This window comes from Miniopterus natalensis, chromosome 2, assembly GCF_054644295.1.
Source record: "Miniopterus natalensis isolate mMinNat1 chromosome 2, mMinNat1.hap1, whole genome shotgun sequence".
Classification (NCBI taxonomy): domain Eukaryota; kingdom Metazoa; phylum Chordata; class Mammalia; order Chiroptera; family Miniopteridae; genus Miniopterus; species Miniopterus natalensis.
The window spans coordinates 47813991-48102348 of NC_142082.1; positions in this window are offsets into that span (position 1 = coordinate 47813991).

The window sequence follows — 288358 nt, forward strand, 5'->3', positions numbered from 1 at the left end:
AATTATGACCCATGACAGACTCCTTATGTCCTTCACCTAAAATTCTCCTATTCCCCTTTCATCCTTAGTGTCAGCAATATTGGACTACAGTTTTTTTAAAAAAATACATTAAGTTCTTTCAGAATTCGGCTTAAATATTGTACTGTTTTTCATGAACTGTTAAGACATTGAGGCAACAATATCCTGAGTTCCAGGAGAAACTTTTATGTTTCACTTTTTAAAGAACAAAAGACTCATATTATTTATTTTATTACATATTCACCTAATTATTAAAGTATAAGTCTTTCTGTGTGTAGTTATGTATGTACAACTTTATATCTTTGTATATTTGAGAAGTTAGATTCATGGAATTATAAAAACATCAAACCAAAAGAGTCAGGGCTTTTCTATGAGCAGCAACCAAAGATAATCTGGTTAGTGCAGTCAAATATTACAGTAAACTTGGAGATTTACTGATGTCATGCATAAAGGAGAAAATAATAAATAGCAAAGTTTATCTACTCATAGCTAATCCTGTAAATCTTTTGGAGAAAAATAATTGGACTAATACCAAATACTAAAAGGAATGTGTCATATGCAACCTTTTCTTAAGATTATTGTATCTGATAATGGACATTCTCATTATCTATGACTTGAGCTATTTTTAATTTTTTATTATAGATTTCAGAGAGAGGATGGGAGAGGGAGAGAGAGATAGAAACATCAGTGATGAGTCATTGATCAGCTGCCTCCAGTAGGACCGCTACTGGGGGTCAAGGCCACAACTCAGGCATGTGCCCACCACCTAAAGGAATCCAACCGTGATCACTGAGCCATGCTGGCTAAGTGCTGGAGCTATTTTTAAAACAATGTGTAGCAATTACAGAAAAAAAAAAATCTTCCTATGTCAGACCATGATAGGTTTGGATTTGTTTTGTAAAAGTGTTTTGAAACTTTCACTAGTAAAAATGTATGATGCCCTTGAGAATCAAACTTAAAATATGAAAAACAAAGCTTAAAACCTACAACAATGGATGTTTAGCATATTTCATTGACGAGCAAATATAATTTTGAAAATGGAGCTTTTGGCAGACTTGGAAAGTTGGCTCAATATCATGTCTCCTGGAAAATGAGACATATATGGTTTCTAGTCCAAACATAAAGATGGAAAAGCTGTCATTCGTTTTTTTGAATTAAAAAAAAAATTGATTACATTTTATGTCAGATAGCCAAACACATAATAGAGTTCCTCTATAGAAGTAGCTTACACTGGGGACAAATTTCATTACAGCAATGTTTTAAATTTGTACAAATGGTTAAGATAAATGCTTTATCCCCAAATTCTGTACCATGAATCATGGGAAATCTTTTTGAATAGAAAAACTATATTATCAATTGTCTCTTATTATCAATGACTTCTCAGTTATACAAGATTATTATTATTATGATTTCTGATTTTCTATATGGCTGTGTGTGCATATACATATGCAAATAAATCATATATCTACTTTGAAAATAGACTGCATAATGAGTTTGGCCGGCACGCTGAATTATTTGTTAATCTCTCTGTAGTTTTAATAGATGTTTTCTTATATGAGAACACCAACCTGAGAAATATGTCAAAATATTTAATTGCTAACAGAATATGTATTTAGTAAGTGGTTTTATTGTTCATATATTAACATAGGTTGCCTAAAGAAACAAAATATTTGTGTATCCCCTTAAGTTTCATACACTGTGTGAATCAGATTTTACCCTAGAAGTTTTTGCATATTCTGTTAATTTCAGAAATGCATCTTTTTAAATTTTATTTTTGTTAAAACTTTCTCTAGACTTATATTGACTGGTCTTACTTGCTATCTCCAGATTCAAGATTTATTTCCTTCCAACTTGATCAAAGCTCCACATTCATAAATTACTCTCTTAATTTCAAGAGACCTCAAATCAGCTTTTGGAGAGCCAAATACTAAATGAAACAGTTTTCACTAAACATTTTTTAACAAGTGTGTATTATCTCTTGCCTAAAAAGGTGTGTGTCCCTCTAGCCCTTTGTTCTGATAATGGAAATTGCTAGACCTGCAGTGAGTTTTTTCCCAACCCAAGCATAATGTCTGTTAGCTATCTGATTGTGAAACCAGGGTACAGATTTAAATACAAAACAGTAAATAGATAACAAACATTGAATTCTTTATAGTGCAACATGAAAGCTTCCAATATGCAGAGTCTCCCTGGTGTCTGATATTAGGAGATAACAGATGTGTTGAGTATGCAGCCTTCTGGCACATAGGAATGGTTGATGAAGAGCAATTGAATGAAAATAAAAATAAACTGTCCTTAGTGAATTCTTTAAAAAAAAAAAAATAAGTATCCTGTGTTTCACTTTTTCTTTCAATTATTGCCAGCACAAGTAAGTTTTCATATGGTAACAGTATTTACATTCATTTTATGTACCCCAGTTGGAACAGAGATGGGCCACTTAATCAGTGCTTTCATAGGCATACAAATGTCATTTTTGGAGATTGCAAATAAAATTGTCTCTAGTGCATAGCTGCTCACTTTATTTCTATCACAAAAACAATGTGCTTTGTGATTTGAACTATCAATTGAGCTTTTCTAAGTCAGTAAGCCACTGAAAGTAATTTTGCCACTTGGAATAATTAAGGACCAGTAAAGATTATTAACAACGACAAAAATGTTAGTTCCTAATTTTGAAACTATTTTATAGTCAAAAGGGACAATGAAAACTCTATCCTACAAATTTGTGTTTTAAAGAGAGAAATAACTCTTGATAGAATTAAGTGTGTGTATATATATGAATATATACACACACTTGAGATATATATATATATATATATATATATATATACACACACACACACACATTTAGCATTTCTCACTGAATTTTAAAAATTTGGTGACTCTCATCTAAATATTATACCTAATTATTGTACTTAACATTTTAAGTGGTAATTGAAAAATGAATAGTTATATTTTTTGCATAAAGCCTATTTATATCAGCTGCACACAAAAGTCCCAAATAAAAGTTAGCTTAGAAAACCTATTTTGAGCTTCATCCAAGAATTCATGAATGTTTCATAAACTGCTGAAAGGATTTTCAATGTGATCAAGAGCAAAGTATTTGATAAGGTTTAAAAATCCTTTGCAGTTGACTGGTACATGCACTTCAATATATGAGCTAATTCATTTGCAATGTGCTAATACAGTATTTTAATAAGTGAAATTTAAACATGTATCAATTGTGAAATGACTGCTGATTGGCAACTTTTGCTCTTGATTAGATGTCTGCAAGTCATTTGAAATGAATGGCTGTAGATTGCTGCTTCCTACCTTACAAAGTCACTACATGTAAATTAGAGTAATATTGATTATACCTTTACTTTTGTATTATTTTTAAAATTAAAATCTTAAAATGTTTAGGCTTTTTAAAATTATTTTTTCAAAATTATTACTAATTGCTGATTATTGCTTGATAGATTCCTAATTCACATCTCATATTGAAGGAAAAAACAAAATATTTTTTTCATGCCAATAATATTAAGGTTATATATGAATGAGGAAAATTGTGTTTCTTATATTTCCAAATACCCTGGTCTTTAAATTTTATTTGATTCAGACATTCTATTAACAATCATTTTTAATGCAATTTTTTTACTTTTATTTATCTATTGAAAAACTGCTGGTAATAAATATTTTAATGAATATCTTACAAAATATTTTATTTAAAAGGCATGGCATGGCTCATGCCAGTTAAACCTCTGAATCAGATTATTCTGAGGTTATTCAATACTTTAAGAAATTCTAAGGTAGTAGCTTAATGAACCTCCTTGCTATCTTCAAAGGCTTAAAAACCAATATAGTTTTAAAATATGTAACCAGCACTGAGCAAGACTGCATCTAATTTTTTCTAAAATTGCATTTTTTAATGGATTGAGGTAGCAGAATACATCACTTAATGGCTGGCTTCAGTAGGATATTCCAAAGAGTCTGAAAAATCTGGACATTTATAGCAATTATTTATTTATGAATTGCTGGCTGTATTCTTTGGTTAACATTGCATTAATTGAATCTATACTTTGTAGTGGTTTTAGAACTTAGTACTACTGTATTGTATGTCTCATTGATCTTCCTTATAAATATTAAAGCAAATGAACTCTTTCCAGTTTGTTAATATAAATAATGTATCTCTGAAGCCTGGAATCTTACTGGAAATTTCTTGCATTTTAAATAAGGCATTTTTAAACTTGAATCCTCAGAGATATGATAGAAGGACAATTTTCTGATTAAATACTTTATTATAATATATAACCAATAATTAACTTAATAACTTTGATATATTTTTTAATGTGGTGTTTTATTCATATATTGTTATTTTTATTAAACAATCTGTATTTGTACTGTATAAGCATATGTAATTTCAAGATTAGGTATGGAAATGCATTATACCAGAAAGTCATTGAATGCAGATCACTTCCATTATATAGATGGCTGATGAACATTCAGAAATTCTAATTCTATGACTTTGAGGGAACTCAGAAATGTTCTTCAATATGCACAGCAATTCATTAAGTTAACCTAGTAAAGATCATAGGATACTAATGTGCCATTGGCCACAAGAACAAGGATTCTCGGAATTTGAATTATCTAGGCCAACGGTTATATTGTCCAGCAGGTTTTCTTAGATAAATTTTTATGTGAAAAGTAATGCATGTAATCCCAATCATTCCTTGGACAAAACGTACAGGGGTGAGAAAGTTGGAATCTGAGTTCTATGTGACCATCAGTAAATTACCTAAATATTACAGAGTTCTCTTTAGAAAATGAAACACATATAATGTTTCCTTGAGTCTTCTTAAAACTAAATTTGAAAATCATGTGCTTATACTGAGCATATTATCACACTCAATACTATCTAGCTATGCTTACTCTTTATTTCCACTTCTAAGAACTCCTCGAGTATACAGTGGGTGCATCATCACACATTATCAGGCATTTCCGTTGTTGAACTATGACAGAGTTTCAGAAATGACATTTCCTCCTCCTATCTCGAAAGATAAATGATCAGTAACCACTGATCATATAATTAGAATAAAAATTGGTGTTGTAACATGTAAATAATCTACACATAAATTAGGATTGGTGAATTATATTTTTGTGTGACTATGTGTATGTATATGTATATATAATCTGTATGGTATATGTGTATATTGATATGTAATATATGTAATATGTACACACACACAGACATATATATATATAATAGTCTCAATTATATTTCCTAAATATTGCAAAGGACACATGCCATGGAAACAATTTTGGTGTGATGCAATGTGAAGACTCAGCTCACCACTGTTGGTTTCGAAGGTGGAAGGGGTCAAGTCAAAAATTATGGGCAACCTGTAGGATTTAGAAAATGCAAGGAAACATTCTTTTCTGAGACCTGCAGAAGTAACTTAGACTTTCTGACACTTGATTTTAGCTCAGTGGCCCTTTTTGGACTTCTGGTCTCTAAAATGTTAAGACCATAAATATGGGTTGTTTTAAACTTCTATATTTTAAATATCATAAGTTAGTATTGATTGGTGTAGAATGTGAAAATTTTTATACATTGTAAACTTGTTCATGGTAATCTGTGGTAGTATGGAGTAATTTGTTACTGTAGCAATAGGAAACTAAAAATAATTATCTTGTGTTTATCTGAAATTCAAATATAATTCTCTGAATTTTTATTTATTAAATCTGGCAATCTAAAATACATAAATATATTAGAAATTGAAAAGATATTTTAGTTGAATCTTCTATTTTAATCATACAAATGTTGGTAATTTATGTATTAATTTTTACAGCATGACTGTGTATGATTATCTGATTAATTCCAGAATCACCCACCAAACTATAAGCTCTGTAACTTTGTTCTACACCATGTCCTGGGAACTACTCAGAGCTTCAATACAGAGAGGGGTTTAGTCAAAAGATTTTAAAAGAATGAAAGAAAGATTGACTGAAAGAACATGCTATAAATAGCAAAAAGTAATTTATTAGATTTTATTTGAAAATGGGAGTCATGTCCTATTAAAGAAAAGACAAGACAGGTACAATGTTAGAGTAATTTTAAACAAACCATGATAGTACCTAGTATATACTGTACTACAAAGTGTAACAACCAAGAGGGCATTGTCTCATTCCGCAGTCAGCTATTCAAACAGGCACATGTAATGTGTTGCAGTTCTTGTTATGCAATAATTTCTTACCCAAAGAAATTGTGATTTAATTTAATTGTGATTTAATTACGTTGTTTATTTTAATTTAGAAAAATTTTAATTTTCATACATTTGAAACTTAAAGATGAGAACAATTAGATAAGAAGGGAGATAACACTCAAAACTAGGCAAAGGAAGTAACGCAGTTAACACAAGAAGGGAGATGAATGAAATGACAGATTTGAAAAGGTAAAGAAAGATTAGGGAAGAAACACACTTTACCCTTCACAAGGAAGCCGTCCCCGGAAAGGAGTGAAACAGCCTCCTGCGTAAAGGTTCTAACAGGCTGCAGGGACCAGGGGCAGCAGAACCACGAAGCAAGGCCGGGAAGCTCATGGCCACCAACTCTTCTATCAGAAAAACCACAGAGTGAATGCTTGGAGAGTGATAAGAAGCCAGAGGAAAAAAGTTATGCTGTTTGATATGTGTTTATATGACAAATCCAAACAAAGTAATCATCAAGTTTCTAAGAGTTTCGAAAAAACAAAAATCCTGAAAAGCAAAGGCTAAAAATTAAATTTAGCATATACATCCATCAAGACTAATTTACGATGTTTAAAATATAGTTGATGTTCTAGTGTTTTTAGAATACTTCCTTCATTGTATCACTAAACTGAACTGAAACAGCCACCACCAAATCCATAATTTGTATGAAATTTAGGTTTGAATTTTGAACTCTGTAATATTTCCTTATAAAATCAGGCTTTTTAAAGTATCCTGATTATAAATTTATTAATGATCTATCTTTATCTTTTATCTCAAGATTATATTTAAATATGATTTAAATATGATTAGATTCTCTGGAATTTTGGATAAAACAAGTTAATAATCACATATTAGATAAATTGAAAGATATTGAATAAACATCTTTGTTTTGAATAGAAACATGATGAAACTTTAAATGAGTAGGTGCCAGTTGCTTAGTTGAAACAGGGTGGGTAATATCTCTTCTTCAGTGACTAAAACTACCTTTCATTAGAATGTACATAAGCATTTGGATAATCATCATAAGATCTCTCAGATTGATTAGGCAAAAATTTACTCAAAGAATCAGGGAAATATCACAAGAAAAATGCACATGCCACTCTCTTTTAAAAATTTCTAAGAGTCAGAACTGTAGTTAAATAGTTTTTTCGTTTTCTATGTTTATAGCTTTTAAAAAAAAATCTACACTGGGAAAATAATCCAAAAAATTACAATCTTTAAGGTAGTATAACTTTATTTATGCCTGTTGTAAAAATGTTTACTTTCTAGGTTAATAATATTAGATCAGAAACAAACCATAATTATCAGACATGAGGCATCATTGAAGAACAAAAGACATGTACAAAATTTTCAGAAAGAATCGTAGAATCTACTTACTTGAATTAGAATTTTATTTCCCAAACCTTTTCCTTATGCTTACTTTTCAAATCTTATGAAAACGTCTGCACCATGTTAATTCAGCTGCCATGCATTCCTGTTGCATCCTTTGCTCTTCAAGCAGATTTATATCTATATCTATGTTTACATATCTCATATGAAAGGTACTTAAGTTGGGAAGAGGTTAAGACCTCGACATTTAAAAGTTGAGCAATCCAATTTTCATTCTGGACGCAATAAAAACTGTTAAAATATTTGATGTTTTTAAAAAGACATCTGCCATAAACAGTTGTAACCAGCCACCCTTCTAATTTTCTAAGCCAGAAAACCATTACAGCCTCCCATTTGCCCTCATTCTCTTTGTTCATGTTTACCTAATTACCATTTACAAAGCACATCGCATTTCTTCTAAGCCTGATTCGCATTAAGAAGAGATGAATTGGTTATAACTTCACAATAAAAATCAGACCTGATAATTACAGTATTCAGCCTGGATACATGGCTATTCATGCATGGCTGGTGGATAATTGTGGCCAAATCAAGAGTTTGTAGAATTTATAAAGACTTACTAATGCAAAGAAAAAAAGTTTGGAAAATAGGAGAAGCCCAAGCTATTTGAATCAAGCTATCTGCATAATCTTTCAAATTCATATTATTTCTGAACAAGCATCGCAGCTTTGAGAATGTAGGCATGCTTTGGTTTATCTTCCTTCAGGCACAGACAGTACATCAAAGCAAGAAAAGAACTGATAATCATTCACAGTCTGCTCAGTCAGGAAAGAGCTGTACCAAATGATACATAGGAAGAAAGATTGAATTTCATATAAAATGAGCAGTGCAATCATTAACAACAACAGTATTTAACCATTCATGAATATTTATGACTCTTCTTCGTGTAGTTTGATTAATAGTCTTGGAGAGCCCTCATTATTTAAATGATTTGTGGATTGTGAGGTTATTTTAAAGTCAATAATTTTTTTCTCAAATGCATATACACTCTCAGGCTGAAAGCTACATACTTTGTTGCAAATATCAAATCATTGCTGGAATGTCAATGAAACATTTTTTTAAATTCCTGGTATATTCCAATCACTACTTTAGGCCAGGGTGGGGATGGGAGAAACAGGAGGCGTGTGGAATTTTTATAAAACGGGAACATATCCTCGATAGAAGGAAAATGTATAATGTATTGCAGGGAAAAAAGATAAGCCAACAAAAAGTTAACTAAGAAAAAAAAAAAAACTCTAAAGAAGCATAACAGTGGGTCAAATTTGTGAAGTTTAGATTGTATTCATAAAGTGTTAAAAACACACATATTTGAGTGCACTATTAGTCTGAAAAGCTTGTGAACTGTTAAAGGAGAGGTAAATTGTTGCCTGTAACAAAGGATTAAGTACTTCCATAGAAGAGGTGGACTATGATTTGTTATAATTAAGGTTGCTAATTTCCATTATCATAATTTTCCATAACTTAGCCTTAAATGTCAGAGATTTTGAAATGTCAGATCAAAATATGACTGCCTTATTAAACAAATAGAAAAAAAACAATCATTAAAAAATGCAACATGAAAATTGGCTCTATATTAGTAAAATGAACTGCAAAACTACATATTATGCAAATCTGACTTCTTCCTTGAAAAGATAGCTAAAGAAATCTCCAAATACCTATGATTTCATATTTATGGTATAAAAACACTTTGAAATACAATTTATGTAAATATTTATGTATCTTTCTAACAGAATGTAATGTTTTAATTTTATCTGAATCTCAAGTAGCTATAATTTTGCAAATTGTGGGGTTTATTATTGTGTCAATTTATTTAAGCTACAATTACATTGGTCAGAATTTGTTTACTATATGGCCCCAGGCTAGTGTTAGTCACAAGATAAATTTCTGTGAGACTTCAAAGGCAGGGATGAAGTAGCAGCTATACTTTTATACTGTGAGGAATGAAGGAAGGTGCCAGTCACCGTGGAAACTTCCACACATTGTCACAAATGTGTTTGGTCATCTTACTGGCACTTGGTCATCATCTGAATCTGCAGCTTCTCCAGCTCCCACCAGATCTGCTCCTTCATGCTCTGGTCTTGGGCAAAGATAAAGAATGGCATATACTTCTCTACTAGCTCCCAAAGTGCATAGGGCCTAAACAATGTGAAAAATCCCCTGTTCTATTTCACCCAGTGTGGTTATGCTTTTCTCTGAATGAACTCTGATTGCTACAAAAATAAATATGCAGAAAAACTCCACAGAAACAGAATGTTAATGATGGATTCTTGGAATTGGGTTTAGGGTTATCTGGAAGTGGTTCTCTAATCTGATTGTATATAAAGACATTAACGACACTGTTTCCAGTGGTAAAGTGGCTATTGGTAGTCTATGACATAAAGTGTCAACGGAGTTACTTAAATTATTACCTGCAGATACCTGTATGGAGTAGCTGTGGGAGGCACAATTTTGGAGGATCAGTAAGTTGCTATCATAGAGAAGTTTCATGAAAATAAGCTGTATAAAATTTTGTTTTGTTTGATATTTTCTAAGTTCACTCGGTGTCATAGACAACATTCTGAGGGTCTTCAAGATTCCTGCTCCTTGGTGTTTGTGCCTGGTATAATCCTCTCCCCTTCTTGCATGCAGATGTTGTGATGTGACAAGATACCATTCCCATGATTAACTTACTAACTAGTTGGCCTGTATATGATCAAAAGGAGATTATACTGGGTGGGCTTAACCTCATTGTCCCTAAAACAAGATGAAGCAAATCACCTGTCTGCTGGTCTGGAAAGAGCAAATTGCAATATTACAGAAAGCATCACAAGGTAGGGAACAGCTGACAGTTTCTAGCAGCTGAGAACAGCCCCTGATGGACAGAACAACCAGCCCCTAGCAGCTGACAAAACAGAGAAACTGAATTTACCAACCATCCAAATAAACTTAGAAGAGGACCCTGCTTTTCAGATGAGACTACAGGTCCAGCTGACACCTTGATTTCAGCTGGTGAGATCCTGAGGAGAGGACCCAGATAATCTGTGCTCAGATTCCTGATCTAGAGAAACTTAATAAGTTTGTGTTGTTTTAAGCCACTAAATTTGTGGTAATTTTGGAGGAAATAATATAAAATTAATAGAGATTTTTGTTACCTAGAAGAGAGGTGCTGCTGTAACAAATACCTAAAAATGTGAGAGTGGCTTTGGAATCAGATAGCAGGCAGTCTAGAAGATTTTTGGAGTATGATATAGAAAGACTTAATTTTCTTGAACAGATTGCTAGTAGAAATATGGACTTGCACAATGCTGCCAGTGAGGGCTCAAAGGAGATGAGGAGGCACATAATTGCAAACTGAAGGATAAATCATCCCTGTTATGTTATATTTAGGAAGGAATGGGACACTGAAAATTGTGATGGGCATATATTTTTAGATTTCAGTAAAGACCTTGAATTCCTAAAATTTTGCTAAACCTCTTTTGCCAGTAGGAACTGTACTTCTTCCTAGTCTGAGGAGGTGGTCTAATTTTGCCTGAGAAAACTTTAGTGGCCTCCCTCGTGGTACTGTTGTAAGGACTTCTCACTCTCCCGAGGCCTAACTCCCCACAACTCATTACTTTTAGATCTATAACAAGACTTAAATTTCAACAAGGCCAGAGAACGAGGTACAGAGTATGATCCATGAGAAGGTCTGATGCACACAAAAGCATTACCAAGATTTTGCAAATTTATATAGATAGAAACCTGGGAACATGTGTTGGAATTAATTCTAAAGGTATTAGATCAGGCTTAAGAAATATAAGATTAGATCAGGCTGGCTTGAGATTCCCCAAATAGATATTCAACATTTAGTTTTCACATCAATATTCAATAGATATTAGCATTCAATAACATAGCTCAACCCTCTGATAGTGACTCTAATATTTTGCTTGGTTTATTTATTTGGACCCAAATGTGCACTACACTAAATGAAGGGGAAATACCAGACCTTTTCAGTATGCTGTAGATTAAGGTATGCAAATGCTGAAGGAGATTGGAATGCTTGAATGGATTTATCATATAAAACTTGTTGACTGTGTCCCATAGAGGTTACAACAGACAGTCCTTTCTGGGTATAGGAAATGCATTCATGAGTGAAACCTTTCCATACTTGAATAGTTCCATCCTAGCTATTTTTTGTAAGTCAGAAATGATAGTAGAAACTGCTACCATTGAAATTAGTTCTCCAAACTTAATGGGGATAATCAGATCTGGGCTAAGTTGTGACTTTTCATTGTCAAAGACTAAGTATACATATGAGTGACAAAGTCAGTACTTTTACCTGCAGAGATTTTTGGCATTGACTAGGTGAACATTGTATCACTAAATTGAAATGTATGGATAGCCTACTAAACTTGTATTAGTAACTAAACTCAAGGTTTGGTTAACAAGAGTGTTTAAATCACCATAATGGAGAATCACAGCCTCAGACTTGAGCCAGTTCACAGAGGGTCTTTTTTTTTCTCTAATTACAGTTGACATACAATATTATATTAATGTCAGGTGATGAGACATTAATAGTGATGAAACATTTATATATCTTGTGAAGTGATCACCTTAGTAAGCCTAGTACCCATCTGACACCATACATAGTTATTACAATATTACTGACTGTATTCCCTATGCTGTACTTTACATAACTGCCAATTTGTAATTCTTAATCCATTCATCTATTTCACCAGTTCCCTCCACAACCCTTCTTACTTGGTGAGCATTAATTTGTTCTCAACATCTATGAGTTTGTGTCTTTTACTTATTTATTTATTTATTTATTTATTTGTTTATTTAGTATTTGATATTCCACATATACATTTCAGAGATCATTTCTATAGTTTGTTATAGTATTTTGATTAAAGTGGAGGCTATGTCTCCTTAAGGAAGGATCCTTCCACAAAGCCACGAAATAAATACTTAAAATTTTTTTCTACCTTCTCCCCAAAATCATGTGGTGATTCCCAGGTTGAATGTGTTGGCAAAGAGCAAGTAATCAAACTTTTGAGGGATTACTGGACTCTGTCTCCAAAATGATCTTAATCCTTGAGACCTGAAATGCCATTGTGGTTCCCCAGTCAGATTGGAGGCTTATGAAAGTCAAATGAGCAATGGAGTTTGGCTTGTTTCATTTCACAGAGGGCCTAGTGCATCCCTGAACATATCCTGTGGTTATTTCTTGTAATTGGAATAGTCATAGTTAGCAACTGGCAATATTTGCACATTGATTCACTGTGGTCTTTTAATAAGAAAGGTCAAGTGAAAGCCACTAGAACTAGTTCTGTCAACCGAAAGAGTAATTTAAAATCAATCATGAGGATTCTGCAGAGATTAGTGACATTCTAAATACTTAAAAAGTGAAAGGATAGTGATTCATGCTACATTCTCATTCAACTTTCTTATTTGGGTCATACACAATCCAGATGGATCTTGGAGAATAACAAGGGATGATCATCATCTCAACAACATGTTGACTCTAATTGTAGCTGCTATTATAGATGAAGATTCATACTGGAATAAATTAACATATCCCTCAATCAGCACCTGATATGCAGATATTAATCTGGAAAATGCTTTCTTTCTCTATATGTGTTAGTAAAGACCACCAAAAGCACTTCGCTTCTGCCGAGCTTACTAGTAATAAATCATTACTGCCCACCTTATAGAAATCTAGCACTCTAATCCTACACCATAGTCAAGTCCGGAATTGCCTTACGGAATTGTGAAGGCTGAGAAGGTCCATGATCTGCTGTCTGTAAGCCAGAGACCCAGTAAAGGTGGACCAGAAAAAAAACAGAAAAACCAAAACCAGAAAAACCAAAGGTTCAGATTCCAGTCAGAGTCTGAACGCCTGTGAACCAGGAACAGTGATGGTATAAGTCCCAGTCCTAACCATGTTCCAACTCATTCAGTCAGAGAGTGAGCTCTCTCTTTCTCTGCGTTTTGGTTCTACTCAGGCCTTCAACTGATTGGACAATGTCCACCACATTAGGGGGGAAAAACTCTTCACACAGTCTACTAATTCAAATGTTAATCTCATTCAGAAGCAGCCTCACAGACATATCCAGAAATAGTTTAACAAAATATCTGGGCAACCTGTGACCAGTCAAGTTGACACATAAAATCAACCCTCACAGATGGATATAAAGCTCAGTAGTGTTGACATTCAAAGAGCATTCTCTTTCCAGTTTAATGTGCACCTTCTCTTTTAATCAAGATTATAATTACACTATTATCTAGGTATGTATGTACTTTTTCTATAAGAAAATTTATGACATGTCTTATTAATTATTCTTTCCAAGTTAAACTGAACTCACCTCTGTTGTCTCTTTTTCCTCCACTGAAATATAATTTAAAATACTTGTAAAAACATCTGCTTTAAACAAAACTATATGTCAGCAGTTCCTCCATATCCTCATGTATTTCCTACAAAAGAAAAAAAGTGTAGTTTTTAATTTTCTGAAGAATTCATAAATTTCTTTTTTAAAGAATCTTGGAGATAAATATAATCCCCAAACTCAAAAATACATGCTGGGGCTGCCAAAAAGCAGCTGAGGCTGAGCAGAAGTTATCTGAATATAATTGAAGACAGAAGCACAGTGAATGATGAGAGTGCTATCCTTGACGTAGCTCAAAAAAAAGTACAGCCAAAAAAATTGACAGTCGAAATGCTCATTCTGAAGTCAAATGCAATAATGGATAAAGCAGCTGTTTGATTAAAAGAAGCAGAGGACATATAGCTGTACAAAGAATGACAAAGATGGGCCATATTTTCAGGAACCAGCCTTTCTCTGTGGCAACAAATAGTCTCCCAATGTTTATGTGAGCACGCAGCTGCCTAGAATAAAGACAGGTCTTCCTTTAGTCATAGTACAGGGCCACGAGAATAAGTGCTGACTTCAGATGAAAGCTGAACTTCCTGGCAACTTTAAAAGATGACTCAGGAGTTCCATTAGTCCCCTTTCTCCCGCCCTTCCTCCTGCTTGAGATTCAGATGTAATGCCAGAGCAGTAGATCAGATAGGAAGAGTCTCATAAGATATAAATAAGCTTCTTTCTTGTTTAAGCCAATATTACTTTGCATTTTCTTTTGGATGGCAGCTAAGTCTAATAAATTTTTTTTCCCCCAAATATATACCGGTTCAAGTTCTTTTGATGGCATTTTCAAAATTAAAAAAAATGTAACAATTATGATCATTTATTGTTTAAACAGGAAAACTTTTATATAAAAGAATAATAAAAATGTATGTGTTAAGCTAGGATACCATAATCAGCAGCTAAGATAGGTTCAAAATTGTGTTGGCTTTAAAAAATTGTCTCATGAAGTTCCACTCTCTTTTTTGAAATTGCAACACAACCTCTAGATTTCATAAAAAGAGGAACCCAAAATGTGGTATCTTTACAAAGAAGTTGCACATAGATTGTTATTTTTTATCCAACGACTTAGATAGTTTCTTCATCTGAGTAGTTTTAGTTTCTGCAGAATTGGAATGCTATCCCTGAAAATGATTCTGGGCAACCACTCCATTTATAAATTCAATAATATGATGCTCTTGCTCTTTGAATAATTAGTTAAGAAGAACTAAAATCCACTATTTTGCTGGCATTTTTACATGCCATACGTGCCTAGCTCTTAAAACATATTGTTGAGCAACAAATACTAAAATGCAATGATATTTATAGAAAAACATAACATATAAATTATAAACAGGTACATTCATTAAATGATATATGATTTCAGATACACATATGCATGCACATCTATTGCACACAGGGAAATGAAAGCCTTGGGGGATGGTGTGCTTGAGGAGCACAAAAGTGGGCCTAGAACTGAAGAGGCTAAGGGAGAGGGGGATCTTGTTTAGATTGTTAGTTCCCAATTGCTATGAGGCCGAGAGTATGGTTAAGTTTCAACGTTTGGTCACAGTGTTAGAAAAAGTGTGTGTGTGTGTGTTGTGTTTTGCTATTTTGTAGAAACATCTGCCCAATGTTACTTAAAATGAGAAACAGGTTCATTTCTCTGGTGACAGGGTCAGGTTTATTTATCAGTGTATTTTAAATGGCAGGTGCCCTGTGTGTGAGTTCACTTTGCATGAAAAAGAATGCACTAAAAGCTTTAAATCGGAGCTACAGCATCTAAGCCTTAGTTTCAGAGAGTTGACATCTATCCAAAGTTTGTTACATTGCTGGGATATTTTTCCTTTTCTATGATCTCAATTTTTTTCTTAAAGTCCAGTTTTTGACTTAAGTTATATATATTTTAATCCCTGCTCAAATATGGATCCTGCCCCTCTCCTATGTAGCATAGTTCCCTCTGACTATCACTATTATTATCATTATCATAACCAAACATTTAATTTATGTTTCCACAGGAAAGCTTATTTGATGTTTTACTGTCAAAGAATGTTACATATAATTCTGGGGGTATCACATTGCTGTCAAGGGCTCTCACTTTCTAGATTTGACACTGATGCTACAAATGAGCTACCACATATCTGCTTAATTTAATGCAATTATATTGTATACCTATTCTTAGGGTGTTTGTATCATGGCTGAGAAATTATCCCTTGTTTCAGAAGACTACTATATCTGGAAAGCAGTCCTCAGTGCCGAAGGAGCTGAGAGACCAAAGAACGATGTAGACAAGTCCAGCTTGTGGGTTTAATAATGACTTTAATAAGGAACTTACACACAGAAACGCAGTTCTAGGCGGCAGCAAGGTGAAACGGATCCGTACACCTTCCACACGCACGCACCCCCCACAGACCATGCGTTTATGTCTTTTAAGCAGTGAGAATTCATAGATGATCAAAGAGGTCAGGTGTTGCGAGGCTCTAGTGCCAGAGTGAATTAAGGGACAGATACCATGGAGAGAGACTAGCTGAGAGAGAGCTAATGGAAATCCTGGGATCAGCCCAGAGCCTGTGTCCATACCCCAGAGCTCACCAAGGGTAAGGTGAGAGGGGTCAACAGCCCGGCTTCACCCAGATGTGAAGATGGCCGATTAGGTTTAAGAGGGAGTCGCTTATGTTCTGCACACTCTTCGCCCCTCCAATCCAGCTCTTAGAATCTTACTTGCCCTTCTCTTCCAGAAATGTTCCCTCAGGGGTTTTAGGGGGGATTGTTTTCGTAGAAACTGCATTGAGCAAAGCCTTGATTATATAGTAGGCACAACCTACAGCAACTGTTACAGATTGGAGCAAAATAACAATAGTCCTAAAATAACAAATAGTGCAGAGAGCAATATTGTTCCTCAGTCCCCCGGCAGAGAGTTTAGCCACATAGTGAAGTACTCTGCAAAGGAAAGCTTTTCTATCTGAGCAGTAGCCTTTTCCATGTGGGACAGTAAGTCAGTTATATTAGCTTCAGGGTCTGTTATATATGTACAACTTTCTTTGCCTATAAGATGCATGTTCTGCCCTGGGCAGCTGTTAGTATATTTTAGCTCATCCTATTGTGTATGACTGTGCCTTTGTGCAGTTCCTTGGTTTAGAAGCAGTGTGCTTTGGTGGGGACAATTTAGGGTGTTAACAGTGAATTTTGCTAATGCAGCTATACCTAGTTTAGCTTTTATTCTTGCATAAGTAGGTAGAAACAAAGAGACCGGTCATTCCCACCAGGATGTGCTACACATCCAACAGGCCTGTATGGTCAGCAAATTATGAGGGACATTTAGCAATTTTGAATATAAATTTTCAGCTGTAGCTACATACCCTAAAGTACATCAGCCAGTACACCTATAGAAAAGATAGGGCTATAAATAGATTCCACATAACCAAGCATATTCTTTTGGAGCCAACAAAATATCATAGGTATAATTAGGATTTCCCTTTTCTGTCCATTCAGTGGATATTGCAGTGTGTATAGTTTGTGAGCGTTGAGAGGCAGCCACCCATGTGTCTGTGTATGGAGTGAGTACAATTGGTTCTTTGTATGCACGGGGGTATCTTGTGGTGGAGCATCTGTGTTCTGCCATAGTCAACCTAACCCATCCCAAACTTTGTAATCATCGCATATATAGGAATGTCTTTTGTCTACCCTGTATTAATTGGAAAATATATGTTTTAGTTTCATTGAAATGACATTTGGATGAATTTGCTACAGTTACATTTGCTAAAGAGGAGGAGTTTGCTGGCCCTGCCCATCCCCTATTCTGTGAAGTTGAAGGGAATGAGCATCTCTGACCCTGGAGAAAAGCAACAGGCCTCAGACCCAGCAGTTTGGATCAGCTTTGAGTTTGGCATGTCTGTGCCCAGGTGAGAAATACATTGACCTGCATGGTGTTATCTCAGAACAATATGATGACACTTGGGTCAGAAAAGCAAATATTTAGTAGGCACTTGGCAGGGGAGGTCCTCTCCTGCTGTCATGACAACAGTAGTTTCATCCTTATTAGTGCAAGCGTGCAGCTTGTGGATCTTGGCGAGGTGGTGCATACCAGGCATGATGCCTGAAGAGCGAGGGTGCTCGGACTATTTGCATTGTGAGCAGGGTAGCAGAAGACCATGCTAAATGGCCTATTTTAGCACCTTTTGGTATTGGTTTCTGTCCATTGTACTGGTTCACAGAGTGTTTGGGTCCAGACTCAAGAGCAGGATCAACAGTAACCGTTTTAGCTGGCCGGGGCATTCTTCATGCTCTGGCAAGAAGTATCCTATGCAAGTAAGGGAAGCTGACAGTTTAACACCCATTCAAGTGGCCCGTCCCCTGGTTGGACATCTTGAGGAGCTCTGAACAGCAGTTGGTGTTGACCATTTATCAGCTCTGGCACTAAGGCATTGGGCCATAGCTTTCTAACAGACATGGTCAGTGGAGCTTCCTTTGTAGCAGTTTCCAAGCATTGGTAGGAAGCAAACCCCATGATGGTACCAGCCAAAATTATTTTTCTAACTGCTTCAGTGATGCCCTTTGCCCACCTGTGCAAAGTAGAGGTTTGTAAAAGGACTCACAGATGTTCCTTTAAAATACCATTAAAAAATTTAACCCAGCAGTCTGTGGATTATTGAATAAATAATATCTCCATTCTATGCCCCTCTCATGAGCCCAATCTTGGACATCATTTCCACTGAAATCTGTGTCCCAGCCACTGCCAATGCAATGAGGGTAGCCATTCATAACACTAGGTGTTCTAACACCTTTATTGTGGCTGCTTGGTTTGTTCTTTGCAAAAAAAAAAAAAAAAAGGCATAATATATTCCTGTTGCAGTATCTACGCACTAATCCATATTTCTGTCCTTAGCTCATTGGCAGAGGTCCATTGTAATCTATCTTCCAAGCTTGTGCAGAGATAGATCCTTTATGTATATGCACTCGTGTGTGTGGGATGTGGCAAAGGAACCAGTAAGAGTGCCTCAGGTGATTGGTTACTGCTTTTATTAGTTCAGCATAACAGAGGGGCAATCCATCCCTCTTTGTTATTTGCCATCCTTCCCATCCTGCGGTGCCCAATCTGCTAGTTCAGATATTTGTGAGGGAGACAGTATCCTGATATTTGCTAGTATATTGGCCTCCATATTTTCGGGAGGTGAATCAGATTGATGAGCAGAGACATGATAGACTATCGGGCTAGTGGTTGTCTCCTGTAACCTTTTACAGATTTCCTGCCGCATTGTGGTCCCGCACAACAGCTTCTTTAGTACTTGCTAGCTGTCTCGTGCCTATCATGCCACCCAGGATGTGAGATCCTTAAATATAGCCCAACTGTCTATACAAGGGACTAAAGGCCATGCCAGTCATGTGGGCTTTAGCTCTGCCCATTGGCTACTCTACTGTACTCTTTTTTCTAACAATATAGTGTCTATCTGAGGTTGTATGGCCACCACACAAGGGTTACTTTCTAAACCCATTTGTATACCATGCTTCTTCAGGGATGGAAACTGTTCCTTCATTCACTGATGATAACATTTCTTGTAGGGGCTCTACAGTAGAGACTGAAGTGGTCTCATAATACATTGACCCCCAAACGGCATGCAACACATTGCTCAAAAGGCTTGTGGAAAGAGAATTGTTGTGCTGTAAATACACATGTCATTTCTGTAAGGGGGAGACTTGGGCAACAGTGGAAGTGGGCCTTGCGAATAACTCTTCTATCCACCCTTTGATTGGGAACCTGTCCACACAGTCGCTGGTAGGACAGTAGTGATAGATTCTATTTGTTGCAGCGCTTTATGTACTCCAAAGACCCATTATTCAATAGGAGAACAGAATGTCTCAGTATCCTTCCATAATTGGTACCAGAACCCAAGGGAGATGCTTTTCCCCATTGAACTTGCCATAGGGCCCAATTAATTCCCTCAGTTTCATCCAAAGACATGGGTACCCCAAGAAGATGGGAACACAAGACCTGTGCCCAGGCTACTATGATCTCTTCTTTTTCAAACATATCTTCCTGTTTACCTTCCCAACATCAATGTCTATGTTTCTTTACCAGTTAATATAATGGCTGCAAACAGAGAGGGAATGAAAGCCTACTAGTATAAAAGGCCTAAAAAGCTTTGTAACTCTCACTGTTTTAGGTGTGGGAAAATGCTGTATCTTGTCAATGACAGTGCCTGGTAAGAGATATGTCTTACCTGACCAGGTGACCCCTAGGAACTTTACAGCTGGGCTTGGACCTTTTAATTTTTGTGAATTGATAGTCCAGTCTCTCTGTTGTAGTTGGTTTTCAGCAAAGCAGGCAAGGTTTTCTGTAGCAGAGGCCTATCTTCACCGGTTAACATTATGTCACTGATGTAATGAGCCCATTTCACAGAGGTGAGGAAGGAAAACAGTGACAGGTCTCAAGCTACCATCTTGTGGCATATGCTGGGGCTATGTAAATAGCCTTGAGGGAACACTTGGAAAGTATATCCCAAGTGGGAAACACATTTTCTGTTTCCTTGTCAATGCAAAACATTTGTCTGGTGGTAAGGGAAGGCTTCAACACAACCAGAATGTATACATACAGCAACAAGGAGATATTGCTAACCCATACTAAGTGGCAATTGAATGACGTCCAGCTTAAATGCATCATGGTACATGAAGGAATGCAAAAACTGAAAAATGGGGTTTGCCAGGGAGCCATGAAGAACCAGGTGGCTGTCTTGGGTTTCCCATACCAGTAAATATTTATTTAACTTACAACTATTGTTTATCCATCTTAATTTCCCTTGATCAGGATCAGACTGTTGCCATGTTACAAGGACATTGAGATGACATAAGTCTGGAAATGAGGGGCCATTTTTACAGAAACGAATAAACTTCATTTTGTTGCTGCTGCCTTTTCATGAAATTCAGCTAAGACGTTTCAAATACAGAAAGTAAGTTTTTACTACTGAGATTAACTTTTCTCAAAGAGCTGATTAAGACAATCTAAAACACAGCACAATATTTTATCAGGAGCAGACCCATAGTCCAAGTAAATTTTGTCCTTTTAACAGAAAGAGAATCAAATTATCATTTTACATCAGCTTACTTTTGAAACTTAAATACATTTGCTTAATTAAATCCATTTTCATCCTAGTAGGTTACCTACATAAACTTCATGAGACTAAAGACACGTCTGTTTCGATTAAGCCAACAAACTTAAACTGGCTTCAAAGCAAATGTTACTTTCAGATCACATGACCCTGAATAGCATTTAGATTAGTTTTTATATTTCTGAGAATTTTGGAATACGAATCTTGACAAGTGCTTGATTGTTTTTAAGTCAATTAAACATAGCTCCTTTACAAACTTACAATACTATCCAGAGAAAGAAATACCATACATATACAACACATATATAGACACGCATGAACATACAGGTACAAACAGAGACCTAGTGGCCTCCATGAAAGAAGTGAGATCTGTTTAAAGGACATCCCCCTGCCTTAATCAGCCAGTTTTGATCTAAGACATGTAGACATTCTAATGTCTTTTTTAGTTTCACTTATTTCTTTAATTTTTTAATCTTGGCTTTGGCATCAATGGTCAGCTGAACAGCTCATAAGAGGGACCAGTTTACAGCTATGGCCATACATTTTCCTGCCTTGCTGCATGAGACCTCAAACCAAGTGCATGAAACCAGCTGGTGTTTTGGGGGCATTCTTGTACTTACACACTTATGTGGCAGGACATATGTATCTATCACACAGGCCACCCCTCCCCACATGGAAATAGATGGCCTGTGTCATATTCCAGAGATCACCTGGTGGAAGGGAAGGGGGTCAAGAATCTGGGTTCATCCAGATGTCAAGATGGCAGATTAGCTTTAACTTGGAGTTACTTATTTTCTGCAAAATTCAGTATTTCTATCAATGAAGATTTATATCTAACTAGTGGGTATTTTGTAAGCTCAATAAAATTTGTTTAAGGAAAAATGTAAATGACATAATAAACATATGCTGACTAAAACATTTTGAAAAATATACTATAGATCAACAGTCAAAATATTAACAGAATGTCATTTTAACAAAAGGGAAGCTCCCTACCCATTCTGCTTTGATACAGAGCAGAAAAAGTAAGTCCAGAAAGGTAGAGATTAATCAGAATTATAAAAGCTATCAATTGGAAGAGATCTTTACAGTTATTTTATCCAATCTCTTATCCAATTCATGGATTCTTTTTTTTAACTTTGGGATCCAAATAGATGAAATTTAAGCAAATTCTTCAATAAATCTCCGTATCAGCTGAACAGTTATGTTGAGCTATTATAGGAACATTTCCAAGGAATCTGAAGAGAAGACTGATAACAAAAGCATCTAGAATGCAGAAATGCTTGCTGCACATCAGGGACGGTGTTACAACTAGTGTGACAGAACCAAGGCACTAGAGCAGAATGCACAATGAAATCAGAGGTGTCAAGTGGCAGGCAAAGGAGGTACAAGTTTAAAATAAGATCACGTCAGTGTAACCAGGGACCACTTCCCTGACAGTTTTAACAGCCATTGATTTAGAAAATATATAACAAAATCATAGGGAAAGAACTACAAAGAAAAAAATTTCATTAGCAATGGTATTGAGCAGCCAATTTGCATTCTTGTTAAGCATGCTATAAAGCTACATGGTAACCTTATTGATGATGTTTAAACTGTGCTTAAATTAAAATTGCAAATGAACTTGAAAATATGAGTGATTTATTGGATTTTGGTTAAAAGTGTGTTGTAATCTTACAGAAGCAAGAAAATTATTTCAATGGCCTCTAATAAAGTTTTCTGAAGAATACAAAAGAGATAAGTTAACCCTCTTCCTTAAATAGTTAAATAGTGAAGGAAGCAAGCCACAAGTTGCAAGCCAAAAATACATGTTTGATTGGGTCTTTCATCATAATCCAAAAGTGTCATTTCCCTGAGCTCTCTCCTTTTGACTTTTGGCAAGAAGAATATATATGACATTTCATTAAAAATATCAAGCAGATATACTTTGGCAACAATTAAATACTAAGAAGGTATGGGTATGCTTTCATTTTATAGAAGGTATACAAATGCTTTAATTTCAGAAAATGGTTAATAAGCTAATACACATTGATTTCTTTATCCCCAAAGCATTTTAAATAATTTTATAGTGTGGGTACAGGACAGAACATTAATCATTTTATGAGAAAATAATTATGGTTGTATAACTTGTTATAAGTGCATTATTTATAATTTTATTATAGTCTGACATGGCAAAATGACTCAAAATTTCAATCTATATTTGCTTTCCATATTTATTAAGCACTTATCTCTTACCCAACATTTCAAAGAAAGAATCAGGTCTTTTATATATTCTTGCCTAAAAAGTTTTTGTAAGACAGATAAGGGAAGCTACTGGAAACAAATCTCATTTTTGTGTGATTGTGAAAGTCTGTGCTTATTTATGAGACTTTGCTAGGTGTGCTATGGGGGAGCTGTCTTATGCTTTGGAAATCATTGCAACTAATAAATTCACTCAAAATAATTTATTATGCTTATCAAATTACATGTTATCACAAAACATATTCCTGTTAAATATTTACAATGTTATTAGCAAATTAGACTACATAGGATGATTCAACAACTTTTGAATATTTTTGAAGTTTTAATTCAATTCAGTTTTAATTTTAATGTGTTATTTTTTTAAATTTTAGGCCTTTGATTTGGCCAATTAGCTGTGGCTTTAAGGGTTAGCTGAGTTGAATGTCAGCATGTAAATATTCAGATTTCAGACACTGAACATCTCATTTTTTTAATGTACACAAATTATACATTTGATGAAGTCAGCTACATTTCCAATTTGGAAATGTTTCAAAATTGAGTACATTTTATGATTTATAAATGTATTGACATTCAACCTTTGCAAACACTCATAAATCAAAACTCATAAGAAATATATTTCCAAAAGTCACAAGCCCAAAGTCTACAAAAACCCTGAGTATACTGTACTTTGTTCAGAGTGGAATTGGTCTGGTAAAATTGTTGTAGGCAAATAGAAAAGAAATTACAATTAAAATTGAACTAAACTGTAATCCTGAACTGAAGAAGTCCAGTGTAGGAGAAAGACTCAGAAGTTGCTAAAGCTACAACATTCTATATACATTGTATATTTTACAAATGCTTATAATATAATATTTCATAAAAGAGTACACTTGTTATTTTAATGACCTGGTCACTTGGTAAATCATCCTTCAGCTGGTTAGGTTTTATTACAGCTTTTCACCAGACCTTTGGCCGCCCATCATGTAGCCATTTCCCTCTGAGTAGGTGGTACATCCTAGGAAGGAATATATCTTCTTGCTGCCTACTGAGGTTGGGGATATTGGGCTTATTTCCATTCTCTCAAGAGCACAAAGCTGCAAAGTCACCATCGGCTTTCAAGGGAACAATCAATATCCCAAGAGAAGAGAGAAATATAAGACTTCTCTGGAATTTTGGCAGATTATAAGAACTCCAGTATCTCTATAAGAATCTGAAAAGTAGGTATGACAAAATAAGGCTGAAATTGATGGCTAAAATTAAATTAATCTGTCAAACCAGATAAATAGATTTTTGGAATTAGTTTTATAATTTTTCAAGCACTGTGGATCAGAGTTCATTTGTTCTACTTTGCTTCCTGTAGTTGGAACTCATATTTTACAACTAATTTTTTTCAGATGAGAGAAACATAAAATGACAGGAATTCTAAGTGGGTAGCCTGTCAATACTTCGTTAATTACCCTAGATAAAAGGAGCCCTGCAGTAGAAAGAAATGTTGCATATTATTAATTACAACTATAGTTTGTTTAGTTTGAGTTTAATTTTATAAGGCTATTTCTAACTTTTTGATGATTATTTCCCCATGTATTATGAAGGGAGGTAAAAGCTCTGGTATTTATATGCTAAAAGTTCTTAAATAAGAAGGCAAAAATGATTATCTATTACAGATTATAAAGGCCTCGGCCTTTTAAATATTTTAATTCTTAGGGCTAATAACCTTTAACTGAGGAAAAAGGGTAAAGCAGTTTAATGGATAATAATTAGTGGTAATTAGTAGCTTTATTGAACAAAATATGAGGTTAAATACTTGGAATAGTTATGAACCAGATGACAGGAGAAGAAAACTATAAAAGGACCATGAGCTAGTCATAAAGTATGACTGCAACCCTTGTTATATATCAGTTCCTTCATATTTCATTCATGTGCATCCGTTTCATTCATATTAATGTTTTGACTTAAACCAAGGTGTAAGCATTCACAGATGTCTGGCCATGAGGAATTATTAGTATTCTCTTAATTTTCAAGTGTATCTATCCTAAGATATACTCTACAGGCCTTTGGGGTCAGGAGTGTAAAAAACAAACAGGCAATTGTTGCCATTTTTTTTCTTTGTTTACAGTATTCCATTGCCTGTGGTTGCCTTTTTAAAGCTATTGGGCCATAATCATGATGAACAATACTTTTATGACCTTAAATTTGATTTACTCAGATACATTTAAAGAAAACATATACCTGCCACATAAAAGATGCCTTCCTAACTTTTCCAATGTCAACTAAAGATTAAGCTCCATGAAAACAGGGCCCACATCTATTTTTCATTGTCTCATGTACTTTCTGACAAGTAGGTCAAAAGGAGCTCAATGAATATTTACTAAGATTCATTCAACCAAAAAATGTATACTTATTACCTACTATAAATGAGAATTCCTCACAGGCTGAGTGTTTTGACATGTTTTTGTATTTTTGCCCATCTGGTAAGTGAGCAGTGAAATTTCAGTGTTCTGGAAATCAAGTAATCGGTGTTTCTCATGAGTTCTTTTGACTTATTAATTTCTTTGTTTTAGATTGCAGTGTCTTTACTAGATGGTACCTCTGTTAATGTTGGGGAAACAAATACTATTTTAAGTATTGCACATGCAGTGACTGATGAATGTATTCATAAGACTGATTCTTGAGTCACAAAATGTACAAGCAAAATAACAGGTTAATGATCTGGAAAGTAAATTATAGTCAGTCTGTGATGGGTGTGAGAGGCAAAAGGAAAACCTTTTAACGTCACAAGTTGTAAACTGCTGAGGTGAAGTTCTTGGTTCAAATATTTCTTTTTCTTTTGGGGATGAAAAATTCAAATCTCTCAAAGTCATCTGTACCTTTTTGGGGGAAAAACAGATTTTTAATTTTGTATCTGCTTGTTTACTAAACAGAAGTGAGTTCAAACTGGATTTAAAAGCTGCATCAACACTTAGATGTTACCCGAACCTGGGATATCCTTATTCCAGATATCTCTGTGGATAGTATACGGAACACTTGAAAACTTGAAAGACTATAGGTTTGTCAAGTTAATATGCATTTCATTTATCAAATATATTTTGGATCCTGCCAGGTATGGCTCAGTGGTTACAGGGTCAGCCTGTGCATGGGAGGATCCTGGGTTCAATTCCTGGTCAAGTACCTGGGTTGCAGGTCCAATCTCTGACCTGCATGTGTAGGAGTCAACCAATTAATGTGTCTCTGTCACACTGATGTTTCTCTCTCTAATCTCTCATCTTTCTCTCTCCCCTCTCCCATCCCTTCCACTCTCTCTAAGAATCAATGGAAAATAATAGCTTCACTCCTAGAGTGAAGATTTACATATATATTGAAGTTTGGGATATCTTCATTTAGAAAACTACTTTAATGGCACTTATTCAGTGAAAGGTTTATTTTCTTTTTTAGAAGAAAATAAATATTTAAGCATCTTACCATGTATCTGTTGATTTCTAAGAAAAAATACCCTTCAGTATATAGTTTGAATAAATCCTCAGAAAAATAGAGAAGTAACTAAATAAAGAATGCTTTAACAATTCTCAGGAATTGTGATTACATTTTCTACAGTCAGAGAATGTAAAACATTTTTTAAAAGTTAGTAAATTGAAGAAAAATCTAAAGGAAAATTCAAAAGTAAATATCAACAACAGTCACCAGTTTTTATTTTTATTTTTAATTTTTTAAAATTTATTTTAATTTATTTATTTTTAAATGTATCTTTACTGATTTCAGAGAGAGGAAGGGAAGGGAGAGAGAGAGATAGAAACATCAATGATGAGTCATTGATCAGCTGCCTCCTGCACACCCCTGACTGGGGATTGAGCCTACAACCTGAGCATGTGCCCTGACTGGGAATCAAACCATGACCTCCTGAATCCTAGGTCAATGCTCAAAGGCTGAGCTATGCCCGGCAGGGACAGTCACTAGTTTTTAGAAGAGATGTTTTTTTGAACTTCCCACAGAGATCACTTCTTTCATTGACTACTTCTCAGTCAAGTCATATTTCCTATACTTTTCTTTTTATTAATTCCAGCCTACTATGCTAGTATTAGAAAGATGATTTTTTTTTCTTAGAGGAAAAAATCATATTTAATTGCAATTATGTATCTTTTTATATGTCACTGATTAATTTCTTAAGAAATAGTAGGTAATTCCATTAGATATCCAGCAATATTTTGCAACAAATAAATTGAAAAATATATCTTTTAGATTCAAATGTATCTGTTCATTCAAGTATTTCAGAAATATGCAAATGGGTGAACAAATTACTAGTACTTTTTTATTTTTGTGGATTTGCAAGGCTTTACACACTATTCTTCATAAAAATAAGCCGCACATGCAAATACTTTGTTAGTCTTAAATTTCTTTCCCATTAAATGCCAGAAATTGGATATATGTATTTATTGCTATACAAGAGAGAAGACTACTGTTTTTAAAATAATTTTGAGTAGCAACAGTCACTATAAAAAGAAAAGATTGGCACAGTGTACAGATTTGAAAGTGGTTCATTTCTTATGTATAATCTATGACAGGTGGCTAACTGAAATAGAAAACATAAGAAATAAGCAATACTTTTTGTTTGGGGGAATTTTGGGGGAAAATGTGCCAATACAATGGAACCTCGGTTCTTGAACTTAATTCCTTCTGGAAAGCTGTTTAAAAATCAAATCATTTTTTCTCATTAGAAAAAATGTAAATTGAATTAATCTGTTCCAGACTTCCAAATGATTTCTTTTTTTTAATTTTTCTTATATATAGTACATGTCTAATATATTGTTTAATGTATAAACACCTTGAAACAAAAAGGACATGAAATGTAAATTTAACAGAAGTTAAATGTACAGTAAAAAAATGAAAATTTAATAATAGTAAGCAGCAACAAAAGCAAAAAAATCAGGAAAATATTCACAGCACAATTTCCTGAGATGTTAACAATGTTAGGCTTAACAGTAAACTGACTCATACTCATGCATTCTCTCCTCTCTTTCCTGAGAGACATGTAACTGATCATACAGGTATTAGCACGAAAGGGCTGTCAGGTTGAGAAGCAAATTGTTCAAGGTGGGAGACATTTGAGAACTCAGGTTTGACTCTAATTGGTCCATATTTTAAAAAGAAATAATTTGATCAATTATTATATCTTGTTTACCGGTCTGGAAGTTATGGAGTAGACTAGATTTTATATAACTTCCATGAATGCATTTTATAGATATAATTATGCTAGAAAACAATTTAATGGTATAGATATGAATTATAAGTAAATCGATCCAAAACCATAACTTTGGGATTCTTAAGTGTTTTTATTTTGGAAGTGTTTTTGCATTTCAGAATCATTATAAGTTTTTGGCTTAGATTCTGCTAAATCAATAGGCCACAATAGCTAGGAACTTCCGCTTAATTCAGGGGAAAAATAGCAGGCCCTAGTAGCAAACAACCTGGGTTTGATGTCAAATTTGCAAGTTGATTAACCTCTAGGTGCTTTATTTGTCACATGAATTAGGGCATGATAACTCCTGACTCATTGGGTTGTCATGACTTAAGTACAAAACATGACACTTAGTACATGTGATATTAAGTGAAAGCTACATGTATTTGTGTTATCACATTGATTATGTGAGAAGATGATAGTTCAGAAATAGTATCAAAAATAGACTAAAAAAAAGGCAATTTCATGGGAAAATATGAAAGATAAATTCAAATAAATCAGAATTGTCATGTAGTATATATTTTACAAATGTTAAGACACTATTATAAAAAGAAATTATTTAATATCACTTCATTTTTGGTCTCCTTATTTAAGTACAATATATAACTCTTTTCAGAATTTTTAAATACATTTTTTTCCTGCAACAACAGACATCTTGGTGAACTCCAATTCACTATGAGATCAAAGTGAAACAATGTTATCCTTTAAAATCAGGTGAAAACAGACACTGTCTAATGTCCTTGGGTAGAATTGGCAAGTATTGTATACAATCAGTTTTGTTTATTTTTCCATGAAGACTTACACCACCTAGGGCAGTATTTCTCAGACTTATTTTAATTGTAGGTAAAGTAGACAAGAAAAGGAATTCAGCTCTCAGAACAATTGATACATGAAACACCAAAAAGAGAGACATGAAAACAATAAGAAATACCTCTTTCTTTCTCTCCCACTGTCATTTATTTTTCCTCTCCACCTATTGACTTTTTCTTTCAGAATCACTGTTTTCCAACACAACTGGACCTATAGACACAAGCATCTCAATTCTTGCCATCAGTAAGTTAGGGGCTTTCCAAGTTCAGTTCTGCCTTGAAAAATTCAACAGATAGCGCCTGTAAAAGACCAATTTAAGATTTGTTTGAAAGTAAATTGTGGTTAACGCAGTTTCCCAATGGATCTATTGTATAATTTGTACATAACTCTGACTTTTAAAAAAAAATTCCTATATTTATTTGATAAATTAAAGTACAGCAATAAACTACCTCTGTCGCAAGTAATCAACTTTCATTAATATATATAACCCATGCACTAATATTTTTTAAGCATTAAAAATATGCTGATTATAATTGTAGTCCTGAAGCCTATATAATTTATTAACCAATGTCACACCATTAAATTGAATAAGTAATTTTTTAAAAGATTTAAGAAATGATGATATATTTAAGTAAAACAATCTAATAATAGAAATAAATTATAGGAATTTATATAAGATATATCATTCTTCTTCTCTTTCTTCACTCAGTTTACTTTTACCAATACTCTGCTGGATGCCAGGGCCCACCTATGCACTGAAAAGGATGTATGAATGTAGGGCATATACAATGCAGATGAAAATGTTTGCTGCTCTGACCTTCAAAAACAAGCAGTTTTTTTAAGGAAACAGAAATACAAATAACTAGTTTCAAAATTATAGTAGGTACAAAAATAGAAGAAAAAAAAATTCAAAGTGCTGTAGGGACAAAGTAAACAGCCCAAAGAAATCTGGGATATACTAAGTGAAGGGAACACTTACCCTCAGTGAGTATGAAAGATATTCGCCACCCAGAAACCTTTAGTGAGGAGCATGGAAACAACACTTGGTAAAGAAAATGACAAAAGAAAGTAAATAAAAATTCATGTATTTAGTGATATTTTAATACCAGGTTTTAAAATATTGTCAATATTTGAAAGTGAAAATAAATAACGTAAATGGCCCCCCTTTTTTCTAGATTTCTTATTTTCAAATTTTTTAAACCCAAGGGATATAATAGGGAATAAAAATGGCTGTAAATAGTCACATGTTTATTTTCAAGTAGTTTGTAAATAATTATTTAGATGCACTCATATGTGAGAGTTATTTTAATATTGACAAACTCACCTTTCTTCTTTACAATTTTATTGCTAAAAATTCACCAAAAGTTTTTATCAATGAAAAAACCATTTCAGACTTATCCTCATGAGTAAAGGATGTTTTGTTTTCAGTTGAAACAATTAGAATTTGCTTCTATAGATTACACTGAGTCTGGCGATAAAGCCATTGCTACAGCTGCACTCACTTCAGTGAATTACTTTTTAATTACCAGCAATTCTCCTCATTTGGCTTGGGTCACCAGACAAGCATCTGGGAATTAAAACACAAAAAAGTGGTCTCCCCAATATAAAATCTTGTCTTATCTATACAAATCCCTTTTTTGTTATTGTTGTTACTGTTATTTTTAAGTGAAATAGTCAGTGCCATCATTTTTTTTCTTTCAACACAACTAAATATATTTAGGCAGAGGTCCATAGCAACACTCGCTACCACAAAATCTAAACAAATAAGGTCAAAGCCTAGTAGTTCAGTTAGCAGGGCTCAGATCTCTCCTCAATGGAATTTTTAAACTGCAATGCCATTTGGCACTATGTGTTTTAGAAAAGAGTACTTCTGTTCCTGGGTTATTCCTGTTATGGAGGTCTGGCTTATCTTTCAGGGTTGTAATATTTACACTGCCTCCCACTTCTTCTAGAAAGCTGAGAAATTACTTCCCTGAATCATCTCCTAGGCTGGAAACATCTCTCTTTTGTGCCACCATGCTGGCCAACCTGAATACATTAGAGTTCAAAACAGTGCTTTTCCATCTCAGAACTAGCTAAAAGACAGCCAATACCACAAAGAGGTTTTTAACATCCTCAGATGCTGTGATCTTACAGGAGCCTCACACTGTCTTTTTTTTGGGGGGGGGGGGGGGGGTTAGTTCCCAAATCATACTCTGTAATGGGAGTTTTGCACTTCTCTTCAGTTACAAAAGGAGAGCCTTTATGCTAATTGTCTGTCTGTGCTGTTCTCTCTTTCTTTAGGTATCTTCAGATTGTATTTTATAACATCTTTCTAAAAGAAAACATGCCTTTTTCTTCAGTATTTAAAAATTATTATATTTGGTAAATCAGATACTAATTCAACATGACATATTTTCTTTAACTTAATAATTAAGAAGGTAAAACACCATTGGATGTTTCAAAATCAGGTAAAAATATTTATCATTCAATAATTACTTATTGAATATTGATCTTTGGCCTCAAACTACACTCAACAATGGAAATTCAAAATTGTGTGACTTAGTAAGGGTCTCAGAACCTGTGGATCCTGCATTCTAGAGAAAAGCAATGGAAGCCAATAAAAAGATAAAGGACAGTCTTCAGGGATATGTCTAAGAGAACAAGAGATTTAGGTTATGATTTAAAGCAAGAAAATTCCAGAAAAATCACTAAGAAGTAAATTTTGTGTATTAAAGAACTAGAATGCCAATACAGCAGACATGTAGGAAAGCATATAAAGGGCATCTTGAAACCAGTGAAACAGGTGGGGGCAGGTCATAATGGGCATTGTTGCAAAAAGTTAAAATTTTGGGTTTTTTTTAAGGGCAATGGAAAAATCATTCAATAGTTGTATGCTTGAGAATAAGATAATATTATTTTATGCCTCTGCAGAGCAAGGATGGAGTCTGGAAGGTCATATAAGTAGCAATATCAGTGGTCCTGCTAAGAAATGGTGTTGGATTGAAATGGATTGGGTTGGGTTGAACTGATTGAATTGGATTGGATTACATCAGTAGATAGAGTTACGAAGAAAAGTAAATGGAAATTAAACAGGAAAAGTCGGCTTTCATGCTGCTTGTCACTCCCAGAACCAATGAGCAGAGACAAGGATTGAATCTTTATGGGTCCTTTATTCAGATGGCTGACAAGCTGAGAATACAGTGGTTTATATACCCTAAGATCATCTCACATCTCATCTCAAGCTGATCTTTTTTATAAGGAGAAGAAAAGTGTAGGTAAGGAGTTTGGAATTCAGGGAACAGGTTAATCAGATAAAAGCTGCAGTCTTGTGATTTTCTGAGCATCCCTTCATCTGCTGGCTAGTGATTCTTTGTATCCTGGGCAGCGAACGTTCTCTCCCTGGAGCACAATGGCTCAGATGCCCTGTTGGTCCAGTGCAGTCCTCCTGGGGCACAAAGGTCGGTTGAATTGCTTGTGGGTCTCCTGAAGTCAGGGCAGGTCCAGTCATACAGTCCAGTCCCTGGAACAATAGATTTCTACATGTATCAATTACCAAGCTTATTAACTATATAACTTTAGTTAATTTTAACTTCTTGAGTTCCCCATCAGAAATGTGTTTTTTTGCTTTGAAAGTAGTTATCTAAATTAGCTGATGATTTAAATGGTCAGTTGGAATTCTAGTTTTGCCTTTAATAGTAGTCTGGATAGTATTACCATTTACTGAGATAGAAAGAATTTAGATGGGAACATACTTTAATTAAGGAGGATGTTCTGTTTTGAACACATTAATGTTAAGTTAGCTATGGCTGAAAGTGAAATACTGACTAGCATTAGGAAATTTTGACTTGAATTCACAAGTGAAGTGAGACCTCAACATTTAAATTTGGATGTCATTAAATGTGGATGATATATAAACTGTAACAGTGATGAGTTCATCAAGATAAATTAGAGAAAATAAGGTATTAATGAGGCTCCAGACTAAGCCCAAAATATCCCCAATATACATAAATCCCTTAGTGCAGGATCCTGTAAAGAGACTGGGAAGTAACAGCCAATGAGGTAGGTGTTAATTCCTGGAAGAAAAAGTAGAAGCATTTGAAGAAGGAGTGAATGATACAGAGTTAAATGCTGCTGATAAGATTTAGGGAACAAAAATGTTGAAATGGCAAACAATTACACTGGACACAAATCATTAAATTATCGGGTATTTTAACAATTTTTTTTCTTTGTTTCCTTTTTGTAATTTGGTGGGAAAACAGAAATACAAAAGGAAGGAATTAGAGAGTAAAATGGATATCAACACTTTTTATTCACGTTCCTTGTTAATGCTATTTAAAATGAAACATAACCTGATTTTAATTTTAACTTCATGAGTAACTTCAGTAAGTATCAAAATCACAATAGGAATAAGTGTAATAATAACCATTGCACATATCACTTAATGTTCTAAGTAAATGTATGGTCATCAGTGTGGAAATAGTGTTATGTCTTACTCCCTTCCAGAGTTGCTGTGCTAAAACTCAATTCAACACTATTTATTTATCATAGAGTCAGTTCAAAATAGAAAACTATAAAGAATATTCAAGATGTTGGAGCTATGATCTATGTCCTTCACTGTGTTTCTATTTATGGTACTGCATTTTATTAAATTTTTTGATTTTACATTGTAGTTTCTATGTAAAGTTCCAAGTGTAAAATTTCCCTCTCCTAAATATCACAGGTTTTGATCCCAATAAGTATGTTTCCCAACCCCTTATTAGGCATTGTCTATTTCCAGAGAACCTAACTAGTGAAAATATTCTCAAAGTAATGACATTTGTTCTCTAATGGCAACACTATGACTTTGTTATCAGTTTAATGAAGTCCAGCTTGCCTTTTTTTTTTATGCATCATTTCATTGATCTTGTATCTAAAGTTTTTTAGGTTTTCTCCTATGCTATCTTTTAGGAGTTTTATATTACTGAATTTTATATTTAGGTTGGTGATCCATTTTAAATTAATCTTTGTGAAAAGTGTAAAGTCTGTGCCTAGATACCTTTTTTTTTTTTTTTTTTTAACATGTGGATATGTAGTTTTGCAGCACCTTTTGTTGAAAACAGTATCTCTACTCCATTATATTGCCTTTCTGATTTTGTCAAAGATCAGTTAACTATGTATGTTTATGTACTTATATATGAATCTATTTGGGGGTTCAGGGCTCTCTGTTTTGTTCCATTGATCTGTCTGCCTCTTCTTTTGCCAATACCACACTCTCTCTTTATTGTAGACTTGAAGCTGGGTAGCATCAGTCTTCAAACTTTGCCCTTCTTCAATATTATATTTTCTATTCTGGATCTTTTGCCTCTTCATATAATCAATTTGTTGATATCCACAAAATTGGGATTTTGACTGGGATTTCATTTCATCTATAGATCAAGTTGGGAAGAACTGAAGTTCTGACACTATTGAGTTTCCCTATCCATGAACATGCTATATCTCTCCACTTATTTAGTGCTTTCTCAGTGTCATTCACCAGAGTTTTACAATTTTTCACATATAAATTTTGTACATATTTTGTTTGATTTAGACCTAAGTATTTTAGGTGTTAATGTAAATGATATTATAATTTTAATTTCAAATTCTACATGATTATTGCTGATATATACTGATTTATTTTTATATATTGACCCTGTATTCTACAACCTAGCTATAATCACTTACTGTATCCAGTCTGTTTTTATCAATTCTTTGGGGTTTTCTACATAGGTGATCATGTCATCTGTGAACAAAGACAGTTTTACTTCTTCCTCCCAATCTGTATTCCTTTCTTTTTCTTCTTCTTTTTTTATCATCTTTTGCATTAGCTAGAACTTCCAGTACAATGCTGAAAAGGAACAGTGAAAGGGAACTCCTTGCCCTGTGCCTGATCTTAATGAAAAAGTGTTCTCACCCTGTATGATTCCAGCAGTGTTTTTTGTTTTGTTGGTTTATTTTGTTTTGTTTTAGATATTCTTTATCAAGTTAAGCATGTTTTACTGTATTCCTATATTACTGAAAGTTTTTATCATCAATGGGTTTTTGATTTTGTCAAATGCTATTTCTGCATATATTGATATAGCCATGTGATCTTTTTTCGCTGATTGATATGGTGGGTTACATTAAATGATTTCCAAATATTGAACCAGTTCTTCATACCTGGGATAAATTTCACTTGGTCATGGCATATAATTCTTTTTATACATTGTTGGAGTTAATTAGCTAATATTTTGTTGAGCAAAATAAGTTTTTAAAGAGCATATGACTATCACTTTATCTCCCTCTTCCAACATAGCTCCAGTTACAATAGCTCTGCTTCTGGAAATAACATCTCTACCTTCCAACCTTCCATAAGGAGCCCAAGGTCAGGTTCTAGAAAGGATCAAAAAATAAACTATTCTGATCTTATTTTCTACAAAGAGACTACTTACATCTATACTTTCATACTGAAACAAGGGGCCAACAAATAGTTTCTTAAAGTGCTAATTCCACTAAAGCCTTTATCATAAAAATTTATTTGATGTAAACTTAGTACCAAGAACTGTTATGATATTGTAAAGAAAAACATTCATGCTATTAATTTGGGGCTGTGATTATGGTGTGAGCCTACGTATTTACTGATTGAGGAAAATACATATTTTATGCTTGGCCATTAACAATGTGTTCTTTTATTATCTTTTTAAATTTTTAAGTTACAGATTAAAAGTACTATTTGCTGCCAGTTTTAAGAACGCTGCATTCTGTGAAGGGTAATATTCTAGGACATACCTATGTGATATATTGTCAATTTCATGTCAATTATATGAAAAGCAAAACTGTTTACAAGTGAAGTGATCCCCTTTATGTTCAAGCTCTCAAACTGTGAATACCATGGGAGGTTTCTTGGCATGCAGACTTCTTCCACCTGTTCTTAGCTGAGACATAAATGTGACACATAGGAAATGCGATTTTCAGTGCTGAACAGAAAGCACTTGCTTTATCACTTTGCATGGGAAAATTACCAGTATGCTCAATTAGGTAATAAATACTTTAAATAGTTTCCTTTACAAGTCTAACATTTTTGTCAAGAAATTATTTCTTTGCCAAATATAAAAATAAAAAAATACTTGTTTAATGTACATATTCAAAGTAGACAAATATAATAAGAAAATGGGACAATAATATAGGAAATGAAAGTTAAATAAAATGCTATTGGGTTGAATCCTGTTTAGCTTTATTAAAGTTTAACTTGATTGATTTGAACCCTCTTCAGTTAAACTACAGAGGCAGATTTAAGGAAATAGCTGAGTAAAACCATGGTAAATTGAAGGGGCTTATTTACCTTTCTCATGTATATTATTTGTAAGTAAGGATAACATAAGAAGTGGTAAAAATGAGTTATATGCCACCTTAAAATTATTTTTGTAAGACCTGGAACATTAACACAACATCTTTTCTTGTATAGTTCCTGTTCTCTTGAGAGGTTTAATAAGGGAACTCCTTGTTAGTAAACTCTACTGGACCAAGGGTGGTACTTGACTCAATAAGATTCAGATTATGGAAGCAGATTAATATTGAAAGTAATATATTTTTTTACTGGGAAAAAAGAAACTAAAGATAAAATTTGAGTTTTTGGTATCTCACTTGACATGTGCATGATGCAAACTTTAACACAGTAAAAAAATAAACAGATTTAAACAGAAAAAAATTCTTTTGGAATGGTAGCATACAAATTGTGGTTTGTCAAAGGTTTCTAAAATTTTCCCTGGAGTTTGAGATTTAATATATTTCTCAAGCTACTTTATAAGGATTCCCATCACTTGAAACCAAGAATGCCAATATATTTAGTTTTAGTCTAAACAAGACTCTCATTTTCCTTTGTTTTAATAATAAATGACCTTTAATTTTGAGATGCATGTCTTACTATCAAATAGCAAATTTGTACTTGAAGCATAAATAAGCAACTCCTTTAAATATAAATTGTAAAAATATTAATATTCTTAATGAATAGAGACAAATCTTTAGGAATCAAATTTACAAAGTAAAAGAACAGTTAACAACAGACCATTATTAGGCTACAGAATTATTGTAAAAATTAATATAGCTTAATTTTATGAAAACATTTCATTTTTTCTTTCAATTTGAATGTTTTAAAGAAGCTATACCCAAATGCTTAGTGTAAAAACCTGTTTTTAACAGCATTTTTACCACTGGAAATCATCCTTAGAATAAATATTTTACTCATTAATTGGAAGATTTTAGCAACATTTGGAAATAAATATCTGGAATCATTTAGAAATAAAATGAACTGTTCAGTAATGGAGGTGGTTTTTTATTTTTTATTAATGATGATAAAGTGAAAGAAGTAGAGTCAGCTTTGATTACTCCCAAGAGAGTATGACATGAATATGCTCAAAAACTTGTAATTAATTTTTTGTGTGCATTTTTTAGGGTACTTTAGTATATTCTAATTGATACGGTGCTTGGCTCCAAGGACTGGAGTATGGCTCAGTTTTAGCAAATCACCACAAAATAGGTGATTTAGCCCAATATGAGGCTCTAAGATGCCATCTCTAGGTTTCCCTTGGTCTATGTACATAGAGACACCAACTCTACTTTTCCCATGAGCTTGGAGTACTGGAGGGCATCAGGAAGGACTGTGATGTCACTGAATGCTGACACTGCATGGTGATACCATATCAGACCAACATGATAGCCTTAAAACCAAAGAGAAGGTACTGGGGACACAGTTTCAGTAAACTTTGGATTTTGAGCAGCATAACTTCAAAGTTTAATTTTACTTAAAGAACTTTATATTGTGTGGGGGTTTTTCGCTTATTAAAAAAAAACAACTGTCAGAAGTTTGAGACTCCAAGAAATAATGTAGAATTAAGAGATCAACTTATAAGATTCTGAGCTTAAATATCATTTGGTGTCCTGTCTCCCATTTATTCCTCCTTTTTCTTTCCTTTTGTCAATTCATGCTACTGAGGCATTATTGTATAGATCCTCAAAATTATATGTGTGTAAAATAGCTTACTGCTTTGACATGCTAGTTTTATCACAAAAGAATTTATTACTGAAGCTGATCCAAATGCATTCAGGTTTAGGAATATTGGGAGATCTTGGAATATCTTCTGCTTGCAATATAGCTTAAAAAGCAAATAAGCAGAAGTAAAATGTGTGGAAGTATGTCAGTATAATAAACTTATCTTCCACTCTTTTAATATTTATACACTGTCTCAATATGTTATTGAGTATCATAGTGTCCTTTCCACTATATTAGCTGACTTTAATGCAATTTTCATTACTTTTGAGGTTATGTTGGAAGCAGAAAACATAGGATGTGGAGAGACTGTTATTCCATACATGAAGACACATAGCTTCTAAGTTCATTTTCTGTTTTTCTGCCTTATTTTCTTCAGTTTCTTTCTTATCTTAGACTCCTAATTCCTGCTGTGTTCACTCTTATCTTCCAGCAACATCAGAGGGAGCTAGAATAAAAATAAAAATTTTATACTGTAGTAATTAGAGTAACAGGTAGGGAGATCAGTGAATACATGGCTCAGTGCTAAATTCTTGCAGATGTTTTGACTGAATTCTTGCCAAGTGAATTTGAAAGCAATGTATGACTGTTTCAGGGAGCTGCAGACAATCAGCTCTCCCTTTCTGTACTTTTAAGTCCAAGCTACTTACAAGCAACATAATAAAATAACATATTTCTCTGGTTTGTTGAGCTAGAGACAACATTGTGAATCTGAGTGCCTTTGTCAAATCTCTTTTTTGAAACTTTTCCAAAAGCATGATTGTGTTATTGTTATAAGCAAAAGTATCCTTTAAATCATAATTATCTGAGTTTCTAGCATCTGTTAATAATTTGTACTCTAATTCATACAAAATATTTGTGGTCCAAAATTATCCCAGGCATTTTGAATTGTGAGATTATCTGGGAATTTAGATAAAAATGTAGATATCCTTGGACCCATCTCAACTCTACTCCAACCAGAATCTATAGTGGAGTGTCTTGTATTCAAAATTTTAATAAGGCCCCCAAGTAATTCTTATATGCAGGCCAATTTGTGAAACATTTATTTGATCTTGGTATCATTTTAAGGCAGATCTTTACCGCTTCCACTTTGCCTTCAAGAAATGACTAGTAACCAAATTACTTGTGTCCTTGGATTAATGTACTAATCCAGTTAATGTCCTAATTTCTCAATCTACTTCAAGACCTTCATGTTCTGCTTGTGTCTTCCATGCAAATTCTTGTTCCTTGAACTGCACTTCTTCTGTACTTTTTTACCATATTTTTGTTTCCTTGATACTCAGCATACAGTTAAAACTTGGTGAAATTATTATTTTGTTTGTTTGCATATGCTGCATGAGATAAAATCAGTTTGGGACACTCATATTGGCATTTACTTTAGTTTCTTGGCAACTGGCATGCTTTCCCCTTGTGTTCTGGTTTGAAAACAAGAGAAACAAACTGTAGCTAACTTAAGCAGAAAGAAATTTTTTGTAAGGATATCTAGTTACTCAAAAAATCCTCAAAAAACTTGAGGACAAAGTTTAGAAAATTATCAGGAAAAAGGAAAGCTAGGCAATGTGAAATTTGACAAAAGAATTTATCACAGAAACTGACTGTTTTGGATACTCCCAACTGTCCCATTTCATTGGCTCCCTACGTCACTTTTACTCTAATCTACACACCACCAATCTTATTGGCCATTTATTTCTGATCTATTTTCTCAATATTCAAAGCTCTGAGAGCATGCATTTTTAAATTTTATTTTTCAATTACAGATTATATTAAATATTGTTTTGTATTAGTTACTAGTTTTAGGTGTACAGTATAGTGGGGTCAGACAATCATGTACTTTGCAAAGTAATCTCCTCAATATTTCAGGTGCCCACTTGGCATCATACATAGTTATTAAAACTGCCAATTTGTATTTTTGATCCCAGCCCACCAACCACCTTCCCTCTGGCAAACACCAATCTGTTCGATGTATCTATGAGTGTGTTTCTATTTTGTTTGTTCATTTTTTTTTCCTTTAGATTCCACATACAAGTGAAATCATACAGTATTTGTCTTTCTTTGTCTGACTTATTTCACTTAGCATAATACCTTCTAAGTCTGTTCACACTGTCACAAATGGTAAGATTTCATTCTCTTTTATGACTAATTTTTCATTGTGTGTGTGTGTGTGTGTTTTTATATATATATATATATATATACATCACAATTTTTTCCATCCAATTGTTTATTGTTGGGCACTTGGGTTGCTTTCATACCTATTGTAAATAACACTGCTATGGAAATAAAGGTGCATATATTCTTTCAAATTAGTGTTTTTGGTTTCTTTTGATGTGTACCCAGAAGTGGAATGGCTGTGTCAATGGGCCAAGTGATAGACTCAGCTCCCTGTCGTAAAGGGTTAACTAGAGAAACTGATCTTGCTGTAAGTCTCTTAAGGTTGACTGTTTTTCAGATCCCATAGTAAACAGATTGAGTCAGATTGTCTCTCCTTTTGGTGTTTGTGAGCAAATGGTGCAGCAATTAATTCTATAACGTGGGGAAATCACATAATCTTCCCTGAAATGAAAGTTCTACTTATTGTATGGAACAGATTTTTCACTCTCTGACAAATGTATTACTGTGTCACTTAAATTATTTATTAATTTGAACTCTGAAGTTTTATCAGCATGATATAATAAATATATTGAGTCCATGTGTTAATGTCCTTTGAAATGAGTAGACACTAAAGATCTCTGAAGATCAAGAAATGGTACCAAGAGTGAGAAATGGCCTAGCTTTGGGGGAAGATGTTAAGGTATACTGGTAGTATACCTATTAAGTTAAAGCAAACTGTAATATTCGATGTTTTGAAGATAAATGAAAAACATTGTCATATCAACAATGAAATGAAAGATGATAGGGAGTAAATTGATTTGCTTCAAAATGATCTTCAGAACAGAGGCTACAATTACTTGTTAATGAGCTATCATTCTCTAAGAATTCTTAAATTTCAATTCAGACCCAAATAATTGTAGTAACAATTATCATCCTCATATATTATATTAAATGCCTCTAAATTCCAATAATACAAAGAGAGGTGATTGCTTTTGATGAACTATTTTGGTAGTGCAAGGGAGCTCCAGAGACTTGCACTTAGCTTGCTATAAAATCCTTTGCTCTTCAGAACAAGGAGTCACTGGGAAGACAAGGTCATTGTGGTAATTCCTGACATCTTTTATACTTTTATACCTAAAATTTGCTAATATTAAAATTAAATGGATTCAGAATTTCAGTTAGTTGAATGTGTGTTAGTTTTAGGTCAAATTCCACTTACATATCTTTCCTTCTGTAAGCCTATATTCCAAACAATTGACGATTATGATATTCTGGATTTCTAGCCAATAATATAGCTCAGAAGCATTAGTAGTGGTGAAAAGAGGAGGAGTAAACTAGAATGTAAACCAAAAATAAGTAAGTAAATACCCAAAATGGAATAGAAATATATGTCAAAAATTGTAAAAGGTTCTAGATTATACCGTGCTTGCAAGTTAACAAATTAGTCTGTCTCAATTTTATAGATGCTGTCAGAAAACACTAGATTCTTTAGACAGAAACAATGAACTTTATTAGAGAGCATGGCAGGCAGTGTGAGCTTCATGTTCATATCCAATATTCTCCCCACAACCCACAAATTTCATGAGGAGGTGCTAAAATAGATCCTGGTGGATGCTGGGTTTATTTCACACTTGAGGAACCCCTAGCTTAGAAAACCCCTATTCTTGAAAGAAGTTGCAAGCAAACTGCCAAACTTTGGCCCTAGAGAGAGATGGTATTTTTATTAACCTGGTCAGGAAACAAATCTTTCTTCTTCTCTGTGGGAAGGCACTATATCTATCTTCTAATGCTGTACAGTAAGTAAACCTCCTATAAAAAATAATTCAAATCAAAATCTATCCCAAGATACATAGAAATACCATAGAGAATTACCCACAAATAATACATGCTCTTCACTTCTACATTTTCATGTTTTCTAGAAAAATTTCCCATGAATATTTCACCCCGTTGTCCACTCTGATTAACCTGAAAAACATGGACTGCCATTTAATAAGACTCTCACCATCAGGATTATAAACAGCAGGATAAGGTCAGCAAATCATGCCACCCAGCACTACATATAGTAACAATAGCACTATTATAATAACCCTCTGACTAGAAACAGCTCAAATAATCATCAGGGTAGAAAATATAGTAAATTAGAATGCATGCACACATAGAAAATTTCTGAAATTGAGGGTCCAAATTGAAACTATATGCAACAATAGAAATAAATCTCAGAAAATAATTTCAAATGACAAAAGTAGAAAAATGAATGAGTAAATATTAAGATTCAGTTTACAAAAAGTTCAAAAACAGACAAAATTATACATGGAGCTAAAAGCATAGTTTGGTTAGTCACTTGGAGGAAGCATCAGAGGGTATAGGGGTTCAGTGAAGTCCTTTATCTGCATACTGGTTACATAGGGTGATTAAGTGTATAAATATTTCACTGTGTTATAGATCTAGAGTTTGTGCCCTTCAATAAAAGGCCCTAAAATAAATATTAGTAAGTGTATTATGTTACCAAAATAAGGAAAGAGAAGAAACAATCATAACTTAGCAGTACATATATTGTATCTCAAGCAATACAAATAAAGCATTTGAAGACAACATTCATTTGCAATTAAAACACATAGAAATTTTAGTATAGAAGTTCTATATTCAAATAGAAAGTATGTACATAAAATTTACAGTAAACATTATACTTAATCTGAAATGTTGAACTCATTTTTTCTGAGATCAGAAATGAGAAATGGTTAATAATATTCACTACTTTCATTCAATATTGTATTGAAGGTGTTAGTCAATGAAGAAGACAAAAATATTTAAGTAGTGTACAAATTTTAAATAAATACAGCTCCAATTATTCACAGATGATATAATTGTGTATGTTCCACATAAGAGTCTGAAAATAAATTATCAGAATTAGTAAGTAAATTTAGCAATGTACTTGGATGCAAGATCAATATACCAAAATCAATATGCAACTGAAATATGCAAAATCAATTATATTTATATAAAATGAAATCAAACAGTTATAAATATAAATAAAACATAACAGGATAAAATCAAAATATAGCAAATACCCAAGAACTAATCTAAAAAATATTTGTAAGAAATCTATATTGTTGAGTAAAATTGAAGAGGATGGTAACAGACAAAGGAATATAAATATATTCTTGAACTGGAACATTTAAATGGTTAAAATATACATATTTCTAAATTGATCTGTAAATTCAATGTAAACCTAAACAAAACTACAGATTTTTTTTAGCAAATCAAGTTGAATCAAAGGAATAAGAACAATAAAGAGAATTAAAGATAGAGATATTAACTCTACTAGATGTACCATGTTGTTATAAAATAGCACTAGCAAAGTACTGTGCTTTATTTCTGAAATGATAGGCAAGAAAACCCATGGATCAGGACAGCTAGTTCAGAAAGAGCCCCACTTCACTTAATACACAGGTGTATTGCAGTGCTGAGGATGCTGCTAGATCAATTATATAGCCATATGTAAAAAAAAAAAAAAAAATTTACACCTATCTCAAACCACTCGTAAAATGTTTGTTACTGTTGTATGTCTAAATCTAAAAGATAAATCAATAAATCTTTCAGATCAAAGAATATCTTCATAAACTTAGAGTAGAAAAAGTTCTTAATCGAGACTTAGAAAATTGTAAATATTAAGAAAAAGCTTTATAATTGGACTACATTAAAAAAACCCAGTTTTCATTAAAAGACAAAAACAGATGAATGAAAAAGGGAGAAAAACAGGTGAGAAGCTATTTGCCACAGATATAACTGATGAGGCACTTATTTAGAATAGAGTATGAATTCCTATAAATCAATAATAATATGACAGAAAAAACAATTTAAAAATTTAACAAGTGCTTCAGGAAAAGAGTGTATAGAAATATCTAAGGTGATCATTTTTTGAGGAGTGCAAACTAAAAGAGACTCTATCACCAGTATCAGCAGCTTCCAAAAAGTAGAACAATGGCTTTTCTCTCCAAAGAAACACATCCTCTGGGCAGGCGTTGGCAGAACCATATGCTCCTGCAATGGGATTTGTCTACAAAGTTCCTAATATTTCCATTGATAATAACAAAATAATTTACTGAAGCAAGCCTGAGTAGTTTTTTGTTTGTTTTGTTTTGTTTTTCAATCAACGCTGTCATGGAATATCAAGAGAATAACAGAACACTTGGGAAAGTACCAGAAAAGTTCTGGGACATATCCAGAGCAACAAGGAGGGACTTTGATTGGAACTTGATTTCCCAAAGAACACTTGGAGGTGGTACCATGGGTGGAAACCTGGGAATGTCCAATGTGATTGGTATAATGACTTTCTTTTATGATCACCTTGGTATGGCAACAAACATATTTTCACATAAAATAAGATCAGTCAAGTCATATTGACCCAGTTCAGAGGAAATCAGTGAGCTATAATTATTTATGAAGACTCTCACTATTGCTTCGTTCCTTAGCTTTGCTTTCATTTAACCAACTTACTCTAATTTGAAATGAGCCCTTGGGAAAATTTTTACCCTTCTGGATAAATCAGACTCACATCATAAGACATATTTTTTGCTTACTATGATTGTTTCCTGCAAAGGCCTTTCTTTGGCTGCTTAATGAACTAAGTTATAAAGACTGAATCCCCCAAAGTTTCTTAATCATCTTATTTTGACAATTCTTCAGAAAAGTTAGTTAAGTTTGGAAAAGCAGCTGATTACTTAAAATGAAATAAATTAAGCCCCTGAAGGCATAGCTTTAGGAAAAGTAAATTTTTTGCTTTCCAGTATGAAAGAAGTTACTTCCTAGGAGTATGTTATTTGATGTTAATTTAAAGATGCACTTTAGCCCTACCCAGTTTGCTCAGTGGTTAGAGCGTTGGCCAGTGGATGGCATGGTCCTGGGTTAGATTCTGGCCAATGGCACGTACCTTGGTTGCAGACTCGGCCCTGGTTGGGGCATGTGTGGGAGGCAACCAATCGATGAGTCTCTCTCACATTGATGTTTCTGTCTCTCTCTCCTTTTCACTCTCTCTGAAAAAGCAATGGAAAAATTATCCTCAAGTGAGGATTAAAAAAAAAAGAAAAAATTTAAAAACAAAATTAAGATGTACTTTAGTCTGTACTAAACATAAAAAATACCATTTCAAGCATGTAAGAAAAATATTTTTTAAACAATTAAAGGGTAAGAATAGTTTTGAAGTAAAAAAGTTGGCTTAGAAAACTTGAGATATGACATAGTAATTCCAAAACCAGACATTTCAAATCAACTCATACATTTGAAAAGAAGGCATAAAGATACCATTCAGGCTAACATGTCATGAGGTTGAAGAAATGCCTCAGGCTCACTTTGGAAACTGAAGATGGGACTAATTATATATATAACTGTATGTCCAAAACACTTAAGTCTGCAACTGTGTGTCCAAGAGATGACTTGTGGCTCTAATTCTTATATTTCATCATAAGGCCTAAAAACATTTCAGCCCAGAGTTCCTTCTATAATTTATATACCCTTGTTTTGAATTTCTTTTTCACAACAGTTGAACTTAATCTTCTCCCTGTATATCCTTGTTAGATGACAGTTTCTCCATCATGGGATTTCTGATTTGTGGCTGATCACCTACCCCAAGGTGTTTGTATACAGTTCCTGAGCCTCAGGACTCCAAAAGCAACACAACTGGTATGAATGTTAAGACAGAAAAGAAACCAAGACAACAATAAGAATTAAAAATACGTTGGAATACAGTGGAGGATGCCTTTGCAAGTATGAAGTTAAACATTTCTTCATTTGTAATAAAGTGCAAATTTAAAACCTCACCATGCTATTAAAAACTTATTTCTGGAAACCAAATTCAGAATTTTCATATATTTAATAAATAATGTTGAAATAAATGTTGAAAGGAAGTTTTTGCCCATCTAAATAAATTAAAGTTAAGGTAATTGAATGAATAATTAATTAATATTAAAATTAATTTTTGATAATTTGAGTAAATCTATAAATAATCATTAAGAATTCCAGTCATCCCGTACTAATCTCATAAACATGTTCAATGGAATGATTTGATTATATTGCTTTTGTGTTATCATTTCTAATATGTTTGATTTTAATAGAAAATAAATTAAATGGTTGGTTGAGACATATTCACCAGGTTAGAATGGGGTTGTATATTACCTCCAAGTGAGCAATGTAGAAATAAATTAGGACCATCAAATGAGAATGTGGAAGGGCCATTCATGCAGAATTTTCCATGGGAGGTAAGGAGCCATGCCATTACTTGTGTTTGGCAGAGGCTCAAAGGCAGGCAGGGTGAGAAAGCTATATAGTGGCAGAAAGGAAGGAAGGGGCTCAGGTGTGCCCTGATTGGAGGTTGTTGGCATGAGGAAACTGGAGGTGGCCTACTAGAAGTAAGGCATCCTATGTGATTGGTTAGAAGAACATATTTAGCTTTCTGTGGTTGGTCCTAAATTGGATGCTGGAATTAGAAGTGATGAACATGTTAGGAAAACTGACAGTTATGATTAAGTTCTGATCATTTTGGACCAATTGCCACAGTGCTACAGAGGTTGTCCTTTGGCTTCTTGGGCTATAGACTGTGGGTCAGAATTGTATGTGTCAGAGTTCTGTTTTTGTACATGGTATGGCCATTGTCCACTTGTATAATCAGTCTCTCAGGGACAAGTGCTAAAATAACAAATCTCAAGTTTTCTTTTGTTAGATATGCATTTATTAGATATTAAATATGTATTAGCTATTTATTAGATATTTAACCCACCTTATGTGGATAAATTTCTTTATATAAAGAGAGACGTTGAATTGTCAAATAGTTGAAAAGTTCACAAAAAGTTTTAGTCATTTTGTAATTCAAATATAAGGAGAAACATACCTTTTGTTACAAATAACAGAATGAAACGTTTTTTGACAGTGAAGAGATAGAACATTTTGGCAGATCTTTGTATAGAAACTTGGTTTCCCAGAAATATGTGCCTATAAGAGAGCAGTGTTTTCTCATCACTTACATAATGTAAATAAGCCACCAAGAATCAATTGCCTTCAGTTTCCTTCCTGCCCAGTGGCAATTTGGGTGGCATTTTCCAAATTTAAACATACTCAGGCCTAATTACTCAGAAAACAGAGGGAACCGTTCAACCTTAAAATAAATCTTCCAGGATGGAGACTATTAAGTATGTGCAGCTCCATTTCCAATGTGGCATTGAGAACAGTGGACAGATTCTTCTAGTGGGTGGGAGACCCAGAGAGCACAGAAGGAGACAATGAGGAAGTTTTGTGAACAAGCCTAATAATAGCCTCATACCCATGCAGTGGAGGATGGGGGATACAGAGTTCACATATAGGTGTTTTTTATACTTGCCCTTTACTGGGGAGTCTCTCTCTATTTTTAATTTGCTGAAAATTTTGGCAGTTGACTTTTTTCAAATGCTTTTTCAGCATCTATTAAGCTGATAATGTTTTTATTCTTTATAAAGTCTGTTAGAAAGTGCTTCTTCCTCCTCTACTTTAAAAATCATGCAGAATTGGTGTTCTGGACATTGTTTATAAAATTTGTTCATTTAATGTAAGTTGTTGGATTGGTTGCCATAATTAATGTACATTATACCTATATATAAATGTAAAGGGTAAGAAAAAAGATAGGAGAAATCAACATAGATAATTAAAGTATAAGATAAGTTCCCTATCTCCCACTTTCTATGGCTGTGTAGGCATTTAATTTTGATTGGCACCTTGCTCCAAGATGCAAAACTATTTCCTGTCAAAAAGATAATGAGAGGCTTGTTTTTCCTTTGGATAAAGCCAATTATGTAACAGATGATCACACTAATTGCTAGGTGAATCTAGGATGACTGTTCATGACAAGTGATGCTATTAGGCCCTCTTGCTTAAGGACTGGATATTGTTATTTTGAGACTATATATGTAATGGGTTATATATTTTTGGCTATATAAAAAGTTGGGGTTTCTTTACATCTTTGAAATGTCTTTAGCAGACAGCCTGCAATGAGCATTACATTTTGGATTAATGTTTATTCAATATTAAAACTTTTTTTTTTTCCTGCCTTTGTGGAGAGGTTTGCTGGATTTGGAGTAGATGCTGTTTTTAATAATACTTCCCCATACCTGCATTTTTGTTAACATTCAGTTGTTGTTTTTCTTTGATATCTGTGTTTCTTAATTTTCAAATATTTGAGTTTAGTCAGTTTTTCTGATTCTTTGTATATTGCTAATTAAATTAAAATTCTAAGTCCTATTTTAATAAGTTAAAATTTCAAATGTTATAATGGGTAAAAATAGGATTTCAATGAATATTTATTGACTTAGAAATACAGTTCTGTCACTTAAAATGTGTGACTTTGAAGATGTTAGTTAACATCTCTAAGCCTTAGTTTCTTGTCTAAAGTTAATTGGTTTAAGACATAAATGTGTGTGTGAGAGAAAATTTGGGTTAAAGTAAGGTTCAAATTATTAGTGTTTTCATGTTGTCATAGGAGATTCATTAAACCCCACTTCCAAAATTATCATTACCATTTAAAATTACAGTTCATCTCTGATGTAATCAATAACTTACATTAGTAATAAAAGAATAAAAGGGTCTGGTAAGCAGTAATAATAATATTAATCCTGAAGGGCAGAAATTAATCTCACTATTTAGGAAACAAGTTTAATTTCTAATGGGTAGTTTCTTTAACTGTAATTAAAAAATTGCAGCCTGGCCAGGTGTGGTTCAGCAGTTGAGCATCGGCCTAGGATTCAGGAGATCCCTGATCCAAGAGATCCCAGACCCACGAGATCGTGGATCCAGGAGATCTCACTTCCATTCCCGGTCAGGGCACATGCCCCAGTTGCCAGCTCGATCCCCAGTGTGGGGCATGTAGGAGGCAACCGGTCAATGGCTCTCATCATCTATCTCTCTCTCGCTCCCTTTCCCTTCCTCTCTCTGAAATCAATAAAAATATATATTAAAAAAAATACAGTTTACACCACTGATCACAGACAGACTTGGATTATTCTCTTCATTTAGTACTTAAATGAGGACCAAATGAGTTTAAAGAATTTGAAAAACAAGTGAAAAGATGTGTTTATCAAATAAATAAATGCATATATACAATTACCAGAACCAATGGCTTAAAAGCAAAAAAAAATATTGGTATAACAACCAGTAAATGCTAATTTCTATTAGAATTATTTTATGCCTTTTCCTATTGATTGATATGTATTAATATAAAGTATTTGCTTCTGTTAAATGTAGAGGCAAAGTTTTAGAATGCCTTAAATTTAATATTTTTAATGCTTTGTACCCGTAATAAATATGAATTTGTCTACTTATACTCTGATTACAGCATAAGACTTCAGTCCAGTAGCTCCTTAACTTGTACCATGATGACTTATCTGTATGTGCCAAATGATACTTCCTTCAAATGTACATATATAGTGCTTGCTTTTCAGTTATCATTACCATAATATATACATTTGCTCCTAGAAGTCATTTGCACAGAATTAAAAAAAAAAAAAAAAAAAACTGCTCTAGAGAATGAGTCATTTCTTACGGTAGGAGTTAAAGTGGTCTCACCTACTACTTGGTTATCAAGGAAAGGCTAATAAAATGATCAAATCCATAATTCATTATTGAAGGGCAGATATATGGAATAATTACCTCTAATTTCTAGGCTCATCTTTTACTACTGAATCAAAATCATCAAGGTGCTGTTGTAACGGTGACAGCTGAAAGATGTAGAGATGTTAGAAAATGTTTTACCAATAAAAACATTGAAGATTATAGCAGTAATAACACCAAACTCTAGATTCTTAAAGAAGTTACGCATACCACAGTATTTTTTCTTGCTTAAAAATATTTTCGCTGTAACCATTTGCAATCTTAAAATGTTTTCAAACAAATAATATTATATGTCAAGTAACAATTTAATATGAATTTTTTTCTTTGTTCTTCAAAAATCTCTGTGAGATAGATGTCTTAATTGTTAATTTATCCATTTTACTTATGAATAAAAAATTGACCACCCTAGCTGGTGTGGCTTAGTTGGTTGGAGTGTCGTCCTGTACACGAGAAGGTGGCAGGTTCAATTCCCAGTCAGGGCATATACAAAGTTTTGGGTTTGATCCCTGGGTGGGGTGTGTGCAGGAGGCAAGCAATCCATATTTCTCCCCCCACCTCTCTCTCTCAAATAAATAAATAAATAAATAAATAAATAAATAAATAAATAAATAACTGACCAAGGTTTGTGCATCTACTGTCTAGCAGATATAATTTGGACTCAGTGGGATAAGTTCAATTTTTTTCTATCACTTTCATTCATGATTCTCAAATTTTTGTGTTCACAGGAATCTTCTGGGGTCCTTGTAAAATAAGACCCAGATTCCAGATTTCATAAGTATTCTGATGAGACTCATAGACCTGTCTTTTAAATAAGCTCCAGATATTATTCATAATCAGGTTGCCTACTGACCAAATTGAGAAAAACTGCTTTTCAATCTGTGCTATTGTATATATTAAATTTGCATGACTAGTACAAGGCATAACTTATCTCTTATTATGTTCCACTTTTGGAAAGAAAGAAATATAATATCTTTGTTTTTGTTGGGTGATTGTTGAGTGTGTAAAATGCCCACGAGGTTCTGTGAATGTCAGACATTTGCTACCAAAACTTCCTTAAAGGTTATTATGTGTATTTTTTACATAAATAAATGGGTTATGCAGGTTCTTAAGCACCCTTTAATTAAACCCACACCCTAAACTCCAATTATTTTCTCACATCTTGTTTGGATTTGATTAACATCTATTCTAAACCTACAAAGTAATTTTCAGTCTCTGCTAAATTATTGTACTATAAATAAGAAATAATCATTTAAACTTCAACCTTCTCTTTTCAAAGATTATGACAATCAGGTTTGATGGTATTTCCACAGAAATGTCAGCTCAATTATTTTTAGAATAATTAGCTTCATTATATACAGAAGGTATGCAGATATAAAATTCAGTTTCTTGATTCTTAAGTAGTTTCAGTAGCAATCAAGCCCAAATTGAAAGAGGCTCACATCTGCTACCTTCACCCTTTTTCTCTCTCCTATGGAAAGATTTGCCATCACAGGATCCAAAAGAGTATTAAGTATCAGCATAGAAATCATTTCAGACACCAACACAGATAATCAGAAGTTAGTGAATTGAAATTACCTATTTTCTTACAATTGGAAAACATAGTCCTATATTGGGTTGCACAGCTAGAATACTGGAGGTACAAGAAGCTGTAGTATTTGATCAAGGGAAAGCTTTCAACAGGACTAAAGTGTTCTGACATAATCACTCCTGTCACATCAGTTCATTAGTTAATCACATCCATAGACATTTTCTGTATCAACTCAAATTCTCTGAGAAGAATAAAAATATTCCTCCAGATCAGAAACCTCAAACTATGATAAGTCCATACGATTGTCCAGATGTACAAGATTTTGAAGATCCTGGAATGAATAATATACAGTTTGGGAAGGAAAAATAAGGTTAGGTTTAATTGAGAGAAAGAATGAGAATGTGGTTGAGATAATCAAATGCAGTATAAATCAGGGGCAAAGGTTAACAGCTGAGAACTATTCCAGTCTACAATTTATCCCAGAGGACACCTTGGGGCTTGTCATGTTTTAAACATCACTTAGGTAATGCTTCCCATCTGAATAAGCACTATGAAGATATTCAGTCATCTTAAAGGAGTAACCCTGTGTGTATCTTCCCCAAAATATGCTCATACAATAGTAATTTTTGTGATGACTCAATTTCTGAGACATTTACATTAAAATAAATCTTGGAAGGCATTTTTTTTCTTTTAATATCTGTTTTAATAATTGTACAATTATCCGAACTTGGTATATAATGTTAAATATTTTTCTTTACCTAAAATATATTACTAGATATAAGATGAAATTTGAATTTTTAAAAATTAATACAATAAGTATTGCTATTATAAATATTGAAAAATACTTTTATTTTTATAAACCATTTAAAAATCATAATTTAATTTTATTTACTCTTCTAAAACTGATGAATACATAGTATGGGCAAAAAATATGTCTCAAAAAATGCATGTACCTTGTTATTCAAAGCATTACTCAAGGTAAGACCATTGTGTGATCCATGAACAGACTGATGGGATATTCAGCTTAAAGGGAGGGCTGTTCTTATCTTGGACCTGGCAAGAAAAAATTGCCATCTTGGTCAGTCATCCCTTTTATTCAAAGGTAGCCAAGCATCCCACTGAATAATTTAGAAAAGTCTATTTTTTCCCCCCAGCAGATTTTTGTTGTTGAATGACTGCTTCAATCATCTGATGAATCTTGGTAGTATTAGATATTTTCTGGATGTTGTAAATAATCAGAAATATATTTTTATTTTCATAAAATAAAAAGAGAAACAGCCTGGCAGGCGTAGCTCAGTGGTTGAGCATCGACCCATGATCCTGGAGATCACAGTTCAATTCTTGGTCAGGGCACATGCCTGGGTTGTGAGCTCAAGCCCCAGTCGGGGGCATGCAGGAGACAGACAATCAATGACTCATCATTGATGCTCTAATCTCTCTCTCTCCCTCCCCCTTCCTCTCTCTGAAATCCATAAAAATATGTTAAAAAAAAAAAAAAAAAGAAACAAAGATTTAGTGATTGAGAGGACCATAAATAAACCAAGTTTCTGAGTTCAGAGTACAACCAGTCAAGAAGACTCTTAGAGGTTGGACTCAAAGCATCTTTGAATGGTGCAGCAAACATGGCAGTGGCAATTTGATACATTTCCCAGTCTGAAGTTGGATGTTTTTGGTGACATAGACTTTACAGAGGTTTGAGACAATAATAACCTAGTTTCTTGTGACACAAAAATATTAACGAAGGTAGACAAAACACTTTATGGGCATAGTAAGCATTATATCAAGTGTTAGCTATATTATTTTATAAATGATTCAGTGTTATTTGTTTATATCATTATATTAGCTAAATAGTAAACAACATATTTATAAAACATATACAAAACAATTCTATATAATGATTTAGAATAACATTTATCACAATTTAAATAGAAACTCCATAACAGGATACAGTGTTCTGGCTTCTAAACTTTTTCTGAATGTTGAAATTTCTTACATAGTAGAAACATATTTTTACAATTTATAAAGTCTTGTGTATAAGGAAGTAATTCATAGTCTCCCTTAGATAGAGTACCAGTGTATAAACAGCACAGGGCTGCACACACTGCTCCTGTTCTGCTGCTGCTGTTTCTTCATGGTTCCAGAAGTAAGCATAATCATCACTATATAAAGGAAAGGCTAAAATTGTTAGATTTTTTTATTCAGGCATTATTATTATCATTATTTTGTTAATCCTCACCCAAAAAAATTTTTCAGGGTTTTGTTTTGTTTGTTTTTTTGTTTTGTTTATTTTTTTAGAGAGAGTGGAAGGGAATGAGGGAGGATGAGGGGGGAGAGAGAGAGAGAGAGAGAGAGAGAGAGAGAGAGAGAGAGAGAGAGAGAAACATTAATGTAAGAGACATATTGATTGGTGGCCTCCCGAACGCACCCTGACTGGAGCCAGGGATGGAACTTGCAACCTAGGTATATGCCCTTGACCAGGAATCTAACCCACAACCCTTCAGTGCATGGGCCAATGCTCTATCCACTGAGTCACACTCCCAGGGCTATTGAGTCATTATTAACTTAAATAGTATAGTAATCTCTTAGAACACTGAATAAAAGTAAAAATAGCATTTAGTAAAATTGAAGTGTTGAAAAATTTACTGGAAGCTTGGTAATGAATAATTTTCCTTAAAGTGAATTTCAGAAAAAAATATAAATTGTAGGATTCCATGTAAAGTAATTTAGATACAGATGCAATGATGTCCTTTGGTAAAATGACATTACACAACCGAGTTCTGGGCAGATTTATGTATTAGTATATAGTAATGCTCTGAAATACACCTCCACCTCCCTATTGTTTTCTATGATATTTACAAGACCAATGGATGAGTTCAAATAATGCAGGATGCATCAGTGCTTATAGAACCTCACACGTATTTCTCATAAAGGATAGGGGCCGAAAGATTAACAAGGACTAGTTTGCAAGAAGGATACCTGATTCTTTTCAAGTCACATTGAAAACTGCTCAACTTCTAATACTTTTCTATCTCTAAACGAGCAGCAGTTAAGCTCCCAGGACAGCAAGCCTAGTCCAGAACCAGCAGCTACCACACCAAGATTGCCAGTCTCATGCACTCCATGTGAAGGCTTAAGGAACATAAGCAGCTAAAGTTATGACTCTTTATCCAGTGAAATTAAGAATTGTTTTAGAAACTTTCATGGGAAAAGTGCTGACATTGATCAGCACATGAGGGATGCTTATGGAGACATTAACTGATGTATTTTTCTTGCATTTTTCTTTTAGGAGAGAATTTCCCAAATTTATCTAATGACAAGAATTATAAGGGGTGTATATTTATAATAATAATAATAATATCAAATAATAAAACAGATACCTGGCCCTTTCCCTGGTTGGGTATAATTCATTACATCTTAGGTTCACAAAGGATTTTGTCTTTTTTTTTTTTTAACCCTCACCGGAGGATATTTCCTCCACTGCCTTTCAGAGAAAGTGAAACATTGATGTGAGAGAGACACGTTGAGTGGTTGCCTCCCAAATGCCCCCTGGTGGGGGATGGAGCCTGCAAACGAGGTACTTGCCCTTGGCCAGAATTGAACCCAAGCCGGACCCTTCAGCTCAAGGTTCGACACTCTAACCACTGAGCCAAACTGGAGAGGGCAGGTTTTTGTCTTTTTATCAAGGCATTTTGGGGAACATAGCTAAGACCCCAGAAGCCACACAAAATGCCTCAGGATGCATGTATTGCAAAACATATATTAAATATAGTTTAGCAATAGACAACAGAATAGCAGATCATGGAGGAGGAAATAAAATATATTTGAAAATAACATACAACAAAAATCTGGGGGGAAAATGCTAAAAGACATAAATTATGTCATGCAACCCAAGAGAATTTATGGTGTTATTTGTAGATAATTAACATATGTGGATAATTTTTTGGTATTGTAAAACCTATTCTTCATATTATTGACCTAAAGATCTAGAATTGATTTCTTTACTACGTGTTAGACTTGGGAATACCTATTTTACTCACCCAATTATTGCTCTCTCCACACATACCTTGAAAACCATTTGAGCATATAGCAATCACAAATTTTAACTCATATTACAAGATGTAAATATAGAAATTGCAACTGCTGCTTATCTACCTGGAGCTTTCTCAAGAGCAACACGTTCATTCCAACATACGCGCACAGTCTGGTTTATAACTTAGTCTCAATACATAATTCAAACATGAACTTCTGTTCCTTTTGGATAAAATTGATCAGTCTCTCAGCCTTTCATGATTTCTATTTCTTCATTCATGAATGAGCCTGCTGTTTGGCAGGGATGATGTGAAAAGTTTGGGGGCACCATGACCTCTGTTCTCTGAGATGCTCTGTCTTACCGCCTGAAAGCTACTTGTTCTCCTAGCCCCTCTTGTCTGGAACATGAGCATATGGTGCCCTTTGCTCGCTCGCTGAGGGGCTGCCCTAGCTCCTGCCAATGTCATGTGCCTCTGTGGGGTCTAAGTGTCGGCCTTTTGGCCCTGATCGGGCAGTCTGCTCTGCAGGCACATTACTAGAACTAGCTTTCCTAAAGCAAAGTCCCTATATAGATCCCCAGTACATTGGATCCAGCCATCAGGACATGAGAAGCAAAGGCAGAAATAAGACCTCAGGGATTTCTCCCTGACTGAGCATATAGCACCACCAGATATACTCTGGTATGACCCAACATCAAATTAGTATGGACTGGCCTGCACAGCAGCCTCTCTGCGGAGTCTCTAATGTAGTATCAGAACCCTAGCCTGCCTTCAATGGTAGCCTCACTTTCTAAAGCTCTTCCTCATCAATGGGTCAAAGCCCAGAGAGGAAAATGCTTCTCATTGGATTGCTTTGCCTTCTTTCCCAGAATCCTCTATGCCCTCAAATAGGGGAGTTTTTCTTTCAGTTCCCCCACTTCACATACATCTTTGCTATAACCCGCATAGAACTGACATAGATATAAAATATTTTTCTCTACATTGCAGGAAAATACTGTGAACTGAGCCTTCTTGATTCAAACCTTGACTTAAGTAAATGAAGGAAAAAATAATATAGTAAAACGATGTCTCTACTATAAATACCTAGTTCTAAATGCTAAAATCTAGCTCTATAATCCCATTTTACATACCAAAAAATATTATATTAGGTCCACTTTTTACTCCCTTTTGTAGCCAGTCCTAATTTCCCTAGTCATTTACATGTTTTTAGCAGATTTGAGTGTACATTCTACATTTACAAAGGGAAAATATAAAAGCATATTAGTCATTTTCAAAACATTCTTCCCAATGAAACACATTTATATTAAAAGTTTGTTTGACCAAGATAACAGTGTGATACATGAAATTTGAGAATTATTCTAGCTTCCTCCTGATGCTGCAACATTCTTGTGAAGGCAGTTGCTTCCCATGGAAGCAATTACTTTTTTTTCATTACAGCCTTTTTTTAAAAAGAAATTTTATTGAATTTTTTGAGGTGACATTGGTTATGAAAATTATATGTTTCAGGTGTAAAATTCTATAATACATCATCTGTATATTATATGTGTTCACCACCCCAAGTCAAGTCTCCTTCCATCACCATTTATCCCCCTTTTCCCTCTCCTACCTTCTCTGCTCACCCCCCCCCCATTTCTCTCTTGTAATCACCATACTGTTGTCTGTGAGTTACTGTGTTTTTGGGTTTATCTCTTATACCCAGACCCCTGCCCTCTCCCCTCTGACAGCTGTCAGTCTGTTCTCTGTATCTATGAGCCTGTTTCTATTTGGTTTGTTAGTTGATTTTGTTCATTAGATTCCATATATAGGTGGACTCATATGTACTTGCATTGCTCTGACTGGCTTGTTTCACTCTCCAGGTTCATCCATGCTTTCACAAAAGGTAAGATTTCCTTCTTTTTTTACAGCTGAGTAGTATCCCATAGTATAAATGTACCACACTTTTTTTATCCACTCATCTACTGATGGGCACTTGGGCTGCTTCCAAATCTTGGCTATTATAAATAACACTGTAGGGATGCATATATTTTTTTGAATCAGCGTTTGCTGAATCAGAAGTGGCACTGCTGGGTCATAAGGCAGCTCCATTTTTAATTTTTTGAGTAAACTCTATACTGCTTTCCACAGTGGTTGCACCAATCTGCATTCCGACCAGCAGAGCACAAGGTATCCCTTTTCTCTACATCCTAGACAAAACTTGTTGTTTGTTGATTTATTGATGATAGCCATTCTGACAGGTGTGAGGTGATAGCTCTGTGTGGTTTTAATTTCCATTTATATGTTGGACTTGAAACATCTTTAGATGGTGCACTAAATATGGCAGTGGCAAACCAATAAATTCCCCAGTCTGAAATTAGATGTTTTTGGTGATGACATAGACATCACAGAGGTTTTGAGACACTGAGAATAGTAACATAATTTCTTGTGACAATAAAATATTAAGGAATATAGATAAAATGCTTTATGGACATAGTAAGCATTAAACTTACTCTGTGTTATGAAGTGTTAGTTATTTTATAAATGATTAAATATTATCTCATTTATATCATTATATAAGCTAAGCATATACAAAACAATTCTATATGGTGATTTAGAAGAACGTTTGTGCATACCACAATATTTTTTCTTGTATGAAAATATTTTAAATGTAACCATTTGCAATTTTAAAAAATATTCAAACAACAAATAATATTACATGTCAGGTAACAACTTCATATAAATGTTCTCTTTGTTCAAAAATTCCTGTGAGATAGATAATCTAAATTGTTAATTTCCCCATTTTACTTATAAATAAAAAATTGACCAGTTAATTTTGTGGCGACAAATCAATTTATTTTGTATGCTATAATATCTTGGAGAGGACAGGAAATCCCCAAATAGGAAACTTTTTATATAGTACGTGAGAAAATAGACTAAATGCTATTATCTGAGCCTCAGATTTCTAGAAATTAACAGCATAGTAAAATGCTGTGTTTGAAAAAATGTCTTTTATGGTAAGTATTTGGATCTATTCTTAGAGATAACTAGAGAAACTAAAATAGTTTTATATTTAAAAGCTCATAGTCTGTTTAGGTGAATTTTAAATGTTGATATAACCTTGATTTTTTTTCTTGATTCTCTGATCAACATAGCTCTGAATATTGGAAAACTCATTATTTAAAATAATGAGGAAACAACTATTTACTTATTATTCATCAGCCGTACAATTAGCTGTTCCCATCATAAATGCCAATGAGATAATTCACATAATTGCAGATGGCTTGGAATGCCATGTTGCAGTAACATCATTTCTAGTACAGAGTGATCAACTGCTGCATTACTAGTTTAATAGGACTGTTCATTTCAAATGAGCAAAATAGGTATGCTCTTTCCACTGTTATTTATGAAAATAATGTCATTACAAAATTTTAGAGTTAGAGCAATAAAACAATTTACATGCGCTCTAACATTTGTCATGTATTTTCTAATATATTTAACTTGAGTTGATTGCTTCTAAGGGGTTATTTTGTGTTTTTTATAGAGTTTGAATTAACTTTTTTTCTGGTTACATAACATATTATTTATGTTATCCTTAATCATTTTCTTTTCCCTTTAAAATCACTCCCCAAGTATTTTCTTTTTCAAATCCTCACCCTAGGATATTTTTTCCCACTGCTTTTCAGAGAATGTGGAAGGGAAAGAGAGAGAGAAAGCACGTGAGAAAGAAAATTGATTGCCTCACATGCACCTTGACCAGCCCAAGGATGGACCCTGCAACTGAGGTATGTACCCTTGACCAGAATTGAACCTGGGAGCCTTCAGTCAGCAGGCCAATGTTCTAACCACTTAGCAAAACTGTCTGGGACCTCCACAGGTCTTTTAATTTGTTTAGTCTTCTAAGAGCTTCACAGAGGAGATTTAGGATCTAAAAAGAAGACTACAGCAATTCCCCTTTAGGGTTTTTACATTGACTTAAAGAGAGCAATCAAACTTATCAGCTGGAAACAGTCTTTTGCTTCAGGTGAATAGACTAGTTCATTTACTATATTTAAAGAGTCTTATTGGGGCAGTCCAGCTCCTCTGCAAAGAAACCACTACTCCGGCAAAAGTCTTGAATTCCAACTGTAGTGTTGTTCATCTTAACCTGAGGGCCAAACAATATGGAACTAATGAAATGCTCACTATTTTATATGTGATTTATGATACACCTGTCCACTGAAAGTAATTCTGGAATTTAAAATGCCAGAATTTTTCTGTTGGCAGGAAAAGGGCACCAGAATCTTACTGGTGACTGGATCTCAGTTCAGCAACCTCAGTACTTGAATTTTGGGTAAGAAAGAATTCAGAGACAAGGCTCAAATACAAGCAAAAGTTTATTTAAAAAGTCGCAGAAGCAGAAGTGAGCTGTGGAAGAAATGAGTCTGCTGGGATGTGTGGGCTCAGGAAACAAGTTACAGAGGCAAAGAAGGGCCCATGAAGCTTAAGAAGAAGACAGACAAGGATATATGTACCTGGGGTAAGGATAGGGGTAAAGGCTTGGACATGCCTCAGAGAAAGTGGGCACTGAGGAAAGAAGAGGGTGGGGAAAGGGGCTGGCATGCTTGAGAGAGAGAAAGAGTGAGATTGACAGAATGACATTAAGGGAGAGAGCTGTGATGGGTCTTCCTTCCTAAGGGCTTTTAAGGGTGGGGACTTTAGGGGAGGCCCCAGGGAAGGATCTCAATAGAGTATTCATCAGCTTTCCAGGCATGTTATTTCAAGGTCATGGTCTCCACTGATTGGTCAGTGCCAGGGCAAGGGGTCATTAGTCATCAAAGCTGATCCTAATGTCAGAGTGGCTTCACTCGGTCTGGCCTTGCTGCTTCTCTGGGCCTGGAGCTGAAACACAACTGAGGCCTATATGTTATCTCTAGGGCTTAATGATTAAAGGAGTGGGCATGCAAGGGATTGTATGGAAGTTGTATGAAGCTATTCTCCAGCCCCCTTATTCTTTCTCTAAGGGGGTTTACCATGTAAATAGTGACATACCAGGGGAAGAAAGGTCAGAGGAGATTCTGATCCATATAACCAGCAATATGAAAGGTCAAGGGGTCTAAGCCACATGACCAGTGATATGCTAGAGGGTCTGATATGCTAAGGGAGGAAAGGTCATCCTGGGGACAATTGTCTGTTGCTAGAGAACCAGGGCTTTCTGCTCTGGTGACTTTCAGGACCTGGCTCACCATCTTTGCTCTGTTCATGCCTAACTGCCTATTATATTTCTACTTGACATACATTTTTATCACAGTATATAGAAGAAGCTCCTTTGTAACTACATTCATACTTAAATTCAATACATATCCTATAACATGATATTGGGGTAGTGTGGGGACAGAGAATTAAGTTCATTTTACTGTGAATTTAGCCAACTTTCTTTAAAATTAATTTCAGTACTTCCCTGACTGGTGTGGCTCAGTTGCTTGGGTATCATCCTGTGCACCAGGAGGTTGCCAGTTTGATTCTGGGTCAAGGGCACATGCTCAGGTTGCAGGTTTGATCCCTGGTGGGGGGGCATGCATGAGGCAACCAATCAATGTGCTCTCACATTATGCTTCTCTCTCTCTCCCTCCTTCTCCCTCTGTTTCTCTCCAAAAATCAATAAATTATTCTCTAAAAATTATATATTCTCAGTATAGTAGTTAGAAAGAAAAATAATTAGAAAAAAGTGTTTAAAGAAAAAGTATGACTTGCCTGCCAGCCCATAAAGAGGGGAATAAATATATGAGAGCAACTAGGGCCAAAAGGGGAGAGAGGAAGGCATACTGTGATGAGCAATTAGATAGACATAAGCAGAGCAAGGATAGTAGGCCAGATAGAGAAGGTCACTAGGATAAAAAGCCCCAGGTGCATAGCAATGAACAAAACTGGGAAAACAACGACCTCACTACCGCTGTAAACTTTCTTCTTCTAGCATATCCCTGGTCATACCTGGTTTATACCTCCTGACCTTTCATATCACTGGTCACGAGGTTTGGACCCCCTGATATTTTCTCCCCTGAGATATAGCTAGTCCTGCAGGTTAGACCCCCTTTGAGGGGTAACAGACAGAGGGGCCAGAGAATAGCCCTTAAGCATTAAGCCCCCAAGACAATGAGGTTCTCACCCACATCAAATACATCTAGGCCTCAGCTGTGTTTCAGCTCTAAGCCCAGAAAAGCAGCAAAACCCAGACAAGCAATGACACAGCTGACCTCAGGACCAGCTGCATAAAGCTGATGAATATTCTATTGAGATCCTCCCCTGGGACCTCCCCTAAAATCTCCACCCTTAAAAACCAGGCCCCAACACACTCTCAGGAGTGCACCTGCACTTTTCCAGCCCACCTCTTCTACCTCCCAAGGTAACTTTCTTTCTTTTTTTAATATATCTTTATTAATTTCAAAGAGAGGAAGGGAGAGGGATAGAGAAATAGAAACATCAATGATGGGAGAAGTCATCATTAATTGGCTGCCTCCTGCATGCCCCCAACTGGGGATCAAGCCCACAACCTGGGCATGTGACCTGACTGGGAATAGAACTGCAATCTCCTTGATCCTAAGCCCATGCCCAATGGCTGAGCCACACCCAGCTGGGCCCAAGGTAACTTTCTAAATAAAGTTTCTCTTATAGTTTGAGTCTTGGCTCTAAATTCTATTTTAAAAAAACATGACTTTAGAAAGATGAAGGGAAAGAGAGAGATGGAGAAAGAGAGAGAAAGAAACATCCATCAGTTGCCTCACACATATGCCCTGTCCAGGGATTGAACCTGCGACCTGGGTATGTGTCTTGACCAAGAATAGAACCTGCTACCTTCTGGTGTAGGGGATGACACTCCAAACAACTGAGCCACACTGGCCAGGGCTCTGAATTCTTTCTTAACCAGAACTCAAGTACAGAGGTTGCTGAACCAAGGTCTGGTCTCATCCCACCTGTCTAACACCTGGTGCAGTTTTCACAGCTCCCAACATTATTTCTCCACAACTGTGCATAAGTGTACATATGCAAAATGAGAGCCTTGATAATCCAAATATATGATATAAATCTTAGGAAAATAAAAAAGGGAAAATATATATTTATTTTCCTTTATGTAATGGAGATTTCCTCAATAAGAACCTAGAAGTCAGCCTTGAGCAATCATTTTATGGACAAAAAAGGAGCCACATGCTACATCAGACAAGCTCAGGGAAGGCCTGCGTGGAGGCGCTACAAACTCAGAGGCCTAAAGTAACCACATAGGATGGTCTTCCTAACTAATAGGGAGTTGTGGTGGGTAGTCATGTCCTAGGCCAGTATCTTCCTTGACAAAGGTCTATCTTTACCTTAACTTGAGCCTGTCTATTGCCTTTTTGCATCTACCGATAACATACTCCATGTACCACAAAGTTGAGGGTTCGATTTAGTTTCGGGAAACATACCCAGGTTGTGGGCTCAATCCCTTGTTGAAGGGCATGCTGGACGCAGTCAACCAATGTTCCACTCTCACAAAGATGTTTGTCTTTCTCCCTCCCTCTCCCTCCCTCTTGAAGTAGGAATCACTGCCATTTTAGGAAGATTCCCCATTTCAGGTATCAGATTACCCACCTGAATGTATATGTAACCTTATCTAACCTCTGTAACCCTGCCCACTATTTTCACCCCAAAAAGCAGGCCTGACCTACAACCCTATAAAGCTGACCCAAGCCCTTTGTTCGGGACCCAGAATTTGGAGACTGCCTCCTCTGGGACCGCATGAGTTAAATAAAGGAATCCTTTCGCCTCCTCTGGTGTACCACCTGAGTCTTTTCCGCTACACTCTCTCTCTAAAAATCAATAAAAATATTTTTAAAAACCCCACACAAACACCCTTCATTGTTATTGTTATTCTGTTGTTAACTGTTAACTATCTTGTACTCACCTAAGTAAAAGAAGTATGTGTCTATTCTTTTCTCTTTTTATCCAGTCCCAGAGGTTTCCCAGATTTGCTTTCTCCCATGTCAGGAACCAGGCTGAAAGATGAACAAACCTGAGTTGGAGCGGTGGGAATTAAAGGGACAGACAAAGTTATGGGATCAGAAGGGCTGCCCTCCAATGAGGTACAGCACCAAATGGCTTCAAAGCCTTTATTATATAGTGAGTAACAAACAATTAATAATGAGGTGGGGGTGATACAGAGTAGTTCGTTCAAGGCCACATGAACGCTCTTTCAGAGTAAACACCCTGCCTCCTGCATGAGCTCAGACCTTAGTAATTATCTTTATCTCAGCTTCTAATGGGAACTTTTGGGGAGGATTGAGTCCTTGGCTCCAGGGCCTCAGGCTACATGGACCATGTCCAGACACATAGCGGGCTCTCAATATCAAGGGTCATTGTGGGGAGGGTCGAGTCCCTGACTCCAGACCCTCAGGTGGCGTGGACCATGTCCAGACATGTCACTGGCTCCCAACACTCCCACCTCCTTAATCTAGCACCAATGGATTTCATGTAATCCCCATTCTCTGGACCATTTTCTCAATCCTTCAAGATTTTGCTTCCCAGCGATTGTCATCAGTTTGACTCAAACTCATAAAAATTCTTACAGATTTGGGCATTTCTTACATAGATAATATTATAGCTCATATGGGCTTTGGATAATAGACTTATGCTGGTCATGGAGCATATCATTATGTCCAACATTGCTTCCAGAAAAGAAGTATGTATTCATATTTTCAACAAGTATCTCACAAAGTAATATTTGGGACAAAACATAAATCATAAAAGGAAATTACCAATGATATATCTGAGGCAAAGTTGTGACTTTGCTAGCTTTCTAATACAAATTTAGGCAAGTCAGTTTATTTTTCTAATTTTCAGTTTCCTCTTAGGTAAAGCTGAGACAGCTGAACTGTGATGAAAGATTTGCATGGTTTGCAAATCCATAAATAATTATTGCTTTTTCAATAAGTAATAGTAGGTAGTTCATCTGTACTTTGATGGCAGCACATAGCATTCTTTTACAGAATAACAGGTTGGAATATACAGAGTAGCTGCTTAGAAGTTGTATATTTTCTAAATATTAAATAATTTAAAAAATAAATGATAATAGAACTCTAAATAGTTTCACACTTGAAGGTGTAGTCTTAAATAACACCCATATACTTTCATTCTTCCATAATTTAATTTAATTAGTCATTCAATTCATCCAAAAATAATTAAAGGTTTCTAGGCCACATTTTGTCTTGTAAAAACAAAAACAAATCAGCACCCCCTTAATATTTGCTCATTGCAACAGATGCTTTGCTTTTATTGCCATGATTTTGAACTTTGAAATTATGTTAAAATTTCAGTCATCTGTGATCAGAAAATATTATTTTCTGATGCAAGTTAGAAATTATCCATAGAGATTTCTCTGTGAAGCAGCACTGTAATTTCACTCTTTTTCCTATGGGAATTTGTTTTTGAAGTGTCTTTGTTTCTTTTTTATCATTTTCAGCCTCTTGCTTTGTTTCCATCCTCTGGGTTTCAAAGTTTCTTTTCGATATTTCCAATTAAGATTGAAGTTTGCTGTATTTTTTCTTTAATGCTCATATAGAAGTTTTTTTTTTTTTTGAACAATGCCATTTTCCTAACCCACAAAGTTGCTGCAGTGAGTAGGCTTGATCTTAGATAAGTCTTTCTGGAGCACTGTTCATGATTAATTAGCATTTCTAAAGAAGTAAATGAGTTTCTTGCTTTTTACTTATTTTGTAAAATGTTTGACATATTGTGAATGTTTGATTTCTCTGTATTGTTCTTAATATATGCTAATACATGCTTACAATGTGATAGAATAGCATAGTGATTAAGCAGGCATAAGAATCTCAGTGAAGTGATTAAATGCTTCTTTCATAGTATGGTGACATAGTAGCTTGTCTATTATTGATAATGATATATCCTAACAATAATCTAAAAATGGAAACAAAACTGATTCTACCTCCCCCCCTTGGGAAGTTAGAATTCTGATATTTCTCTGCATTCTTAATTCCCGGGAGAGTATCTAGATATACTAAAGTACATTTTTAAAATAAATTAAATGTATTAGATTTAAGATTAATAAACATAGAAATTTTCTATTTGTTCACTGCTACAACCTCAATTCAAAAAAAGAAAATACTTTTCACCTTCAGTATAAGGACTATATTTTTTATATATATTTACACATTTACATAAAATAGATAAATAGCAATTTGTGTGCGGGGGGGAAACAATCTACAAAAATATAGTGAACTTATATTTGACAAAATATTACCAGAGAAAAATGTGCCTCATCTCCCCTGGTTGCTGTCAGAATGGGATTTTTGCTATATCCCAAGAAAAAGGATTTTCTGAGACTCACATGAGATGATGCAATATAGTGGAAAGCTTCATTTCTGTGGAATTACATCCCTGGGTTTCCAAAAATCCCATTTCTCTTAGTCCAGTCATAGAAGAAATTTAGCGGGGGTTTCACTGGAGCTAAAATCAGAGCCAGTGTCCAGAGTTCCCATTCCATGTTGGAACAGGGCCCAGTACAGCATCAGGATAGTTGCAGCCCATCAGTCCATTGTGTGAGGGTCTACATGGTCATGGGCCACATAGGAAAATGGCGAGAAGCTTATCTTGACCCATGAGCCAAGTGTGTCAAGAGGAACCAAAAGAGTGAACTTCTTTGTTTATGGTATTATTTATTCCCAAATGTTTGCACCCTTGCAGTGACCCTGCCCATTTTGGCCAATGACCTCTGTTCCCAGGTGTGATGACAAGTGGCACCTTCCCTATGTCACCTCAACTTACTGAGCATGCATCTATCTTCCCTTTGTTGGCTTCCTCCCCCAGTGTTTTGCAGGGAACATGCTTATAATGTCTGGCTTTTCCCTTGCTCTTTTTTTGTTATTAATATTTAGTTAAGTAAAAGGAGCAAAAGCAATACAATGGAGCAAAGACAGTCTTTTCAACACATGGAAGAACTGACATCCATGGGCAAAATAAATGTATCTGAACACAGGCCTTACACCGTTCACAAAAAGTAACTAAAAATGGACCACAGGCCTAATTGTAAAACACAAAACTATAAACTAGAAGATAATATAGGGGCAAACCTAAATGACCTTGGGAATGGAGATGACTTTTTAGATACAACATCAAAGGCATGATCTATAACAGAAATACATATTTGATAAGCTGGATTTCAATCAAAAAACACACATACACAAAACACAAAAACCTTCTGCTCTGTGAAATTCACTGTCAAGAGAATGAGAAGATAAGCCACAGACGGGGAAAAAAAATTTGCAAAGACATATGTAATAAAAAACTATTATCCAAAATATACAAAGAGCTCTTAAAGCTCTACAATAAGAAAATGCACAACCCAATAAAAAATGGGCAATAGGTCAGTACAGACACCTCACTAAAGAAGATATACTTATGGCAAAAAAACATATGAAAGTGAGCTCAATATCACATTATTAGAGAATTGCAAATTAAAATAACCATAAAATACCACTACACAACTATTTGAATGGCCAAAATCCAAAACACTGACTACACCAAATTCATTGCAGTTAGGAATGTTAAGTGTAATCACCATTTCGTGACACCATCTTATAAAACTAAGCATGCTATTATCACATGATTCAACAATCTTACTCCCTGGTATTTCAAATGAGCTGAAAACTCATGTCCACACAAAAACTTGCATGTAGATATTTATAGCAGCTTTATTCAAAATTGTCAAAACTTGGTAGCCTCCAAGATGTCCTTCAGCCGATCTGTGGTACACGCAGACAAAGGAATATTATTCAGAGCTAAGAAGACATGAGTTATCAAGCCAAAAAAAAAAAAAAAAAGGGAGGAATTTTAATGCATATTATTAAGTAAAAGAAGCCAATCTTAAAAGGCTATGTACTGCATAATTCCAACTATCTGACATTCTGGAAAAAGCAAAGTGATGGAAACAGTAAACAAAAAATCAGTGGCTGCCAGGGGATAAGGGGGAGGGAGGAATGAGTAGGTGGAGCACAAAGGATTTTAGGGCAGTGAAACTATTCTATGAGATACTAAAATGGTGGCTACATATCCTAGTACATTTATCTAAACTCATAAATTGTACAACACCAACCTAAGGTAAACTATGGATTTTGGGTAATGATGAGTCAATGTAGCTTCATTGTTTTTCACAAATGTACCACCCTAGCACTGGGTATTAACAGTGGGAGAGGCGATGTGTGTGTGTGTGTGTGATGGCAGCAGGTAAGTGGGAAATCTCTATTAATTTCACTCAGTCTTGCTGTGAATCTAAAACTGCCCTAAAAATGAAGTCTATTTTTAAAACATAAGCAGAATATATAAGCTTATTTTTTTTGTATGTCAGTCCTCACGTTTTAAGGGAAAGGAAGCCAGCTACGAGAAGCTAGGTGATTTGCCCAAGGGCAGAAAGTTAATTAGAGACAAATTTGATTCCCTGTTTACTGCCCTCTCTGTTCCTGTCTCCCACTAAATCTTAGGGCACAGATTTTGTTAAATATATTTTCTATAATGTCTAAATTCTCTTGCCATTTATGCCAGTTTCTGTCTCCATTCTTTTAGTATACCTTCTAAGACATGCGATCCAACAATGATTTCTGTTCTTCCTGATCACTATAGCATTTAACTATCATACAGTTCAGGCAATAAATTTAAAATTATTTCAAGTTTTATGTTATGCAAACTTTTCATTCTGTGATATTGTGAGTGCTGTATAAACTCTTTCCAAAATAAGTAAGCTATTTTAAAGGTGGGTTCATGGCCTAGTTTCTCCATATCCCATTCACCTAGCTTACCCTAATGCTAACATCTTACATAACCTTGGCACAAATATCAAATCAGGCAGTTAACATTGCTATAACACTATTATCTAAGCTTTATCCCTTTTACAGATTTCTCCAGGGTCCCAACTCATGCACTTTTTTTTTTTTTAAAACTAGGATCCAATCAAGAATCCTACCTTAAATTTATTTGTCATGTTTACTTAGTTTCTGCTAATCTGTTAGAATCATTATTTGTTAAAGACTGTTCCTCAGTCTTTCTTGTCTTTTATAGCATTCATATTTTTCATTGACCCTTTCTAGTTATATTGGAGATTTTCCCATAATTTGGGTTTGCCTAGTGGTTTCTGATGATTATATTGATGTTATGCATTTAGTGCAAGGATAATACAGACATGGTATTACCTTCTTCACAGTGCATCGTGGCAGGAGATACATGATGCCAATTTGTCTTATTATTGGTACTGTTAACACATCAGTTAGTTAGTTTAAATTGTGTCTGCCACATTTCTAGATTCAAAGGTTATTAATTTTCTAATTAATAATTCTTTTGGGGAGGTATTTTGAGACTATGATAACTTCCTCATACTTCATTATACTTTGTCTTACTAATTTTAACATCCATCAATAGTTCTTGCTTACAATGATTAATATGTTGTTTGTTAAGTGGTAATTTTCTACCTCCATCATTCCTTCTATGTTTTAATTAGAATTCTATTTTAATAAATTAAGTATTTTTCATTTACTTATTTATATCAGTGTGTACTTGTGATTATTTTATTACAGGGGTAAAAAATCTATTATTTTTATTATTTTTTTGTACAAATTGTCTAAGTTTTAGACAGTGGGAACTTTTTCAAGTTGCTTCTTTTATCTATGTGACATATCCCTCTTTTTTTTTTTTTTTGAACTTCCTTACTTTCTAGCAGTGGAGAGAGATAAAAAATATATTTTTATTTTTATATCTATCCATCAATTTATGCATTAGCTGTTTATATATGTAAAACAATTTATATACTGAATAACTACATATGCAGGCAGCTTTTACCCAGCACATCCATTTCAAGAAAACTATCTTGAAGATACACCTCAACAATATGAAAATATGTATGCACAAAGTTATTTAATGTAGTATTGTATGAAACTACAAAATATTGAAAGCAATCTAAGTGTCTACGTATAAGAGATAAGGTTGAATAAGTTATACCAAAATAGTATGAGAAAGATTTATTTGAAATTATATGGAATAATTTCCAGAATAACTTAGGTGAGGAAAAAAAGCAAAGTAAAAAATAATATGTATAGTATATACATGAAGCGTATAGTCTACTATATTATATATATATTTACTATACTATAGTATAGCTGCTCTTCATGTAATAAAAAAAGAACATAAGAAAATACAGATGTATCAGGTCATTGATGCAAAAGTACAATGATCTGAAAAAAATGTAAGCTACTGGTAATTTAATTGTTGAACTAATTGAAACACTATATGATCGAATAAAAATCGGTAAATGAATTATTTATAAGAAGGTCCAAAGTCTACATCAATTATATGGTTACATACCTATATGAAGAATGAACAGTATTTTTAATGTAAATGTACTGATGCAAATACATTTGTCTATGTCAGTTTCAATCATAAACTAGATACATACCAATATTTCAAATATAGTAATCCAAATAATTCTAAAAGTTGGTAGTTAATGACAAAGGTAATATAGATGTCAGGTAGCATTTACTGTCTTTGAAGCTCAGATGTAACCTATAGGCCTTTAAACACTTCATTTTGTGAGGCCTGGAAAATATATGCATTTGAGATAAAATCTAGTATTTTATAGACAGGTATAGAGAATGTAGATAGATGACAGGGAGATAGATAGGTAGAGAAATAAGATAGAGCAAATTTCTTTATATTCCAAAGGGAATATATAGAAAGATTAGTTTCTCTTCTAACTTATCATTCAGTTTTTTCTAATCAGTATGTAAATAATACCAAAGCTACTATCGGCAGGCACACATATAAACACACATACATAGTTTATACGCTGTACACACACACAAACATATACAAGTACGGACATGCAAAAATATTAATATACTTTCATATATGCTTACATGTACATATAGTCTCTTGTTCTCTTGTGTTTATGTGTGTATGTTCATACGCAATGTATGTATTTAATTGCATGCACAAATCATATCCTCTATAAATGGATTGCATCTTTCTTTCTTAACAATCTTTCTTGGAGATCCTCCCTCTTGAGTAAAGTTTTTCATATATTTAGTATGGTATTCAGAAATGATATTAATTATTAAGAGCCAGTGACTAAAAAGTTATTTCTTTTCTAAAATAGAGATCAATGTTGGAAAATATACCTTCCTCTTTGTGATTTTAAAACACAACTTGTCTTTTACCTACTCATTATTAAATCTCTAGGTATCCTCGCATAGCTATATATTAAATATGCTCTCTTGTCCCTCAATAAGCGAAATTTCAAATTTTTTTGCTGATGATTTGTTATTGAAACTTATTAATATATTTTTCTTTGGAACAATGGATTCTAATTTCACATCACTTATTTTTACAACTTTTTTTGCAAGTTCTTAATCGCCTGCTTTTCCTTATTTTTTATTCCATGTTCATATTTTATTTATACCTGTGAGAAAACAGGGGAGTGTTTCTGCATTTATGAAATCATGTCCTAGTTGAGCCAGAACATACTGGTGTGACAAGTCTCTAAGAGTTATTATTTACTATGTATGACCAACCTGCCCCCTCTATAGCCGAAGTTAAGTTAAACAGTCAACCACAGCTGGTTTAATCTTATTTGCACTCCTATACCTCTGAATTGGGAAGAGACACAGAGACATGTTATTGTATTTGGGTCACATTAATTGCAGTACTTCTCAGTCTTTGTGCATACGGATAACTTGGAAATTTGTTAAAATGCAGATTCTGGTCTAGGAGATTGTGCACAGTTCTGTGTCTTTCACAAGCTCTCAGGTGGTGCAGACGCTGCTGCTGCACAGAAGGTCAGTGGAATTCTTTGCTGGTGCTCTCGAAGTTTCTAGGTTTCTTTCCTGCCTTTGAGGCATTTTTTCTTCTAATTTCTTGAGATAGTCTGTTTTTACAACTGAATAGCTTCCTTAGCTCCTCTTTGTCCTTATAGAACACAAAGCTCATATTTCTTTTTTCTTTTAAACTAACTCATCCCTTTTATTTCAAGCTGTTGATTCTTTCACCAATACGATTCTCTTAAAAAACATAGTTGGTTTCAGTAAATAACGTTAAGATTGACTCAGTGTCCCCAAAGACTCATCCATAATTCCATCTGCGACAGGCACCCCCCTAATTAGGTAGGGAAGGCTGATACAGGACAATGCCCCTTAAGGTTCTAAGAATCCGTTTTGCCTGGCTGCAATAAATCTTTCCAAGATTGTAATGAGAGATGTGTGCTTCAACTTGTAGTTTTATCTTTACTCCGAAGCACATTTGTACAGGGAATAATATGGATTGATATTTATCTTAATGCTATTTTTCACTTTGAGAAAATGTTTCTGTCAGGAGCAGTAGGGGATGAGAAAAAGTTACATTTCCTAACTTGGCAAACTTAGGTTTGAAATATTTCCTCAAAATTCTGCTTGAAAAATGCAACAACCTCTTCTTTGAACATTATGCCTTAAAATATGTTCAGTCAGTTCTCAAATTCATTAGGTAGATTTTCTATCATACATGTAATGCAGTCAACAGCCTTGCCAATTTTTTCACCCAAACATAACATGCCTTTTTCCCCCTTCAGTTTCTATCTTCAGTTTTCTCACTGAAATGTCTGCTCTTAATGATCTTCTTGCTGTCTTTCCGGACTTTACTTACTACTTGGTTCCAGAGCCAATACCATGTGGATTAGGTTTTTATTAGAACACCATCTACTTTCTATTATTATTAAAACTTTTTATGTTGATACTATTGCAGAGATTCCCCATTTTCCCCCTTTGCCTACTTCCACGCACCCCTTGGCCTTCACCATACTACTGTTCACACTACTGTCCATTTCCATGGGTTATGCAGAGATGTTTTTTAGTTAATCCCTTCACCTTCTTTATCCAGTCTCCCTCACTCCCCTCCTCTCTGGCATCAACTATTTTCAAGGAGAGAGGAAGTAGATTCACCTGCTGGTCGAATTGTTGTGTATATATAGATAGGAAAAATAAATGAATAAAGCCTGTCTTTGTAGACTATTTATTGCATGATCTATATTTGCATGTGATCTTGAATTTGGTCTTATGTTGAAGTGTGAGCCTGTGTGACTGAGAGCTGGAAACTGCAGATTTGGTAAGTCATGAGTGCTTGAAATGCAAGAATAATCAATAATTTTTTTTCATATGTGATGTATATTTTAATACACTTAATTTTATATATGCATATAATATAGCATGGATACAAGTACTATTAATTTATCATTTTCTCAGTATTCATTCCTATTTTTGACTTATAAAGGAAGTGGTTCTTGGGTAGAGGAAAGTAGTTGTTTAGGGTGTGGAAAGAAATACCTTCCTTTTAAATTTTGTCAATTGCATTGTGATACCTATATCAATCTCATTTACACTAATTATCATAAATCCATCTCTTAAAGTCCAGATAAATGCTGATTGGAAAGCAATATACTCAGTAGTGAAGATAGATGTGATTCTGATTCCCATGTTCTCAATCTCCTATTGATGTTGCATTAATTAGCTTGCTCAGTGCTATAGTAACACTTTATTCATAAGTGTTTGTTTTTTTTTTAATGAGGCATACTGCTTTACTCTTAGCTTAATAATTTAGATATTGAATAAAATCAAGTGTTTATACAGGAAAAGGGGAAGCCACCACACAACTATAACCTTTTGAAACATTTCTGAAAAGCAAGCCGATGTTCCTTGATAAAAGTCTGTTAACTCCCTATAATGTTAACAGTTCATAAAAATGCATGAAAGTATTCTATATGGAAAGTGATTTAAATAGTAAAAGGGAAATATATATATAGACAACATTTCTCTAATGAAATTTTCAAATATAGGTCATGTTTTTGATGGGTACTTAAAATTATGAATTTATTTAAAAGTAATATATTAAAAGCCCAAACAAGCATTCTTTTATGAATATATGTGACAACATGTTAAACTGGAATTTGTCAAACTTTGAGTGTATATTTTTACCAGTGCAGTATTGAAACATTAAATCTACTATTTTCATTTCTGTGCTCTAATAACCTATTAAAAAGGTCAAAACAGAATCTATCTGTTGGAGTTTCGCTGCTTTGCAAATTTCCCAAGATTTTTCAGTGTATCTATCCTTAATATAAAGTGACAGCATGGCAAAGGAAGTCATTTGAACACATTTTCTTCATATCAGTTGCACACACTGTTACTTGTGATACTTCCAGTGATTTAAAAATATTTTATGCCAATGATTTCTTCAATACCTGACTGAATTTATCTCTTGACATTTTATGAGCTTATTTTTTGATATAATCTTTGTACTTTTTTTTTTTAGCTCATAGTGTGTGTGTGTTTTTAAATCCTCACCTGAGGATATTTTTCCCATTGATTTTTAGAGAGAGCAGAAGGGAGGGAGGAGGGAGAGAAAGAGAGAGAAACACAGACCTGAGAGAGACACATCAATCAGTTGCCTCCTGCACACACCCTGACCAGGGTCTAGGATGGAACCTTCAACTGAGTTAAGTGCCCTTGATCAGGAATCAAACCAGAGACCCTTGGGTTTGCAGGCTGACACTTTAACCACTGAGCCAAACTTGCCAGGGCTCTTTTTAGCTCATAGTATCTTGACGATTTTATGCTCTGTGAAAGATCTGAGGAAATTGCCAAAAGTCATTCCTTTCCCTTTGATAACTTTTTCAGTATCTGCTGATTTATTAACCAGTCCAACTGCAATATAATTTGGGGACTGTAATATATCCATAGTAATGTTGTCAATGTATGAGCCCCAGTGGGTCTGAAAAAGCTTATATATGGGATGATTCCAACTTTAAGACATTATGGAAAAGGCAAAACTATGGAGACAGTAAAAGGATTAGCAGTTGACTGCTATTTGTTAGGAGGGAGAGATGAAAAGGGGGAGCACAGGCAAATTTGAGGGCAATGAAACCATACTGTAGGATACCATAATAGTAGATACATGACATTATACTTTTATCAACATCCGCAGACTGCACAGTGCCAAGATTGAACCCTGTGTAAACTATGTACTTAGAGTGATAATGATGTGTCAGTGTTTGTTCATCAATATAACAAATGCACCACTCTGGTGCTGTGGGCTGGGGCACTATGCATGTGTGAGGGGAGGGCTATATGAGAATTCTGTACTTTCCGTTCCATTTGCTGTGAACCAAACACTGCTCCAAAAAAATAAATAAAGTCTCTTTTAAAAATAAAATGCAAAAGCAGAGACCTCTTGCAATTAATATGAAGACTTGCCACTCTAGCTAAAAAACTAAAGCCTGGACTTAGGTGTTTACAAATGAGCCTACAAGTGTTATATTTTTGGTAGCTTTCAATGTCAATTTAAAGAGCAATGGTAGCAGAGATATTCTTGAATGATGATGTTCATCTTGACTCCTAATAAGTTTCTTATTGGTGGGCCATGCACAGACTGAAGAACAACTCGTATTCTGACTTCTGATATGTAAAACCCATGAAGAGGCCATGGAATCCTGAAAATCCTTATAAGAAATCTATTCTTTAGAGAAAGTAAACATTAATCTCCTAAAATTGAAACACATTCTTCATTTGTGTATTTTTTAAATGCAATCATTTTTGTGGGAGGTCAGCCCCAAGAGTTCTATAGTCTTTCTGTATCATTTCAAAAAACCTCCAATTATAATAATTAAAACTCACATGTTAATGTTTCACAAAGAAACAAAACAGGGAAGTTGTGCTATTTGTGTTATTGTTTGTAAAATCCCTACTTCTTCTGATCTTGCCTTTACATATTGAAAGTCACCATTATCATTTTAAAATATTAAACCATTTTATTATAATACGTAAGATGAAGTGAGCTCACCCAGACTAGGGTTCCAGGAGCACCAAGGGACAGCTGAAGGGCTCCACCTTCTGGCACAACACCAGAACCTCAGGTGAAATTTCACAGAGGTGTGTTACAATTAGGTTAGGAATAAAGATCTTAAAATGTTTTTGTCCTAAAACATTGACATTTCCTTTCTCTTCCTTTCTCCCACATATGCAAGTACGCAAAACATATTTCTTAGAGATTAATTATTGAAACCTAGGTAGTAATTACAATCAAAGCAAAATGTTTTCACATGTAAATTATTTTACGTTGCTAAGCTCTTTTGACTCCAAACCCCAATGATTTAGTCAGTAATGAGGATTGTTTTCTCTTTGAGGACTGTAAGCTTAAGTAAGTCTTTATGTAGCTGATTTTTTCCTTCTATCTTAAAGCTCATTAATTTGAAGCTGACTTTCCCCAGTTGCAGCTCTTTAATGTGCTACTTTACAAGAGCTTTCACTGATTAGCATTAAAATGTCACTGGATCCAAACAACTTTTACTTTCTCTTAACAAAAGCATTTTTATAGCAAGTCCAATAACACAATTAGCAAAGAACTAAAAGAATAAATAAACTTTGTGTTTCTGAATACCATACCCAATGTTCACTTTTTTTTCTTATTTCTTTTTTAAAAAAATGAAGAAAATATTGCAATTAAGGATTTTTCTAATTAGCACAACCCTAGAATCAAGATGCTATACTCTAAATAAGGTAAACCCTTAACTTCTTAATTACCAGCACTTACAGAATTTTGGCATGCAATTTTCATCACTGTTAGTTTTCAGCAGGCCAACTGCTCCTACCAAGTGCTTCCCATCTCTATAAATCATCTCCTATCTTTTATAGTTTATCTTAAGCATACTTATTTTTTGGGCCTGAGGTGCAAGTAGTCAGTCATATGCTTATGTGCATAGCCAGATGCACTGACATCACATTTCTTGTCATCCTTTTTTCACTTTCATTTCCCACTCCCAGTCCTCGACTCCTATTACAGGCAACCATATAAAATGTGTTTGATGTTTAGCCCTTATATATCTTTGTAAATATGTACTTCAGCTTTATGTGCACATACTTTAAATGTTCCTAAGCACAGTGTGTGGGTTTTTTTTACAATACGTCCATGCTGCTATGTGTATATTTATTTCATCATTTTATTTCCTGCATAAAACATCATTCATATTCGACTTACGTATTTCTCAATTTGGGACATATGTATTGTCAACAACTTCCTTTAACCACAAGCCCACAAAGCTCTGTAACATATATTCATTAACATGTATCCTATGGATGCTATGGAAATTATTTTGTGGTCAATATGCAAGAACGGCTTCTTTAATTCCTGGGGTTTGAGCATTATTGATTTGAATAAGCTTTGCTCTCCAGGATGGCTGGAGCAATCTATACACACATGAATAGTGCTTTGGACCCATATCTATTGATAATGAAGAGCATAAAGTAGAATAAGCATTACTAAGACAGTCAGAGTCAGGAAGCCACTGAGGAAGTGTGGCCTATGAATGTCTCCTATCTCAGTTCTCAGAATTGCTATTTGGTTGTTAACCGGTTGCTTCACTCAGCTCAAGGCTGAGCCATGACATTCTGGAACATCAGCTGCATGGACAGATGTGGACTTCACCTCCTCCTGGTAGTTTTTGCCTTCTCCATTTGCATACTGCAAGTCACCAATTCCCATGAACCTACCCAGAATCCTTAATGTGCATAAATGACTAAAATGAGAACCACAGTTGTGATTTTTTTCCTCTATAAAACACTGCCACCTTGGCTCAGTTGGTTGGTGGTTCGCCCAAACACCAAAAAGTTGTAGGTTTGATCCCAGTTCTGGGTGCATAAGGGAGGCAACTGAATCAATGTTTCTCTCTTTCTATCTCTCTCTCTTCTTTTCTCTCTCTCAAATCAATATGCATATCCTAAGGTGAGGATTATAATAAAAATAATAATAATGATAATAAATAAATAAATAAGTAAGTAAATAAATAAATAAATCCCTACCTGCCATTTGACCCAGTGATCCCACTTCTAGGAATACATCCTAAGGAATCCAAAATACCAATCACAAAGAACTTTCACACCTCTGTGTTCACAGCAGCACAATTTACAATAGCTAAGATCTGGAAGCAGCCCAAGTGCCCATCAGTAGATGAGTAGATAAAAAAGCTGTGGCACATTTACACCATGGAATACTATGCAGCTATAAAGAGGAAGAACCTTTTAGCCTTTGAGAGAGCATGGAGGGAACTAGAAAGTATTATGCTAAGTGAAATAAGTCAGTCAGAGAAAGACAAGTACCACATGATCTCACTTATAAGTGGAATATAATAAACAAAATAAACTAATGAACAAAGTGGATCCAGAGACATAGAAGCATGGAACAGACTGAGGGATCTCAGAGAGAAGGTGGGGGGGGGTTAGTGGGTGGGGAGAGATTAATCAAAGAACTTACATGTTTATAAGCATAACCCATGGACACAGACATTGGTATGGGGAAAGCCTGGGGTGGGATGGATGTGGGGTGTCGGGAATCAGTAAGGATAAAAAGTGGACATCTGTAATATTCTCAACAGTAAAGATAAAAAAACTTAAAAAAAAGAAATAGACGGAGCTTTTAAGAGTTGACTATCTACAAGGCCCAGGTCCTTCTGAGCTTTTATAAAATTCACTGACTAGGATGCTATCTTCTGGTTCTGTTTATTTACATGGCAGGGTAAAGACTTACATGACTTAACCCCACAGTATCATCTATACACTACAAAGGTACATTAAAACGATTACTTTGAAAAAATAAAAAATAAAAATAAATAAATAAATAAATAAAACCCTGCCTTTTTCTTTTTTTTTTTTTTTTTTTTTAGAGCATAATTTAGGTTGCTAACTGAATCTGTGCCTCCTGGATTGAAACCTTTTTTGCTCGAATAAATGTTTTTTGTTCTTTATTACCACCTGAACCTCTCCTTTGATTAATAGTACAGCACTTGTTATCCAGGCTTTTATTTTTTGCTAAATTCACTGATCCTAAAATAAGCATTTCTAATTACTGAGCACCTCTTTGTATTGATGCAGTGATTTGGGGTTGTCCTATGTCACTTGCTTGTGTCTTTGGTTTACTTACTAATGAGCTGTTAGTTTGAAGGAATTCCTTGCGTGTTTTCTTAGTGTCAGTCCTTGAACATTATCAGATATTTTGAATTTTTTCTCCCAGTTTGTCATCTTTGTTATCTTTGCTTCAGATATTGTTCTTTAATAAAATGTCTTTCTTTTAATTAAACATCAATTTTTCATGATACAGTAAAGTTTTTTTTGTTCTTTTGTTTTACAGTGAAGTTTTCTTTATGACAGTTGCTTCTATACCATAATCCTATTGTCTCTACAGTTTTAGTTTTCTAATTAAGGTCCTGAATTCACCTGGAGTCCACCTTAAAATGCTACTCTGTCTGAACTCAGATTCTGGATGGACAATATTGCACACAAATTTCTTTGAGCACAGGTTGGAAGTAGAACTCTATTGTATTAGTGGGTCTTGGACTAGGTCCGATGGTCAGTATTGACTACTTATTTTTATATATTCTAAAATATATCATTACTTTATTAAAAATCCCTAGCTGGACTACAGTAACATTAGCTTTTAAATAGAAAAATTAAATGCACTTCTGGTTACTCACATTGTGCAATTTCTTAAGTTATAAAGCCTTTACTATAAATGTTGAAAATTAGACAATATCCATGCAAAACATTACAGTATCCACAGAATTACTTCTAATCATGTCTACAATGCAGTAAGAGTAGTTGAGTATATACATGCATAAGATGAATATTCTCATCTTTACCTAATTAATATGGACTTGGGATAGAAGCATTTGATAAATATAAAGTGGGAGAGTATAACTGTATTTGAAAAATCCAAAAGGAGATTATAAATGATGTGGGAGAATGTAATATTATTGATGTATAAAAACATTAGCATATTTGTTAGAATGATTTAGACATTGCCACTCTAAGCCTTTTGTAGTACTCAAGGCTATTGGGAAAGTAATGGAATTGGATCCCAGTATATGAGAGTTAGGATGTCAGCCTGTAGGAAAACATTTACATGGAAAAACTGTAACCAGTGTGGCAAGATACATGTTATTTAGTCATTCATATATTTATTCATTCATTCAATATTTTTAAAGCTATAAAGTATGAGATGCCAGGGATTTATCTAGGTATTGGGAGTATAGAATTTTATAATATATAATTCTTTTTACAGACAATGTATCTTCTATTATGGGGAAAAATGAAAAAAAATCATGAATAATCATATACTATGTGATGACAAATACTATGAAGAAACATAGGGAGATGAGGAATATTGGGCTGAGGTATAGAATTGCTTCAACTGGAAGTTGACTTAAAAGCAAATAACTAAAGACTGTGAGGATATGGAAAAGAACATTCCAGTTTGTAGGAAGAGAACATGGAAATACTCTGAAGTGGAGTAAGCTCAGGACATTAGAAGCAGGATATTATTATGCTAAGTGAAATAAGCCAGTCAGAGAAAGACAAATATCATATGATCTCACTTATATGTGGAATTTAATGAACAAAATAAACTCATGAACAAAATAGAACTGGAAGCATGGATACATGAAACAGACTGACAGATCTCAGAGGGGAAGGGGAAGCAGAAGGGAAGGACTGGACAAAAGAAAGTAAAGAGATTAGCCAAATAATATATATGCATAGCCCATGGGAACAGGCCAGGGAAAGGGGGTGGCAGGACCTGGGTGGGCAAAGGGAGGTGGGATGGGGGACATCTTTAATGGTGTCAACAATAAAATAAAATAAAATAAAATAAAGCCAATGTGGCTGAAATAGAGAGAGCAAAATAGAGGGAACAAGGAGAGGGCAGAGATCTAAAGAGAAGCAAATCTTATCTTGTCTGTACATTACTGCAGGATTTTAGCTTTCGTATGAACGCTGAAGCCTACCTATATTTGACCAGTTCTACTTCATTTATCCCAACCTGAAGCAGACCAGGGCAGCCACACAGCCACTCAACAGCAGCAGCAGCCACCACCAAAAGGCGCCTCTGTACCAATCTGTGGCTCCTTTTCACTACACACCCTGTTCCGTCTTAGAGACAAGCCATGGAGAAGAAAAGAGCTAAAAGAAAAAAATGAGTTCTAGCCTGGGATATCCAAGCAGAGCCTCAGGGCTTAAACACTTGGTTTAAATTATTGGCTCTTACAGATTTAATAAAATTAGGTCTTTCTCACTATCCGACAGGATGAAAAAGTGAGAGACAACAGATCACTTTTCCTTTCTGTCTTTCCTTTCCTTCCCCTCCCCTTCCCGCCACCTTTGTCATTTCCTCCTTCACCGAAGACCCAGAACTATTAAAAGGCCTATTTCTCAATTATTGACAGTTAGTGCCTGTGGGAATCAATCATATCTTTGCCTTAAATTCAGTTCAAAACTTGATAAGAATAAAATAAAGAGTCAGAATAAGACTGCCCAATTAACTCAAAATTGTCAAGTGAGGTTTGGATCTTTCCTGATACTACAGGTTATTTCTTATTAATCCAGCAGCTGTGTTTCCAATGTAAGAGTACCAATTGGTTCAATTGTTTAATCCAAAAATGCTTGTCTCCCATGCAGACATTTTTTCAGTCTTTAGAGTAGGGGACAGTAAATTGAGAATCAATATTTAACCTTAATCTCTTTACCTTCCCCTGACTGAAGGGTAGATCTTATCACTCACTGAAACATGAAGAACCGAGCCAAAACACAACCACCAAGGTCAAAGGAAACAAGTTTTGACCAAAAGAACATCTTTAGCTTTGATACCTACTGCTGAATTAGATAGTGGTCAGAAAAGTAGCTCTGGAATGAGTAGGTCTGGGCATGGTGGCCAAAAGAGAATGCAGAAAAAAATATATGTCTGCAATACACTGAGATGACAAGATTTCTTTTATTCCATCCATAAAGAAGTAAAAAGATGAAGGCAGGAAGGAGAGAATGTACCCTCATTGGCTGAGTAATTTCATAAAGTGGGTGCTATTTGGAAGAAATTAACACACAGTGCAGCCCCCAACAGTGTACCCCTGGTGAGCATTCTGGGACCACATCGACTAGTGAACCTGGCCAGCATGTGTTAGGGCTTGAAACATTCTTTCCTTATAGATTTTTTGCAGAAAATAACCGGATATTTTGCAACCTGTTTTTTTTTTTTTTTAAAAAAAAGACAAATTATATTTCTACAGTGTGAATTTAAATATGAATTTAAATGAAACTAATGGATTATCAAATCCAAAGTATTTACATTTTCATTTTCAGCCCTATTTATTCAATGAAATGTTTTCCCCCAAGTTCAAAGAATTTAAAGCATTATTAAGTGTAAGTTTACTAAGTTATAAAGAGGGAGTCTGATAAAACAAGATGGTTTCCATTTTAGGACCACAGCAAATTGTGTCACTGATCATATCCCCTCTTTTCATTTTCTGCTAAACAGTACAGAGCTAAATTTGTGGTCTACCTAAAGCAAAAAGGAAGGGAAGCAAAGCTAAACCATGGCATCATTTTCCGTCCTCGCCTCAATCCAAATTAGCCTTGTATTTCCTCTTTTTCTGATTTTATCACACCTTTGTCTCAATTTGCAAAGTAACGTATAATAAATACCTATTTTTTTAGAGTGCAAGGAAAACTACTAGATGAAAAAATAAAGTTTTTTGTTTGTCTGTTTAACTCATATAGAATGAGCAACAATTAATATTTGAGGTAAGCCTCAAGAAGGGTCTTTAAAATTATTTTAGAAGATTTTCCACCTAAAGTGAAGGCTGCCAAGACAAAGCTGTGTTGAATATGTCCACAAGTTCTCACCCAGAGTAACTAATTTCATTGAAGTCTCATTTTAAATTGATCAATGATTCAAATGTAATCTCCTTTACCTGATTAATTAGCACAGTTTTTAGTTTTTACACTAATTAAAAAGTTTATATTTAGAGCAAAAATAAAAAGATTAATGAAGATGAAATCTTTTTTCCTCAGACTATGAAGAGACTTTAATATTAACAAGAATATGTAAAATTTAGTATTTCTTCAATATTGTATTTGGAGCAAAGCAAACATTTCCATTGTTTACTCTGTAATGTTACCAATAGCCTTGTAAGATAAGCTGATTTATCATATTTCTGTCTCCAAATCCTTCCAACCTAATTTTGGAAATGTCAATAATTGAGTTCACTTTAAAAAGGGTGCATGAAGCCAATTTCAGCTTTTGCTCTAAGACAAAACTTTTTCAAAGAAGTGAGACATTTTAATCACCCCCAGCTCAAAAATTGCATTTTTTCGAGCCTTCTTAAAACCTTGAAAATATGAATATTTCCTATATCTCAACTTTTGTCATTGTCATAGAACAAAATATGGATCTCAGCAACATAAAACATTGGATAGATTGTAGTTCATAAATTAATGAACAAATAATTTAGACTCAATTACAAAATAACTGCTATTTGACTCTTACATATTTTAAAGTAAGTGCCAGAGTTACTGAATGTTTTCTTTGGATGTTTGATACGTAAAAATGCTTGTAAACTAAGAGGTTTGGACAGTTCATATAAAGGGGCTGAGTCTTTCTTATGGTCAAAGAAAACCTATTAATCTTCTTAAGACTATGTATTTCTTTTTAATGATGCTACCACTATACATTACAGTACACGAAGATCTACCATTTCTCTCCCACTTAATTTTTTTTTTCTTTTTTATTCTATTCTCACATACCTGAGATCTTGTTCTTAATGTATTTCTCATTTAGGTTGGATTACTAAATAAAAGCTAAGGTTTACTAGGCACGGTCTTTGCAACAATTTTATGAGGGTGGACTACAATTATCCAGATTTTTCAGGTGAGGAAACAGAAGCATAGAGAGTCGAATAACCTGCCAAAGACAGCAGAAATCTGGTCCAGGTCAGGTTAAATACCTTATTTTATCGTTCTTCTTTGATTTCTGTTCTCAGATACAATGCCATTTTTAATCATTCACTTGGATTCTCTATAATCTCTAGGCAAAGGACAAGGGACACAAAGCCTACCCTTGAGACCTACTTCCATGAGCCTAAGGACTCCCCTCCCCAACTCCAGGCCAGCTCTTCAATACTATTTATCTTAAAGAAGAGATAAAAATTTTAATAAAATATAAGCATAACCCATAGACACAAACAACAGTGTAGTGTAGTGATGGTCAGAGGGAAAGGGGCCTGAGAGCTAGGGGAAGGTGGGCAAAGCATGGGGGAGATGGGGGCATCTGTAATAGTGCCAACAATAAAAATAAGGTTAAAAAAATTATATAAAAACCAAACATGTTATAACAGTATATAGATATATATCCTAAAACACAAATAGATGGCTATGAAATTATTGCATATGCAGTGAAATCATCTGTTTTAAATTGATCAAAGTATTTACAAAGGCAATACACACTAGACATAGAAAATGAACAAGATTGACTAAAGAAATAAAAGGGTAAATTGTTCAAAAATTTCAAAACTGTTGTTGCGAGTGTAGAGAAATTGAAACCCTGTATTTGCTCATGAGACTTTAAAATGGCACATCTGCTGTGGAAAACAATTTGGTATTCTTCAAAGTTATACAAAACTTCTATATGATTCAGCAATTTCACTGTGAGGTACATATATACCCAAAGATCTGAAACAGGTACTCAAGGTATTCAAAGAAAAACAAAAAAGTTTTAACACCATTAACGACACCTACCTGCCAGGGCTGAGGTCTGGTCAGGGTGGGTGGAGTAAGGGGCGTCCCAGGAAGGCAAATGCCACTGTTGGTGCCCACAGGGGGCGCTGTGTGATTTTGGATGTGTAGGGAGGGTAAGTGCTAGGCCCGACAGAGGGAGGGCCGGGGCGCTGATGGGCTTGATTGCAGGGAGCTTCTGGGACTGCTCAGGGAATGGAAAAATCATGCCCGAGGCACTGCAGCCACAACCATGCCCCTGCCTCCCATGACTCCTCCCAGAGGAAGCCAGCTCGGGACCTTCAGCAGCTCTGTGGCAGGAGTGCTGGGATGAGGAACACCTGGATTCCTCAGGTGCCACTCTTATGTAAGGAATTTGGCTCACACCACCTATCGGGCAAACCCCAGTGCTCTTGTATACCTTGTTTCTCTTCTCCCCCCAGAGTCACTGTGGCACCACGCCCCAGAGGCACTGGCCCAAAAGCTGTGCAGGGGAGGGATCACAAGAGGCCAGAAAGGTGGCAAGAACTGTTTGAGCAAAGACAGCAAATCCCTAACCTTCCAGAAGGACAAAATACCCAGTATAATGCTCTTCTGGCACAGGAGCTCTCCATCCTGAATCAGATGGTTGCCAAGATCCAAGGCTATAGCAACCCAGAAAAGCCATTCCATTATCCTGGAACCAGTTGTTTCTCCTGGCAGCTGTGAGATGCTTAAAATTTGTCCCAGGAGAACATCATTGCCTGTCCCTCCAGCCTTTCATCTGCAGAGCAGCCTCAAGGGCGTTATTCTTTCTGACTCTTCCTATCATAGTGGAACTATTCACAATAGCCAAAAGGTGAAGATAACCCAATGGCCATCAGCGTATGAAAGGGTAAAGCAGTTGTGGAATATGCAAACAATGGAATATTGTTGATGTTCTATCTGGATCCAAACATCTCGCTATCTTCTCTCATAAACTGTTCTCCCCGGCCTCAGGGTATGGATATCTTCAACGTTTAAATATCTTGCCATGTTCCCAAGCTCTTGGTCCAAGAAGAAGGAATAAAGATGCTCTCTATGGAAGCAAATCAATCTACTTCTCAACATTTTCCTGTTAAGTTTTCCCTTCCTTCAAGCTACAGTTTCTAGTATTAATTTGGTGGGTGGAAAGCTTTTGCTAATTCACCTTTCTCCCAAAGATTTTAAGAGGAGTTATTTCTCTCCCCTTGATGACCAAAGTTTTTTTAAAATTCAAAAGTCAAGATGAGACTGTTTTATTTGTTTTACATTACATTATTTCCCTGAATTATTCAACATCTGCTAAGGCCTAGATGTTGCTTGTTTAGGGAGAGTGAGAAGGGAGATTGTACAATTTATTAGCATGTAACAAATTACTACAAAATTGAATGGCTTACAATAACCTACATTTTTTTTATTTTTTATCACAGATTAACTGGATCAAGTATCCAAGCCCAATATAGGTGAGTCTTTTGCTTCAATGTCTCTCATAAAATTATAATCAAGGGATTAGCCAGGATTAGGGCCTCAGATGAACATTTGGCTGCGGAGGGATCCACTTCCAAGGTTACTTACGTGGCTGTTGACAGCATTTAGTCCTTGAAGAACTGTTTGACCAAAAGACTCAGTTCTTTGCTGCCTATTGCCACATGGGCCTCTCCAACATGGCCACTTTTTTCATCACGGCCAGCAAGAGGGAGAATTTGCTAGCAAGATAAAAGTCATAAGTTAATCATGAAATGACATTCTATTTCTTCTGACATATTTTGTTTGTTAGAATAAACTCACTAGGCAAGTACACTCAAAGGGAGGGGATTTTAAATGAGTATGAATACCAGGATGTAGATATCATTGAGGGCCTTCCTGGAGTTTGCTTGCCACAATGAAGAGGCTTCATTAAAAAATGAATTAATATTTGAAAAACGTTTTTCCCAAAATGCATATTTTAAAGGTGGGAGGATGTGGTAGGTAGAATAATGGCTCCCCAAAGATTTTTGCATCTTAATCTCTGGAACCTATGCATCACATAGTAAAAAGGAATTAAAATTGCAGCTAAATTAAGATAGGAAGATTATTTTAGATTATCCAGATGGGTCAAATACATTCACAAGTTTCTTTAAAATACATGGATGGGCAAAGTAGGTTTATAGTTGTGAGTACATGAAACACAGCGTTTGTTCTTGTATTATTATTTATTGTATTATTTTCCATATGAACAACTGTAAACCTCCTTGTGCCCCACTCCTGTTTTGAAGGTGAAGTCAGACGAGTCAGTGTAAGAGTGGCACAGTGTGAGACTCAAGCATTTTGGGACTGACTGTGGAATGGGGCTAGAAGCCAAGAATGTGGGCAGCCTTTCAAAACTGGAAAAGAAAGGAATTTTTTCTCTCCCAAAACCTTCAGAAAGAATACAGTCCTTCTAATACTTTGATTTTAGCCCAGTGAGATCCATTCTGACTTCCACAACTGCAAGATAATAAATTTTGTTGTTTTAAGGCACCAAATGTGTGCCTGCCAGTTTGTTAAGACAGAAATAAGAAATTAATACAGAAGTATTTTGCCATTTTACTAAGGAGGAAAAAGCAAATAAACATTAAGTGAAGCTATGTAAACATAGATACAGAGACATATAGACTTGCTATTAGGTAAGAACGTATTTATATATGTAAGTATGTGTGTATATATATATATATATATATATATATATATATATATACGTGTGTGTGTGTGTCAGTGATATAAGTGATTAAGGTTAGATTGAACAAGAAATGCTATAGGCAAAATAAAGTTTGGTTAGCTGTAACAATTTTGAAAAAAAGTTCTTAAAGCACATTATATACCAAGTATAAGCCACAGAGCCCAATATTAAGTCATTAAGATTGATTATTAACACATATATTTTTTCCCCCTTGATTTTCAGAGAGAATGGAAGTAAGAAAGATAGAGAAAGAGAAACAATGATGTGAGAGAGACATATCCATTGGTTGCCTCCCACACGTGCCTTGGTTGGGGACGGAGCCTGCAACTGAGGCATGAGCCCTTGGCTCGAAACAAACCCAGGACCCTTCAGTCTGAGGGCTGATGCTTCGATCACTGAGCTAAACTGGCTAGGGCTAATGATTAATATCTGATTTTATTTTCTCTGAGAAAGCATTTTGAAATGGTACAAATTACATTTGTTAGATAATTTAAAATAATTCCTTTGATAACATAATAAAAAATTGGACCTCACAACCTCACATAGGTTTTTAATCACTGCCTCAGCCACTCAGAGACACTTTTCACCTAAATATGGCTCTGCTTTAATGACTTTGGTTTAGTACCAACTCATAAAGAAGCCTACTTTCCACTACATTTCTAATTTTTTGTATTTTTCTGGATTTTAAAATCTCTATTTAGCACTTGTTATCACAATTCCCATTCAGGTTCAGAGATTTGTAAATGTTATGTTCAAATGTGATATAATGCCTTAGCCTTGTTTTAAGAGGAATGCCATGTGTTAATAGCAAGAAGTATCTGATGGCATATATTATGCATTGGGGATTACATTTGATTTACAAAGCCCAGGGACTCTAAAGAAAATGTGTGGATTTACAGCATTTGGGTACCGGGCTATGTTTCAAAATTTATATGATACACCAAGGAGACGTTTTTTCTAATATATAACATCCATCAATTTTTAAAGAAAAGTTCTAGTACCCTCAGATTGAGCAACACTCCCTTGGGGTATTGTAAAAGTTAATTATAAGTACCATAGTGAAGAGTACAATGAAACAATTTTATTGAGATTAAACTTATTGGAGAACATTTATCTCTAATACTGTACAGAATGACAAAAGTTCTGTCTTTTTACATGATAATGCCCTTTTTATTTTGTTATGGGTTCCAAAATATCTAACTCATCATGAATAAACAGTTTGCTAAAGCCATAATTTTGTTAGCCAGTACGTGTGCTTTCCTTCTGCTTGGAGATCCATAGGATTCTTAGAGATCGAGAGAATCATACAGTGTCTTTGACAAGACTTTGACAAAATCTTAATAATCATTCAGACCAATGTTCTCATTTTCCAATTATGAAACCAAACCTTACAGAGATTATGAAAGGTACATGAATTTCCATGTAGTGAGCTACTACTCCCAAACTAAGGCCCTTTCCATTCTCTATTCCATATTATCAAACCACTGGCCTATCTCAAACCATTAAAGAGGATCCAGGTTCACTAATATAGAATATGATCTATTGGAAAACATTTTTCTAAAACAACTTTATTTTTAATGAAATCCCAGTACAGGAAAAAAAAATGTTTCATGTTCGATACTTTTTAAAGAAAACCACAAAAAGTCAGGCGTATCGGGATTTCCTTGGGAAAATCCTAATTTGTTTTTGTGATCTCAGACTAAATATTAGGAGCTCTCACTTTCTCAGTCAAGTAGGATGCAGAGCATCAGCTGAATTTGGGGGTAGATTTGTGATGAAGATAAAGGAAAACAGACCAAGTAGTGTTTGTGTAGAGTAAGAGGGTGAGCTTTCTAAGGGCACAAAGATCAGCACGCATTGCTGAATAGTCCTTTGAGTTATGTTATCATTTATTTAAAACTAAACCATTGCGTCTGATTGCATAATGTTTTTGAGAGGTTAGTTGACTTCACCTTTGTTTGGGGTTCACCAGTGAAGCATGACGGTAAGAGAAGGCTCTCTGTCTGAGGAGGTTTGCAATAGTTTGATTATAATAAACAAACCATGGAATCAAATCTGGATGGAAAGAAAATGTAGAAGTCGATGCAATGGGTATTTAAGTGATAATGAAAATGGCAGATGATTTTTTAGGTAAGTGGGAAGGAATGGAGGTGGGGGTTCAGGGCATCCACGTATAGTGAAGTTATCAGTGATAATAAAAGTGTGACTAAAGGAATTAGTGTATGTGAACCATGTGTTTCAGGGAGGAGCTCAAGATGTGGCTGTAAAAGAAGTGGCTGAGAGGCGTATGCATTCCCTACAGCCGAGCAGAGAGGAGGGTTGGAAGCATTAGTGAGTAACAGAGAAAACATGTGGTCCACAGCACCAAGCCTCCTCCTTCAGACCCCGAGAGTATATATAACAGTAAAAGCAGCTTCCCCTTGATAATGCTACAGCCACGTGGTATCCTCGGGAGCAGCTGTTAATAAAGGCCAGAAAGGAGAAAGACCATTCGGAAGAGAAGCTAATGATAGAGCAGAGCCTGCTGCTAACAGATGTGGGGTTCAAAAATGGCAGAGAGCAATGTAGGAGTTGGTCAAAGCAACAGAATTCTAAGTCATCATCACGAGAGAGAGTAATTCTGCAGCTATCCGAAGCTCAGCAAAATAAGACACTCCCTGCATAGAACACTGTATTGAAGCAGGCAAAAGCTATATTGCAATGTCAAACACTAAACGTCATGGCATTTATTCCTAGGATAGACCCTGGCTTTCAAAAGTATCCAATTTGTTTTGAGTTTGTTTTCTTGCTAAAACAAAGATTAGAATCAGTAAGTTGACAGGAATGAAGCAGGAATATAAACAAGCTAAAACAGCATGAAAATGAAATAGCTAGCAACCTGGCTGAGGGAGAGCAGAAAAAAATAAAGAACAGAACGAGGTTAGGAGGGTATGAGAGAGGGAAGGAAAGAGAAAAGGAGGGGTAAAGGAAGCAAGGGAACAAAGTACTAGTAATATTATACCTGTAATCGCAAATTAGTATGCTAGTATGAGCTCTCTTGACACCTGTAAACAGTCTCTAGGGGTACTGTTGTATTCTTGTAGCTTTATATTACAACACTTTGGCTCTCCATAACACTCTTATGACCTTCAAGTTGCCATATTTACATAAAGTTTTTGGCAGATGTCCAAATCACCAGGAAGCATCTTACACAGGAGCAGGATGAAACTCCCTTGGGTGACAGAAATGTTCTATGTCTTAATTCGGTTCCTGGTTATACACATCAAACTGCTTGCTATAAATATATGCACATTCTGTTATGGAATTTGTGAATCAATTAAATTGATGAAAAATATTAATGCCTGGATGTGAACTGTAGAGTTTCTGATTTAACTGGTTCTGGGTGCCACTTGGGTATCAGGTGGTTTAAAGCTTTTCAGGTGATTCAAATTGAAAACGACTACATTCAATGATTTTTTTTTTCCTCGGGAATGGAAGTCTCAGGCTGTCAATATTTGAATGCAGTAATCAAATTTACCATGAGGAACACTCAATAAATACACACAGCTAGGTAGTCTACAAAATTATTGCTTTGTACTAAAAATTTTATAGTCATGAAAGCCAAGAAAAGCTGAGGAACTAGGAAGACATACTAAGTGAGTGCAAATTGTGATCCTGGAGTGGATATTTTTGCTGTAAACAAAACATAACATTATTGGGACAATTGGAAAGTCTTTGGATGATAAGTGTATGAAAACCCGATTATATTTCTTGCACTGTTTATTGAGCATGTCGTTTGTGGATATGAATGCATTTGAGCAATCTAATGAATATGTAAATATAAAAAAGTTCAATTAGCTTGAAAAATAGTTTTGGATTGCTTTATTTTGTATATTCTAAGTTTGAAACTTTGACCATTTAGTTCATGTAGAAAACAATTTTTAAGAAACATAAAATATGTTCCTGCATTTTAAAAAGTACTCAATTAACATTTCAAACATGTACGAAAGTACAGCGAATTTAAAATTAAATTCCACATTTTCCTTCTCCTGTTTCTTTTAATTGCAAACAGAAAATTAAACATGGCAAATTTGTTTCTTTTTTTCAGAGCCACTAGTTATTTTAAATTTTGAAACATTTCAAAGTTACAGAAAATTGAAGATTGAAATAGAGAAAAGGAGAACACATAGTTTATACTCAGAAAATAAACAGCAGACTCTTTTGAGAACTAAATTCCTCTGTGGTGGTGTGCTAGAGGTAGCCATTAGCCCCTTATATTAATAGGTTGCTGTGCATGTGATATTGTGCTAAGTGGAATTTTACCTACCTGAGATAATCTCTGCATCTCTCTGGATAACTTCATACTGAGAATAACTTGGGCACATCACACTGTAATTTACATGAGCTCCTTCAACTGTAAAATCTGCTACCTAGCCTTTTATGAATAACTCCTAGATTCGGCCTATTATAGGTTCATTCAATGTGCCCCTGGAAATGGAATAGTAATTCTATATTACCTTTTATGATGCTGTTCAATCTCACCTATTACCTCAAAATGTCAGACTTGAACTATTTAGAAAATTAAGAGTTGAAAGCAGTTCCTCTTTTATTATAGCAATAATTATCACATCATAGAACACATTAAGGATCTGGCGAGTACTGAATAATTTGATGTTGACACTGGTGTTCTTTTTTCTTGCATTTGGTAAAGTGCTTTGAGTACTGCACTCTTTTGTTTTAAATAAACCTCCTTTGTACATATACAGGAAATTAGGTAAACTTTTAGAAGCAAATATTTTTCCTGAATAATGATATAATATAGTTAGTGCATGTAACAAATCCAAATTACAGTCTAATGCCTTTTATCACGTCATGTTTTTTTTATTAAATACAAACCTATAATTTGCTTTTACTCTACTATTTTTATAATGAGTTTAATTTAGTTATTAGTTAGTGCAAGCCAGAAACCAACAATCCTTAGAAGACTACTCTTCTTCCTTTGCCAATAGGTTATTAAAGTCTGCCAATACTGTTGCTTCAATATCTCTGTAATATGACTAGATTTTTACATGCCATGGAACATTTGATGGCTCTTCATAATCTAGTGACTAAAAACTAAATATTAAAAATGATGGTACATTCCCAGCTGGCATGACTCAGTGGCTGAGCATTGACCTATGATCTAGGAGATCACAATTTGATTCCTTGTCAGGGCACATACCCTGTTTGGGGGCCCGATCCCCCGTAGAGGGTGTGCAGAGGGCAGCTGATCAATGACTCTCTCATCAATGATGTTTTTATCTCTCTTTCTCCCTCTCCCTTCCTCTCTCTGAAATTAATAAAGACATATTTAAACAACTAAATATATAAATAAATAAATATGTTGGTACGAAGCCCTTCATGATCTGCACCTACCACTTTCTCCCAGTTGTACCCCTGTAACCAACACTTGCTGAATGTTAGATGCAGTGGGTTTTGCATAATCTGTTCCATATCACTGGAAGTCAGCACTTCTCTCAACTCTCTTCCCTTCATGTCTGCCCTTCATCCTGTGAAGTGCCTCCTCATCAATCAAGATACAGCTTAGGCATCTTCTCTTTCGCTTGTCTTACTTGACCCAACCTTATTTCCCTTGTAAACACCTCTCTTTTAACAACTGTCTCAAAGTGTTGGAATTACGTGTTTAGATGCTGTCCATATAGATATTTGGAATATAAATACATTCCCTGAGGACAAAAATTCTTCCAATGTATCTTCAGAAAAAAACAAAATGCTTTACTCAGCCTCTGCACTCAGAAAATAAGTATTAATTTAGGCAATGATTATTAGAAAAATGAAGGGAACCCGGCTGGCGTGGCTCATCAGTTGAGCATTGACCCATGATCCAGGAGATCACAGTTCAGTTCTGGTCAGGGCACGTGCCGGGTTGTGGGCTCGATCCCCAGCACGGGGTGTGCAGGTGGCAGCCGATCAATGACTCTCATCGTTGATGTTTCTATTTCTCTCTCCCTCTCTCTTCCTCTCTCTGAAATCAATAAAGATATTTTTTAAAATGACTCATCATTGATGTTTCTATCTCTCTATCTCCCTTCTAAAAAAATTAAAAATAAAAATAAAGGGGGGAAAGGAAAAGAATATATGAAGCCTCTATAAAATAGAACCTGAAAAAAACGAGGGGAGGTAGAGAAAACTCTGTTGTTTCTATAGATACCTCTTTAGGGTAATTTGAATTTGAATGCTCAGATCTTCAGTTTTAGTTTTTCAAGAAAATTTAAAAATTAAATTAACACCAATGATAACTCAATATTGAAAAGTTTTTATCATATTTATAAGATGCTGCAACTGACCATCAGTTCTTTGGGAATTTTATTCTGTAAAAACCATATTTTCTTGAAGACCATTACATTATGATATAAAAGGAGAATGTTGTGCAATTAAATGTCTGCCCAAACTCACCTACTTTTGAAACATCACTGACCATAATTCTTTTCCTGTTCAGAAAATACCAATATCGATAGCTAATATATATTGAGTAATTACTCTTTGCTAAAGATTTTGCTTTGTTTCAGCTTATTTAATCCTCAAAATAGGCATATGGAATAGGGACTATAATTACCCTCATTTAGCATATGAGTGAAGTAGGGATGTGAAACACACTTCTCAGGGTCACACAGCTGGTATAGTGCTGTGCCGTTTTAACTAGGCAATCTAGGTCCAGAGCTTGTCTTCAAGCACCAGAACTGTAACATTTTGCCTGTGCCTTAAGAAAACTGTATACAGTATAAATGAACTTTTAACTTTATAACTTATTAACAAATATTTGCTCATTTATGACAATTTTATTTTTTTCATGTTTAAACTAGATTGACTTCAAGGTTTTCCACATAGTACTCACTTTATTTCCCTTAGGATTATTGGGCTAAAAATGCACAAATCTTTCTTTTAAGTGTGTGTGTGTGTGTGTGTGTGATTTTTACATGACAAATAAGGTAACATATAGCTCTAAACAACTATATATATATATATGTATATATACCTATATACCTATATACCTATATACCTATATACATATATACATATATACATATATACATATATACATATATACATATAAATGTGAAATCTTTTCTTCATTTATTTATATGTCAGACATAATTTTGGTATTTAAATCTCAACCTACATGTAGCATATTTTATCTCTTCTTATTTACTTTCTCCTAACATTTTATAGTTTATTTTATGCTTATAAATTTTTCTATAATAAAACCTCATCAATCTGAGTGTATGAGGAATGTATTAACCAGAGGTTCTTATTTAACCCTTACTAATGGATAGGTTTTCAAAATAGTTTATTCGATTGAAGACCAGTGCACTGGAAACAAGACATATAATTCACCTGGCTAGTTAATACGGAATGTCTAAAATGTGTTATGTTCTCTTATGACTTTTCACAATATATCAAGTTTTTCTTACATAATATGTAAGCAAATTATAGTAAAATGATGATATATGATGTCCGTTACAAAATGTTTTAGTCAGCTCAGGCTTTTTTTGTGGGTATCATTGAGATTGTTTATAACATATAGCTGTTAAGTCAGATATCATCACTTCAAGAATAAGAGACTGCAGAAATTCTACACAATTTCCTCTCTCTGCAAGTTTTATTATTCGATGAATTTAATGTCATTGCCTTTATATCTTATACACAGATTCCAGGTTCAAAACAAATAGGTAAAGCAATGAAAACTATATTTTCTCTTACCTGGGAAATAAAAAGTAAACTTAGAGTACTATATCAGTCAATATAGGCTGCAATAACTCCAAAATATCAGTATCTTAGAAACACCAAGGTTTATTTCTTTCCTACACTCTGTAGATGTCTATCATTGGAACTGCTTCTTAAATGTGTCTGCCTGCAAGTACCACGTATCACTGCCATGTTATTTAAACAGACTTTATCAAGGTAACTGTAATAATCGAGTATGCATAGAAATAGAGAGCCAGACAACGGCTAACAGGGCTACTATCCACCATAAGTACCAAGATGGTAGGAAAAAGCAGTTGTGCTATATTCTTAGGTTTCTCCTGTTAGGTCTATGCTACAATTTTTGCTATTTCCATGGTTTGGTTTTCTTACAAATATATTTTAGCTTTTCCTTTCTAAAATCTGTAATGCTGTTAGTAATAAGTTATTGCATTGTACTGTTGCAGAGCCATTTCTTCTCTCCTATTTTTTACACTGCTCAGTACTTTTTGAAGACCTAGGAGAAGCCCTGTCATGTTACATATATTTATAAGCAGATAGGCGATTTTATTCCACTTAATATTTTTAAAGAATTATTTGCTGCTCAATACGAATGAAACTAATTAAAATAATGTTTTAATAGCAATTATCTGCTGTTAATTATTGTTTATATGTTAGAGACAGGAAAATCAGCTGAAATGTCTAGTTATGCAAGAAGAATATCATTAAGACCATACAGGGGTTCTGACAGTAGTAAGAAGCAAATAGAATATCAAAAGATCATGAGAGAAGAAAATAAATTTATTGCTAGAGTCAAATCTCGAGGTCAAGAAAGAAGAAACTCCAGGAAGTGTCAAGCAGTATCCAAAACATCTGAGTAAATAGGAGGAGGCACATTTAACTATCATCATCTTCCTCTCACTGCATTCTCCCTGGAACTTGAGACCCTGAGACTTCTTTGTTTTGGACTACTTTCACATAAGCACTCATCTACAGCAATATCATATACAGTTTTCACATTAAGATGCTTCACTGTTGCATCAGATACAGGACTGAAAAAATACCTCTAGTGTTATAAAGGAAGTTGCACATTACTTCAGTTACATCAGACCACTGCTTTGCTGTTTATAATGAGGCCTGTGACAACGTACTTTACAAAAAATGGATAGTCCACTTACCTTTGTATGAAATATTGAAGTCACTTGCCCAACTAGAACAGAGTCTTCACAAAGTACTCAACTGCTATAAACTAGAGGCAATGAAAAAATAAAATAAACTTTCAGTTCTAAGAAGATAGATATAAATGTCCCTGTGAGGCTCTTAAACACACTTATCATTTCAAATATTTTTTTTGCATTTTTCCCTGTACAATATGAATATTATATTAATAGCTACAGGGTCAAGAATAAAATATAAAAGAATAAAAAATGCAGGAATTAAAGAAAGCAATATATTTAAATCATTTTTCTGTTAGAATATCGCTTTGCTTAATTTCATTAAAACTCAAGCCATGCTCCTAGCTATAGGCCGAAGATGGTATTATTTATTTAAGTATGAAAGTGTGTCATCTAAATAAAACTGTATTGAAGAATTAATGCATACTTTGACCTGTTTACAAGAATAAATTTTACTTTGAACTATAGTTGTATTGCTAGTAGGTACAAAAGAAAGTGCCTTGGAAATTAAAATGTATTATAATTTTGTAACCTGTTATTAATAAGGAAGGTTATTGCATGTGTGTCTATAGTTAAGCCTTAATATAAAATTTTATTTTAGAGTTCAAGTCATGAATTTCAAGTGTTAGTAAGATTATCTATAACAATAACATTGGCTATTTCAGGACTTTTATCTCCCTATGCAGATCCACACACACCTTTTCTACTGAAGTCTCTGAGTATTAAAATAAGAATAAGGTGTATTTAGATAATAAGTTATTGACATTTAATAACAGTTACCAAATATTAAGTACATAGAACAATTATATATGTATATATGTATTTCAATACATCTATTTTCTGTGTGGGTATCTATCTGTAGGTGAGTCTGTTTTCTTCAGTGTATGAATCGCATACTGACAGTTTCTTGAAAGAACAATTCTTAAAGTCTTCAAATCATTATAAGTGAAGTTCATGTGCCTTTATAAACTGTCAGAAGCTACGATATTACATGCACTGCCTTTGTCAAATTTATTTTTTTCTTCCTTTAAGAACATGGATCAAGACTCTCTTTTTGATACCTATCTAAATTACATTTAGAACATATAGTTCCTCTAACAGGTTGCACAAACTATTTACTTATGTAAATTCTATTAATAAGGAAAGGTATGCATTTTTAAGTTAATAGTTATATTAATTTTTATTGAAAAAGTGAAACAAAAACATTCCTAAAAACCCCTCCTACCAAAAATCTACTTAATTATGCATATTGGAAAAATTAATTTTCTTTTTTATAGTCTACTTCAATCCAAAGACATTATTCAAGAGAAAATGCAATGGATATGAAACACAATGATAAGTAATGTAGAGTTCATGTGAAAGAACACTGAGTTCTGAGAGAAACACTACAGGCATCACCTAAGACCTGTCATAGCTCTATTTTCAAGCTAGACAGCTTCAAGTGAAAACCTTAAAATCACCTGAAGAAGGTATAAAAAGCACTTGCCATACCTAGGGAAAGGACCAAGTTTACTGGATAACTTCTTCTTTAAGTAGGACATCTCCTGCTACAATTTTTCACAGGGAAGTTTAACTACTTGATGGGAAATATCTTTTTGTCCTATTTGGTTGTAATCTTGTCCTCAATAGTAACTAATGGCTCTAGTGACACTATTATACTGACTGTTTTAGTCTTCATTGTTGAACCTCAAGGCCTGGATTCTCAGCAGTCTTAGCCTTTGCTTCCTTCTCTTAAAAGATGGCATTTTCAAGCCAACACAGAGAAGAGAAACACCCTGAAGGAACTGTAAACAAAGGTCCTAATATAATGTATATGTTTTAGATTTAATTATGTAGATTGTGTTGTATTTGAATAAATTATCTTATTTGTGCTCTAGTTTCTACAAACCAAAATAAAAAATGATTTTATCTTATGGAAATTTAGATATATAATACTCACTAATTGAATCAGTCTAGAAAATATCTTTTGACAGTTTAGAAAGAATGAAAATTAGACCAGCATTTTCAAAATTGGCATTGATTTGATATATGATAATAGTTGATAGATATTTATTTGATATAGTGTGGTCATTTTAAAAAATACCCTGGTGATATAAGTTTGTGAAACACTGTTTTTTTATATACCTCCCTCCTAAAAATTTAAAGTGTACATCAATATAATAATGATTCTAAGATTTCCTCCAGTAAAAACAGCCATTGACTTTTAACACAGATTTTAATACTGTGAATAATTATTTTATGAAATAGGTATAGGCAAATTTTGGCTAAAAATGATGATGCATGTACTTGACAATGGCTAGTACCAATAGACAACATAAAATCAAAACTGTATAAGTTTTACATATAACCCAGGGAAAGATGAAAGTTCCCATTATAATTTTTTAGAGTTTAGGCATGTAACAAAAGGAGTCTCTCCATAAATTGATGAAGACATGTAAAGAACTATGTATTTCTTGTAGAAGAAAAGAACATAAAGACATATAAAAGTAAATGCACATTTAATACAGATGTTTGCCCCTATTGGGTGTTTAAACATACACACATTTCATCTGAATAATCTTTTCTAGAGATAAGTAGAAGATCTTCAAAAAAGTAGTAAATTAACTACCTTAGCATTTATAGGGGAATAAGAAGAAAATATATAATTTTATCAGATATTCATACAATTTTTTTGGAGCACAATTTTTTAGAGATTGAAAAGCATGAACAAAAATTAAAGGCCAAGAAGAGCAGAAGTTATTTGGCCTTTGCCAAAGGATTGTGACAAAATGGAATCAGTAGTAGATAGTCGGAGAGCAAGTGAAGCTCTCAGAACAAATAAGGTCTTGTTTACCATCAAGGTATCAGTTTCTCATCCTCAAGGCCATGAGAAGAAACTCAGGATTAATAGAAGGACATGAACATAATCAAAATGAAAAGGGAGCCTACTGTCTGGGGGAACATATTTACCAATGACACCCCTGATAAAGGGTTAATTTCCAAAATATATAAAGAACTCAGTTTAACAAAAGGAAGATAATTCAATTAAAAAAATGGGCACAGGACCTGAATAGGCACTTCTCCAAAGAGGACATACAGATGCCATACAGACATATGAAAAATGCTCAAAGTCACTAATCATCATAGAGATGCAAATTGAAACTGCAATGAGATATCACTTCACACCTGCCAGAAGGGCTACCATCAACAGGTCAACGAACTACAAATGATGGCGAGGGTGTGGAGAAAAGGGCACCCTAGTGCACTGCTGGTGGGAATGCAGACTGGTGCAGCCACTGTGGAAAACAGTATGGGATTTACTCAAAAAGTTAAAAATGGAACTACCATTTGACCCAGTGGTCCCACTTATAGAAATATATCCTAACAAATTTGAAATACCAATTAGAAAGAATATATGCACCCCTTTGTTCATAGCAACACAATTTACAATAGCTAAGCTCTAGAAACAACCCAAGTGCCTGTCAGTAGATGAGTGGATAAAAAAGCTGTGGGACATTTACACCATGGAACACCATGCAGCTGTAAAAAAGGCTTTCTTACTCTTTGTGACAGCATGGATGGATGGACCTGGAGAGTATTATGCTGAGTGAAATAAGCCAGTCAGAGAAAGAAAAATATCACATGATCTCACTTATAAATGGAATCTAATGAACATAATAAACTGATGAACAGTGTAGGTTCGGAGACAGGGAGTCATGGAGCAGAGGGGAGGGTGAGAGCTATACAGTGAAAATATGATGTTAAGATTCACTAGTACATAGGCACTATGTCACTGCATAGATGAAAATCTAGTGGAGAATGGCGATATTGAGAAGGAACCATCACAGAGAGAGAAACATAGCAGAAAGCTATGAAGAATAGAGAAGTGTTATAAAAGATGTGTTGTGAAGCCAAGACAACAATGAGATCAAGTATGGAATATTCCCAAAGGATCATTTGAATTTGGCAATTGGTAACTCACTGTAACTTTGCATAGAGTTCTGGTTTTGAAGTAAAAGAGCTATAACTCAAAATTAGAAATACTAATGTAGATGAAACCATAAAAACTTCTTGTTCAAGCCTTTGTTTTATAGATTTGGAAACTGATGGATGGTGATGTGGAGGAACTGGAAAATAAAATGATCTTAAACTTTCTTTATTAGATAACCTTTCCTAACTAATAATTTAAGATATTTCAAACAACTATCATCTAACATTACGATGGGTAAGAAATATATGTGTTTTAAATTTTGTTCACTGACACAGAGATTTTCCTAAACTCTGTAATAAAAATTGATTTTAATCATGAGAGTTTCTTGACATTTTCCAAAATGTCATCAAATAAGTAATTGAACTTAATTTGTTTCATGCTTTAATGTCATGATGACACAGCCTCAGCTGCATAATTATTAATAAAAATTAGAGGTTATAATTGTTTTTCTGAATTTTTGTTTCAAATAAATTATACAAAAACAAATAAAAAAATGGAAAATCACTATTACTGATGTAGTAAATCTGGGCTTTATTTTTTATATTATTTTCTACACAATAATTTATTTTTATTTATTTATTTATTTATTTATTTATTTATTTATTTATTTATTTATTTATGGAAAGAAGGAATAGTAGTTAGCTCTTCCCCAGAGTGGCCCTCAAAAAAGCAATTTACTGCTGACCATTGTAAATTGCTTTAGTACAATAAAGTATGTTGATTCTTTGGTGCTGCTCCAAGACTGAGGACTTACAGCAGTAAAATGCCAGGAAGAGTAGGGTGAGATGATTGATGTGAGGGGAAGAAGTTCAGTAGTAAAATGGAAAGAAGAAAAGCACTAATATATTCTGTGGCGTAAAACTGAAGGCCTGATGGATATCTCAAAAGGAGCATGATAATAAAATGAAGTAAAATAAAACACTGTAGTATAGGAAGCAGGACTCAAAGCCAGAAACAAAGGGAGAAAAGGGATCCGAAATCAGCAGCCCCCAAATAGAAAAGAATGTTATAGGAACTGAGAATGGGGAAGGAAGCTGGACGTCAGCTGAAGAACAATGAGAGGTGAAAGGCTGAGGTGCAGCGAAGAGGGAAGGCAGCGGGCCAGCAGGGCAGAAGGGAGCAGGCTCATTGCAGAGTAATCCAGGAGCAAGAGCGGTGTGATGACAGGAAAGACGACAGCAAGGCAGCCCAAACTGGTAGGTGGAGGACGGGAGATCTGTGTAAACAAACCAGTCGATAGCAGCAAAGGGAAAAACAGTATCACTTGTTTCTCCAGGGTTTACTATATTTATAAAATAGTCTTTGGAATCGAGTTTCAATAAAATGCACATTTAGGAAATATACTTATGAGCATATCTGGCATTTTTGTGTATGCCTATGGATTGTTTTGATGTGTTTATTTTGCTAAGCTTTGCTAAGGAAACCAGGAGTTTCAAGGTAATGCAACAGGAAACACAATTTGGAAGCATGTAAAAATGATTAGGCACAGTAGAGAATGCGCACTAAATCAGTTCAATTTCCCAAAGTAAAAGAGTTTTCACAGAGCTACCATATTAAATCTGAACCCAAGAGGTCAATTCAATTAGATTACTCAGCTTCTGGTTCAGAATGGGGGTGAAAGGAGGTTATGGATGGCACTTTCGTACCCTAGGTGATCCCAGTTCATTTGACTGAGGTGACTACTTTATCCTTGTGAAAATTCCCATTTCACGGCTTGTGTGACACTCTTGTTTGTTTTTTGTTATTTTGTTTTTGTTTTAATTTATTTTGCTCTTTCCCACTCCTCTAAATTTTCCTTCCCTCCCTCCCCAACCCCCAATCCCAGCTTTCTCTGAATTTTCAAAGCAGCAAACTACTCTCTTTATATTCTCTGCCCTTCAAGCTCATCTACTTTCAAGAATACAACACCTCATCTAGAAAAATAACTCCAAAATCTACATCACTATCCATGTACTTTCTTTAGATTTTCCTTCTGACTAGTGGACAATTTTACTTTTATACTTTGCTGTCTTTCTGACCTAAAATAGCTAATTCTGAACTTAGTTACTTCAATTTTTTAAATTCTATCTTTCTCTATTTTTACTCTCCCTCTCTTTCATTTTCTCTTCTGTTAATGAAATCAGTGTCATTTCAACTAACCAGACTTGAAATCTTGGGAAACTCCTCTCTTCACCCTACCTTTCACAAGTCTTGGTTTTAAATCTATTACTCCTCAATAATGTTCCATGTGATTTATTCATGCATTCATTCAACAAAATCCAATCTACTATTTCCAAGTACTATTGCAACAGCTGGGGTATGGCAGCAAATGTACCACTCATATCCCTTACCTTATGGATTTTCTAGTGATGGAAAATGAAGAATAAAATATAACAGTTTGAGTAGTCTGTGTTTCTCAGATAAAATCAGAAAATAAATATATTTCTTTCTTCGGGATCAATAAAAGCCACATTGCAAAACTGTTTATAGAAAATCCTAGTTAAAAACAAGTTTTACCTTGAGTTGCAATTCATTAAGGTTCTTGAATGTATTAAATGATTCTATTTAAAAATATTCTATCCTTGACACCATTTAAAATATTCTATCAATAAGTAAATATGACTGAGCACTTGAAGTGTGGACTTTATGGCAAGCCCTGTATGGCTAGGCTGAGGGGTGATACAAGTTTGGAAGTCTATCATACTCTCCAAAAATCCCTAAAATGAGATTTTACAGCATCCTTTTATAATGTTTTGTATGACACAATGCTTATAGTCCAGTGTGCTTTCTAAAAATCACTTTCTCTTCAGTAAAAGAAAACATAATGAAAAGAAAAGAAAGCAGCACTTGCTACATCAATACTCAGGGGAGCATTTTGAGTTTCAAATGAGTCACGTTTGAGATTAAACAATCTGTAATTCATCTAGCCTTTCTTCCAAACAGCACTTTTGAACCTATACATTGTCTTCCTAACTCACAACGTTCCTCTTGCAAATCTTTCCACTCACATGTTTTGTGGATATTAAAATGGGGCTCAGTAGTCTAACATAGTTCTGCTCTCCCCATCTTTGTGCTTTTCCTAAAACCCCTCATCTGAACTGCCATTTTAGCCTCTTAATGTTTCCTTCTGCTTTGTTTTTCCAGTCCAGCTTTGTATTAGATCTGAATTTATTATATTACAAAAGTAAAATTTGGTCAATAGTTATTTAGAATTCACAGTAAATGAATAAATGAGCAACACAGTGACTACCCAGATATTAAATTTTTTAAAATTAATTTCAGAAGCATTTTGTAGATGCATTTTAAAAATTAAATATAATTTAAGTATTTACTAGAAAATGAAGTCTGTTTTCATTAAATAGTATATTGATAACTGTCTTTCTCTCTTCTCTGTCTCTGTCAGTCTCTGTCTCTCTCCCATCACACACACACACACACACACACACACACACACACACACACACACAACTCTGTCTCAGAGAGAAAGTACCTTCTGTTTGTCTGACTAGATTTGTTACCTGTCATGTTGAATTTTTTAAATTAGATTCATGGGAATCATAAAACTTACCACAGACAAAACTTATTAATAATTTTTAGTGCAGGCAACCACTAGGCACGTTCTTTACTGGAGACATCTGAGAACTACAGATGCAGCTTCTCATTAAGAAAAAATAAAGTATCTCTTTTTACCTCTCTCTTTAGGACAAGTTTTGGTTCTGGGTTAACGTGCAGGATGCTTGGCCAATGCAGGGGAAACATTAGTCATGCAGAGAAAGCCATTTCAGTTATTGATTATCTCCATCTCAGACCTCATTAATTACACAGATTAGCTCGCATTTTCCAGCTAGCCATGGCCCCATTAATACATAAATTTCATAGTTATTTACAACAGTGGTGTAAGAGCATAAAATCCTTTCGGTAATATTTTACATAATAAGAGAAAATACCCAGAATGTCACACAGATCTGAAACTTTGGGCAGCACAGCATGATGCAAAAGGTCTGACCTGGAAAGCGCTGCGGAGGGTCATGCCTGCGCCTCCTTCCCGCAGCCCATCGCCCTGCACTGTCTTAAGCACGGCTGCTTCCCACTTACAAGTTCATTCCACGGATTCTGAAGTCACATCCATTTGCGAGCCTTTTAAAATAAAACAAGCCTCTTTTCCAAAGCTCTCCCTTCCACTTGCGCTCAGAATATTAATCTACCTCCTTTTGTATTGCAAAGAGCCTGCTTTGTTTTCATCATCCCTCTTAACCTAACAGCTTACTCAGGCCTCACTTACTTTCAAATGGCCATCCCTTAAAACAGAGTAAAATTAACAGCTACGATCAGGGTGACAGGCAGTAAAGTCAACCAGTGAATGTTCATGATTAGGATCTAAGTCTTTAAGAAATGTTTAATGGACATCCAATATATAATTAAGAAAGCACAAACTATTTCAATTTTAAATAGTAAAATAAATTAATTTGTAGCAATTTCAAATACAATTAAAGAAAAATATATTTGTATATAAAACTTTACACCTTATATAAACATAACATTTTAGTGCTTGGAAAGAACATTAGTCAGTGTTTTCTTTCAGTAGCAAAGAAAGTGAGGCCCATAAGAGAAAATCAAATTGCTTAATTCTACGATAGAGGGGGGTGGTAGAGTTTGTATTATAAGCCATGTCTTCGCAATGATAAGTTTTTATTAAATACTTATTATATTCAAGTAATAGGCAGCATAGTCAAATGCTCACAACAAGCCATCCTAATGACCCCTTTTCTCCACCAAAACAGCCAGCCTGCCATAAATACTAAAACAAACTTGGTTCAGTGCTCACTTTCTCTTTCCTCCTAGTCCCAGTCTCATTTTTCAAATTGGAACTGCTTTATTCTTGCCCTTCCACTCTAATATTTGAATGGCTCCCAGATTAAATATGGATAAACTTAGATTAATGCGGTAATACCATAATACCTTTGCCTCATAAAAGTCAGAATTTTTTTTAAGTATGTTCTTATTTCTTAAAAAAATATTCATTCTAGCATACTATGGCTTATTATTTTGTGAAACTGCATTTTGGTTTGAATGCTCAATAAGTGTTTCATATTGAATATAGTTCATTTAAACCTTTTACTGTGACTCTCCATAGGTTTATATGTTTTTTTAATTTATAGAAAAAGTATTCTTTTCTCCAGAGTTTTTTCTCACTTGGTACATATTTAATGTTAAATACAGATCCAAGAGTTCAGCCCATTCTTTTATTTAAGATTATTAAGAGACAACCACCAATAAACTTTCATTAATGCTCTATTACTCAATAAATCTATATATTTCCGATAAAATGGACTGGTGATACGGTGGAGGTATTCTCGAAAGAAAGATAAAGAAGAAAGTAATTTATCACAAAATCATCCATCTATAGGACAAAACCTTGGAGTTCTTCCCTGCAGCATTAGTCTTTTCTGGCTAATTTAGTTGGCTTGTAGTAAGTGACTTGAAGGCTGACCTAATCTCTAAATATTGCTCTGTGAAATGTTCTGTATTTTATGTCTTCTATTTACTTTTGTGGAGTCGATATTTCTCTACTCAACTGCAAACCTAGTTTTGTATTCCCTTGTCACTTTCCTTAGCAGAGCAAACACTATATTATTATTTTTTTAAACTGTAATAGTTGACTGCTGCCCTGCAGCCCTTAACCACCCCAATTCCCCTTGGTTTTCAAACAAAAAGATTGGAAATGCACATGCTGCAACTTTCACAAATTCATTGAACCTGAAAAGCTAAGAAGAGCTTGTTAAATGCTGGTGCAGCACACAAGAAAATGTCTAAAGCAGTTCGGGGATATAACAGAGTTAATGATCTTACTACATAAAGAAAAGGAATGGAAGTGGAAGAACACAGAGGATACCTAAAATGGAGTAGAAATTAGGTAATAATTTTATCTTATAAGTTGAAATGTAGTTTTAACATCTAGCTTTAAAATATGTACATACGGACATATTATAAGTGAGGATGTTTACTTTTCTTTTTTAAATTATTTTAAATAATGGGTTGTGTTAGACTAGGTTCTACATTTCCCTAACTTTTATTATGACTTTGGGTCTGAAAATTTTATTGCCAAACAATTCATTTATTTTATTTTTTGAAAATCGCTTGAATAACAGGGATTTCAGAAAACAAATGAAAAAAGAAGACAGCTTAGTAATTTTGTTCAGGAAAATATTTCAAACTTAAAACACTGGACGAATTTTGAAGTGACTCCTGGATGAAGCACAAACATTTTAAGTTGGTTGAAGGCCAATAAAATGCTTTATTTAGAACTCCCATTACAATACATGCAGTTCTTTTGTTACATGGCTCACATTTCATATTGTATACTATTATTTTGTGTCTTAATTTCAAAACCTAAAGTCTTTGAGAATAAAATAAATGCTGGACTTCTCTTTCTTGTTCTGTAGCATTTAGCACGGACTTGATTAATATTACTATGACGAATAGAATGGGAAGAGAAAGACAGGGAAAATGGGGAGAAGAAAGAAAATCATGTTGTTTAGATAACTATATAATAGAATAGTTGAAAGAGAGGTTGAAAATGATGCCTAAATGAGGACAGGAACAATAGAAATGGTTTAGAAGGTCAGGAGGAAAACTTAAGCAAATATCCTATTTCTTTGATGACATATATTCCATGTCTCTTTAAGAGACACAAGAAATATAGATCCTGTTATTTCAAAAACATAATTATCAAATAAGAACTCAGTTGATTATACGCTGGACAGACCCTTTAGAAAACCACCCAACTGTGAGCCAGAAGCAAATCTAAGTGGGCAATATGCATGTTATCTCTCCATATCATGGCTGAGGGATTCAAATTGTGAGAAATAATTCTATTAAAATTGTAAGGTTTTCCTTCATTTCCATTATTGAATTCAATTAATGACCAAAGATAAGTTATCCTGTACTTTTGTAATGTGGACTTAATATTGAAATAACAAGCATTACTCTATGTCTTTTAATGACAAATAATCCAGTAAATTTTAAAAATTGTAATCACTATTAGCTACTTGAAGAGAAGCAGCTTAAAGTTTTTTCTTCTCACTTTGAAAATTAAGTGGCGCCCAGCCGGCCATGGCTCAGCGGTTGAGCCTTGACCTAGGAGCCAGGAGATGGAGGTTTGATTCCCAGTCAGAGCACATGCCCGGGTTGTGGGCTTGATCCCCAGTCGGGCGCGTGCAGGAGGCAGCTGATCAGTGACTCTCTCATCACTGTTTCTATCTCTCTCTCTCTGAAATCAATAAAGATATATATATATTTAAAAATTAAGTAGATATACACACTCTTATAATAGCAAAGGAAGGATACTATACAATGTGAGAACAGGTATGTTTTAAGATATGTTGTCATTTCCAACATTGTATAAAATAACAGTCAGATATCTGTTATGGGAGTAAGAAAATAAATTCTAAAATTGAGCGATCATAGATTAAGGCAACAACGTAACTACACTTGATTCATAAAAATCAGGACTTTAAAAGGAGTTATGTTATAAGTAATATTCATTATTTTAATGATTTAAATGTTCAAAGAGTTTGTGTTGAGCAGTTATAGCTCATCTGAGCCTTTTGCTGTACATCTCCATTATTTTCAGTTTTTTAAAAATTATAGAAAGTACTTTTTTGTCTAGGATGTTTTCACATTTTATCATTTAAAATATTATAGGTAGAATGGAGATTCCTTTTTATTGTTTTATTAATAATTATTAAGGCTGTAAAATAAGTAATCTTTCACTCATGTTACCCCTTTCAGTAAATCTATATACGTCACTATTATGATATAATATCAAGGTGCTATTCTCAAAGGATATGGAAGAGAAGTGGTTTACCACTAAGTCATAACATTTCCAGTTCTTCACTGCAAAGAGATGGTCATTGAAATCAAAGAATTATCTCATGCCAAAGGTTAATGGTGAAAGGTTACATTATAGGGCATTAAAAGCATTTTTTTATTAATGGACTTTACTTTTGTAGAAGTGTAAAGTTTAGAGAAAAATTGTGCAGAAAGCGCAAAGAGTTCCCATATTGCCCTAACCCCACTGCACAGTCACTCCTATTTTACAGTTGAATTAGTGAGGTACATTTGTTAAAACTGATAAGTGGATATGAATACATAATTATTAAATAAAGTCCATAGTTTACATTAGGGTTCACTCTGTCTTGCACAGTTCTATGAGTTCTGGCAAATATATAATGTCATGTATCTACCATTGTGGGGTGATACGAAATAGTTTCGTAATCTAAATATCCTCTGCTCTCCACTCATGCATCTGTCTCTTCCCTACAATTTCCCTCTGGCAACCTCTGACAATCACTGACCTTTTTACTATCTCTATGATTTTACCTTTTACAGAATGTCATAGAGTTGGAATCATAGAGTAAATTGCCCTTTAAGATGGGCTTTTTATTCCAGTTAGCAACATGCACTTAAGGTTCCACCATATTGTTTTGAGACTTGACAGCTAATTTCTTATCATTGCTGAATAATTTGCGGTTGTCTAGATGTATTCCTATTTTTTTATTCATTTACTGAAGGGCATCTTGGTTGCTTTTAAGTTTTAGCAATTATGAATAAAGCTGATAAACATTCATGTGCAGGTTTTTGTGTGGACACAAGCTTTTAATTTATTTGTGTAAATTGCTAGAAGCAAGATTGCTAGAATATATGGAAAACCTGTGTTTAGCTCTTTAAGAAACTGCCAGATTATCTTCTAAAGTGGCTGTTTCAAGTTTCACATTTTCACCAACGTTGCAGGAGAATCCCTGTTGCTTCATGTTGTCTCCAGCATTTGGTGTTGATGGTGTTCCGTTTTTGGTCATTCTGATAGGTGTGTAGCAGTGTCTCGTTGTTTTAATTCACAATACCCTAATGGCATATTATGTTGAGTGCCTTTTCATATATTAATTTTCCATTTGAATATATTATTTGGTGTGATATCTATTTATATTTTTGCCTACTTTTTAATTGGATTGTTTGTTTCTTATTTTTAAATTTTAAGTGTTGTTTGTATACTTTAGATACCAGTCTTTTATCAGATAAATGTTTTGCAAACATTTTCTTCCAGCAACTCGCTCTTTTTTTTTTCACTTTCTTAACAGTGTCTTTCACACTTTTAATTAAGACCAATTTAATTTTTTCTCTCTCATGGATCATGCTTTTGGTATTGTATCTAAAAAGTTATAGCCAAACCCCAAGGTTAGCTAGATTGCCTCTTATATTATTTTCTAGAAGGTTTGTAGTTTTGTGTTATGCATTTAGGCTTATATCTATTTTGAGTTAAACAAGTTTTGTGAAAGGTGTCATATCTGAGTTTAGAATCATCTTTTTTGCATGTGGATACCTGTACCAGTGACATTTGCTAAAGCTTATCTTTCTTTTTCTTTTTCTTTTTTAATATATCTTTACTGATTTCAGAGAGAGGAAAGGAGAGGGAGAGAGACAGATAGAAACATCAATGATGAGAGAGCCATTGATCTAGCCCGCAACCGGGGCATGTGCCCTGACCGGGAATCGAACCCCGATCGCCTGGATCCCAGGTTGACGCTCAACCGCTGAGCCACGCCCGGCCAGGCTGAAGCTTATCTTTTATCCTTTAAATTACCTTTGTTTCTTTTTCAAAGATCAGTTGTCGTCTACATTTGTGTGGGTCTATTATTGAGTTTTCTATTCTGTTCCATTGACCTGTTTTTTCACCATACTGTTTTCATTACAGGAACTTTACAGTAAGTCTTGAAACTAAGTAGTTTAAGAAACATTTAAATTAGTAAAAATTTTAAACCATGAACATTGTATGTGTCTTTTTTACTAAAAGGAAAAAATTACAAAAGAAAAAGTTTGTATCTTAGAATGTATGGTACATATTAGTTACATTCAGTGGCTGAAGCATTATCATTGCACCTTTATAAGCTGTGACTTACTTCTTTTGGGCAGTTCACTTGCCTGTTAATTCTCCCAGTATCTTAGTGCTCTGGTTGTTTTAGTAGCTTTTATTTGGTCTAATTTTTAAAGTCTTATTTGTATAGCCTTATCTTATGGGAAGAAAAATCAATAGTCATCTATAACTACATATATTTATATGTAATTTTGAATTTACTCTTAATAGAGACTGATGAGTTTTTGAGTTAGTATGTCATGGTGGAGTGGGTTATGCAAATACACACACACACACACACACATTTCCCCAGATCAAACAAAGTAGAGCTAAGGAATAGGAAAAACTGAAAGGATGGAGAACCAATGGTTGCTGTTTCAAAGTAATCTGAACTATTCGGTAGAAATATGAAAGCAAGTGATTCAGATCATACACTGTCTGCTCTCTTGAGCAAAATCGCAGACCACACAGTGAGACAAAGTGGAGTTTTAATGGATCATTTGGGGAGCTGTAATTATAGTGACTGGTTGTATTTTAAATACAGGGCTGGGTTACAGTAGATTATAAATGAAAAGAAAACATAATTTAAGGGAGATAAATCTAAGAAACAAAACAAATGAAAAAACCTCCATGGATGTGTTGTCAGCAATAAAAAATCAGTTACAGGCTTTGGCCTGATGGCTACATCACCAAACACACTCTCTCTGCTCACTTTCTACTCTCCACATTGCATGGTACGGTAATAAAATTATTTATAAATCTCACAACAGATTTGCCAGTATTATTAGAACATACATGATTAAATTAGAACATATGATATGTCAAAAAAGTAGTTTTCCGAAAAGACTTATGACTGGTTTTTCTGCTATGTATAATAATCTGTTAATGTCAGGTCCAATATCAGGTATGATACACACACTCTTTCACTCCAGCCTTTACATTGTTTACAAGTTATGTGTTGAAAGTACCCACATTTGGAAGAAGGTAGTAGGCAACTACTATTAAAAGTAATTTGTTAGCAGTCCACAGGCCTTCATTTTCATTACAGCAATTCCCACACGACCTTGCCTTCAAGGAAAACTGTCTAATAATTTTACATATGTTATATATTTTCTAAGAACAAAATATTTATATGCACATATAAATATTGCTGAAGAAAACAAATTTATTCATGAGGAAACTTTTGAATTATGTTCAAGCATTTTAATTTAAAAGGCATGAAAAAATGTCATTTTTTAAAATAAACTCAGTAAGCATAATTTTTTGGGACTACCTGTACTATTTCAGTTTGAGGATGAAGAATTTAAATAAACCAAATAACATAAAAGTGTCTATCTGTGATGTGAACACAAAATGAAGAGTTTTACAAAAATTCATCACTCCTTCAATGCATAACAAGATAAAGTTATGAATAAAGGCACCACGTACATTAAGTCCTAGAATATAGGGTAGGGTGGTACAATATTGGGTTAGGAGAAGTCTGTCTACTCCTCTAGAAAGTAGTATGTAACCTTGAGCATTACTTAACTCTCAGGTCCTTAATTCCTTTCTCTGTGAAAAAAATTTTTGGCATAAACAATATCAAAGTCCATGAGCGTCTTAAAAATTGGCTCACCATAAGAGGCCCATACTTATGACAAGAACATTTATGAATTTGTTTCATCCTGAAACAAAATAAGCCGGCACTTTAAAGAATTATTTCTTTTCTAAGGACCCTACTGTGGAGTGATCATTTTATAGATGAAATCAGTTAATGTTAATTTTATACCCTGAAAAAAACTTCAGTATTAATGGAACATTACTAAAGAGTGACCTGAGATGCCCTATGTTAATACTTGTAGAAAGTTTCTTGACGTTCCTTTATGTGCAGTGATTTTTACTGAGAGAAATAGTATAACAATTTATAACAGTTATGAAAAAAAGCCGCCTTTTTTCCTTTTCTTTTAGGATATAGGATTTTGTGGAACTTAACTTCACAAAAGATAATTAGATCCCCCAGGGACTTAGAAGCATTCACTTGCCTATTAATTATCCTAATATTTTTGTGCTCTGATTGTTTTGGTAGCTTTTATTTGGTCTTGTTTTTAAATGTTCTATTTACATAGCCTTATTATATGAGGGGGAAAAAACAATAGCCAGTTATTTAAAAAAAACTATCTGCAATTATTTTGATCTGTGATAGTTAAAAGCTGACAAATAACCTGAGAAAATTCAAATATTTTTTTATAAATAAATCTACCATGAGCATTATAGATTCATAATTTATATTAAATTTCTTTTCTACTTTTTACAATTAATTTTTAAAGATTTTTAAATGTAACAAAGATGATACAATTCATTAATCCACCTTGTTCTTGCTCCAGAAAATATATAAATACATGATTTAACTACTTATTAATATTAAATGAATTATCTCTTAAATTTATATTTTATTATATTTTAGCAGTTTGTTATACAATTTAAGCAAATACTATTTCTTTTATGTAAGTTTTAATACTTGCTCATCCAAAATCCATGGGATTTTACGGATTATGTGAATATTACTTTTGTTCCATATAAATAGATTGGAACCTAACAGATAAACAACAGTGTTATACATGAATCTTGCAAGTTCACACTAAATGGCACTTTTTTGAGTGACTAAAATGCCTCAACTTGTAAATAAGGCCACTTTAGAGGTTATATTTATGCTTTGAGGAATTATGAACAGTAATCCATGCTTATAGATTCCAAAAGAGATTAAATGATACCTGTGACTACTCAGGCTACTCAGAAACTTTTATTTATCATTTACAAAGGATACTTATAATTTTCTTGATATATTGAAACTCTGTACACATATTTTAAGGAGCTTAGCTTAAATTATATACAGCATAAATGTTTTTAATTCTGATGGAATGATAATACAGAATCTAAAGTCATACTTGTGTATGACATATATTTTGGAAATGATGATATTTCACTTTAGCATTTATGTTATCTAAAATAAATGAGAGCCACTTTCTTATCATTATGTGTTACACAAACTTGAAACAAAGGAAGTCATCAAAGTATAACAGAATCTAATAATCAGCGGGTCATAGAAAAGCTTATAGTAAATAACGCTGTTTCTTCGATTTAAATTATTATAGTTTGCTTTCTAGAATAAGCCAGAAATCAAAGACTAAGTGATATATATTGACAAACAAAAGCAGAGAAGCTTTCTTCAGTTCCTATTCTGTTTCTAGTTGCAGTTTACATATTTTTCATGGAAAATTGTGGGTGATTTGTGAGCCCAACTCAGAATATCTGCACTTGTTGGTCTTCCTGCAAGTATCATCCTTCATGGTTGGGTCAAATGACACCAGACACATACCTTGATACTCTTTGTAAAATAATATTCTCTGTCACATTGAAATCTATTGTATCATCCTGCTTTACTTTTTTGTATAAAATTCTTATTTGGAATTAATTTTAGACCTACAGAAAAGTTGCAAAGGTAATATAATGAGTTCCTCTATGTCCCTTAAGTCAGTTTGTTTCATCTAATGTTATTACTTTGTATTAAAGTAGTAAATTTTCCAAAACAAAGAAATTAATGTTGGTGTGTTACTGTTATCAAAAATCTAAAATTATTCAAATTTCCTCAGTTTTTTTTTTCACATATCCTTTTTGTGCCCCAGGAACATGACCAGTGTACCACATCGCATCTAGTTTTCATGTTTTCATTGTCTCCTCTGGTCTGAAAGGATCTTAGTCTTTATTTTATTTTTCATGATCTTGATTGTTTTGAAGATCCTTGATCAAGTATTTTTGTCCCTCAGTTTAGGTTTCTTTGAAACCCAATTATTATTATTATTTTGAAAAGATACTTTTTAAATTTCTGAAAAGGCTATCATAATGTTTACTTATTTTCTATCTGTATAACAGAGTTATTCCTTCTAGGAATAAATTTCCCTCTATATTTATTTTCTCTTTCTCAATCTGCCTCTCTCTCTCCCCCTTTCTTTTTATCTCTCTCTCTCTTTCTTTCATCTGTTTTTCTTTCCATTTATTTCTTATATATTCTGTTATTATGTATATCATCTGTTTTATCCATTTATGTAGTTGATACAACACATATCTTTTGAGGATCCTGTTTGTAAGGCCATCTGCATCCTGCTAGGGATACAACAGGGAACAAAGTAATATATTTGATGGCATGAGTGTTAAATTCATGAAAAATGACATAAATATCAACTAATCAGGCAAATAGAACATGTCAGATGGTGGTGAGAAGTAAAGAGAAAAAATTAAAACAAGATAAGAGGGAATAATGGGGTGGGTGGAATGCTAATTGAAATAGGGTAGTGAGTGAAGAATTTATAAAATGACTTTTTGGAGAGGGAACAGCCAGGGTTGAGGAAATTATGGAAATACATGAGGAAGTTCAGGTCAGTACTTTTGGTTGGTTTTGAATGGAGAAGTGCTTTTTGTGATCAAAGGTCATCAAGGAGGATAGTGTGGCTAAACCAGAGGGACAGGATCAGTCTTTAAAGTTGAGATCAGAAAGATAACTCAAGTGTAAATCTTCTAAATTCTTACAGGCTAGTTTATAGGCTTTTACTATGAGTGATATGGCATGCTATTAGAAGGTTTAAAATTATTATATGACTTAGATATTTTGTTTTAATTTACTACTTGGAAAATAGACTTGTGTAAGTGGAAAGTAAAGGAGAAATCAGAGAGAGAAGTTAGGAGGTAATACAGTAATCCAGTTGGGGGATAGTAGTGGATTGTATAAGTGAAACTGTAATAGAAATAATGAGAAGTGGTCAGATTCTGAATAAACTGAAGTTGATCCAATAAAGTTTATTGGTGGAATAATGGTAGAGAGAAATCAAAGATGCTCTCAAAGCTTTAGGTATGAACTAATACAACAATCACCTTAATTCCAGGAAAAAAAGAGACTTTAGGAGAGTGAAAATATGCATGAAGTTTTTTATTTGGTACACTTTCAATTTGTGATAGTTACTGGATATTAACTGAAGATGATTATAAATCATTTAGGATGTTGATTATGAGTCTAGTGTTTAGTTAAGAGTTTCTTCCTGGAAGTAAATTTGAGATTCATTGGAATATAAATAAAATTTAAAGCTTGCGTTCTCAATAGGAGTGCCATTTCTCTAGAGAAAGTGAAAATTAGTTGTTGGAGGGTGGAAAAATCTTTGATATTGCAGTTGTCTGTGGCTTTCCACAGCTCAAACCTATATGAAAAATTCTTATTCCTTAATATTTAATTCCTGCCATTAGGAACAATGTAAATTCAATTTAATTTTCTCCTTAGGGAGATATTAATAAAAAAGGTTTTAGTAATAGTGATTTAAATTTATAAGAGTAGATTTGATTATCTAAAATATGAATTCAGATAAAGAACTGAAAACTTTGAACAATGATCCCTGGGGCACCATAAATTATAGAAGTTGGAGAAATAATAATGAACCAGTAAGTGAAATGGAGAAGGGTTGGCAAGGGAGGTAGAGAGAGAACAGAGTGCTGTCCTTTATATAAGGTGAAAATGTTTTTCAAAAACGAAGGAATAATATTCTATATCAAGTGTTGAAGAAAATAAGTTGAGGAAAACATTATCAACAATTCTTTTGAGTTTTTTTACTATATAAAAAGAGAAAAAGACACATTCAATGGAGAGATTTGTTTCCATTTTTATTTTTGTAAACAGCGAGACACTCTGTATCTGTCTGCGAATGGGAGTGATGCAGTAGAGAGGGTAAGCCGATATGAACAGAAGAAGGGCCAATGTCTGGATCAATATATCAATATGTAAGTAAGCAACCATGGTTTCTGGTGAATGTGAAGAGTTGACATTAGCTATAAGCACAATTACAATATCCTTAACTTCAGGTGATACAACAACAACACAGCCACAGAGGAAGGAATGTTGTATGCGGCAGTAAGAGATCTTGGAACACCTTCTCATTGCTTTCATATTCTCTATAAAATGAAATCAGAATCATTAAGTGAGAAAGGAAAGGAAAAGGAGTGTGTTGGAATTTTGAAGAGAGACAAGAAGGGGTGAAATCATCTTCAAGCAGAACAGGAAAATCAGAAATATATGGTATGATCCCAGGTAGTTTTGGTAGACTATGTGAGATAAAATATCATTAAAGTGAGCTGAGTTAGTATGGCTTTTTGTTTTCTTCCAGCCACATTAATCTACTTAATCAGAGGCTGAAATACTGCAGCCTTGTGCTTTTTGTTCGCAGAGAAGGAAGAGAGTGACCTGAGGGTGCATGCAAGAAAGTGGTTGCAATGACAGACGGTGGGATCCAAGGTGACTGGACAGGGAATGAAGACAAAGAAACAGTGCTGACCAAAGGATGGCACGTCTAGAACTGAGAAATTACTGGAAATCAAGTGTGGTGTTCCCATGAAAACTATAGATGCTGATAGAGATTAGGACATTTGAAATTTAGATTATAAAAAGATATTTGCTACTGGTAATGTGACAGTGTAGGATATTATAATTATTGTTATACCTGGGGATGAGGAAAGGAGGAAGACCTATTCATAGTAGGAAGAAAGTTCAAGGTGCTAAAATCATTAGCCATTGAAAGATTATGTGCTTGGCTATTAAAACACCAGGAACTATGAAAAAGCATTTATGTTAATGGTAAAATCTTAAAAGAATGAAGGAAATTTAAGTAAAATTCTTTAGATGGTTACAAAAAAGAGTTGATATCATTATATGATACCATGAATCTTAAATAAACACTGGAGACTTTTAGGGGGAAAAAGTGTATAATGCCCTGCAAACAGTAATGTGGTCCATTGTCTGTGCTGCTAAATGTTTTGTATCTAGCATAGTTCCTAGAATTTAGTAATATCTCTTCAAACATTTGTTAAATGAATGAAACTATGAATCCATGAATGAGTCTGTAAAATGAAGAGTAATAGTACTTCTTAAAAGTAATTTTCAGTTATAAAATTTAAGCATTTACAAATATGAATATTATTCAATATGTGCTATAGTTACAGATGATATTCTAAAAATAATGCTTAATAGTTTGTACCACATCTAGCTTTACCCAACCCCAGTCCAATTATTACTTTAATTAAGTCCTATGTTATTATCCTACATGAATAAATACTGGGATCAGCATTAAGTCATTTTTTTTCTCTCGGCTTTTGGATTGGTTTAAAGTTATAATGAGTGTATTTTTGTCTTTGAACACCAGTTTTGGAAGTAGGATTCCTAGTATCTCTCATTGGTCTTAGATGCCTTATTATTCTTATTTTCACCAAATTCAAATCCTACTGATAGCCTACTCCATCTCTCCAATGGACCCTCAGAATCTGAGTTTGCTTCAGAAGTGTCTAAATGTGTCCCTATATTCTGCCCACATGTAATTATTGATCTACATGTGTTGAAGGTTTTTTTTAATTTTTGTAATCATATCTCTGCTTGTTGATCTTGATTTAAAAGCTTAACTTGTATTCCTAACTCTATATAAACCCTGACTGTATCTATATTCCAATCTGCCTTACTTGGTCCTCTGTGTCCTATGACTGGTAAAACCCTGGTCAAGACAAATGTAAAGATCTCTTTAGGGAATATTTTTGTGGGACACAGGAAGAAAATGTGTGCAGTGTGTCAGCAAACGCTGAAATAAACTCATAGCCCTTTAACATACTACATACCAACAGTATGTGGTGGCATGTATAAATGGCATGAAGAAATCAATCCAGGTTTCACAATGGACAAAAATATTCCATGAGGAGAAACATGCATTCTAACTCTAATTAGCACCATATAGACAGCAGAGGAAGATCTCTATGACCCAGAAATTTAAAGTTATGAAAGAAGTGAGTATCTATTCATCCATCTGATTTACTCGTCAAGGAAGTTGAAGCTTCAGATAGCATGTATTAGAAGAAAAGACTCATTCCCCACTCCTGATGACTCCTTCAGTGTGGGAGGGATGTATGTTAGCTCTGTTCTCATGCTTTCACTCTAATTTCCCTCCTGAATGAGTTAAGTAAAATCAACTGGCCGTGATCATTGCAGCCCTTTCCTCTATCCTTCCTCTCGGAATCTGACTTTTCACTCCAAGAAGATTTTCTGTTCTGTTTGTCTATGTGAAGGTTTTTACAATGTCTTTAATTTTTAAGCCCAAAAGTCCATTCTAGTATATTTTTAAATAGCTTTCCAGCATACTATATCTTTTCCCTAGCCGCTCTCTTAAATTTGGTTTCTCTTTTTCTTCTGTTCTCTTTAGCATCATCTATTTAAATTGAGTCTTATGTTCTCCTTGTTTCCCCTTAAATCTCCATGTTCCCTACAAAGTCATTATTTTGTAGCGGTTGGGAATACAGTCTCTGTGTTTGTGAGCTGTGAGAAATTGGGCCATTTACTTAATTATTTTTGTTTAGCTTCCACATCTGTAAAATGAGCCTAATAAACGCAGAAGTATTATAGTGCAATTTACTGGCCATCACTCTGCTCCCTCCATAACCTCTAGAACACTGGCAAATAGAAAATCTCAGGATCTTTCTAATATTTTCTCTATCCTACCCTAAGGATGTAGAAATATTATTTACACTATCCTAGGGAATTGAACCAAATGTATAACCTTATTTTTACAATGAAGCATTTATACAACAAATTGTTCTAATTGTACGACCAAAGTAGAAAATGAACCTGCTTTTCCACACTTCATGGAAAAATGTAATGGCATATTAAGAAAATGTATCATGCAGGAATATCTTTAGAGTTAATGATGTAGTAAAAGTTGTAATTTTCAAAAATTGCTTTGTTCATTTATAAAAGGAGTATTCATATGCATGTCACATTCACAATGTTTTCCCCCCCAATTTCTTCATTTTGTCACATACATTGCATCTGAGGAAGCATTAGTCTAAGACAATATTCTAAATAGTATATATATGTATACATGTATATGTATATGTGTGTGTGTGTAGATATATATGATAGTATATTTACTAGCATACTAAACTCTGAGAAATGATGCAACTCCATGGGACATATTTTGCTTTTAAAAATGAGAGAACAACCTGTTCTCTGTATCCATGAGTCTGTCTCTACTTCGCTTGTTAGTTAATTTTGTTCATAAGATTCCACATATATCCCCACGGGGTGTGGCTGAGCGGTTGAGCGTCAACCTAGGAACCGGGAGATCGCGGTTCGATTCCCGGTCGGGGCACCCGCTCGGGTTGCGGGCTTGATCCCCAAGGGGGGGGGTACAGGAGGCAGCCGATCCATGACTCTCTCATTGATGTTTCTCTCTCTCCCTTTTCCTTCTTCTCTCTGAAATCAATAAAGATATATATTTCTTAAAAATTTTTAAAAACATGATTCCATGTGTAAGTGAAATATAAGGTGCTTGTCTTTCTCTGACTGACTTATTTAAGGGGAGGAGTTTGGAGGCTGGGTGAGAAAGGTGAAGGAATTAAGGGGGGAGTGGAGAAAGACTCATGGACACAGACGACAATATGTTGATTGCCAGAGGGAAGGGGAATGGGGGAGGTAGAAGGTATAGGGGTGATAAATGGAGATGGAAGGAGAAAGAGACTTGTCTTGGGGTGGTAAACACAATACAGTATACAGATGATGTATTATAGAATTGTATATCTGAAATCTACATAATTTTACTAACCAATGTCACCCCAATAAATTCAATTTTAAAAAGGAAAAAAATAAATAAATAAAATGAGAAAAGAAGAGCTTTTACATGATCATAGTGTGTCTTTCTAGAGCACCTATTTATTCACTATTTCAAATGAAAATGGTAATATTTAAGTATCAATTTTTTCTCAAGAGTTTATCTCTGTGGGACTAAGAGGAAATGAAAAAATTACCTTATTTTTGTTCAGAATAATGTTGATATGTGAGAGCACCATGAATGTGTGGAAAATAATCATTTTACATAAAAATGATGGAATTATTTGTGTGTTTTTTTAACTCTACTCTTTATGGGTTCTTTTTGTTCATGAACTAAAATTATGAATTTCTTATTTTATACACAGTCAAATCAGTTTCACTGTTTTCTTCATTAATAAAATAAAATTACAAATTTTAAAGGAATATTATTTTTATTCTTTAGGGATACACTTCAGGAATTTTTTTTTTAGGAATGTTTTTATATCAAATATGATTTTTTAGCTATTTCTTTACATGTTTCTAATCACATTAATGTGGAAATCATCTTAGAGGTTTAAAATACAATTTAGAGATAAAATCCTTCCTAGCACTTGCTTTCTGAGAATAAAATTCTCAATATCTACCCAAAATAATTAGAGCCATGTAATAATGAGGTCAAGCTATGCACCATAATCGATCAGCAGCCTAGCAGTAATGGTGTGTGTGAGAAATACATCAAACTAATGAGCAGCTAAGAGACATGAGAATAAGTCTTGCTGCTTCAGATCGGGACTTTCAATGGCTGTCTGAAATACTTCAAAGACTACGAGGATTGACTTTTTATAAGTCCTTGAAATAAATGTCCAGATTATTTTTTCTTTGCAGCTGAAAATCAAATCAAAATAATTTTAATTGAAATAGTTATTTTAAAAACAAATCATTGTGAATACATGAATGTGGGCACCACTGTACGCCCTTCTCTCAGTGACTGACTAGAATGTACTATGGATGAAACAGAGGCTGGAAGACTTCCATAACTCCTCTCTTTGGCACAATCTGTAAATAAATGAATAAGATAAATAGTTTATAACACTTAGAGCTTATAATTTCCAAACACATTATAATGTTTCAAATTTCTGTGCACAACACTTGCCTAATATGCACAGTGTTCCATAAATCTAATGGTAAAATTAGATAGTTTGTATCATTGGCTAAAATTAAAATTATTGTCATTATTCTTATTGAACATTTACATTAACTATGGAAGAAGAGTAAAAATAAGTGTAGCTGATACCTTTCTAGAAATGGCCATGTTCTGGTAAGTAATTTACATGCATTAAATTAAATCAACCTTATGACAGAGCTTCTATTAGTATTTCCATATTTCAGTGGGAAAACAGATCTAATATGATAAAGTAACTTGGCAAAACACATTCAGTCAGCAAATAGTGAAAGTCTAGTTTGTTCCTAAACAGTCTATCTTCATGCAGATATTTTACATAATTATGCTGTGCTACCTCATATTAGGAATGCTTTAGGAAAAATTACTTTAGAGTTAACATTGGAGAAACCTAAAAGACAATATTACGTTATGTTCCTAAAACTCACTTCTGTTATTTCCACTTTAACAATTGTGTGACATAGAACTACACTGTCTTATAGAACTTTCTGCAATAATGCAAATGTTCTGTGATCTGTTCTATCCAATAAAGTGGTTACTAGCCACACATGGTTATTGATCAGTGATAATGTAACTAGTGCATCGAGAAACAAAATACAAAATTTTATTCAAGTGTAATTAACATAAACTTAGATTTTAATAGCCACAAATTGGCCATGGCTATTGACTTGGAGACTTGTGGTAAAGACTTTTGTGGTCTAGACAGATTTATCTAAGGGGCTATTCATGAACATTAACAGTGTCTGAGCTAATTTGCTTAGAAATTCATGCTCCTGATCTTACTGACAAATTTAGAAATCCTATTTAGAAATCCTTGTTCCAGAAATCCTATCTTAATTCTCTTATGGACAATCCTGAGAATGATGCCATTAATATATTGAAAAAGATGAAGATCTAGGACAGTAATTAAGGACTAAAGATAGGGGTGGGTCAAATAAAGGGAGAGTTTAGATGAGGCCTTTGAAAATGTGAGGATTAGGTAATATAAGTACCAGGATCTTCTACCAATGTAACTACACAGATGGTTTTTCTTTCATCTCCTCATTGATGCTTTCACCACTTTCCCACTTTCCTTTTTAGGGCTTTGTACATACTGCTTCAAACCAGGTTATCTATAGAATAGACTTGGTCTCATTAACTTGAACCTATTTTTCTTTGACTGAGTTAACACATCTTTTTGAAATGTCTATGCAGTTGCTCTTAAGGGAAAGGAAGCTAATTGTAGAAAAAAATTCTTCCTTTTATACCATCTTTTTCTATTTTTTTTTTCACATAGGAAGAGCAAACTTTGCTTACATATACTAATTATTACATTTTGGATGCATACAATCTGGAGAAATTTTTACATTTCATGGGAAAACCAGTCTCAAGGTATAGCAGAAGTTAAGGCAGAAAGACACTTGAGGATGACTGAGAAATACATATAACAGTTGAAAATGATGCCAGTGATAATAGCAGTGGGTGAGAAGGAAGATGCGGTAAAATAAGCATTTTTTAGGAACTTAGCACTCCTCCCCCTCATTGTTTAAGGTCAGAAATAGGCATCACTTGTCCTGGAAATTACCAAATTTTAAGATATGAATTAGAGGTGTCCCAGCAGTTATCTGCCATCTTGAGGCAGCTCTAACTCAGAGATTTCTATACATAGTACCTCTTTAGATCAGTAAATTAGTTTAGTAATATCTGAAATCTCTGGCTCCTAAACAAAGGTCAGCAGAGTAATGATTTCCAAATGCATATTGTTTTCAGTCTGCCCAACATAGAATATTTACTATAAGGAAATATTATAACACGTATAAAGTGGTAGAACATTAACCTTTGACCAAACAATAGACAAGATCATCAAGCCTGACCAGGGCTCAGAATTATAAATATAGAAATACACCAAATTGAAAAGCTAAGAGGACAAGGCTTGGACTTTAAATCTGGGTTTGTGATGGTTTTCCTTGCTACCTGCTTTCATCTGTTTAAGTTTGGAAATATATTCGGATGTCATTTTTGTCCGAGATGCAACACTCCTGAGGCAGAAAATGCACCCTAGGCTCTGGTGCATAAGATTCTCCCTACCAATAAGGCTTGTGCCATGGGGTGAAATTTCAAAGCATTGGGTCTGAGCTTGTACATTCTGTCTGAATACAAGGACATTTTCAGCTGATAAATTGAACTGCATTTGTGTAAACAATGATTCTGAAGGCAGAAAGGGTTTGGCTTACTGTTACAATACTATCTAAACAAAGACAATTTATTATGTTCTCAGTTATGTTGCTTTCTTAAACTTAGTTTCAAAATTTTCCAAAAGTTAAGAAAGAAACACAAAGTTAAAGAAATGAGAATTAAAATCAGGAGTTAAATATACAATAAGATAAAAAATCAACATTACCAAGTAAGGGGAGAAAGATAAATATTCCTCTTTCTTGCATTTTTAATACTGTCCTTTTGTTTTGATTTCTTTAAATATGGTTGGGATTTGCTCTGGGGTACTGGTAAATTATTTGAACTCAGATCTTTTTGAGGTTTAATTTTAAACTTTTTAGGATATTTCAGAGCAACCTTTAATCTAGAGCTAATTTGTTTGCACCATGGGGGCAAAACCATTCTAAGGAATCTAATGATAAGCAAAGCTTTGTATTTGTCTGGTCAGAGCACAGATTCTGGGCCCTGTGACTAGAGATTTTTCCTTTCAACTTCTTGTTTCGAACAACATCTTCTAGATGTTTTTTCTTGGTCTTGGGTAGTTCTCCCACAATTACTTACAAGTTAGCCTCAATAAAATACTCAAGGAACCTCTTTGGCGATATCTATGGCCCTTACGTGCTCTCTCTGTCTCTCTCTCTCCCTGTCTCTCTCTCTGCCTCTCTCCCTCTCACACTAACTCTCTCCTCTAAAATGTTGTGCTGTTCAAACTCTAGCTGCCTTCCTTACCTCAAATTCCGATGTCTGTCTCCTCAACTGAGTGAGACTCTACACCAAGCCTGGGTAATCTTTGTAGGCAGAAAACTGGTACTGATCATAAAATTCACTTTATTTTTATTCAGCAGTCGCTGACCCAGAGTGCCATGTTTCCTTCTTCCTCAGATTCATTTCTGGGTGTTTTTGTGTGTGTGTTTGCTTGTGTGCTTGGCAAAAGGTTAAATACAATACCAATTCCTACATCATATATAGCTATTAATAATTTACAAGCTTAATCCAAATAGTAGTTCAATATAGGCAATCTGACTCCAGCCGATACCAATTACACATTTATCATGGGGGGGAAAACGAAGCAATGCAAGAGTTCATTTTTTAAAGTGTAGGGTAACAAATTATGGTATAATACAACTTATAAGGTATCAGATATGCTCTTATATATTTGTACATTTCATGCACATCTCCAAAAATGGAATTTTACTGTATTTAAATCTATTTAATATTTGTCTCTTACAACAAATATTCATTATTATTTATGATTATATTCCCATCTTTTAATATAGAACTTTACAATACTATGTAGCTATTGAATAAATAAGGGGCAATTAAAAGATGGTTACAGTGATACTACATTATAAGTAATAAATTAATGACAAAAAACCTCCATAAGCAAAGTCAAAAGACAATTGACAAAAGGGGAAAATATATCTTCAGCTTACAGCACAAACAAAGGTTAATATATTAATTTATTTAAAAATTTTTAAAAGTTAAAGCTATGAAGACAAAAAGCATATAATAAACAGATAAAATATGAAACACTAGTTACAGAAAAATAAATACAAATGGCTCCATAAAATATAAAAAGAAACAATTTTGCACAGAATAAGGGAAAGTCAAAATAAAAGTATGACTTCTCATGTGTCAGAGTGGCAGAACATCTCTTTTGGCAATATGTCTAATACATCACTGATGAAAATGCAAAATACCACAGCTCCTGTAAAGAGGAATGTGGTGACATCTAGGCAAATTACATATGCATCTATGTCTTAGCACAGCAGCCACACTTCTAAAAAGGTATTCTAAAAATACACCTGCAAAATAGTTTAGGAACAAAGTGTTTGCTCTGGTATTATTTGTAATGGCAGTGTGAGAAACAATAAAAATGTCCATACATAAAGGACTGGGTAAAAAATATATATATACAGTCACAAAACAGAGTGCTGCACTATTGGAAAACCATATGAGCAAGAGCTCTACACACTGATAGGGAGTGATTTCCAAAATATAGTGTTAAGAGAAAAAAAAGACAAGACACAAAACAGAATATATATTATGCTGCTTTTTGAATGAGAAAGTGGAAAAAGTGAACACACACAAACCTCAGGGTTTTATTTGCAAAATCAAAAGAACATCAAGAGAAACTACTAAAAATAATTACTTATAAAGAAAGGGGGGAACAGAATGGAAGAAACAGAAATGGAAAGAATTCCTGTGAATGTACCTATAATATAATTTTGATATTTGAATCATGTAAATGCTAGATGTAGTCAAAAACCAAAATGAAAAAAAAAAAATCTCTTAACCAAAATAATTTAAAACAAATAAAGCTAATTGTATGTAATTTTGGTGATATAATCTTATAAAGGAAACATCAGTCCAATCGTTCATACATCCTCAAAGCAACATATCTAAGGACAAAAATAAGTGCAAAAGGAGAATTCTCAAATGTTATCCTGTTGTGTTATTGTTATTGCATGCATACTTCATGAAAATTTTGGATATTGTGGGATAAAGAAAATAAGTAATTATGTTAGTATAGTATAGGAAATAATTTTTCAGAAGAAAAGATAAAATAATACAAATCTTATATTTGAATTAAATAAAGCAATGAAAACTGTTTTTATATTTTTATTATGAATGAATTTTCTAACACTGTCCATTGAAAGATATAAGGGCACTAGCAACCCAGTAGCAATAAACACCTCTAATGGATTTTGTTTATTAAATGTTCTTCAGTAGTAGAACTAATGGGGATCCTGAGAGAAAAAAAGTGCTTTTAGATGCTGTGCAGGAAATGCAGGAGATAATTTTGGAAAATATTTTTGGAAAATAATGAAAGCTACAAAATGGAGTCCATTCAAAAGGCACAGGAGCCAGCTTGGAGGTACTCTTACTGCATTAAGTCAGAATCATTTGTGATTTGAAAAGATGATTATTAAAATATATTAAAACCATTAAGTATCTAAAAATCTCAGAGTTAACTGGTAGATAGATAAATGGATAGATAGTATAACAACAGAGAAATAAAACAATGCTTATTAGAGAACACTGCAGTTTGCCTGGACACTAACACATTATAGTGAAAATTAATACTTAATGAGAAAAATTTAAAAATTTTCTGTATGTTTTGTATGGGCTACATTATAGAATTATTAAAACCCTATTAGATTGAGGGAGGAGTTTTAAAATACATACAGAATTTTTGAAAGAATTAGAAAGTCTCAATTTTGCAATTCCTAATATGTTAACTGATTTAGGCAATGGTGTGATTTATATTACTTATTGCTCCAAATAATGAAGCACCAAGGTCAGGAAACTAATTCAAGTTTACAAACTATTGGCAAACAGTGATTTAAAATGAGGCGGTCTCGTTGTACAGCGGTACCGTAAGATAGTGAAGATAGAAAGGAAGAAATAATTCATTGCATTCCATCCCAGAGGGTTTTAATATTTTTGAATCTAAAATTAAATTCCTTTGCTTGTGAAAAGTTCTATGCTCAGCTAGGAGGCTGCTATGAAACATTAAACACTGTCAATTCTTACTGCAATACTGCTTTATTACTGCATAACATCAATATTTTATATTAAGTATGTTAATTATCCCTGAGATTCCGGATTGCCTAACAGGGCTAAAGTACTAGTGCACTAATTTTATTTTTAATTTATTTTCTTTTTTCTATTGGCTGGTCTTCCTGGATCTGATTCTTCTCCCTGCAGTGAGAAATGAGTTAAATCAGCTCTCACTGTCAACTGGAACAGCCTTGGAGCTGAGTTAATTCATCACCTACTGACAAAAGGTTAAAAATATTGAATATCAATATCCAGAATGTTTTCCAACTCACAGCAATTGTTTGGCGTGCTGATGTCTGAGCTCTGGGAATAAAGTGCAGGGCTTTGGAATTCTCTGTGTTCATTAAGTTACTTTTAAAATATGCTTTATATATGAATATAATATGTTTCACCTTCACTGTGCTCCTAATACAGTTGACAGTAGAGATATAGAAATTGTGAAACTAAAGTTAATACAACAATGGAATGTATAAATCTATTTTCACAATAAAAGCAAACTTTCACAGCCGACTTGAGTGGCTCTGAAAATATTTACAGTTGTATTAGTTTTCTATGGCTGATGTAACAAATTACGACAAACTTAGGGGATAAAAATAACTTATTATCTTACAATTCCAAAGATTAGTAGCCCAAAACAGGTCACACGGGACCAAGATTAAGGCTGCATTTCTGTCTGCATGTGCTAGAAGAGAGTTGGTTTCCTTCACTTTTTTTTTTAATATGAGATGCACTCAGATTTTTCTCTTACATTCCACTAAGTTACGCTAGTCAAGATCAATTAAATTGGGACACAATATTAATGGGTCACAACCATTGAAAAATGGCTTAAAGTAAATATTCTCTTTCCTAAAGACAATGAGACTCAATGAGAATCTTATATTATGACGTTTGTTTTTTTAAAGACACAGTTTGTTCTTGAAGAAAGAAGACATGTGGACATCTTGTTACCCAGAAACTATCTGTTCTAAGAGCTTGGTGAACTCTTTTAGCTGGTTTGCTACCAGTGATGCAAAATGAAAGGAATGTTTTCTTCAATTTTAAATGCCACCTCTGGCCCTGCAGGGCGTGGCTCAGTGGTTGGTTGTCGGCCTTGGATCCTGGAGATCGTAGTCAGGGCACATGCCAGGGTTGCGGGCTCCATCCCCAGGCAGGGGCATGCAGGAGGCAGCCGGTCAATGACTCTCTCATCACTGATGTTTCTGTCTCTCTCTCTGAAATCAACAAATATATATATATATATATTTTTTTTAAATAAAGACCACCTCTGTTCCTTTAATTGTGGTCTCTTTATCATTAAAGTCAGCAATGCTGCATCCCTCTGACCATTCACTTTTTCCTTTGACCTCAGCAAGGAAAGGTTCCCCTCTTTTACGGACACATGGTTAAATTCAATCCTCTCAAATAGCCTAGGATAATTTTCCCATCTCAAGGTCCTTGATTTAATCACATCAACAAAGTCCTTTTGCCTTGTAAGGTAATATTTTCACAGGTTCCAGAAATTAGGGTGTGGATAGCTTTGGGAGCCATTATACTGCCTACCACAACAATTTAAAAATATAATAATAATAATAATAATAATAATAATAATAATAATAAAGAGTAGCTACATTGAATGACAGAATTGAAGTAAAACAATCTCTATTTCTTGATCTTTAAAATCAGTGTGCAATCATTATTTATTTCAAAGCTACTGTTTAAATGCTATATGTGAGGATATGGATATATTAGCTGAACAATAACAATCATTTCACTATGTACGTATATCTTTCATGTTGTATATCTTACATATATTTATTTGTTATTAAAATTAAATAAGAATAAAATAAATAAAATAATATGTATAAATAGAAAGTAGGCTCAAAAACTGTACACTTAAAGTGAACTCAAATGATGTTGACAAGGTATAAACATTCTCAGAAGAATTGCATGTAGCTGAATCTCCTTCTTTTGAAGGTGACTCCCATAAGCAGAATTTCTCAAAATTAATGCGCAGAATACAATATCCAAAGATAAGTAATAAAAAGTGTTAATTTGAATTTTACATATAATTTATAAAACCAGTGCTTATTCATAATTGAAACCCAATATATTATTTTTATTAAGCATTTTATCACTGACATTGCTTAGAATTTCTGGAGGACATGATAATCAACAACATACTAACTTTTGGTTAGTGATAATATTGCTTTTAATTCTCTATAGACAATCTTATTTAATGCCTGCATCCATATTGGAAGACTCTCATCTCCTGCACACTTTAGTGCTCCATTGCCTTTCAGATACAGTTTGAATAAAAAAGAAAATGCACGAATGGAGAAGACAGAAGCTTTATGAGCAATCCCAAACATATCTTAGCCAAAGTAGAGAACAGACTTCAACAGTTCTTTGGCAAGACTCAAACGAGATTTTATTCCATTGATATGACATACACTTACTGTGTAGTTCCCCACAGGTCACTCCATACAGAAGTGAGTGGCAGTGTTGAAAGGAAGGCCAAAGACCCCTGTAAGCTTTATGGGAGCAACATCTTAGTCCAGCCAGAGGAACTAAAGATAAATATGATACTTCATGCTGTCTTTTGAAGTGCAAAGTTTTTAATGTTGATTTTTTCCCCTGTGAAGGTTACTGTTGCTGGCATTTTTGTTTGCTGTTTTCTTGTTTAGTAGCTTGCCCAGGCTAGATCTCTGAAATCAATTTTCCTGCGATGTTCTGCAACTTGTTTCTTCTTAGGTTTTTGTTTATGTGTTTTGTTTTTTAAGTCTGTTCTTCCAGGGTTTGCACTTGTGTTTGTATAACTTAGTGGTCAGCCAGTGATTGGACAGAGGTGTTCCAAGCCTCTTGATTCAGTAAGGTCCCCTCTATCTAATGGGTCTTTCATGGCTGCGTTGGCTTGTACTTTTTGTGGGCCTTTTTTGATTCTCCTCAGTGAGTACAAGCACAACTTCAGGGTTGGCATGAGTGTTAGGTTAGCTGAGCCCTCTCTGTTCTCCCCTGTGCAGGCATACTGCCTCAGTCAGGTATGTTTGCCCCAACCAAGACGGAAATCTCTAGAGCTGATGACCTTCCCCACTGATGCACCTCAAAGATCATGACCTCAACAGATAATATTGTTGCATTGTCTATTGCTCAAAAATGAGTGAGCTTCCTTAGTCCATGGCTGAAAGAAGCCAGCACTCAACACCGACCCCCTCCTTTATAGAACCTTTATGCCTACTAATAGTAGGTAGGAGGGTGAGGGGTTGATGGGGGGAACATGGCTAGGGGAAAAAAGCTACAAATTTTATGTTTTTACAAAAGTTAAGCCTTTTGGTCAAGAATAAATACTTTTTATATTATTGTATGACTTTAAGCCATTTCCAGAGCACTGAAATGTTCCTTTCTCTTGATTCTATCCAGCTTTATACTTGCTTTTTGCAGAGATTATTCTGATGGCCTCATTAGACTATAGCCACAGCAGTTCTTGTTCTTTCTGAAATACATCAGGCATGCTCTTGCCTAAGTCTTATCAGGCACTATTCCCTCTGCCTGGATGCTCATCACACACATAGGTACTTGGATAGCTCCTTCAACTTATTCAGGCTCCACTTTAGTAGCAGCCTATTGGGGAAGCCACCCCACACTATCCAAACAGTTCCTGCTCTGTATCACCATCCCCTTGTTTTATTTTATTCATCCCACTTACCACCTCCTGCTAGACACTTATATATATATCCCTCTCTTGACATGATAGTCAACTTTATCTCATTTATTGCTGTATTTCCAAAACATACAAATTCTATCTGGCACAGAAGAGGTGCTCAATAGGTATTGAATGAATGAATGAGTTAGTGATTGAGTGAACAAAGTAAAAAGGGAAATAATAAAGCACACTTTGCCAGAGGGATTTTTCTTCTTTTGAGTTAGTACAGAAGAAAATGAAAAGAAATGGCAGTCCCGAAGACTGAGTCACCATTGTGTTTTCTATTCCATTTCCTAAAAGTGCTTTACCACTTTTTAATGAGCCTCTGAAGAATTCTCTCTTTCTTTGCATGACTTATAATGGGTTGAGGGAATTTCTACAAGGAATTTCTATTTCTTGGATGTAGCTAAGTGTCCTAATGTCAGAGTCACCTAACTGAACTAGCATTAAAAAAATCATTATCTTTCTCACTTAAAGAATTTAAGAATTGCTCTACTAGTTTAAAATGCAGAAAATATTTTCTTGTAGCATAATCAAAAAACAAAGTTGATATTTGCATTAACTGCTGAAAACCAAGTATTGGTGTTGCATAGTAATAAATGCCTGACACTGTTATTCAATAGAGAAATATCAGGGAAACAAGAGTAATTGATGGGCAGACAAGAAACAGAAGAAGGCCAAACAATTGAAAAGTTAAATGAAACAAATAGTAGAGGTGCTGTATCCCATATATTAGATGTCAGATGGGAAACAAAGAGGAGCCAAAACTAGTAGCGATGTTGGCAAGCTTCAAAAAGTGATGCAGATGAAATGTGCCTTCTCTTTTCTGTGTATTTAACATAGCTTGAAGTAAATTCTTATTAGTATACTAAATTGAACATTTAGTAACAAAATGATCAACAGTCAGTCGATGAACAATTCAAGGGAAAAAAAAAGAGTAAGGATGAGATTGGTAATTGAAATTTTTTCAATATAAATATGTTAATCCTTGTAAGAATATACAACAGTGTACAACACACAGTTTTTAAATCTGAATTAGAAAAATAGATTTTGTGAATTCTGAAGCAAGATATTTTTGTAACTCTTAAATAACTGAGCCATTGACTCATTTTACTTAAGTGGCCCTGTTGGGATTTGCAGTGTTATTTTGGGAGCTTCCCCCTCTTCCCCAAATTTACTGAATGAGCTTGAAGTCATAAGAATTGTTTTCTAGATGACAGAAAAAAATATTTCAGACACATGAGACATATTTTAAATAAGCTCCACTGTATCAAATTTTGCAATGTGTTGCTATACTTTGAAGTAGTCATTTAGAAAAATGCTTAACAAATTTATTCAATTACTTCAGATGTGATGTGTGCCATTTTAGAAAAAGAAAATGCCCAACAATGTGGTCTAAAAATCTATCCAAATGCAAAGAGAAACATGTAGTTGATTATTTGGTGTTACATTCTAATAATGTGGTAAATCCATTTATTTAGAAATATTAGTTTCATTTTGTAATGGTAGATAAAAAGTCTACAAATAAGAAATTTTCAATGTTTTGTATGGGGTAAACTATGCTCAGAGACTGAGATTATCATTGCTAATAATATATTTAACACACAATTTTACTGTGGGAACTGTAATTTATAATAATATTATACAAGCCAATAGCATATAGAATAATGTTTCTTAATAAGCCAATAAAGAAATAACACTCCAAAACAATGAAATATTAATTATACTATCAACCCAAACAAAGGGGAGATGACAACAATAAATTCCAAATGTAGTTGAGGTTAGCTTTCCATGAGTTGGTTCTAGGTAGAGTCAGTCTGTTTATCTAAAAGCTGGGTGATCAGCTTCTGGCTCATGCCCCTTGCTGCTGATACACATAGTTAGTGGGTGACAGTACCAGTGGTGGCAGGCAAAGTGGGCTACTTCAAAGGTAATTATTCCAATACATATAAAATGGCTTACACCACAGACTGTGAGGTGTGGCCTTGCCAAGGCAGGATCATATGTCCCTACTCTTCCTAAGTCTACATGGTCTAAAACAACAGTTGACAAAGAGTTGCCTGACCACTGCAGGAACAAGTGCCTCAAGATTTTCAGAGAGTTATTTAGATCATCAGCGAGTAGCCTTGCCCAGACCAAACACTCTTGTTTCCTTACATCATAGCCACTCTTCCATATATTACCCATAGATCCCCATAGGTGCCTGTCAACAGCTGAACTACTGATTGCTTATTGACAACAACAGATGTAGATGACAAAATTCTGATACAGTTTCCTCAATGTGAACAAATTCACCCTTAGATCAACACAACTTCACTTAAGTCATAAAGTAGATTTCAAATCATGGCCAACCAATACACAACACAATCCATAAGGGAATATTTCACAACTTGAATGTAAATTCTGTGTCAGAGTGGGCACTTGTTCACCATCAAACATACACTTAAAAATTATTTAGAGGTCCTGCTTTCAACCTGAGTAGAATGTAAAGCAAGGATAAGAAATATTCCTTGCCCAAGAAATGTATGGACCTTTGGAAAGGTAAAGTATTTACAGAGCAATATACCAAGCTGTGCAACCTTACATATTTCACAGACTAGTCACTCAAACTACAATCCAGGTGAAAGATACAGTTTTGTGACTCCCTATGCACTATTTTTGTGCATTCCATCTTAGTAATTTTATCACTTTAAATCTGCTAACCACAAAGCAAAACATTTGCTTGTATATTTTCTCTTTTGCTATCATACAAAATAACACTATTTCAAGTTTATTGGGATCTAGGGATTAGGAACATTATGCTAAAGTCTCATTTAACCAATATAACATTTCAGAATTCTGTCCTCAATTCCCCTAAACATTTATCATAAAATAATACATTCAGATCTGATTTTTATATGAGAGAGCATTCAGCCTATAAATGAATTTTTGTTTCGCTGAAACATTTTAATTAGTTTAACAAGGTGTGTGTTATGAGGTTACTTAGATCGGGATTTTAAATTGATTTTAAGTTCAATATTTTTGTTGTTGTCAAACTAAAATGTAAAACATAATGTTGGTAGAGACTTTATGTTTCTTCCAACCAGGTTTCTTTTGATAATGTTTACATTTATTAAATAAGCCTAAAACTAAGCAAGAATTAATTTCTAACATCAGCAGGTTGTCAGGTTTATGCAGATCAACATTTAGAATCCTGCAATGCCACGTGATCAGTGTGGGGTTTTTTTAATCCATCTTTTTTTTGGTAAACAGGGAGATTTGGAGTCTGAAAAATCCTCCCTTAACATTGGTTTTCTTTCCTTCCATGTAAAATCAGTCAAAAGGGACAGTATCAATGAAATCATGGTTACCTGTGTTTTGTGCCTCCAGTATTTCCTAGAAGAGCCTATGATCCCATGAAAACACGTGGGGGGCATTCCTATTTATGTAACCTGCTGCTGTGAAGCTGACAAACTAAACAAACAAACCACCAAACCATCTTCAGCTGTTTCCTGCAGTTTCACTTCTTCACATCCCTAGCTATATTGAACTCCATAATCTATTTGGGTGTTATTCACCTTGAAACTGATCTCTACTTCAAACAACAACACTGTTTTGTCCAACATATTGAACAATGGCAGGTTATATGTGACTGTTAAAAGAAAAAAAAAAAAAAAGAGGTTCTACAATTGCATTTTAACATTCTATTGAAAACCAAGATCCACCTCTCTTACCAGCCCCACCTAAGAATTTTGGCTTGTCAAATAATTTATCACAATGTTGTAGCATCCTGAGACAGTAGCTCAACTACTATTTCAAAATGATTGTAGAAAACCTAGAGTCAGTAATTATGCATGATGACCACATGTATTTTATGCTCTAGCATTGTGGATGCCAATAACAAAATGACCTATGCATCACTAAAAGCCAAAGACAATGATATCAGTGGGACTATCTTAAAGGCCAGTGATTCTCATCAAGTTATGTATAATGAGTAAAATAATTCTACTCCATACTTCTTTTTCGATAGTTCTAGACTGGACAATATAGAAATTGTAAGGTATACAATTCTACTCTTTATCATTTCAAAATATCTTCAAGCATTAATTTGTGGGCATTATTTATCTGAAAGTTAGAAAAGAGTTTGAGGATATAATAACCATATAAAATAAATTTAGATATGAAAAAGTAGCTTCTTAGCTTATAAAAGGCTGGGCTTTCAACAAGGGACGTAAACAGTTTGTCAAGAAAAGAGAAAAACAAAACCCATGATAAACTATGAAACAGAGTAAGAAATAGACACCACTATTCAGTCATTATTGAATGGGTTGTTTTAAAAATAATTATTTTAATTTCATTAGACTTCGAGTACATCCAATTTCTTCATCAGGGCTAAACATTTTTTTGGGGCATTTATTCAGGGTAATGCACAATATGGGAAATTTTCCATGTGACATTTAATTAATCACCTAACAACTCAAATTTGATACCAATGTTATCATCATTTTACAGTTAAGAATCTGAGGCATAGAAACATTATATAAATTGTGCAAAGTTACATAGATAATAAATAGTTACTTTGGTTTTCAAGTACAGATATATTTGATACCAGAATCTAGATCTTCATATCACTCATGTAAAGTCCCTGAAAATCATGCATACATCACAATTAATAGTTATACTTACTGTTTTAGACTATTGTTATTAATGCTTCAACAATTTTAAAACATAACTTGTAATAGTTGATAACTGCATACATATTTGTTTGAAAAAGATACACAATTATTCATTTGAAAAACTCTCAGTAAACTAGTAATAAAGGAAAATTCATCAGCTTGTTAAAGAATATCTACAAAAAAAAAATACAGCTAACACCATACTTTTTTTTTTTTCAAATATATCTTTATTGATTTCAGAGAGAGGAAAGGCAAGGGTGAGAGAGAGATAGAAACATCAATGATGAGAGAGTCATTGATCGAGCCTGCACCCCGGGCATGTGCCCTGACCCGGAATCAAACCCCGATCGCCTGGATCCTAGGTCGATGCTCAACAGCTGAGCCATGCCAGGCCAGGCAACATCATACTTCTTAATGGTGAGAAACTCCAACTTTTCCCATTAGGATTAGGTATAAGGCAAGGATGTTCTCCTTCACCACTCAATTTCAACACCCTGTGGGAAGTTCTAGCTAATGCAATAACACAAGAAAAGGAAATAAAAGAGATAGAGATTGGGAAGGAAAAAACAAAACTCTTTATTCTGAGATGACATGACCATCTATGTAGAAATTCTGAAGAACCAAAATAAATAAATCAATAAATCCTGGCACTAATAAATGACTATACAAGGCTGCAAAACATAAGGTTAATATAGAAAGTTAATAGCTTCGTATGCCAGCAATGAGTGGCATTTGAAATTATAATTAAATACCTTTGATATTAGCACCCCCAAAAATGATATTGGTAAGTATAAATCTAACAAAATATTTATTTACAAGACCTAGTTGAGGACAACCACAAAACTCTGATGAATAAAATCAAAGTAGAACGAAATAAAAGGAGAGATAATTTACGTTTATGTATAGAAACATTCAGTATTGTCAAAATGTCAGTTCTTTCCAACTCGATCTATAGACTTAATAAAATCTCAATTAAAATCCAAGCAAGTTATTTTGTGGGTATTGAAAAGTGCATTGAAAACTTATGTAGAGAGGCAAATGGCTCAGAATAGCCAACGGGATATGAAGAAAGACGAAGTTGGAGGGCAGACCCCACCCTACTTGAAGACTTACTATAATCAGAACTATGATTGGTGAAAGAAATAGACAAGTACAACAGTGGAACAAAATAGAGAATTCAAAACAGACCCACACAGGTATAGTAAGCTAATATTTGACAAAGGAGCAAAGACACTATGATGGAGCAAGAAAGTCAATTCAACAAACGGTCTGGAACAACTGGATATCCACATGCAAAAAAATAATATTCTAGACACAGACCTCACACTATGCACAAAAATTAGCTGAAAGTTGAGCAAAGATATAAATGTAAAACAGCTGTACATCTCATAGAAGATAATATAGAAGAACACCTACATCACCTTGTGTATTGCATTGACTTTTTAGGTCCCTAAAAAAACATTAAAATCTGCCTTGTGAAAGACAATTTCACCAGACGAGAAAACAAGCAGACTGAGAGAATATTTGCAAAGGACACATCTAATAAAGGATTGTCATTCAAAGAAATGAAAAACTCTTAAAACTCAACAATAAAATAGCAAACAAATTGATTAAAGAATGGGCCAAAGCCCTTGACATGCGTCTCACTAAAGAAGTTATATGGATGGCAAATAAGGATATGAAAAGATGCTCCACATTATATGTCATTAGAGAATTGCAATTCAAACAACAGTGAGCATCTATAGCATATATATAACAGAATATATTCCATATATTTGATGTGGAATGAGCCACATCAAATGCTGACAAGGATATGGAACAACAGAAACTCTCATTCATTGCTGATGAGAATGCAAAATGGTGCAGCCATTATGGAAGAGAGTTTGCATTTTCTTATGAAGCTAAACATATGCTTACCATACTTTCAGTGATTGTCTTCCTTGGTATTTACCCAAAGGAGTACAGAACTATGTCCATACAAACATATGTATATAGATGTTTATAGCAGCTTTATTTATAATTGCCAAAACTTGTAAGCAGACAAGGTATCTTTTAGTAGGTGAATGGATAAACTGTCATATATTTAGGCAATGAAATATTATTCAGCTCTAGAAAGAAGCAGGATATCAAGTCATGGAAAGACTTGGAAAAAACTTAAATGCATATTAATAAGAGAAAGAAACCAATCTGAAAAGGCTACATGTTGTTTAATTCCAACTTTATGACATTCTGGAAAAGGCTAACTGGGGAGACAGTAAAATTATCAATGGCCATCAAGGGTTGAGGGGAGAAGAGATGAATAGGAAAAGCACAGAGGATGGATACATGTCATAAAACATTTGTTCAAACCCATAGAATATACAAGACCAATAGTGAACCCTAATGTAAACTATGAACTTTGGATGATTATAATATGTCAATGTAGGTTCATCAATTATAACACTTTGCTAAGGAATGTTGACAGTGGGAAAGGCTCTGCATATATAGGAGCAGGGCTACATGGCAAATCTCATAATCTCATACCTTTCTCTTAATTTTTCTGTGAACCTAAAACCACTCAAAAAATAAAATAAATTAAGTCATATTAAATTATCAGTGCCATATAGTTTTATTTATAGTGCAAAATACACGGAGCAGAATAAGAAAAAATTAGACAAAGAAATCTGAAACTTTTTGTTTAACATCTGGTTGTAATGTTGTAATAAAAACACAGTACAGAATTTCTTTAAAATGCAGTATACCAGTTGCTAGTTATACAATTTAAAATGTCTGTTTGTGAAATATATTCTTTTGATTTATTTTATATTCTTACTTCTAATCTTAATAAAAACAGTTTAACATATCATAAGACATGATGGGAGATTAGAAGGTCACCTAATCTTCAGTGAAAATAAGCAAGGGCCTTAAATCCAGGGATCTATAAACACTAATAAAACCGATTCAGTGAGAACCTGACAGCAGGCCTGGTCTTTCCATTTTGTCATATAGCCGAGTGCAAGAGAAGACATTTTGAAGTAATTTAATTTGCTTCTTTGGTCTATTTCTTTTTTAGGATTGAAAAAATAGAATTAAGTTAAAATTGTGGGCTCTTGCTCAGACATTATTAGAAATTACTCCTTGCTGTTTATAAACAACACTCGGGACGAGTTGCCTAGTATTAGTAAACCATAGTGCTGTGATTTCTCATATGCTCATATACCCTCCCCCTTATTATGTTGTGAAAGTCATATTACGCTATGGAAAAAAATAATTTAAGACAGTATCTTACTCATAGTAAGCACCCTAAAAATGTTAGCTATTTATTATTTTTTTAATCACTTCGGTATTAAGGGAAATGCTATATTTATTATATATATAAATTCATGTCAGTAGTATGTGCTGTGTACTCACTATGCCAGCAGTGGCAGTAAACTTTGTGTACCAGATATCCCTAATACTGCTGACAGATGTGATTGTATTTTATTTCTCTGAAACCTTGAGATGACTGAAATATTTGAGCAAAGGATAAGAGGAGGAAATACAGTGTTTTGCTCTAACAGCAAAGTAAATACTGATAGAGAGCTTGCTTTCTTGCTGAATATCCTCGTAGTAGCAAGTCAGTTGGTGGTTTAACAATTTTGTTGCAGTAGATTGTCACATTCTGGTTTGAGACCAGAAAGAATCCAGATCTAAGATATCCTAAAATTATATTTTATTAGACTGGTCTAGTTTATAATAGACTTCTATTTTCAGCAGAAATTCCATGTGATTTTTAGATGTAATGCATGGTTAAAATGTTTGTTTTCATTAGGATTTTTGTTCATTTTATTTTATATTATTTTAAAATATATCTTTATTGATTTCAGGGAGAGGAAGGAAGAGGGAGAGATAGATAGAAACATCAATAATGAGATAGTCATTGATCGTCTCCTTCTTGCACTCCTCCAACTGGGGATTGAACCTGCAACCCAGGCATGTGCCCTGACAGGGAATTGAACTGTGATCTCCTAAATCCTAGGTGGATGCTCAACCACTGAGCCACTCCCTGCCAGGCAGGATTTTTGTTCATTTTAGAAGTAAAACTATAAAATAAAATTATCTTCACTTGTCATGGGAGTTACTTTATCTTCTTCAAGGGCTTCCTGATTTCTTTGAAAGGAAACTAAACTCATGTTTTGTTTTTCTTCCATTGAGGTAAGTAAAAACCTAAAGCTGTATTCATATTTCAACATATTCACCTACAGTAGTACATCCCACAGCTCAACATGTGATTTAGTGTAATATAAATTATTCATTAAGATGAAACAGTCTGACCTAGCAACCTTCATTCTTGTTAAGAGAGCTGCAGTTGAAAACTTGCTTTGAATACAAATTATAACAACTACAAATCAGTGTATTCTCCTGAGGCTGAGAGTAAGTCTCCATAGTCCCCTGCATCCAAAAGCAAAAATTTGGGAGGCCATCTAGTACAGCAATTCGAGTGAGTGTCTGACCACCACATATTCATTCTGAATGCATGGGTATGGGGGTCCTCACAGCGAACTTAACTTCTTCTCACAGTTCATGATCTCCTTGAGGCCTTCTCCAAGATTTTCTGTCATTTTATTTACTTTACCTTCCAGTCCCTTGCCATTTTCATCTGCCTTCCTTCATGAGTCATGTCCACCCTCATCCAAAACAAACAAAAAACAAAATGAAAAAGAAACCCCTTCAGGAAATCTTTCAAATTAACATCTTTTCATGATAAAACAGTAACACTTCAGCATTGATTCAGCTGTAATATATCAGGCACATTTGTGTGAAAGACTGATGTGTTCTCGTGTAGAGGGGGTGTGCTAGCCGTTATTTGAAGATTGGTTTCTTCATGGGAGAATATTTTCAAACTATTTCATTTTCAAGTTATCATCACAACAAAGGCTTTATTTATACAAGAATTTTCCAAATTGAGTTTTATCGGGCATCAAGGAGTTTCTTAACATTTTATTTCCACTGTCTACTGTATTAATAAAAATATCTTCACATAAGAGTTTAAGGGGAAATGTAAAAAAAAAATAATTTTCACTGTGTCCATGAAGACTTAAAGGGGGACTGGGAATAAAATATATAGACACTGGACATTGTAGTTGAATGTATGCCTCTCTTGCTAACTAGAGTTTTTGTCCTAAATATTTTATGTGGTTTCCCCTAGTTTGTTTATATATGTATACACACACACACACACACACATACATATATGTGTGTGTGTGTATGTATAATGGTAACTGGTGTGAAGGAAACAAAAGTAATGTAACAGCCAGGAAAAGTAAAGGATAGGATCAGGAATGAGGGGGGTGAGGTTATTTGAGATTGAGTTTCTGTGCAACTGTAGAGGTAACTTTTTTAAAAAATATATATCTTTATTGATTTCAGAGAGAGGAAAGGACAGGGAGAGAGAGATGGAAACATCAATGATGAGAGAGTCATTGATCGGCTGCCTGCTGCACGCCCCTGACTGGGGATCGAGCCTGCAACCCGGACATGTGTCCTGACCCAGAATTGAACCCCGAAAGCCTGGATCCTAGGTCAATGCTCAACAGCTGAGCCACGCCCAGCCGGGCTAGAGGTAACTTTTAACTGAAGCTCCAAAACAGGGATGGTATCATCGCCAGAGTTAGCACTTTGAGGCAGGGTGGAGTTGCAAAGGCAGAGTTCTAGGGCAAGTGCTTGATGAAGTAATGGAAGTGATACAGGGCAGTGTAGTTAAATAATAAATAAGTGAGAGAATGTATGATGTGAAGTCAAAGAGGTTGTATACTAAGGTCAGGAGTTTAGATTTTTATCTTTAGTGCAATGGATAGTCATTTAAGAGTTTTAAACAGAGAAATGACCTTCTCTGAGTTTAGAAAACATTATTCTTACTGGTATACATGGAGAATAATTCTTATATTAGTAAAAGTAGAGGCATGGGGGGACAGAGAGAAGGTCATTGCAGTTATTGAATTAAAGAATGAATGTGGCCTGACTTAGATGGATGGTTGGGAAGATACAGAGATATGGTTGGGTGCTAGATATATTTTGGAGGCAGAAACAAATAAGTTTGGTGATGCATTTACTATGAGAGATGAGAAGAAGGCAGGAGTTGAAAATGACTCTTGAATTTTTGTTTTAAGGTAGATGATGGGTTCATTTTGTAATATGGGAAAGTGTGTGGGAAGAACAAGTTTGAGGGGAACAATTAATAATCAATGGTTCTGTTTATATTGATTAGGTTTGAGGTAAGGTTTATTACAATAAGAGATCTCTGATTTGTTTGGAATTCATCACATCATGCTCATGCAAATGTCGCTGACCTTGTGCATGTTTCCATCCACCCCCACAGACCCTTTCACTCCATCCCTCCCTTGGTGTACTCCAAAGGATCCTGCAACTCTTAGCTCAATTGTTCTCATCTTCCTAAAACCTTCCTGATCTCAGCCTAGATGTCTTGTTAGTGTTCTTTATTCATCCATCTGTTTATTTGCCTTTCTTTTAATTTTTTCAAAACATTTTTATTGATCTTAAATAGTGGAAAGGAGGGAGGGAGGGATGGAGAGAGAGAGAGAGACAGAGACAGAGACAGAGAGAGAAAGAGAAACATGGATCCCATTCGCATCTGACTGGCAATCTGGGTATGTGCCCTGACCAGGAATTGAACCACCACTTTTGGGGGACAATGTTCCAACTGACTAAGCCACAGTGGCCAGGGCTATCTTTCTTTTCCCAGTACAGCAAATTTAACAAGGGGAAAACATTGTCATTTTTATCTCTTTTTTTCCAGACATAAACCCAGGTATCCAGTAAAGTTTGTTTTATCCAAAGTCCTTCCCATTTTGTGTTGTCAGAATAAAATCAATTGAGGATTATAGAGGGAGCAGCGCTCCAGTGAGTGATGGAGCCCATCCACTGAGTAAAACAAGTCAATCCACCTATAAACAATATACAAGGATTGTGATCTTGTACACAGACAAAACCATGGATTGTGGTAGTGCGCGCAGCTGCGGTGATGTCTGTGTGCTTTCATATCTCTAGAGTCAGGAAGAATTTTAGTATTCTAACTTACCTTATTTCAGGGCTAAGTAATCTTGCTATAAAGAACTGATAGATAAATATGTGTCTGGAAACCATGGCACACGATACATTTTTGGGAAAACTTTAAGATAATCCAGGCTTATGTAAATATTATGACCTAACACACCAAGAGTAAGTAATGCAATTATAAGTTGCAGGATATGAGTACAAACCACTGACTCACTCGCAAGCTTCCATCTGGGCCACATATCTCCACACCTGGGTGGACTGGATAGAAATGTTTCAGAGTGGGTCATATCCTTTTGAAGGAAATTTTCACTCTGTACTTTGCAAAAGTTGTATTGATGGACTACTAAGAATAGAGGAATAATGTAAATGGGGAAAAAGGCAACTGGTTTACCACCAGAATCCTAATGACTAGGAAAAAACATTCCATACTTAATCTATAAAGTCATATTTTTGTTTTGTTTTAAATGCATCTTTCCATTCAAAATGCAAGTAATTTATTATTAAAAGAAAGTAAAATCAAAAGTGTTGGTATATAGTTTGCTTGTGCTGTCACATTAATTGGGTCATGTAAGGCTGACTTTTTAACTGATTTAAATTAATTCATGTGAGAATGCAACAGTTCCAGAAGTTGAATACATCTGCCAATGCAAAAAGATAAGCTGTGATGGATTAATCTTTGGAGTGTTTCCTTGATTAGAACGTGCAACTTAAAAAGAAACTTACTCTTAAATGTAAGATTTTCTCACCAGTTTATTACATTTTTTTTTCTTTTTCTTTATAAAACCTTTTAAAGTAGAATGATGGTTTTCTGGGTCTCCTAGGTTTTGTCTTTATCATTTTCTCTTCTACTCCTGGATTTCTTATAACTTTGGCTTGATTTCTAATATCTACAAAAATTTTAGAAATCCGAAGGAAGAAATTTTAATCTTTATCTTTCCTCTTAAAAATTAATATATTTTAATATTTCTTCTTCCTCCAAAAAAATATGACACTTTAAGTTTACTATATTTACAGATAATATTTCACCTGAAGTTTACCATTCTTGAGTCCTAATAGCTTGCTTGACCTAAGACGTCAATAAAGTATGAGAAAGATAGTAAGAATATCATGTGTGTTAATCTTGGGAAAACACATGGTACAGTAATTTAAAATATATATATATATCCTAATATATCTTTGAGATGTAAATGAAGCCATTAAGTATTTATCAAATAAAAATGTCATGCAGAATTAATGATTGTCATTTATAGAAAATTATTTTAATCCATTTGCATTTATTTCTAATCATGGGAATTCTGCAGAGATGAATTTATTATAATTTATCTTTGTCTTTCTTGGCAGCAGTGTTTTGCTCCTGGCAGTCTTTAATTTTAAGATCAATATATATTTTCTTCATGAAAAGATTTAATTATAATGGATCTTCTCTGGTGTCTGTATGTGTGTGTCTGTGTGGGGGTATTTGTTCAATTATGCCTTAGAATTAAATACAGTGAACTCAATTATTAAAACATTGAAAATGTTTTCGGCTGGATGAAAAATTTTTTTATAAAAGCTTACTTATATAATAATTATATATTTAAATAATAAGATTAAACATAAGTTCACATTGCAATATATTAGATATAATTTATCACCTTTAATTATTTCAGTTGTGTGGTTATATTTTTGTAAATAAAAAACATATCCTTATATCACCATTATTATAACTTGTCTCCCCCAGTAAAAAAATAAAGTTCTCTTTATCTTATTTTTTCTCCTTTTTATAGCCTACTTATCTTAATTTGTTGTTTGTATTTTTATTTTTTAAATTCCTATATACACGTTATTCTAATTCTATACAAATACAATTAATAACTTTTCTTTCTTGACTCTTCTATGTCATTCAACGCAGCTCCTTTTTCTATTAGCTTTATGTTATCTCTCCTCTTGAATTCTATAATCACACTCACCTTTTTCTGTTTTTCATGGTTCTTTCTAAACACCCTGAAATATTGGTTTTTTTATACTACATTCTGCCGCATTCTGCTTCTGTAACTGAGTCACAGATTTGTACAACTCCACAAATGCCTGTCTCCCAAGTTCCAAATCCATTCTCTTTTTTTTTTGGTATTACTATGAATCTTCACTTAGAATACCACAGGTACTCAAAAATCATTATGTTAAAAATCACACTACTCCAAACTCTAATATTTTTGTCCTGTTGTCTATCCTCTGTGCATTTTGAATAAAGTCAAGCTGTTCATCCAGGCTCCAGAGTCAGAAATACATAAGCATCCCCTCTTCTCACTTCCCCTGACAAGAACTCTAGCTCATCTCCCCTGTTTTCCTTGCTCTTTGTCACTGATAATTCAGTTTTCATAATTAATCTACACTATTATAACTGTCCAGAGCTCTTATCTCTGCCTCTAGGTTTGAAGACTTCCAACCCATTATTCCTTTTCCTGTCACAGGGATCTTTCTAAATTGAAAAAGTATTCATGCATGTCACTTCATCACTGAAACTTTTACTGGCTCTGTGTTGCTTTCAGGAGAAAGAAAAAAACCGAGTCATGGTTTACAAAACTCTGATTTTGCCTCTGTATTTAATATAGTCTCAATTACATTTATCTACTCTTCAATTTAAAAATGTGTACTGTAGGACCCCTTATAGTGGGGTATATTCTAAGACCCCTCCTTAGTCAATGCCCAAAACCATGAATAGTATCCAACCCTACAGAGACATACCTCGGAGACATTGAGAATTCAGACCACTGCATTAAAGTAAAGGTTTCATTAAAGGGAGTCACACAGTTTTGGGGATTTCCCAGTGTATATAAAAGTTATGTTTGCATTATACTGTAGTTTATTAAGTATTCATTAATTCACTAGTATTATGTTTAAAAAAAACAATGCACATTAAAAAATATATTGCTTAAAAATGCTAACTATCATCTGAGCCTTCAACAAGTCATAAATTTTTTCCAATGTTGTCTCAGTGTTGATGGTTGTTGACTGATCAGGGTGGTGGTTGTTGTAGGCCAAGGTGGCTGTAGCAATTTATGAAAATAAGACAACAGCAAAATTTGCCACATTGAATCATTCTTCCTTTCATTAATGATATATCTGTACCATGAGATGCTGTTTGATAGCATTTTACCCAAACTAGAACTTCTTTCAAAATTGAAGTCAGTTCTCTCAAACCCTACCACTGATTTATCAACAAAGTTCATGTAATATTATAAATCCTTTGTTGTTTTTTCAACACTCTTCACAGTGTCTTGGTCAGGACTAAATTTCACCTGAAGAAATCACTTTCTGTGCTCATCTCTAAGAAGCAATTTCTCATCTCTGAGTTTTACCACGAGATTGCAGAAATTCACTCACATCTTCAGGCTACACTTCCAATTCTCTTGCTATTTCCACCACATCTGCAGTTACTTCCTCCACCCCTTGAAGTCATCCATGAGAGCTGGAATCATCTTCTTCCAAACTCCTGCTAATACTGATATCCTGACTTCTTCTCATGAATCATAGGTGTTCTTAATGGCATCTAGAATAGTTATCCTTCCCAGAATGTTTTCAATTTACTTTGCCCAAATCCATCAGAGGAACTGCCATCTATAGCAGCTATAGCCTTATGAAATGTATCTTTTAAATAATAAGATTTGAAATTTTAAATTTTTCCTGGATTCATGGGTTGCAAAATGGACTTTGTGTTTGCAAGCAAGAAAACAACATTAATCTTATTGTCAGTCTCCATTAGATCTCTTGGGTGACCAGGTGCATTGCCAATGTGCAGTAATATTTTGAAAGGAATTTTTTTCTGAACAGTGCTTCTCAACAGTAAGTTTAAAATATTTAGTAAACCTTGTTGTAAACAGATATGCTGTCATCCAGGATTTGTTGTTCCATTTGTAGAGCACACGCAGAGTAGATTTAGCAAAATGATTTAGGGCCCTAAGATTTTCATAATAGTACATGAATATTATCTTCAACTTACAGTCCCTAGGTGCATTTGCTTCTAACAAAAGAGTCAACCTGTCTTTTGGAGCTTTGATACCAGATATTGACTTCTCCTTTCTAGCTATGAAAGTTCTTAGGTGTCATCTTCTTCCTTCCAATATAAGGCTGTTTCATTTTGATTGAAATTTATTGTTTAGTGTAGCCACCTTTATTAATTATCTTAGCTAGATATGGATAATTTGGTACAGCTTTTACATCAGCATCTTGTATTTTTATGCCATGGAGATAGATGGCTTCTTTCCTTAAACCTCATGAACCAACTTCTGCCAGCTTTGAACATTCCTTCTGTAAATTTCTAACCTCTCTCAGCCTTCATAGAATGAAAGAGAGTTAGAACCTTGCTCTGGTTTAAGCTTTGGTTTAAGGGAATGTTGTAGCTGCCTTGATGTTCTATCCAGACTACTAAAACTTTCTCCATCTCAGCAATAAGGCCATTTCACTTTCTTGTCAAGTGTGTGTTTACTGGAGTAACACTTTTAATTTCCTTTAAGAAATTTTCTTTTGCATTCACAGCTTGGTCAGCTGGAGCAAGAAACCTAGCTTTTGGCCTATCTGGGCATTTGACAGGCTATCTTCACTGAGCTAAATTATTTCTAGCTTTTGATTTAAAGTAAGAGACCTGCAATTATTCCTTTCATTTGAACACTTAGAGACCATTATAGGCTTTCGTTGGCCTAATTTCAAAATCGTTATGTCTCAGGGAATGGGGATGTTTGAGGAGAGGGAGGAAGATGGGTGAGTGGCAGTAAGAAGACACACAACATCTACCAATTAAGTTTGCCATCATATATGGGCATGGTTTGTGGCTCCCCAAGACAATTACAACACTATCATCCATGATTGGTGATCACAGATCACCATAAAAATATAATAATAATAATAATAATAATAATAATAAAATAAAATTTGAAATATTTTGAGAATTACCAAAACGTGACACAGAGGCACAGCATGAACAAATGCTGTTGGAAAAATGATGCTAGACTCAGTGTTACCACAAACCTGCAGTTTGTAAAACAGGCAATACCAGAGAAGCACAATAAAATAAGGTGCAACAAAACGAGGAGTGCCTGTATATAATGTATTGGTTCCTATACATAAGTAGCTATGATAAAGTTTAATTTATAAATTAGACCCACTAAGAAATTAACAACAAGAACTAGTAATGAAATAGAACAATTACAACAATATGCTGCAATAAAAGTTATATGAATGTGGTCTCGCTCTTTCAAAATATCTTTTTGTACTATACCCACCTTTTCATTTCACTTAAAGGAAGCACTCTAGGTCTTCTCTTTGGCCTATCCAATAACCCGCATCACTACTCTTGCACTTTGAGGCCATTATTCGTAAAATAAAGGTTACTTGAACACAAGCACTGAGATGTCTACTAAGTGACTAATTGGTGAATAGTGTATACAGCGTGGATACTGGATAAAAGAATGATTCACATCCTGTGCAGGATGTAGCTGACTGGGGAGAGATTTCATCATGCTATTCATAATAGTATGCAGTTTAAAATTATGAATTGCTTATTTCTGGAATTTTCTATTTAATATTTTTGGACCATCATTGACCCTGGTAACCGAAACCACAAAAATCAAAACTGTAAATAAGGGGGGGACTACTGTACTCTAACAAAACCACAGTGCTTGTATGCTATCCTCTATATACATTAACTTTCACTCTTTGTTATGCCTTTATAATGTTCTATTCATTTCACAGAAAGCTTCCTTCATATAACTCCATCACATACCTCTTTTCTAGGAGTACAAATTCTTTAAAAAAAATTTTTCAGTCTTAACTCTTTTATTTGGCAGTTTTCCATATATTCATTTATTTATATGCTAATTGTGAGCCCCTACTAGGTGCCTAGAACTATGTAGGATTTCACAATTTAAAGGTAAACCACAGATATTGCCTGTGCTCTTAGCTTTTCTTCAAATCTGTAGCACAGCAGACACCTTCTCTGCTGTAGTAATATTTATTTCACCCTCTTGTTGTATGCTTGTAACCATTTTTACTTGCAATGAAATCCTTGGTTTGATTTTTTCATAATCCCCTCTATGCTGTGAGATCCTTGATGGCAGGAATTTTTCTTAGCCTTTTTTATTTATTTTCCTTTTTTTTAACCAATGCAAGTCTTATCACACAGCTGATATAGTTGTTAATGTTTATGAATTAATTGAATAGCAGTTAGCCATTTCTAATTGATTTAATGTTGTGCAAGCTGCCTTCTACTTAATATTGTTTTGATTCCCAAACATATCATGGAAAACTATGGCGGAGGCAGTAAAATACTGTAATTCTATCCTTCTTAGCTGGATGTCCTTCCAGATTGCTCTAAGTGCTGCTCTTTAATGTCTACTTCAAAATAATCATGCATGATGTACTTACTAGTCATCACTAGTTTCACTCTTTTCTGAACTGAGAAGAAGGTCTGCAGACTCCCCTCATGATAGCAATTGATCTATGCTGCTTTCTGATATTAAAAGTTTTGCTATAAGATAATAAGGCTGGCTATTTCTTTCTCAGCAATCCAGGAAGACACCTGCCAACTGTTAAGATCTGCTCATTTGGTTCTGTAAGTCACCATCTTTCTGCCAAATTAACAGCAACTTTTAATTGTTTTTTCTTTCTTTCATGTGAACCTGTTTTTCTCATAGAAGAATTTGTTTATAACCTATATCTCCAACTGCTCTGTACTATCGTTTCTTTTGTTTCTTCTGTTTCACTGGAGCTATGTGGTCTTAGCATAGAGTTCAAGTTCCAGTGAACTGTCTGTAATACTCAGCACACCGGGACCGTGTCTCTTGGAATTGCCCATTCAACTTCAGAGGACCTTTGTCCCTTCGAGGAGCCATCAGAGCACAGAATATGCCTTTGGGATAGTTCTGATGTATTTTTCTACTAAAAAATTATTCAACAAACTACATAGAGAAAAAAGAGAATATCCTAAATGTCAGAACATAAATTCTAGCTTCTATTCATTTTTCTATGCCCTTTGCATCTTTCCCTCTCTTTATCTTTTTTATTCTTGGCCATCTCTCCCTCTTCAGAGCTGCCTACTTATGTGTCATTCAAATACAAGCCAGCGTACAAATACACACGCATGTGTGTTCTCACACTTCACTTTTCACTTCTGCATTTCTATCACAACTGCTTTCTTAACATGTTATTTTTCCTTCTAATACTCATGGATTTGTGTGTGTGTGTTTGTTTATTATAAAAAAATGTATATACAATTCAACAGTTGATAGTTCGATTTTGAAAATGAAATGTATTTTAATAAGCACTGTCTTTAAAATTATTCAAAGTGTATGTATACATTTTGGGGGACGCCCTATAGTTATGCTGTACATTACATTCCCAGATTCCCAGCACTTATTTTTCTTATAATTGGAAGTTTGTACATTTTGAAAGCCTTTATCCAGGTTCCCCACCCCCCACTCCCTGCCTCTGGTAAGGACCAATATGATCTTTTTTTCTAAGAGGTGTTTTGTTTTGTTTGTTTTCTTTTTGCCTGTTGTATTTTTGTTTTAGATTGTACATATAAATGATGCCATACAATATGTGTCTTTCTTTGTCTAGCTTATTTCTCTTAGCATAATGTCCTTAAATTCCATCGATTTGTCGATAATGACAAGATTTCATTCTTCTTTATAGCTGAATTATTGTTTATGCACATACACACTGGACACCTAGGTTGTTTCCATGTGTTGGCCATTGTAAATAATGTTGATATAAACAGGGGGTGAGGATAATTCTTTAACATAGTGTTTTCATTTCTTGTGAATATATTGCCAGAAGTGGAATTGCTGGATCACAAGGTAGTTCTATTTTTAATTTTTTGAGGAACCTCCATATTATTTTCCTTAGTGGCTTCACCGATTTATATTCTCACCAACAGTGCACAAGGGTTTCTTTCTCTCTACATCCTCTCCAGGACTTATCTCTTGTCTTTTGATGATAGTCATTCTAACAGGCCTGAGATAATATCTCATTGTTTTTTATTTACATTTTCCTAATGATAGTGATGTTGAATACCTTTCCATGTACCTGTTGACCATTGTATATCTTCTTTGGAAAAATGTTTACTCAGGTGCTTTGCCCATTTTTTGTTGTTGTTGTTAATCTTCACCTGACGATACTTTTTCCATTGATTTTTAGAGAGTGGAAGGGAGAGACGGAGGAGGGGTGAGGGAGAGAGAAAGAGAGAAACATTGATGTGAGAGAGACACATTAATTGGTTGCCTCCTGCACATGCCCCAACTGGGGCCAGGGACTGAACTTGCAACCCAGGCATGTGCCCTTGACTGAGAATTGAACCCCATCCCTTTGGTTTGCTGACAAATGCTCTAACCCTTGTGCTCGTTTTAATTGGATTATTTGTTTTTGCTATGGAGTTGTATGAGTTCTTTTATATTTTGAATATTAACCCCTTATCACATACATATATGGTTTGCAAATATTTTTCCCATTCCAAACATTGTCATTTCATTTTGTCAATCATTTCTTTTGCTGTGCAAAAGCTTTTTAGTTTTAGGTAATAAAAGCCCAGAAAAACCCATGCATATATAGTCAACTAATATTTGACAAGAGAGTTGGCCAAAGATAGTCAATGGAGAAAGCCTCTTCAAAATATGGTGCTGGAAAACTGGATATTGACACGTAAAAAAATGAAACTGGGCCCTTATCTTACACCACGCACACCGATGAACTCCAAATGAAGTAAATACTTAAATGTAACACTGGCAACCATAAAATTCTCAGAAGAAAGTAGAAAAAAACTCCTTGACATGGGTCTTGGGAATGATTATTTTGTATATGACACCAAAGCACAAACAGCAAAATTTAAAACAAACAAGTGGGACTCCATTTATAGGTAATAAAAGGTCCAGCTTCTAATTAATATTGTTTTAAAATGTGTGTTTCAGCCGGGCCGGGCGTGGCTCAGCGGTTGAGCATCGACCTAGGATCCAGGTGATCGGGGTTCGATTCCCAGTCAGGGCACATGCCCGGGTTGCGGGCTCAATCAATGACTCTCTCATCATTGATGTTTCTTTCTCTTTCCCTCTCCTTTCCTCTCTCTGAAATCAATAAAGATATAAAAAATAAAAAAACTGTGAATTACTAAGTTACTGTTTAAAAAAAAAAAGTGTGTTTCAGGGAGCTGGTTTTCATCAAAATCATCGAGAACCTCAAGGAAATCTAATAAAAATGTGAAGTCGTTAAAGACCATATACTATGCAAATGTAAAAATTTAATTTAAATGGTCTTTCTATTTTAAATAAAAAGTATAAACATACAGGGAGGACTGGGAGGAAAAAAAAACAAGGTGTAACGTGGGCTAGCATGTTGCCACAGATTAATTCTGGCTGCAAATTCATTAATTCTCCCACTGAGAAGGAGAATCAATGTCTTTTCCCCTGGAAATCTGCTTCCCTGTGACTCTAGTTACTCCAGTAAAAATGACACACTGCCAGTTACTGGCCAAACCTTTAAGAAATTGCCACCTTCTGCTCCCTTTCTTTTGGAGCTCTAAGCCTTTATGGAAGGAGGTCACCTACCTTCTTAGAGAGAGCACTTGGAGACGCTCTGAATTGACTAAAAGAATGACAAGGACTCGGCTAAGCTCAGCCTTGCAGATGCCCCTCCTGAAAAAGCAGGAGGGCAGGAGAAGCCTTCTGGAACCCTCCTGACCAGCTCAGTTACAACCGACTACAACCAACACAGCCCCCGGCCAGTGCTATATGGAGGCAAGTTTCCCAGTCTAACCCTCCCCAGATTCCTCACCCACAAACCTGTGAAGATAGTAACATGACTCTGTTTTAGAGAAATCTGTGAGGGATCAATAGGTGAGGGAAACGGCGGCCGTCAAGTTCTACATAATATTACATCAGTACCTACTGTAGTTGTTGCAGGTTTTTATTCCCTTAATTTTGTCTTAGCATGGGGTTGTTTCCTTTAATGTAATTCTATGCAATGATAAAATGTGTCTTTCTTTAAAATATTTTGGGTATTAAAAATATTTTTCAGTAAATTTTTAGACTTTAGTACTCTTTTTTTAGGCAGTGATTAATCTATAACAATTGTGAAATTGAAGTTTAGAGTGATATTCCACACTCGAATGTATTGTTAACATGTTATATAACATTTCACTTTAACATGAATCTGCTTTCTTCCAACAATTTCATGATATGACCCCTTATTGCTCCTAGTTTTCTGCATTTTGTATTCAAACCAAATTTAGATATTGCCTTGCGTCAATATTGTTAGGATGCCCTGGATAAAGAGGTAAACTGAAAATGGTGGTGTGAGTACCAGGTTGAATTTATTACATGAAACTAGTTATCAGACAATGAGAAAAATGCTTCCAGTGGCCTGTGTTTTAAAAAGGGAACTGATGTGTGAATGATTTTATAAAAAAGAAAAATAAAATAAGGAAAGAAAACACGCCAAAGGCAAAAAGTATGTTAATAAAAATATAAAATATGCAGTTTTATGAAGCAGTTTTGTATTATTACATATCCTAGTCCCTACATTTTGGTAAAATATGTTTCTGTCTCAATTGCAGCAGAGCAAAACCAGCTTAATATCCCTAATCTGCCACTTCATTTAGTTACAATAGCAGAAAACCGACATATTTACAAATACTCTTTAAGGCTTGGCTACTCCACTAGATTTTTATTTTCCTGAGCTCTTTTCTGTGAATATAATAATGAAATGGGGAAGCATATTTTCCTTGTTTAAAATGACAGGAACATTTACTCCTCTAGGAAATAAACATAGCCAAAGTCACTGGTAAGGTTAAGAAAGATTTCAAAAAATGTATTTTCACATTTTAAAGAATACATGTTCTTTAAATATTTCATGTGCTTCATGCCAAAGGTATCAACAACATTTATAATAGCCAGTCATATTAGCAGTAGGTACTAGATATTTATTTTTTCTGGAAGGGAGGTTTTCTGCTTTTATTTATGGTAATTGATGATTAATGGTTAGACACTTTCTTTTTGTTATTATTATTATAATTTATTTAATTCTAACATAACAAAGCAATTATTGTCAATGCTTATAGCAAATTTGTTTAGATTCTTTAGGACATAATATCAAAGCCAGAATACCACATGAGTAAAATATATGTGCACATGCTATTTTTTAGGCGTGTTACTTTTCTGGCAGAAATAATGAAATCATATTTTTCTGGCAGTCTTTCTGATTTACCACCAGTCCCGTTTTTATTAATGCAGTTTGACATTTTCTTGATAAGTCTTGATCATTTGGAGGAGAAGTTGCCCGAGCATTCTTTATGCTGTACTGTCAGAATTGATGAATCTTCTACTATGTAAAATTTTTGTCAGCTTTCATGTTTTAGTGTATTCATTTTTATCAATGGCCTCACAGATTTTAATCAGCAAATAACATTTTTTACTAATAAAATCAAGAGTAATGGATTGTATGCTCTTTTACATTTTATAAAGTATTTTATATAACACTAAACTAAAGGTTTCCGGAGAGAAGTAGAAATAATATCATTAGTCTCTTGGATATAAGCAACTCAAACTCCATTTAGAGTACAAAGAGAAAATATTGGGAAGAGACCCATGGAAACACCCAACAACTTGCAACAATATTTATTAATTCACTGTGACACATAAGATTTCCCTCAAGGAAGGTACAAGGCCTGACAAGTGTGAGGTGCTGCATAAACAAATCATTGAACAAATAGCAGGGAAGAACAAATAGACACTCATTCCTCAGATGTTCCAAATATTTATTTACTTTTCACGCCTTGTAGCCCTGGGAGTTTTATGAAATTTGAGTTAGGACATTATCCTTGCCTCTAGGAACTCATTGTTGTGTCAGATAAATAAGATTAAATGTAATAAAGGTTATACTGCTGGGATATAAAATATATAACATGGACAAAGAAAGGAGTTTTTGAACCTGATTAGGGCAGGTTTTGCAAAACTTCAGGAAGGAGGCTTTTACCCTGGGTTATGCAGTGTGGGTAGGAGTTAATCGTGCTAATAACGTGAGGAGCAAGCAGCAGAAGCATGGATATGGAAATCTGTGACCCCCGAGAACCTGGAGAGTAAGAGGGGCCTGAAGGGGCCTTGAACATGCGGGCAGCCTACAAGGGCGAACTGAGAAGAGCATCGCTGGGTAGAGAAACACCATTTAAATGGCACCTACAGTTTTAGGAGTTTGCTGCAGTTCCTTTGGCACTGAGGTTACTGTGACCTATAAATTCAACTATAATCTGTCAGGCAGCTAAGTCCCAGGAACAGAAAATAAAGTGCCCAGTTGTAATCAGCTAATGGTCTTAGCTAACAAAATCGTCATCATAACTTTCTGTGCCTAGATTTCATGCTTCTGAACAACCGTCTTATTAAACATTCCCTTTACAGTGCTTGTTAAGATGTGCTCATTCCTTAACAAGCATTTCCAGTCCTCTTTACATCCTGAATGATATTTTATAAAAGAACTTTATAACTCCTCCACTAAAAACGCACCATCACTTCCCCCAAGTATATAAAGAGCCAAAGTTCTGACAATGGCCCACAGGCTCCTACACCATTTCTTTTCGATTACGCATTTCCTCCCTGGCCCTTCCCTCACACTCTTCATCTCTTCTGCTATTGTAGGTGCACTAGCCTCTGATACATTCCTGCTTTAGGACATCTGTCTGGTCTGTTCTCTCCACCTGAAAAGCTCCACTATGTTTACTTTCACCATGAATTGACTTTAGATTTTGCAATATTTCACCACTTTATGTTGTTTTAATATCTGGTACTGACACTGTGCTAACCGCTAATAGGTCATTTACAAAGGATGTTAGATGAGCATGTGTCCCACCATCCCCTGGCTTCTGCTATGCTCCCATCTGTTTATTAGCAGCCAGTGCCATGCATGCTGTGACTATAGAACATAGATAGGAGTGCCTGAGACAGTCCAGAGAAAGAGTCAATACTTGGTTAGGGCCAGGCCAGTGAGGCTGAGAGAGTGTGTTGGATTCTGTAAATGACAATGAACGTAAATTAATCTATTTATGTTAATATGCAAATTAGGAAATGCTGCATGCAATAGAAAAAATATTGAGAAATCCATGCATTTGTTTTGAGAGTAAGCTTGTGAATGAAAATTATATCACAACTGTAACAAGACAGGAATTCAGATACGGTGGACAGGAATCAGGGGACTCTGAAAAAAGGGCTTAAGGTAAAGCTTTTATGGAAAACACAGGGATCACCACCGTGCGGGGTCTCATGAAAGCTAGACTATAACTCAGAAGCTTTCACTTTTCTAGGAACTTGTTTTATCAACCCTTCACCATCATTCCACTTCACATGCAGGAAAGATTTCCATAAATACTAATTACTATTCTGGTAACTCTTTGTTCTCTCTGGTTCTCCTATTGCCATGAACTAGATTCCCTATACTGGTATATCCTTTGACTTGTGATTTTTGCAGATTTTCTTGTTGCTAATTACTGAGGCTTCATGGATTCTTTAGCCTGCTCTTTTCCTAGTTGTCAACTTGTGTTCTGGTCATCAGTTAGGAATATCTGTACCTCTAACATTTAAATTCTCCAAGAGAGAGATTCTCATTGCTTCTCTTAATCCTTACATCCTGCTGGGAAAACATCCGGCCCCTGACCATTGAGAAGTCATTAACTGGCTTCATTTTAACCAGGTACCCCCCATCAGTGGAACAGCTAAAGTTAAATGATTCTCTGAGATCAGGGCAATACAGAGGGACGTAGGGCCAGCATCATCATCACTTGGACATTTGATGGAAATTAAAATTCTTAGGCCACATTCCAAACCTGCTGAATCAGAAACTCTGGGGGTGAGGCCCCGCAGCCTCTGTGAGCAAGCCCTTCCATGCTAGCATCTCAGAGCAGCTTACTTAGGAGGAGGTTGAGAATATCACTGCACAGTGGTCCGTTTAATGTAAAGTAACTCTCAGTTTCCTAGTGGATATGCCTATCATTAACCAAGGTAGAAATCTGCAAATGGGGGTCAGGTTCAAGCGAAAAAAAAGTCAGTTTGGCTCACATTGATTTCAAGTTTCCTATGGGATTCCCAGATGGAGGTGTGTAAGAGCCAGTTTGGTTGATTTATTTCTAACTTATCAATTTTCATATATGTATAATTTTAAAACATCACTATATTAACAAATTATAGTTCTAATTAAACATGAATAAATAATTTAAGCTGGCGGGGGGGGGGGGGAGCAGTAGGCAGCTTCATAAATTCACCTGGAGCCATGCAGGTGAAGAATGAAGACAAAAGTAAAGGGATATTTCAGATACACCAGCTCTTTTTATTGATTGAGTTTTGCTTTTGTTTTGTTTTTTTGTACTTCACAGATGTTGCATTTTTTTACAAATGGAAAGCAAGACCATCCACCAGCAAAAAAGATTACGATTGCTTTATTGCAATACTTGTTTTAATGCTGTTGTCTAGAACCAAACCCACAGTCTGGTTAAGATCCAGCTCAGCTGATTTGAATTAATAAAAATGGAGATGATTCTGCATGGGCCTGGCATAAGGTGAAAGCCCTTAAAATAGGGCCTGGGCGCCAGCTGACCTCACAGGACCCGCTTGCTGATTTACCCACTAACGCTGCCATGTTGGAAAAGCCCACTTCACAGGAACTCTGGGCTCTGGAGGAGGCAAGTGGCTTTAGGGATCCACGACAGCCTCCTGCCAACTGCTAGGAAAAAGCCAGGGCCCCTAGTCATATAGCTACAAGGTATGAAGTCTGCCAACCACTAAATAAGCTTGAAGTAGGCTTTTTCCAGCCTGTATATGAGAATGCAGTCCCACCGACACCAACAGAAGAACCAGGCAAGTTGTGCTCAGATGTGACCTATAATAAATATATTTGTTGAAATAAATGTATGTTACTTTAAGCTGTGCTTATATGGTAACATTATGCAGCAATATAAAAGTGACACATCAGCTCCTCACTGCATATAAGCATATATATATATATATAATATATATATATATATATATATATATTTTAAGTGCAAGTGCAGTCTAGCTGTATGTATTTGGAAATGGGGAAAAATGTTGATATTGTCTATAGTTTTTTTATCTTCTCTCTCTCCCTTCTTCTTTGTCATCATGGGGTCAGGGAAACCTTATAAAATAGCCCTGGTGGTATTTTAAAGTTTGTTAGGTACCAGTGGGCTGCGGGAACCAATAAAAAAGACCAAAAAACCATGATTTTCAGGAAAACCTCTCTTCTTAAACCTTCATAACACTTAGAAAACCCTTAGGCCAAAACAAATACTTTCTATTGCCACAGAGAGGTTCTTATGAAAGGTGAATACATAGCTATAAGGCTGGAATTCACACCCAATCAGTTCTGTATTAGAGAAATAAACATAATCTCACACCAAAGAAAAATAAATGAGTGTGAAAGCAGACTGTGGAAAGAACATATGCATTCATATTATAATTTCTGATCCTTATTTCATACTACAGTATAAAATGTAATTTTAAAAATATTTGTTTTATCCTTTAAGATCTTCCTCACCTCAAAATTGTCTTTGGAGAAAAAAAAAAAGCTCTTTAAATATGCCTTCCTTGCCTTTTCTAATGAGGCAGTAAGTCTGCTGCAATTATTTTTTTAAGATTTTCACTGCTAATCATGAAAGAAATTGACAACCCATTAAAAAAATGCATGTGAAAAAGTAATAAAATTTCCAGAATCTTAAAAATGACTTATAAGGCCCTGGCTGCTGTGGCTCAATGGTTAGAGCATCAGCCAGAGCAACAAATCCTCACAGGTTCAATTCCTGGTCAAAGGTAGGTGCCTGGGTTGCAGGCTGAATCCCAGCCCAGGTCAGGGCGAGTGCAGGAGGCAACCAATGGATGTGTCTCTCTCACATCGATGTTTCTCTCTCTCTCTCTCTCTCTCTCTCTCTCTCTCTCTCTCTCTCTTCTCTCTCTCTCTCTCTCTCCCCCTTCCCTCTCTCTACCCCTCTCCCTTCCATTGTCTCTAAAAAAAATTATTTTTTTAATTTAATGGAAAAAATATCCTCGGGTGAGAATTAACAACAACAACAAAAGACCTATAAGTCTCTGTCACTGATCTATAGTTTACTCTATATGCTCTTTTAAAAACTGGTTTCTTAGTCTGCCCACATCCTGGCCATAAACCTCAGTATAGGTCATTTATTATTCTTTTTCCCTTATGCTAATTTTTTGTTTGTTTTTGTTCTCTGTAACCTGAAGTGTGTCACTCTAGCCAGAATCCCACATGCAGATATGTCTGTACACCACACATTTGGAGATGGTTAAAAATGAACCCACGTTGTTGTCTAGTTCCTGAGCACTCAACTGGGATAATCGTTTGTCTTTAAATATCCTGTGATAAAGAGCCTTTGATCTGTAGAACCAGAGTGGTAACAGTTTTGGTCCAGTTAAAATATTCTGTAACTTATATGTTAGTCATCCTTAAAATTTCGTTTTCTTTCCAACATTTCCAAAAGTTCAACCTTGTAGCTTTCAAACTATTTCCATTTATATACAATAACAACAAAACACTCAAGATGTCTCAAACTGAAATCATCATTTTCAGGTGTTTGTACCAATAATCGAGTTGCTCAAGCCAGAAACCTGATGCTGGTCCTGGAAGTCCTGTACATCTCAGACACCTCACTCAGTCTTGCTTATTTTTTTATTTTATTTTTTTTAATATGTCTTTATTGATTTCAGAAGAGGAAGGGAGAAGGAGAGGGAGAGAGAGACAGAAACATCAGTGATGCGAAAGTCATTGATCGGCTGCCTCCTGCGCTCTGGGCAATCTCGCTTATTTTCATATTCAGTCCATCCCTGGTCGTGTCTGTTGGTCTCCTGAATAGCACACAACTTTGCCCTCCTCTCTCAGTCCCTACTCCCTATTCTCACTGAGTTCGACTTTGGCAAAAGCGCATTTGGCACCTCTCTAAGAAAATCCACAATAACACAAAGGCAAGGAGGCAGAATCAAGTTCTAACAATGGGCACAATTATGTCAAGCAACTTTTACAATGTTAATGTCAGGTGTTTCAGAGCTGTCTGTGCCGGAAGCCAATAATACTTCAATGTGCTCATCATTAAAACAAAAAGATATGTATAGATATTAGCTGTAATAATTCAGAATTCCAATTGCGAATAACAAAAACATGCAAGCTAATTAATATTCATTGAACAATTACTATATGTAACTTAGATGCATTATCTTATTTAACTCTCCTAACAATTATACCACACCTTATTAAAAGTAAGTATAGCTATGGTTTAGAGCATGAACTTTGGAGTCAAACTGGCTGAGGTTGAATCATAGCTTTGCTACTTAAAACCTGTGTGATCTTAGACAAATTTTTAATTCTTTGATATCTCAGGTTCCTCATTTTAAAATGGGGCTGACGATTGTACCTAATTGTAAGGGTCTTTTCTGGGATGTAGTTAGTATACACTCAATGATATTGGATATTCATAATACCTTTATTATAGAGTTCTTGGAGACTCAGATTTTAAATACCATGCCAAAATTATACAGTTAGAAAAATGGTATAAACTACATTAAAATATAAGTATGTTTTACTCCAGAATACATAATTATGACCTCACTGTTTATTGCTTCTGTGCTGGTATAAAGGCTTGGAAATATAATTATCAAACTTTTTCCCATTGCTTCATGTCATTGACTTTTTGTCAATTTTTTTCTCATAGAATTTGACATATTTGAGATTCTTAAGTAACACATTAACATTTTAAAAAACTGAAAGTGTTGGCTGACATTTTCCTTTATTGTTGCCACATAGAAAAAAACACACACATAAAAATAGTATTTATTTAGCACCAGTCCTGTACATTAATCAAGTCCAAAAATTAACTACCTATTGGGAAATTATTTACTATTGGTTTATTTAGACATTTCTATTTTATAAAGAAGTGGCAGCTTCAATATATTTAGAGTACAATGTATAGTCTTCACTTTTGGTTAACTATTGTACACCCATGACTAAAAGATGAACTTAGGTTTAGTAGATTACTTTGTAATATTTACATTTCCAATAAACAAATAACATCTCGAATTTTCATCCTCCGTTGATCAATCATTTTGTCTCTATCAGTTCCTCCTGTTTGAAGTCATAAGTTAGAACTTATTTTGTTTTTTATAATGTTGACAATGTTCATGTTGGCATAAAATGAAAGTATATAGTTGATGTTTATCTGGGTAAGAAGGCAGGGATGCCAACGCTCACGACACACGGCGTGGCTGTGAGGATGATCTATCGGGGAAACCTTGAGGCACTGAGCGATCAGAGGAATTCACGCAGCTTCTTAAACTCATCTCTCAGTGCTGTGCTTTTATATCACCCTGGGTAGTGCTCCAGGGTGAGGGTGGTGGGAAACTCTCCCCTTCCCTGCCACTCTGGTACATATATCCAAAAGAATTTAAATTAGAATTTTGAGGAGATATTTTGAATTCCCATGTTCATTGCAGCATTTTTTGCAAAAAACAAGATAAAAAAAAAAACCTCCCCATATGCCCATTGACAAGTGAAAATGGAGTATATACCTACAGTGAAATAAAAATAAAGAAATTCTATCTTTTGGGACATCATGGATAAACATGGACAGCATTGTACTAAGTGAAATAAGTCCATCATAGAAGGGCAAATATTGTATGATAATACTTATTTAAAGTATTAAGATAGTCAAACTCATAGAAGCAGAGAATAGAATGTTAGTTACCAAGGGATGAGGGGAAGGGGTAGGAGTTTCTCAATGGATATAAAGTTTCATTTATAAAGATCTGGAAATCGATTGGACATCACAGAATCTATACTTAACAATAGGGTGGGATGCACTTAAAAACTTGTTTGGAAGGTAGGTCCCATGCAAATCATCCCTTTATGTACACAAAGGGAACATAACATTTTGAAAGTGATTGATACCTTTATCACCTTGTTTTTGGTGATGGTATCGTGGATGAATGAATTGTAATGTCCAAAATTATCAAATGTATACATCAAATATTTGCAACTTTTTGTATATTAAGTACACCTCAAAGTTTAAAAATGAAATCTTTTTATGTATGATGATTATCTTAAAGTAAGATGTTATGTCTAGCAGTGAGTGACCCCTTACCAATATTATGAAGACTCCAGCTTTTTTATAACTAAAAAGTTCTAAATTGGGCACAGATATTTCACAGGTCCTTTCTCTAATTTATTCACTTCAGTGATAAATTTTTCAATAATTTTCTAATGAAATGTTAAGTTACCCAGAAAATCTAAAAATCCCAACAACTTTAAAGTGCTGTATCTAAATTTTCCTTTATTTTAAATATTTTGCAATTTGTTTTAAAGTCTAAATGATTCAGCTAATGGCTGAAACTTAGATGCAGGGTTTCTTCTGCTTTGTCATTTGGGGAGCAGTGCTGCCCTGACACTCTCCCCCTACAACTAGAGTGAACCTCCAGTAGGTGACTTCTAGCTTTAATTTTGCTCTGAGAGAACGGGCATGTAAATCAAGTCTTTCTGTTTCCCTTTCACACTGTGCTTTTAATTCATTGTGACAGATTTGTCTTTCAAGTCAGGCCAGACCTACTGGAATTGATGAGGTTTCAGCTGTCACTCTTTTTACACTGTTTGATTAAATTGGTTCTACTGCTTTCAGGGAGACAGGCTAAAAAGCCTACGTAACCATTTCTAACCCAGTTGGGTAATTCAACTTTATTACTATCCAAATTCTAGTCTTTCGCCTGGATTTGGGTACAAAGAAATTACTATAATTTGTAAATGTGTGCTCTAATACAATTTACAGATAAGAATTTTAAATAAAATAATTTATATTCACAGTTTTGTACAGATTAGTAAAAAACATTTTTGAGAGTAGATTTTGAATTTCATTACGCACATTTTGGAGACCAGATACCATTATAAAAATGTAATAAATATGAATATGCTTCAAAAAGAGAAGTTAAAAAGAAGTCATATTACTATTATTTTTCTTCTGATATGTAACCGAAAATTATATTGACTTGATAGACTATAACATTAATGTCATAATTTTTATAATTTAACTTTTAAAATATGCTCTAAAAGCCAGAATTTCTGTTTCTCATATTTAAAGCTAAGGCCAAACTCTGACTTTTTGAGCTTTACTTGTTAATCTGTCACATTATAGGGCTGAATTGAAAAAACTCTAAGGTTATTTTTAGCTCTTCAAAATCTGTATTCAGCTTATGTGTCCATGTGTGTGTTTCTAGATATCTTCCTCTCTGGATAGGTAATTTAACAGAGACGAAACTTCGAGTTACTTTCATGAAGTACTCACAAGCTTTAGATTGCTGTTTCCTTTTAAATGTTTACATATATTTTTTCTGTTTTAAACTCTATTTCTCATTCAAGAATCTTGAAACTTTAATAAAACCAGGCTCAAGTCCTGGTTCTTATTCTTGCTTGCTATGTAACCTTAAAACATTCTCGGGGTGTGTGTGTGTGTATTTATTATATATATTCTTGTATATATACACATGAAAATAATGATTATTTCTACCTTACAGAGTTGATATATGATGTCTATGTATTATGTGGAACAGCAAATTGTCCAGGAGATTGTAGTTACATTAAAAATCATGAAATTTGATGATGTGTCATCTATAAATTACTTATTTCTAAATTTATCTTTATAGTCGAAAGTATAATAGATGTCCCCTTTTTTCTCCATTGTCCCCTTCTACACTGTCTCCCCCACCCCAGAGCTAGGCCTTCACTACTCCAAAGTCTCTAGAAACTTAACACTGTGCTATTTTTGTCTTTATATACAACAACTAGTTCATGTAGTTTAATTTTTCCATAGTGATAAAATAATATATCAACTAATTATGACACTGGTAGGCTTCTGCTGACAGAAAATACTGTATACCTCATTATTGTTAGGGTTGAAGTGTCTGGAATATGTGTAATATGATGTTTTACATTGGTCTCAAGTTTAGTGAGAATAACTTTCAAGTGATTATTTGGTATATTTTAAATATGATTTATTTTCTATTGTGGAGAAAAAAGGCTGGTTTCTGATTTCTTCTTTTAAAAAACTTAAAGTTTAAGAGACATGCAGTTTAGCCTCTTTAGACGACAGTAACGGTGAGGTTGCTGCAATATGAGCCTCCACTTGTACTCTCGGGATGTTTCGATGTAAAGGATCCATGTATATTTCCAGCGAACCAGATCACTGGTTATATTCACAGAGACCTGGCATTTCTTGTATCCTTGCCCTAAGTTCTTAGGGCTTCCAAGTGAAACTGGATTCTGAGGAGATTTGGAAGAAGTAAATTATCAGGCATAATAGGTACAGAAATCTATCCAGTGATGTGAGGTAATGTTTAACCACTGGTTCTCTGGGGGAAAAAATGTTAGTATGTATATATCTACATAAAGTTATTATACATTTTACTGATTTATAAACTATATAGCATCAATTTTACATACAATATATAATATTCTTTATTATAAATTTTGTGTAGTTCATTAATTCTCACAGAATGCTTTCATCGATTTTGTATAACTCTTATATCTGTAGCCAAAACATGGTTGCAGTTAATGAAATAGTGTCATTCTAATGTAAGTGTTGGTTGAGATTTTTATACAGTCGTAAATAATATGAAATTGAAACAATGAAACTATATGTCAGAACTCCGTTTGTTCCACAATCCTGTGAATGGCTTATTTATTGCATTTTATAATACTTTTAAAAACTGGGAATTATTTCCATGATTTTTGTGCTATTCGTTTGGGTTTTAAGTTACCAAGTTAAGAGTGTCCAGCGTTGCCTTGGAAGCGATGTGCTGTGGCTGCTCGTCACTCTACAATGTTTCCATCAAACTGGAACAGCAGCTATGCATAACCTCAAGAGCATATAAAATAGTAAAATACTACAGTAAAATAAAGTGGAAGTAATGAATATTTTGTATGTTTATGTAGAATTATTTTATATTCTATATTTACATATTTTAATTTTTATTAATGGCAACGTTTAGCAAACTGCTCACAAAATCCCTGAAAATCCAGCAATTGTCTCTCAGGGGTTGGCAAACACTAGCTCCAGCAAGCCACTGGCTACACTTCACCACTTTAAGGGAACTGCGAGTGAGGACAGTGTTTGTGTGAGAAGTCTGCAGAATTACTACGGTCCAAAGAAAGAAAGAAATCAGCTTTAAACACAACCAGATCCTGAAAGCCGGCATGTATGTCTTAAGAATCAGGCAAGTAGTAATTCCCTTAACTCTCCTGTCTCTCCAACTATCGACACCTGCAGAGCAACCCCAGGCCAGCAGGAAGAAAGTAGAAACTCTGCTGAGTCAGGGAAGGAAAGAGGAGCCAGCATAGTACTTTTTACCTAATACAGGCTCCCCACTGCCAAGGGAGGCAGGGAGCAGGCCTGGAGGGAGGTGTTAAAACTAAATCAAGCTCAGCATTTTGATTCATAACATGTGACTGGGGATATAAACTTCTAACATTAGAAAACATTTGCCAGCTTGAAGTGAAATTAGTCATCAATATTTTGTAAGAGCTATTTGAAGAGTAATGCTCTTCTTAAATTTAAGTATTAAAAGAGTAGACTTAAAACAGGAAAACAGATCAGTAAATATGTAGTCATTAGATAGCACGACATAAGTATAATCTGAATAGTTATATACATTTTATTTCCCCCGATGATGTTTGACTTAACTCAGCAAATATATGTTAATATTAGGTATTAAGCATATTTTACATTAAAATATATTTCTCTGCTAATTATATAAAGACAGGAAAGTCCTGGCAGGTTTTGCTCACTGGATAAAGCATTGGCCTCGGCAGACTGAAGGATCCTGAGTTCTGTTCCAGCCAAGGGCACCTACCTCAGTTGCTGGCTGAATCGCCAGCCTGGTCGGGGCACATGCAGGAGGCAACCAATAGATGTGTCTCTCACATCGATGTCTCTCTCTCTCTATCTCCCTTCGACTCTCTCTGAAAAGGAATGGAGAAAATATCCTCAGGTGAAGATTTTAAAAAAATACTAGAAAATAACCCCTTTTGTTTGTTTGTTTTAACTGAAAAATCCTAAATATTTGGAATATTTTCAAAATCTTTCTAAATTGTTATAATTAACTTATTTAAAATAATAAATTCAAATGGCTCATTATTTATATTTATGCTCATTAAACATTAAGACATAATAGGGAAAGAAAAATTATGGAAGTTAATTATAAAATGAATCAAGAGGAGGTTGTCACAAGGAAAGAATCCTTATACTGTATAAAGTTGTTAGCTTTACATCATCTGTATACATGTTTTTTCTCCATAGTTTTCCTTTGAACACTCTAATTGAGTATGAAGCTCATACTAACGGGATAGATGACCATTAAAAACCTCTGTATGCCTAAAGAATCATTGAAAGGGAAACAAAACTGAGTAAATAAAAGAAGAATAAACCATTTACAACCACCACACAACTACCATAAATGCATAGCTATGGCTCACCATGTGTGACTCAGCAGCTCAAGGGAAAATACTCCTCTAACATTCTGGTATTTATCAAAAACTGATATGTGTTGAGAATGATAGTTATGATCCTCTCAAAATAACTTTAGGAACAATTTTCTGCCTAGCAAACACTCAATAAAACAAAATCACATAAATAGTTAATAATACTTATAAGGATATTATTTTTATTTATTTATATTTTTAAATATATATTTATTGATTTCAGAAGAAAGGACAGGGAGAGAGAGAGATAGAAACATCAATGATGAGAGAGAGTCATTGATCAGCTGCCCCCTGCTGGGAATCTAGCCCAGGACCTGGGCATCTGCCCTGACCAGGAATCAAACCCCGATCTCCTGGATCCTAGGTGGGTGCTCAACTACTGAGGCATGCCTGGCTGGGCAGGGTATTAATTTTAAATTTTAGTATTATAATCTTAATATATAAGGATCAATTTTAGAATTATTGTTGCTATTTTACTGGCAATTATTCTGGTTTTGTTTGAGAATTTCTTCAAACCTCAAACTATATTTTTGAAATACATGGGTAAAATAATAGACGTTTCTTAAATGTAAGATTTTAAATGTAAGAATTTGGGATATGTATTTATTTTGTGTGGGAGAATGTGTGTTTAATAAGCAGTTATACGTATGTATAAAACTATATGAATTATAATAAACATGATTTAAGATATAACTGTATAACTATATCAGTACATATAGTTCTATGTATTAATGATAATGTTTAGATATATTTTAATATCATGTTAAAATATTTTGTATTCCAAATGTATATTTTCTTGATTTTTATTATGTGTTGAGAAGTTTTGTCAATTAACAAACAAAACAAAAACATGTCAGTACAACAAATTGGCATTATGACTCTGGGGCATTGTAAACATTTGTTACCTAATTTATTTTGTAGACTGTGGAAAACAGCAAGAAATAGAAATTATCAGTTATATAACCATTATTAAATTAGTTTATATGAGCTTCCAAAACCTTGAAACTCACACAGAGACTAAGATGTATAACTTGAAATAAAATGTCTGCAATAAAAATTTTAATTGATTGGACTTTAATGTGTCTACCAGTTGAGATAAATACATTCTTATAGTTGTTTGCTATTTCCTTGCTGAAGATTTGAAATACTAATGTAACAAAATATGAGGGGAATTCCATAAAGGGAGGGAATGAAACAAACTGTAGTGCCAGTATTGTGGGTTCCTACAGTTTAGTAATACTGTTTTTCTTTATATTCATTAGTAATGAAACTCATTGTCAACTTTAATTATTTAGAGATTATATTACATATAAAGTGTGAAGTCTTGAGGCACTGGCAATGCAATAGCTTAGCTGGGCCTCGCCTGTATGTTATTATTTCCATAGATTAATGTAAGTATTAAATACATTTTTGTATATCTACAGTTATTATTAGAATGTCTACCACAGTCAGAGCCCCAGGAATATAAGATATTATAATATTATAATCATTTCAAGAATTAAAATCAATAATGCATATAAATAATCTATTATAATATCTGCCCCATGACTATCCTTAAATGTATTTTCTTTATTTACCTTCATCTGTCTGCTGCATTGCAGAATGAAGCTAGACCAGTTAGCCAGCACAAAATCTTGATTTCTCTACCTCGCAGGTGTGTGACATTGAACAATTTCTTCAAATACTTTGTGCCTCGATTTCCTCATCTTTAAAATTGGTACAATTACTACCTCTGTTACTGCATGCTACTTACTTACAACATTAACTGATACATACAGAATTCTCAGTAAATGTTTGCTCACACTATAGGTTAGGCTTCCTTTTCAGAGGTAGGAAAGTCATTTTACTCTCTATAATGTGAACAAAATTTCCTTGGGATTGATGAATGAGAGTCTTTTCCCTTAGGCCTTAAAAAACATTCTTCGATAGCATATTTTATAAACAAAGTGGCAAATAGTAAATTCCTTGGATATTTTCTTTGGGTAGATATCTTTGATGAAAAGCTTGTCTCAGAGGGGGCGGAATTCTGTATCAAAACAGAAATTCTTGACCCTAGTACAAAATATGAAGGAAATAATTCAGTTTTAAAGGGCTGGCACATACCATGCATTTCTGCCTCCCTAGTCTCCCTAAACAAGATGGATACAAATGAGTACACTACTAGATTAAACTGAAGACTATAATTTAATGATAACTTAAGGATTCAAGAAGCATTTCAGGAATAGCAGAGTGCATTTATTTTATCACTTAGTGTTTGCAAATTTAGATTTGGGGGAGCAAAAAAAAAAAATTATAACTAAACATGATTGAGACAGATTAAAATACAGAGGACGCCCAGCTCGAGTGGCTCAGTTGGTTGAGCACTGTCCTGTGCACCAAGGAGTGCCTGTTCCATTCCCATCAGGGCACAAACCTGGATTGCAGATTCATTCTCCAGTGGGGGCACATACAGAGGACAACGGATTGATATTTCTCTTTCACACGCATGTTTTTTTTCTCTCTGTTTTTCTCTTTCTAAGCAGGTCTTCTGGGGAGGATTAAAAAAATAAAATTAAATTAAAAATACAGTAGAGAGGATATTTGGAAGAGGAACACTCTGAGAAATTTATTTTCTTTGTAGAAGAAAGAAAAATCCAAGATATTGAAAAAGCCTGAAAAAGTATCACTGGGAAATATTACAATAGTCAGTGCTTGTTTGTTAACACTACATAACATACTTTTAGGCCTTAGATCTTTTGTAATATGTTCCAGATTGTTTTCTAGGAGTATAGTAATTTTTTTAGAAAGCCATCTTTAGAAACCAATATATCACTTAATTTCCATCACCTCTTGTGATATGTGACAGTAGTCACTCCTAAGATATATTTTGATCAACTAAACTATGATGTGATGTTTTTATTCAGTATCAATGGTTTCAAACTATGAAATTTTGCAAACTACAAAAGTCAGGTTGGTGAAGTCGTTAACTGCATCAATTCCAGAACCAGACTTCAGATAGTTGTTACTTGTGTGACCTTGAGCAAGCTTTTAAACCTAAAGAGGGCATGGGTTTCTACATAGTTGAAATGGAGATAATACTTCCAACTCAAGTCGGAAGTACATGCAAAGCACTTAGAAGAGGGTGTGGAAAATAGCAAACATTCAGTAACTACTAGCTATCAGTATATTATCTGGCTACAAGAAAACTCATTTTTTTATCTTATATATAAGTAAATGTCTATATTTTCTTACAGAAACAAATGAAAGGTTCATATTATTTTCCTTTAAGTTGTATTCTCCATTGAATGCAAAGAAATAAAAAACACACAACCCAATTCAGTAGCCTTTTCCCATTTCTCAGAAATCAGTTTATGGTTTTGTTAATTTAATTTTATTTTGGTAAAATATACATAACATGAGATCTACCCTTTTAACAATACTCAGATATAAACCTAACAAAATATATACAATATTTATGTAAGGGTAACTATAGAACTCTGATTAATGAAACCCAAGAAGAACTAACTAAATGGAGAGACACTCCATGTTCATACATAGGAAGACTCAATATTGCCAAGACGTCAGTTATTTCCAACTTGATCTATAGATTCAAAGCAATCCTAATGAAAGCCCCAGCAAATTATTGTGTACATATGGATAAAGTGATTCTATAGTTTATATTGAGAGATAAAAGACTCAGAAGAGGCAACACAGTGTTGGAGAACAGAACTGACAGCTAACATTATCCAAATTCAAGTCAGACTATAAAGAAATGAACTGCTAAGCCGTGAAAAAATACGGAGTAACGTCAGATGCATATGACTAAGTGAAAGAAGGCAACCTGAAAAGTCGACATACTATACGATTCTATATGTATAACATTTGGAAAAGCCGAAGCTGTACGTTCCCTGGCTCCTGGGGGTGGGGTTGGGGGAGGGATGGATACGCAGAGCTCAGGATTTTAGGGGCGAAACTATTCCTCATGACAGGATAATGAAGGATACAGGTTCTTACACATTTGCCCAAGCACACAGAATGTGCAACATCGGGAATAAATCACAGTAAACTATGGACTTTGAGTGATGATGAAATATCAGTGTAGCTTTAACAATTTTAACAAAAATACCCTTCTGGTGAGTATTATGCATGTGTGGGAGCAGAGTGAGCTTGAGAAATCTCTGTACCTGTCAAATTGGCTACGATCCTAAACTGCTCTAAAAATGTAGTCTTAAAGAAAATCATCTTTCTCTAGAAGCTTGAAGACCTGTTTGGGAATTTCAACAGTTCTCATTATTAAATACAAGTCAACTTTAATGTGTCAAAAATAAAAAGACTTTTCTTGGGTTGGTTCAGTTAAGAGCATATAATTATTGGGGTGGAGGTTTCTGTGAAAGCTGCATGAAAAATGTAGCATTTAGACTGGCTCTTGAGTCGTGCGTAGTATTTCCATAGCTATGGAAAAGATGCGTGGTTAAGCAGTGCAATCGATGAGAACAGTATGCTCAGAAAAGGTAGAGCAAGTCATCCATTTTATCAGAAATAGAGGGCAACTTAGATATGCTGTGGTATGTAAGTCACAAGTGTCATATTGCAATGGAATAAAGTAATGTGGCCCATAACAGCATTAATATACTATTATATATTATAATGTAATAGCTTTATAGCAATAAATGTGTAAGACAGTAAAAAGAACACTTTAAAGTCTCCTGCATATCATTCTATACTCAACTATCTGAACCCCAGTGAAGTAAATTAAGAGCTTATAGTGCAAAAATATGGCAATTCTTTTTTTTTTTAGGATATTTTATTGATTTTGAGAGAGAGAGGAAAGGAGAAGGAGAGAGAGAGAAACATCGATGTGAGAGCAAAACATCCATTGGCTGCCTCCTGCACTCGTACCGGGGATCAAGCACGTAACCTGGGCATGTGCCCTGACAGGGAATCGAACAAGAAATGTTTCAGCTCCTGGGATGATGCCTAACCAGCTGAGCCACACCTGCAGGGCTGGAAATTCTTTCAACCTGTTTAAGTTTATGGATGTTTCGTTGTGTGGCTACCCTCCATATCAGAGCACACAAACTTGGTTATTTACAGACAACTAGAAAATGAAGTGAATGCACAAAACAGATTTGGATTTTATGGTGATGCCCTGAAGAACATATTCTCCACTTAAAGGAGTCAGATACAAAGCAGGTCCAATCAATTTTTTGCATTTGAATTTGATAGACCATTTACCTCACAGGAAAATATGGACATTGAAATATTTATGTAAAACATTTTGATATTTACATTTGGACAACTAATTAATAGGTTTTTAAACCCTGTACTTGAAAAACTGGTTGTCTGTGAGATACACTTGGCCTCCAGGCATCTTCACCCTAAGTGCAAATATGCTGACTAATTCAATGATACTCGCTTCAAATATGCAGGTTTAAATTATCACAAAGGCTACCTCTATTCATGATGATTCCGTGCCATCACAGAATTCATTGATTCAATTACATACTTAACTATTAGTGCCTCAGTTTATTGACAACACACACAGCCACACATACAGGAGCATGCACACACACACATACACACACATACACACACACAAATATATAGATAAATCCTGCATGTTTCTCTGCAGGATTTTATTTCAAAACCATCTTTATCATTTATTACATTCACAATTTGTGTTGGCTATAGAACACACAGTATCTTGTCTGACATACATTTATCTCTTTATAGTTTAATTCAAGAGCTTAAATATTTTTTAGAAATCTTTTTTCTTGCATCAGTCTTTTTCTTTTGTATAAAAATATGTGGGTTTTACTCCTAAGAGTGATGATAATATTTAAGTAACTGAAAACATTATACAATGTATTACTAAACCTTAATTCAAATCCCTTTTCGGAGGCCTCGAACTCTCTCCTCCCTGACTGTGACCCTGCAGTACCAGAGAAAAGGCAAGTGAGGCAGCTTATCTGAAGAGTTATATGTATGTTGATTATAATTGCTTGGAGGAAATGCACCTTTTAAAATTCTTCCCTTACCCTCCTTTTATACATATAGCCACAACAATATTCACAGCCCAAGTTAGTTCCCCTGGGTCAAAGAACAGTCGTACGATATGCAAAATGCAATTATGCTCAGCAGGATTACAGGTAATTGGGATATGCATAGAGATACATATTTATCACTTTCTCTGCCTTTTACAGTCTTGTGATTATATTTGCTCCTGGAATATGGGAGAAGTCACAATATCATAATCCTTTTATAGCAATCAGAATAGCTGTCCACAAGGTTTTCCTGTGCTCTAGTTTTTGCATGTATCAGTTTAACTAAAGACTATACAAATACAATGTAGGGTCCCATTCCTCCCTCACAACTAAGACTGTACCTCAGTGCACATCCAATTACTTTACAAAAATGTTTTCCACTAAGGACAAATGAAAAAAGTAATTTCCAATGTACTAGCAGAGCCTTCTGGTTTCTGTTCTTGCATGTAAAGATATTTTAAATGACTACTCCTGTCCTTAAAATAAGAAATGACTGAAAAACTGAAAATCAGTGGTTTTACTTGGACCCATCAGAGAACGGAAGTTGCAGGGCAAATCTGAAATTCCTGGCAAATGCAGAGTGTCACAGCTGAGACCTGCTGACCCGGAGCATACATTTCTAGAGTTATTAACTAGTAGGAACACTTAAGTTGCTGGAAGCTGAGTATGGACAGGTGTAAGATTAAGAAAATCCTGGGGCAGCACAGATTTAGCATCTGCACTCCCACTCAGCACTTCCATGGGCTTTCCTTCCAGGACACCAGAGTTAGAACCCAAGATAGATGGTCTCATGGCCCTGGCGCAGGGAATCTTCTATAACAAATGCCCACTTTGCAGGCTAAAGAACTTTGTCAGAAAAGTTATCCCAGCAAAAGAAAGAGTCCCTTCCTAGTTGAGCTCCCTCCAGCCTTTCTGTCTCACCTACAAGGGTAAAAACAATCAGCAGGGCCCTGAGATTCAAAGAAGTAGATTGGAGAAATGACAGCCGGGGGCTGAAATTCATGATAGAAGGTTCTTCCTTTACATTTTATTACCACGCCAACAAAGCTGCAGTACCGCATTACAGGTGAAAGGCCAGGCATAGAATTGCTCTACGAGCAGTGCATAGGGAGCCCAAAGAGGAAAGACAAACGTAAGTTCACTAGAGGAATTAGAAACCTTTGGTATTTACATCTATAAAAAACATTAAACAGCCCAACTCCTATCCAAAGGAGACTTAAAGTCCCCCACTAAAGGCCTGTATATCTCAATTTTTGTATTACATAATACAACATCTCTATGGTCAGCAACTATTTAGAGCCATGTCACAGGGCAAGAGAAAAACACAGTAACAGCCTTTACTCTTAAAAATTTATTTAAATTGCCTGTACTCAGCAGACTGTCACCCCCCCGAATTCTAACCTGAATTTTCCATGTTATTCTGCAATATCACTAACTTCTGACGTGTACTTACATGCACTGCAGTGTAATTATCAGGAAACAATCATAATTATCAGAAGGGAGCTGATGAGCAGTATAGACATCATCCTCATTGTTACGGGACGTAAAGACTAGTGGGGTACTGATGAAGTACTGCAGGCCCTTAAATAGAATTTCATTCAAGGTTCTTTTGCTATAATGTCGATGAGAAGAAATGGATTCCCCGCGGTGACCACAGTCTGTGGAGTTTGCATGTTCACCCCGGGTCTGAGTGGCTCTTCCCCAGGTACTCCGGCTTCTTCTCACATCCCAGAGATGTGCATGTGAGGTGCACTGACATGTCTAAAGTGTCCCAGTGTGAGCCACTGCCGTGTGGGAGTGAGTGCACCCTGCAGGGGAAGGAAATCCTGTCCAGGGTTGGGTTCCAGCTCGAGACCTGAGCTGTCAGGAGAGGCCCCAGCCACCCTCATCCTGAACTTGAATAAGCCGGTTGGAAAAATAATTACCTTATTTGTTTTTATTAATCTTTCTTAAATGTATGTGTAGCTCACATTTATTTCAATATTTAATATCAGAAGTGTTTGGGGTCATTATTTAGAAGTTCGGTGATGTTTTTGTGACCAGAAATATGCCATAGGAAATTAACTCTTGTTCATATTCATTAGCCCAGATTAAACTTGGTTTTGTTATAGTTGTTTCACTTAAAGGCTCAGTTTCCAAGAACCTGTCGATGATGTAAACTGAGAACTTACTAGCATTTCAAGGATCAGCAAGGATGTAAAAAAAGAGCTACAAGGTTTTTTGAGAGGGCCCAATGGGGCAATCAGATTTAAAATGTCTCTTTTAAGAAGTGGTGTAATATTGTCATATGTTCCATTTTGCTATTCTAATGTGTGGGTGCATTTATATGAATCATTGCTATAATATATTTTGACATCTCTGGATTACTAGTTAATTGAACCACTCATCTTAAGAACTATGGGCACATGGAACTAGATGATTCACATTAAAAACAAAATGAGTCTCCCCCTCTCTCTTTCTCTCAGACAGATAGAGACAGACAGAGTGGCCAAACCACCATGCTGATCAGTTACCTGTTTTAGTTCACCAGTTTTCCTGAAAAAAAGTGATCGGTGTTGAGCAAATGAAATGATATTTTACTAATTAAAAAACGTGTCTTTTTGTATACGTCATCAAAACTATTTGGGCCTTTCACTGTGCTCTGCACTCTGTTATGGTCTATAAAGATGAACGAGGCATGGTGCCTTTCAGGAAAAGTACTGGGGCTTCCTATTCTGAGTACATTGTTATGAAATAAAAATATCTTACATTTTAAACATGCCATGTAATCTGCCTTCACTTGCAAAAATATGATTTACTGCTACATGTATTTCATTTTACATGATCATATCCAAAATTTGAGTTGCAAAATTTGCACATAAAGCTCAACAGATGGTGCCCTTAAATTTCATCAAGCAAACAGCAATCTACCGCAAGCGCTTACAAGTTCCATCCTCACACATTGAACAGATTGATTCTTCAGTTTCAGTACATTTATTCCTAAGTAAAAGAGCCCTTTGAATCTGATGTTTTGTTCATTGTTGAGATTACGAATTACTGGTAGGAAAATGGCTGTCAGTCCTTTTAAGGTAAAACAAAGCAAAGCAAAAGAGACCAAACTTGTGTTTTATGCTTTTCCAAAATTTATAGGATCCATACTTACTATTGTAAAGAAAATTTAAATGGAGAAAGAAGTTACTTAAAAGCCTACTATAAAATTTTAGAACAAGCGGTTTAGGGCTTTTCCAAATGAAAAATAAGGTAATTTTGCTTGATTTGGCAACATTAATCATCTTTGTGTTAAACATTTGTCTAAAACTAAACAGTGTAATTTTCACTCTTTTCAGTGCCTCTGGATATTATAATTGCATTTGTATATTTGCTTCAAATTTTATGAATATATTTCCTGCCTAATAACATTGTTGCACCAGTTGGCTTATTTTAATGTCACATAATTATTGCAAAGGGAAGAAAGAAAACACCTAATATTGCAAGCAGTCATTTTTGAATCACAATAACTGTTGGTAAATTGATTAATATATTTTTTCTTTACACATGCAATGTATTGAGGAAAGCTTGGATTTTAATTCATTAATATTCAATAACCATATGCGACATCCACAGAATCCATTTTCTCATAGCCAACTTTCAGTTTCCAGGACAAATGATCTTTAGGTTTTAAAAAAATGCATATATTGCCCTGGTCCATATGGCTCAGTTGGTTGTCATCCCATGAACCAAAAGGTCACTGGTTCGATTCCAGGTCAGAGCACATGCCTGGGTTGAGGGCTTGATCCCCAGTAGGGGGACTGCAGGAGGCAGCCCATCAATGTTTCTCTCTCCCTCTCCCCTTCTCCCTTCCCTCCTCTCTCTAAAATCAATTTTTAAAAACGAGCATATATTGTTAAAACTTCAAAAAGGAAGTTTGACTCCGTGAGAACAAAAAATATTATATAAGTAAAAAGCACAAATTATTTTAAAATTATGTTTTCAATGTTAGAATAAAATTGTATTGATGCAAAATTATTTACTATCAATAATTGTATTCTTTTCCTTCTTAAAATTCAGGCCAAGGCAGAAAATTTCTTTTGAAGGTCGAGAATAAATTATCCTGATTGTTCCTCTCTATCAGTGATTCTGTAATAGATCCTAGTTATTAGCATAGGTGACATCTCTCTTGTTTCCCCTTTCTTTGCCAAATGAAGGAGAGCGATAGAATGATGAAAATATTTAGCCATTAAAAAATGTTTCTTTGCCAACTTTGTTTGACAGCAGTTACCAAACTTTATCATTGGTCATTTTTAAGATAAATAGCCTGTCTCTGTAGCTTAAAGGAATGGAGAAAAGCTTATCAATATGAAATAAGTAGCAGGAAAGGCAGTCTCTGTATAAAAACAAAAGAAGACGGAATGAGTACACATTTATTTTATTTTCTCACTTGTGTCACTGTTAAATGCAAAATTTTTGTTCTCGTAATCAGTCCTAGGGAGGAGAGAGAAAAATGGTAGTGTCGTATTTATGTTTTTAGTTTAGAAGAAAAATTGTGTGTACGTCTAATGTTTATACATGAAGTATGTGTTTGTATATGTGTGTGTTCTTAACCTGCTCCCTGTTTTCCTGCCTGCTCCTATGAAATGAATTATTTTAAAGGTCACATGGAATCTCCAATTGCTGACCTGTTTGCTGATTCAAAGCAGAAAAAAAATACTGACATTAATAATTCTGTGGTGCCTGAAGACATTTATTTCATTGACTCCTCTCTAATAGGATAATAGAAAAGAATATATGATATTGGATCTGTTTAAAATGAATACTTATTTAATCAATAGTTTTCCAATGACTGGCCTGAAAATTTTATGTTTTTGATAATATAATGAAATATCATAAATTAACATAAAAAGCTATTTTTGGATACATAAAATATCCTAGCAATAATTTTTCTTTGCCAATGGATATTTGTGCAGATGCTAGATTAAAGAAAATTCTTTAAAATTCTTCAGTTAGATTAAAATTCTTAATCTAAATTTTTATGTACTTGCATTCCCAGGGAATGCAGTGGCTCTGTGATCACACACCTAGTTTGAATTACAGAAAAGATGAAGATAACTGCAGATGCTCTGTTTGTAAAATACACATGGGCATATACACCCATAAAAGGCACACGTAATGTGAAAGATTTTTGTAGACACTCTGAAAATCACCTATAGAACCTGGGCCCCCAGCCATAAATACTGTTCGAAAAACTACCATCAAATCTAGCTCTGAAACATCTATTCTTTTCTATCCTGCATAATGCTTACTCTTTTTTAAGAAAATTGATTTTAGAGGGAGGGAGGAAGGAAGAGAGAGAGAGAAACATCTATCGGTTGCCCCTTATATATCCCAACTGGGTATCAAACCTTCAACCGAGGTATGTGCCCTGACTGAAAAGTGAACCCATGACCTTCTGGTGTACTGGACAATGCTCCAACCAACTGAGCCACACCAGTCAGGCCAATGATTACTCTTTAAAACCAAGAAAATTCCATTTGTTAAAGATCAATTTTATATACAGTACCTCTCAAAAAATGTACATACACTATAAAGGCAGTGTTTATTAAAATGCATTTCATCTTCAAAATGTAATAGAATCTATAGATATCAGCTGTTAAAGTATGCATACATTTTTGGGGGACACCATATTATATATATAAAATCAGTCATAGTAATCAACTAGTTCATCTACTAACTTACCAGAAATGTGACCTTTTTTTCTTTTTTTTTGTTAATCCTCACTGGAGGGTATTTTTTCCATTGATATTTAGATAGAGTGGAAGAGCGGGGCAGGGAGAGAGGGAGAGAGAGAGAGAGACATCAATGTGAGAGAGACACATCGATTGGTTGCCTCCCGCATTGAGCCCCTGCAACTTAGGTATGTGCCCTTGACTGGGAATCGACCCTTCGACCCTTCAATGCACAGGCTGAACCACACTGGGCAGGGCCAAAAATGTGACATTTTGAAAGGAGATTCCATAGCTTTCTTGAAAGTTATATTTTACTTCCCATTAATTCTCCCCATTAGGGGAAAGCAAATCTCCTCCTCCTGACATGCAATTCGGTTTACCTTTACAACAAATAATCAGTAGGGATAGATTTACTTAGACGCATTAAGGAGCACAGGAAAGAAAAATAGCCTTTAACATTGACTTTTACTTTGTGATGACTTGGAAACAATTGAACAATGTGTTCCCAATTAAGCCTCAATGCAGTTCCCTTGTGATAAAATAAATTCTGTGTCTTATTATTTCCCCTTAATTTTTGTTTCTTCCTCACTTTTGCATTAGCTTAGCTTCATCTGCCCTATAACATGTCCTTCCCAGTCATGTATATATTCATTACATAAAAGTGAGAAAAACGCTGTTTTTGGATTTTTTTTTAAAAAAATTAATGAGTTGAGTGTGTTGACATGATTGGCAGATGTCAAAATAAAGTGTTCCTTCACAGACATATGGTTGAAAGTAATGAAATAATTCAGCTGCCTGTGGCTTTGTCTCTCACATCTGTAATCAAAATGCTGCTGTATGAGGCTCAAAATGACAGCTTCCTAATTTTTATTGCTCATTTAATTTTTTTTTAAGTTTGCCAAATCGCCAAGGGCTAGCTTCCACTGTGATTTGTGCATTGTTAGAGCAGCTGAAATAGAACAAAGGGGAAATGAATGGAAAACAGCACAAAATAAGGAGATAAACAATAGCAAAAATGCTTGGATGCAGCCCACATAAAATTATTTGGATTAAAATATATCAATAACTGCAACAACAACAACAAAATGCATTACTTTTGTGTAATATTTAACTCAGAAACTTTGAAGCATTATTGTTCAATCTTGCACTCAATTATTTATTCTATGTGCATTTACTGAGCTCTTGCTTTTGTTAGGCAGTGATTCTATATAAATCACACTAATTAAAACAGGTAGATATTTTTATTTCTAATATTGCTACTTACATAGTGTCAACAATGAATAAATTTAAATTATGGACTTTTTATAATTTTATTTTAGCCCAATTCCATGTATTAATTTGTAAAAGTATTATTTTTAATTTTTTAATGTTCACAAGGGTTTTTATCTACAACACCAAATTCTCATCTCTCTCTCTGTCTCTCTCTCTCTCTGTCTCTCTCTCTCTCTCTCTCTCTCTCTCCCTCTGGCTCTCTTTCTCTGATCAGGCATCCCACACTATGTTCACTGATATCTTTTTTAAAGGTTTTGTGGGTAATTGATTTTTCTTCTTCCATTACATTTAATACTGTCTTTGCTTCAATTTACTTTTAATTTTTTTCCTTGCTTCATGAAATGAAGATTAATTTATTTTCAAGTATTTATTTTTTATCTACTTTTAACGTTGTACATAACCCCTAAGTAACCCTTGGTTTGCATCTCAGATGTCTTGCAATTTGTGTTGTTACTATCAGCTACAAATCTACCATAAATGTTGCTATGTATCCTTCTGTAACTCATGAATTACTTGAAAGCCATGATATATAATGCAGAATCAAAAGGAAAGTAATAGAAAAATATATTTGAATATTACTGATGTTATTTAGGGCATAATCTATGCTTCCATAACAAAGAGTCAGAAAATTACAACAGCTTAAACTCTTGAAATTGATTTCTCTCTCACCATTAGTGCAGAGAGAGGAGCTGTATCTTGAGGTTATATTTCTAGATAGATTTGCAGCCACAACATAGGCTCTTTAGTCTTCATCAGAAAAATCAAAAGATAATAGAGAGCAAGTAGTTTTCTCTTAATTAGTGTTGTAAGTCACACACAAGCAATCAGTCACGTTTTACTAGTGAGAAACTAGTTCTGTGGTCTGTAAGGGACAATCATAAATGTGGTCTCTAACTTCTGCTCATACTCAGGGTGGGTGCATGTGTGGGGTGTTGAAGGGTTATTCTAAAAGAAAGAAGGGGACAGTTAGTAGTTTCCATCACATCATTTTAAAAGCATCCAAAATTCAAAACAGAATAATATTTTATTTGATTCATATGTATATGATGAGTAGAAAGAGAATTTTTTTTTAATTGGGAGCTATTATCATTTTCATTCACTTATATGGCTTAGAGCTAATTCTACATGCTCTTACATATAAAACTGTAAAAGGTATTCTTAAAAAACCTGCCTCTTAAATTTCTCCCATTTTTCCAAGTCATCTTTCAGAGATAATTTATGCTTTTATATGCAAACATGTCCAAGGATATACAGTCTTTCATAAGTTGCTTTATTTTTACTCTCTATATATTTTAGAAATTATTCATATTAGAATATGAAGTCTTTTATAATTTATTTTCACAGCTTTTTAGTATTCATTATAAAGATTGACACAATTTAGGGCTTTTTTTTTTTTTTGCCTCTAAGTATGTTACCCCTTCTGTATAATGGGGACACAAATACTACCAACATAATAGATACATACAGATGTGCTGGTTCTTTGCAGTGAAATCAATGTCTAGCAGTTAGTAAATATCTAATAAGCATTAGCTATTAATAGTAGGAGTACTGCTATATCAGGGTAGGTGCCTTTGTATTTTAAGATGCACTGGTAAATCTTCATGTATAATGTTATCTACTGTATACAAGACAGTGCATATTTTTATAAACACAAACCCAAACAAGTCATCACTTTTATTTTATTTTTCTATATGATGAGGAAAAACTTTTATTTCAGTGTATATTTACATTTTCTTACTAGAAGTGAGGATAAGTATATTTTCTTATAAAAATATGACTTCATCATTTATATCCTTTTTTCTTTCTAATTTCAATGATTATATATTTTTCTAACTTTTACAATTGGATCACATCTGAGATTGTTAGTCATTCACTAACATGACATATGGTGAGATTTTATGTCTTCTGGAGATTCTGCAGCCAGGACCCATGATGCACCTATACATAAAAGGACTTTGTTCCCAGATTATTTAAGCAGAAAAAGTATCCAGGAGTGGGAAGAGGCACCAAAATACTAGTCTGAACATATTCAAATATTTTATGAACTATGTTTTGAACAGCTATTATTTATATTATTTTGTAATTAAAACATATCTTTCTCTAATTGCTATAAATGAAATGGCTTGGCTCACCTTAGGTTAAAGAACTATGCATATGTCATTTATCAAATCATATTTATAAGGCTTACTAAATGTAACACTTTAATGTAACATATGAGAAGGCTTGTAGATAAAGTATCCACCTCATGAGTTTAACTGAGTCTCTTAAATGTAGTCCTCAGATCTGAAGGATGCCTAAGCACACTGGTGTTTATTGCTACTGAGTTTTATTTGTTTTTCCTGTGATTGTGAGGTTTGTTTATTTGGAATATAGTTGACCAAGATGTTTTGTAGCTGTTATTTAGAGAACTGTTCTTATTTTCTTGTTTATAAAGAAAAAAATAATATTTGAAAATTTGCATGACAAAATTTACTTTTATCACTTAATTGAACAACTTCTGAGAATATACATTTCTCTGTTTGACCATCATTATTCACTTTTTAGTCTGAACTTCAAGTCAATAGCTGTAAGTTTTCAAATAATGACAGGATGCAATGGAACATGTCTACTCTCTAAGTATGCATTCATAGAGACACAGCTTTGGTAGTTTTCTCAGCTGGTTTATGTCTGAGTTATAAGAAGAGTGTGCTCATGGCTGCATTTCTCAGCAGCCTAAGGAGCCTGAAAAAGTTGGAGGGACTCTGCTCTGGGCCCTGCTGTCAAGAAAGCGTGTGGTGACCTTTGTTTGGTGTTGTTTTTGCTCAATGTTCTTTTCATCTCTTCAGTTCCTCTGTGTGTCAGTGGCCCCAAAGTGTGAAAGGCCACCAGGACATAAAGAAGCAGCTGGCTTTTTGTGTGTGTGTTTTTCACTGCCTTCTTTATGTATCTGAATCCCCTTTTGCAAAATTTTCTTTGGTTTTGTAAAGGCTTATCCTATGAGGACAGATTTTTAGGGCCTGTAGATTATTAGTCCCTCCACTTCACAGCCTGATTTTCTTGAATTTCCCCCCAATACTTGAAAATTTTAGCATTCTGCTCTCAAAATCACTCTCATATGGATCTATAGATAATCTTTCTCACCTTTCCTCCCTACAGACTTAGGTTCTTATTTATGCATCTTATTACTTATTTCCTATTTTTTCCCTTTTTTTTCTCCATGATATCACTGCCTATCTTTCATGGCAAAGAAACGAATGTTATTTATTTCCACAAGAGGAGAGTTTAAAAAACAACAACAAAAGAATACACATTTATTTTTTTAATATATTTCTGTTTATTGACTCATGGAAGAAAATTATGTTTTCCCCTTATTTCTACTTGTGAGGATGCTTAATACCACAGCCCAAGGCACCCTGTAGCATATCCCCAGATACTACCTTCTATATCAATCTAGTAAACTCTTTTGTTCATGTTGCATTAAAGGGACATACATTTAATGTTTAGAAAACTCAAGTTAACTATTTATGGTAGAATTCTGAAATTAGTGATTTCCCTACTTAGGGATCATAATTTCAGTAGTATTGCTCAGTGTCCGTAAGATTCTCATACACAACACTACTCAGGGAGTACATCTATAAAAGTCATAATATTATTTATTGATACTGACTAACCTTGCTTTTTGGAATGACAATTTGAAAAAGCTTTCCATATAAATAAAAAAATTACAGTGGGGATAAATTAAAAGTTAGGCATGTAAAATTAAATACATACAACTGAAAATGACTAAGTAATTTAGATAGAGGCTTGGTATGATTTTCTATTAATTATATGAAGTAGCTAGTCATGTTAACATTATTCTTAATTTGTTGGGTTAAAAGTTGAAAAATTCCAACTTTTATACAGGCTTCTTGAAACATTACAATGGTATCTGACTAAACAGATTATAGCATTATTGTCTTCATATTTTCCTTTTTAAATTGTATAATGATTTAAAAGTTTTATATAGAGAGAAACGCCTCTATATACCTGTACAGAGACATATATCATTATAGGCACATAGATAAATATATAGATATAGATAATCCTGATATTAAATATATAGATATAGATAATCCTGATATTAAAAGTAAAGAACTTTAAAATGTATTGACTGAAGTAAAACAATTTTTAAAATAAAGGGGATATTTCTCCTACCACCCACCACCGTGGTGGCATGGCACAGGCCAACAGGAGCATTTCTCTATACAGTAATATAACAAAGACTGATGAAGGAGACCATCTAGCTCATTGCTTAAATAAAAGGAAACAAGTGATTATTTGTATTTTTAGAAGTATAACCAGTCATTTAATGATGTGTTTACAGATATAATTTTCAAAAATTTTTTTATAACTCTAATGTAATCTTAAATCACCAGCTGATCTAGGTCAGTGATTTATTGACTCACTAACTGAAATTTATTGACATTTATTCCAATCAAATGATTTTTAAGCTAAATTCCAACATTAGAATGTTAGTTAGTGCTTTGCCACTTGTGGGTATACAATCCTCTTTCTCAGTATTTTCAACACTCTTATTTCCTTCTTTGGGCTGCTGTCATCTTTCAGTGAAGTTGTATCACTCAATCTCTTCCTTGCCATGGAGATCGATCTTCAACCTGTTACCATGAAGCTGGTTGGAATTGTCCTTTGAAACATTATGCTCATGTTCTGATAGCCAGTGTCTAGGAGTCTTTGGTTTCTCACACCCCTCTAAGGCTTCCTTAACTTCAAATTCCAGTGCTCCTAGAAGTAGGAGCTCCACCAAGTTGAGGCTCCATAGATTTTGGATAGCTTGTTTTTTTAACCTTAAGTTGAAGACTCATGGGTCTGGCAGGCTACACTCTGTCCAGTTCATCCAAGTACCTTCATTAAGACTGCTTTTCTGCTGCTCACTTGCCATGTGTAGTCACACTGGGCAGAGCATGGCAAGTCCTAAGCAGGAAGATGCTCATGACCACTATGCTCTTATATTCTGACTCCCTAGCAACCAGGTTCTCTAATGTCTCACAACTGTAGCCCAGCCCTAACCAAGAGAATGGAGACAATGTATCTTCTATAGGTTTTCCCTTTGAGAACATTTTGGGATACTTTCTACTTAAAGGAGTTATATAGTCATTTTTAATTTAATGTGGTCTGTCAATAAACATTATGATAACACATCAATCTAAAAAACCTGTATTTTTTATTTTGAAAACTGAAAACTATATAGAAACAAATTGTGGACCAAATTGCTGTTATTTAAGACAAATTCAATATATATAGGTATTTTGAAGCTTATTTTGTTGTACTGGTATGCCCTTTTTAGCTTCTGAATGAATTGCTTGATCTTGATTTTAAAAAGTTATTCTGTCTAGATCACTCCAAAATCTTTTCTCATGCTTTCAAACAGAATTTACAATGAAAAAGAAAATCATAAAAAATTTATGGCTCCGGTAAGAGAAGACTTGGGACAAAGCCATTAGTACCTGTTCGGTTCCTTACGTAAGAAGATGAAAGATAGCTATCATGTCAAGGTATATCATGTTTACTCTAAAAATATGGAGCTAGCTTTTTATGTAAAATATATTCTACTTAATTTATTTTAGGTACTCTTAAAAAACAAAATGATTGAAGGTAATTGCTATGTGAGTTTAATGAATAAGAGTCTAATTGGAGTTTATATTCATACCTTGTTAAATGATTACTTCCACAGGTAAAATTATTTTTCATGTAGTACATTCCTACCTTGTGCATAAAAAATAACTAAATCAAGAAGGTGATCCAGAAATGGTAAGTTTAGGGACAAGTACATATATGCTACTTTATTTAAACATTAAAGTGCTTCTAAATTTAACTTTCTCATTCTATTAGTCATGAAAATTCATGGATTTGAAATTTAAATAATGTAACTTTATCAAAAGAGGCTAAACTATTTGAAACATTTAAAAGTATGACAAGAATTAAATGTGTTTTTTAAAAATTGATTTTGGGTATCTGCATAAAATTTATGTATTGTGCCCATAAGTAGTAATAATTATAAGATCACTATTGAATATAGTAGTTTTAAAGAAATTAAATTTAAAAATTATTCAAAAATGTCAGTTTAGTTTGAGAATCTTTTCCAGTTCATTTACATTCCATGCTTATATAGCATTTCCCAAATCTGTTAACAGTACTTCTTATCAGTGTTCAACTTCTTTTTGTAGATTTAAAATATTTATATTTTACTGTATGGATTATAAAATGCTAAAATGCTGTTCCAGCCCGGCTAGCATGGCTCAGCAGCGTTGAGCATTGACCTGTGAGCCAGGAGGTCTCGGTTTGATTCCCAGTCAGGGCAAATGTCCGGGTTTCGGGCTCTGCCCCCAGCAGGGGGCGTGCAGGAGGCAACCAATCAATGACTCTCATCATTGATGTTTCTATCTCTCTCTCTCCCTCTATCTTCCTCTCTCTGGAATCAATAAAAACATATTAAAAAAATAAAAATAAAATAAAATGTTGTTCCAACGGTAGTTTCAATCTGAAGGTCAAATGATTATAACAACACAAAAGTAATTTTTAACATTGTGGAGTAGACTGTTGCCAGCATTAAGAAGCATTAATAACAAATTGCCTAAAAGAGGAATTTAAGTACAATGTAATATAATAGAGCAGACACAACAAACATTTCTTGTTTTCTCAGTCAGAGTAGAGAAAGGGTTAGATTAGGTATTAATACATGCAAATGTTCCTCAAGTGACTTTTGCTTTAACATCCTTATGTTGGAGAATCAAGATATACTATAATTTATCTTGTTTAATACAGGAGGTTAAGAAATACTAAATATAAATGCTATTATGTGTAATATATTTAAACACCGGGTAAGATTTTTGTGATGTCTTTCTTTCTTGGTAGTTAATAACATGGAAAACATTTTTAAGAAAGAAAATTATGCCATGTAGGAAACAGAGCAGAAAATAAAATAACACTTTTGCAGGAAATACAAGAAATTTTAAATATTAAGGTGCAGAGTACTTGATGATTTCAATTGGAACCACTTTTTGAAGGGCTTTGGCTGGCATGTTAATAATTTTGGATATTTGCTATGAAGAGTGAAGTTCAATAGTAGTCTAAGCAGAGGATTAACATGACTAAATCTGATTTTTTTCCCCAAAGTAAAAAGGATTGGCTAGAAGTCAAAAAACAGGCTGCAGGAAGAGAAGCAACTTATAAGCGTGGTGTAATGAGATAATGAGGGTCTGAGTGAAAAAGACAAATGCAGATGGGAAAACAAGCAGATTCTGAAGACATTTCTGCTTAATCTTTCTACTAAGTAGGGTAGAGATTTGTTCACAAGATCTCCTGAAAAACAAACATCACATTTTTCCCTGAATGTGAATATTTTAAAGTCTATAGTGAAATATGTCTGAGCTCAAATAATTTCATAAGTTAGTGTTACAATGTTTTCTGACATGATAGTCTATTGGTTTACACAGGTAGAATTCTTTGATAACAAAGAAAGGAAAAGACTGAGAGTAAAGATAAATGTGTCCATGGGTTATGCAAATATGCATGTAAGTTCTCTGGCTAATCTCTTCCCGCCCACCCTCCGACCTTCCCTCTGAAATACACCCGTCTGCTTCATGCTTCCATGTCTGCGGTCTATTTTGTTCAGCATTTTATTTTGTTCCATAGATTCCACATATAAGTGAGATCATGTGATATTTGTCTTTCACTTGTGTTTTTTTTATTCCTAAGAAGGTATTCTGTGTGGCTAGATCCAGTCTCTCCAAATCAAGCCACAAAGCCCTGCAGGGCGTGGCTCAGCAGTTGAGCATCGACCTAGGATCCAGGAGAGCTCGAGGTTGGATTCCTGGTCAGGGCACAGGCCCCGGTTGCCGGCTCCGTCCCCAGTAGGGAGCGTGCAGGAGGCAGCCGTTCATTGACTCTCATCATTGATGTTTCTCTTTCCCTCTCCCTTCCTCTCCCTGAAATCAATAAAGATATATTTTTTAAAAATCAAATCACAAAGACAAGAAGATCGAAATATTAATGTAGAATAAATTAATATGCCCACGGATGGCTGAATTTATTTTAAACCTTTATATTAACTTAAAAATTAATAACAAAGTATTAATAAATCATGAACACTAATAGAATTTTAGTACCGCAAGACATGTAAAAAGAGGAAGAACAAGGGATGAAAAATAAGAGAAACTGGACAAGAGAATACGGGTGATTTTATATCTCAGTTTCAATAATCCTTTTTCAGTATTTTCACAAGGATCTATCATTTTTTTAAATGTCAACAAGAAAAGTAAACGTCCACCTGCTTACTTACTCAGTGTCACCATTAATCGAATAAAAAACTGTTCCCTGGGCTGGGAAACCTATTTAAAATCTCTCTGAGGCAATATCTTTTCATGATCATAAATCACTTTCTTTTGAACTCTATCTGAACTCAAATTACCATGAAAATATTGAGATAAGCACTATTTTCTAACTCCCATGCGTGAAACACCTTATCTAGATATTTTAAGCCTCTTTTCATATATAGAATGCTTGCACCTTAGCATTTAACATGATTTTAATCAACAACAAAAACATGAGTACCTTCCTCACTTGGTTTTGGGGTTTTCATTAGTTTGCATGTTGTGATTTTCTCTTTTCTCTTTTCTACAGATATGTAAAAGGTTTGCATTTTCTTAAATTTTTGAGATTTTTGCTCTCAATATTATATTTCTTAAGTATCTCAGTGTAATTTATTTCTTGTAAAAAGCAATAAATATTTACTTAATCATTACTATTTCATTTAATTCAATGTTTTATAACATGTACATGAAAATAATGAAAATTTCAAAGTTTGGGTTTCTGATAAATTACACATTCATTCAGATAGAAACTGATATTAGGAAAATATATGTATTCTAACTTTATACAGCAACAACATGTGTAAAATACTAGTATTGTAAAAGTGTTATCCCTTGTTTGTTTGAAGTTATATTACTGTGTAATAAGGTGAATGGATTCATACCACACACACACAAATGCACACAGGCAAATACGCACACCCACATATGCATGTGACGGCTGACCTGAAGGAACCGTGATCAGTGTTGTGAGTACAATACATGAAGTTTCCTTTCAAAGTAATCTATTTGTCAGCACTTGTATACATATATACATATATTAATGTAATTTTAAATATATGTTCACAGATAAGTATGAATACATGTACTATATCAAAATAAGTCATCATTTGAACCACAACTACATTCAATGTCTTTACTCAAAAATGGAAATTCTTTTGTGACTTTCAGGTGGATAAACATATCTACAGAGTGGTACCAGGACTGGCTTAATTGCAGAAACTTATATTACATCACTTTTATTTTTGAAACTGTAGTGAACAATATATGTCTGCTATGGTGCTTCATTCCTGGGTTTCATCCATATTTTTTGTGGCTGCAGTAGTAACATTTAAAGAATTCTGGCTCAGCTGCTTAACCTTTATGTGTTTAAATGGGCATTCCATTGTCAGTTTTCAAATAAAAATATTCAAGCACCTTTGTTGGTGAAGACCCATCTCTTTTCACTCTCAGCTGTCAGTTACTCATTTTATATGAAATTTTAAATGAATCTATGTACAAAAAACATGTGTGTTTACCTCAATTCAAATGAGTTTATGACTTCCAAAGTCATGGTGACTAGAACTTAATAAATTTTTGATTAAGAAAAGCAATTAATGTAATCAGAGGATGTAATACGTTACATATGTTAGTAAGTTATAGGATTAATAGACTTTGTTTTGACATTTAATACTAATATTGACAGCTGTATATTACAGATGATCATAACATACATTTAAAATCTAACCACAAATGTATAATGTTTTCTTATTTTGGTGGGTAGAAGATGCTGAAATTAAAATAGCACCTTAAAAATATAATTTTATTACTGATATATTTATAAGATTTATACCTCAATACATCTTCATTTGTTTTTCTATTACATATATATACAGCCACACCATATAACACACACACATTTTATTTTTCAAAATATGTTGATCTTTTTTACTGCAAAATAAAATCATAATCTAGACATTAGTCTGAAATTCAGTTGCTTCACCTGATAATACATACTTGATATACTTGAAACTCAGTCTAACTCTATTGATTAAAAGCAAAATATGTGAGAACATATTTGCCAATAATTCACTTGATAAGGGGTTAATCTCCAAAATACATAGAGAACTTATACAACTCAACACCAGGAAGATAAACAATCCAATTTTAAAAAAGGGGCGGGGGGGGCAAAGGGCCTGAATAGAGGCTTCTCCAAAGAGGACATACAGATGGCCAAGAGACACATGAGAAAATGCTCAAGGTCACTAATCATCAGGGAGATGCAAATTAAAACCACAATATGCTATCATCTCACACCTGTCAGAATAGCTACTGTAAATAAATCAACAAACAAGCGCTTGAGGGTGTGGAAAAAAGGGACCCCTCGTGCACAGTTGGTGGGAATGCAGACTGGTGCAACCACTGTGAAAAACAGTAGGGAGTTTCCTCAAAAAATTAAAAATGGAACTGCCTTTTGACCCAGTGATCCCACTTCTGGGTATATGTTCTAAGAATCCCAAAACACCAATCAGAAAGAATATATGCACCTCTATTTTCATAGGGGTCTTATTGATAGTAAATAAGATCTGGAAACAGCCCAAGTGCCCATCAGTAGTTGAATGGATACAAAAGTGGTAGTACATTTACACAATGGAATACTGAGTGGCTGTAAAAAAGAAGGAACTCTTTTTCAAAATATTTTTTATGATTTTTAGAGAGAGAATAATGGAGAGGAGGAGAGAAACATCGATGTGAAAGCAAAACACCAATAGGCCGCTTCCTGTACCCCCCCCCCAAAGGGGATTGAGCCCACAACCCAGGCAGACCCCTTGCCTGGGAATTGAACCAGCAGCCTTTCAGGGCACTGGACTACATCCAAGTAACTGAGCCATATCAGCTAGGGCAAAAAAAGGAACTCTTACCCTTTGCAACAGCATGGTTGGACCTGGAGATTATGCTAAGTGAAATAAGCTGGTCAGAGAAAGACAAATGCCATATGATCTCACTAATATTTGGAATCTAAGGGACAAAATCAACTGATGAGTAAGATAGAACCAGAGGCATGGATACATGGAACAGACTAATGTCAGAAGGGAGGGGGCTGTGGGCCTATGGATAAAGGAAGGTAAAGGGATTAGCTAAAGAACATCTATGTATTCATACCCCATGGACACAGGTAATAGTGTGGGAGGGCCATGTGAGGATGGGGAGGGGACTGGGTCGAGGTGAGCAATGGGGCAAAAATGGGAGACATCAGCAACAGTGTCAACAATAAAAAATGAAAAAATAGAGAAATGTATTATGAAATTTATTAAATACACATATGTCTAAACATGCATACATTTCATGTATATTGTGTGTTTCTGTGTATATACACATTTCTATACATTATTTTAATAATTGGGTTATACTATGTAACTATACACTGGATTTTTTAGAACAAATATTTTCTTCCTTATATTAACCTACCTCTCATTTCCTCTTCTTTCCTCAACTCCCCCCTTACTCACTAGTCCCGCCAACCTCCCCTGCCTCCTCATAGAGATGGTAATTATCTTTCTATGCTATTTCTATGCATCTATAACTGCTGATTCAAGGGGAGAAGCTGAGATCTACAATTATCATATACGTTCTGGATGAGGGACTACCCATGAGAGGTTTTTGCATAATATTTGGAAGATTGAAGAAAAGCAGAGGCCATTATTCTTTGGCCGCAGGTGTGGAATGACTTGCATAAAGAATAGCATGTTGCTTCCTGCTGAGCTTTTCCTCAGCTGCTTCCTGCTGAGCTTTTGTGCATCACCAGCTTGGGGACTTCGGTGCATAAAGTTAGTAGCAGCTTCTGTGATTACATAAGCTCCGTACTGCATTTATTGTAGCATTTCACATGCGGACGCCACGAAGTGGCTTGTGCTTTCAACCTACACACAAACACACACATAAGAAATTCATTGTTGTTACTTTTACAAAAATATTGCCAACATGGTTTAGACTATAAGTATTTCTCTTCACCTTATTTTTCTCACTCAGCCATTTCTCTTAAAAATCCTACAAGTCAAGTGTTTGAGCTTTAATATAAGAGAAAGAGTGGACAATGTTGTTGTACCATAATACAGTCACCCATTTCTGTATTAATGGGCATTTGTTTTCATTTGCTTTTTACAACCATTATTCAAAATGCATATTAAGTAACACCATATATATACACCTGCTTCCTTATCTTTAAACTTCTAGCAATAGATGCCCAATAAGGAATACCTGGTATAAGGTATATGGAGGCAGGGGGTTGTTTTGCTTTTTTTTTTTTTTTTTTAAATATATCTTTATTGATTTCAGAGAGAGGAAGGGAGGGGGAGAGAGAGAGAGAAACATCAATGATGAGAGAGTCAATGATCGGCTGCAGCCCGCAACCCGGGCATGTGCCCTGACCGGGAATCAAACCCTGATCGCCTGGATCCTAGGTCGACGCTAAACCGCTGAGCCACGCCCGGCAGGGCTCTTTTTGTATTTTAATAGATGTTGCCAGATTATATTTGCAAAGGTATAACAATTTAAGTGTCCACCAGCAGTAGGTAAGAGTGTCCATGTGCCTTCATTCTCACATTCACTAAAAGTTTCGTGTGTGTTTTTCTGTTTTAACTTTTTCCAGTCTAATGAATGTTATTGACATGTTGCCCTCATTTTATTTCTATGACTAATTGTGACTTTGAATATATTTTCATGTTAGCAATTTGAATTTGCTGTTCAATAAAATTTCTATATATTTTTTTATTTTTCCTTTGGCTGTTTTTCTTTTTGGTGACTATTGAAGCATTTTAAAATATAGTTTAGACCTGATCATTCATCTGCCACTGCCATTGCAATTTTTAAACTAAATTATTCACTTATTGATTTTTGTCATCTTCTGCTTTAGGAAATACGTGTGCTATATAGTCAATTTGTTTTCTACTCTAGTTTTGGATTGCCACGGCTAAGATCTTCACTTCCTTAAGGCTGGGTAAGTAGTCCCTTTAAGCTTTTTAGTGTTTAATTTTATAATTGTTTGTGGCTGTAATGTCTTTTAGAAAGTATACATATGAAATTAAAACTACAGTATTATTGAAATCTGGTCCAAAGACAAAATTTGTAAAATGTTGTTTCTCAAGTAACTTCATAGAGTGCAACATCTCAGCTGCTTGTGTATAGTACTAGACGGTATGCTGCTGCTTGTAATCATGAAAATATAAACATATCGAGTGGCAGCGGAGCAACACACACCTCCCTTAGGTGAAACATATACCAACACACACCTCCCTTAGATGAAACATATACCAACACACACCTCCCTTAGATGAAACATATACCAACACACACCTCCCTTAGGTGAAACATATACCAACACACACCTCCCTTAGATGAAACATATACCAACACACACCTCCCTTAGGTGAAACATATACCAACACACACCTCCCTTAGATGAAACATATACCAACACACACCTCCCTTAGGTGAAACATATACCAACATAACTTAGTGCAAAGGGAGTATGCCGCAAGTCGCATGGGGAGATCAGTGTAAAGTAGAGAAATGGGTACAATTCTGACTAGGGAGATTGGGGTAAATTTTATGTCATATTTTATTTATTGATTTGTTTGTTTGTCTATTTTAAATTTTTATTTATCCCTGGCTGGTGTAGCTCAGTCGGGTGAGCATTGTCCCATGCACCAGAAGTTGCTGTGGGCTTGATCCTTGATGGGGGGCATGTGGGAAGTAGCCCATCTATGTTTCTTTCTCATTGATGTTTTTCTCTTTCTCTAAAATCAATAAAAAACATATCTTAAAATTACATAATTATACATATAAAAACAGGCAGAAGAACACAAAAAGTGCAGTGTAGGATTAAATAATGAGAAGTCAATTGTAGTTAGTGATTGCAAAAAAAATTGGTAGCAATTTCCTAAAAGAATTATCTATTACTATCTGTTACATCATGCCAATTTCTCTTACCTCCATCTCCTCCATGAACACAGTATTTTGTACTAAAGCTACTTATTTTTTCAACTTTATAATAAATATCACTAATGACCCTAAATTTAAGATTATTTGGAATATATTTGCCTTTAGACACATTTCTAAACAAATTTTATTTAAATATTGAGCAAATAATTAAGCTTTAAAAGGTATTAGTTATAATAATGCAATAAAAGTAGATATTGCTCTATATTTGTTTAGAAATGCGTTATTTAATTATAATATCAAATATGACAATAAATTTTTCTCACGCACATCATTATAAATTTGAGCAGGAAAACTATACTAAATTTCATGTTGGCACTAGAGGAAATAATTTACATATACTTTTTCAAAATATAACTACATAATTATTATTCTAAATAGATGATAATTATTATTCTAAATAGATGATACATTTTAAATGTGATTTGGTTTTATTAATGTCAAAGACAAATAAGTGTATATTTGCCTTCAGATATTACATATAGAACTAAATTGATGTCATTATTTTTCCAATGGAATTCATTTAATCTGTTTTCTAAAAAGCTTTATATTAACTTAGAATTTTAGCTAATATTTGTAGAAGAGGTAGTGGCAAAAAAAAAAATGGCCCTCTAATTAGCTGTCTTTAATTCTGTATCTTTTTGGTAAAAGAACAAAGTATTTTGATGAACTGTTGCTGAAATTGAAAGTGAAAGTTCTGTAAATTAGTTCTAATTTTAAAAGACTTCAAGAACTATATTTAAAGATTCCAAAGAGTTCAAATCAGAGTTCAGATTTTAGGAATTACACTAAACTTGTGCACACTGAAAATGTGCACAGAATAATTAAAGCACTACCTTTTGCTTTATGAGAAACAGAAGGATGAAGTATTCATGTTAAATGGGGGAGGTTGATTAGTCAACTTTGTTTCATTGTTAATTATTTGAATACCAAGTGGGAAACAGACTAAGGACACAGACTAAGGTCAACTTGCTTTTTTCTTTGATTATAAAAATTTAGGAACTTATATATGAAAATAATTTTTTGTCAACACTATGAAAAAAGGTATAAATTAGGCACATTAAGAAAGCAAACTTAATGCAGGTTGCATTCCTATGCCATAAGTGCATGGTATTCTGGAAAAGCAAATGTATAGCTTCTTTTTTGAGGTGAGGCTCACAGAGTAGGAAACATTGTAAATACATAAAGGATATTCAAATGGTGAGAGAATGAAAATCATCACTGACAATGCAAAAGTAAAATTGCATCCTTAAGAAAGCAACCTATAGTATTTTATTCTATGTAATATACATGAACTCGCAGATTAGACAATTAGCAAGAGTATTTATTTATTCCTGAGATACTACTTGAGCATTCGAAGTCCATGAAAAGATAATACCTCACGGCAAATGCAGCCTGACACAGCTGTTCAAAACATGGTAAAAAGATATTAACTCCTTTCTATCATGCATTTTATTTGGTATAAAAATGTTGATATGAACAATTTTTCCTATTTTTTGGCACAATTGCAACCTATCATAACGTGTGCAAACAAAACTTGAATGAAATTGTTCTGTACTCCAAACCTGGTTATGCCATTTACTAGACCTGTGACTTTGGACAAGTCAGTCAACTCTGAGGCTAAGTTTTGTGATTTACAGGTTACAATAATAAAACCAACTCTGCTATTATTTATACTTAAAGAAATTGAAGAGAAAATAATTTACCACTGTGCCTTTCTCATTAGATATCCAATAAATCACAACTAGCAGAAGAAGCGAGGAAACTAAAGGAGCAAAGCAGTAGCAAGTTTGTTATTAAGGGGGCACCAAAGTAATTAGCAAGCTCAAAATATGCTTGACTGACCCTGTCTACAAGATGCCGAAGGCCAGTAAGAGCTACTCTCATCCCTCATCTGGAAAATTGTTCTTAGATAATGCAATGAACTTCAGTTGAATAGGAACATGACTCTTTCAATTGATGTGCTGTGGTTTTATAGTCACGATTCCCCTTTGTGTGTAAGGAGTACAAAATGATCCAGTATGGCAATGTGTATTGAAATCACCTCCTGGATTGTGTACATAAATAATCTTTTCTTTATTGCAGAAGGTTAGCTAGATTTCATCTTCGATATTAGATGAGTGACCTTCCCCACACAAACTGTTATTAGACATATGAACAAGTCAATGACAATTTGGGAGAAAATGAAGGACAAGAAAATCACAAAAAATAGTCCTTGTGTCAGTGGTATAAGCTATGTTGAAAGCACATTGATTTTAGTTTAATAAAGGAAGAAAATAGTATACTAAAAATACTTTTTAAAGATAGGAGTGAGGCACTATGTCAGTATACAGGAAAATCTAAAGTATTACTAAAGTATATGTAAAAAAAGACTAAAATTATAGGAAATGTTGGAAGAGTGACATACAGTGATGAGAAAGGGTACATTTAGTCTGGAGCTATTATATAATAATGTGATATTTGAGTATAATTTGTCAAAGATACATTGATATGAAGGTAGAAAAATATTGGAGGAATGTAGAATTAAAAAGAATTTAGTGGTAGGAGACCTCCTCTGTAGTTTTGGCTCTAAAACAAATTTGTTCTTAGACTCTGATAAAATTCATTAAATACTTTAAACCTCCATTTCTTAACCTATAAAGGAAAGGGTTCAAGCAAAGATATTTTTCATCCTGGTTTTAAATAAATGTAATGCCAACAACTACGCCAAGTGTAGTGATGGGGACTATGCCAATTGTAGTGCCAAGGATCATGGCCAGGGAGGTTCACTCTAGATCTGGACAGTTCAAAGAAAAACTGGGGAGCCAAAGGAGGAGGAGACATTTCCTCCACTTGGCTGTGGGGGTCCAAATGTACACAAGAGAAACCCACACTCTTCCTCTCAGTGGTGGCCAGCCGGGCATAAACGAGGGACACACTGCACCCTGGGGGGACAATCTGCCCAGGGGGAACAACACCTGCACCCAGGGAGACAAAACTCACCTCTGGAAGTCCTGGGCCAGTCTTATAGGGGCCAGGACAATAGTGGCTCTCAGCCAATGATGGGCCAGACATTAGTCAGCTAACAGGGCATCTGTTGTGACTCTGCTAGATCATGTTTACATAACTGGGGCCTTCACCTGGAGAAGGTGGCGAGAGAGCCTAAGTGTTTTCACTTTCCCTACAATAAATTTATTCTTTCATATATTCATCAATTCAGTAACTTGTTCTTGGATCTTAAATTATAGAGAGCAAAACAAAGCATTAAACAGACAAACAAATACAGAGACAACATGAATGCAACTGTAGTAAGTTTTATGAGGAGAATAAATAGGGAGATGTGACATTTACTAGTGAGGAGGGAATTGGAGAGGTTGATTTACATTAGATATGATTTTGGATGGTCTTTCAGATAAAGTAATATTTGAGGTGAGAATTGAAGGCAGCAATGCAGGTAGCAGTGTTAACCAGAAGGAAGAATTCTTGTGAAGGCCTGGTGGGGGAGTACAGGGTAGAGGGGATCAATGGGGGACAAAGGGGACATTTGTAATACTTTCAACAATAAATATAATTTAAAAAAAAAAAAAAAAGCATCAAAAGCTTAACAACAAATGTGCTGAGGTGGGAAAGAACCTTCCAGTTTGAACAGTGTGAGTAAACTGTATACTGAAAACCAGAAACTTTTCTTGGGCTTATCAGAGAATTTTGGTTGCAGGGCAAACCCCCACCCCCAATACCAGAGAAAAGTGAAACCAGATATAAGGATGGTAAGCAACTGCTTTCTCAACTGGAGGCTGAGTGTAAACTAGAGTGACAGTGAGAAATTCCTAGGGCCTATCACATGTTTTTATGGGCTTTCCCTCCTGGGACCCACCAGGTTCTCATGGCAAGGATCCAAGAAGGACCCCCTAATGGCTCTGCCCCCGATGGGAAGACTAACCACTGTGAAACATACCTAGAAATATCTCTATAGCCAAGGTCTACTCTACAGGAAAAAGGGGTTTTCCAAAGCACAATTCTATAAACATATCAACGGGGGGTATAAAAATTTCTTCCCACTTAAGTCCCTTCCAGGCTTCCTGTCTAACCTAAAAGGGAAGAAAAAAATCAACAGAGGGCATGGGTTCAAGGAAATGGACTCAGGGAGCTGTAAACAGGAAAGGGGCAATGAGGCAAAAGGAAATAAAAGCTATATAAGGGGGTAAGGGGAAGGGTCAGAAACACCTGTGAAGGTAACAGCTCCAAGACACAGGTCCTCTAAAGTCTAGGAAAACTTGGAGGGTTGGAAGATTATAATTACAAAGCATAGACAACTCCCACTGCCCTCTACCGTATACACAGTATCCCATGAGGTCAAGGCAGCTCCAGCATAACACTGTATTTCTGCTGAAAGAGATGCAAGCCACAGATTCCCCCCAAATAGCTCGCGGGGATGCCCAACAATTTAAAGGACATTACAAAAGGCAAGAAAAAGCACAGTTTGAAGAAACAAAACAATCATCAGAACAAGACTCAGATGTGATACTAAGGTTGGAATTATCATTCAGGGCATTTAAAATAATTATGATTAATATGTTATGGGCTGTAATAGGAAAGGTAGACAACATTCAAGAATTTATGGATAATATAAGCAGACAGAAACCCTAAGAAGTAAACAAAAGAAAAAGTTGGAATTTTTTTTTTAAATGGTAACAGAAATAAAAAATGCCTTCAATGGACTCAGTAATGGACTCAACATGACCAAGAAAAATATTGCTGACCCTAAATACAGGTAAATACAACGTCATAAACTACAATGGAAAGAAAATGAAGAGAAAAGCAGAACAGACGATAAAGGACTATGGGACAATGTCAAACATGTAACATATGCATAATTGGAATACCAACAGGGTAAGAAAAAGAGAATTAAAAAATATTTAGAGAAATAATATCAAAGAACTTTCCAAAATTAATACCAGACGCCAAACTACATATCCAGGAAGCTCAGAGAGCAACAAGGGTAAATAAATCTACACTTAGGCATATCATATGCAAACTATAAAAAACCTAAGGCAAAAACTGGAAGACAGACATGTAGGGGAACAAGAAAAATGTCTTATCTGTAGGGAAACAAGGAAAAGACAATTTTCATCAGAAACATGCAAGTAAAAAAAGAGAGGAATGAAATAGTTATCTGGTTAGGTGGAGGAGTACACTAATGTAGAATTCTATATCAAGGGATAGTATCCTTTAAAATCCTACAGGTATTTACCAGGGTGACTGTGGTTTGGGAAAAGGGAAATAATCAAAATTTGGGGAGAATTCTTGTACACAGGCTCTGAACTTACACTAATTCCAGGAGACCCCAAATGCCACTGTGGTCTTCCAGTGACAGTAGGGCCTTGTGGAGGTCAGGTGATCCAGGGGCTGTTAGCTCAGGTTCTTCTTGAAGTTGGTCCAATGGGTCCCCAAACTAATCTTGTGGTTATTTCCCCAGTTCTGGAGTGGAAATATGTGACAATAATTTATAATCTATTCCAGAGAATTTAGGCATATTTCTTATATCATTAAGAGAATAACAAATAGCAAAGGCAAGTCTCACAGTCCAGGAATAAATCCTTAACCACTAACTTATCATATCTCAAGCTAGATTTCTTAACAGAGACTAGATTTTATACAGTTGAAGGTTTGCTAAAATGTTCAGGCCTGGACACCAAAGCTCCCAACTACCAATACTGTGGCTTGAACAGAAATACAATCTCTTTATTTAACTTTGAGTATGTGCTTCTTAATAGAAGGAAGTGTATTCATGAAATTTTAAACCATGGCCCCTTAAAGATTCCTTTATTAAATGACACTTGGATTGAATATATGCTCATAAACTGAGAATCTCTAGGGTTAGTGCAGGCTGAGTGCTGGTGATCACTAATGAACATGGGATTCCATGAATGACTGGCAAACTATGCTTGCTACATTGAGCTGGGAACCTTTATGAGAAGATAAAGTAGACATAAGAGTCACAGTTATCCCAAATAAAATAACAAAAGATTAAACATGTTTAGTAAGTAGAAGCAAATATCTTTAAATGGGTTAAAATTACCACAATGTTACTAATTGACATTCATGCTACATTTCTATCATCCACAGGCATATGTATCTAAGGCTTATACAGGCAAATCTATGGCTTAGTGGGAAATACTTCTATATAAACTTAAGAAATCCTTGACAGCCAGGGTGGAAGTCTTATAATAAATATTTTATAAAGCTTTAACAGTCTCATCATTTTCTACAGTTATAAAAATTAAAATGAACATTTCTACATAGACTAAGTCAGAAAATAGCTATTTAGTCAATGGTCAAATTTCTTGGTGATATTAACAGAGAAGAATCTTTTCTTCTCTGAAATACATCATTAAGATTTATTTAAAATGGAATATTCACTTCAGATTTAATTTGCTTTATGAGACAGATAAGGAGCCTCATTAGTTTTTCATATATAAGATCACTTTGAACTAAGCTATTATCCTTCAAGGGTCATAATATGGGAAAGTGTTGAAGGATGGAAGAGGGGAGTATTTCTTAAAACAATTCTGCAGACTAACCACTTTCTATATGCTAGACACTATTTCTTTAATCCTTACAAAAGCTTTATGAAATAATTATTTATTTGTAGATTCAAGCTCCCAAAGTGATTTTGGAAGTTTATTTCTCTTAAAAAACTAAGATCATATTCTGAAAATGTCACTAAAACTTATTTTAAAACTTGCATTTTTTACTTATTGAATAAAATTAATGGATAGAAAAATGTTATTTTTAAAATATGAAATTAAAACACAGTTTTAAAATATCAATAAATAAATTGCTTATTAATAGTGAAAGACGCCTGCCCTGGCCGGTGTGGCTTAGTGGTTAGAGCATTGGCCTGCTCACTGAAAGGTTGAGGGTTCTATTTCTGGTCAAGGGCACATGCCTGGGTTGCAGGTTCGATCTCTGGCCCCAGTTGGGGCAAGTGTGGGAGGCAACCAATTGATGTGTCTCTCTCACATCAAAGTCTCTCTCTCTCTGTGTCTCTCTATCTCTCTTTCTCTGTCTTTATTCTTTTCAATCCATTCTTTTCACTTTCTCTAAATATCAATGGAAAAAATATGCATGGGTGAAGATTAACTGTCCCCCGCCCAAATCAATAAAACTTTTAAATATTATAATGAGATTATTGAACTCATTTTCAAAAAGCCATTTCCCTTGATAAGATTTTACAGAGCAATTGGGGCAGTCTATATGCTATAGAGAAGTTTGGAGACACAGTAAAATTATGCTAAACCTTATCAAAGGCATTATGCTTCTCTACAGTCAAGAGATGAATCAATTACAAATTTGGAAATCATATTTTCCTATGCATCTCCTGATACTGTTTGACAGGCTCTATACTCTGAGAGTTAAAAGGTCAGCAGTCACAAACTAAGCATCACAGTGACACAGTTCAAGCCAAATCAACAGTTCCAGCGTAGCCGGAGTTACTTCTACCATATCCCAGCACTTGAGTTACCTTTCATGGAACAAAATCCAGGAGGTAGAGTAGGTGTGGTAATCTGGACACACAAGCTTCCAGTTCAGTCCCATGAGCTGTGTTCACATCACCCGAAGACATAGCAGTTCAGCTGTCCCCAAGAAATCCTTGAACAATGCTATTTACAACACAAAATATCCCCTTATACACAACTGGATGAACTTTTCCAAAATTCTACCCTGTCCTTTTTCAAAATAAAGGGAGCTAATCCATGTTTGTTCTCTCCAAGATGGCCATTTACTCTATTTGACTGAATTCAATATTTTCATTTTAATACTACTATTTTGAGGGTTCTTATAATCAAGGTAAAGGGAAATGGCACTTACGTATTCAAATCTTTATTTAAACCTTGCTTTCTTAACCTGCTTCAGCTGTCTTCTAAGCTGATTTTATTCTAATCCATACCATCTATATCTTTCCTGTAGAATCTTTATGACCTGTGCAAATTACCCTGAACTAACTAACTTAAACCTTGCTGACCCGTCATGAGTATACATTTGTTTCTGTGTTCAGATGTTGTTGACTGGTCACAAGATATCTCATGTCTGCACTTATATTACTTTAACTAATTTTAAACACCTTGCTGACTGAAGTAGCCAGCGCATGGAGAGTTCCGGCTTGAAATAGCCAGTCACCAAGGTGTTTAACACATGCTGAAACTTATACAATTAATTCTTCCAATAAATAAATTTTGTGTATGATAAAAAATATCCAAATGTTTCTGTCTTTTATAGACACATTCTCTGGTTTCCACAAATATCACAACTTTAAAACAGCTCCATCTTGTTATATAATTTAGCACAAGGTAGAGCACCCAGGCACAAAACATAGTCGTGGGACTCCTTCTGGGCTCATACCCTTTCCTTATTTCCAGGCAACTGGGAAACTTCTATATTTGACAATTGAGTGTTTCCACTTATCAATGTCAACTTATTTCTAGCAATCTTGCCCAGTGAAACATACATTTTAAAAGATATTAAGGAATATTTATCTTTCATAAGCATTGTGATGTACTTATAGAGTGAAAATAATTAAACAATTTATTTTATTTTGAATTATTTAATTGATCTCATAGTTCAATCCATCCATCCTGTTAGAATTTCTAAATCTTGTTTGTTTTTTCAATATGCTGTCTTTGTAATTCCTCTAAGAGAGCTGTCTTTTCCACAGTATATGCTGGTGGAAGTAGAGATTATCAGCCATTTTTCTCATATATTAACAAAGATTTATAGACAATAGAGTTTTCTACACTGTCATAAGTAATAGGTTTAACTAGGATACTAAATACACACTATTTTAAATCATTTCCCTGTTGCTGCTGATGGTTTATTTTAACCAGAGTTTGATAGCCACACTACAAATTATCCTTTATACATGTAGTGATGGTTCTTCCAATGGTCTGCACAGCTATAGAAGAATCTAGAAATTTTGTGTTACCACTACCCCAGTCCTTGTAGACCAAACTTGCTCCTATTCTTTGCAGTGGAAATGAAATATTCCATGTGTGTTTGCTGGTATAAAACTGTTCTGAGAGCCACAGGAAATCCGGCTTTGTCTTTGCAAATATATTGCAAATGACTCAGCTATAAATTCAATTTATTTCATGGGTATAAGATTATATATTTTATTGATTTATTTTTTGTGCTTTTTTGTAGTTTGTGACTTCCAAGCAATTTGTCCATGTCATCTTAAGTTGCCCAGTTTAATACCATGAAGTGTTTTACAATGTTCCTAAGCATCCTTAAATGTCTGTAGGATGTGTAATAATCTCTTTGCTGTTAATTTTAATATAAATATTCAAAGCTATAATTTTACCTCCTTTCACCATATTTTATATATCAATTTTTGTGATATTGATTTTTCATTATCATTTAATTTAAAATAACTTAATTCCTTTTTCATTCTTTAAAGGTATGTAGTTTAATTTCCAACTATATAGTGATTCCCAGATATAACTGTTATGTAATTTTAGGTGAATTATGTGGTATCAAAGAACATACTTTATTTTTTTAATTTAAAAAAATTATTGCCCGGCCAGGCGTGGCTCACCGGTTGAGCATCAACCTAGGATCCAGGCGATCAGGGTTCGATTCCCATCAGGGCACATGCCCAGGTTGCGGGCTCGATCCCCAGTAGGGGGTGTGCAGGAGGCAGCAGGTCAATGACTTTCTCATCATTGATGGTTCTATCTCTCTCTCTCCCTCTCCTTTCCTCTCTCTGAAATCAATAAAGATATTTTCAAAATAAATAAGTAAATTATAAATATAAATAAATAAATAAATATAAGAAATAAAAATAATTATTGTCCCGCCGGGCACAGCTCAGGGGTTGAGCGTTGACCTAGGATCCAGGTGATTGGTGTTCAATTCCTGGTCAAGGCACATGCCCGGGTTGAGGGCTCGATCCCCAGTTGGGGGCGTGCAGGAGGCAGCTGATCAGTGACTCTCTCATCATTGATGTTTCCATTTCTCTCTCCCTCTCCTTTCCTCTCTGAAATCAATAAAGATATATTTTTAAAAAATTATTAAAATTTGCTTTACTGTAGGAATATAATCTAAGAGAATATTCTAACACTTGAAAATAATGTTTATTTTGTTAATATTTGGTAAAGTGTCCCATAAACTTCAATTATGTCAATTGATTGTTTGGTTCAAGTGAATCAAGAAACAAAAGTGGCTGACCTGCTTGGCTCAGCAGTTGAGCATTGACAGATGAGCAAGGAGAACACGGTTCAGTTCCGAGCCAGGGCACATGCCTGTGTTGCTGGTTCGACCTCCAGCAGGGAACATGCAGGAAGCATCGGATAAATGACTCATTATTGATGTTTCTCTCTCTCTCTCTCTCTCTCTCCCTTCCTCTCTCTGAAATCAATAAAAATATATATATTTTTAAAAAGAAACAAATCTTTTAAAAAAGCACTGTAGGGGATTCTGATGCATAGCCAATTTTGAAAACCACTAAACCAGAGAGAAGGCAAAGACAAAATGGTTTATATTAAAATGTATTTCAGATTATCACTGTAGTGTTCAATAGATATATAATGACAAATATGGAAATATGAAGCCCTAAGAGAAGACTAGAAAAAAAATATTATGTCAAACAGCTTCAACAGGCTCATTTAGCTTAAGTAGGGATCTTGAGTACACCATTTATTCTGATTAAATATCACTCATCACACCCAGGGTTTCCTAGGTGGCTGTCCCATATTAAAGTATGAAATCCTACCTTTTATCAAACTTCTTATCTCATAAATTTTTTATCTATTCATTTGGGGACTGGCTGCAAAATCAATAACAATTTTGAGGAACTGACAACCTGAGAATAAGATGTGGCCCTTGGATAGATTTTGTTTGGTCAGTCTATCTCAGATGGCTTTTATTTTAATTCCCTTAAGGTCACCAAAATCTGACCACTTACAAATGTATAAATATGAATTGGTGCCTTTCATTAATGTTTGTTATCTTGAATATTGAGGTAATTTAACTTGTGATATTTAATTCTCTGCAATTTACTATTTACTTATTTACTGTTTACTCTTACCTATGAATAGTGGTGATAATTAACATTTTGTCACACCAAATACTTACTCCACTCCTTATTTACCATTTACTTGTGGGCAACATACTAAGCTTTCTAAACTTGATAAAAATAACATATCACATTGTATTATTTTGAGGGGTAAATTAGTAAATATAATAAGTATTTTGAATAGTACCTTATCTAATTTAAGCACAAGTCAGTATTTTGTTGTTATTATTGATGTAATGTGGAAACTGATCTTGTTAGACTGGAGTCATATGATATATTAACAAAGAAGGTTACACATGTATACTTTAAAGACGGAAGAATTTTCACTCTCTTAACTTACTCATTTCTGTACTGTATATCCTTGTATGTCTTTAGTTAAGATTCTCATAGGAACTTGCTTGCCAACAATATTTAAATTCTCTTTTGATAATCTATTTTAGTCCCCAACACATAAATACCCTGAATGTTCATTTGAATTTATGTCTAACCATATGACATTCTTGCTTTAAAAGAGTGTGTTAACAATATTTAGATTAACCTGGCTTTCAGTGATTTCCACAAGCTAACCCACCATTATCCTGTCTTATGTCCTATAACTCTCTGAACATATGTCATTTTCTAAACACTCCAGAATTTTTAGTTTTCCAAAAGTGTTAAGTACTTTCTCATAAGTTAGCTATGTATTTCCATTTCTCAAATTGTTCTTCCCTTCCTTTTCTGCCTGTAAAAGTTAGCATTCTGAAAACTACTAATTTTCTGCCTCCTGTCATTTCCTCATTCAGAATTAATCATTCTCTCATGGCTTCGCTGCCTTTTGGCTAAGACCAAGTGCAGAATTAATCATTCTTCCATGCACCAACAGCACGTTGTTCATATTACTAATAGAAATTATTATGTTACCAGGATAAGATATATGCAACACACTTTATAACAACTGAGAGCATGTGATTCTGGTTACACAGAAAAAATATCAGAGATAACGAGTTAAATTCCACACAGAGCTAAAAATCAGGTGAGAAGTTAGCTCTAGTTGAACAAGTATCTCTAGATGAGTATTCTTTGTACACTTGAAAAAAATGCTCATTTTTCTAATATTTGGTGAAATATTTTATTAATTTTAGTTAAGTCTTTTGTTAGTATTGTTTATGAGAACTTAGATATACATAATTTTTAAAGCTTCCTATGTTGCCCAGGGAATCTTAGGAAGTAATAGCTATACTAGTCAGTCAACCTTGAGATTTGGGGGATAGAGAATTAAAATCATCAGGGTGCACTGGAGATATCATCTGATCATGAGGCTAATTACTCTTTGAGCTATTTTCAGTCCCCTGATTTGGTTGGCAGGAAGCAGTGGTTGTGTAGTAGTGGTGTTTGGGGACAGAGGTTTGTCTATTATAAAAAGCAGTTTATTTGAATAAGAAAGGTCCCTGTGAGCTGCTCAAACTAAAAGGTGAGGAAAAATATTGGGTAGCTATCAAATAGATATATATGGATAAGAGTTGAATGGGGAAATGGAAACCACCTATTATGCAATAGGTTTATCTAAACTATAAAGACTAATGTTTATTTAAATGGATCAGGATTTATAGAGGAATTTTTCAAGGCAAAATAGGAAGAGCTGCAAAAGTAAATAAATAAAGAATGGAGGTGAAGTGATTTCTGTACCTTAGAAGACTGCCAATGATGTAAAAAATAAGAGAATTTCTAAGTCAAAGGAAAGCACTCACATGGTTGAAAATGAGTGAATGAAGGATGGCAAGGTCAAGGCCTTGCTGGACCAAAGGCTGAGTTTATTGAGGGATTTACAAGTTGTAGTACCTTAGCAGTGAAATGCCTCAAGATTTTCCCAACGAGTCCATCCCAGGTTTAAAGAAGCAATGTCTTTAGCTGAGAAAAGTACCACTTGGAGAAATGAGAGGTACAAATGGAAGACCAAAAATATGGCTTATTTGATACTAACAAAGGCAGAGAGTGTTTATTTTTATTTTTTGTACCAGTAGCTATTGATAAAAGAAAAGGATTATGTATATCTGTTGTTACCATTACCCTTTCTTTTAAATTTTATATTTTTAGAAATGTAATGCATGAATGTATTAATAATAATGTATTAAATACACTGATTTAAATAATAATACATTAAGTAGCTCTTAGTATGGTAGAAAATACATTTTCTTGTGTGGGGTAAGGGGCACATTTTGGAATTTTCAAGGATTATTAACATTTTCTTATAATGCAGAGTTTCCAACAGATAATTTATATACACAGTGGAGAATATGATTTTTTAAAATTTACCAATTCTGCCTGCTTAAACATAACTGGGATTGTAGTACTCGTAGAGAGCGGACACCTCTTTTCCCATTGCTGATGTTAGGACACTATATATATATATATATATATATATATTGCTTTCTGATGTAGCTCCCGTACTATCACTTGTCAAGATAATTGGCCAGGAAGACTTATCTTTATAAAAAGTCAATGAAGCACAGTAAAAACAAATTTAGAAGAGTGAAACTCTTTATAAATTATTATTTTAGATAAAATTGGTTAACCTTTAGTATAACATTTTATCCTGTGTTTCATTCAAAACCTCACCGGTTCCAGCCATGGCAGCAGGGTTCAAGCCTCCCTTTCCTGACAGCCTGCCTCATGGGTTTCCAGTTTGCTTAGCCAGACCCTGCATACTGGGAGCCACTTCAATTACCTGCAACAGAGCTCTTCATTTACAGCTTGCTGGTCTGTTTCTATGGCTGAAGCTTCATTGATTGAACTGTGCCCATTCAGTGCATGTGTACAAATATGTATGTACATAGGGCTACACACACACATACACACACACACACAGATATTAATAGTGAGCATATTATCTCCCCCACTTTTTTTTTTTTGCTGAGGAGAAAGAGTAGGAAAGAGTTTCTAGCAATCAGCCAAGTAAAGGGGTGAGGGCTAGTCTGAGTGTTGCAAGCACATCAAACAACCTGTGCAAAGACCCATAGATCAGAATGAGTGGGGTGCTGTCCAGGAACATGAGATGGACATGGAGCCAAGTGTCCTCGTTGCACAGGGCAACTTGTATGTGTGTATATGTCCATTTATTAAAATTCTCTCAAAAGGTTTGTGACCTTAAAAGTTTAAGAATCACTGAATTTCTCCTCTTGTCCTCTGTAAATGCCTTTATTACATTTTCCTATAGTAGACTCAGTTTCTATATACTTGTGAAGATTCCATGTGCTTCTTCTTTCTCTAATCCCAAGAGGGTCATTCATTCACTGCCACACATGTAATTAGCTCTTATATTATAACACATGCTGTTCTATACCCTGGGATATGAAGGTAAATAAGTTTTAATTAAGTCATTGCAGAACTTAGTAGCTAGTGAGGATGTAAATGAAGAAACAAAAAGTCATATTACTCATAATCCTCTGATTTTCCACACAATATTATCAGATTAATAAAACCACTGAAAATACTGAGAATAATGGTCTCAATTGGGATTCTAAAAACAGATGGTACTATTGATCACATGGTCTTAAGCTTTGTTACCTCAATAGTCACTTTCTTTTTATAAGTGAACTATTCACTTGGTACATACAGATCTCTTGGTGTCCTGTCTTGAAATGAGGATAACATTTTCCATATGCTATGGATTTCTACATGGGTTATGACACCTTTCCATAAGTCTGTTCTGCTCTTGGTCTACTCTCTCAGCATATTCAGCAGATTCAGGTGGGAGTAGTATTTATTTAGTCTCTGCATTTTCCTCAAGAAAAATCTCCAGATACACCACAACCTTCCATCTATCCATTGCTATTTCCAGAATTACAGGAACATAACTCTGGAGTCACTTCAGTTTCCCAAATTTTATCACCCAGGAATTTGTAGGAGCTGGTTATCCAAAGTGATCTCCTTAAGTTCATCCTTACCTTGAGCTATACTTTTACCTAATATAGCCCATATGTCTGGCTATAATTTGCAAATATGTTTTTTCTGATCTAAAAACAGATGCTAGTCTTTTCCTCTTGATTTCTGGTTGCATATTTGATACATACAGTACTCTTATGATTTAAGGAAGAAACGGAGTTCTACAAAATAAAGAGAGTTCTACTAAAAATTGCCTGTGTTTTATGTGTTATGCCAAATTGTTATACCAAAATGTCTTCACTTTAAGCACCCCCTTAAAAAAACACACCTTATCATGGGTTAAGATTATTTGGAAATTTTGAATTGAAATTATTGAAATCACACTAAGAATATAACTTATTACTTTAGCAGAAAATTTGTTATTTGAATTTTAAAAGTCACCGTTTATTTGTTGTATGTAAAAAAATGTATTGTCAATTTTATAAGAGATCTAGAGCAACCCTTTAGCAGCTGTGTTTTCTAGATAGGTGTATAGTAATTTATGTAATACTTTGGTTTATATTGTATTTCTCTTTATAGTCTATGGTTAATTTTCTAGACTATTTTATTGCTTTGACACATGAGTTCCTTGGAATATATATATGTAGATATATATATCTACATATATATTTCTTTCATAATTTTGTGTGATTGGTAACATATCAGATTGGTATATGGATGACAGTTGTTCATGAATATATTTGATAGAAAATTTACTATCAATTCAATTCAAAACTGTTATAAAATGTTAACCAAACTAAGTATAAAATGTGAGATACAACTCATTATATATGTTTTCCTGTGTATATATAAGAAATAGTGGGTAGAGAGTTTCCTAAGAGAGGAAAAAATCTTGTGATAGCAAAGATCTAGGTCTAGTGTGAAAACTAGACTCAAAAAGTTTACTTCAATCTTATAATCAGAGAAATATATTTCAGTGAACACATTTTATTTTCCTTCCATAGTTCTGACAAAAGTAATAATGGAACCAACCAGGAAAACAAATATTTCATGAACAGATGATTTCCCTAAAGCACAATAATGAAATAGAAATTTCAGATACAACCAAATGTGTTGAAACAGAAGGTTTATATTAGTATTTTAACAAATAAAACTCACATACAAGCTGAGTAAACACAAGGGAACAAAAGAAGAAAAAAGTAGTCAATATTGACTACTTAAGAGAGTCAATATTGTTCACTAATATAAAAGTTGCAACAAACATAAAAATGCAAGGAGGCAAGTGCTTGGACAATGTGTTTGCTAACTTCAGAATTACAATAACCAACAGTTGTGCAAAATCACTGACAGTGTGCTAATTACAAAATAAACTCCAGGGAACAAAATTATCTGTTTTAGTTTTAAAGAAAACTCTACAAATAATATTGTTCTCATTCTATACTTTTTTTAGTCAAAACAAATGACTAACATACTACAGTGTTTCTTTTTTTTCTTAAATATGTCATATATAGGTGGAGGTTTTGTGTGTCTGTGCATATAAAGAAAAAATCCATGTTAATTGTATTTTCAAGTTCATCTCAAATCTACCAGTTTATTTTTTCTACCTATACTATATCTACTAATTTTTATTTCACCAACACTCATAACTTTGATGTTTCTCCTGGCTTCTTCTCTTGAACTTTTCCCATCCATTGTGTACACAACTGTATAGGAGTTAGCTTTTAAAAACACAAAATGGAACATGTTATCCCTTTATTTAAAAGCTTTTCATAATTTTCTATTGTTTAAAGATAAAAACACATACTTCTTATTTTGGCTGACAAGACCCTATCTGAAATTCCTCATACTTACTTCTTTAACGTACTCTCCGGTCAAACTTATATTCTTCAGTTTTTACAACATGCCCTAGCTCCTCGCCTCAAGCCCTGTGCCCACTCTCTCACTTGTATTCAATCTGCCCTTCCTCTGTATCTCCCCATTATTGAGACACTCTCCCATATTTCTCTGTGATTATGTGATGGTTGCTTCTTCCCCATTGTTTCATATTTTATAGTATTTACTTATTGTACTTGTGTGTGGATCACACACAATTTATCAGATGCTTGCATAACTGGACAGCAGCTAATATACATAGAAAGTTGGAAAAATCAGAATCTACCTACCTACCTACATATCTCTACTATCTATCTCTGCAGAGAGAGAGATTTGACATTCATCAGAACTAACTGGGGAGCCTGTCCAGGCCACAGATATCCAGGTCCCACCTTGAGGAATCCTGATTCAGAGGACTGGGGCTAGGCTTGGACATTCATATCTTCAGCGGCCTCTTGATGATGATGACGATGATGATGATTTGTCATCTTTCTCCTCTTCCTCCTCTGCCCCCTTTTCTTATCTTGATCTTCTAGTCCTTCCTCTCCTCCTCTTCTTCATATATAATGCCCAGTCTCTAAAATTCATCTTTTTATACTGCGCAATTCAGCAGTTTTAGTATATCTACAAAGTTTTGCAACATTACCACTACCTACTACCAGAGCATCTTTATTACTCAAAAAGGAAACACCATGTCCATTAGCAGACACTCCCCATTTTCTCCTCTGATCTACTTTCTCTCTCTCTGTGGCTTTGCTTGTTCTGACATTTCATATAAATAAAATCATGTAATATGAGCCTTTTTGTGTCTGTATTCTTTCCCTTAGCCTGATGTTTTCAAAATTTATTTATATTGTAGCATGTACCAGTACTTAAGTTTTCTTTATAACTAAACAGTAGTGCACCGTGTGGATGCTGTTCATCAACTGATGGACTTTTCCGTTGTTTTCTCTTTTTGGCTGTCAAGTAAAACGCTGCTAATTTTATTTTATTTTGATTGGAGGACACTTTTCTAAAGTCAATAATACTTTTAAATATATTATAAGACTTATTTTATGTCTTTACATATGGAAAATGCTTCATATACATACAAGAACAATGTATGTTCTGTTATTATTGGGTGGAGTGTTCTACAGTTGTCTATTAAGTCTAGTTGATTTATAGTGTTGTAAAGCTTATACACACATACCTGCATGTACAGATTTTAAAATGGAAAAGGAGCTTCACTATGTTAAACTCATATAATTATCTTATTAATTACCAGTAATTAATAATTGGTCCTAATTGAATTCACCAATTATGGTTACTAAGAAAAATAGGCAATAGTAAGTATAATGACATAATTATAATATTAAGTATAATATTAAATATAATATTTACGTATGATTTAAATATAGTGTTGGATTTCAACAACAAAAAAACAAGCAAAAACATAGTTTTAGGGCTAAAATTAAAATATCATTTACTTACATGAAAGTAGTCTTCCACGTTACTTACCTATTGTTACTTGCATGAAAGAAAAAAATTCAGAATAATTTTTGATTAATTTTTTCAGTGATTTCATTTAGTTTTATGAATTGTCATAAAACTTCCAAGCTTATGCCCTTCTTTAATTTGTTTTTGTTTTTAAACCTCACCTGAGGACATGTTTTCATTGATTTTAGAGAGAGAGGAAGCAAGAGAAACATTGATATGAGGGAGAAACATCGACTGTTTACCTCCCATATACGCCCCAACTGGGGGATCATACACGCAACCTGGATATGTGCCCTAACCAGGATTCGTACCTGCCACCCTTTGGTGTAGGGGGTGATGCTCCAACCAACTGAGCCCCTCTGTCTAGGGCTGTTTTTCTTTCTTTTTTTAAAAAACAAAAGCAGTGAGTCTTTGACTTTTAAGCATGATGCAAGCTCTAAGATCTTCATAGATACTCTTTATCAGAATGCACTCAGCCAGGCAGAGAAAGACAAATATCACATGATCTCCTATGTATTTTTTAAATAGCACTTTTATTATGAATGAGTAGTGGATTTTATCAAATGCCTTTTCTAGGATTATTATTTTATTTCATTTTTAATTTGTTTATATGAAAAATTTTAATGGTTGATTTTCAAATATTTGACCTATCTTGCAACCAGGTAACAACCCATTTTTCACAGGATCATGACTTTGCTTCACTTTCCTTAAACTGATGTTTTTAAATTTCCCTCCCCTTATTTTTAAAATTTTGTATTCTTTATTCACTTTTTAACATTATTTTTGTTGGTATGCTTGATCTGGTACAAGGTAATCTGCTGAAGGTAATAGTCCAATTTGTAGTTTTTCCAATTGCAGAAAGTTCCTCCCCTCTATCCCCCACTCCCCAAGTAAGAATTCCATTGGTGTATTCAGCTTGGTATACTCCTAATAACCTAATTAGAAGTATTTATTTCCAATTTACTCTTAGGTCTTATTGCCAGAATGATTGCATTATGATAAACTCTCATTTCTATCTTTCTGCCCCTTTAAATAATTTAGCATTTCCAGGAAAAAACTACTCATTTTTTTAAGAAATTAAATTTATTGGGGTGACATTAGTTAATAAGATTATGTAGGTTTCAAGTGTACAATTCTATGATACATCATCTCTATATTGCATTGTACTCATTTGTATTAGTGTCATTTAATACTTTCTGCAGATTATTGGAATTCCAATAAATCTTAGGGTTGCATATGTGCTATGGTCAGCCTCCCTTCTAGCAGAACCTGGCAGAATGCAGAAATCCCTCTTTTAAATTATAAAGCAGTTTTAGGCGCTACCACACATAAAACTGGATATGTAGAGCTATCCATAAGTTTTCTAATGCTTTAAATTTGAACAACCTATTTTGGATATTTGCTATCCTTTGGATTTATGTAGGGTGTAAGAATGGCTTCTGGCTAATGTTTTGTAACATCTTTTCTAATTGCTTCTCAATTTTATTCTTTAGGGCTACTCTTTTTTCCCCAAATTTTCTAAATTTCCTAATCATATTTTTAATAGTTCAAGGTGTCCTTCACCACTGTACCTGTTGGGGGCAGAGATGTTGATCATGCTCTGTTGACTGATTGTGAAAGGAGGGAGGGCACCTAATAAGAATAAGACCATAGTTGTTTAATGAGTATTCACCTTACTAAATATAGATAAGAAGTTTTCTTACAGACTCTGGGAAACTGGAGGGTGTGCTGCAAGAAGAAAAACAGAGCTTTAAAAAGATGAGACACCTTGGGGCCTGAATGGGTTCATTGCTCAGAAAAGAAAATGCATTTTGAGAACAGACAAAGGACTGTTCTGGCACCTGACCCCCCTGTTGCTGTGCTGGCACCTGACCCCCCCTCTGGAAGTTTGCCTCAGGAATGCTGATTATTCTCAGGTCTCAGGAACTGGAGGAACTGGGTTTTAACATCATTGAAAATTAACTGCCTTGTTATCCCACTTCAAGATCCTGGAAGGATACACACAGACCACAGACCCTGCTATCTCCCACCCCCTATTTCTCCCTTGCATGCAGCCCTATCTAACCAGCCAGGTAATAAGGGAAAGGCAGAGCAGATTTTATGTGGACAAATCCCACTGCTCTCCCATTTTGCTGGCAACAGTAGTATAAACACTCAAATATGATTCGAGCTTGTCTAAGCTTAACTGCCTGAAGTGGCGATAGGCAGCCTGGACCTATTGGGTCTGGTTTCAGTAACAGGCAGGAGCAAACACTTTGTCTGGGCTGCAGGCCCCATTTCAAGGAGGACAGAAAGGAGACAAACATATCCTATAATGAAGTCAGAGGCTTATTTTAGTATATCTCAATTAGTCTAGAAGAAACTACTTAATAATTTACTCATGTTTTAACATGAACAATTTTGCTCTTTTAGTAAATATTTAAGAGTGAAGGTCAAATCTAATTTTTTTTTTTTCTTTTACACAGGGTATTTCTATTAGTTTTAAATTCTAGCCTGGGAAACCTCTACTTCACTTTACTTGCTATTTTGAATTTTTGCTCTTCAGAGTTTTTAGTTTTCTGAGGCCAGCGCTATCTTGTGGAATTGACATTAGCAGATCCCTGGGCAGTGGAGCAGCCCTAGGGCTATTAAAGAATTGTCATGCCTGAGCATTTTATCACTTAGACTCTAAAAATAAAAAAGATTATACTAATCATTTATTTTTTTAAGTTGCAGTGCATACAAATGCTCCTCAACTTACAGTGCGGTTACATCCCAATAAACCCATTGTAAATTGAAAGTAAGTCAAAAATGTATTTAATACACCTAAACTACCAAACATCATAGCTTAAATGTGCTCAGAACACTTACATTATCCTCCAGTTTGAGTTTCATCTCTTCCTTTTCTTCTCACCAGAAGCAGGAGAAACAAATGGGTGTTTTGTAGATGTAATGGGATGTGAAAAAACAAAACACAGTATACAAAAATTGCCTCATGATTGCCTGGCTGACTGGGAGCTGTGTCTCACCAGAGAGTATTGCACCGTGTATCCCTGGCCCCTGGAAAAGATCAAATTTCTACTGAATGTGTATTGCTTATACACTATTGTAAAGTTGAAAAATCATAAGTTGTGAACTGTCTGTATTTGAAAAGAATATAGGATTAATTATGACAGTATTCTCTTTCAATTATAATTTTTTACACTTTATATTCAAACTAACACAAATATCAACAAATCAGTTTCTCCTCCTTACTATTCCAGTTTTTAGTTCCCTAATGTTGTTTTAACTTTGTTGCTAAAGAGTATTTTGAATCTTTTTAAAAGCAGCCCTTAGGCTCTCTCTACCTTGTAGAAAACAAAACAATTTAGACAGAGACATGGTAACAGGCTTCTAGTAACTCATCAAATTTCAGAATTTAGATATATTCTAATTTAGGTAAACATCACCATGACAGTTGCTGTAAGATATTCAAAATGTTCTAAGGCAATTTACTTTTTCAAAAAATGAATTTTGTTTTTATTGGGCAAACCCCTGGGAGCTACAATTTTTTTTTTTTTTTTTTACATAACCTCCCACAATGCAGGCAAATCTTAGACAGAATTATGCTAAGGGCACATATACTTATTAGCAACCAGGCAAGTTTACAGATTCTTCTACAGCTCAGGGTAATCTCACTCTGCCCTTAGCACTAAGCTAGCAAGCTGCAGGAAAGGTTAACTATGAGGCTGATACAAAAATATTCTGTCAGCAGGACAAGCCATAGTTCTTGGCTAGTAGAAAATAGATTTTTCCCTTAAAATAGAAAGACAGAATAATAACTATTAAAGTTATTATGAAATTATTAGCCTATTCTAGTTGTTACGCAGTCTTTCTAACCACCTACTGTCTTGAGTAGTACTCAAAGCATTGTTTTTGTTGGTGGTAGTGGTAAACATGCCCATACTTATTCAAAATGCTTTCTGATAGATTTCAATAACTATGATTGAAATTCAAAGTAATTTTCCTTAGAGTATTATTCCTGATTAGGGTACTTCAAATGTTAACTAATCTCTCTTAGTGGGCAAATTAAAGATAATTTACATATATACCATGCTATTTATACTAAAGTATTTTTAAAAGTAAAATACCATATAGTCAGGTAAAAAAAGAAAGCCTGTACAGACATTTGTTCATTCATATATTCAACAAACATGCCGGAAACTATTTTAAGTACTGACAATACAGATAAACAAAACAATGAAAACCTTGATTGCTAAAGGAGAGAGACGTAGTACAATGGGATAAAAAAAGGGAAGAATTTATGTCTTTTTTAGAAGAGAAATTAAAGAAGTGAGCGAAAGAGAATATTTCAGCTGTATTAAAAAGAATACAAATGGTAAAGTCAAATAGTCTCACAAAAGCTTTTTTGTTCAGATTTCAGTTTTATAAATAACTAGCTTTCTTGGTTCTTCCTTTTCTTAACAAGAAACATTCTTGGGAGTAATCTCATTAGTAACCCATGATCCCATAATATACTGATGCCCACTAATATATTTTTAGTTTATGCTTAATCTGAAATGTTTATCAGTAACTTCTCTTTTAACTTCTATTCAAGAATTATGACTAAGCTTCACCTGTATAAAAGTTTTTTCTAAATGCTGCCTTGACCCAGTTTTGAGGCCCTGGCTAGATGCTAGCAAATTCCACTTCTTGAGCAGCTGAAGTTTATACCCCGACCACTTCCCTTGTTGGGCTCTGCATCTTTCAGGACCAGGCCCCATAATGGAAGATAGCCCCCTGCCCTGGAGCCTGAAATCATTCGAACCAGCCAGCCACAGAGCGCCTGGCAAACCTAGCTAACCCCACCCTACTCACGCGAATAGGCCACCCCGAGAGCTCCAGCTTCCTGTTATTCTCCCTGGGGTGCAACCCCATGGGGCGCTGCCTTCTCTCATTTTGAACTGAAAGTATCTGAGAGCTCTACCTTTCATCAAAGTGTCAGTGTGTTGTAACATGAAAAGAATCTTTAAATCTTATAAAACAATTGGCACTTGTGAGCAGGATGGTTGACTCTTGACTATTGGATAGCTTTGTGGGGAGACTGCTCTTGGCTCATGAATTGGTTCCAAACCACTTCAAGAGTGACTTGGGACTTGTTTGCAGTTGTGTCTGCCAGTGGTAGCCACTCTACTCTTTATCCAAACTGTGTAGGTGTGAGAATATTCAAAACAGTGCTAATTGGCTACGATCCAGGGCCTAGACAGGGGCCCACCTTAGCACAGTAGGGGAGGTAGGCCACTAGAGGCACTTAGTGGTGCGGCTTTCCTGTGTGTTTCTGGTCACAGCCTGTGCTTGCTAGATGCCTATTCCAGGTTGTCACTTCTTTAGCCCAGTTTCTTTATTATAATTGGGCACAGAATTCTGGTTTGCCTGCATGATTCAGGAGATCCCTCTGGAAGAAGTGACTGATTGGGTTCCCCCATGTTAGACAAATTCTATTCTTATCTTTTTACCATATTGCTCAGGTGGGGATAGTGGCTGGTCTTCTTTGCTGCTGTATATTCTGCTGCTGTCAACAGTGATCTCCAAGCTCTCCAGACACTCAGAGGTATTATAGGTTGTACCCTTGGAGATACCAGTAATCAGATATTTAATCCAAGTCAGGCAAGAGGACAAATATCTCACCTCTGCACCCTCCACTTAAGCACGCCTTCCAAAATTACTTACTTGTTTAAATTATGTAGGACCACCTAGCCAGTGTGCTTGGGTCTTAGCAAGTGCCCCCACACATCCACGTGGTCCTTCAAATAAGCAGGATTTCTGCACTGACACAACAAAGAGGCTGCTATAACTTTCTAAGTGAAGACTCAATCCTGCGATGTGGGCTGGGAAGCACTGGAACCAAATGGCAATTCCAGCAAACTGGAGGTCTCCAGTAGTGACTGAGCTAACTCTTCTTTACTATGTTAATAATTAACACTATGGAAGGGAGATGGTGAAAGGAAGATATAGCAGGAAGTAGGATTAATGGAAGAAAAAGCAGGGAGAAGGAGTTTATATCCAAAATTCATTCAAAATTATTCATTGTATACTTCCTGAGAAACAAAACTTTGTTTTTATTTTAGAAACCTTTTCATACTGATGTAAATTTGTGGAGGCTACTGGGCCAAATCTGATGTTTTCAGTTGCCCAAAGATAGAAACCAAGGTAGAAAACATCAAATTGATATCTAAGAGATTGGATAAATCACTAAAACTGATGGCTAGAAAGTAAATATTTTCAAATTTGCCCAAATATTATTATTTGGCACATCTGACTATGTTTATGAATCTCTAGTGTTTAGAGAGAGGAAATTTGTTAAAAAATCTAACAAGAGCTTATGGTAGTTGTATTATTATTGAAACACAAAGCCTGTGAAAGCATTAAGATAATTCTCAAGCACAAAAATGATACCTGAAATTACAAAGTGAGCTGGTAAAAATTTTCTATTTCCAGAATTGGCATTCTGCTCAATTGCCGGAAGCGGTTCCATTCTTGCTGCTTGACACGGTCCTTCCAGGAGGAGACATCTGCACAGCCAGTCCTCCATGGACCTTGGCCTGTGGCATATCCCTCTTCACATGTTTGTTCCCCTTCCTGATGCTCTGTGTCCTTACCTGAGTCACTGCACCAGAACAGGGCATTGCCCTACCTGGAAACTTTTCCCTAGCAGGGGAGTCGGATGGGACTGGCAAAGACAATGATTCAGTAAAAGCCCCAAGGAGTACGGGAAAATCTTGTGCCACTTATGAGGCACTCAGGCTATCAGCAGAGAGCTTAGGACTGGTGAGGCCCACTACCACGGGAAGCTCCCCACCAGGGAAAGGCTGGGTCTGGGCCCTGATGACTCACTGGCACAGGGCCATCCACAGGGAGGCCACCAGTGAGTTCCCACAAGGAATGCATTACTGGGGGATGTTTATATTAATGGAAAACTCTGGGAATCCCCACAAGGAAAGAGCAGTCTAGGAAAGAGATTATTTCAACCTACACCTAGACCCTTATCATACACAGAATAATCACACACAGAATAATCATACACAGAATAATCATACACAGAATATTACAGTGAGGACGGACTGCTGCGGGGAATCTAAACGGAGAGACTGAGGCAGGTGCCAGACAGGCGGGCAGTCACCACAGTAAGAACAAGCACCCGCAGGCGACAGAGCCTCACTTAGGACTCGCATAACCTTCACATAAGAAAACTGGCTGAGTTATTCTCCTTTCAGCTATGTGGTAGAGCAATAAAATAGTAACTTCAGAATATAAATAACACAGTAGGTAAGACAAAAATTAACATACCTAAACAGATGTAAATTCTTTAAAAGGTCAGATAAGAAGGTATACTCATTAACTGTGAAAGGCCAAAACTGAAACCAGAACATAGCATGATGTCATGTTGTTTAACCAGCAACAAAATCAAATAGTATAAATGCAGTTGTAACAAGGTGATGAAAAAGAAGCTGATTGTCCTGATGCTCTAAATGCTGTCTCGGTGTCCTTCCTTTATTCTTCGCTGACGCTGTTCACACCTTTGGGGACCCCTGGACCTCTGGGGCTGGACCCTGGCACTCAATCTACATCCCAGATGTCACTTTGTCCTGTAATGATAAAGGTTATCCCAAAGAGGGTAGAAATCAGACACATGGAAGGCACCAGTGATGAGTCTTTGTCTGCATTTTCCAGTTTCCTGTTTCCTAAATTAGTGTTTGTTGTTCCTGCCAGCAATCCCTATCACTATATGTAGTGCATTTTTTTTAACTGTTGTTAACTTTTAAAACCTACCGCATAACTCATGAGCTCTGCCCAAATCTGCCTTAGTATGCTGCACACTCTTTAATTGATTCCGCTCTTTCATCCACCCTTCTTTTAACACCAATTCCTGATTTTCGTTTGGAGATAGCATTCCTGCCCCTTCAGTGCATCTGCCTCGGATGAATTTCCTCTTGCATACAGATTTCCTACAAAAGAAAATAATGATGTAAGTATACATTGTGAGGACCCACCAACACAGAGGCAGGCCCCTAGGCCCCGGGGCAGGACAAAAGGCATACATGAGTGACTCAGTAAACTGCAGAGGGTGGGGGCAGTTCCAGGAATTCACTTAAATCGGTGGGTTTGACAAATACCAGGCGCACTCAAGCTTCAGGCGCCTGTGGTTGAGAAACATCCTGAGCCCACCCTTCCTAAAGAATTTACAACCCTTGCAAGGACAATGATTGCTTGCTCACTATAACCCTATATAAGCCTGTTGTAAATTTGGATTGGGGTTCGAGTCAGAATTCCACTGCGTTGGATACGACCGAACCCCAGCTAGCTGGAATAAAAGTCCCTTTTGCTGTTACATTATCAGCTCTGGAGTGATTGTCTTTCTGCCGCATAGGGGATCTGATTCTCGGACATAACAACATAAGATGCCCAAATATGGTATATTTGCCTCACACAGTTCTGATTCATGCCTGTTGTTTTGGTTTTATTGTTATTAGTGCTGTTTTACTGTAAAGAATTCTTGTTTGGATGATATATTATATACCCAACATAATCCAGAAATAAATGTCACAACAATTGATCCCATCACAACCAAACTTATTGAGATATTAGTTGTTTGTTGGTAATGCTAAAGAGAGGCAAGATTTGAAACTGAGGTGGTTTAATATGGATGGGCACCAGCAGAGGTGCCATGTAGGAAGAATCCAGATCATTGGGCCTACCACTCAGTGACTGTGCTTTAGAATACAGCAACACCATGAGGGTTGGAGACGCCATGGAGGGTGGAGCTCCTCGCGGTCAATTTTAATCTCTGATGTCCAGGTGTTCCTGATTTTATGTTTATACCTATTTTCTCAGAGACGAGAGCCAATACATTTCTCCCCTAAGATTTTTGGACCATGATTTTTTGCTACTTGCCACAGGAATGGTCTTAATTTGAAATCCTCATTAACTGAGAACTTATACTGCTATTAAATAAAACATGCAAAATAATCAGCAGACATTATATCCCTTTCTGGATGTGCCTCCTAACAGTTGTTCAGCTATTGTTTCCTTCCAATGTTCTATTGGGGTCCTTCTAAATAAATCACATCAAAATGGCATTTAAATTAAAAACAAGAACACAAAAAATTTATTTTAAGTATTTTCTTAAACTTTTGCTAAGTTTAAGAACCTTTGTGTTTCCTAAGAACCTTTATGTTTGTCTAAAATTTTATACAATTGTTAAAGTGCCTCCTTTTTAAAACTTTGCTAGTGAATAAAACTACTATTATTTTCACTGCAAAGTAAATATTTTCACCTAGAGACCAATTATTAAGCAACAGACAGCGTCTGCATCAGTGGTTATTTATGATGCAAAGAAATTCATGTAACTTGAATCATAAAGTTAGCTTATAGATTTTAGGAGATAAATATGTATGTTAACACATTTATTATAATATAGGTTTCCTAATAATTATTTTACCAGTTATAAGTAAAGATCAAAAGAATTACCAAGGAGCAATATCTAAATCAAAAGGATGAATATCAATAAAGATTTAAAAATTCTTTTTAATTTTCATATTATTGAATTATTTAAGTATGGATGGGAATATTATACCTTATATTTTAAAAGGAATGTGTTTCCTATTACATTTCAAGTTGAATTGTTGTCAAACAATAGTGAATTTTTGTTTTAATATTGCAAGGCTAATGTTTAGGAAGGTTATTCTACACAAGGGAAAGTAAAACTATGATTCACATACAAAGGTTATTGAAAATCAGATGTCTATCTCAATTTACTGGAATTTTTAAAGATTCATAAAGCACTACAAGTATTCAATGTAGACAATGTAGAATTTGGATGAACATTAATCAAAAGAGAGATAACAATCATTTTTTTAATTTGCAGGTAGCTCAACTAATTTATTTTAAGGTCCCTTCTGTCTTTCAGTTTATATGAATGCACCAAGGTGTAAGTTGAATTCTCCTTGTGATTAATTTATATAATCGCCAGAAGCACACTGAAATCCTATACTGATAAGTTATGATGGGATTCCCAGAATAAATCAGGCTTGATTCTGTGGACTTGCATGTTAAATTGTAATACAGGTAATAATAATTTGAAAAAATATATTTATTAGTCATGTAAATTTAGTAAATATATTTGTATTAAAATTAGGGCAACAACGTCTAATAATTTCTTGAGAAATTCTGTTAGTACTATAATTGAAAATGGAGTTTCTACATTTAAGTATTGAAAATAGGTGTGTTTGAAAATATAACTTGCGAAAATTCAATAATGACAATGAAAACGTGACTAATGTGAAAGTGTGATATTAAGAAGATATTGAATATAAAAACACCCTAGGCCAAGACTCTTAATTAAAATAAAGTGGTGGTGATAGGGGGGTTAATTTCTGATGTGTCAGGCAGAAAATGAAATAGCTTCAGCAGAAGTCTTTTATGGATGTAGATTTTAAAGTATACATCAATTTTTGAAGTGCCTGACTCTGATAAGTGAACAATAAATATTTCCTTACTATATGAATGAACTCATATTTTTCTTTTGAATTCCACTTAAAATTTATAGAAGTACATTTTTGAATAATAAGTCAGTCCATCAAACCAGAGGGGAGAGAGCTCACTACAGTCAGTTACTTTTAAGTAAACTATTTACATTAACATACGGGATGAGGGGGTTCCAGGTGCATAATTCCACAACACATCATCTGTACACTGCATTTTGTGTTAACCACCCCAAGTCAAGTCTCCATCCATCCGTGTGTAAAAACTAGAATAGGAAAGGAAAGGGAATGAACAGCATTCCAGAACTATGTCCAGTCACTTATCCCACAATAACTGCCATTCTGTCTTCTAATATCATATATTTATTTTGTTTGTATTTAAACTTTAGAAAAGTAATATCATACAGTATATTATTTTTTATACCTGGCTTCTTTTACTTAACATTATATTTTTGAGATTCTACCATCTTTTTGCTTGTAGTGGTAATTTGTTCTTTCCCATTGCTGACCAAGTTTGCTTTGTGTGACTACACTTATAAATTACTCACCCTTTCTATTGTCAGTGAACATGGGCTAATTTTAGTTTTGGGCTATTAAGAATAATACTGGTAGGTGCATACCTGTCCTTTCCTCTTAGAAAACATATGTTCGCCTTTTTTGGTAGGAATATACTTAGAAGTGGAATTACTGTGCTAATGCCTATTAATAGATTTACCTCCTGTAGATGCAGCAAGAAACGTGTTCACAGTAGTTTGCACCAATTTTAAGTATCACCAGCAGTAACTGAGAATTCTACTTGTTACACATCCTCACTAACATTTGTTTTTATCTGTCTTAAATTTAGTCCTATCCTAAACTGTGAAGACATTCTAAATGTTTTCTTTAAATTATTTTTTGTTTAACTTACTTGGAAAAAAATTTGCCACAACTTGAGTACTTTTTATACATTAGTTTTATTTTTTCTGTACACAGTTTAGTAAAAACTAGCTGAAAATTAGTCCTAACAAGATAGAATTCATGATGCTTTAGGATTTAGTCAATAGATAATAGATGATAGACGATAGATAGATGATAGGTAGATGATAGATAGAGAGCAGAGAATCAAATTTGTAATTGTCTTAAGAAATACAGGAAGAATCACGAGAAATTCTACATGAGAAATTGTCAAGGAATATATTTTATAGTGTACCAATCTTTTTCTGATTTTAGGATTTAGATGTTTTTATGTGTGTTACATAGAAATTAAGATTATTTCCAAAATCCTTATATTTATTATATATTCTTTATTATGATGATATTCTTCATTCCATATTTATTTTGTAAGGGAATATTTATTTTTTAATATGTCAAAATTTTAACATTAAGTAGTCAAAAGTAAACAAAGCATTTTACCTACCAAGTGGGAAATCCTGATAATAAGATTAAAAAGAATCACTTAATTTTGTAATGCTATTGAGGAAAAATGTACCAACATTAAGTATCAATTATATTAGAGTAAATATTAATAAGTGCTTATGTTTTAAATCCAATGCTCTTCATTTTCAATAATTGGTACACATTTTAAAAGCTATGCATGATACTTTAGTAAGAAAAAATATTTCAAAGGGTAAATATCATACATCAAAACTTCTTTATGTTCCATGAACTTGAAAGACTAAAACTATTGCAGTTGTCTGGCTTACCAGAAATGCTCCTAAATATTGAGGCTGAATTCCCTTGGAAATAGTTGCAATCAATTTTTATTTGATACATTCAGCTACTCAATGAGATTAGATATTAAGATTTATAGTATAACTTGTGGAAATTATAGCTCTCTTGCAAGGGTGAAGACATGGAAGGAGTATGCAGTATATTTCCCATACTTGGTGTTCAGCATTTAAGTGGATATATAAACTAGTAGTGATCTGATCAGGAGGAGTGTAAGGCAACATTTCAATTTGAAAGGAAGCTATAATGATCTGAAATATTGTTCTTGTACTTCACTTGGATTCTGCTAAAGCTTTAGAAGTGAAAGTCTAAAAAGGAAATGAATCATTTTAGGGGTAGTGAATTCCTCCATTGGAAACTGAAACCCATTTCTATTACATGACTGCAAGGACTCCATTTACATCTTGTTTATGAGACTCTTGGTATTGTAGAATAGAAAGACTTTGACATTATTTAAGAAATAGTTACAGGTAAATAGAGAAGAAAAATAAGTTAATTACATAAGGTGTGTGTATGAAAAAGAGAAATTAAACATTAATTTAAAATAAAAACATTAAAATGTTGAGTATAATATTTAATTCAAGCATTCCTTTCTATAGTCTACATTACTAAAATCAGACTCTGGAAATTCTAAATCCAAATCACTGCTTATCTTTTCTATTTTACATGATTAACAGTCACTCAGTATGATCTCCACGTTAGAAGAATAGGTCAAGTATAAATTATTACCTCCTGCTCATACTAAACTAGAATCCCTCTCCATGCGCTAACAACCTTTCTCTTCAGTGATGATATGCTATATTATAAATCTAATTTCCCAAATAATTTAATTTCTTTCTCTATTTAACTAACAGTTAAGGTCACAATTGATTAAACTGAGAGTACAAAAATATATATGTTTACTGAAAGCTCCAACTAAAGGTCAATGGGAAAATTACAGCAAGACTCTTAGTAAGCTAAATATTAATATTTTAGTGTAATAAAAAAGCTGAGATATTCTTTGAATTTTTTATTCCATTTTGTAGTATTTAGTTAAAATTATTCACTAAATTGGTGAGGAAACTTGTTTGATACAGAAAAAGACAAATATACCCATTTTTCAACCAAAAATATACTTCATCTTTATGCCAACATTATAACAACTATTATAATTGTTATTTTACCTTCATCATTATCAGCAACAACAGTTAATCACATGGTATTAACTGCTTCAACCTCTTCTAAGTACTCAAACTGTATTAACTATTATAATCATTGCAACAACATTTTGAGACCAGTACTGTTATTTTCCCTACTTGTTGGAAGAGTAAAGAAAACTTAAATTAAGTCATTTACTAAAAATTTCACAAAAGTGATGAGCTATGTTGTGAAAAGAGCATTAGATAAGGAGTCAAGAGCCCTGTGTATTTTTTTCTGCTTATTTTAAAAATCAGATAGGCAGGTAATGTGAATAGGGTATTCTGCATTTAATGAATAGAGAAATATTGAGTTCTTACTTTCCAGACCTTGTTTTGCAATGGATACTTATTGTAATAATTCAACTCTGCATTGTTAATATTTTACCTTTTATATAGATCAACAGTGTGAAATTTGAGTTTAAATGGGTTCCCAAAATATATTTAAATTAATAGGGGACAAAGGAATTTAACATAGGCCTATTTCAGACCTAAAATGTTAGCTCACAATGTTAATTATCCTATTTTTTATCCCACAGTTTTACATCATAAAGTCATTATATGCTATACTGATTTAAAATATTATCCAGCATGAATATTTTTCCAAAGACACTGAGTAGCTTTGATGGTTCCAATAAATGACTTGTGTTCCAAATAAACACGTCCAATGCAACATGTGATTTACTGTCCTACTTGTCTTCTCATCAGTGATTGATGCTGTAGGTCATACTTCTCCTAGAAATGCTCTGCTCTCCTGCTTCCCATAAAGCATGCTGCTCTTTCTTCTCAATTTCCTGACCACTACTCATGCATCTTTATTAACTATTTAAAGGGTAATATTTCCATAGACTCAGTCATTAGAGTGGTTAAATTTGCCAAGTAACCAGAGACATAACATCCATTTCACTTTTATGAAAACTTTTGAACTGTGTATGAGTTACTATTTATGTTAAAATTAGTATTAAGAATAAAATCATTCTTTTATTTAAAAACTTCAAGTGCTTGGTTCACTTATCAAGCAGTTATGTTATCTTCAAATGTATGGACATATTTTGATGGACAGATGTACTATTAATATTGAAATATAAGGCTTACTTAGGAAATTGAGAAACATGCAGTTGTGTGTCACTCTTTGTGGAAACGTCATTTATGAGGGACTGCGATTCACAGGATTTCACTATTGACAATGAAGTAGTCCAGAGAGTAAATCTAGGGTCACATTCCTGTAAGTGTTGTACATAAACTGAAAGCGATTTGAGGCTGGCAAAACTTCCAAAACTGACAATACACTTCTTGCTTAGGAGCTTAGTTGTTTTTATCATTATGTAGAAATATTACAATATGTTTTAGTATCCTGTGGCTAGTTGGGGTTCTGTGAACTTAGTGAACAAAATCAAAATCACTAGCATTAAATTGTATTGCATTGTGTATTTACAAAAATTCTGCTATAAGAGATTCAATAACATTTTTCTAAAGTAAGGTAATTTTCTATCAATACACACAAAGAGAATGTAAGCGTGATCAAAGGAGAGACAATATAAAATAGCAGTTAAGTTTGGACTATGGAGGCATAACTCTTGCATTAGTAATCTAGCTCTACCACTTATTAGATGTATGACCTTGGTTTGGTTGCTTAGTGTATTTACATGATAATTTCTCATCTGTAATTTGGAAATATCTATTTTATAGACTTAGTATTAAGATTAAATTTTATAATAAATGTTAATTTCTTGTGACAGTGTTTGCCACATCTTGAATTTTTGCAAATGTTAACTAGTATTTCAAAGGCAGGATTGGCCTGGCTAACATTGCTCAGGAGTTGAGCATTAACCTATGAACCAGGTCAAGGTTCCATTCCCTGTCAGGGCTTGACCCCAAGTGGGGGACATGCAGGAGGCAGCCTATCAATGACTCTCTCTCATCATTGACCTTTCTATCTCTCTCTGCCTCTCCCATCCTCTCTCTGAAGTCAATAAAAAAACAAAACAAAACCAAAAAAAACCCACACACACTTTAAAATAAATAAATAAAAATAAAAGGCAGGGTTGGGTATGAAAACAATACTGAACTAGAAGCCAAAGGTCTGAGCTTGAATTTTGTATTCTCAAAAAACGTGGGGATGTATTAGCGTTGCTGACTATAAACATATAAAGGTTCATGCACGCCGTGTCTATATTTAAAGGTTGTTAAGATCAGTTTGAATACCATATGTAAAACTGTGCTGTAAACTAAATCATTACATTGATGCTCTTAATTTACCTAAGCCATGCTTCTGGAGTGATTTAGCTATTGTGGTTTTAATTTGAATCTCTCATATACATGGAAACAAATTTTGGTCTTTTTTATTCAAATATGGCCTCTGTTTACCTGACCTAGATCATCTCCTGTTGTTTCCCTGTATACTGCTCTTACATAATATAAAATTAACTCCTATTTCCCCCAAACATGTACTTAGACTTAGATAATGTATTATAATATGTATGATTTTTTCTCTACCAGAGGTGCATTGCCTCTTTCAAATTCAGGTGTAGGTTAAAAGTATAAAAGTGATCCTTGAAATCATTCATCATCCAAATGTGCTTTAATTCTTTCTTCAGTGTAGCTCCATTGTCTGCTTAACCAATAACAAGGCAAACATCATATAATTAAAAGATTACTAAAGTGAGGTGAATGGTTCCAAACATTCTGGTAGAAAAATACCGTAAAGGACAAGGAGCCCAGTGTTGGGGTAAATGAGCATGAGAGAAAGATTTGTTAAACAAATACAAAGAACAATAGCCTTTCACAGACGCCAGAGATTTAGAGCTGACCAAATTCACTGTACCTTTTCTCACAACCTTGAAGGATCTTAGGATCTTACAAAATATTGACTCTCCTCCAAGGAATAGACCTTCAATAACGTAATGACCCAAGACAACTGAGAATGGCAGAGCTGCTATTTTGTGGTGTCTTCTGACTGCTCCAGGACCCCATACTGCATTGTCTCCATGGGCGATTTCATCTGGGGCATTCGGATAGCCAGAACTGATTCATGGAAGTATCACATTTATTTTTTTTCTACCTCAAAGACTCAGAAAAACTTTTAGGAGGCTGTACATAAACAAAATGTAATAGAAATAAATGGAAGTACTATACAAATATTTAGTAATTGTTATTTGTCTTATAGATTACAGATGACATCTTAACTGAGCCTCATACTACTTAGAAAAGAAATGACTGTATTATCAAACATCTGCTACTTACCCTTGTTGTTTTTTTTCATCTTCTTCTAAGCCAAATTATATATGTTGACCCCAAAAAATAAGTCCTGCAGAGAGTAATGAGAGAGCTAAATTAGAAAATTTAAAATTAAGCTCATTAATCTAACAAATTAATATAAGCACGAAGGAAGTGCTACTTATTTAAACCTATCTGGTATTTTCAAATATATATGCACTTGAGAGATAAGTAAAAATTATTGCATAGAGGTTGTGGTAAACTAGCAGTATAAACAAAGGTAAGTTCCTCACACTAAATTTCCACTTATAGAATATTTTTCTAATTCTATATAACCTACCAGAAGGAAGTTGTTCTGCATCTTCCACTATAATTATCTTGTCAGAATTCAAAATCAATAGTTAACATGCTAATATTTGTAAGGAACTATTCCCAAGTATGTTATGCCTCACTCAACACCATTGAGAATTAAGTTAGTCAAATCGGGGGTGAGGTGGGGGGAAGCAACATGTTGATATATTGAAACATTTGGTCTCCTTTCGGTGTTCTTAATATACACGCTGAATGAAATGTGCAGATGAGAAGGGCAGAGTGTAGTCTAGTGGAAGAGGGAAGCCTAGGCACTTAGGCATTGAGATGAGTAAGACCTTTACATAGACAGATGTTCAACAGTACTTTAGGGGTTCATGAGTTTCTGTGGGACACTGGCTGAAAGAAAGCTATATAAAGGCTTATATGGTACGGGGAAACACCGTTGTGTGTGTGTTGGGGAGGGGAGAGTAGTGGGAAAGACCAAAGGACAATACGACATTTGTGTCTTTTGAGAGTAGCTGCATGAACTCACTGGAATTGAGGATCGTCAGATGTCTGTGTTTTCTAAACTAGAAGCTAACAGCATCTGGTCTATACCACTAAGTGACTATCTTTATAGGATATAATAAGACTATCTGATATAAAGCCTTTATGAAACAATATTATAGCAATCATATATTACAGAAATATAGAGCATGATCTTCATCTTTATACAGAGAGGGATGGGGTCAGAGGGCATATATGAATGATCTCAATTGAAAATCCAGTACACTGTAAAAACTTTTGCTCAAATACCAAAAAATTTTAAAATAAACATAAAGTATTGTTGATAAACTACCATCTAAGAAAAGAAAAAACTATATTTTAATTTTAATACTGTGGACTAAAGCATATATATATCTATACACATATATATCTATATCTATATACACACACTAATATATACATACATACATAAAAGAAAACTAAATGTATCAATATATCAATTCAGAAATGTCATATACATAGGGATTACATATATATAATTTCATATATATAAATTCATATATGTATGTATGAATGAGCTTTATTTTCCATGTAGAACTGGATAATTGAGGAAACTATAAATGAAAAAACTTCTGATGCCTAGTTGCATCATCTTGTTTTCATTTTTTTTCTGTTAGTAAAAAGACTAGGATGGAGATTTAGAAATGGATGTGTGGTGAAAACATCTTTCTCCATGCAAGTACTAAGTACAGTGTGTTTTGTTTCTCTTTCAAGTGTAAAAGCTAATTGTTACATTCTTCTTTGGTAGTAAATGTTTTCACAGTTCACACTGCCATTTAAATTTGCAGAAACACAAAGAAACTCTGTAAGTCATCCTGAACTAAAGGAACAAAGGGACATTGTAAGCTAAAAGACTACATGTTGCTGGCAATAGAAGGTGCTAAATTTAATTTGAAATAAAGCTCAGAGGAAATATTCAAGACATTCTTGAAATCTTGTTTAATTTATCTGCACAGAAGCAATATTTTTTATTGTGTAGTGTCACTGTTGCATTGTTTTTGCATACATTGTTAGCACAGTGATCGATTATAGCTCATACAGTGACTTTCAGTTAGCTGCAATTGATAAGATTTCTCAAAAGAAAAATGAGAATCTCATTCCTTGATTTAGAAAATATCTATATTTCTCTTTAGGTATATATATTTGTAAAGAGAAAGAAGCTATAATGCATACTCAGAAACTGTAAGGAAAGAATGATGTTTGAATAAAAATAATTTCCATTAATTCAAAAACCTTAATAGTGCATACTTTAAAGCTAGATAGCCACATTATGGGACATGCAGGGTTTTTTTTAATGCCTCTTTGTCAGCATGTTTCTGAAATCTTCCCAATATGACAAAATATTACAATTTACATTCTGTTCTACAATTGAAACTGTTTCCCTTAGAGTAACTGTCAGTAAATGTCAAGGAAAGCCATTGCTCATTTGATTACCAAAGAATTGCAGTTTTTTATTTGTATACCTAATTCTGATATTTTGAGTGATACTGGCAATGACCTTGTAAATAATTTTGCTCTTTTATAAAATAGTTTTAAATAATTTATTATGACAAATAATCAAGGACAGAAGATAAAATTTTAACATTTAAAAACTTTTTTATCCTAATACAGGAACAAAGATTTTATGATTATTAACAACTCCTGACAAATATATTCCAGATATCATTGCCTGAAATTTTGTTAGTAATACATGAGCTAAAAACAACCCTCATCCATAAACATATATATATGTATGTATATAAATTGAAGGGGCTCTGGCCATTTAGTTCAGCATTTATTTTTAAACTTCATTTGGTTCACCATTATATTGGTTTGGTTAAAATGCATGGGCAATGCCACCAAGTTATTGCAACCTCAGTCATCATATATGGCATACGTCAAAGTTGCTTGTATGTCAGGGAAAGCAGAAATTTGAATCAGTCATTTTGAGGTAAAATTGTGCTGTGCGTGTGCAAGTATGAAGTGTCATCAACAAAGACATGCTGAACTGTATATTAGAGGGGGGAAATCTGCCCCAGACATTCTCTTTAGAATAATTCCTATTTTATTCCCTTGGCTTCCAAGATGAGGCCTCAAAACGCTGTTGCTGTTGGGTAAGGGAAGGTGCTATACCTTTTTTGTTTGCTGTGTATTTTTCTGTTTTAACCCTATCTCTAGCTCATGCCTTCCTCAATTAGAGATAACTTATTTTTAGAAAGTGTACATGGCATCTTGTCCTTGTCTATGCATTTTTACCTCCAAAATCTAAACATAAAATTAAATGTACTCACCATTTCCTAACTGTAAGCTTTTGTAGGCTCCTTTACCTCGCTATGCTGTGTGAGTTAGTCTCCTAGTCTGAAAAATGGAGATGATAATGGGATTAAAATGACAAGTTAGTATTTTCATAGTGCTTACTATATACTGCTCCTCGTTCAAGTCAATTTTCACACATTAATTTATGTGTTCTACATAGCAACTTTATCAGAGATAGGAGAAAACTGAGACAGAACATTTTTGTAACTTACACAAGTTTGCAGGACCAGAAAATGACAAATCTAAATAATTTGTCTTAAACCTTCCTTGTTCTTAACCAAAATTACACCCACCTCATAGGAGTTTTGTAATTATTAAATGAATAAATATATCAATTTTGCTTAGAATAGCTCCTGGCACATCATAAGACCTCAGTAAGTGCTAGCTACTCTAGTTGTCATTATCCAGATATTTCTTATATAATGAAAATATATGATGCCTGCTTGTTATGTTTTATTTTTTCCTGAAGCAAATTTTACAAGATATATTTTGGAATTCTTGGCTCCATTTTTTTGGCTCTTAGTTTTATGTGTGTGTTTTTGTTTGTTTTTTTATTTTTTCTCTCTTTTTTTGTACTTCATTTTTGGAATCTGTCTTTAAATCTTTCACTGATATTTGGTAAATGATTCTAATTTTTCAATTATAGTTGACATAAAATTTTATTTTCTTTCAGGAGTATAATATAGTGATCAGACATTTATATAACTTAAGAAGGTATCATGCTGATAAGTCTAGTACCCATCTGACACCTTTCATGGTTATTGCAATGTTATTAACTGTATTCCCTAAGCTATACTTTACATCCCCATGACTACTCTGTAACTACCAATTTGTATTTCTTAATCTCTTCACATTTTTCACCCATCCCCCAAGTCCCTTCCCATCTGACAACTGTCCAAATGTTCCCTGTATCTATGAGTGTGTTTTTGTTGTATTTGTTTGGTTTTTTTTGCTGTTGTTGTTGTTTTAGATTCCACCTATAAGTGAAATCATCTGAAATTTGTCTTTCCCTGTCTGACTTATTTTACTTAGCATAATACCCTCTAGTTTCATCCATGATGTTGCAGGTGGCAAGATGCCATTCTTTTTTATATCTGAGTCATATTGCATAGTATATATGCACCACTTCTTCTTTATCCATTCTTTGTTTGATGGACACTTAGGTTGCTTCCAAATCTTGGCTACTGTAAAAATGTTGCAGTGAACATCTGAGTGCAAATATCTTTTCAACTTAGTGTTTTGGGTTTCTTTAGATAAATACTAAGAGTAAAATTGCTGAGTTTTTCTTTGTCTCTTGTTGTAGCTTTTAAAAAATAAATAAATAAATAAATAATTAAATATTTATTTACTGCAGAGAGAGGAAGGGAGAGGGAAAGAGAGATAGAAACATTAATAATGAGAAAGGCATTGATCTGCCGCCTTCTGCATGCCCCCTCGTCGCCCCCCCCCCCCCCCCCCAGGGATCGAGCCCACAGCCCGGGCATGTGCCCTGACCAGGAATCAAACCGAGATCACCTGGATCATAGGTCAGTGCTCAACCTCTGAGTCATGCTGGCAGGAATGTAGCCTTTTTTTTTAAAGCTTATTTTTGTCTGATATAAGTATTGCTACTACAGCTTTTTTCTTTTCCCATTTTCATGAAATATTTTTTTCCATTCCTTTACTTTCAGCCTGTGTGTCTCTTTTGATCTAAAGTGAGTCTCTTGTAGATAGCATATGTAAAAGTCTTGTTTTGTTATCCATTCACCCAGGATATATCTCTCCACCATCACCACCCCCCACACACAGACACTGGAATGAAACTATTTTATTTAACAAAAATTCACTTGCTGTTCTGTGTATTTATTTTTTTCCCTATGACTTTTTAAAATTTATCTTTATTGTTGAAAATATTACAGATGTCCCCTTTTTTTCCCCACTGACCCTTTCCACCCCACACTCACTCCCCACCCCAAGCATTCACCACACTATTGTCTGTGTCCATGGGTTATGTATATATGCATATAAATTCTTTGGTTAATTGGAGCATTTAATCCATTTGCATTTAAAGCAATTGTTGATAGATAAATACTTATTGCCATTTTATTATTCCTATTTTTTAATCTCATTTTTGTTCCTTTAAAATAAGGCCTTTTAACAATTCTTGTAATACTGGTTTGGGGGTAATGAACTTATTAAGCTTTTTCATGTCTGGGAAGCTCTTTATCTGACCTTGGGTTCCAAATGATAGTTTTGCTGGATAGAGTAGTCTTGGTTGTAGGTCCTTACTTTTCATCACTTTAAATATTTTTTACCAGTTCCTTCTGCCCTGCAAAGTTTCTGTTGAGAAATCAGCTGACAGTCTTATGGGAGCTCCCTTGTAGGTAACTGATTGTTTTTCTCTTGTTGCTTTTAATATTCTCTCTTTGTTATCAGCCTTTGGCATCTTAATTATGGTGTGTGGGCCTCTTGGAGTTCATCTTGTTTGGGAACTCTCTGCACTTCCTGTACTCATATGTCTATTTCCTTCACCAGGTTACAGAAGTTTTCTGTTAGTATTATTTCAAATAGCTTTTCCATTTTTTGCTCATTCTCTTCTCTGTACAGTACCCCCATAATGCAAATATTGGTACACTTGAAGTTGTCTATCCCTGAAGCTTCTTACACTATCCTCATTTTTTGGATTGTGGTGTTGTTGTTTTTCTAATTGGGTGTTTTTGGCTTTCTGCTCTTCTGAATTGCTAATTTGATTTTTTGCTTCATCTATTCTACTGTTGATTCCTTGTAATGTATTCTTCATTTCAGTTAATGTACTCTTCATTTCTGACTGGTTCTTTTTTATGTTTTCTGTCTCCATTTTTATGTTTCTTTTATGTTTCTTATCACTTTGTTGATGTTCTCACTGAGATCATTGAGCATCTTTATAACCAGTGTTTTGAACTCTGCACTGGTAGATTGCATTTTCTAGAGTTTTGTTCTGTTCTATCATTTGGGACATGTTTCTTTGTCTTCTCATTTTGGCTGCCTCCTGTGTTTCTTTCTATAAATTAGATAAAGCTGTCTCATTTGCCAGTCCTGGTAGAGTGGCCTAATGTAGTAGGTGGCCTGTAGGCCCAGTGGCAAAGTCACCCTGGTCACCTGATCTGGGCATTCCAGGCACAACCACATGTGGTCTGTGTGCACCTTTCTGTTGTAGTTGAGCCTTGATTGCTGTTGACATGTCAATGGGAGTTTTTTAACCCAAGGCCAATCTGCTGGGACCATAGCAGAGGAGCTGCTGTGCAGGGGAAACCCCATGGGACTCTGGTGCCTGATGAGTCTGCTCCTTGAATTAGTTGTTGGCTGAGATGGTTGTATGGTGCTCTGGAGTGGACTAAAACTGACCACCTGGTAGCTGACCCTGGGACTTCCCAGGAAGTACGGGCCAAGATCTGTTCTGCCCAGGGTCACCCTGCATGAGCTACAGAGTGATCTGAAGATAGCTGGTACATGTGCTGGGCTTAGCGCTACTCAGAGTGGCCAAGCTGCGAACTGAGGTTGGCTACCACTGGTGCTGGGCCTGAGAACACTTAGCAAGAGGTACAGAGCATGTGAGTCCTGCTGCTTCTTGTTTGGAGTTTGTGAACCTTTGAGATATTTTAGGAAAGCCCACAACATGAACCAATACAGGCTTCCAGGAAAGCCACTGGAAAAGTCTGGGTGGGTCTACAAATTGAATGGATAAGGGCCTCAGAAAATCACGAGGGTGGGATGAATAGTGTTGGCCAGGTTGATGGAGACTTAGATATGGGATTGCCTGCTGGCTCTGTGGTGGGAAAGCACAGCAAAGGCAATGGCCTCTGCCAGCACTTCTGTCTGGGAAGAAGCTGGCCCCTCAGTCCTCACCCCAAAGCCAGACAATTCGGTTCCTCTTTGTATGTCCCTGACACTCCTTTTGAGCTGCTGCCCCACCACTGAAGCTCAAAGCCAGTGAGTTCAAGTAAGCCCATGTGTAGGCTCTTTAAGAGGAATACCTTGGACTCCAGCGGCCTTCTGTCTCACTTAGCCAAAATCCTTGCTGGTTTTTATAGCCAGAAGTAACGGGGACTTCTCTTCCAAACACTGGAACCCTAGATTGGGAGTCTGGTGTGGCACTGGAACTCTTGCTTTTCAGGGGGGCTCCCACAGCTGAAATCTCTCCTTATTCTTAACCATCTCATGTCTGTCTCATTTGGATTCTCTGCCCCTCCTACCAGCCTTACTGTGGCCTCTTCTTTATATCTTTAGCTACAGGATTTCTGTTCAGCAAGATTTCAGATAGTTCTCAATGATGACTGCTCTGAAGTTTAGTTGTAGTTTTGATATGCTTGTGAGAGGATTCAAGTACCATGTTTACCTATGCTGTCTTCTTGATCAGAACCCCTTTACTGAGTTTTAATGATTCACTATTTTGGAGCTTTGAGGTGTGGATAATTTATCATTCTGGATCAAATCAATTTGTCGGTCATGTAGCTATAAATTTTGGCAGCAGGACCATGCAAATAAAGTTTGAAGTGTAACTCATTTTGTTCTAGTGCTTTAGAGAAGTAATTTTAGCATGATAGTATTTTTTATATAGCTATAGATATATAGATATTAACTTTATAAAATTTATTTTATCAAAATAAAAATATAATAAAACAAATATAGTAATGATTCAATAAAGGCTTATTGACTTTAACTGTTAATAAATTTTATTGCATGGAAATCAAAAGAAATTTGAGATTTAGTGTTGGTTTTCCTGAAGTGTATCGTGTATATTTTCTGAGAAATATGACTTTTTATATCTAGTGATTTATTTTATATAATTGTGTTATATATACATAAGTGAGTGGTAGGGTTAGTTAATGCTGTAAACATTTTGTATTGTCTGTTTTTGTAGCAGTATAAAGGAAGTTAATGCATAAATCTTGGAACCTAAGAGGTCTTTTTAAAAAGAGTTCACAGAAGGTTTTCAGTGGGTGCATAGAGTTCATGATAGTGAGAGGTGAATGTAAATATAGTAAGATTATGCTAAACTATCAAGCCTTTTGAAATGTTATGTTCAAGATGTGAACTTTTTATTTTGGCTAGTTCTTTCCAAGATTTTGTATATGCATGCCTTATATATTACTCTAAAACAGAAATCTCATTATGGCTGAAGCAAAAAAGCATTTTATCATTTAAAAAAAGCTATGTTTTCAAGCATTCAGTAGTTCTATTTATCTTTTAGATTTATTTTAAAGGCATAAAATTTGCATTAGTAGTCAAGAGTACGTTTTATTCCTTTGGCATTGTAATGCATTAAAATAAAAAACTAAATTTTTTAGTAGTTAAAAATAGCGCTTTTATTTGTACATTTTATAGTAAAAATAGCTATAAGTGTAAAGATAATAAAGTATTCAGATTTTTAAGGGTAAATTGTTTACAGTAAACACAACAAAGACAATTTTGGTTAATAGAAAAAATCTGTTGTTTTTGCCACCTTATAGAACACAAAGATGAAACATAATATTCATTCAACTTAATGTAGTGAGGGCACATGTCACACCTTTTAATGAAACTTTTGATTGAAAGAAAGCAAAACCATTATTTTAATTAAAAGTATTGGTATGGCATTGTTTAATAAAATTATATAAGTTCAAATGTACATTTCTATGGTACATTATCTGTATATTGTATTGTGTGCCTACTACCCAAAGTGAAACCTTCTCCCATGACCATATCATATTTTTAAAATTTCTACCCGAATTATTCTTTAGTTTTTGCTGCCAGTATGTATTGAACCTAAGGTTCCTTACAATGGCAATATAAAGTTTTCATTCACCTTTTCATTAATTCATTCATTTGGACCAGGGATATTTATTCAATAATATGAATGGCATTCAGAAGTGTTTTTTTTAGAAAGGTTTATTTTTTTTTCAAGAGAAGAGTGAAGACAAGATTGAATGCCAAGAAATCCATGAGGAGACTATTGCAATGGTGAATTAGAGGAAGACTGGAAGGAAGGAAGATACAGACATATGAAGACTGAATAATAATGTGATTGAGTAATTTAATTAGATATACAGGATATGGGAAAGTGAGGAGAAAATCTGTTTATATTTTTAAATATGTTTGTATAAAATGCGAAACCATCACTTATTTGTGATCATCTGTTCAACCTGGACTTGTTTTATTTCCCTGCCTTTCCTCACTGTCTCATTTCCCATTCTCTTCTAATATGCAATGTGAGCTAGCCAGTTCTGTAAATAAAAGAAAACCTACTTTAGTAGTCTTAAGGAGAAAAAAATATTAAAATGGGTAACTTGAACATCACACTTCAAAGAACAGTGCTGAAAATACACAAAATACACACTGAAAGCCCCTGAGAGGCCCGCTCTGCCTCAACGACCTGACATAGGTGCTGCAATTTGTGATGTTCAATCTATTTCCACTCCTGCTCTTAAAAACGAGAGCTGTGATTGCCAGCTGTCTCCATGCAGTCATGCTTGATGTCTTAAGCAGAAGTCAATGGTTACTCTGTGAGATAACGAGTTCTTGACTTCTGTCTTGGGAAGCTGGATCAAATTTGGCAAATAACTTTTTTATACTGTGTATCTGACTGCTCAAAAGACTGTTAGCAGCCAGAAGGCATTCGAATAATGGAGCCCAATCCTTACATTTTCTTTCTAGATCAATCGCTGCCTAGCCCAAACGTATTCTATTTACTCTCTCCAAATTGTGAAATACTGATACTGTCAATCAACTAAAACAAACAAACACAAAAAACAAATAAAAAACAATTTACATGATAAATATATAAACTAACCTGTACTTATTACCAACCTGTACATAGTACTTGTGTAAGTGTCCTGGAGTTTCCATAAGATATTTACAAAAATGTGGTAGCTTAAATCAAGAGAAATTTATTTTTCCACAGTTCTTGAGGCCAGATGTACAAAATCAAGTGTCAGCACTCTCTGTGGAGGCTCAGATGACTATTCAGCTTCAGATGACTATCAGCATTTCTTGGCTTCCTTGGCTTGTAGTCTTATCACCCTAATCTCTGCTTCAGTTTTACATCACCTACTCCTCTGGGTTATTTTGTCTCCTCTTCTGTCTCTTGCAAGGACATTTGCCATTATATTCAAGGCCCACTGGGTATCCAGTATAATTTCATTTCGAGATCTTTAATTGTGTTTGCAAATATCCATTTTTCAGATACAGGTTTGCAGGTTCACAGGTACCAGGGACTTGGACATGGACATGTCTTATTGGTGTCAACAATTTAAACCATTAGAATACTATATGGAGTAATTTGAAATATCATTGAATGAAAAATTTTTCTTTCATTCATTTATTATTGATTGCACCAATCCCTCACCAAACATGACTGAGTACTCACCATGTATGTTCCAACCCTCAGAGAAGACACTGGTAAAACATAAACATATAAAATCCCAATTTCCAAAGAGCTCGATTAGCATATTCTGAGCTCTTTGGAAATTGGGATTTTATATATATAAAATTTATATATATATATAATTGTACAAACAAAACATTTATCTAATAAAAATGCATAAAGATGCATCAATGAATATATGAAGTAGCATCCTATTCATTTCTTAAAAATGAGGAAATTTAGAGGAAAACCTATGGAAGGAAATGAGATCTGAGTTGAGACTGAAAGCTGAGTGGAAAGTGTCTGGGATACAAACAGAAAAGCATTTACTTAGTTAAAGTTCTCATGTGAATGTTTATAAATGTTTTTATTTTTGTTATATTTAAATTCAGTACATCTGAGGGTAGCAATACTTATGCTAACTTTAATAAATAAATTGCAAATTATTTGCTGCCAATATATTCAATTTATTTTTTTATTAAGTAGAAGCCATTAAGTTAATAAGTACAAATGTATATCAAAACCATTTGTGAAAGAGTAATTGGAAAAATTGACCCAAATATATTTAAATGTCAGTATTATTAATTAAAAATGTATGATAGCATTACAAAGATATCTATCTTACTTGGGTCACATGATATTAGCACTACCACTAAACAGATATTATTCATATTGGACATTATTTTCCTGAGCTAGCCAAGATATTCAATTAATGTAGGTCACACTCATAATTATATGTAGTATTATCTCTCTAAGAAGATTTTGTAGATTTCTAATATATTATATTTTGCTTAGACGACACTATATCCTCTTAAACATTCAGAATTAAAATATAAGTGGAAAAAATGATTTATAACAGTTACCTTATGGAAAGTCATTCTTTTGCTAATGTATTTACATATTGCATAACATGATAATGTGTGATATTATTGACCTCAGAGTAATGCCTTTGCTGAAAGTGGGGATGGGTGGGCATGACCCAATGAATGAATGTAGCCTCTAGAACTGAGGAAAGACAAGGAATAGATTATCTTCTTAAAGGAAAGGAAAACAGAAGGAAGGCATCTCTGCAGACACCTTGATCTTAGCCCTGTAAAATCTGCTTTGGATTTCAGATCTTCAGAACTGTTCCATAATAAATTTTCATGATTTTAAGCAACACAATTTGTCGTAATTTGTTACTGTAGCAATAGGAAACTATAGATTTTGGTCACTACGTGCTAGGTACTCTTGTCAGAGTTTGAACCTATGTAACTTTATTAACCAATGTCGCCCCAATGAATTCAACAAAAAATTTTAAAAAGTTGCAGAGGTTGTTGCAAGCCACCTCAGCTGCCCAGTTTCTCCAGCAGCACTGAGGCAGAGGGCTCTGCAAAAGGATCAGTGTACAAATAGAGGCTGATAATGGAATGTAAATAAAGTGACAAAAAAGAAGTAAAAGACTGAGTTAATTATTAGCTCCTGTGAAGTAATTATTATATATTTATTGCTTAGTTCAGGGGTAGATAACCCTTATATTTCCAATGGAAAAACAGTTGGGGAATCACCAACCATGGTTCAGTGATTTATGATTCAAATATTTATAACCTTATATCATTCCTATTTATTGGGTTCTTCTCTGTAATAAACAAATAAAAATGATTGAAACTAAAGATTATATTATACTGTTAGGCACAGTATTTATATGTGTGACTTACAAACCCCACTCTAGTCAGCAAAAGCCTAAAAATGCCTATTTTGAGAAAATGGCCTTCTGTGTGCTTTGCACAATTATGCATTAGCTCACAGTGTTTAGTTGCCTGTTGCAAGTGGTCACAATGTCATAATAATTAAATGTTAATTTAATAGCAGCATTTTGAATTTGAAAAAGAATAATATGGCAAGCCATGAAAAGCATTTGGACTATAGCATTAGTGAATGTTTTAAAATGTTCTCTCTTATCCTTAATGAAATAATAATTTAGTTTTACACTCTGGTGGTTAGGGGCTTGCTGCTGTAAGAGCTCTGCCTAATATAAATTACATAAATCATGCAAAATGTCCCAGAACATCATGCTCCATGGCTGATGAGAACCGTATTGTTCTGTATTTTTCAGAAAGAAATTGAGCCCCAGTTATTTCATCAAAGAACATAGCCTACAATCCCTTGCTATCAACCCTTATTATATGTATTATAGCTGATGCTGTCATTGGTAAATTATCATTGGCTATAATGTATGTTAAATGTCATTTGACCTTGATAAGACAAAGATATTTTCCTATTGAAATTAACATGCTTCTCACAGTTACACCTTTTATCTTGCATTAAAAAGTACTTGACAACACAGGATTGTGCTTTGAACAAACCCATGTTTTTAAATAGCCTGTGTCCTATATGTTGATCTTGAGCACTGATAAAGTAGAGACTGAATACCCATTTGTTAGGACAATTTTCCATTCAAGAGTTTCTTGTAAAAAATAATTAGTTTTTTAGGTGTTCTTTCTCTCTCCAAATTTTAGTATCTGGAATCCATTTTTCACCCTAATCTACTCCATTCTCCCTCCTCTATAAAAGGAAGTGGAAATACTGCTGCTACCTAAATTTACTTTGCTGAACCCAACATCAAATTAATTCCAGAAGAAAACTTCTTTCCATTAAGTAATGGCTTATATGTGGGCAGCATATTTTCCAGGCCTCCCAGCAGGGAGAAGGAAATGGTAAGAATAAGTTCAAAGGAGCCCGTGCTGGTTTCACAGGTACTCTGGGAAGGACCTGAGCTGAAGGCCAAGCCTTCCTGCACTAGGTGAAGCAGATGATGTTCCTTCTGCGGTTCTCACTTCAGATAAATATTCTAAGAGAATCTTTGATAGAGCAGAACAGATATCCTTCTAATTTATTAAGAAATGTGAATCAATGTATTATTTAATAAGTTACACAGTAATAATATTTTTCTAAATATAGTGCCTTGCACTGCCTGAGGACCCAGCTAATTTCTGTCTGCAACCAGACTGAAGAGAAAGAGAATCAATCAATAAAATATGAAAACATACTACGCAGCTGTAAAGAAGAAGAATCTCGTACCCTTTGGGACAGTATGGATGGACCTGGAGAATATTATGCTAAGTGAAATAAGCCAGGCAGAGAAAGACAAATATCACATGATCTTGCTTATACGTGGAATCTAAAGAACTTAATAAACTGATGAACAGAATAGATTCAATGACATGGAAGCATGGATGAGACTGACGAATGTCAGAGGCATGGAGGAGGGCGGGTGGGTGGACAGGGAGAGAGTAACCAAAGAATTTATATGCATATATGCACAACCCAAGGTCATGGACAATGGTGGGGAGAGGGACTGGGGAGGGGGAAGGAACGGGGTGGAACGGGTCATAGGGGAGAAAAAGGGACATCTGTAATATTTTAAACAATAATAAAACTTAAAAAAAATATATATGAAAACCAGAATAGTGTAAACTATATGCTTAATGTCAGTTCTCCACTCTCCTATCTTTAACTATAATCATCACCACCCTCTGTACACTTACTTTGAGATTATTTTCCACATTTATTCAATTTCTATAACATCTCAAAATAAAATAATACCATTTTATGTAGTTTTCAAGGCAGTTTTAAATGTTCTACTTTGTGATTACCCTTAAAATGTGGTAGAATAAGTAAGGAATAAGAAAACTTTTGGTAAATAAAAATACATGCTCACACCCAGCCAGGAGACTGCAGTTTGATACCCAGTCGGGGGCATGCAAGAGGCAGCCAATCAATGACTCTCTCATTATTGATGTTTCTCTCCTTCCCTCTTCCTTCCCCTCTCTGAAATCAATAAAGATATATTTTTAAAAATAATAATAATAAATAAATAAATGCTCTCAAAAGTAATATATTATTTATAAATATGTTAGATAATAATTTGTGGGATTTTTTCAGATTTATTTTTAGCAGTTTCATATTTTACAGCAAATTCAAGTGGAAAGTACAGAGTTCCCATATCTTTCCTGCACCCCACCCCAAAGTTTCCCCCACTATCGACATCCCTCACTAGATGAGACATTTTTAAGATTGATGGATTTACATTTCACATTTTTGTCATCCAAATTTCATGGTGTGCATGGGGTTCACTCCCTTCTTCTCTCTGAAATCAATAAAAACGTAAAAAATAAATGTGGCTTTCTTCTTTCAGAATATCCACAGCTCCTGAAAGGAGGCTGTGAAAAATATTGATATGAAAAGCAATCTATCAGACAACATATGGATGCCCCATGGTGTCAAACAGCCCAGGTTTTGTCCCATTTTGTGTGATTTTGAGCATGCTATTTAACATATGTAAACCTCAATTAACTCATTTTACAATGGGCTTAATGATTAGACTTATTTTATATGGTTACTTGAGTATTAAATATATGACCTAAGGTCTGTACATGTATTATCCTATTCAGTGCCACAACATTTTGTGAATACCTTAGACCCATAGATTAAGTGATATAATGAATGCGAAGTACTTGCATAATACTTGGAAATTAGGAATTATCCAAAAAATATTACTACCAATATTATGAAGGTCACTGTGTTAATGAGGAAAGTGTCCATCACATTATGGACAAAAATAAATTACATACTGATCATTAAAATGAAAGGATGATCTAATGCCTGATAGACATAGGGTAGGCATCTATACTTGTTGATTTAATAAAAAGTGATATTTACATTTATGTTTTCATTTCAAAGTTTTATCCTCAAGCAAATTTCAATCAAGAAAGAACAATCATTTCAGCTTGTATAAATATCAACTCACGTTTTCATATTTTTACCTTTAATGACAAAAGAACATTGGAAACATTTTAAAATTTGCCCAAAGAAATCATCAATACCAGACAACACAGTTCATTACCGATCATTTCACTGGCAGTTCAGGAAGTTCATGGATTTTGTGGATAGGAAAATAACTCACATAAATGAACATGTATTTTAAAGCAAGGCCCTTAAAGACAGCTTTTCTGGTTTCAAATCCGAGTTCCACCCTGTCTCAGTTCATTTACTCTATCAGCCTGAGATACTGAATAGTTGTCTTTTCTTGACCCTCATTGCCAGAGCATCTTATATTTTTTTCCTGACGTAAACTCTCCAAGTTACCACCTACATCTCTTACCACTTATTCTCAGCATCTTCTGCTTACTAGTTGTTTCCTTCCAAACGTTAAATGAAGGAAATCCACATGCATGGCTTTAGATCTTATTTTCTTTTTCAATCAACATTGTATCTTTAATTAACTAAATCCATGAACACGTGCTCAGTTGTCATATATATGTTCATAGATCTCAATTGTATACTTCCTGCCCAGATCATATATCTGAAGTTTACACACCACTATCTAATTTCCTCCTAGAAATAATTTACTCATTTGTTGAACTGGCAATTCAACATGTCCAAAATCCTGCTTATAATATAATTTTTCTGAATATAGTTTTTCTTATCCATTTATTCATTCTCCACATATCTGCCAGTGTGGTTTTTAAAAATTTATATATGAGTTTATTATCTCCTTAAAAAAATTATTGAACATTTTCCATTGTTTAGCCAATGTGACCACATATAATTGAAATGTAATCTACTAGTGTGCCCAGGGAAAAGAGCAAGTGAGTAATCAATGTCTGCACATATTATTTACCACCATACATTATTAACTGTAGGCCAGGTACTTAAATAACTACTAAATAATAGACTCTCCCATGTGAGATTCACATATCTAGTAGGGTTAACAGTTTTTTTTTTTCCATCTATTTTTGGTAGGAGAATCGTCAGAATAGAACCTTGGTGGTTTTAGGAAACCTAGTAATGGTGAAGTCTGGGAATAGTAATGTTTAAGAATTCCTGAAGTTAGCTAGAGAGGTTGCTTATCCAAGCGAGGGAGACCAATCCCAAGTTCTGTGTTGGGATGACTTAAAGAAGTTTCTCATCCTTTTGGATATGGGAGCCATATAGGTAGGAGGTGAGGAGGTCTCAGAACAAGAGGGAAAAGACAACAAGTTTTGTTGACTATTTTACAGTTATCAAGTCACCTTGCACCATATGACTCCATTGGCCATTCAGATTTCTATAGTCAAAGCAATGTTTTCTTCTAGGGGAAAAATAATAACTTTTTTCCAAATTTATTCTGACTTCATAGTTCTTCTGCAGGCAGATCTGAAAAACAGAATATTATAAGTCCATGATAATACATTGGGATTATTGTTGTTTTCAATATTTGGCTTTTAAGAGTTTGCCTATGGTTTATCAGTACTCTGGGGTCAATAACAAATAGTTATATATTAAACAAAAAAATTTAGTAATAAGAGCTTCATTCTAGGAAATGGTGACAGTGGTGATGATGATTATAAAGCCATCTGATGAAATATTTCTTTCACTTTGTTACTCTCCTTCAAAGTTTAGCCCAGAAATCACCAACTCACTGTTTCAGCCTGTTACAGCCAGACTTCCATCTCCCCAACCTTACCTTCATATCAGCAATACTATTCTTCTGAAGGTCATCAATGGCCTTCAAGTGTTCCTCTATGATAGCAGATTTCCATGCCTTGGACAGCTTCCTCCTTCTGAAACTCCTATATATCATCACATGCCCTTGGTTTTCTTCATGCCTACAGTGTAACCTTTTCAGCCTTCCTCTTCAGCCTCTTCTTTTCTATCCAGTGTCTAAATGTTGGAAATACTAATATTTGGTCTTGGCCCCTTGGTATTCCTCTCCCACTTACTAGCTGTCTTTCCTTGCTAATCTTAAGAAAAAAAGGAATATTGAAAATATCTAATATATAGTGTGGTTATGAAAATTAAATGGGTTAATATATCTGGAGTATTTAAAATGGTCCTTGGAAAATTGTAAACAGTTATGAAATGTTTGGCTCTTTTTATTTTGAGAAATCAATAGATTGTTTTCTCTACTAACTTACAATCTATTGTTATAAGTATGTGCAGGAATAGCTAGTTATTTAAAATTAATTTTAAAGGACATCTTGTTTAGGTGAAAATATTAACATACATATGTAGTAGATTTTAGATGATTTATTATTATTCATAATAATTGACTATTTTATATTTGTTATCCAAGTGAATTGAACCATATCAGTTCCTATATCATTTTGTTTTCTCATTTGTTAACCAGTGTTGCCTATAGGAGAAAATACTCATTTTTTCTATATTGGTTCAACTAGATATCTGATAATTAGTATTGTTTCTATTTAAAAATCTTTTAATTGCATTAGTACTTTATAAATATAAATGTTGGAAAAAATTTAAAAAGCTGAGATGTCAAAATCCCTAATGTCATTCCTCACATACATAAGCATTCTTACTCATTTGTTTTGTATGTGGAAGGCCTTTAAGATGTATTTTTATATTTCTATATGTAAATATGTATTATTTTGTTCAAAATAATGAAATTATTAAGTTTTGTCTTGCAGCTTGATTTTTTAAATTATTTGATATATTTATCTTTTTGTAACATAGATATATTTCATAATTTTAAAATGCTTTTTAAAAACATTTTCAGCTAGTTTATTTTATATACTTTTCTGATTCCTTAACATTACTATGTCTAACATTTAAACAAGCCCCTCAAATCACTTGGAGTCTATGTGATTTATCACTTCCTTAAGTAAATAATAGGATTTATTGGTCTATACAGCTGGATATTTCTAGAGGGATGAGGTATGGTCCTTGAAGAACTCACCTTTATTTTTTTGAAGTACTTTGAAATTATCTGCTTTGATATCATCTGTGTGTCAGCTTTATTCTCAAGCCCACAGCAGGATGCTTTTAACCATTCTATGGTTTACTCATCTATATAACAACATCCAAAAATGCAAATATTATTTAGAAGCCAAGAATATATACAGGGAAAATACAGTCTTTTTGATAAACGATGTTGAGAAAACTGACAGCCACGTGCAAAATAATGAGACTGGATCTTTATCTGGTACCATACACAAAAATAAAATTAAAATAGATTAGAGACTTAAAGACCTGAAACCATAAAATTCCTAGAACAATACATAAGAAGTAAGCTCCTTGACACTGGTCTTGGAAACCAGTTTTTGGATTTGACATCAACACCAACAAAATAAAAAGTAAACCAGTAGGAGTACATCAAACTGAAAAGCTTCTGCTCAGCAAAAGAAACCATCAACAAATGAAAAGGCAATCCACAAAATAGGAGAAAATATTTGCTTATTATATATCTGATAAACCTTTAATTTCCAAAATGTATAAAGAACTCACACAACTCAAGAGCAAAAACAAAACAACAAACAATAAAATTTTAAAATGGTCAGAGGAAGTGAATAAACATTTTTCCAAAGAAGAAATACAAATGACCAACAAGTACATGAACATCACTAATCATCAGGGACATGAAATTCAAAACCACAATGGGATGTCACATTCTCACCTATTAAAGTGGTATGAATGGTTTGAATGGTATCATCAAAAAGATAAGAGCTAAGTGCTGGTGAGAATGTGGAGAAAAGGGGAATTGGAACACTGTTGTTGGGAATGTAAATCGGTGCATCCACTATGGAAAAACAGTATGGAGGTTCCCAAAACATTAAAATAGAACTACTGTTCCCACTGCTGGTGGGAATGCAGACTGGTGCAGCCACTATAGAAAGCAGTATGGAGTCTCCTCAAAAGATTAAAAATTGACTTGTCATTTGACCCAGTGATCCCACTTCTAGGAATACACCCTAAGGAACCTGAAACACCAATCACAAAGAACTTATGCACCCCTATGTTCATAGCAGCACAATTCACAATAGCTAAGCTCTGGAAACAGCCCAAGTGCCCATCAGTGGATGAATGGATAAAAAAGCTGTGGCACATTTACACCGTCAAATACTATGCAGCTGTAAAGAGAAAGGATCTTTTATCCTTTGGCACAGCATGGAGGGAACTAAAAAGTATTATGCTAAGTGAAATAAGGCAGTCAGAGAAAGACAAGTACCACATGATCTCACTTATATGTGGAATATAATAAACAAAATAATTTGACGAACAAAATGGATCCAAAGACATAGAAGCATGGAACAAAATGAGGGATCTCAGAGGAAAGACAGGGAGGGGGGTGTAGATGGGGGGAAATTAATCAAAGAACTTATATGTTTATAAGCATAAACCATGGACACAGACATTGGTATGGGAAAAGGTTGGGGGTGGGATGGATGTGGGTTGGAGGGGATCAGTGGGGATAAAAAGGGGACACCTGTAGTATTCTCAACAATAGAGAAACATTAAATAAATAAATAAAAATTAATTAATTAAAATAGAACTACCACATGATCCAGCAATCCCACCACTGGGCATATATCCAAAGGAAATGAAAACAGGATATTGAAGTGATGTCTACACTCCCATATTTTTTTCATCATTATTCACAATAGCCAAGGCACAGAAAAATTCGTATTGGCACTCAATAGATAAATGGCTAAAGAAGATGTAATATATACATTATTCAGCCATAAGAAAGAAGGAAGTTCTGCCTTTTGCAAAAACATGGATGAACTTTGAGACATTATGTTAAGTGAAATAAGCCAAAGACAAATCCTGCATAATATCACTTATATAAGAAATCTAAGGATAAGTCAAATGCATAAAAACAGAGAGTAGAAAAGTGATTGCCAAGGTCTGGAGATTGGGGACATAGGTAAACCAGAAGTTTGGTTTGGATCATATGTAGTAGTTTAAAAAACAAATTAGGTATCTTGATAGTGAAATATTATGTTGTCCCTTGATTATTTTAACATAGAATTCATAGAAAAAGTCAGCTGAGATTGGTAATATATATCTTGGGGTCATTAGTATATAGCTGTTTTTTAAGTCATGTGATTGGATGAGATCACCTAGGAGAGTGTCTGTAGAACAGGAGGTAAGTTTAATGTCAGGCTGCTATGCAGAGATGATTCAAGCATGACTAAAGTTTTTAAGTTTTGGAGATTCATAGAAGTTTAACAATAATAATATACTTCAGAGAGGATTTTGTGAGTCACAGTGAAAAGACATTGAATTTAATCATAGGTTTATAAAACTTAAGGGAATACAGTACAAGGTCCAATTAATGAAGCATGAATCTCAGTGATGTATTTTTTACATCAGTTTTTAAGGTGAGCAAAGACAGAAAAAACTATAGTAGGAACATAAAATAATGATTATTAGTAAAATTGTATTACTATAAATATATTTAATTAACATTTGCATATATTATACTTAAATTATATACAAAATTAATATAATTGTATTAATAAAATGAATAATATGTTTAACTATGTTAAAATGTTCTCCTGAAACTTGATAGCAAAATTTAACTTAGAGGATTTTTATCTATTTTTCAATTTTGTTATTTAGTATATTATTTCTATAGGTAATTTAATAGTAAAATTACAGATATCACTTTCATGGAAAAGCCTTTGATCTTGTCTTTTCTATCTGAATCTCACCCTCAATTAATTGAGCACAGCATTTGATAAAGAGCATTCAGGGAAGATGCCCTGCAGATGATTTCTCAAAAGTAAATAAATATAGCTTACAAATATGATTTACTTAATCAGCTAACTTACTGTCAGTTTTAGGACTATTAAAATTAACATAGCAATGAATAAGAATCTAGATGACTTAAATATTTTTAAATTAACATCTTATTAATTTTTTTTAATCCTTACCCAGGGGTAGGGTTTTTTTAAATTACTAATATTTATTTTTAGAGACAGAGAGAGAGAAAGGAGAAGAGAGAAAGAGAGGGAGAGGGGGAGGGGAGAGGGGGAGGGGAGGGGGAGGGGCAGGAGGAGGGAGAAACATCAGTTGGTTGCCTCCTGTATGCATCTGCAACCTAAGTATATACCCTGACCGGAAATCAAACACACAACTTTTGGTATATGGGATGATGCTCCCACCTACTGAGCCACCCGCACAGGGCAACACATGATTTTAACAACATTCCTTTTCTAGGGCATAACAGAATCTGGGTCATAAAACACTCATAAATTTAACTATCTGCATCTCTGTCCTATTCCTCGTTATGAGACCAAAATTACACAAAAGCACTAATCACACATATTTAAAGGCGTGTTTTATTATTCACGACAAAAACAGCCATATATGTACATATGCCTATATATTTTAAGGCATTTGATTACCGTGACTGATTTCCCAGACTCCAAATAAATTGTGAAAAATGAAGGCCCTACTTCGGGGTACTTAGTGGTCGGCTGCTGTGCTAAATTGTGCGTTAGATTAGGTGCAGTTCTTCCATGCCCCGCAGTTCTCCGGGTAAAGCAGTGTCCTGCAGTGTTCAGCACGTTTTCTAATCTGATTCAGGCACTAGCCGTGCCACACCTCAGACCGTGGAATAAAGATGCGGGGAAGGGGGGACCCAGAAAATAATTTCACTCTCATGATGAGGCAGTCAAACAATCCTTAGCATTATTCAGCTCATTTCTTTAACATTTCAACTTTTAAAAATTGAGGGCATTCTATTGTTACTGACATAGGGTCCCATCATCATATTCTTAAACACCAATGCAAAATAAATAATTTATATTTTCCTTATATAACTATTGTTTTCTTCCTAACAGCTAATATTATATTACTGTTAAACAGTAGATATTTATTAATAATTTACTACTTCCTTGTATACATGTTCAAAAAGAAAATTTGTTGAAAATATATATTTTGAATTTTAAATACTGAAATTGCATGGATTTTACGCAGAGTATTGCTTCCAAAATTGGACAAGGAAAACAGGCATTTATTTTGCTTACCTTTAAGGCACTACTTCTGGATTACAATAACTTGATCTCTGTATTTGTATGCGTGTGTGTGCACATGCACATGCATGTGTGTGCATTTAAAGGAGAAGAAACTATTGTAATTGTGTTTACCAAAGGGGTAAATTGAGTGTAAAGAATTTATTTTATTTTATTATTTTATTATTTTTTTTAAAGATTGTTGCTACTTTTAGTTTGCCTTTTTAAAAATTTATTTATTTATTTATTTAAATATATCTTTATTGATTTCAGAGAGAGGAAAGGAGAGGGAGAGAGAGATAGAAACATCAATGATGAGAGAGTCATTGATCGACTGCAGCCTGCAACCCGGGCATGTGCCCTGACCTGGAATCGAACCCTGATCGCCTGGATCCTAGGTCGATGCTCAGCCGCTGAGCCACACCCAGCGGGGCAAGAATTTATTTTAAATAAAATAGCCTTTGTAGAAATTAAACTGATAACTGAAATATAAAACTTCACTTAGAAGGTGCAATAATTTAGATATTTGAAATCTTATGGTTGTGGCCACAGTATTTTTTAGGGTGCTTTAGTCATGGCACACCACAAAGACCTCAGTCATTGGAACTGTTAGACCTTTAAGTACTCCCAGAAAACTTATATGTTCCATAATTCAATGTAAATTTATAATTATATTTTATATCTACACACAAGAAAATATCATTCCTGAAATCTGAAGCCACCTATTTCACTATACATTATTATCAAGATATATAACTGAAAGGGTGAGAGATAAAAATGATAAATTAAAACAAAAGCTAGGCATCTTATTTTTTCAATATTTTAATTTTAACTATATAGAGTTATAATTTAAATTGAATAATAGTTGCATATTTTAAGTATACTGGCCACTAACTTTTTTACTTTAAAATAGTTGCATATTTTAAGTGTACTGGCCACTGAGCTTTATTATGGTACAATTGACAAATAAACTGTACACACTTAATATATGCAAAATTTAATATATGCATATATGCACGAAACCAGAACTATATAATTTACATATCCAATGTATTCTGGTTTCCTTGTGCCAATTTATAATTTAAATTTGTGTGGAGTATTATAATAAAAACAATGACAACATTTGAAGCACATACCTAATTATGAATTGTTTACTCTTATCTATGCTTTATCTAGAAAAAGCTGTTATAAAATATTTAGTTATGGTATAATAGCTTATTCAAGAAAAACTATCTTCAATTATTTTCAAAATTAAATAATAAGATTCAAGAATTTCTAAGATAATGGTTAAGGCATTAAACTAAAATACTGCCTTCAAGGTTATGATGAACTAATTTTTCACAAGTGATTTTGATAAGAGCCAGGAAAATACTTGCACACATAGTGACAGAAAAAAAATTAAGAAATATGTATAAAACTTGGATGACACATCAAAGCATTTAATGGCATTTTAATGGGTATTTTAAAATGTAGAGAATTTTAAAATTTTATTAAAAATAGATAATATGAATTTAAAAGTTAAAGTATTAATTATATCTGAATCATTTCATTATTATTTTTCTGACAGTTTTACTATGAAGTGAAAAGAATGTTTGGTAAAATATTCATTCCATTACTACTATCTGATATAATTTTATTAAGTTTATTCCCATGCTTAATACAATGGTATATAATCTAAGATAACATGGAATTACATGTAGCTTTGGCAAGACTTAACACCTAGTGATACGTGTATGCATTCATTTGCATTCCTAAGCTATCTAAAAGCCATGGGGGACATTCTTTTGTTCTATTTATTTTATTTTATTTTATATTTTATTTTATTTTATATTTTATTTTATTTTATTTTATTTTATTTTTTTATTTTTTTATTTTATTTTTACTTTATTTTTTCCACCCCCATTGATCCCTTCTATACCCTCTTCCACCTCCACTCCCCCACCCTGCAGCCACCACCCTGTTGTCCATGTCCACGAGTTCTCTCCCTCTCTCTCCTTTTTGGCTCAATCCCTCTACCCACACCCCTTACACCAGAGCTGTCAGCCTGCTCTCTATCTATGAGTCTCTCTATTTTGCTTGGTAGTTCAATTTGTTCATTAAATTCTACATATGAGTGAAATCAAATGGTACTTGTATTTCTCACTGGCTTATTTCAGGCTTATCTGACTTAGCATAATGTTCTCCAGGTCCATCCATGCTGTTGCAAAGGGTAAAATTTTCTTCCTTTTTATGGCAGAGTAGTAGTCCACTGTGTAAATATACAGCAGCTTTTTTTTTTTTTTCTTTAGAAAAATAAGCATATCAGTATAGCTTATTACACTAATGGTGTAGTAGTATATACAAAATTTTTCTTTCCTGACCAAAAAGTTTAGAACTCCATTAAAATCATTTCTATATTACACTATACAATATTTTAATTTGTTTCTTGAACAAAGAATGTCCTTGTTAAAAATAGTAAATGAATGAATGCATGAATAAATGAACAAGTGAATAGCAGTGTATAACACTAAGGGAACATATTAGCAATGTCTAATTTTCAGGGGTACTTTTTCTCACCATACACTCTCAGAGAAAATGAACTAATACATAACATAATTTACCTCACTGCATTTCATTAATTTGAAATTTGCATTATTATTAATGATAAAATGACATCAACAAATCATCTGAAGGACATTTCTTGCTTTGGGATTTAAATTGCATGCATATCTTTTTATAATCTCAAGAACTTTCCTCATTTAACTATTTTATGTGAAATAAGGAAATTGGGCTGGTTTACTGATATAAAACTTTAAGTGACTGCAACATTTATACTTCCGATTATTTCTATTATATATATGTATATATGTATACATGTATAAGGGGTTTAATCATTGTTATGTTTAAGATAAAAAGTCCTCTCATTTGTATTTTGGCTTTGGACTCCTGAATATCTTTTCTTATAAATTACCTTCTTTATTATAACTTTTTCCTTTGGACTACTTCTTAACATTATATACACTTTAAATCATAAAGTGCATTAATTTTGCCACAATTAATCTAAAACCTTGACTCAGAAAATTTACTTTTGCTAATTTATATTATTGCTATGATTTTAGCTTGAAATTATTTTTAGTAAGTGTTTCATGATGAATAATCAGTTACAAATGCATTTCATTGATTTTCATTCAATTAGAACATACTCATTAAGAACCTACTTTATCCTGGGTTGACTCCATTTCACCTTGTAATTCAATAATTGCTTGAGTGGTCCTCTTTCACATTAGTCCACATTAGTACAGGACAAAAGTTAGCCTAAAATTAGGTTAGCTATTAGGTAGGGTAGCTTAGAAATAAGAATATTCTGGCAATACAGCTATTCTTTATGATAGAGAAAAACAACAGTAGAACTTTCATTAGACCATACCTTTTTCCAGCTACCAGAGGCACTTTAAGTCCCCTGTATTAGACGGAGGCCGCCTTGTCATAACTTGTCTTTGAAGTGCTTGAGCAGAATCACTGTCAAGGAATCCTGATTGTCTGCATAATCTAAAGGAAAATAAATCCTTAGTTTTCAAACAATTTCACTTTTAAAGGCTAGTAATCAAAGAAAAAAGAGCTTTCATAAAATATCCTTTAAACTTTCTATGTCTTTTTGTCATGTAAAAGTTCCATAGGAGTTTCCATTACAAACACATTTTTTGAAGGCGTTAGATCTTGGTAGTTGAAGTTTGGAACCAAGGGCTTCAGTGTCAAACAGTTGATGTTTCTTTAAACAAGAAAGCAAGAGGCCTGTATCATTTTTCAGAGGCAAAAAAAGAATATATCATAAAGAAATGGGATTTTAAATAGAGAGTACAAAAGCCTAAAACATATTATTTAATATAAATGCTGGAAAACATGAAATAATGGAAATTACAGTGCCCTGTGAAATTCAAGTACAATGCAGACTTCTCATTATTCTTGTTTATCTTCCTGCCTTTTTCATATTTTACTTAAATTTTGGAGATTTGCCTACTTATTAAAATCTTAAAATGCAGTGCAGTGACCATAATATGCCACAGATTTATTTGTAATAATATGTTTAGATCACGTTAAAATCAGACAGTATTATCTGAAGTTTCAATTCTTATAGAGCCTAAGTATTTTATGACAAGACCTGTTTCTACATTCATGTATGCAGTGTCATGATCTGGAGAGAGCAGATGAATATGTGATGTCTGAGCTGTATTTATGAGCCAGTGGAAATTAGATGATGATCTGTAAAGTTCTGGGAAACAAACAATTAAGCAGAACATATGTGTTCCTTAGCTCCATATCTTCTCACTGGCAATCCACGTCCTATATGTAGAGACTTTCAACCTTCCTCAGATACCCCAAACCCTGACAAAATCCAGCTTTGCCTGTAGCATCCAGTAGTCTAAAATGAATTATTCCTTTGCCCATCATCATTTTTTAAAGGATGGTAGTAAAAAATTGGAGCAAATTTAGAAAAAACTAATCAAGTTGGTGAGTGTGCTTAATAGCAGGTCAATTGTTAAAATCATTCTCACATCAGGATCTTACTTTTTTAATTAAATTTATTGGGTGACATCAGTTAATAATATTCTATATTTTTCAAGTGTGCAATTCTATGATACATCATCTGTATATTGCATTGTGTGCCCACCACTCAAAGTCAAATCTTCATCTGTCACCAACAAATGAACAAACAGGATTTTACTTTTTAAGGCTGTTCCTGTTAGTGGATCTGCTTTTTCTTTTCCAATAAGACCTACTGCCAGAGATGGCCTACGAAGTCTCTCCACTATATATTGGTTGCATTTAAATAGTTATTTTTTGTCCAATTTTAAAGTACTTTTAGTAACTGAGAAATAAGTTTATATTACTTCGGTTATGTTATTTATTCACTCATTTGGAAACAATTTTTGAGAACTGAATTGCCTAATTCCATTTCAGATAGTGAACATAAAGAGAGGAGTGAAGTGTAGTGCTTGCCTTAAAGTAGCTTATAAGGAAGGAAGTGAATATCAAAACAGTTTAAGGGCTATATTACTTTAATTATTCCATCAATGCAGTAGGAACCGGGCTTTGTGTTAGACACACAAACAAAGAACAAATCTCATATACCTTACAGTCTGGTAAGGAAGATAGGCTCACGGACAATAATTACAACACAAGGTGTTTAGTACCTTGACAGAGTTATGCAGGCTATTGCAGACTCAAGAATTCGGAAAATGTCCCTAGTGAGGTTGATGCCAACCCTGAATCTCACACGACTAATAGACTTTCGACAAGACAATGATGAGAATAAAGGCAGGATTCTAAGTGAGAACTATTATGAAGTTGCATTAAGTGTTATGAGAATCCTAACTAATCCAGTACAGCTGTAGCCCAGAGTGTTATGAGCCAACCAGATGTGAGATAGGAGGAGCACGTCCAGTTTATGAAGGGCCTGCAGTTCCATGTTTTAGCTTACAATGAGAATTTAATTTATTTTAGCGATACTTTTTTCGGTAAAACTGCTCAATAAAATGACTAGAACAGCCAAAGGCAGAAGGTAGACAATACCATCTCAAAGTCATTTGTGTTATTTGCCAAAAATCTGTTTCTCCTCCTTCCTAGACCAGAGATTTTCAGTGGATGTGCTGCAAGACTTTTTACAACATGTAATACCTGACTATTAGAGGCTGACCTCTTTTCCCTTAGCTTATCAAATTAAAAAAAAAAGAAAAAAATGACAACCTACACAACAATAGCCATCCAGTGTGAATATATCAAAATTATATCTATTTTTTTTTTTGTCAGGTCGGGGGGAAAAAAATCATTTGGTTCACCACAGAACTTTAGTAATTAGTGTATGTGTGCCATGAGATGAAAAAGGTTGAAAATTGTCGCTGTCCTAGAGCCATGGTAACATTTCACTTTTTGCTTCTTCATGGTTGGCACTTTTGACTAATTCTGACCAATAATCTGTCAGTGCAAGTAGCATGTTCACTTCAAGGTTGGTATACATTTAATTTCTGATGAGAAAAGCTTTCAGAGTAATATTTTTCCCCTCCCCAGGTTGCAGAGTTGAGGATGGCAAACTAGAATAGGGTGCCCAAGCACTCTATATAGATATGTATCCTGAGCAAGAAGTAAATCTTTGTTGTTTCCAGCCAAGGAGATTTATTTTCTTTGTGTTTGTGATGTACTTTTGTTACTGCAGCATAACTTATCCTATCCTGATTCACATAGGTAGAATCACTTTCTCTCACAACTAAAGTAAACATGCCTCATAACGAAAGCAAAAGAGACTTCTGGGTGTCAATGGATTTTAGGGAAAAATTCTTGAAAACCTGTTATTTATCTATAATCACTACGTTGTTTCTTAGTTGTCACAGCAAACTTGAGGCACGTCTTGACAACAGAAGCATTTTGAGTGGCAGTTTATTATGCAAGTGCAGGTGGCTCTTGGAGTTGGTATCCAATTTTTCCTATCTCTTGAACCATGCTCTCTAGAAGTCTGGGTTTAGAAGCTTAAGGCATACCCACTGCAATTCTGGTTCCTGAACACTGCTCTGATTGTATGACGTTTCTTTGACTGGAGACTTACCACAACTGGATCATGTCAGTGAGATAATCTAACTACAGTTCAAAGCTTTTCTCCCCAAATTTCTGACAAAGGATTCTCTTGGCATTATCTTCTTTGTGATAACTTTTTCATCTATTAACAGTTACAAAAATATATAAAACCTTACCCCACCTTAATGACTAGAAAGAACAGCACTAATTCTAGTATAGTCCTGTTTTCCATTCACCTTACTCTCTTTTTGTAAAGTCTGTGATATTTTCTAACACCACCAACTAATTTTCTAATTTTCCAGACACCAACTGAGTGGTCAACAATTTTTTCTGATTCTAATATGAAGTCAGCACAGAATCCACAGGTAAAGGACTGAGTTCCACTAACCAACCCCCACCACCAACACACATAACACTTCAGCTGCCAGTTGTAAGTGCTAGGCCTCTTATATTTCTGAACTGCTAGAAACAGAGTTCCCACAGTCTCCTCCTTAGAGTCAGTAATTTTTTAGGAAGTCTCATGGAACTCAGGAGCACGGTTTACTTTATAGGATACAAATGTAGAGCCAGATGGATAGGCATGTAGTGTCCTGTGCACAGGAGCTTCTGTATCCATAGATCTGGGCACACCGTCCACCTGGCATGTCCATGCATGCATCACCCTAGAAGCACTCAAACCCTGTTGTTTAAGGGATTTTATGGAAGTTTTGCCACATAGGTATGATTGATTATTAAGTAAATCTCTAGCTCTTCTCTTCAGAGGTTGTGGGTAGGATGGGGCTGATAGTTCCAGGAGTTTATTCAAGGCCTGGTCTTTCCAGTGACCAGCCCCCATCTTGAAGTTCTTTAGGCTCTGCCTAAGAGTCACCACATTGGAACAATGAATAGATGCTTCTATCACCCCTATCACTCAGAAGATTATAAGAGTTTTAGGAACACCATATCAGGAACAAGAAATGATGTTTAAACACATATTTTTAATTATGCCACAAAGGCAGGTTTCTGTTTTCTGAATAAGAAGTTACCGTAAAAACAGTTAAAAATAATTTCTAACTAGCCAGTATTACACAACTACTGGTGAACTCATATATACAATGAAGAAAATAGTAACTTTTTATAAGGTTAAAAATGTTAAGATATAAATATATTGCTTTTATAACCCTTTTTTTCATCCATTTTTAAAATTAACCATTTAATTATCAACACAAAGCATAATATGAGTAATCTTGTTTATGTGGGCAACTATGGTACTATTTTATAGAGCAATTAAGATTGAATGAGTTAAGTGCTAAGCCAGGCATAATACAGTGTTTGCTATGATGATTACAATGATGATATAGGCCATTTATTTCATTTATTGTACGATCCTTTTCCATTAACTTATGACCATAAAAAACAAAGCCCTGAAACACCTTTCAGTTTCTATCTTTATGAGATGAGCTAAAGGTAGGGGTGTAAGCTCACACAAGTCAGGAAGATCTTTTGAAACTTTTTATACAGGTGAGGCTACCTTAATGATTTACCTTGTATGAAAGTTCTTTTTCTGAAAATAATAGGGAATGTTCCATATTAAATCCATCAGTTAGCATTGGCCGGTGTGGCTTAGCTGGTTGAGCGTAGTCCCGTGCACTGAACTGTTGCTGGTTCGAATCTCAATTAGGGCACTCACCTGGGTTGAGGGTTATATCCCCAATCAGGGTACCTATGGGAGGCAACTGATCGATGTTTCTCTCTCTCCCTCTCCTTTCCTCTCTCTCTAAGATCAATAGAAGACATATTCAAAAAAATCGATCAATTAAGTCATCTAGTGTCAAAGTAAAAAAGCAGTGATGATACAGAAAAGCAAGGAATAACCCCTTTGTTAATCTGAAGATGTGTCATTTTTTCTTACCTGAACTTGACTCTCCTTTCTAGAAAAAATTAGTACTAGTTTACATTCCATTAAATTTGATATTTTGGCACATGCAATAAGCTTGCTAATATAAATGCAAAATAATTTTTTTTTCAGTTTGGGAAGATATGAATAGTCACCTAGAGCTTTAACATCTGATTTTTTAAAAGGTTAAAAATATCTGCTTGATGCATAGTTATCTGGTTGATCCACAATGAGTCTTCCCTTCCCTTGACAAACCTTAAAAAGAAAAAAGTTTTCATCTGTTGCAAACAGGATCCTATGGGAAATAAAGAGCTCATTGAACTGTTTCACATCACAGTAATCTGAAGAGAAACACAAGTCAGATTTTTCCAAGGCATGATATATGGCCTTGAAATCGCTATTCCCTTTTGGATAAAATAATCTACTGCTAAAATCTAGGACCAATTTTAACAATATCAACAACCAAAACTATCCTAAAAATTACTCTGAGAGATTTATTTTCTAAATTAGGATGGACAGTAGCTCTACTTGCACTTTTATTGAATGTAGGTCTGTAGCTTCGGGAATTACGGGATTTGATAATATCCTTTGGTTAGAAGCTTTTTATTTCTCACCCTCTTTCTCATTTGCCAGGCTCATTTCTAGAAAATCAGGTGATAATGAATAACTTATTTCTTCTATCATTAACTTTGAATAAGCTTACCATGGTAAATGTAGGGGAATACTTAAGGAATTTTTTGTAGATTTTAAAAAAGGTAAAGAGTCTATTTGAATGAAGCAAGTAAATAAAATAAAAAATCCTCAATAGTAGGAATTATGCTTACACTTAGCTCTATTATACCCCGGACTCTGATAAGTGCACAACATATATCTGTGTATGCAATCATATAACATGTTTAGTTCATATTCTTTTTAAAAAATATATATTTTTATTGATTTCAGAGAGAAGAAGGGAGAGGGAAAGAGAGAAAAAAAAACATCAATGATGAATCATTGATCTGCTGCAGCTGGAAACCCAGGCATGTGCCCTGACCGGGAACTGAACCCCGATCACCTGGATCCTAGGCCGATGCTCTACCACTGAGCCATGCCGGGCTGGGCTAGTTCATATTCTTAATCACTGATAAGAATGAAATGTTTTTCACATCTCTACCAAAAATAAGGTAAGAACACATATGCATGAAGAATTAGATGCAAAATCTGATAAGTTGTCAAGTGGAGTAATAATTATTTTGCTACATTTCACCCTCTTAAATCTCATCATCCTTACAACCTGTTACTTTTATACAAACTGAAATATTTTCTAAGCTATTCCACAATTGTTCCCCAATCTCCCACCTAATATTTTTTATCATTTTGCCCCAATGTATTTTTTCCCCCAAAATTGACTATGCCTGGCTGAGCCACAACAGGTTCATTTATACAGTAATGCTGAATATTCATTTGGCTTGTATGACACTGTTGTGTGATAAAGGTTTTCAGTATCTTTCTCCTTCTGAATTATATGTTAGGTACCTAAGGTCAAATGCATCATTAATCCTTTTTTCTACTTTAAAACTTGATCTTGGCTTTGCACATAGTAGGTAATCAATAATTATTTTAAATTAATTTAATGCTATAATAGTAATGCTTTGATGGTCGAATGGTAGTAGGTGAATGTACAAATTTGATTACAGTCCATTCTTTTGGGAAAGGATTTCACTTTCTCTGCTGGCAGGAAAACATTTTATATTGGCAAGAAATTGGTACAAAGTCATTGAGGTTTTTTTTACATTTCTATGTATTTTTAAAAAGTGCATTTTTGTTGTGACTCTTTGGATCAGCAATTTTGTGTGCTCATTTCCCACTTATTCTTTTCAGACTAATTTAGAGCATCATTATTAACATTAGTAATGGAGTTTGACATCCTTAGAGTAGTTTTGTAAACAGAAAGTTAATTTGGAGATAGTTTAATATTTAGAGAACACTTTCTAATTTATAAAATATAAACTAGAAGCCAACATTAGTACTTTTCTGTTTACACATTCTTAACAAGAATCACAGTTATTATTGTAGACTATCTGAATAGGTATAACTGTAAGTACTATTAAGAATGTTTCACACAAAAAGATTAACCTGAAGTACAGCTTAATTATTTTCTTGCCTTTATTCAAATTTCCGCCCCTTGGGTATTTTAATGAGAGGTATAGAAGCTGTTAAAAGGGTACTTTAAAATTAGACAATTACTAGAAGTTGCTTTTGTTTAGATCAAAATTTTCATTAGTGCATTAAGTATAAATCTGGAGGCAATAACCATGCTTGGCTATATATCCTTTGTATGTAAGATCATTCAATGTAATGACCTCTCAAGTTACTCATTTTAAACATTATAAGGCTCAAAAGAGCAGAGGCAGCAGTTAGGAAATAAATGAAAAATGCACTAGGCTACCCCACATCAATTCAAGTAATATGCAGCTGAATAAATTATATAATGTATTTGGAGAACTGAAGTGCATAGTAGTAGCAGTTACTCAATTTATTACATTCTTTATCTTCCTAGATTGATGGTGATATTATACTTCTCCCGATCTCATTTGGATTTCATTATTACCATTAAAGAATACTGTATATGCAATAAACATGATATTAGGAATAAAGACATGGTGCTTTAAAGTGAAACATTCAGTAAAGAAAATGCATTAGAAATGAAGATCGTTTGCTCTCATTTTGTAAAATATTCACAAATATCACAGGATATTTACAAAGTAATATTAAAATAAAAATTACCCTCCTACAAATTTACACATTTTCTAAATAGCTTATTTTAATTTTGAAGCAATGGATGGAAATCTTTGGAAAGAGTATCTGATAAGGAAAATTTTTCTAAAACAAAACTTTTGCTCTGTAAGTTGAGATGAAGTACATTATTCTGGTATTTACCTCAAAGAAAATAACAATAAAACAAATGTATTTATTTACAGATTTTTAAACATGGAGAGAGCTATTTGATTTGATAATTATCAGTTCTCATTCTTATACTGTTGGAGTTCCTGTCTATAATGTTCATAAACTTTGGAAGTTCTACTTTTTAATGTCAGAACAAATTTTAAACCAATCAGTAGAGCATAATGGACCATTACATTCTCATAAACTTGCTAATATAAAAGAACTGAGAACCATAGCTACTGTGAAAACCATTGATGTAAAGTCTAAGGTGAGGGAAAAGTCAATGATATCATCCAAGGAAAGATGTAGGAATGGCTATTTAACCAGTATCGATTCTCTATCTAAGGAAATGTATTTAAAATATATGAAAAGCTATCCTAAATATAATCCTGGCTAGATAATAAATCAATCATAATTTAGCATCGATATGTAGATTAAATATATCTTTGGAAGAATTGTACTGCTAAACAAGGTATAGGGCTAGGGTGTGGTGACGGCTGATTTCTTGGCCTGCCTTGTGTGTGTGAAGGTGGTTCACAAGCACTAAAGTTCAGAGAAAGCCATCAGGCAGAGGGACACAGTTCCTGGAAGTCTGAGTTCTCCTGCAAACACTGAGGTATAGGGCTGGAAACCTAGAAGTGGAATAGCCATAGTCTCTGGTACATAGAGCAACTTGCAAAAATGTTTTGCAAAAAAGAAGGAAGACACTGCTCATAAGGCAAAAGCAAACAAGACACTGGAAAGGAGAGCAAAGTAAAATTTGTACCTACTTTATTTTTGTTTTCAATAAATTGAAAAAAGAATAGAATTTCTATCAAACACAATAAAGGGAGCACACCGAGAGTGTTTTAGAAATGCAAAGGGAATTTGATTTAGGAAAAGATGTATTAATAAGCTCAAAAAATTACAAAACAGAAAATAGAGAACTGAAAGTTTATTGTTTCTTTCTTGTACCATAAACTACTCTCTCTACTCTCTCCTGTTCATCAACATTTAAATTTTCTTGAGCTCTTTTCTTTACAAAAAAAGCACACACTTCATTTACTCTTCCTCTCTCCATGTCTCACAGCATCTCTATCCTTCCTTCATTGCCTTGATTCAGGAAAGGGCTACATCCAGTCCCTGTAACCAGTTCCTTAACCTAACTTACTTAAAAAAATTAGTTCAAGGTGAAAACCACTTCATCCATACTAAAAAATGCCAGTCATAAAACACTTAAATAAACCCAGAGGCCCTTAAATTATTTGACTTTTGTGTGGTATATGGCACTGTTGAATGCTTTGTTCTTCTAGAAACAGTACACTCTTCCTTGGTGTAACACCTTTTTTTCTTTGTTTATTTGTTTAATTGCTTTTGTCTTACTCCCATGTCTACTCCTTTAAAGCTTCTTTGGGTAAAATTACTGAGTCTTCTGCCAGGTGGGCAAGGAGTGTGTGATTGTTACTTGGGATAACGCCTGATATCTAGGAGTCCAATTACCTTTCTTAAAGATTTCCGGTGGAACTTCTGCTTTTCAGTTTTATTTGTGTCTCCACCTCTAGCAGAAATTTGAATCTCAAACCATTTAAAGCATTCCAGCCCACCCACATACAAAAGACTTCTTTTTTGTGTCCTTTGCTACAGGTCCTTAGCTTTCTGTCCCTCTGCTCTGCTGAGCTCCTGGCTGTTCATAAATCTGTTTCTAGCTTTCAGTTGATGATTTGCTCTCTGATTCTCTTTGCATGTGTGGATTTCTACCTTTATTTCTATTTTGCTACTGTCATTTTTATAAGATACCAAAAATATGTAGCTGTATGTCTGTCAACATTTGCTTTCTAACAAACAACTACACAGTGTCAACTGCATTTTTTTAAAAAACACTATTTCTCAAACACACATCTGCAGATCAGCTGGAAGCTCACTTCAGATTGAGAGAAGGTTCTGCTCTGTAAGCTTCTCAGTCCCCTTCAGAGTCAATAATAGCAGGTGTGTATGAAAGCAAGCCGAAGTCTGCTCTTGCCGAATATATTAATATCCCATTGGCAAGGCAAATTACATAACTCTAAGGCAATGCATAAAGGGCTGGATACTAGTACAAGGGAATGAAAATCTGGAACCATAAGAATTAAATCCTTGTGTTTAATATACCAGGTTTTGTATATGGTGTATTAAACCCCAAAATGGGATTGTGTATGCATGCATTTGTTTTGTATTTAGCATTAATTCAATCGTTTTAGCACTCTACTTTAAATACTTTATAGGCTTTGCATTATCTTTTTTTCATTTTTATTGAATTTATTGGGGTAACACTGGTTAACAAAATTATACAAGTTTCAGATGCACAATTCTAAAACACATCATCTGTACAGTTCATTGTGTGTTTACCAACCCAAGTCAAGTCTCCGGGAATTTGACCAAGCATGACTCTGGGTAATATTTTAAATGAGGTCCATGCAACTGAGCCTCCTTTCTATTTGTACTATGATTTTTAAAAAGTAATATGGTAACAATACTTAATTCAGCAGATATGATAAGCAAACTGAAAATACTAACCTTGGCTTTTTACCTTCTCCTATTATGCAGAAAGTTTGCAGTTTAACTGAAGAAACTGACAAAGGAAACAATGCAGTTATACTCTATATCTTTTTAGTCACCTCAATCAAATGAGAAGGCCTTGTGAAGACCAAAGTTGCTGACTGCTGGCAAATGCTAGATCTATCAAAGTCATAACCTGCTTTGGATCATTACCAAAATCATAAAAAAGCTTCATACTCACTGGAAAGTTCAGTTCACTTGCTGTGATGTGCATCTGTATTTGTCTGACAAAAAAATCCCAATACAGTGCATGCACAGCATTTACAGCGCCTTGGAAAGCTAAGGAGATTCGTATTCAACACTGCTGCTGTTTACAGACACACACACACACACACACACACACACACACACACTTCATTCACTAGATAAAAATGCCGCTCACAAAATCTTCCCTTTTTATTCATCCCCAGAGACATTTTCTAAATTATTGTTTCAAACATTTATCTTTTGTTATTGTATAGAGTCAAAATGAAAAAACCAACTTTCAATCATACCTATTGTATTTAATTTTAATAGATGATTATAGTAGAATATATAAATGTTTTATATGTTATATATCTTATTTTAAATAATTCCTCCCTATCTGGTGACATTGCTACAAAATACACAGGAAATATTTTCTAATGTAGACTTTCCCTGAAAAAATAAAATACCCAGTGGTGAAAAGTTACAGTTCCTACTTTTTTCTTTATCTAGTCACAATTCCCTGACAGCTCAGCTTCAGTGTTTAAGAACGTGGGGTTTCCACCTGACATGTTGAAGCTAGAGTGCTAGTCCCTCACTAACTGGCTGCGTGGCCTAGAAAATCACCTCTCTCTAAGTGTGGAAGCTAGACAATATCACAGGTGGTTCTGAGCATTAAATAGGATAGTTTTTGGCATAGACCTGAATCATACTAAATATACAAAAAATGTAAGACATTTTGCAAGTCATTTTAGGATTCTGAACTGCCTGTCTGTGCTTTGAGATATCCTGTAAAATAATCTCCTTGCCAGAGGATAACTGTTTATCTAGGCTCTGACAGCCAAGTGAGAAACCATCTGGTTTTGTGAACACCCCCAGGTGAGCAGATCAGATACATATGACTTTTTAATCTATGAATAACCCACTAATTTCTAACTTTTTAACTATTGCAATGAAGAAAAGTAATTGAGAGTCCCACACTAGGAAGAAATTCATATAACCTAAATTTAAAAGTTGAATTTCAGCCCAAAACAAACATTAGAAAGACTTTCACATAGAAATGGTGCTAATGTCTGGCTACAGAACCTCTCCTGCCTGCTGCCCTTCATTATCTATTGACGAGTTCACGATCACCAAGTTTTTTTCAATAAAATAAGTGACATTCCTTCTGAGAAGGTTTTCTCCCTCACAAAAACTCCCTCATACCTCCCCTTTCTGCTGTATAATTTTGGTAAGTTAGAAATTACAGAAGTCAAGCTCAAGTTAGATTAAGCAAATATAATAATTATTGATAAGGTTAATAAAATGTATTAGAGTATAACTAGAAATGGAAAACAAACAAACAAAAAACCAAGAGGTCAATGCGACCAGTACCCTTACTTTACATTCTCAGCCTGCCTTTCCCCTCCCGCCTGCCTCCCCCCCTTCCCACGTTCTGCCTTCTCCCCCACCCTCCCAGCCACCTGCCTCCTTTCCTTCCTTTACTGCTTCTTCTGTTCACGTATTTTAGCCATAGATTCAAGAACAAAGTCCAATATAAATAATGATGATTTTTATACAATATTGTGAAGTAAGGAGTATTCCCAGTTCACTGATAAAGATATAGGGGCACAGAGAGGTTATGTAGTTTGCCAAATTTCACACAGTTGGTGCCTGGATTTTAATGTAGTCTTGTTTCAAAGGTTTGCTTTTCATTGCTGTTTTTTGGGTTTTGGTGGTCTGTGTGTGTGTGTGTGTGTGTGTGTGTGTGTGTGTGTGTGTGTGTGTGTGTCTGTGTGTGTGTGAAATAACTAGTATCTCAAAGCATTTTTTTACACAAGGTGAAATATGGATCTCAGGGAACTTCCATAGCAATTCCAAAATTCACTGTTATTTCTGAGGTCGCCTTGTCTTCCAATAATATTTTTCTTAAAGATAGAACCCAAATTTTTTGGAGGGTAAATTGCTCAATGAGACAGTCCAGCCCATTTCTGGCATCCTTGGGTTTTCTCATTGATGATGCCTGTTGTGGGCCCTGTTACTGCGACATCTGAAAACGCCCTCACACATTCTGAGTGAAATAAGTACCACCTTTGCTTGTGATCTACCTACTTTAATAATCCAAGCCACACTGTATTTTAGTGAACAGTTCTGATTGTATCTGGACATTGCTTATAATTTTCCGTCTAATACCTAATTGGTTATACACCTTTTCCCAGATACATATTGTAAGTTTATCATATCATCTTGGTAGCTTGGGAACGAAAACCCCTTTTTTATTTTTCAGCTAGTCCCCAAAATGTAAATTTACTTCAGAATTCTGTCTTTGGCTTTCTTCTTCTTCTCTCCACTATGTTACAATGAGGCCGTTGACTCTCCTGGTTTTAACTGCCATCTATATACTGAAGACTCTCAGAAATAAAGTTCTGGCTGAGACTTCTCCTTTGAGTTTCAGAAGTAAATGCCTAATGTGCTCTGGGCACCTGTTCTTGGATATACCAAAGGCACCTGAAACTCATTACCTCTAAAAGTGAATTCATATCGCAACCCAACTGGCTTATATTCCTGTACTTTCTGTCTCCTTTGGAGAAAATTACATTTACCCTCTTACATTAGAATCTAAAATATCATCCTTGACTTTTTTTTCTTCTCTCCTTCACCTCCCATATATAATCCTACATCAAAAATCTTGAGAATCTTATTTTTGTACTGGAAACAGCAAAGACCACTTCATATTAATCATTAGTCACTATGCTAAGGCTTAAGTACTAGAAAATCAATAACTATTCATTCGTGGCTGGATGTTCATGATATAAATAGTGTCCTGTTACCTTTCTCTGATGAATTAACATTTTCTCTGGAGAATTTCTAGCTTTGTCCAAGTTTATTTTCCTGGTCACTAGGAGCACTTAGAGGGTGATACTTTAAAATTATAATCAGCAAACACAACATAAAACCAACATTATTAATTACTTTGTTGTTCTAACATCTGTATGTGGATCTGTGAAACAAGTTTGGAGTAGACAGCTTAAATCAATGTTAAGAATTTTTACTGTTTATGATTTGCGTATGCTGGTTTCAATCACATTTGCTGAGGAATGAAGATACAAAATTTTAACTGACTAAACCAGACTGTTTTGAACAGCTAGACTTTAATCAAAATGTATTTCCTTTTATGTGGTTACTTAAACCAGGCTTTCAATTTCCTACCTGAAAAGCCTCCATACTGGCCGCAATAAAAACTTAATTATGAAATAGACAAGTAAATGAATGGATGTTTCTTTCCAGTTTGCTCTCTCTTGCTGCATATATCCTATTTGTATCCTTGTATCCAAATTCTCATGCTATTAAGGAAACAGATCTTTTCCGATAATGCCTAGTATGCTCTCTTTCTTCAAATGAATTAGCAACCTTTAGAGTGCATAGTGTTAAATCGGGCAAAACCTTCAGTACTGTGTTCCACAGCAACTTGACCTTTCAAATATGTGAAAGGACATTATACGGCCAATTGTTGTTGAGTCAGTGCAGTTCCTGGGAAGAACTGGTTAGGTCACAGCAAATTTTTTCATAATTCCAGAGATTAAAGAGAAAATTAGATCAGAATTGCCTTCCTGTGTGCCATTTTGCTGGCACTGGTTAGGGAAACTCAGAAGAAGCTGTCATTGGATAAAAGGTGAAAGTCATTAACCAAATAAATCATAGGAGATAATCTTTAGAAGAGTTTTGTTTGTTTGCTTCGTTTGATCATGAAAAATGGTAAGTAAGAGTGCCTTGGCCAGTTTGCTCAGTGGTTAGAGCGCTGGCCTGCAGACTGAAGAGTCCCGGTTCAATTCCTGCCCAGGGCAAGGACCTCAGTTGCAGGCCTGATCCCTGGCCCTGACCCCAGGGTGTGTGGGAGGCAACCAATTGATGTGTCTCTTTCACATCGATGTTTCTCTCTCTTTGTTGCTCCTTTCCACTCTCTCCAAAAAACAATGAAAAAACTATCCTCAAATGAGGATCAACAAAACAAAACAAAACAATATATTTAAAAAAATAATTGTAAGAGTATCCTAGCCGGCGTGGCTCAGTTGGTTGAATGTAGGCCCGTGCACCACGAGGTCACCTGTTCGGTGCCTGGTCGGGGCGCATGCCCAAGCTGTGGGCTCCATCCCCGCCCAGGGTGTTCAGAGGCCGCTTCTCCAGGGCAGGTGAACGGGGTCCCTGTCGGGCTGAGGCACCCCCGTGCTGTCCCAGCAGGCAGCAATTTTGGATAGGAGCCTTGGGTAGAAACAGAGATCAAAGGCATTATTATGACCACTTGACAAATGGAGGAGGTGGAAGTATAGGTCCCTTTTGTGTAATAATAATATTTTCACACTGAGATATGTAAATGTGGGCCTTATTGATTTGGATGCTTTTGTGTAGGTAGCCAGCTCTCCAGGTGGATCTGGTAACATATGCGTCTCACAATCTTTGATAGGGGACTCCAGAGGACTCTGGGGTTATTTTAGATTTTTATAAGTTATAAACTTTCATGGCTTAAACAAAAAAGGACTATTCACTATTTCTTGAATATAATTAGCTCAGAGTCTCATAATTTTGATATATTTATTATCTGATTTTCAAACTGGAATACTTTAATTAAACAAAATCTAGAAAGTTTGTAAAGATGCAATTTCTTTATTTATTTTTTAACACAAAGTCACTTGAACACTTTTAGTAAAGAAAAAATTATTTTTTTAAAATACATTTTTAAATACATTTTTCCTGCAGATGGCATATTTAATATAAACTTATTTCTAAAATATTTTATTTTACATGTTCTAGCATATATTAAATTTAAACCGTATTATCAATATCAGCATTAATTTTCTGAGAAAAGGAGACTTGACCACAGGCCATTCTTTTTATAAATTTATTTTTAATTATAGGTGACATGGAATATTATATTAGTTTCAGGTACAGCATAGTGATTCAGCACTTATGTATATACATCACAAAGTGATCACTATGGTCTAGTAACCATCTGTCAGTCACAGGCCATTCTTAAGGAAGTATTTGGGTATTGCAGCTTTTAATAAAGAACCCTGGGGAAGGCAGCACTCACTACAAGGATGGCTGAAGATCTGTAATGTCAGACAGATTAATATTGGTTATAGCAAAGGGCTACAAAACACTATAGATATAGAGATTATTCCAGTTAAATATAACATTACATTTTTACCGAATTTTTAAAGTTAGTTACATATTTTTATTTAAGTGGATTTTTTAATTGTAAAAACAAACCACCTCTTTATGACAAGTTTGTTTTCTGAGATAGAGGTCAAGACGAATCTTTTTGTAGCTTATGTTTTTGTTCATTTTATATATTCCTGAAATAATTTTTTATGCAGGGTAACTGGAAACACAAATAAACTATACAACTTTGAGTTTTTATAAACAATATTATTCTAATATGGTTAAACTATTGAACTAGTGGTTACACTATTGAATTATTAAACTATTATAAAATTTTATGTGAAAATTGTTTCATTTTTTTTAAGAGTGGTAAGTCTCAGTGAAATCTGTTTTTTTGTATGCGAGCATTGTTACTAAGAAATTTTTTAGAAACTAAAATGGAATTAGTCTTTTTAATAGAAACATATTTTATTGAAATATATTATATATATAATATATAAATAAATGATATGTATTATTCATAATATATAACATTATATTAATATTAAGGAAAATGTGTCTATTATCTATTTACCTATCTAGCTGTCTGTGAGGGTCAGGTAATAATATCTTGAATTTAACTTTAGCAAATTAAATCAGACTACCTAGAGTTAAAAATAACAAGTGACTGTCCCAGAATAAAAGTCAAAATTTACCTCTTACAGTATGTTTCCCCACCACCAATCTGCCCTAATCTCCTTTTCTCTTCATTAGTTTAATTATTTTGCTCTTTCACCTTGACCGTTTACATTCCTTGAATTCATCTGCCACAATCTTGCCAATGAACCTTTGCACTTGTTACTTTTCTCTGGAATGCTCTAGGCAATATATTTGCAAGGCTCTCCCTCACCCTTCCAGGCTCAAAAAGTACATTGTCACTGAAGCCTTCCCTCATAACCTTAGGTCAAATTGCAATTCCACCCTTTGGCATTCCTTTTTCTCCTCTTGCTGCTTTACTTTTCTCTAAGCACTGATCACCACCTTAGATGCCATATATATATATATATATATATATATACACATATATATATATGTATATATGTATGTATGTATATGTAAAATATGTTTTTATTGATTTCAGAGAGAGAAGAAGGGAGAGGGAGAAATAAGAAACATCAATAAGAGAGTCACTGATCAGCTGCCTCCTGCTCCTGCCCTCCTCCTACCGGGGATCAAACCCACGACCCAGGCATGTGCCTCAAGAGGGAATCAAACCGTGACCTCCTGGTTCATAGGTTGACGCTCAACTGCTGAGCCATGACGGCCGAGCTAGATGCTGTATTTTATTTCTGCCTATTATATAATGTTTACTTGCTGTCTGTCTCCTTCCAAGTAAAATGTGAACTTTTTATAAAGGTTATGATTTTTGCCTGTTTTGTGTCCCTTGACATAAATTAGTTATTCAAAGAATATTTATAAAATTGATGAATAATTAAATAAAAATGAAAGGCTCAGGTAGAGGGATGATTTTATTGCTGATTTTTTTCATAGATTTTAACAGTTGTATGACTAAGAGCATATGAGTCATGAGCTTTTTTAAAAAGAATTTTTAATCATTTGATCAATATTAATCATACTAAATTGGGAAAAATAAATTAGATCATAATGCTTTAGCTAGTGTGCAATTGACTTATGATTAATTAATATCAGATTTTATTGATCTGATTTCATTTTTATTCCTATTATGTTTCCACTTGCTCTTGCTCTTTTTGCTTTTTTAATTAAATGTATCGGGGTGACATTGTTTAATAAAATTATATAGGTTTCAAGTGTATAATTCCATGACACATCACCTTTATATTACATTGTGTGCCCACCATTTGCTTTTTAAGTGATGCTAGAACAGATATCTAGGGAAGTCTTGCTTTGGACACCTAGTTAGCTGTTCTTGGAATGCCGCAAGCAATCAAAGTACAATGAATAGCTGTTTTTCTTCCTCTCCTTGATTCAGCTTTATTTTTGTGAACTTGAATATGTGAGCAGGCTTTGTCTCCTTTAGGAAAACAGCTGATTGTTAAACTTAGGAGAGTTTAGTCATATCTGATTCATCCTTAGTTGTAGAAACAGTGAAAAATATAAGAAATTTCCAAGGGACTTTTTGAGCACAAGTTCTATTGGATTCATTTTAATAAAAGTAACATGAAAAATAGATATTACACAATGGTATTATAATAAATTTCTAGAAGTTTAATATTTAAAGCACTTTTCTGGGATTTACAATTTTAATGCTTTCAAAATGTTGTTACAGGTGACTGGTTACTACCATAGATTTTAGTTGAATGGCTGATGAAACCCTCCCAGAGTTTGTAAGTATCTCTGAATGAAAGGGGACAGGCTGCAAGCTGGATTTTCTGTGGTATAGAAATTTCACTTATTTTAAATTTAGAACATTTCCAAAGATATTTCTTTTTTTATTGATGGATTCAATTGAATGTTGGCATTTTTAAAGGTAAAAAGGAGCCCATTTTGTATTATCTATTACTCAAAATTTTGCATCCATTCTAGTCATCACATGCATGTACAGAATTATTTCCTAAAGACTTGGGGATTTTCTTTAATAGGTTTTACAAAGGGGATTGAAAACTCTAAATTACCTGACAGGAACTTGGCCAGAACTTGACTAATGTCACTTCTAGCATGGTTGTACCCTGACCCATGAGCTTACTTGGCATCTCTCTTTATAGGTTGTGTTCCTTCTTGGTGTCACTCATGGGAAACCTGACAGCTTAGGAATTCATAACTGACTTCCCATGAATTCATTATCTGATAATTGTCTGATTGATGTTTTGGGGGGGGGAAGGTTTGTTTTTAGTTTTTATCTCAAGCTCAAATTTCTTCCTGGTTTCTGGTTTGTTCACCTTCTGCTGTAATTCCAAATAGGTGATTGCTCATCAGTCAGTGCTCATAACTCAAGCCCAAGTCATAGTTGGCCTTGGTTGTCAACTCCCTAACCCGAAAAACCAGAAAACACAGAAAATCAGAACTGATAGTAACTTAACAAGTGTCTGCCAAATGAGACTCTGGGATAAAGCCAGTGAATCTGAGATCCCAAGTGGGGAAGATATTTTCAAGTGCATATCAGAAATATCAGAGATCAGAATGTCTAACTTCTTGTGTATTTTCCCTACTGGATTCTTTTCTGCATTTTTATCAACTTTTATAAATCATTGACAATACATTAGTAATTTAGCTATTAGATGCATTATTTTTTAAAGATGTGGTCTGACTGTAATCATCATCTGGCCATCTTTGACACTATAAATACTTGGTGAATCTGGGTTTACATTACTTGAGATTTGTTACTTTTTAAAATTATATCTGCATAAAGTAGCAAATAAATCATCTTCATAGAAATTACTGATCAACATATACAAAAAGGTAAATTTTCAAATATATGAGTTAAAACAAATCTTATTGCCCAAGCCACCTGTCAGGTATTGATTTAGTCTGATTCACTGACTAAGATTATTTATCAGAATTATTATGAATATTTTAGAGAATAGTAATAAATTCACCCTTGAAATATTGACATTTCAAATGATTAAATGTCTTGAAGCTCTATGTAAACATTTGAATCAAATTTATATAACTTTGAGATATTCATGTAAATACATAGAGAAAATAAGATAAATGACTAAGTGATTTTCATAGGATAAGATATCCATCCCATAAGGTTTCAATAATAAAGCTCAAGGTTAACATTTTTATATGGTTTTATTTAAAATATGGCATATGAATTGTTTACTTTATGACTATATCTTGCAGAAAATGCAATTGACTACCCACCCTAATAATTATTGAGTTTAGGTTAGTTTTAATAGTCTCCACACATTAGGAATGCGGTCTAGAATACAACATTTAAGTTTATATTAATAAGTTTAGAAATAATTTTTATCCCATATATATTTCTTTTCTTTAGATCTTACTATAATTCAGAAAAATGAGTCTACATTATTTTATTTCACAGTGAGTATACACTTAGTAAATAATACAGTATTTGTTTTCATTTAAAAGTCTGAATGACTGATTTTAATATTTATAAAATTGCAGGACTATTTTACTATTTTATTTCATGTGTTCATGCTATGCTAAAAGCATAAAAAGACAAGAAGGATTCTCTTTCCATAAGATGGATAAAAAGTAGAATTAAAAAGACAAGAAGGAGTCTGTCTATAAGATGGATATTATTTTATGAGGATAAGAGCATAAACAATGGGTAAGCTAGGATTAGTGAGTGTCTGGGAAATTTGGTAATAGAAGTAGTAATACCCTGGATGGATTTCTGAAGATTTCTCTAATTCTGAGGAAGTGGTCACTTTCTAAAATGTGTTAATTATTCTCTGCACAGTAGCAAAATTCTGGTCCAAGATGGAATGTTCTGACTACCAGATAACTTGGAAGTTATGCAGATAGTACTTCCTTGCCAATTATTACATGGAATCAGGTGTACTATGTTTAATAAAGTAATTGTTATCACCAAATTGATTATGAAAATATCCAATTTTATGTTTTGATCCTTTAGAAAGAATCATCATTTTAGCTGAGTTTAGTTAAAAAGTCTTAAAAATCTTAATTTTTATGGCATTTTTTTTCTTGGAAGTAAATATCTAAATGTTGCACTTGTTTTTCAGGAAGGGTGAAAGAAACATTTACTTTTTCTTTTATAAGTAATTTAGAAAAAAGATTTATTTCCATGAAACTACAAAAAGAAAGGGAACATTTTATGCATTTGACAAGATGATATATATTTATATTAGATACGAAAAAGTTACGTTGTGAAATAAGTAAATTAAAAAGGAAACAGCTATAATATTCCCACTCCAATTTAGAATTCTCATGGCCCTTATGAGACTGAGTGATCCACAATTGCATCTTAAATTAGACTTTTGAAGTGTTTAACCTCTCTAGACTTGCTTGTGTTTTAATAATATGTTATTTTTATATTATCAAAACAGTCTTTTCTTTTGAGAATTGTTAAAGACTTGTTATTATTTTTCTATTTTATGTAAGTGTTTAAAGAGAATTTATAAGTGCACTTTAGGAAAGGGCTAATAGAAATGTTTTTCAAGTTTTACCCAAATGAACACAGCTCACTAGAGAATCTGATACTTTAATGACACAAGTAGGGAACCTATAGTTTAAATCTAAAGAATTGTATCAGAGCATATTTACTGAAGTCATGGTCTTTGATCCTTTAACGCAGAAAGAAAATGTGAATAATTAAAAGGCCAAAGAATAAAAGCTGAACTGTGAGTTTAATGACTCCCCATGTTTAACATCCAAAGGGCTATGAAAAACATAACTTGGAAATTAACCTTAGACCACAATTTCTCCTTGGGAAAATGATGAAATTTTTAATGCTATGTTGTAGGCTATTGAAATATGAATAAATGATAAAGAAATGAAAAGGCAGTGATTTTTCTTCATTATTATGATTATAAAGAAACAGCATTTTGCTTTAAGAAGATACCAAATCCTGCAATGTTTGTGTTTTAATGAACATTTTTTCTGTGCTCTTACATTAACTCTCACCATATTAAGTAGTTCTATAGATTAAAAAACAAAGCCGGTGTTGATACAGATGGGAGGAAAATTATTTCCTGTAGTGCTTTCTCTACAGCTGCCAATAACTCTATTTTGTTCAGAATTCTATAGATGTGTTGGTAATTAACTTGTTATAAATACATGGTATAAATTGAGCAAGATAAAAAAGAAGTACTAAGGCGATACTTTAAAATTACACATTTATAAAAAGAAATATTTGAAGTGGGTTCACATTTGTTTAATATTAAACATAATAGAGGAAAATAGGCAAACTAGGGGTACTTACTAGGGTGAGAGATTAAAGAAAGCAATGAGGAGCAGCCAACTTTGAGATGTGAGTTGGTTCAGTTGGGTCCACCTACCAAATAATTAATTACTTTCTTTACACAATATTGAAGACAATGAAGTAGAGAATCAGGAACTATTTTTATTATCATTGCTCTTCTAATCGCATAGAGAAATGCATATCTGCGAGGAGGGCCCATTTTTAACAAACCACTGCAAATCAGAAAATATTATTTTTGTCTTAAGATAATTGAATATATATGTTAAAATACATGAATGTGTATTTTTATGTATGTGTGGGCATAGGTGGGAAAGGGGAAGAAGATTAAGAGGTACAAACTTTCAATTATAAAATAGGTCATGGGGATGTAATGTTCAGCATAGGGAATAGAGTCAATAATATCATAATAACTCTGTACGGTGACAGATGGTATTAGATTCTTTGTGGTGATTAACTTTGTAAGGTATATAAATATTGAATCACACACTGTTGTATACCTGAAACTAGTATAATATCATATGTCAACTACAATTAAAAATAAATTTTAGCCTTAGACAGTAGCTCAGTTGGTTAGAGCATCATCACATACACCAAGGTTGAGGGTTCCATACCCTGGGCAAGGCACATACAAAAATCAACCAATGACAACAGTGTGATTGTGGAAGGTATGGGGGTGGGATGTTGGGGGTTGAGGGAATCAGGAGTGGAGTAGAAGTTGGGTGCTGGGTGGAGGTGGAAGAGGGCATAGAGGGGATAAATGGTATTTCTCTGATGGTTAGAGACTTTGAGCACTTTTTCATTGTCTCTTAGCCATCTGTATGTCCTCTTTGGAGATGCGTCTATTTGGGTTCTTTGCCCATTTTTTAAATGGTTTTTTTTTGTGTGTATGTGTTTATTTTGGTATTCAGTTAAGTTCTTTATTTTATTTTATTTTTTTAAATATATCTTTATTGATTTCAGAGAGAGGAAAGGAGATGGAAAGAGAGATATAGAAACATCAATGATGAGAGTCATTGGTTGGCTGCAGCCCACAACCTGGGCATGTGCCCTGACCTGGAATCGAACCCTGATCACCTGGATCCTAGGTTGACGCTCAACCGCTGAGCCACTCCCGGCCGGGCCAGTTAAGTTCTTTATAAATTTTGGATATTAACCCTTTATCAGATGTATCAGTGGGTTGTCTTTTCAGTTTGTTGATGGTTTCCTTTGCTATCCAAAACCTTTTCAGTTTGATGTAGTCTCATTTGTTTATTTTTCCTTTGTTTCCCTTGCTTGAGGCGATATATTGGCCAAAATATTGCTACAAGAGATGTCTGAGATTTTACTGCCTATGTTTTCTTCTAGGATATTTATGGTTTCAAGATTCAATATGACAGGTAAGTAGCAGGAAGGGTTTAATGATGTTTCCTTGAAAATCTCAGGGAGCTATTTTTCTGGTATTATGTGCTCAGCACTAAGCTGGAGAACATTTTCAAAACCGTGCTCCAAAATCAACTTATATTAAAACAAAAATTCACTTTAATTATTGACCTACTCAGAAATAATAAGCTGAAAGATAATTAGAATAACAAATTTTTAGAAAATTTTAAGAAATTTGATACAAAAAGCACTGCTTTTCTTCTGTCTGATGATATCTCTTACTTTTGTACGCCTTCCAAGCCTTCCTAAATCATTTTGCTGTAAAAAATATTGAATAATTTTTCCTTCATTTTCTGAAAATGTTTTTCTTACTGAACTAGCATTCAAAATTCTCTACAAATTGAGTCTATTTCATAATTCCTCCCATTCCCATGCCAATTTTCTCTTCAAGGGTCGTCTTTGGTCTCCAGGATTTATCATGTCAATGGGGGAAATATGAATAGAGCAGGTATGGATCTGTTATAGAAATAAAAATTTGGTCAAGCAAACCATGGGGGGAAATGTAGTACAATTTAAAGATATAATTTATGCATTAGCAAAGATTGGAAATTATAAAAACTTATTTAGCAATAAATATTTTAACAAATATATCTTTTACTTTTCTCCTTTAGTAGATTAAGTCATCCAAGAATGAAGATGGAATCCATAGATTCAGGGGAAAAGCTGTTCTCAGTAATACTTAGCATAACTTTTTCTGGGTTTTAAATTTTTAGAAACCAGTAAGCCAGAAAGGATACAAAGAGCAGAGAAATCTCAATTGACCTGACCTACAGTTTCAGACTAATTCTTAAACACTTATCCAATCCAGTTCTAGACTCCTATCCTAGTTAACATAGTAACTGCTTTGAGAGGCACCTTAAACTATTATTCAAGGTAGGAAAAGTAATAACATAATTGAGAAGTCAAATCAGAGACTTGTAGCCTATAAAAATAGAAGGGGGAGGGTTTTGGAAAAAAACATAGAAAAGCATTGCCAGAAGTAAAATTTAAAGAGCTGCTGCTTGGGTGACTAGTAAAGAGAACTATAATAGCAGATGGCACTAAACCGGCAGTAACTTTTAATTTTCACATTCCTTCCATCATTACCCAAACTGTCAACTTGTATCAGAAAATCAATTAAAGTGTATAAAAAATAAGAAAGCAAAATTTCAGAGAAGAATAAGAAAAGTGCAAGCAGTGGATCACTTACAGTGTTTGAATGTACTTACACCCCTGGCCCCCATGGCTGCACGCCTAGACTATGTACAATTACCTTAAGTTATGACAGTTACCAGCAATCATTTCTTATAAATTAAGACATTTACTTAGCAGAGGGCACTAAACCTGGAAATGCCAGAGTAGAGATTTTGTGTTGGATGAGACAAAAATCTTATATTTTTTATAACTTTATATTGAACAGATATTTCTGTATATCTATTCTAGGCTCCGACCTAGAAAATGGAGATAAGAATATACATGGGTCTGACCTAAGATAACAATAGATTTGTAGTGGATATAAGTTTGCGAGATTGAGGGAATAATGGAAGAAACTCCTCACGCAAAGATAAGTACATAGTGTGGCACCGAAAGGAAAATAATCATTTTTCAAGGTAGGAGACATACAAATAAGACTTACATAAGAAACAGATATCTGAAGGCAGAGGAATAGCATTAACTAAACACTGCAGACCCTTACTTCTTGAAATAATGACTAGACAGCCTGACTAGACTATAGGACATGCATGAATTACAGACGGCAAAAGAGGCAGGAGGTGAGGTCTTTAAGTTAATTTTAAAGAAGATCGTATATGCCACTACAAGGAGTTTGTTTTTATCCTTAAAACCTTGATATACCTTTTTTAAAAACAAACAACAACTAAAACACATTGAAATACCTTTTTTCCCCCGGGTAAAATTGCAATAAGTAGAATTCATTTTGTACACCTGTTATCCGCCTACACATGGCCACAGGGGCTTCCAAATGGTCAACGGTGCCAAAAGTTTGGCCTTTACCATGACACCTAAACTGTGCGGACAAACACACCAAGGGCATGTACTCTCAGGAGCTGTGCCTGCTGCTTCTCCGTGGTGGGAGGGTTGGGTAAGAGGGAAGCCCTGTGACTCTATGGCAGCTGAGACCCCCTCAGGCTGGAGTGCCCAGGAGCATGGGATGGCAGAGGCGAAGCTGGGTGCTGGCCGAGGGGGCAGGCAGGATTTTACAGGCCATGACAAGCAGTTTATGTTTTTACCCTTAGAGAGTAATAAGTTATTGCATTTTTAAGCAACTAAATAATGAATTTATGGAAGATGACTTTGGTAGCATGGGTGGAATGAGTTGCTTGACTCTAAGGGAGACCCTTAGAGTAGAGAAATCTATTTATAACAGCAGCGTTTAGGTAACAGCCGTATCTGAGCAGGAGAATGGCCCCTGTGGAGAGAAGGCGGGATGCACGGTCGTGCCCCCGGGCACTGCGTTTCCTAGAGTTTAGTCGAGGTTGGGGCTGAGGCAGCCACGGAGAGCAGGCAGGGGAGGAGGCGGCAGATACAGTGACGCTAGGTACGTATAACGCTTTTTAGATTACAAAGTGATTTCTGAGTTTTATAATCCTCCCAATTATTATCATGTTTTCCACTTGCAGGAAAAACTGAGATTCAGAAAGTTTAAGTGATTCAAATCAAATTTAGCAAGTAGAAAACCCAGAATGGGAAGCTAATTCTAATTTTAGGTTTAACACTCTTTCACCACAGGAAGAACAAAAGCAAACAAAACAATGAAAAACCCACAAAGAAACAAGCAAACGCAGAGGGTGTTCATGAAAAACTTTGATATGCAAAGTGGTAAGTCATTTTCCTGACGTTATGTTACTTGTTAGTAACCAAGAAGAGGTTTTCCATAGTTACAACGGATTTTGTATCAGTTTTTCACATACTATGAGCCTAGGCTGACCACTTAAGTTCCTAAATAAAATTTTTGTTTTCAAATTTATTTACACATTATCTATGACTTCTCTGTAGCTCTGATGACAGACTTTAGTTGCAGCAGAGATTTATGGCCTTTAAAGCCTAAAATATTTACTCTCTGGATCATTAGTAAAAAAATATTGCTGATCTTACCCTGGCCAGTGTGGCTTCGTGGTTAGGGCTTTGGTGCTTGCAGTGAAAGATCCTGGGTTCGATTCCCAATCAAGGGCTCATGCCTGGGTTGCAGGCTCCATCTCCGGCCACAGTCGGGCACGTGAGGGAGGCAACAATCGGTGGGTCTCTCACACCAATGTTGCTCTTGCTCTTTCTGTCTCTCCCTTTCCCTCCCTTCCTTCTCCCTTCCACTCTCTCTAAAAATCAATGGAAACAATTATCCTCGGGTGAGTATTAAAAACAACAACAAATAAAGTACTGTTGACCTCTAATTTTGATTATTTACTGTATGACCTAACCTTTAAGTACACTGAAATGTAATAACAAACATTGGTTATGGTGTGTGAAGACACAACAGGGTAGCCATGTGCAAACCAGAAAGACCTCAACAGAAGCCTGCCTGCTGGCACCTTGATGTTAGATTCCAGCCTTCAGGACTGCGAGGAAAAATCTCTGTTCTCTAGCCACCCAGTCGGTGGTATTGTTGTGGCAGCTCCAGCAGAACACAGCCTCAGCCCTGTGAAAATCAATTGACCGCATATATAGGGCTGCATTTCCACTCTGTTTGTCGATAGTTATGACAGAACCACAGGCTGCTGACTATTGTCACTTTATTGTGGGTCTTAAAATCAGGTAATAGCCTGGGAGCCTGGCTCAGCGGTTGAGCATGGACCTATGAACCAGGAGGTGACGGTTCGATTCCCAGTCAGGGCACATGCCCGGGTTTCGGGCTCTGTCCCCAGCAGGAGGCATGCAGGAGGCAGTCGATCAATAGCTCTCTCACCATTGATGTTTCTATCTCTCCTTCTCCCTTCCTCTCTCTGAAATCAATGAAAACATATTTAAAAAATCAGGTAATAGGAGTCATCCAACTTTGTACAATTAACAAATATTTTTGTTATTCTTGATCCTTTACATTTTCCTGTAAGTCTTAGATTCAGTTTATAAATTTCACCAAAATTCCTCCTGGAATTTAAATTATGGTTGTGATTAATCAATCTGTACACTAATTTGGGAAGGATTTGCAGCTTGGCAATACTGAGTGTTCCACTCTATGAACACAGTATATTTCTCCAGGTATTTAGGTCTTCCTAGATTTCTTTCATCAATATTTTGTAGTTATCAGGGTATATCATGCACATATTTGATTAGATTTACACCAACTGATTTCATGTTTTTGATGTACTTTTAAAAAGTACAAATGGTATGTTTTAAAATTTTAATTTCTTACTATTGATTGAGACTGTTTTATCTGTTCCTTTTATATTAGCCTCCCAGCCTGACTGCTTGGGTTATTTCAGTCCAGCATTGTATTTATAAGAGTCACTGAAGTTTTGTTAAGTTTTAAATTTTATTTTTTTCAGAAACATAATGCATATATTAAACATGTCTTAATGATATCCCACTAGAGTAAAACATAAAACAGTTTCTATTTGTTTTTATTTTACTTAAGTGTGCTAAATAATGTGTTGATTTGCTATTTACTGCTCTATCCTGGAGCTTAAAGAAAAACATGATGATATAACAACTGCCCAGAACACCATTATAACTAAAATGGGATATATAATGATTAAAGTGATGAAAAGATGAGTCAGAGAAACTGCCAAGAGGAGGTGAACACTAGACAAGAGAGATAAACATGAGTAAGAGTCAGATAACTCAACAATAGAAAATAATAGCTCTGTAAAAAGAAGATAGATGTAATATGTCCAATCTCTAAAAATTATGGGGCTTCATGGTACTTTCCTGAAATTCTACATTATTCAGTATATCTGGTGTGTTTTGTTGGAAAGGGAGAAGATTAGGGTGGAGAGGTGGGCAGGACCAGTGAATAAAGGGCCTTCCTTTCAAGCTATGAAATTTAAAATGTGTAAAACTTAACAAAAGCAATTCATTCTGAGGGAGTCTTTTGAAATGGAGAGAGAATTTGCATGGAGCGGTAGCCAAACTGAAGTGAGAGTTAAGGGATAAGATTGTTTATACTTATTTAGATTGGACAATAGAGTAATTTTTTTTCAAGTTGTTTCAGTAGCCATATAAAATCTCTACACTATTCCAATAATACTGTAAGTAAAATTTTGTAACTTATTCCACGTAGTGGTATATATTCTAGTTTATATTCTGGTATGTATTCTGGTATATATAATAGTTTACATTAAGCAGCTATACTGTAATTAGTTTATCTGGTCTTTATTGCTGAATATTTAATCTCTAGCTTATCCTCTTTATTAAATTTGTTAAACATCTTTATATGTTTTTCTCATTTTATATATTTTTTAACCCTGGAGTGAGAAGTGTAGGGATGCGGAAAAGAAGTTCAGAATAGTTTTAGGGTTTTAAAATTTCAATATTGCTTTCCTACAGTGATGTTTAAAAATTCCAGTTACCTTGCAATTTCAAAGATTTTATCTGTACTGTACTGGTTTTTAAATAAAATAGTAGGAAAATGAGTTTTGTTTACTTAATGTTTACAAGAGTAAGATCATAAAATATTACCAGTATATAACAATGAGTGATAATAATTGTGCATACTATCATTTCTAAAATTATTTTTTGCACATGATTTCTTGAAAGATTAGAATTTCTGAGTTCTCAACATATATGCACCTTTTAAAAACTGAAGACTGTGGCATTTGGACAAATTTATCATTCCAAAATTGAACTGTCTCCACCTCAACTCCAGGTAAATCTCTAAGGTTTAAAAACCATGAGCCTAATTATTTTAAATGTAAACCAGAAAGAAATACCCTTTGGTATTAACTTTTTTGAAGGCAGGCTGTGATACGTTCAGTGGTTTTATCTTAGACTTTCAAGTGATTAAATGCTTTCATGTTTCATGCAGATTAAATTTATAACAGGGAAAACAACCTTGGATATGCCTCTATGCATATTAACCTGTATCAGGAGGTACTTGGGTGGTTTATCATTAGAGTAAAAAATGTTTGATAAAGCATCTTGAGCTTTTTAAAAGAACAGAGAGATAAAAAAGCAAAATAATAAATATAGATGATTTTACAAGGTTGTTTTACAAGGATGAAATATTTTTACCCTACTCTCTCCAGATAAATGAAATACATCATGATGAAATAACAATATATGTCATTTCATGTATCTAGGTTCCTAAATATCCATGACAGACAAGCCTATATATTATGGGAGCCAATATGAACACATTTAAACTCTGAGACTTCACTTAATCATAACCTTAAGGATAGAATTTTTTAAAAAATTAAACATGTTAAAATGAAAAATATCTACGGAGAATTCTGAATTATGATCTTCATATATGACTAAAGAATACAGCATGATTCAGAGATAATTCAGATTATCCTTCCAACAGGCATTAGAATACCAACTTTATTTCAATCATGGTGGGTATTTTTGACATACAAAGATTAATAATTCATATTTATCTGCTAATTCTTGCTACAAATAATTTATAGCATATGAAAATGTTTTAAAACATATGATGGTTGTATTTTTTAAGTGTTAAGGATATCCTTAAAATTTTAAGGGTCCTGACCCTTCACAAAACTGTCAAGGTGATGCATTTGTAAATCGAATGTAAAGAGAAGCTTCTGGAGCAAAAAACTTGGCATCACAGATGTGACTACTAACATCAGAGAAGAGTCTGAGTAAAAGTAGCAGTTTTTCCAATGAAACCAGAGTATGAAAGGAGGGCGCACTATTGTAACACAAGCATAACAACTGAATGCCTTGTGGACGCCCATTGCATTCAGAAACAAAACATCTGATAATTTTATTTTCTTTATTTCTCAAGTAGAAATATAGAATAAACATTTTTAAATAATGCAAAGGCACTAAAACAAGCTAGAGTGGGCTGAGACAAGAAAGTTTAATAAAGAATTATAGGCAAGCTAAGCATTGATAACTATAAATTTTATGGATTATTTTACTCTATTTTAAAATTAAAATACAATATTATATATATTTCATGTGCACAGCAGTATATTTTGATATTTGTATATACTACATAGTGATCAACACTGTAAGTCTAATTACCATCCATTACCAATCAATCGATATTGATACCCTTGACCCCCTTTGCCCTTCACCCTACAACTCTGGTAACCACTAGTCTGTTCTCCACATCTATGAATTTGCTTTTGTTTGTTTTCCTTTGTTTGTTTAGTTTTGTGTGTGTGTTTAGATTCCACTTATAAGTGGAATCATGGTATTTATCATTCTTTGTCTGATTTATAAAGCACTCACAAAACTCAACATTATAAAAATGAACAACCCAATTTAAAAATGGGCAGAGGGCCCAGCAGGACGTGGCTCAGCAGTTGAGCTTCGACCTAGGATCCCGGAGATCACGGTTCGATTCCCGGTCAGGGCACATGCCCGGGTTTCGGGCTCCATCCCCAGTAGGGGGCGTGCAGGAGGCAGCCAATCAATGACTCTCATCATTGATGCTTCTATCTCTCTCTCTCCCTCTCCCTTCCTCTCTCTGAAATCAATAAAGATACATTTAAAAAAAAAAAATGGGCAGAGGATCTGAACAGACATTTCCCAAAGAAAATATATGGATTGTTTTGCAGTATTTGGAAATTCATTTTGTTTACTTATATTTAAATGTGAATGATTTTATTCCTTTAATAGTAAATTTATGAAGATGTATTAAATGTTTCTTTTATGTTAAATAAGTATAACTATTAAAATAAAAGCAAAAGTCTGATACATTGTTCCAGTCAACAAAAAAAGAGCAAGATTTCCATATCTAAAACCCTCTGCCTATTTTGCTACTTAAAGGAGAACTACTCTTAAGCACCGGTGAGCTCTTTGAGTACCAAGTCATTTCAGAGAAAGAGCTCAAATACCTGGCTGAGGGCAGGCTGCAAATAGCGACTTCTCTTAATAGTGACAGCAACAGCATAGTGGCAATCAGGTAGATACTGTTTCACCAGGATAATGAATAGAAAGAACCCATTTAAAACAACAAAGAAAATCAGATACAAGGGTTGTGTTGAAGATCTCCTTTATAAGAACTATTGGCAGATGCTAGAAATGCTAGGACACTCAGTGTTATCACTTTATAAATGAAGTAAATGTATAGATTATGTGTAAAAGTTTGTATTGTTTCTAAAATTCTGAAGCATGACACATTTTTTTGTGTGCAGCAAGTTTTTAAATTTTATACTTTGCCCCCAAGGAAAAGGAAAAATAATCAAAACATCATAAAAAAAGAAATCTTTACTTACTTTTTCTCATTTCAGCATCCCATAATCACAATTTTAGAAATACACTGAATATATCTCAGAATATATAAAGCCATCTAACATCTCTGTTAAAGTTTTCCCTCAGCCTCTAATACCAACCAATGCTTGAAACAATGTTTGCCTCCCTTCTATCCCTTAATGAAACTAGGCTATGAGTATGTTACCTTTAAAACTCAACAGAATTGCCTCACTGTCTCTGAATTATATGTAAAAAATTTCTGTCTTCTCAAATAATTTGACCAGTAAATTAATTAATATACCATTTGTTTTTGGCTTTCTTTGTTAGTTATTTTTATTTTTTATTTTTTTCTGCTATTATTTATTTATTTATTTTTAATTTTATTTTTGTTTATAATAATATATACCATTTGTTTTTAAAAGATGCTCTCAATTTAATTCAAGGAAGGGAAATAAGTGAAGATAGAAATAAAATTAAATCTCTTAGGGCCTAGATAACTAGACCATGGACACAGACTGGATCGATACCACAGAGGAGTCATAGACATGCTAGTTTGATATTTATCAAATAGCTTTCTATGGAATATGATCACTATAACCATACATGACTGTTATTTCTTATACCCAGTTTATATAGCAATAGATTACTATAATAAAATAAAGCAATACTAAGAAATAACATGCAAACAAAAAGTAAAAAATAATACAAATTTTGAAATGTATCCTCATTTTAGTGATTCTGTCATTAAAACTTATAATTAATTCATTCCCAGTGAAATTAGAGCAAACTACAAATCAATGAGAAAAAACAGACCACTATATGTAAGTTCCAAATCAACTTATTTATATACAAAATCAGTGTTTCCCAAAACTTTTTGATTTTAAGTATAAAACCACTGTTGCAAAATTGTTGTATAATATTAAACCTGGAAATTGATTTTATTTTAAAAATTTAAATAATGTGGCTATTTATCATTGTAGAGAGTAATTGCATAAGTACATGCATAGTTAACATGTATACTCATTGAGATATGTCAAAATTATTTTTTTCAAAGGAAGCTTATGTATAATTGAAAGGAGAAAGGAGAGAATTGATGCAAATTTGAAATAATATACACTTTGTTCTCAAGTTGTAGTAGTAATAAAATGACTGTTTGCGTTTTGCATATTTTACCTGAAAGGCAAATTTTATCTGGCTTATTTTACTTTAATTTGTATTCTCAAAGTGGCCTATTTGTTTCCATGCTTTTATGAAGCTTTGCTATATTGTGCAATGATAGATAATTATAAAAATAAATAAGCAAATATATAAGCAAACAGAATCCCAATGAGGGTGCCTCACTCTTAAAGAAATGAAAATTCTCAGGTTTGTTAGGCTACCCTCTTTTATATACATGAGCATATTAAACACATATTAGTAAATAAAAATGACAATTTTAAATAAATCGTCAATTTTCTGTTTGAAGACTTTTATGGTATTATCTGAAAATTCTGCTTAAATTTTACATTCAGAATAATACAAGTAGGCAGCTTTCTCTTATATCCATGATATGTTTGGTGTCCCCCAGGTAGGTGGCATCAAAGGCTTGCCCTCAGACCTTGTATCCAAGGTGTAAGACCTGAAACAGTAAAGCAGCTAGAAGAAAACATAGGGAAAAGGCTCCTTGACCTGGGTCTTGGCAATGATTTTTTAAAAATATTTTTTTAATTGATTTTCAGAGAGAGGAAGGGAGAGGGAGAAAGAGAAATAGAAACATCAATGATGAGAGAGTCATTGATCAGCTGCCTCTTGCACGCCCCCCCCTTCAGAGACACAGACTGCCACCCGGGCATGTGCCCCAACCGGGAATTGAACCACGATCTTCTGGATCATAGGTCGATGCTCAACTGCTGAGCCACGCTGGCTGGGCAATGATTTTTTGTATATGACACCAAAAGCACAGGCAACAAAATAAAAAATACGTAAGTGGAACTATATCAAACTTTTCAGCTTTTTAGCTCTGCATAGCAAAGGAAACAATCAACAGAATGAAAGGGCAACCTATGAAGTGGGAGGAAATATTTACACACCATACATATGATAAGGCATTAATAACCAAGACACATAAGGAACTCATACAACTCCATAGCAAAGACCCCACACACAACTGATTAAAAAATGTACAAAAAATCTGAATAGACACTTTTTTGAAAGAAGATGCAGATAGCCAACAGGTATGTGCAAAGGTGCTCAATATCACTAATCATCAGGAAATGCATATCAAAACTACAGTGAGATATCATCCCATACCTGTTAAGCTATCATCAAAAAAACAAGAAGAAAGAATGCTGGTGAGGAACTAAATAAAAGGGAATCCTTGTGCAATGATGGTGGGAATGTAAATTGTACTGCAAATATGGAAAATAGTATAGGGCTTCCTCAAAAAAATTAAAAATAGAATTTTCATATGATCCAGCAACCCAAATTCTGAGTATATATCCAAAGGAAATGAAATCGGTATCCTGAAGAGGCATGAGTACTCTGCTCATGGTTATTGCAGCACTATTCACAATACCAAATATATAAGTGTTTGTCCACAGATGAACAGATAAAGATTACACATACATACATACATACATGCATACAATGGGATATACTCACCCACAAAGTTTGCTGTAAATCAGTATGACATGTTAAGTGGGCAGCAGCTTCATATGTCTCATATTTACTGCTCCTCTTTGCCCTCTTTTCTCTTATGCTTGATTTATTCTCATGTGGTTTTGTTCACTATGGCCCTAAGCATAGCAAATCCAGTTCTAATGTTACAAGTAACACATCACCTCGAGTGACTGACCTGGAAACAGAGTTGAAAGAAGTAATTAAGGATTATGAAAATAGAAAATCAGTGATAGTTACTGCTTGCCAGTCACAGCCTTGATCTTGAAGAACAAAGGAACAGAATCTGTTCAAGAACCTGCCTCATTGAGGGCAACAAGACTGACAAAAATTTTAGAAGGGCATAGAACAGACATGGAGAAACTTCTGATGACCTGGACTGAACACCAGACATAAAGGAGAATCCCTCGTAGAGCCATAAGGATCACGACCAAAGCAAAAAGCTTGTTTGCAATGTTTAAAGAAAAGGCTGGACACAGCTATAATGTTGAATTTATTACTTCCAGCTCTGAGTGGTTTAAAATGATTCAAGAATCATTATTCATAACGTGAAAGTGAGTGGTGACTCTGTGGGTGCTGATGTGAAGGCAGTTGAAGAATTTTTGGAAACTTTATATAAGCTGATTGTGGAGGAAAATTATTTGCCAGAACAAATATTGAGACCTCCCAGCTTTGCCAGGTTCCAAGGCTTCTAAGGACAGGATAACAGTCTTGCTTGGAGACAATGATGCAGGGTACAAATTGAAATCCTTCAAGATTTGGCACAGGGAAAAGCCCAGGGCCTTCAAGCATATTCATAAGTACCCTCTGCCAGTGTACTGCAGGAGCAATAAGAAATAATGGATGACTCAGCTCCTCTCCTAAGACGCTCTCCTGAATTGCTATACCAGCTAAATGGAGAAGCACTGTTTGGGGAATATCATACCTCTCAAGATTTTGCTATTGTTGATAATGCTTTCAGACATGCTTATTTTATTGGTGATCTCCATCCCAATATAAAAGTGGTGTTTCTGCTTCCAAACACCAACTCTTTGATACAAACAATGGATCAAGGAGCTGTAGTCTACTACCTCAGGAGAACCTTTCTCCAGGAATTACTGCAGCTGAGGACACCAAGTAGACACTGATGCAATTCTGAAAGGTTACAACATCTGTGACTGCATGGAGAACCTTTCTTGAGGAGGGAGGGAGGGACGGAAAGAAACAAGCCACAAAAACCACCATGGGGAAATTTTGAAAATTACCCTCCTCAAGAAGTGCCTCAGGCAGGTCTTTCAGGGAGTATTTCCGAAGGAGGCATTGTTAACATAGGAGATAATGGGCTCCACGCATATTATTGCACCTGAAGACCTTCTGGTGGGACAAAATGTGCAAGTGGAAGAGAGTGATATTCATGATTCTGACCCTCTGTAGGCCTAGGCTAATGTGTGTCTGC